This window comes from Anopheles funestus, chromosome X, assembly GCF_943734845.2.
Source record: "Anopheles funestus chromosome X, idAnoFuneDA-416_04, whole genome shotgun sequence".
Lineage (NCBI taxonomy): Eukaryota > Metazoa > Arthropoda > Insecta > Diptera > Culicidae > Anopheles > Anopheles funestus.
The window spans coordinates 15,503,776-15,785,250 of record NC_064597.1 but is presented as its reverse complement, the minus strand read 5'-3'; the positions used below and the strand labels follow the sequence as shown (position 1 = coordinate 15,785,250).

Genomic DNA, 281,475 nt, shown 5'->3' with positions numbered 1-281,475 from the left:
CACGCTTATGTTACACATTTTTGCTCACATTCTTTTTCGCTCTGTCTCTCGCTCTCTCGTTTATCGCTCTTTCTCCTGGGTATTGCAAAAAAAAACAGGGCTACGCGCCCGTCCACGCACATATAAATCGAACCACTACCAGTAACCACCAAACCCTACTATTACACTGTTTCTACACTATTCTCACCATGACCGCGCGCGCTCACCACCAGTAACACTAACTTTGCAACACTTGCGTGCAGACATCATCATCACCACTTTGGTGGACGAAGGTCCGGATAAGCAGATTGACGACGGGCTCGGGGAGGGAATGAAGGATCAAAGAGCGCTCGAAGAACCCTTTTTTGACTTCTGCGAAAAGGTTGATACACATTTCTTTTCCGGTTAATGTTTTTTTTCCAGCCGGTTGGTAAGACGAAAAAAAAAAATTAATTACCCGGAAAACAGATGCAGCGGAAGTGGTCGCGACTTTGCTTTGCCCCAACGACAAACCCAACATAAACTTCACCTAATTCCATTTTCACCCGCGCGCACAATCAACCATAATAGCATCAATGCAAAAATGGTACAAAATCAAAGAGCTGCTAATCAAAGAAAATTCTCCTTTGATGCTGGCTGGGTACACATTGGGTTTTCCGGTTGTAGAGACTGTACTGGGGCGGGAAATAAAAAGATTTCCTTCCCTTTTTCGTACAGACAGACAGTAAATGCAACATATTTTCTCTAAGCAATAGACGGCTGCGTACGAGTATCGACTCAGATCAAACAGCCCGGAAGCACTCCTTGCTTTTCTTGACTTTTGATTCCTTTTCCGTTGTGATCCTAACCTCACCTTCCCGTACACAAAAAAAAAACCCACAATCAAGCGACCAGTTGGGCCTGTAGAATGAAACTTTTCTCCCCAAGGAAACTTATTCAAGTAAAAAAAAACCCATAATGTAGTAAATTGATGTAAAGCAGACAATGCGATGAATCCCCAAAACGCTCTAGAACTAGAGCACCGTCCCGCAGAAAGCCGAGGGTGGACAAACCTTCCGAAACAGATGCAGTCGGTGCAGTTTGCTCTCTTCCGAAAAGCCAAAATCCGGTGCTATACTGTCATTGCTGTTGCTGCTGGTACGACGGCTTGCTCCTGCTGTGGTGTTTGCTACTCCTGCTGCTTCAAGCCGCTACCACAACAGGGTGCTAAAACGATACTCGCCGGGTGTGTAGCTGCCTGTTTACCGTGCGGCTTCCGGTCCAGCAGCATACGTCGGTCAATCCTTTCCTTCGGAGACACACTTTTAAACACGGTCACTACTGTAAGGGGGGGGGGGGGGGGGGTGTAGCCGCCAAACTACCAAAAAGGTTGAGGGGATGAGATTCCGTGCTCGATTCCGCGCGCGGAAACAACTCCCTTTTTTTTGAACAGCGTTATTGTCTCGGTTTTGGTTCACTTCGAATTTGGTGTTTCTTTTTCGCTAAACTTCACTATTCGATTTTGGCCCGTTCGGCAAAGAATTTGATTTTCCTTTACGGACGCACAAAACACGGCCCGCGTACGCAACAGCGATGGCCGCTGGCGAACTGCTTATGTCTTCTGCTGTGTATGCTTCTCGGTCTGTCTTTACCACTGGTCAGCCTCTCTATCGCGTATGCTCGACACTGGCACTGGAAGTCTGCGCGTTCGCCGTTCACGCTGGGCAAGATTGAGCTTCTCCGCACACGACGACGATGACAAACGACGTGTACTGTACAGTCGGTATACGGTTGCTTTAGTGTGTGCGTGTGGGTTTTATGCTACGGTGAGAGCGGTTGCCTTTCTGCTAGGTTGCTGCTGCTGCTGATGCTGCTACAGCTATACCATTCGCCATGATGGGCCCCTGGAGTACGACAAAGAGATGATGCACACCAACACACACACAGATATACATGCAAAACCTTCGCAAGCAAATGCTGCTGTTACTGTCTTTGCCCAACACTTGCGTTCAACAATTGTCTTCCGCTATCGAACCGCCGTGACGGTTTTGCGGTACGGATGTTTTTTTTTTCATCGTTTCGAACGCAAAACCTTGCACGGGTTACATGTTGGCAACAATTTCTTCAATACATTCCGTGGAAAATTACTCCAGACCTAAAAAAATTTACCATACTCACGCACACCGCCACACCACGGCACAATTTCTTCAGCTTAAGAAGAGCAGTGCACGCACTCTTTCTCTTTCAATCATCTCATTCCAGAATATTAACCAGGCGCCAGAGACCGTTTTGCATTTCTCCCTCTCTCTTTCTCGCTCTCCTCTCTATGCGTTCCTGCAATCTCTCGTTCAGTCAAGGGCGTGCGTTTTCTCTCTCTCCCTCTCCCAGTTTTGTTTTTTGGTTCAACCTCCCACACAGTCTCACGCAAACAGTGGTTTACAAAAAGGAATGCAGCGTCGCTGTGCCACAGGCAAACGGAACGGTACGAAACAGCACGTGGAACACGGGACGGTACGTGCGGGTGAAACGTGCGGTGCCACTAAAAACATGCACAATCTAGCAAGGCGCGTCGGCGAACGAATGAAAAGGACCGATGGCGTATTTTCTCTCTCCTCCTCTTTACTGTTCCCACAACCCCATTTTCCCTTCTTTAGCTTTTTTTCTCCTCCTTTCGCTCTTTACACCATCTTCCAAAACGACACAGTTGGCTTTTGGGAAGGAAAAATTGTTGCCCTCGAAGTGTGGTACATGCACATGGACGAATAACACAGTACGGTACGCAACTGTACCATCGTTTTCACTTATCATTTGCATTTATATTTACCTTGCTTGCTTTTAACTACGATATTTTACGATTTTACTGTTAGCCTACACTTTACATTGCTTAAAACTTGGGATCTCATCTTGCCGTCGTCCACTCTTGTTGATTCGTGCTGCTTTTTACTGCTTCTTCTACTTCTTGTACCGTTTTGCTTGGTACGCTCCCTTGCTGGTGCTGCTACTAGTAGTTCGCTCGCTCTACTCTTGTCGTTGCCTTTCTTTCTCTCCTTTGCGTAAGATAGCAGGCCATGACGCATGAAAATGTGCAACGAATACGGTGAAAAAGGATGCTTTGTTTCGTTTGATGGATGAGATACGTTTACACCCGCTAGTCGAACGATCCTAGCAGCAAGGATTCCGCAACTGGATTTCAATTTATCTGGCGAATATTGCGATACGAAAATCTTTATTGAATATTGCCATAACTAAAACGATTTATGTGCGGTAGTTTTAAAATTTACAATCCTGTTACAGAGAAATCGTAACTGTACGTCATAGCTAAATGATTTGACGGTTGAAACTTAAATTATATTTTCTTTCTCAATTTGTTCAGCTGAAAGTATGAAATATTTCTTAAATTTGCTTGCTCTATTTAGTATTTCTAGTTGAAGAACAAATTCTGTCTAAAATTTAAATAAAACATTGTTTTATTCGTTGTTAAAATTCTTACCATTGTTCATTACAACACACCATGTACGGTTGTCGAGTGAACCCTTTCAACGCGACTGTCTAAACTCGAACCAAACGTCAACCCAAACCTCGTCCAACGGCGGTTGACGTGCCGCGCACGGTTCCCCTTGCGCAGCATCCCTTGTCAGTGTACAGTTTGGTGTGGATTTGATTTAATGGCTCTGATACACGCAAGGTAAACAGAATGTGCAGAAACATAAACAAACCGTATTTTCGGCGATTATTCCACCACCCGGAAGTGTGTCCCGTCGTCCGGCACCGGCGCTAACTGTTTGCCGATCACAAAACGCACGGCAAATGTGAAAAATTGCCCCGAAACGTACCGTTTCCGCATGACTGATTTTCACGTTCAATTTGCATTCGATTAGAGCTCCAATGATGGCTGGCAGGGTTCGGTAGCGAATCTTGCAGGAATGCGCCACAGCATGATGGCTGCCCATCTCGTTTCGTTGCTTCTGTGTGGTAGTGGAGAGCGTTTTCTGTCATTTCTCCAGCGCATGGTCTTACCTAGCACGAAGGTCTGGATTGTTTAATATTTAAAAAAACGTTAGATGGCAGTAAATCAAAAGCACAATCCGTATGCTATATTTTTACTAGTGAACAAACGGTAAAAGTAAATACTTACGAGCACGATACGAAGTCGTTACAAATGTTTTGCTGCTGACTAAAGCAACAAACATACGGTTCGATTGAAAGCAAAAGAAGATTAATTTTTGTTTTCCTTCGTTTTACGTACGTGTAAAAGCTTGAGTATTGAAAATTATAACAGAAAGTCCTTTTTGTTCCTTTTTTTAGCAACACTTACAGAAAAGGCGGACAATTTTTGAAATCGCGTCCCTGAAGCAGTTTCACCTAAGTGTATGCATTGCACATGCGTTGCTTTTGAATTCGAAACCCATCTGACAATGGACAACACACGATGGTTTTTAAAATCATTTGTAACTTCCAGAATGGAAAAGTATTATTGCATCACGTTGCTTGCATGCGTAACTTCGATGAACACGCTGTACGGCGAGTGACGGTTTCTAGTTACAGTGAGAATCTTTTTGCTATATTAAATAATACCCATCTAAAGTGTTTGCACACCACAGCGTACACACCCACGCGTAAAAGAAAAGCGCGCAAAATAATGTGATCATTGCATAGAAGTATGTGTGCAAGGCGACGGAACAAACAAACGCAAATGACATCGTACGGCAGATGGTCTCCTGTTGAAAATACTAAAATGTTTGCTGAAGCTTTTCATCCAACTAATGTTTGCGACAAAGTAAATGAAACAATGTACGAAAAACAGAAAACAAATTGGCGGTTGTTTTTCTTGTTTTTCACAATCACAGGAAGCACATCTGCAAAAAACGTGCAGGTTTCGCACTAGTGTTTCAGCTGAAAATTGTTATTTCATTTTTTAAAAAACACACACCAACTGACATTTTGTCCAAATTATTCCCGCTTAAACTTTTGCAGCCTCGATCGTACGCATAAAAATGGTCCAGCGTTCGTACTTAACGGGCGCTTTTCCACCGCACGTAAGTAAGCACAAGCACACGCGGACGAAGCGAACGACCATGCGGTCCCAAGATGCCCGCTTTAAGAAATTGGATAAAAATACGATTCGGTAGCCCCCGCGGTTTGGGGATTGGTTCGCATTTTAATGCATCGTAAAACAACATCGTGAAGAAAAAAAAACCGACTGTGACTCGATGTGTGTTGATCACTAATGCTAACAATGTTTCACTTTTCTTCCTCCCAATTTCCCAATTACCCGCCCTTTGCATCTTTTTTCTTCCCACACACTTCTTTCTACTTGCTGCAGCATGGAATACAAAAACGAAGGTAATCGAATTGTAATCATTGATGTTTGCTGTGTTTATATCATGAGTTTCTTTGCAAGCGATGGAACGCACAAACCACAAAACACAATGTGTGACACATTTATTCGTTTATATTTAAGCGGACGACATTTAGTGCTATGAGTTTTTATCTTTTCTTTATTTTTTCATATTAATTTTCCATCACAGGATAAAACTTTTTTAGACTTTTAGGTACTCTGGACTTTACGAGTCCATATCGAAAAATTTATTATTAATTCTGAATGTTTCTTTTTTTCTGTCGGTTTTGTCTCACTTGTTGTGCATTTCGCCAATCAACCACGTGCCCGTAGGCCACAGCGGCGTCAATCAGCTGGGAGGTATATTCGTTGGCGGTAGACCTCTGCCTGATTCCACACGCCAACGCATCGTGGAGCTGGCCCATGCCGGTGCCCGACCATGTGATATTTCGCGCATCCTTCAGGTGTCTAATGGATGCGTCAGCAAAATTCTCGGCCGGTAAGACACTTAGCGAATATGACAATCGCAGAGTTCCCTGTCTAATAGTCCGCCATCTTTGTCCGCAGGTACTATGAAACCGGTAGCATCCGGCCGCGGGCAATCGGTGGATCGAAGCCGCGCGTGGCAACGCCGGAAGTGGTGAACAAGATTTCACAATTCAAAAACAACTGCCCGAACATTTTCGCCTGGGAGATCCGGGACAAGCTACTGAACGAACGTATCTGTACGCCGGAGAACATACCCAGCGTAAGCACGCTCCATTTCTGAAGCGCGTTTGTTGATTCTAATCGCTTCCAACCCTTGCAAGCAGGTTTCCTCCATCAATCGGGTACTGCGCAATCTGGCCGCCCAGAAAGAGTTCAGCAAGAAGCCGCACGCATCGGACACACTCGGCGACGAGGTCGGTAGCTATCTTCAGGGGAAATCGCTCAATGATGCATCCTTCCTGCACTACAAGTACGGTGATAGTTGCCGCTCCATGCAGGGTGCGGAGTCCGTGCTGCGCATCAACGATACGTACAGCCGAGCTGGCGGTGGTGGTGTTGGTGGTGGCGGTGGTGGTGGTGGAGGAGGCGGTGGCGGCGGTACGGACCCGACCGATGTCAAACCGATCGCGGACGACGGGAAGAACCCATTCGCTAAACACTGCTTTACCAACCTAGATGCGGGAGTGCCCGGTACGGGGGCGGGCACGGGGACAGGGCCGGGCGGGCAGGGCACGAAGCAGGTCTTCGTCGATAATGATACCGAGCGGTTAAGCTTGAAGCGAAAATTGCAACGCAACCGTACGTCCTTCACCGTCGATCAGATCGAATTTCTTGAGAAGGAGTTTGAGCGGACGCACTATCCGGATGTGTTTTCCCGTGAACGATTGTCTTCCAAAACCAACCTGCCGGAAGCGAGAATACAGGTGAGGTTCTCTTCCATCGGTTAGCTTTCTGCCATATACATGCCAAAAGGACATCCTAAACTCTGAGACTAAGATGTCAAAGTTCATGTCTCGGAGGCGTATCGGAGTATTGGTACTATAAAGGCTTTGTGTAATCGTCTGACTATGACACTCTCGGCAGGTGATTGGTACTGCATTCTCCAGGTTTTAGAATGATCGGTTTACAGTAAGCATTTAGTGCATATCTCTACAATGAATATTTACTCATTGAACGACTTCAAAAGTATGATCACATATCATTTTGGTGTCTGCCTTGTTGATCGCAAACGAGAAGTTTATCACTGTTTGCTCTATTGCTGGCATGTCTATAAAAAAGGGAGCTTTTATAGAACCTTTCATCAAACACACCCTTACTAGATAACTAACACTTCGTACTTTTCCACAGGTTTGGTTCTCTAACCGACGGGCCAAATGGCGCCGGGAGGAAAAACAACGGTCCCAGGCGGTGTCCGAGGGCAGTTCGTCGGCAGCGGCCGCAGCGGCGGCAGCAGCAGCAGCAGCCGCGGCCGTCGCCGTACAGAACGCATCCATCTCTTCCTGCTCCCTGAACCTTAGCGCACCGCTCGTTTCGCACGTGTACGACTCGAACATGTGCGTGGAAGATTCGAACAGCAACTACCTGAGCAAAACGTACCCGCTGGAACCGTCGTTCCAGAATTTGGACGCACTGAAGTCACCACCTGCTCCGAACCATTCGGCCGCACCGCAACAGATCTCACCGGCCGCCATGTCCTTCAAGCTGTCCTTTCCGAACGCCAACCCGAATGCCGGTGGTGCTGGTGCGGTCGGTCCGAATGGTGGCGGGGGTGGTGGTGGTGGTGGTGGCGCTGGTTCGGCCGGGCCGGACGGTTCGACCGCGAACCTGATGGGTACGGTACCCACCCTCGGCAGCAATGCCGGATTCCCGCACGCATCTACCTCAGACGACAAGTCGCTGTACAACCATTTCGCCTACTCGGCCGCCGCCAACATGCATCACAGCTATTCGGCCGCAGCGGCGGCCGCCGTCGATCAGTCCTACAACGGGATGTACCTGAAGAACCAGCTGTACAACCTGCCGACCAATGCCGGCGTCCTCAGCTTCCAGTCCACGCTCGAGTGGAACAAAAGTTAATGGCACGGGGCCGCCCTCGAGTCGGCTCCATCATCGACCGGTGGCGACCGGTACCAGTAGCGCTACACTTAGGCTACTACTCTTAGCCTGATTTCATGACATACACCATAACAAAAAACGAGAAAGCGAAAACAGTAGAGCAAACATGTAATACAATTTAACTCGATGGTGCATAACGTGGGGAATGGGTTTGAATATAATATGACGGTTGGTTGTGTGTCACCTGATTAAGAAATGATAAAAAGAGATAATGAGCAAAAGAGAGAGAGGGCGAGTGATAAAGAGAGAAAAGGCAAAGTTATGTTACTAAACAAGAAATGAATATATCATTGCAAACGATGCATTACTGCATACGAAATGGCAAACAACGGTAATCGACACACGTTGCAAACCTAGCGGGAACGGAAAGGAAAGATGAAAGGATGGTTGTTGTCTCATGTTTGACATATAAGCTATTTTTTATAAAAATAAACAAACAAACAAAACCTGTGACCATTTAAAAAAGGTGAACGGAACAGCAAAATGGAGGAACGGGAAGCAACAGAAAACAAAACAATAGAAACGCCAATAAAGTATTAAAATGGTCGACGAAAGAGGGAGAGAGAGAGAAAATAAGAAATGAACGTATTAAAACAAAGCACAACAAAAAATTGAAGAAAAAACCTATTCAATACTTTAAAAAAACGGAATGTACAATAAATAGTGAAATCTTATTATTATTCCTGACGCAAGGCGTCCAATTGTACGTACCGTCCCGTGTTTGTGTCGTTTTTCTTCCTACTTTCTTTCTTCAATATTAGTTGGTTGTAATTAGTCTAAATTAATTAAAAAAAAAAGATGTTTGGTTCGTTTTTTGAGCTCGGAGCATTTTTCTTTGTTGTTGCTCCGAGTGTGGCATAATGCAGCAAAAAGGGGATCTGTCTGGTTTATTTTTGTTTGTTTTGTTTTTTTTTATACATATAATTCATGTTTTGCTTATTAATTCACACATCGAGTCCCTTTCTTCACATTTCGTTTTGTTATTTTTGTTGTTAATATTTTCTTCTGCCTTTTCTCGGTCGTGCCTTAGAGCATGTTCTGTTGCTCGCTCCCATTTCTCAATTAGTTGTTTCGTGTTTTCTTGTTGTTTAGTCTTAAAAGTTTTTGCTTTTTTTTGTTAATTTGCAAAAACAAAATAATCCTTTCATTTTGATGTGCGCAACACCGCGTTGCACTTCCATTTTCTGCTTCTGGACGAAATCGGGAAGGTTAATCACAATCGTAATAGATTGCTAGGATTCACGTTTTCGTTCTCTGCTAGTGAGTTGCGTTCAATTTCTTCCATTCGATTTCGCTCCGCCGTTGCTCATGCATTCGATTCTTCTCCCCACAAACAGTAAATGCACCAAGGTATTTTATATACCATTAAAAAGGTAGATAATAACTAACCCCCGTGTTGCGGTGGTGCTTAACACCCACAATAGTCGCTTTAAAAAAAAAAACAAAAACAAAATGGAAGCTACCATCGTGTGCGACACCGTTTCATTTCTGTGCGCTTTTGGAGCGCTTTTGTTCGGTGCGCATTTTTTAGTGGTGGTAGCAGTATGCCGTCTACTCTCATCCTTTCAGCACATTTTCACTCTTTAGGAACTCATCGGTAAGGTCCAGTCCGTTGCGCGGTACGGGACTGTGGGCGAACGGGTGACAATCATCGTTCGCTTGCTGCTGCGCCTGATGTTCGCGCATTGCCGCCCGCAGATGTTCACCCGTTGGATCGAACTGGCTGCAGTTTTCGTTGGCCGTACGGGCATCCTCGTTGCAGCTGCGACCAGATACGAGCGCATGCGGATTATGGTGCCCTAGCATACCTCCGAGCGGTACACCGACCGGTCCACCCGGACCCCCGGCCCCACCGACTCCATTGCCACCGCCCGTACCTCCTCCACCTCCACCGCCCCCGCCACCAGCACCACTGCCAATGCCAGCGTTCGATGAGACGACGGCTTGGGCCTGGGACACTGCCAAACGTAGGGCGGCTTCCGCCTGTGAGCGCAGGATCGCTTCCGCCTGCTGGATTCGTATCGCCGTCTCCGAGGTAGCGGGACAGTGGTTCTGACCGATCGACGACTCTGTAGACGCCACGGGATATTTTTGACGGTTAGCTAGTGTGTATTTGGTGTCGTTAAAATTAAGCATATTACTTTTCTTCTTCAACGGACCAAGGTTCGCGTTACCGTGCAGCTCGCCGTGCATCGTGTTGCTCTTAAACGTCTGTCCGATGCGCATCGCGGTCGCGAGATTGACCACCGCCGCCTGCACCGCCGACGGTGTACCCTCGTTCAGCATCAGATCCGGCTCGAACTTCGGCTCCTGTATCATCATCATGCGCGAAAATTGACTATTATTGTTATCGAGCGCACTGCCACCGGCGCAGATACCGCCCACCCCATTCGTACCACCGTTCGTACCACCGATCGTACCCCCATTACCGCCGCCTACCCCGCCACCGGTACCTCCGTTGGTGCCCCCGCTACCACCGAAGGGTAAACCGTGCGGGTTGGGCATACGGTGATTATCGAACACCGAACCCGTCGCCACACCACCACCGCTACCACCTGCACCGCCTCCGCCACCATTATTGCCGCTGCCTACGCCGACACCTGCACCGGTAACGGCGCCACCACCACCGCTAGCGCCCGTACTTTCGCCATTCTTTTCCGATCCCATCGTGGACGAATTTTCCGAATAGTTTAGTGGCGAGATGCTGTTGTGCGTAAGCTCCTTCACCGTCACCATCGAGCCGGTTAAACCCGGTACACCGCCCATACCGACCATACTACTACCACCGCCGGCCGATTCCTTCTCGCGCTGCTCCACCACCGCTTTCGTGAACATGTACTGGGCGGCAAACTGATGCTTCGGGTCCATCTTCATGTGTTCGATGTGCGTGATTAAACCTACAACGGGAAAACCGGGAATGTGTTAAGGAAGGAAAATGGAAAAATATTTTCAAATAAAACTGCATTCGCACACAGTGAAGAATTCATGAATTAAAAAATTCGAATCCAATGTAAAAGTTAATATTTTTTTTTAATCTTCACGAAAAAAGGCACGTTAATGAAGGCGTTAGTAATATTTGGCAAAAAAAAATCCGATTAAAATGCTACTACTACCAAGATCTGTGCCCGTGGCGGCTCCATGCCGGCTTGCGCACGAGCACTTCTGCGCACACCACGGTGCCCTCCTACGAACGATTGATTTGAAGTATTCATTCTTCAAATAAAGTGATAGCACTTAATCGGAATAGTTTTTATGTTTAATTCTATTTGTTTTGTAATCCTGACACATTTTCATTCGAAATCCAAATCAAGTACAAGATTATAGTATCTTCTTTTTAGAATATTATTAAATTGTTGACTTTTGATAGTTTCCTCGTAACCTAACGATGTTTTTTAGAGTGCACCATAAATGAACTATACCAGAGTTCTGTTGTTTTTTTTTTTTTTGCTCGGTTAGAACGGCCTGGCCGTATCAAGACTTATTTTACCACGTGGCAGGATAGTCAGTCCATGCTACGGGGGGACGGTCCGGATGGGATTTGAACCCGGTCCCTGCCGTGTGGACGGGCGCCGTTTTTCACATGCACCACCGGGCCGCCCCAGAGTTCTGTTGTATCTCAGGAAAAATCGGGTGGTAGAATTCAATCTGGTAAGCCAGTTACGGCAGAAATATTGATGACCTTGCAGGTCGTTAGAAGAAATTGATATGTATATCTCTCACCCAGCGGGGGTTTTTTTCGGAGAAACGAGCACAGTAACGTACCAGATTCATGCGTAAATACGGCCTGACACACCGAGCATGGCCACATCTGAAGATTCGAACGGAACGTCGGTGTGCGTGGATGTGTTAGCAGATGCTTTCGCAGGCAACCCTCATTGACGTAATGCTTCCCGCACATCGGACAGGGATGGTTTGCGACGCGCCGCTTCACTGTGAAAAACGGAAGGCAATGTGTTCATAACACACTCAGAAGCTGCGGTTATCTTCTCAACCCATACCTGCCACCTCCTTGTGCGTGTACTTGATGTGTTCGTTCAGTGCTTCGACGCCAAGAAAGATTTTACTGCACACGTTACAGGTGACGCTGTTCGAGTTGCTGATCAGGGCGGCATGCTGCTGCAACACACCGAGATGCAGCTGAAGCTCCTAGTGTACCAGAGAATGCAACAAAAAAACCCACAAGGACACGATTAGTATTTCTTCTCCGTCTCTTGGAAACCATCATCTTACCTTCGAAGTGTGAGTCCGCAGGCTGGACTCGGTCGCAAAACCCTTGCCGCACAAGTTGCAGTGAAATGGGCGACTTTTGGCGCGCTCGACCTGCGCATCGTGGTTGCGCAGATGCTGTTGCAAGTTAGAAAGCTGAATAAAAGCACGACCACAGTCCGGCAGATGGCACTTGTACGGACGTTCGCCTATGAAACCCAGGGATGGTGGGGGGATGGATGGCATTAGTGCACAAAAGAGAAAAAGATACTGTTAGAGGTGCAGATATGATTGAGGGTCGATCATTAAACAGATAGCTTTAACAGGGTACCACTCGCGACAGAAAACAACACCGTCCAGTATCTGCTGCTGCTCTGTTGGTGTTGCTTTCGGTAACGGAGTGTTGGGTGTGGTTGATACACTTAAAATTAATCGTATTACTGGTTCACCAAAACCGCGCTAACACACTATAGAATGCCATTTCGTAGTTTGTTTTGCGGTGTGAGCGACTGAAGAGTGTTCAGAACTCTCTGTACAAAAAAATGGTAAATGTCCGTTCTTTTTGAAATCCGAAAAGGTGAATCGTTGGCCTTATACACCTAGGATAACCTCACCTGTCTGGTGACCCTCGTCTCTGGGAAGCCGTGGGCAATTGGGCACCACTAATCACCACACATACTTACGCGCTTTCTATCTTCTGCTCTCTTGCAAATGGGCGTCCCAACCTTACCCTTCGGCATCGGCCCATACTAACCTACCCCCGGGGCAGCTGGGATATCGTGCTAGTTGCGACGGTTGTGTTGGCACACAATCCAACACACACACACACGCTTCCACTCACACTCACATTGAGGAATTCGGAGACACTTCTTGTTTGGCAGAGCTCGCGGGACGTAGTCTGGCGCGCAATCCACGCTTTGCCGGTGGCCAATGTCTAGCCGTCGCTTATCGCGACGCAGCAAAACACGTTACCGGTGTGCAGACGGGTGTGCTGCTGCACATGGGAAAGCTGCTTAAACTTCCGATCACAGTAGGAACATTTGTAGGGCTTCTCGCCCGTGTGCACGCGGATGTGCTGCACCAGCTGATGGTTGGAGGAGAAGCTCTTCAAGCATTGCTGGCACTGGTGCGGCTTGTTCTCCGGTGCCGCTAGCTGCGGCAGCAGGTTCTGCACGGATAGGATGTCACCGGTACAGTTGAGCTCGGCCGCCGCCCCTGGCACGGCGCACAGATCTCGTACGTGCTGTATCTGCATCCTAACTCTAACCGTTATCCGTTGTTATGTGTCCGTATATATGCGTCCCGCGGTTACAGCAAAAGGATAAAAACGGAAGAGAGAGAGAGAGAAACAGAGAGAGCGAGAGAGAAAGAGAAAGAGAAGAAAAAAGGAGCAGCAAGCAGGCGCAAACTCCCGGCTAATTAAACTGGTTCGACTTGACACGTTGCGGTTTTATAGAGACATTATAATTCATCATGTATTTAAAAAAAACAAACGGACGAAAGGCATTATATATGATTAATCAAGAAGAAGAGAGAGAGAGGGACAAGGCGAGATTTCGTACGAGAAGTGGAGATATTGTGGATCGCAAATCAGGGAATGCGATCACCGCTGGGCTGGGTTGGTGGTGAGATGTTATTTGTTTTTTTTCTCGCTGATAATTCTCAACATTCTCCATCTCCCTCTCGCCTTGTACTAGTCGTTCCGGAAATCGTAAGCAATCAAACACAACCGTTTGGAGCATCCTTGAAACATCATTTCCTGCACAGATCAAGCAATCGACGACAAAAACTGTTTTCATTTTTTTTTCTCTCTTCGTCGTGTGGGTCGCCCTTTTCTTTTCTTGCGTGCTTTATTCATGTAGAAAGACAATGAAAAACTAAGCAACCTTTTTTGTTTACTATTTTAGTTTATCAAACAACCATGCTTCCCTCCCCCCACCCTCTTTATCCGCGGCGTCTTTTGCTTCTTTTTTTAATTCTTTCTTTTAGCAACAACCAATACATATATACATGCAACACCGGAGAAAAATGTCATAAAACAGCCCGTGGAGAAGAGAAATGGAGAATCGAACCCAAACAAATGCTTACGAAAGATCACAAGGATCTGCCCCCTTATCGCACACGACTACGGAAGCGGTTCGTACGATCGCACGTTCGCTGGCCAATTAAAAGCGCAGCAATGCTAACATTTAGCTGATTTCCGTGTTTATTGTAAATACTTGGCGTGGCTTCAAAAGCAATTTGCCGTATATGGAATGTGATGTTATTTGGTTTTACAAGAGCAACGATCGTTTAGATGTTAGAATAAACGATTTCCTACCCAAAAAATAAAAACACTCCAGTCTTGGTGGTGATCTGGTTGGGTTCGAAAGAAAAATATTTTCTTTTCCATAATATTCGCATTCAGTTAACATTTCCCCGCGGTGGGGCGTGAGGCATTGTATGAAACCACATCTGTTACACTTTAACGCTTCCCCACAAATAGCTATCCTTGTAACGAGGAGCACCAAATACCAAAAACCATAGTTCCATCCCACTATCTACGGCGTTGTCCGTGATTTGTTTAAAAACGGTTAATTGAGCCCGCCGAAGCGCGTTCGTTGTTTAATAATAGTGCGCGCTTTTGCAGCAAACTATCAAAGCCATCCCATCTCCTCCAACCCTTCTATTTACTCCTTTTTTGCCTTTCAAGGCAAAAGCAGGGACGGTGTTGTACAGGGAAATCGTATAGTTTTTCCCATCTATCCACCCCCGTACTGTTCCCGTTGCAGCAGTGAAAAGTGCTTCAGAAACACGCACACATACACACGCGCACGCACTCACACACCGGGAGTGCGCCGATGCCGGATGCGTTCTTAGGCCACCCACAACCCACGCACACACCCTCATACCTCAATTTCCCTACCTTTTCCCCTCGTAGACGGGTGGGAAGGGGGGCTCATCCTTATACGAGGGTCGGGAGTTGCTATTAAACAACTAACCGCTTCGTATTGTGCATCGCGCGCGCGTGTAATGCGGGCAACTTTCTTGGATGGGCTCACTTTGCTCGGCCCTCCTCCTTACCCCGTTTGCCGGGCCCTGCCCTATACTGCCCCATCCCAGGGTGGAAAATGGATTTTCCCACACACAAGTACACGCATCAACCTACCAAAAGCCAATTATATTGGAACCAAACTTTTGCGCTAAGCGATTAAAGTATTGTAAGAAACAAAATCATTTAAACACTTCCATTTTCTTTTGGAGTTTGTTTTTTTTGTTCGCTTTTTGCAACTCTGTCGGACTAGTCCGTAACAGATAAAGAAATCATGTCATATTTTCCATAATGTGATGTGTTTTTTTATGTTGGGTTTGTTCTTTTCTTTTCTGTTCTTCTGTTTCTTCTTCCGCTTTTGTCGATCGTTTTCTTCGTCTTCTTTTTCTTCTGCTGTTTGATTTTTTAATACTGTTTTCTCTCATTTTGTTGTTGTTGTTGTCTTTCTTGTTGCTGCTAGTTTGTTGTTTGTCTTATTTTTTTGCTGATGTTTTTTTTAAATTGGTTTTGCTTGTTGTTGGTTGTTGTTGTTGTTGTTGTTGATGTGGTTTCCTCACCTCGACAGCGTTCGATTGCTTCTTTGGTCGTTTGAAACTTTTGCAAAACGGCAATACTAATCATGACCCGCCCCGGGGCCACCAGTTTCCTCATCAAGTTTGCTCGACGGCTTTGAAACACAAAAAACATATCCTGTTGTGCGCTGGAACGGAACCAGGGACGTGCTACACTACCTCTGTGAGATTTGAGACTTTAAAATGGATTCAATCGAGAACATGGCTTTATGGCTTTTTGGCTTTTCTTTTGCTCTTTTTCCTCTTCTTTTTCTTCTCTTTTCTTCTTCTTCAATTTCGTCTGCTTCGGGATTCTTTTTCTTCTTTTACTTTACGTTTCTTTTTTTCTCTTTTGTTTAGCGCTCGTTTCGTTCGTCTTGTGTGCGGTGCGACGCTGCAGTGCCTGCCGTTTGGTTTGTTTTTTTTTTTTGTGGGAATTTAGTTTTCGAAACAATTTTTGGTTTTAATAGTTTAACATGTAAGTTGTATGCATTTTACTAACGATTCGTTTTTGAGCGGCCAATTGCATTGAATAAGATACGTGCTTCCTATCTGTTCAAGCTGTTCCCATCCGTCATTCGAAGGCGAATCCGAACGACCTCAGCAGTGAGAAGGGCTTGGAGTGTGGCTGTTTTTGGGGTTGTATTTTTTGGTACTTCTTAACTTTTTCAAAACAACTTTTTGAATAATTTTATTTTAAAATTGTACTAACATGGTTTACAAGTTTTAAACAACCTTCCAATCATTACTACGTGTTTAGATTTGTTTTGAATGTTCCAAATAGTAAAGTTTAGCTGTGGTGTACGATTGTTTAATGCATTTACCCCTTAAAAATTTGTTGACCCCTAACTGACCACCCTCTTCTTCTCCCTTCTTCTCCTGGACTAGGCCCCGCATACGCTTCTGAAGAGCAGATGGAAAGCCGATACGACAGCCTCACGACACACGGACGCACCGCACACACACACGCACACGCACAGCACGCCCGGTCACAGTAACGCACACGGTAACGCGACCACCGCAAGATAGTGATATTTGAGGCAAGGAAAAAAAACCGCGATTTTTCACAAACAACACACACACGCAAAAAAAGTACACAACACACACACAGAGAGAGAGACACACAGTACACAACAGGCGCACCAGAGCAGCAGTAGCAGCAGCAGCAGCAGCAACAGCAGTAGAAGACGACAACGCGTTGTTCTTCCGCACGGAGTTAGCGAAGAAATGAAGCGACAACGTCTTTGGCTATGTTTTGTGTGTTGCTGCTACTTGCAGCAATCCCCACCGCCACCCGCATATCCCACCGGCAAGGGTCATGCGCTTGCCCTATAGCGTGCATGTGCGCACGTGTGTGTGTGTACGGTGGGAGCACTATGGTGTGTATGCTCCTTGCGGGCTAGCATAAACTATCTTCGGCCTCGGACAACGTCGTCGTCGTCGTGGTTGCGATCGTTTATTACCTTCCTTAGCAAACCCCCCCCCCCCCCCCCACCCCCTTTCCTTTCCCTTTCACCCTTTCCATCCCACCCCTACTTGTAACACAGGACCATGCGTTTCACCACCATCCCCGCGTCCCCCGTAGATGATGGTGTGAAAAGAAATTCATACATATGACGAAAGTTGTTTAATAATTGCATCACAGAACAGCGCCTGGCCTTAGAACATCGAGCTGTTGGTGACAATCAGGGTGCTAGAATGTGATGCGAAACCGAACCACATCGAAGTAAAATCCCCCTTACTGAGGATCCTTAAGAAATCCACCCCCTTGCTTTCTCTCATTACTTTCCGTTTTCCATCACAAATACATTGTGCGCAATCTAGTTTCATGAAGTTTTTTGGAACGCAAAAAAGCCGGGTCCCTTCGCCGCAGGCGTACGATTTACTTTTCTAAAATTATCTCCATCCATTTGCCGGCGCCATCTATTTCGCATGAGAAGAGAAAAAAAATACACCCCTGAAGAGTGCAGCGCGGTTGCAGCACGAAACCCGATCATTATACTCTTGTTTTAAAAAAATGCAATTAAAAAACAAACAAAACAACACACACACATGTACGGGTTTTAAAGTGCTTTCTAACTGCAACCATATTGCGATCGGGGTTGTGGCGATTGTAGCGTACAGGCCAAATGCTAGATGTCTGGCTTCGCTCCGTACGACCCTTTGTTTGTACCACATTGGCCCCAGCTTGTATAATACGCATTATTCTATACATAGTGTATGCCCTCTTTCTTCGCTTCGTTGTGAAGCAGGATCGATGCAGGTCCGATTCCAGCCTTATGCTACGGGAAAGCAAAATTACTCCCGCCCACCAATATACCCCCGGGGGGAAATTTCATCCCATAAGGGTCTGGAGGGTTTTAGGGGGTTGCGAATAAGAGTAACAGGAGGAAAGGTAATGGAACAACGAGTGTCACCGTTGTTTTTTCGTGACTTTTGGAAAGATTGCTGCTTGCAATTACTGCTTCGTCTCAATGACATCTTCCTCATTTTCCTATCGTTTCCAGCTTCTTTTCGGCGCTAGTCGCTAGAAGGGATGGGTGCTCCACGAAGAAGGGTTGGAGCGTACATTCGCATTTGCACTTTGGTATGTACTTTCGTTCATTTGTCTTGTCGTGTGCCCGATTAAATTTCTATCCAGTCGTATATGTGTCTATGTGAGTGCGCTTCGTTGCGTCGTTAAATCACAGAATCTATTGTCCGTCGTGTGGCAATGATGCACGCCGCACAAGAAAGTGCATTCGTTTCGCACGCATATATATATGCACATATGTGCATACACTCGCACACACCCACCGCACATCAAGTTGTGGTGAGTTTTACTTTAATTGTACACACCAAAGCGAAATGATGGTGGGAGTATAGCTTCACCAGAATTCTCCTCCCTATACATGGAGGAAAGGAAGCGCAGGGGTGAAGAAGCTCCAAGATGCATATAGCGTTACAATTGCATCTGAAGTGCGTCGCCGCACCGTCGTGATTGGAGCAACCCTTAACCCCCAATATGTGTGCGTCTTCCGAGGTCGTTCATGGGTGCAGCAAGACATGTTTGGCTGCTCCCTGTGCATGATCGACAAGCGTAAAACTTTCGGTTTTCCGTGCTAAAATGGGATGCAAGATAGCAGTAAAGGTGTATAGAAAAGGAGAAAACGTGCATACTAACCTTTCGTCCGTCGGCTTCCGCACCTCACTACCACCTTACCAGCAGCCTAAAGTGCAATTGCAGTTGCGCCCGCCGTCAGCCACGATGCGTATGTGTGTGTCTTTATATATATGTACGTTGCTTCTTTTCTTTAAGCTTTGCTTGTTTGATTGCAGACACGCAGTATTGTGTTGAAAGGTGAATTAGGGTTGAATAGGGGTAACTGAGTCTGACTGAGGAACCGTGCCTGATTGTCCTGTCTTGGCACTTTATGGACAATGGCTACCACCGCTAGTAGTCGTTTTCTCACACTGTTATCAACACACACAACACCCAAAACCCACACACTCTGGTGCTAGTAATCTTCTTTCTTTCCGCACCGAACGGGGTTTGCCTTTCACAGTGCGGTTTTGATATTTGTTTTTATTATTGAAACACAAACAATAGCGATAGCATTACACACGCGCACATAAAGCTACCGTATCCGATTTTCCGCGTGTGTGTGTGTGCACATGTGTACACACGCACGATAAGATGAGGTAAAGAAAAACCGTTCACGACCGCACTAAACGCGTGAAATAAAATGATTGTTGTACGATAGTTTTAATCAAACGCCTTGCGGTAAGGAAGAATCCATACACAAACGCACGCAGCAACACAAGAGAGCAGGAAGGAAAACAATATGCTCACGAAACGTGGTTGACAGGATGCGACCGCTTACGTCAAAGTGCGAACGATCTATTGTTCCGATTGTTGAAAAAAAAGTGTAAAAATATTAATTAATAAAAAACACACACTCACACACCCACGCGTAACTTTTTCGATCGCACACAATCAGTATGTATGCGTGTATGTGTATTTTGATAGATAATCACATTTTACGGTTTCGTTAGCTCCGTTTCACTCTTTCACACACGAAACAAACAAGCACTTGTAAATTACAATTAATTTTACGATTTTTTTTCTTTTTACTAATTTGAATGTTTTTGTTTGTATTCTTCTCTGTCTAATGTTGCTGTCTCGCGTTCGGTCGCTAGTTTTGTTTAATTGTTCTGTGCTGTGTTGCCTGGTTTTGCTTGGCTGGCTGTGGCAAGGTTCTGTTTTTATTGTTTTTGGCGTTGTTATTGTTGGTGCTCCTGGTGTCTGGCGGCACTGTAAATGACATTCCCAGGCAGAAAATAAAAACCGCTAGTGAAGATCCGCTCACACAACCGTGCTACTGTCCGTGGTCGTAAAGTGATCGATGCGCAAACGCATATTTAGTACTAACGACACACATACACATACACACATATAAGGCAATAAAAAACGCCGCTTCGTTAGGTATCCGTTGACAGATGCGGTCGGCACGAACTGTGACAGCACAGGGTGCTCCGCGATTTGGAGCACAACGGAACGTTTTATTTTCATTTTTCTAGCTTGAATTCTGCAGGAGAAATAAAATAAATACTAGGAGCAATCGTTTCCTCCTCCTAAAATTGTCCATGCAATTAAGCCTGTAGTACATGATAGTAATGCGCGATTAGTATCTATTTCTGCATCTTTAATCATCAATTAATGTTGTTTTTTACTAAACAAAAAATACTTCTATTATATCATCGAACGAGTTCCTTAAACTCTTCAATTTGCTTTGAACTCATCTTATTTCTTTCTTGACTTAGCGACCTCTAAGGTCACGCCGGCCGTTTCTGGCTTAGTAGACTTGTTTTACCACATAGCCAGATAGTCAGTCCTTGCTACGGGGGGGACACGATCCGGATGGGATTTGATACCCCGTCCCATTTGTAGAATGCACTACGCCAAGGCATTATGTACACTTGCACCATGTGGTAGCAATTTAAATGGGTCCATTAGCGCACAAAGAGTGACAATTCCACACATGGCGAATGTTAAATTCATTGCCAACGACATCACAGTGTTTTCGACATGTGTCCAATTCCTGGTGGGATATTGATGCTGGACTACGGTTGGAATACGATTTCGAATCACACGTGGAAGCACTGAGGGTCTTAAAATAACCTCAAAACCACATCCATGCAGGCCTGTAACCGATCCTGCCATGTGGTTGTGATCTTGACTTTACGAGCGATCTAACCTAGAAATAGCTACGGCGTAACACATGTCAAGCACGGGAGCTAGAATCACAAACATCTCGCTGCTTTCGACAGGTTGTCGCACGGATCTTGTGTGATATAGATACTGCAATAAGGTTAGTAGTTGAACTTGAAGCTTCCGGTGTGAGGCAACCAATCAATAACCACCTGTATCTTAACTGTTGTTTCTCGTTGTTTTGTACCCACAATAAGCGAATGTTATAAATTCACCAACACAAGTTAGGAAACATGTAGACGACATTTTGAAACAAATTATTAAACCAAAACACTACATACAGGGGAGGTGTTTTCTTTTCTTCTCTATTTGTTTGAAATCATTTAATGATACGGCATTCAATTTTACAGTACATGTACAATTTTTGGAATTTTCTGCTGGTTTGCTTTGTTTTTTTTTCTCTACTCCTAGTTTGTTGTTTGCTGAGTTACATATTGCAGGATTTCTTCTATGTTTGTTTGTGTGTGTGTTTTTTTTTGTTGATGTCTTGTTTCGCTAGAATCCGCCACGATTCGGTAGCATCTTCTCGAGAGTGAGCCAGACTACAGGAGGCATTTAATTATTAGTTTCTTTTTTTTGCTTGTATCAGTGTTCAGTATATGTGTATTTTCTTTCTTTTTTAAATAAGCCAATCTATCACGTAACGTAATATAGTGTTTTTGTGTATGTGTGTTTGTTTTTTTTTTCTTTTCGTATGTGTGTAAAGCTAGAGGAATGTACTGTTTTGACGTAAAGTGCTCATATACGATTTTCAACTACCGTTCCGCCATATTACTTTCTTGCTTTACTTAGACGGATAAATTGAAACGAAACAAACAATAGTACTTATTTTCCATTTTCATAAGTCAGCAAACGAAAACCGCAAAAATTTATACGATATTATCTCACAAGCGTTCCTCTTTGGGATAGCACACACCTACGATGTTTTTTTTGTTATGTCTTCGTTTTGTTGCAGTAATAACCTTCTTCTCTTTTCTCCGTTTCTTTGCTTTTGACTGGTTTTTATGGTCGTTTTTTCTTGCTCAGACTCAGATTTTAAATGGCAATTGCAGTGTGTTTGCTCCTACACTTTACTGATTAGTTCGCCAATTTGCACCATACATATAGTTTTCTTTTACTTGTCCAATTACTCTGAATAATCCTACATAATGTTCTTTGCAATTACTTCTGGCATAAAGTGTACTTTTTTTTGGTATGCGTGTTGAGTGCTGCCTTATGTTTTGTGTATGTGTTTGGTTTGTTCTTCGCTTTTTCGTCTCACATCTGTGTTATTCTATGTTTGTGTGTGTGTTTCACTTGAGTTAGCTGCTTGTTTTGTTGTTTTTAATCATTCATTTCTTTGATTTGCTTTATCTAGCATTGATTTCTCTCTAACTTGTTTCAACTCTTTTCCATTAGATTAGTGGTTTCGCCAGCATCCAATTTGCTTGGCGTTTTGGGAGGGGGAGGGGGCCATTTTGTTTTTGTTACTTGTTTGCTTTGTTCTACTAAATCTTTGTCGTGACTTTTGTTTTGTTTTGTCTTTGCTTTAGTTTTGTTTGTTGGTTTTTTTTCTCTAGTTAATTTATAAATTAAATAAGGGAATTGATTTAAGTTGTTTTTTTTTCTTTGCTTTAGTTGAGAACGTGTTGCTGATAGTTGTGCTCCAGCGGACCGTCGCCGGAAACGAACGCACTATCGTAGCCCAGGTTCTCGTCGGACGAATCGTCCTTCAGGTGCTCTAGTATAACATTGTCACTACTGCTGCTTCGACCCTTCATCGACTCATCTTTCCATTTATCCATCGAGCGTCGCCGTGCGTTCATGAAAAAGTTCCCGACCGTTGTGGGCTCCAGTCCCAGCTGACGAGCGATAGTAACTTGCATCTCCTTTGAAGGCCGCTTAGTTTCCTGCAATTGCAAATCAAGCAGCTGATCATTCTACCTGCAGGACACGCCATGTATTGCTCACCCGTTCAAAAATATATCAGTGAATTTAAAACAAAAATTGAAAATAAAACCAAAACGAAACAACCAATCAAAATAAAATTCTCAAGCAAGGGTGGAACAAAAGGATAAATAACCACAATATAAATCACTTTCTTTCATATCGTTCCTCTTGGGTGAAACATGGATGTGTGTGACAGCGACATCGTCATACTGGGAACGATTGACTGGGTCGGTAAATTATCGAAAGTGATCTATTCGGTGTTTAACGCAAGAATCAAAAGGTATAAAATTATAACCTCCTTCGACGTCCTATGCCTAATTCGTGCATTCGGTTCAGGCGCCTGAATATATGCAATGCCTGTTACATATTTTCAGGAGCTGCGAGCTCATGACACAACTCAGCAGAAGAACACCATCTGTAGTTCTATGCACTTATTCCAGTTGAAATAAAAATTTAGAAAACTAAATTAAAACAATTACAAAAATATACACACACACACACTGAACTCTACAACACCGACAGAATATCGCATACTTTGAAAATTGCCTGAAGGGTCCTTCTCTGCAGATCTGTAAAGACTAGTCGAGGTTTTTTCGTGTGTCCCATCATGACGTGGTTTTCGGGTTCCTCTGGCTTCTTAGAGTTAACTGTTAGTGTGGATTAGTTTAAAGATTAAAAAAACCCCAAACAATCCAACCATTTCGCAGCAACCGGAAGTAGTAGTAGTAGTAGTGGTAGTAGTAGTAGTATCAGTAGTAGTTGTACGTGGCAAGCGTAGAAAATAAATATGAGTGAAGAAAGATGGTTAATAGATCATGATTAGAATGTGTGGCGCGATAACAGAGGAGCATGGAAGAGATCGTGATCAAGGATGGAGCTAGGAAACAGGTGTAAAACTACTTGAAAATGGCTCTACTAGAGGACATCGATGAATAGAAGGTACGTGAAAAAGAACAATAACCTGGTTTCGCCGATTGAGTTGCTTGAAATGAGAAGAGAAGAAAATGCACATACAGACATTATCCATCGTTCTTTCGGAACCCGGCTCATCCGGGGTTAGGCATACAACAAAACGAACAACAACGAAAGTAGATAAACGACTAGCAGGAACGGCAAGCGGCAAAAACAAACTAATTCACATCATTACAATAAAACAAAAACTAGCGTAATAATGTGTAAAAAAGCGGAAAACGAAAATAAACAAATAAAAACAGCTCGTTCAGAGTGCAAAGATGGCGCACAATCAGTAATCGTGAACGTTACTACTAAGTGTTAGTATAAAAAAAACTGTGATAACAGCAGTGGAACGGCAGAAAGAAAAAAGGGGGAAAAACAGAGAAACAATAAATAAAAACCGAAAACTGAAACTTTGTTTATCACATTGGAGCATTGGTTTACTGAGATGCTGATGCTGCTTACAAAGGTAGAAATTAAATTATAAAATAAAGCTAAACAATAAATATCACATATACTACAGGTACAGGTGTAGTAACACAAGATAAAAGAGTGTGCAGTCGATAGATAGTACGCGTGTTTTTGCTGGCAATGTGTAGATTAATGAGCACCCGTGGATGTGTGTGTGTGTGTGTGAGGTTGTTTGTTGCTTTACTGTAGATAGAAATCTACATGCATACATACACACACACAGACGCACACACCCATACACGCGTGCGCACAGAAACACACATGTTTACGTAGATGGATGCACACTCGCACATACATACATACACACACACACGGGTATAGGCAATGGTACCTGCGAGCCTGAGTGCGGACATTCGCTGATATTCCGGTTCCTGTATCCATTTGTACATCCGGCGGAACGTTTCGCGGCCCGACTTCAGCTTCGACCACGGTTTCGGGTTCCGGAGCAGATCGGACAGTGTGCCTTGTGATCGGCACAGCACCCGTTGAGCGAAGATCGCCTGCGGAATGCTGTAGCGCTTCAGCTCGGAGCTGATCCGGTGCGCCAGCTCCTTCGTGTTGATCTCCTCGATGTCACCGTTTATGCAGCCGACGTCCCCGAGCGACACGCAAGACCCGCTCTTCCCGCCTAGTCCCTGCCCGTTACCGCCCCCATTGGTCAGTTGTTGATTGCACGATTCCTCCAGCTTTTTCTCCTCCAGCTTCACGTGGTCCAGCTCCGACTCCTCGTACACGTCGTCGATAACAATCTCTTTACACAGGTTAAGGTCGCTTATGTTGGTTTTTGAACTGAAAGACTTGTTAAGAAACACCGACTGGTGGTGTTCCTTGCCTGTCAGGATGCCTCCCATACCGTTCCCGGCACCACTACCACCTCCACTACCGCCTCCTCCGCCTCCTCCACCGCCACTACTATCACCTCCGCCGGGACCGGAACCGTTGGTGCCGTGTAGCACATCCGACCCGTTCGGGTGTTCCAGGTATTGCACTGTGCCGCTAAACTGTTCCCCATCGTCCTTCTGGTGCCGCACGACCAGTTCCGCACCCTTCCCCGACCCAAGGAACCGATCGTCGACCGTTCCGAGGCTGGGCGGTAGCGGTGAGGCACGAACCAAAATGCACGGATCTCCCCCACTACCAACATTACCGCCGCCACCACCGCCGCCTCCGCCCCCGCCACCCTTCCCACCATCGTCCGCGAGTGTGTCCTTTTCGCTGGCGGACAGATGATCCTTGAGCCCATCCTTCAGCCCGCACGTCGCCTTCTCCTGCAGCACGTCCGGATGATGATGGTGATGATGGTGGTGGTGCTGATGGTGATGATGATGCGAATGGACATCGCCCCCGTCCGGCGAGAGTTCCTGTACCGCGCTCAGGTGCACCGGCGAATGGATAACGCCCAGCTTCTCCAGGTTGTAGCACGAGTTGATCTCGATGTTTACCCCGACCGCACCGCTGTTGATGCCCGGGAAGGCCTCGCAGATGTTGCCACCGATCGAGTACGCGAACTTGTCCGACATTGTAGAGATCGGTGGCAGCGGCTGCAGGGGCGTCAGCGTCGCATAGGAGGTGTTCGTGTTGAGGCTGACCGGCGAGTCCCGGTCGTGCATCGGCGAGAGCGTCTGAAAGTCGGACGACATCATCGAGTCGACCGAGCCCGGGTTCTGGCTGCCCAGGCACATGTTGATCTGCTGCATGCTCTCCTGAGGATGGATGATCACCGATAGGGCGTCCTGTTTGTGCTGCTGCACGAGAATCACCTCAATCTCGCCGAGCGACGACTGATCCTGGTGCGGGCTGTGCAGATGGGGGTCATCCTTTTGCGTTAGATGTTTGCTGATTGCCTGTGTGTGTTGCTGCTGCTGTTGCTGCTGTTTCGACTTGGAATTCTGGGGAAAAAAGTTTCCACTACTGATAACACAAGGACGATCGTTATTGCATTGCTCCATCGTGTACTGTGTCAACGTTCTGAGACGAATGTTGATGGGAGGGGGGGATGGAGGGTCAATGAGTCGATTTCATGGTTTCGCTGGTGGAAAGGGAATAGTAAAAACCGATCGCGATATTGTTTGATTGATGATAGGGAAAGCGACGGAAAAGCAAGAAAACCCTCACCAGAAAACAGAAACCAGAAAGAAACAATAACAATACACACATACAAAAAAAGAGATAAATAGAGAGAGAGAGAGAGAGAGAGAGAGAGAGAGAGAGAGAGAGAATATTAACAAAACTGCCACACACGGGAACACTTTTAAGGGATTGTTTTTTCTGTTGCTGTTGTTGATATTGTTGTTTTGTTTGATGTTTTGCAACAGCAACACAAAAACAGGACACAAAAAATGTGCTTAAATGACGTACAAAAATAGCTCATCCTAGATCCGGTATTGAAAATATATCCCGACCCCTTTCCTTTCCTCCCCTTCCGGTGATGTACAATTTTTATTCTTCCAAGCCTCCTTTCGTACGCTTCTACCTTGGTAACTTCTTCACTTCCTTCATTTTCTATCCAACACAAGAGTTTTTCACGTCAGTTATTTTACTACTTTCACACGCAAGCACACAGAAACTCACGTACGCATGATTTCCCCTCACTCCCGATTTTCTCATCCTCCTTTCCTCGCTTTCCCACCCTCACTAGCACTTGTTCTCTCGCTCTTTCATGAAAACCACCATAATTCATTCTCTAAATCCAAGCAGGCTGGCAAGCTCCATGACACTTGTTTTTCTATGCTCTTCACTCTTTCAACACGCAGTTTAGGACGCGATGGAAAGAGACGAACAAAGCACTGGACGGGGAAGTAGCGAGCGGAGGCTACTCTTTTGCACCTTCTTCCTTCGCTTCAGAAACAGTGCGTATCTTCCACTTTCCTCTGTTGGCTACCATCGGTCTAAAAAGGACGATGTTCATTAAAATAAAATAGCCCGCTTTTATATAATCCTTCCGTACGTTGGAACGTTTGTGCTTTTTTTGTTGTTGTTGTTACTTTTTGTTATTTTGTCTCGTTGCTTCCTCTCCCAACCGTTTCGCAACAATTTCGTTTTTAATAATTTAACTGCATACGTTTCCCACGTTTCCTACGCTGAGCGAAAGTGCAAGAAACACATTAGTAAGAAACATCTTACTCATAGTTCTTACCATCGCAAATACACGTAATATTTCATTCCTACAACCTTATCCCAATCAGCACTGTATCTCGCTCCTGTTTTCCTTTAAAATCCCAACCAAAGAAAAACTGACACGCGTAGCTCAAGGGGAGCGAAGGGCTTTCGGGTCGGGAGGGGTGGAAACTTTGTTGATCGGAACTTATTTTCGGCAGCAACACAACGGGCCTCAGAAAAAAAAAAACAAAAACTTGAATCTACATGCAGTGGCCGTTTTTTTTGGTTCGTTTTGTGCCCGTACTTTTTCGCAGCCTGCAAATATGCAATCGTTCACTGGGGCCGCTACTGCTGCTGAACTCAGGCAGAATCCTTACCCGAGCCCCAACCGAAAGTAGTCGGAAGAAGCAGCAGCAATAACAAAAAAAAAGAAATTAAATAAAACACGCACATACACTCATACACACGTACATCGACACACACATATACAAACACAAGTGCGGATGAAGAATAGAAGGGAAAATGGCTCTATACCCTACATTCCCGTTCGCCTAGGCTCGGGTTTTATATTATTAAACCTTCCCTTCCGCTCCAACCAACCACGGGAAAAACCAACCTTATACCATTGATGGATGAAGATGAAACGAAGGAGGAGGAGGAGGGGTGGGGAGGGAAACACAAGAAAGCGAAGGCACGTGAGTGAGCGAGAGCAAGACATGGGCAACGCTGAACAAGAGAGCGAGAGTGAAGAAAAAGAGATAAAAAAAAACGATCCAGAAAACCCCCTTTCCAGTCGTACCATTTCCGGATCATACGTACACGCGCGCACACACAAACCTACACAGAAACAAATCTACATAGGCACACACACACGGGCACGCACACACACAGACTGGGATGTGTGCAGTGGTTCGGTGTAGTGAGAAAACTTTTTCACAAACCCAATCCGCAACGCCAACAACAATGCTTATTTCGATTGCAATACAGCGCAAACAGTTCACTGCTTTTCCAAACCAACAATCCTCATCAACACACCACCACCGATTCCGTTCCCCCTAACAAGCGCACACATACACACGCTCCCAAACACACCCCCGCTAGCTCTTCTGCTCTAACCTGCTTTGCTCGTGCATACACACACACACACATACACACTCACGTACGTACACCAGCGCATACGGGGATGCATTAAAATTGCTGTGGGATGAATTTGCGTACGATCTCTTTAATATCAACCTGTACCTGAAGTCATGTTCCATCGAGAAAAGTGCGTTATCGGGCAGCCCGTAGAGTCGTATTTAGTCACAACACTTGTTTTATCAATGCGCGAATGTTTGCAAATAGAGATACACACTCACGCGGCGGAGGGTGCGAGCGTGAAAATTGTGAACCACCGTAAAATGCGCCCCCTCCTGTGTGCGATGTGTGCGTGTACTGTTTAGGAGTAGCTGTCGAAATACGGGATGGACACAACACAAGGTGCATACAGCGAACAGTGGACGGAACCGTTTGACAGCCGAAATGTCAAATTTGCTTTGACGTTTGATGTTTTCGTTTATGTTTTATTTCTGTATTCATATTGCCGGTAGTTAAACAATGGAAGTTTAACCATTGTACCTTTAGAATGGCTAGACGAACATTCATTAGTTGTAATCTAACTGTTTGTTTAAGAGTAAAAACATTGTCTGCAATGTACCAAAACATATATAAAAATCTTGGGTATCGTACACAGCTGCACAGTGGTTTTCAGATTGTACAAAATGTCAAATATTGTTTCACATTTTTTCATTAAAAATATATCAAATACATCAGCGAAACAGTTTAGAAACGGATTTTTTTACGTTCACAGTCATACTGATATTTTGCAAAGTTTAGTTAGGTTTTTATTAATGTGCTGAATCAATTTTCAGTCTGATTTTTCGCAGTTTACGAACAGCAGATTTAATTGCCATAGTTTTCTCACTGGACCTGCTGATGAGGATGATCTGCTGAATATCCCTTTCGAGTAGGATATTTTTCGTGCGCTGCTGAATAAAATTGAAATGACCATTTCATGAATTTGTTTTCTCTTCTCCTTGATTATTTTCCAAAGTTTTAGCTTCTTTTTATTTTTGTTAATTATTGAAAAGATAAAAGAGTGTTAACAAGGTAATATATCTATGGACTAGTGATTTTTTTAATAATATCGCGTGTGGAAATTAACCTTTATCAGAACCCTACAACTGGAAGCGAAACGAAACAGATAACGAAACCTACAACAGTCGCACGACAAAAATCCAACTCTGCTAAACCCAAGCAAGAGACAGATAGCGAACAAATCGAAAACCAAAGAGAATTTTGGTTTGAAACTGGGTTATTTTTACAGACAATTTGAAAAAATTGTATAGATATTCACATGAATTTTGGAGGGACGAATGAGAAACACATTAATGTTTTTGTACCATAAATCGCGATATAAAATTGGAATATTTCCAGCTTCAACGGTTGGTGAATGTTTTCGTTTTATAATCAATCTCTCTTAAATTATATTAATATTGTAGATAAAAATAAATTACACAAATGTTGCCATGATAGGAAAATGGTTCCCCGTCTACAGAAGAAAATCAACATTGCAACAATTTTTCAACGGTCAATATATTGATGACACCTGTACATGTGTTGTTTCTGTTTTTGGTCCCCTGCAGCAGCATGCTCGACAAACTGCACGAAACGAACTGCTCGAATAGGGTAATTTTATCGACTGCCAAATATCCCTTCAAGCTGTCCCGTGAAGAGAACGGAGAAACAGAACAGGCAAAGCAGCGTCGCAACTTCAACAACTTCGTTCGTTCGTTCAGCGTTAGTTTTCGCTTCTTTTTACGATATTTTTCACCGATGGCCGTACCGTGTTGAGCCGTTTGGTTTCGCTAAACGTGAATCCCGCAACAAGGTGTCCCGGTACCGTTCCGGAAATGGCCGCTACGGTTTGGATTTCGTCTTGCAATATTGTGTGTTTCGGTGGGCCAGGGCCCCATTTTTTCGCAGCAGCAGCAGCACCAAGTTCGTCACGGAGCTTCACCACCTCTGCTACCTTTACCCTGCGCGGGCAGGGTGTGTAGTCGTTGCACGGTTTGGTAAGCGTAGAGTGATTGTGTGTAAGTGTGTGTGTGTGTGTGTGTATGTAAACTATGTGGAAAAGGGGGCTTTACTACGGCAAGGAATCTTGTGTGTGGGTGGGAAACCAAAAATCGGGAGAAAAGAGGGCTAGTGATTTACATTCGATTAGGTTTCGGGTACGTGCGTGCGTGCATTTATATGCGTTTGTATGTGTGTGCTTATTGATAACAATGCGTCAATTGATAACAATTTTACATTTCACTTTACACGCACGAGTAAAATGATGCGAGGAAATGGTGTCTCGAGGAAAATAGGAAACGGACGTAAGAGGAGAGGTTCAATTTTTCAAACCGCCCTCCACCCCCCGTCCCCATTCCGCACCACACCGAAAAAAAACAGCACAACAGTAGGAAGAAGGGTTTGGTATGTGTATGTGCGCGCATGTGAGTTGTGTGATGTGTGTGATACTACAAGCAAAAAAAAAAGCACAAAGTTTGCGGATTAGCAAGCAAAATCGCTTTCGGTGAGAGTTGGGCGAAATGCAAAGAAAGCATATAAACTTGCAGGTGCTTGCAATGAAAGCAAGAAGGTGCTGTTGCAACAACTCCCATCTCTCCACACAGCTCCATCTAGCTGATTTCGATCAATTCAATCGCAGCAATCAAATGCAAAACCGTGTGGAATGTCGAGCTGCAGCTTATATTTTCGATGGGGTGCTGTGGACAGGGTTGATTTTGGTGTCAACCGTGTGCCGAGGGATAGATAGTGAAGGAGCGAGAGAAAGAGACAGCGATAGATTGGTTGCGCGGATTGCATCGAGCAGTATTAGGTGTGCATTCACCCTTCGCTCATTCCACCGTTTCGCACCAACAGCCGCCCCCAAACCCGCACAATAAAACCCAACCGATCAAAGTATGGCATCCTTTCAATTGTAAATGAAGAAAACAAGACAAAAGGAAACGGGAGAAAAAAGCGCTTCTATCATCCTTATCATTCGGGCAAATGGTGTGCGTTGGTTCCTATTGTTCTTGCATCTGTTTCGTTCTCTTTCCGTCGCTCCATAAATGCGACACGCGAGCATCGAACCGTGTGGTTCGTCATCATCGCACCAACACTACATACGCGCACGTGCACACTCGCAACGGCAAGCACACACTTTGTGTCCGTAGGTGCGCGTGTAGTGTGTGTGTGTGTGGTTCATTAAAAGCAACAAAAAAAATGTCCACTTTAAGGTGTGTTGATACAGCGCAAGCTTCATTTTTTTTATTAGTTTTTTTTTTAATGTATTGCTGTTGTGATGACAACTAGCGAGCAGTGTGTGTGTGTATGTGGGTGGGATGCAGTGAGGGGATTTTATTATTTTTTTTTAAAGGGGACATTATGCGGACGGGGTGAACATAAAGATGGAGAAAAGGAAATTAACATAATTAGAAAAAAGAAACGGGAAATGCTGGATGCTACGGGCTGTGATGAGCCAATTGCCTATTTGAATTTTATGTTTTATATATTCATCAATCTTCCTGTTTACCTTGGGACGGTTTTTATATGATAAAAAATAATTAACATGTGATATGCCCAACATAAATTGGGCCACAAGTTAACGGTTTGTTTTCCATCTTTTGGAAAATATTGGGTAATATTAACTTTAAATGATTTTAATGGATAAAGTTATATCTTTATGTTGTGAAATTATATATTTCTTAACAAACACAATTTTAGCACCAATATTCCTTCACCTTCCCTTCTCCCTTTCTACTTTCCCTTTATAGTGCGAACCAAGAATGGTTCCATTCCCCAAATGAATCGTTACATAATAAATTATTTAATTAATCTTCTTCTTACCATATAATCTTACATACAGCATAACACAGTTACTTCATGGCTGTGAAAAAAATGAAACGAAACATACAAAAAGAACGGATTCTCTTGAAACAAGCGTTGATTGCTATCTGTGCGTGTGTGTGCGATAAATAAATGTGTGCCAAGAAATGCAATGAAAACAAAGCGAATCTTTGTGTTATTTTTATTGTTCTACCTTGTACCTTCATTGTTGTATGTATTTTGCCATGTTATTTATATTTACAAGCTTTATTGTTATTACAAGTGTTTTCTCCTTGTTAATTAAATTATGTTTTTGTTAGCTGTGTCTTAAAATTTCGTTAATATGCGTTAACATTTTCAACGCGTTTTTGCAGTAAAGAGATTTAATGTTTGTTTTAGTTATGAAACATTGGATTGAGATTAAGTGAGCTATCATCGCTTATTTAACGTATTTTCACTGTTTATTATATATTTCTGTTTTTTAAACTTCATCCATAGGAGGGTTGAATGTTTATATATTTCTATAAAGTGTAAAATTTTCTTTAAAAACAACAAATCATAATGATGCAACAACATTATTTTCAGGATTAAAAAAAATGAAAGTGTCTTGTCTAATAAATGTCTCTCCTTACCGTTGATAATATCACAACAGTGCATATAAATAAGAGCGCAAAATACATAAACATATTGTGAACAATATTCACAATGATTTCATCAAGCAACAGAAAAACAAAAATGGATTCGATTGAACAAGCGTTGGTCTGTGCTGCTCAAGCATAAGTCAATTATCCTAACCATAGAAAACATTTTGGGGTGTACATTTGCGTGTGTATGTCTATGTACACGCGCATCATTTCACCCCATTTCTTCCCATTTCAGGATATCCCTATTTAATGAAACGAACAACTTAGTTATAATGAAATTACGCGAAAAAATACATTTTAAGATTTAAACTTTAGAAAAAGTTTTACAAAATTATAAACCTCGCATTATTTATAACTTACATTTAACTATAATTATATCTTAATACATATATTGAACTATATACTATTAATAATAACGGAATCGCGCAACGGAGCGGGTAGAACTTATACACAGCAGACAAACAAAACAGAACAAACACTGCAAAAAAAAACTTCTTACCCTTCCCACACACTTTTACAATAAAACAAATTCCACACAAATTAAAAAAACGAACGAACGCAACAAAATGACTACTCGCAAACAGACAAAATTCTCCACCAAAATTCAGTTCTACCTGAAGCACAGAGAGTCGCGCATACTGAAGCTGTGCAACGATACCATAGGTCCAGTGCCGAACGATTCACTGAGCAAAGCGATCTTCAGACTGTTGTCCAAGCCGGTAGACAATAAAGGCATTATACAACTTTTTGTCGACAAGGTAAGGAACCAGGTTCCATGTTGGCGCTACCGTATCAGCACGCGTTAAACCGATTACGTTTATTTTGCAGGGTCAGCAATCGGCGCAATCGAACGTCACGAGTAACAGCAGCAGCAACAACACTGTGAAGACCGTACTGCCAGAGTATCAGAAGGAGGTGGAACGCTTTCATGGGCGCATCATCTGTAACGACAACACCTGCATCATCGACCCGGTCGCCTCTCCTAAGAACGACAGCAATTCGAATCCTCGCACACATTCCTTCCGAATTGTCTCGTTCAGCAAGGAGAGCGAAGCGACACGGGGCGGTGGTGGTGGTGGTGACGCGTTTGCCAACACCGACGATGAGGCGGGTGGTGCGTCGGCCGAGCAGGAGCAAGCACAGAATCTCATCACCCGATCGCCGGCGTCACCGTCGACGGTTACTGCCACCAACGTCGTACCGATGGCGGGTGGCTCGACCAGTAACCATAAGGCGATCCTGATGTGCTTCAGCTGCAAGCTCAGCTTCGGCACCTGTCGATCCTTTATAGCGCATGCCAAAATAGAGCACAGTCTCACACTGAACGACTACGAGCGGATGCTGCTGGAGAAGAACTACAGCAGTGCCATCATACAGACGAATGCTGAGAAGCAATTCTTTTTTCTGGTTCCTTTCGAAGAGAAATCTTCAGCCAATAGTAACAGTAGGAAACATGTCGAGAGCGAAGAGAGATACAAGACCAATAGTAGTAATAGCGGTAGCAACAGCAGTAGTAGTAGCAGCAGCAGCAGCAGCAGTATGAACAGTGCTACCAACGCGATCGGTACCGGTAGTACGGTGGGTAGCAATCCTACCATCCTAGGCAATAGTAACATCAATGGCAATCACAACACCAGCAACAGTAGTGGCAGCAATGGAAACAACAACAACGGCAGCAGCAGCATCAGCAGCAACAGTACGAACAATGGTATCCTTGGGTTGCTATCACAGCAACAGTTGCAATTACATCAACAACAGCAGCAACATCAACAGCAACAACAGCAGCAGCAGCAACAACACCAACAGCAACAACAACTTCAACTGCAACAACACCACCTACAGCAATCGGTTTCTCATCCTGCGGACGCATTCCCGCCCGGTAGCATCGGGTTCGACACCACTGGCAGCTTTCCGAAGCTCACCGCCAACAATGCGCTACTTTACGAGCAAAGCTGGAAACTAGCGGCAGAAAAGTACAGCAATGCGATGAACGAAAGTGCTGCGATTGCGGCTGCCGCCGCCGCCGCAGCCGCTGCTGCTGCAGCCGCTGCCAGTGATGGCGAAAAGAAAGTAACCGGCAACGGTGGCAATGGAGGCAGCGGTGTGGCCAGCGCTGCCGCCGCAGCCGTCAGTGGGAAGTTGCTGACCGATTTTCTGAACCAGCAGAAGATGCTTAGCACCGTAGGTGACAATCTGTATAGCAAGCAGAACAAGTTTCTCGAGCTGATCAGTTCGGCAACCGACATGAAGCTGAATCCGCTGGCGGCAGCTGCGGTGGCGGCGGTAGCCTCCAACAAGGGTGCTGGACCGGGTGTGTTATCTGATATGGGTGCCAGCAGTGGGGGTGGTGGTGGCGGTGGTGGTGACTTCCATCTAAAGAAGTATAGCCCGGTCGATCTGTACAAGCAGTTGATTGCGAACAACTTCCGACCGGAAGCGATGGACGTCGGGGAGGAGTTGAAGAACGAACATCAGATCAGCGTGAAGAAGCTGGAACCGTGAGTTAAACATATCGCAATTTGCTTGCCAACGCGTCTAACTTATGTGTGTGTATTTTCAGGGAACCCTCGACTGCATTCCGGAACAGCAACTTCAGTCCGAACATTTCGACACGCAACTCCTGCAAGACGCTCAAATGTCCGCAGTGCAACTGGCACTACAAGTACCAGGAAACGCTCGAGATACACATGCGTGAAAAGCATCCGGACGGTGAGACGGCCTGCAGCTACTGTCTTGCCGGTCAGGCTCATCCACGTTTGGCCCGGGGCGAATCGTACACCTGCGGATACAAGCCGTACCGGTGCGACATCTGCAACTACTCCACCACCACCAAGGGCAACCTGTCGATTCACATGCAGAGTGACAAACATCTGAACAACATGCAGGACCTGAACGGTATGATGAACAAAAGCAACCAGAGCTTCCTTAACCTCGCGACACTGCAGGCGAACGAAAAGGTGGTGAACAGTTCGCGCAATCAGTATATGGCGGCGGCCGCCGTTGCCGCAGCAAGTGCCCCACTGTCCTCGATGTCGGGCAAGCTCGGTGGTGGTGGTGGTGTTGGTGTTGGTGTCGGTGTTGTTGGTGGTGGCGGTGGTGGCGGCGGCGGAGGTGGTGGTGGTAGCGTCCAGTCTAAGGAGTCGGGTCCGGTCGGGTATGAGACCGGAGGCCGTCCCAAATCCTTCTTCAAGTGTGACATCTGCAACTACGACACGAACATCGCGCGCAATCTGCGCATCCACATGACGAGCGAAAAACATATCAGCAACCTAAACTCGTTCCAGTCCAGCTACAATCAGCTGAAGAGCCTGCAAAGTCTGCAGCAACAGTCCCAGCAGCAATCGGACAATCTCGACTACCTGAGCGCGATCAATCTGAACACGCTGAAGGAAGATTCACCGATGGCCCGAGTGGACGAGTATACGGCGGCGGCGGCAGCGGCTGCTGCTGTTGCGGCCGCTACCGCTAGCGCCGCTGGCAATAACAGTACCGGCAGTGGCAGTAGCAGCAGCCTAAAACCACTGTCGATGCCCTCGTCACCGTTCGGTGCACCGCTCGAGACGGCCACGCCTGATTCACTCTTCCTGAATCAGCCGTCACCGTTTAGTGGGGCCAGCGAACCGGGCAACGAGCGGGACTACCATCACCATCAGTTGGACGAGGACAAAAATCCGCTCCACTTCGATCCACCGATTCGGCTGTCGCTCGATCCCGCAACGTACTACAGCTGTCTGGTGTGTGCGGACTTCGAGACGAACAATCTGGAGGAGCTAAAGAAGCACGTGCTGAAGGATCGGACCAGCAGCGCGATGGATGCGATACTGGTCGCCGGCCAGGAGTGTCTCCTCTGCGGGCAGAAGGCACACGACCGATCGGAGCTGGAACGGCACCTGAAGGCGGAGCACCATCTGAGGCGGCTCGAGCTGATGATCCATCTGCTAGAGGGGCGTGACAAAACCGCTACCAAGTTGCGCCAGTTCGTCGGACAGGAGCTGTACAAGAAGCTGCAGCTTATATTCCCGTTGGCGGAGGAACCGAAATTTCCGTATGATGAGATGCCAAGCGTCAGTGAAATTTCGCGCTCTCCGCTAATGTTGCTACTCGAGCCAAAAACCGAGCTTATCGAGCGGGATTTCTCTACCGGTGCGAACGGTATCGATAGTGAACGTAAGTTATGGCCCCTTGAACAACTCGAGATATGGTACAGAACCTGAATACTCATTTGCCTTTAATTGTTTTCTCTTTCTTTCTCTACACATTCTATCAGAATCATCTTCCACCTCGTGTCCGGATAATGTGCAGCTCAAGTGTAACTGTTGCAACTTCTACACCACCTCGCTGGAGAAGATCGGCATACACAGTCTGTCGGAGAAGCACATCTTCCGGCGCATCTGTTTCGACTATCTGCTGCTAATCTCGAGCGAAAAGTCCAGCCTGGCGAACGTTGGCGTGAAGAGTGAAGGCAAGTGTGAACTAGCCGAGCGGTTGCTGCTCGCCCATCAACATCAACCCGCGACGGATCACATCTCACGTGTCTTGTTGATGCAAATGATGCTACTTGCAGATGGAGCAAAACAGCAGCAGCAATCCTCGCCGAAAGCTAACCAGCTGATGCTGACCTGCGTGCCCTGTTGCTTCAAGACGGACCACATCTACTACATGATACATCATCTCAAGAAGAGCTGCAAGGTGGAGCAAAACATTAACCTACTAGGGTTGCGCAACATTTTCAAGCTGACCGCTAAAGGTAAGTGATCTTTCGACCTCACTAAGATCTGAAGCTGCAAAATGGCCGCCCATTCATATTGATTTCAGCTGTTGTTCAGCTATCAATGACTATCGGATTTGGACAGAAAAAAAAACAAAACGAATTCACATTCGATCTTGCCTTGGTTTAATGGTATTATTGGAGTTGATGTTTTTATCGCACACGTTAATCGCAATTGGCCCAAAAACGATGTACGCTTCCAGGTGCGCACGAGCGTGTGTTTGTGCACAACGGAAATGGACATGAGTTTTAATTTATTTGTCACCTCTCTTCTTTGCGGTCTCTTACCGGAGTTAGAGGCATTTATGAATAACTTCATGTTTGCCACATTCGCACCGGAAACTGGTTTTATTGTTACGAACGCATTTCGTACCGCTTCGGAACCATTTATCATTTAGTAGTTGTGTGTCTATGTATTTGTTTTGGTATGTAAAGAACATAATTAGTATTGTAACGTAACGTAACAAACTTGAATTTCATAATATTCTAGTAATCTCTATGTAATCGAATTCTCTGTTTGCGCATCGTTCTTAATAAAGTTTTGACTCTTCGATCGAGCGAGAATGAATCATACGCAGTAGAGCAAAATAGAAGAACGCACACGTTTTGAAGTAGATAAAAGATACATACAGTAGACTCAAACACCGGTCAGACGACGAAGGGGAAGGAATTTCAGCCGGACAGGGCATGAATAAGCAAACAGACATATTTCAATTGAATGTACGTATAATAGGAAAAGAAAAGGGAAACCTAGAGAGAGATCCTCTTTCCACTGGGGTTCTGCCAGGTCGCTTAGGTTCTCGATCGTGTGCAGCTTAAAAGGGTGTGAAAGAGAGTACATAGAAAGGGACGGACTTTCATTCCAGAGGCTCCGGGGCAAGCCGGTTTTGCTCGACTTTTGTTATTTGTTCAGCATTTAAGTCTTCTTTCCTCCTTTTCCCTGTTATCTTGCACCGCCAGCAAGGTGTGTGTGTGTGTGCCGTCCTGCTTACACATCCTTCCCGATGGGTCACTTTTGTTTGGCGTGCCGTTTGCGTGTAAACAGCGAACGTAGTTAACGTTTGTGTGTGCGTTGCCTCTTTACAAACTTCGATCACCCTTATATCTGGGATTTTGTGTTTTTTTCTTCTCTTCTTCTCGTTTTATTCATCCCTCTTGAGTGGCCCTATACCCAAGGGGTAGGGTTTCTCGGACGGTCTCTTTCTAGCAACGGAGTTATGGTAAAAGAGGAATCGAGCGCGAAAAACGTGGCCCCGAAGCGCACAGGGCGAAGGCACACAATTATTGATACAAAACAACCGTAGACGGGGTGGCCTGTCGTAGGGTTCGGGGTTGTGGTTTTTTGTTGTTTCTTTTTTTTTTTTAGTGCCGAGGTTAGGGATAACTGAGGGACCCCGAAACCTGGACCGGGCATCTTCCTCTTGTCCCTTCAGTTTCCATTTGGCCATCCATCCGTCAGGATATAGCGGAGCGTTGTGTACTAGTACATCGTGCGTATTAATCTCAGTGCGTTCGGTTCGATCACCAGTATCGGAGCGGTAACTGCTTTGACCGGCGTGGTTTTTGAAGTGTTTTGCTATACGTTTGTTTTCGATTGTTTGTCTGCTTCGATGCAGAATTAACGACAGTTCTGGACAGTCGGTGTGATAATAGTGTGGGGCGATGCGTTACGATTGCAACGCGTTATGTACGTAACGAAAGCTTGTTTTTTATTGTTTGTTGATAGGTGTAAAACAGAAAAAGTTAGGTTAGAATATCACCTCAGCTCTATTCAATTGCATTAGGAATGCGCATCAATCAAACCTAACCTAACTAATGCTTGCTACAATCAGAATAGAAGCGTTGTTTTTTTGCGCAGTACACGCCAAGGCGACGAGACGCGAGTAAACAAAAGCGCTTGTCCGTACGCGAATACGCAGGCGGAAACAATGCGCTTACGCATATTACACACTCGTACACACACGCACCGTTACAGGAGCCTCACGTACACCGGGAGTCCTCCATTGCCCTTTTCCGTGCGAGACGTATGGTGTTTGAACAGCTTGGTCACAGTACACACACACATACATAGGCGCGCAAGCGAAATGTACTTGTGTGCGGTGAAGCGAGAAACGGGCACATATCGGACCGGAAAGGGGAATGATGAGCATAAATATGGCGTGGTGGTGGTGTTGTACATTTATGCTGCACTACTCTTCTCGCCCATGCCGGGCTACGGGATGTTGATTGGCAACCGTACACACCACAGGAGAAAAGCAGCATGAATCCCATTCAAGACATGATGGTGCGCGCACACCACTTCCACCATCAGTTTGTGTGTGCGTGTGTGTGTGTGCATGTTTGGTGTGAAGGAAATGATGAATTTTATTGCTCATGCTTAATAACTTAAAACCCCTTAAATGGGGACGACATAAAGCGTCCGAGAAGATTTCACGCTTCAGTCACAGCGGCACAGAGTTGCGGTGTATATGGGTCTGCCTTAATGGTGTACATTAATGTATATCTGTTTTTTTTCTATTCGAGAAGATTTATTTCCATGGGGAAATCTCGTTTTTTTTTTATTGTAGCAGAAAGCGGAAGGAACGGGAATCATATATGGCACGCACAGGGCGTGACATTCAATCATCATCACTCAGTGCTTGGCATCCTGTCCAAAAAGGGACCTTAGCTTAGAGATTGTTGTGCTGCGATGTTGTGCCAGATGGCGTTTTTCTGTATTCTTCACAGATCACAGATTACATTATTTTTTTAAATAAAAAATAAGAGAACTCTAATGACAACGCTTACACGTTAAGTTGAATCAAGTTACTACGCAGTAACAAACCTGGTGTCGCTTCAAACGCGACTGGGACTGCGACCTAATACGCAGCTGATTTTTTTTGGTTTTGGGTTAATTTAAGTCTTCTGTCGAGCTAGCCGGTCCGGTTCCATACGACAGAACCGGGAATCAAATCCCATCAGGATCGTCCCCCCGTAGCAAGGACTGACTATCCGGCTACGTGGTAAAAATTAGTTAAGTAAGCTAGAAATGGCCGGCGTGATCTTAGAGGTCGTTAAGCCAAGAAGAGAGAGAGAGTATAGCTAATCATAGATTGCAGCACTAAATGAGAATAAGTTATTAACTCTTAGGAATTCGTCCAGACTGCAAATGATCTAATCATTCCTAAATCAAGAAACAGTTTGACATTTCTTGGAAGGATAAATTCTAACATAAATTGTGGTTTTTTTTTTGTAACACATTAATGACGTTTCTTGAGGAAACGACACTTTTTACGTCCAAACAAAATTTTAACCCATTCTCTCTCTCGGTCTCTCTTACGCGCATATTACAGGTTTAGACGCCCAAGATGCAATGGATACGGGCGACAATGGGCTATGCAGCATACTGCAGGAGAAGAAGATGTGGAACGGTGAGAATGCCAGCAACCGTCAGGCAACCGGTGGTTGCAAGGATCGCTGTCTCGTGTGCAGCGTGTGCAACAAGTTCTCCTCGAAGAAGGTAAACGTTATGCAACACCTGTTAGCGAATCATAACGCCGGTAACGAGCTGCTCGGTGGTACGGAACTATCACCGAACGTGCCATCGCTGGCCCGGAAACCGTTCGACTATTTGCGCACACTGACCGAGGCACGTTGTGCTCAGAATTTGCGTCAAATTGAGAAGGTCACCTTCATGAGTGATTCGTTCGCGCTGAAGGAGAACTGTAACGATCTGAAGCACGGCAACCTGGCGGAGATGCTGGAGCAGTATGTAGCGCGCCAGGATGCGAACGATAGCTTTACTGCCCGTTCGCCACCGCTGGAAAAGCAGCAGCAATATTCGCCGACCCTGTCCTGTCCACTGTGTGCGGAAGCGTTCCTCGATCAGGCAACGGTGGAAACGCACGTGCTGCGCGTCCATAATATCAAGATGGACGGGTTGAATCGGCTGCTGAAGCTGGTCGATACCTCGCAATTTTTGAAAACGACCAACGGCAAACAGCAGCCAACGAGCAACAGTAGCAGCCCGGTGGAGAAGCCAGGGTCGCCCCATTCACCGTCCGGCGGCAAGGAGGGTTCGGTGTCGCCGGGTGTACCGAGCATCCGGTGTTCGTACTGTAAGGCACCGTTCGACACGATGGTTGACCTGAAGATACACTGTAACGAGAGTAGCCACTTTCGGCGCAGTGCAGATTCGGACGATCTCGCCTGCTTCCTGCACGACTGCAAGGACGCATTCGATAATTTGGCCGATCTGAATCAACACTTCAAGGCGAGCCATCTGAACTTTCTCATCTCGGAGCATCACACGTACCGGTACCGTTGTAAGCAGTGCCCGTTCGCGTTCAAAACGCACGAAAAGCTGAGCCGCCATCTGTTCTACCATTCGTTGCGCGAGTCAACCAAGTGCTTCTACTGCGACCATCACTTCAAGAACATCCATTCGCTGACGGCACATATCGCAGAGAAGCATCCGCAGGAGGCGCTTCAGTCCGGCAAGCCATCACCGCCGGGCATCGCGTCACCGGATGCTTCCATTCTCTTCTTTAAGGATCTCAAACGGAAGATGCTAAATAACCAGCAGCAGCAACGGAACGGGTTGAGTCCGCGTTCGGATCGGTCCGGTGGTCGGGACGCACGCGACAGTGTCGATGAGGATCGGCTGAGCGAAAAGTCAGTTAGCTCGAAAAGCAGCAGCTTTTACTACGACAAAAGTCTCGACGGTAGCGGCACGTCCGAGGGGCGTTACACCTGCACGGACTGTCAGTTCACCTTTACCGATTCCGGTGCGCTCGAGCGCCATCTTGCCACGGCCTGTCATATGCCGCGCGACGACAAAGCGTCACCTGACTCATTGGCTGCCTCGCTGATGTCTTCCCTCGCCAAGCATCACCAGCAGCAACAGCAACAGCAGCAACAGGTACAACAGCAGCAGCAGCAGTCGCAACACAACCAGCAGCCGCTGACGACGACGACATCATCCTCCTCTTCCTCTTCCTCCACGCAAATGAGCTCCCTGTTCTACGATATCAAGTCGGAGAAGTTTACCAACCCGAACCGACCGTTCAAGTGCACGATCTGTATGGAAAGCTTCACGCAGAAGAACATTTTGCTCGTGCACTACAACAGTGTATCGCATCTGAACAAGCTGAAAAAGCTAAAGGCGGAGAAAGGTTTCGCACAGATGTTTACCGGTTCCCTGCTTGGGGCAGATATCGGTGGTACGGTGGATGGCTGTTCGGATCGGGGCAAGAACTCTCCCTCACCAACCGTACCGTTTGGTGAGAAAGCAGTCACACCCTTCTCGATGCCTTCGTTTGCTGAGGGTTGTGGTGGCGGCAGTGGCAGCAGTGGCGGTAGTGGTGGAGGTGGAGAAAAGCGTAAAGAGGTCGGCGACGAGAAGGAATCAGCGCGCAAAAAGTTCAAGTGTGACATATGCAACGTAGCGTACACGCAGGGCAGCACATTGGACATCCACATGCGCAGCGTGCTGCATCAAACACGTGCCTGCCGACTGCAGGAGCGGAGTCTGTTCACTGGCCAATCAAACACGTCACAACAACAGCAGCAACAGACACAGCAACCCTCACCGCAGGGTGGCGAAAGCAAGAAGAAGAGCGAATTTCCGCTCATTCATCCGATTCCGGAGAGTCACGATCAATCGCCTAACATGCTGGATGAGGTGTCGATGCGAAAGCTCAAGTCGCCATCCGAGCAAGTGCAGCAGCAGCAACAACAGCTCCACCAACAACAAGCACTCGGGCCATTGTTCTGCGGTGTGCCTGTTGGTGGTGGTGGTGGCGGTAATAGTGGACCGGATAAGCCTGAAATTTGTGTCTGTGAATGTTGCTACCAGGTATTCCCGGGTAAGCTGATGCTCGAGACGCACCTCGAGCTGAGCCCGGAATGTTTGGCACATCGCAAGAAGCTGCTCGACAACGCCACCGGTCTACCGGACCCGTCTGGTCCGATCGGCTTTCCGACAGATGGTGGTTTCCAGCATCATCAGGTACTCAGTGAACTGGCGAAGGTGAACGCACTGACCGGTGGGTTCGATCTTGGTGCACCGGGTGATGCTGCCGCACTGCTCGGTGCTAAAAGTCTTGTCCCAGCGATGGACCCGGCAGCAACGGCTGCGGCAGCTGCAGCCGCCGCTAACCTAATGGATCCGAGCTTCCTGAAGAACGCATCGTTGCTACAGTTTGCTGCCACCGATCCGACCAGCAAGCTCAATCCGAACGCACTGAACGTGCTTAACTTTATGCATTTTCATCATCTGATGTCGCTCAGCTATCTGAACCTAGCACCCCAGTTAAGCTTTGGTGGCGTACCGCCAAAGGTCGGTGGTGGTGATCCCACCAAACCGGACGGTTCACCCGGTGCCGGAGGGCACGGTGATCCAGCTAGCAAGGGTGGTAAGGGATCCTCCGGTGCCTCCGTCGTACTACCACCGGTCAGCCTAAACGGTAAGCCGCTCGATTTGAACCTGCTGCCGCACGGACTCGATCCCAAGCTGGCAGCACAATCGCCGCAGCAGCTCGGCCAGCAGCAGGGTCTCGGTCAACAGCAGGCACAGCAACAGCAGCAACCTTGCACACAGAAGCGGGCCCGCACACGCATCACGGACGAGCAGTTGCGCATCCTACGCTCACACTTCGACATCAACAACTCACCGAGCGAGGAAAGCATCCAGGAGATGTCGCTGAAGGCGAACCTGCCGCAGAAGGTGGTGAAGCACTGGTTCCGCAACACGTTGTTCAAGGAGCGCCAGCGCAACAAGGACAGCCCGTACAACTTTAGCATCCCACCGTCGACGAAGCTGAACGTGGAGGAGTACGAGCGGACGGGCGAGGCGAAGGTGACCGATCTCGAGACGTCGTTCAAGTCATCGGCCGATGTTGGTGGATCACTGTCACAGGAAAATTCCTGCTCACAAGGTTCCACCGATATGAGTAAAGCGTTGAACGAAGCGATGAAGCAGAACCTGTCCAAATCGTTGCTAGAGTCGCTTAGCAAGCATCAGTCCGCTACCGGGCAGGATTTGGTCGGTGCAGCCGCAGCATTCCACCTCAACAAAAGCCTTTTCCCGGACACATTTGGTGGTGGTGGCGGTGGTGGTGGTGTAGTTGGTGTAGGCGGTGGTCCCGATTTTTCCGGCCCGGATACGGTCGGTTCCGTGTCGGAGTACTTCCAACGGGCGGCTGCCGATGCGGTAGCACTGGGTGCAGCTGTTGGCGGTGGTCCAGGTTCCGTCGGCGGTCCACTGTCGATGGCTATCGGTGGTACGGTGGTCGGCGGTAACGGTGGATCCCTTGTTACTGGTAACGGTGGTGGCGGTGGTAACGGTGGTGGTGGCGGTGGAGGCAAGAAAAAGAAAATCAAATCTGAATCATCGAACGACAGTCCGACGCCGGCCGATCTGCAACTCGACTCGTCCAACTCCAGCCCGATGCCGATGCGACCGCCGAGCGCTATCTCGCTAAAGAAGCATATGGCCACACCGCCGACGCTGGTCGTAGGTGAGGAGATGAAGATACCGAGCCCGATCGAGAGCCCGGTCATCTCGCCGCCCGGTTCGATGGGGTTGCATGCGCTGCCACCGCAAACCCAACCGATCACCTGCTCGAACGGCAAACGGGCGAACCGCACCCGGTTTACCGACTATCAGATCAAGGTGCTGCAGGAATTCTTCGAAAACAACTCGTACCCGAAGGATAGTGATCTGGAGTACCTGAGCAAGCTGCTGATGCTCTCACCCCGCGTTATCGTCGTGTGGTTCCAGGTAAGTTTTGACAAGCTTGGAGTTTAATTTACGTGCCCCATACTAAACCGTATCATCATCTTTCCGTTCACAACAGAACGCCCGCCAGAAGCAGCGCAAAATCTACGAAAACCAGCCAAACCCAACGTTTGAGTCGGACGAGAAGAAGGCGATTAACATCAACTACACCTGCAAGAAGTGTAATCTCGTGTTCCAGCGCTACTACGAGCTGATACGCCATCAGAAGAATCACTGCTTTAAGGAGGAGAGCAACAAACGGTCCGCCAAGGCACAGCTCGCCGCGGCCCAGATCGCACACTCGTTCACGAGCGGCAGCGAAGACTCTGACTCGAGTCTCGACGTTAGCCGGCGCGAATTTCAGCCGCGCGAGAACGACTGCCCTTTCTAGGAGCCGTGGGGTGGCTGGAGGGCGCCAGCTAGTATGCAACACTAACCGCCCTAAGCCTCCCCCGAATCCCCCACTCCCGGTTTTCCTTTCCCATCCCCTTTAATCTCCTGGGATAATTTTGCTTCCATTGCCTGCAACCTAATCCCACTCATCCATCCTTCCTTCCAATCTCTCTCGATCGTTTAAAACAAACACCTCGCACCTCTCATGACGGTGTGACGATTTTTTTATCTTCGTATTAATTATTTAAATTTTTTTTCGTTGTTTTATTTTGTCCTTTTTTTATTTTGCAATTGCAATTGTTTTCCTTTCTTCGTCACACTGGCTGAGAATTTTCGGTTTGTTTTGCGTTCTTTAGATTATTTTTCTTTTATATTTACCCATTTTTTTATCGGTGCGCTTTGCTTTAAAGCAGTACCGGTGCAGCGCAACGCTCGTCTCTTAATAACGATTAATAATTAACAAACAGCCACGAAAAAAACGTTTAATTCCATATGCCCCCGGGACCCTTAGGTGGCCGGGTAAACGCCATTGAAGCATCGCGTTTCAATAATCGATAGATGTGTTAATTTCCTCGCCTTCAATTTGCTAGTGAAAATATCGTTATTATTGTTTTATTTTATTTTTTTTTAGTAATCGAAAACAACAGACAAAAAAAATAATTTATAGTGATACACGTTCTTGAATCGTTTTATTCGTATATTTTTTTTATTATTATAATTATTACTGTGCGTAATGCTGTAGGTTTTAACAGTGACGTTTTCTTTTTTTGTATTACTGAACAGAAAACTTGAGTTGTAAAATTTGAAGACAATGAGTCGAAAATCCCCGCATCAAATGTAATGTGAAAGTTCCTAAAACAAAAGATCGCAAATATTAAGAATTTAGTTAGAAGAAGAAAAAAAAACAGAGGAAAGTAAGAAACAGAAACTCTGTGTCGTTTTTATAGGCTTTTATTAGCATCCGAAATTAAAATGTTTTCTTTTATTTAACTTCAAATGTTAATGTACTGTTACGCTTTCAAAGCAACTACATTAGCTAGATCCGTTCATGATTGAATGGGTGCTATTTTTCATTTATTACAGGCAAATGGTATTAATTAAATTATTAGATTAAAGCACCTAAAACTATGCAATTTCATCTGCAAAATTCCATGTTAAATATAATGAATGTATTTTACTTAATTCGTTTTGACAACTTATGTACATTAAAAAATGCAAACGCAAAATCGTAAAAGGCTCGTAAAATCACAATTCAAGCAATGTGCTGCATAACTTGCCTTTGCATCCTTGCAGTTATCATCAAATGGTTTATTGTGTTATTATTTTGCAAACTTACTTTGAGGCGTGCGAATTTGTATATCGCTTATTTTGTAAAAATATCCTCATTGGGGAAAAAATTAGAAAATTTTAAATAAAATTAGAAATAAAATAAGAAATAAAATAAGTTTTTTTTCCTAACCGAAAGTTACTGAAGCGATACGATATGCTGTCAAATCGTAGCATGCTGTCATTTTTACCTTCGAAAAGAAGAATGCAATGCGTTCGTGTGGCTCTCACTCACTCATTCGTTTACCTGTAGGGATGAGTCAGACTGCAACCCTCGGGCGTTCAATTTTCCCTTGGCATTTTCCCAGCTTGTGGGAAAGAGCAAGCGCAACAACTCACAGCTTCGCTGGTCGCTTCTCGTTCTCGCTGCCGGCGATAGTGGCACGTAATCGAGAGGGATTCGCGCATCCGTACAGGCGGGCATAGAACAGAACAGAAACCGACAGCAACTGCAAGCTTACGGCGAAATCAACCACAACCGAGTGGATAGTGAGCGTGTGTAGTGCCAGTGAGAGAGTAAAACAAAAAAAAAATAATAAAGCGGATCCGTGTGTTTATTTGCGTTCTCCTTACAATTACGTAGTATCCTTTTTCGTGAGTGTGTGGCGTACAGGTTCAGTCGTGCGTTCAATTCATCAGCATCTGGAACCACACAGGTACCGCAATTTCGTACCCTTTTAAATGTCCGTTTCGCTGGCAAAGTGAAGCCAATGTTTGCGAATGGTCCGCGGTTTTGTCCGTGTCCGCTTTTGAAATCCAGTTTTGGTGAAAACTGTCAGTTACACAGACACAAAGTGTCCCTGATGCGGGTGAATGGGAATATGTTTAAATTGTGTTCGATTTCAATAAAAGAATACTTGATTACAGGCGTTTTAAATTGAAAGTGCGAATAGAAGGCAATGAAGAAAAAAAAATCGAAGAGAGCTAACGCCATCGAGTCAACCCACCATTGACGTACAAATCTGCCAGGAGCACGTGTTACGGTTGAGTGACGACCGCACGCGCCTGTCAACTGCAGGATTGCTTCGGCGGAGCCAACTTTGTTCCTTTTCCGGCGTATATTTCCGTGCGTGGGAAAATATTGTTGGCGTTTTAATAGCTTGATGCCTTCAATAAAATTATTTTGCCTAACACTAGCGATTTACATTGAGACATTATGAGACACGCACTCCATTATGTTACCCGAGGATGGGTCACGGGACCTAAACTAATCTTTTTACGTTTACAGCAACAGAACACTCGCAAAGGGAAGAAGCAGAATGTTTAATATCTTTCATTTAGATTGTTCGATGAGGAACATCATCCTTCTATTCCAATGGATATCTTCAATCAAGAGGCAAGAAGGAAAATGGTTGACCACCATCAAGATCTGCGGCACAGAGACAAATAAGATGACAACGTACCTTTCCAAGATGTTTGGACACATATCAACCAGCACGGTAAGTCGTTGCTACGTTTTGGTAAATGTCTTACCTATCTATCAATATGACTCCCATCAACTGTACACCCTGTTAAGATTAGACGACAAAGATCCAATTGCTGCGGCGGGAATGGAGAGTGACTTGATACGGGGACAAGTCATCTTCTTTGCTTCCTGCCAACGGAAAACGTTTCTTAAAAAAAGAAACATATAAAAAAGCCCCCCCGGGACATGATCGTCTGTACATCCTCAAGGATGTCTACAAACAGAAGAAAAAATAGACACATTTAAAGTACCTCCTGGTGTTCTAATTTGATAACTTTCTCCCTTGCTTGCCGTATGCAATATTCCCCGCAGCTGCCAACACCATGCACTACAATTCGTTTAATTGCAAGCAGAACATACTGGAGTATTACACCTGTAAGAACGGCGTAGGGTGGACCTGCTGATTGGTCTACGCCATTTTTTTTTCTTCTTTTATTATTATACAAGTATACATTACCGCTTCCATTATTTTATCTGTTAACGGAAACGGTTCTCCTTTTTATATGTTTTCTTCAAAGTCTTTTTGTTTCGTTTCTTCTCCCCTTGTAATTCTTTATTTAGTTACCGGTGTTTTTCCCCCTATTTTTCCACACACTTTTAAAGCAACAAAAAAGTGCCCTTTTACAAGCACGCAAAGGTTTTCAGTTGTGCCTTGTTTTTTCTTTTTTCTTTTTTTGCACAATATCTTCCTCCCAACGGACATTCGTTGACAAGTGGTGCGAAGGTAATGGGGAATTAACGTTCATTTACGTACCTTTAAATGGACATTCCATTCATCCTACACTTGCGTGTATTTGAGGTACAGGGCGAGGGATTGGGACTCGCGTCGGAATTTGGGCGCACACAGTAACCCCTGATAGGTTTCGGTTTGTGGCTGTGTGCGTGTGTATGGAAACGGCAGGATCGATCATCACACACAGGTGCGCAATTAACTTTACCGGCTTCCGCTGTAGAAATGGTACATCTACCCCCTTTGTAAGGTTATAAGCTAATATAAGGCACACACACACACCGATATTATTCACCCCATCTGGAAAGGCTCCTCTTGTGGAACCTTCCAACACATACAAGCTACAGAAAGAGAGGGACCGATGTGTAGGGAGAAAAGATAGAAGAACGCCATAAATGCTCCACACACTGTAGGCCGTTTAAATAATTCGAGCAAACGTGGTATTAACCGCCGATGGTGCGATGGTGTTCTCTTCTTTGCTAGCGGCGCCTATACCTTAACACAGGTGTATGTGTGTGGGATCTGTGTGCGTGCTTACGCGGTACGATCCCATCAGATCAAGCGGCGGTAGCTCGGGTGTCGCTTCGTTTACGCACCGTTTGTTTGCTCGAGCGTCTCGTCGAGAGAACACACAATGCGCGCCGAGCGCATCGCGGTTGAAGCTTTTGCTAGTGTTTCTGCCTTGCTGTGAGTGTGTGCGAACCCGACTGTGAATGTGTGTATAAACGGGGCGGGTGGAGATTTGAGAAGGTTTTAACAGAAGCAACAGAACAAGCTTGATCTTGCGATGTTCTCGATATCACGGCAAAAAGGCAACCGTACAAGTGCGAAACGAATGAACGCGGTTGGTTATGATGGGAACAAAACTATCATTTTTTATTTCTCGATCGCCGCGTGTGTGTTTTTGACCGATAGTCTGTTACTAGTGCGGAAACTAATTCGTCGGTAGTGATCAAATGCAACACAGAGCTTGGCTGCGTGACTGCAACGAGGGGATGAAAGAATCGATCTAAGATGGCGGCAGGAGAGCACTGGAATGGCGATGTATGGCAGTAACAAGTAGCAGCGACACTGGAAACGAAGCGACCGTCCACAAAATGAGCTTCCGCCGATGCCACGAGCGTCAACCCCGCCGCTGTGTGGTGGTGATTTTACACGTTCTTAAATGATCTTTTACATTTCGTCTTATTGCCAACTAACTGGAGGCGTGGTGTGTGGTAGAGGAAGATACGTGCCGAAGATCGTCCCACCTTCTGCCCAGATCCTTCTCCTTCCGATCAACCAAATTTCTTTTGTTTTTTTTCCTTCCTCCCCCATCATAAATGATCGCACATCGAAATCGTCCCGTGTTGCGTGCGTGTGTGTGTTTTTTGAGTGGTTCACATTTTCAACGCTGAGCCACCTATCTGCAAGTGCGTCAGGAAGTAAAAGCAAAGGAGTTTTCTTACTATTCAAGAAGCTATCCAAGAAGCATTATAATATGTGCGTGCGTTTTGCGTGAATGTGACTTTGTGCGTGCAGACCCATTCGGCACAGAGTTTCATAGACGATCATCATGGCATCTTAATGTGTGTGTGTTTTTTTTTCTTCAATCTGCATGTGTAAGAAAGAGATAGAGGTAGAGTGAATGCTAACTAATTTCATGCAAGAGATGGAAAAGCTACAAGTAAATGACGGGTTTCGTTCTTCATCCCGCATTGCAAATCTTCCTCGACTCGACGGCTCCGCAACTCACGATCATCGTGTTCCTCTTCCACAACACAAACGAGCGTACACACACATACACACGTACGCACACGCATATCGTAATAGAGGATGGCGAGCATTCTACCGCTGAATAAACGATGGAAAACTCTGCCCCTTGGCATGTCCGATCCATCACTCAAACAAGCGCGAATCTGTTTCGTGCTGGAATGGGTAGAGCAGTAGTAAGAAATTACTATCCACGGCCTACCCCTATCTACCACCTGCCACCCAGCCTAAAACCATGCAAAAGGGTGGGTAGGCGGGGGGTGTGTGAGCGCGCGCTCGCGCACTCGTGAGTGGTGACGGATTTCACATCAACACACGATCAAACATGGCGCAGGTCATCAAACAAGTTCAAGGTCTATCAACCGACATTTGTTTTTTTTTTTAGGTGAAGAGAGGGTGTACCGACGGCCATGAGCAGGAAGATCGACATCACCCTTCGCAGCACTAACACACAAACACACAGGCGCGCGTACCGTGTGTGTCGTGCGGGAAGCCATTGTGTGAAAGGATTTGTCTTAAATGCAAATCGCTCACTTTACGGCACACGATCCCGATTGGGTTGAGGGACTGTTGCTAGGGTTTTTATTTCTTTCCGGGTTTCTTCACCACCCATGGCGGGTGGGCTATTGTCTGCTTTGACTCATTCCCAGCCCACCCCCTATAAAAAGCCATCCTCTCGAACTCGTACCGTCGCCAAAAGATGTAGCAAAAGGTTTATTCACATTTTTGCCGTTTTTGTGCTTGTTTCTCGCATTTCGTTCTCGGCCACTCGCACACAACCGCTCCCAGTGCTTTGTGAACGGGCAAGACAATCAAGACAAAAAAAAACATGAAAAGAGGAAATGGCCCCCGAGCGGGGAGGGGGTGTGGGGGATAAGAGTGGGGTGGATGGTTGAGCCCTCACGATAGTACCGGAGCGGAGGGTAATGCACCCGAATGATCGCTTTGCTCCGTGTGTTTGTGTGTGTTAGTTTGCTTCCCTTTTATTCTATTGCTTTCTCGGCTTTATTTCTCAAACTGGCAGGCTAGACACTAGGTAGAGAGAATTTTTGTATATTTTTTGTTCATTTTGTAAAAAAAAGGAAAGGAGTTGAGACAACATAAAAATGTAGAATGTTATTTTTTCAGTTAGGAAAAACACAGAAAGGAATACATGAAATTTGACCTTTTTTTCCTAGACAAAATGTAACATTCAAGACAAAATATCGTCAGGTGGCTTTTCTTAAGCCTTACCTTTTTTCCCTCTTTTTATAGGGGACGCCATGTAATGCACACGCGTGTTGCATACATTATTCCCGGTCAAATCGTACGCGGGTGGTGTGTGTGAATGTGTGTGTGTTTTACACATAAGTTTTCCCCCAAATGTTTTTTTTTCTCATTCCGGTAAGAGTGGAAAACCCTCACGGGAATATTATACTTTATATATGGATGTGTTTGTATGCGTGGGTAAGCCAGAGCAGAGAGATACAGAGAATGGGTGCGGGAAAATTAAGTCAGAATCAACAGATACACCACTCACACAATCCGTATAAAAATTCACCTGGATAAGAAAGAAAAAACCACACAAGCATACGACGAGAAACGCGCGCGCAATAGTAAGAGGAAAAGAAGGAAGAAAATGAGAAAAGCGGGAAAGCTAGTTGAAGGGGGGGAATTTCATAATGGGGGTACAACAGAATAACGAACGTAACATAAGAAAGACAGTTACAGAAAGCGAACGAGATAGAGAAGATAACGAGACACAAGCGAGGTAAAGGAAAAATGGAAAACAGCTTCGTACAACGGAAGCGAATTATACATACACTTGAATGTATAGCATTAACACACACACACACAAAAAAGAAACAAGGGAATCGTCGAGGAAGTGTAAAATGAAAGAAGACAAAAAAATTGTTGAATATGAAAACATTCAAACGCATTAAACGGGGGTGGCGGAAAACGGTGATCATCATCACCGAAGGAATGGTAAAGGAAATACGTTTCTTTCTCTTTCTGCTCTTTCTTTTGAAGAGTGCTCAACAAAAAAAAAAACTGTGTCTACCCTTCCCCCCGCCCCCAACAAACCTCCTCTTACAACGCGTTTTTACATCCGGCACGCGCGCATTTGTCTTCCTTTTTTTCCCCATCCTTCCTTTCTTTTATAATTTAAATCCTGTTACCAATTACGATCCTTTCCATTCGTGGCGTTCCCTTTAACCGTCAAAATCGATGCCACCTGTTTGCGCCCTTTTATTTCGATTGTTACCCACCCGAATACGGTCGGCCGTCTTCCTTTATTCCTCACCCACCCACCTCTGTGTCTTTAAGCGACCCTTAACCTTAACTCGTAACGAATCTTACATTTTATTGTCTAAGTGCTAACCTTTTTTGTTCTAAGTGCGCAGTTGTAGAAGGATGCGTCACATATTGGTTGTTTTTTTTTTCGTTTTGGCGCACTGTTTTAGCGTGATGCACGTGAGAAAAGCGCCAATTGAAAGGATTGAAACACAAGGCTTACATTTTGCTCTATTGCCCTAGGCAACCCTTACCACAGTCTACCACATACGGAAACGGCTGTGGGATGATGACGGAAAGGGGATGTTGCCACTAACACATGCTAACAATGCTTTCTTTTTTTTATTTTCCTTCCCATATAAAAAGGCCTTTAGATGTTTTCATCTTTTTTTTTGTCTTCCGCTCGGAGGCATAAGACATTGTTTAAAAATTATTAAACATTATATACATTTTTGATATTTTCTTTTGTGCACTATTATTGATTTTTTGCAACTTTTTTTTAAGTACAAGTTCGCTTGCTAATTTTTTTTTTAGATTTCTACTTTCATCGTTATATGTTTTAGCAATATTTGTTAATCGTAAACCTGTTCTTTTTTTATTTTCCCCCCCCCCGTCTGGTTTTTTTTCTCTCTCTCTGCCTCGTATTTTCTTTCCCTTTTTCTGTTTCAATTTTTGCCGCCAATTTTCCCTGCACACCGTTGTATTGTGTAATGAACTGAATTACCTGAATGTTCTACTGCCTCGTTTGCCCCCCGCCCCCTGTTGGGATGTTTACTGTGGCGTTCCTGACGTCTATTGTGGCGTCCTTCACCTGCTGGACGGCATCTGGGTAGGCCATGGTGGGGTGAATCAACTAGGCGGGGTGTTCGTGAATGGGCGCCCCCTCCCCGATCTGGTCCGGCAGCGGATTGTCGAGCTGGCGCACAACGGTATCCGGCCGTGTGACATTTCGCGCCAGCTGCGTGTCAGCCATGGTTGCGTTTCGAAGATCCTTTCGAGGTATGTGTCAGGGAGGGAGAGTGTGCAAGAACAAAACGTAACGCGAACCAACCATTGGCTAATGATAATTTTTTTTTGTGTCGTCCCTTTCCAGATATTACGAAACTGGCAGCTTTAAGGCGGGCGTGATCGGTGGTTCGAAACCGAAGGTGGCAACACCACCGGTAGTCGAAGCGATCGCTGCCTACAAGCTCCAGAATCCAACCATGTTTGCATGGGAAATCCGTGACAAGCTCCTGGCGGATGGTATCTGTGTGCACGACAACGTACCGAGTGTATCCTCCATCAACCGGTAAGACTATTTTGTGTGTGTCCTCTTCGGTTTCACTAAAAAGCACACGCGTGTCCACAGAATTGTACGGAACAAGGCGGCAGAGAAGGCTAAGTACAGTTCACAACGTTCGGACAACAGTAGCCTCGACAGTCCAAGGATTCTTTCGCGCAACAATCAACAGCAGCAAAGCCAGCAGCAACAGCAACAGGAATGTCTCAATCAACAGATGCAAGCAGATCAGGAATCGATGAAGTCACCACAACAGGTGGAGAACGTTGCGTCCCAGTCGTACAGCATCAATGGGTTGCTGGGACTGTCCCAGAAATCATTGTCCGGTTCGAGCTCGAAACGGCGTCGCATCAAGGAGGATCCTGGTAAGTTGGCGGACAGGCATCACTGCAAAAACCCCTCACACACACACACACACACAGCCAAAACCATTCTGATCTTGTTCTCTCTATTCTCAGCAGACCTGAAGGGTAGCATGTTGAGCTGTATCAAGCGCGATAAGGAGGCGAAAGAGATGTCGGAAAGCATGCTGCACGAGAGCATAGGCAAGGGAGGCCCCGGTCAGGACCAGCAGCAGCAGCAACAGCAGCAGGATAAAGGGCACGATCTCTTCGTCGGCGGTGTCGATTTTGTTAGTTCACTCGCGATGGCCCAGGACGATGGTAATAATCCGGATAATCAGCAGCCCGGCTTTAGCAGCATGCGGGCCGGACCACGGCCCGGCACAATGAGCAGCAGCCCGATACGGTCGCGGGAAAATGCCCTCTTCCTGCTGGCCGGTGGTGATAAAGCGCACAAATACCACCGCACGGACGAACCCATGCCGACCGGTGTGATCATCGAGGATGACAGTAGCGCACGCAAACATCAGCAAGCGCAGCAGCAGCAGCAGCAGGCACATCAGGCAAGCGACGTAAAGACGACCTACGATAAGATACTCGCCGGTGAGCTAGTGCCGGGCAGTGCGGTGAAACGTACCACCACCACCGAACCCACCACGCTGACACAGTCGATCGAGTTCCTGAGCGACATGAACAACAACATCTCCCAGAACCAGCATCAAGGTTTCGCGGCGGCAGCGTACGAGGGTGCGTACAGTGCGGCCGATGCGGCCGACACGGCCGTCCAGCTGAATCCACATCTGGCCGCCTGCTCTTCGAACTATTCCGCCTTCCTGCAGAATACCGACCAGTTTGCGGCGGCCAACCCGGAGCTGATCTTCCCGACCGCCGCCTATACACAGTACGCCGCACCCGGGTACGGCACGTTCAACTACAACTCATCCTTCGCCAACAACAACCTGTGCCGGGATCTTGGCCAGATTCACTATCCCGAGGAGCAGTAGTAGTAGCTGTAGCCAGTAGTAGTGGTAGGCAATAGTAATAGCAGTATCGGTAGTGGTAACAAACGTTGGAACGGAGTGATTTCTTTAGCCGGTACGATGTCGCGAGACAACGAGCGTGTGTTGCGTTGATTTCCGTGTTGAAACAGAACACACTTACACACCTACACACACACACACACGCGCGCGCGCACGCACAAAGGACAAGAGAAAAGGAGAACAAAAAAACAAAACATTAATTAAACAATTAAAAACGATGAAAATTCATTTATAAATCAGCCCCAAGCCGGTGGGCGAATACTCCTTAGGCAGTGGGAGTGTGTGTGTGTGTGTTGCGTGTTTCGCATTTAGATACAAAGATACATTTTTATCGACGGTCTACGCGCCCGTCTAAACGTGTCACGCATTTAGGAAGAGATATGTTGTGCGCTAACGAATGCTAACGTTTATTTTTTCTCTCTCTCTGAAATTTATTAAAATAAAAGCAAGTGCTGCACCGAAACCAATACACTAGCGGATTAATGATTTGTCGCTTCATTGTAGGCAAGAAATATCACATTTAAAAAATGGAAAGTAGTTCGGTGTCGCATCGAAAGATGTGAACAGAGAAAGTGATGTTTTAAAATTGTATCCGCATTAATCGGCCTACGAAGCATTTCTTGATTTTCGCGATTTTTTAAAAGGATGACTACACATCACAAAAAACTGTTTTAAAAAACCTTAACACATGTTAAGCATGTTTGTGTTAAGAAAATTACTTTGATAAAAGATATCCAAATCTAGCATTTACTGTAGTGGATTCGAAAAAAATTTCAATTTGAAACAAGATGGCGCACATTTAAAGCTGAAAAGGCGATGTTCGTTACGAAATGTATCCTTATTTTGGACCTAGATTTTGACCAAAGAGCACCTGGAAAAAATTCAATATTTAAATATTTTCGAGATATTCTGGCTATCCATTTTTAAAGAAAAAAAATGCATTGAAACGTTGAAAACCTTGTTTTTGTCGATGTATTACATTCCGGATCTATTAACCAGATATTCCAAATTTCTTTCAATACGCTCTCTCTCCTTCCGTCCAGCGTAATAGAAAATATGTTCCAATACACGCGCGCACGTGCGACCGGTCCCGCTATTATTGGTATTGTGTTATCATTGATTTATTCGCTTTATCCTTTTTCAGCGTTAATTTCAGTTTTTTTGTTGTTTCCTCGTTTTTTTTTCTTCCCCACTTGTCTTCCTCACCTTGTCTGTCCGCTTCTCCAACCATGTTTGTTTTGTTTATATGTTGTGTTGAGAGTTTTGTTTGCTTGTTTTTCTCCTGTGTTTTTTTTATCGCATACCCTAATTCACGTATTTTGTTGTTTTTTTGGTTTTTATTATATGTAAATTTGTGTTTTTGTGTTTGTGGTACGCATTTGCATTTGTGTGTTCGTGTTTAACCTTTGTTTTATTTGCTTTGTCATGGATTTTCATATTTGCATTTTGGTATTGAACTTATGTGTGTGTAATTTTCTTCTTCTTCCTTGTGTTGAACAACGCACCGTTGCCTAATATTGTGTCTAGCTTCGTCACCACTTGATTCGATTACAAGATTCTTCTCCGACTTTCATCCATTTCCCCTCCCCCATTTCTCTGCCACCTTCCCCCCTCCTCTCTCTTCCTTTTCCCTCTACCCTTCCTCTTTTCCCGGACATCGCTTCCTTACCTATTTAACCTCCCTAAATAAGTTTTAACCACACACGTTAGCCATGTTTCGTTTTCTGTTATTGTAAACCGTTGGTTTTTGTTGGGGGTTTTTTATCCCGCGAGATCGTTTTGTTTTATTCCGTTTTAAATAGTGGAGGTTTAATATCCTTGGTTGAAGTCTCAATCTATCTCTCTCTGTCTCTCTTCGTCATGATCGGGCACAGAGTAATGTTGCGTATCCAATCGACCATCAACTAGGCCGAATAGAAGCGAAGAATAGAAGGGGGGGTGGGAAAGAGGGAATGGGAGGAGGGACGCCTGTGTGGTATTGGTGGCGAGGTTTTTGAGGCGAAGTAGAGGATTCGAGATTATCTCAGTAATGGTCTGTGTTTGTATGTGTGTAATCCTTCTAACATATTGCACTCATCACACAATCACAACAGTTAAGACAGCGCTGACAGTGCTAGAACCCGTGGCAAAGGACTAGAAGAGTTCCTATCTGGGTAGAAGTAACTCCACATATTTTGCAACACCGGATCAGTAGCCGCCCGGTGTCACTTGCCACAGTGCCCCACTCACTATCAGACTGTGTACCATTGCACTTGACTGTGTCTCTTTACACATCATGTTCTTTCATCCCCTGCTCATCCTTTCTAGTCCTTCTTCTATATCCTACTAACATCACGATTGCACTATATCTCTTTCTTTCTCTTCTATCTCACTCATTCTCTCTCTCCTCTCCTTTCTCTCACTCGCTTCCTTTTTCTCTTTCACACGATCTGTAGCCGTAAGCTCATGCTTGGTTTTTTTTTGCTTAGCCTTGGCAAAAAAAAAACAAAAACCGAAACTAACAAACAAACAAACAAAAAACAAAGAACGCTAGCCGAGGAAGGAGTGTTTCTTGCACTGGTTTGTTTTCGTTTTGTTTCCTTTGTGTGATAGTGTTTATATGTGTGTATGTTTGTCCTGTGAGAGAGTTTTAAGATTTAAGATTACTGGATAGTTCCGCGTTCCCGCCGGCGGTAACGGGTGTGGCGGTAACGGCTGCTGCAGCCGCGGCCGCCGCCACCGCTTCGAAGCCTCCCACCAGACTGCCGACGCTGACGATCATCGGCGCACCGTTTGCACCGCTTCCCGCCCCATACTTCCCCCCCTTCCCACCATCCTCCTCCTGTTCCTCTTCCTCCTCCTCTTCCTGTTCCTCCTCCTCCTGTTCCCGCTCTGCTTCCTCCTCCTCCTCCTCTTCCTCTTGTTCTTCCCCCCCTTCCTCTTCCGCCCCTTCCTCCTCTTCTTGTTGCTTCTCTACCGTATCCTTCGGTTGTTCCGCATCCTGTTCTGCTGCCGCAACGTCGTTCACCTTTTCGGTCACCTCCCGCTGATGTTGGTGATGGTGATGATGATGGTCCACTGGTCCGCCCGTGTGACCCCCGACGCACGGTAAAAGGCTGACCGCGTCCACCACTGGTCCTCCGTCACCGCTCTCAGCACCCGGCACTAGAGCGCCCTCATCACACTCGGATGGTGGTGGTGGCGGCTGTGGCAGCTGACATATTTCCCCATTGTTCTCCGGCTCACCGTGCCCGTTCCGGGTGATGGTGGTGGCGGTGGCGGTGGTGGGGATGGTGATAGGCAGCGGACCGTCCTCACCACTCCCTGCGACTGGCATGTTTAGCTGTCCGTTCGTTTGGGGCGGCTGGGACGGTGGCGGCGGTGGCGGCTGGGGCGGTAGCGCCGACTGGTGGTGCTCCTTCGACTGCTGGGCGGTCGCGGCGATGCTGCTCTTGTTGAGGTTAGTGTAGTTTTTCTTCGATGCATTTTCGGAATGTTGTTCGCCCTTCCATAGACCGTCGGTCGAGTCGTCCGAATCGTCGAACTGGCTCTTCCACTGCGAGGCCAACGTGAGCGCACCCTGGTATTTGGGCGTCTGGTGCTGGCTAGCGTTGTCGTCGTCGATGATTGCGTGCTGCGTGATCGAGTAGTCCCGGCAGCTCTTGTCATCGTTCCGCCCACCGTACTTGTTGCTGGTTGCCGTCGTCGAGCTACCGTACGACCGGAGGCTTTTGCCGAGGGTGAGACTTTGGCGTTGCAGTGCGGCCGACTGCTGCCCGTGCTGCTGCTGATCGTGATGCTTCTGAGAACCGCCCGTACCCGACTGGCAATGTTGGGCGAGATCGCGCAGTATGCCGTCCGCCGGTACGTACGACAGATCGTCCGCCTCCGTCTTTAGCAGCTTCGACTTTAGCTCCATCGACAGATTGTTCGCGTCGCTGGACGCGTGCAGCGGATGGTGATGATGGTGGTGCGACTGCTGCGACTGATGATGGGATTGCTGATGATGCGATAGCTGCTGTTGCGATTGCTGCTGCTGCTGCTTATCGAGCGTGGAGGAGAAATCTTTGATGTTGACCGGCGGTGCCGTCAGTATTCGTAACCGGTTGCTACCATGCTTTGCCGGCTTTGTCATAACTTCCGTGTGCGCCCGCACCAAGGGTATCTCGTTCTGGTGAATAGGAAAACTTATTAGACCCTGCCGGCAATGCAATCAACCGGAACAAAACCAGGGAAAGTGTTTTTTTTTTGGGGTGAGGAGAATCCAAACCAATAAACAATGCACGTAATGATAGTAGGAAGGAGACGGGTATGAATTGGGAAAAAGGAAACACACAATGTAACACAAAACACACACAAACAGGTCACAATAAACCCGAAAATGAAACAAATAGAAAGAAAAAGAAAACGAAAAAGAAGAGATTGAAAGAAATGAAATACAATATTGTATAAAAAAAACTTGTCGTCACTGTGTCGGCGGGAAGCGGAAAGCAAGAAGTGGAACCGGAAAGCGTTGGCGATGAAACTGATGAAGTGTATCCTTCATTAGCTTGTTGTCGCCAATCTCTCGGTTTCTATACCTATGCAAGTCAAACATATACCATCTTCTCTCTGCAGCAATCTGGATGTGGCTGTACCTTAAGTGCGAACCGTCCGAAAGTATGCAATACATTTCTGCAAACAACAGTAAACGTGCTTGGGACCGATTATGTCAGGCAAACAATCGTTCCAAGAGTAATGATTGCATACATTTAGTGGCCGCAAAAGTAAGCAACAAACACATCAGGAGAGTGCCATCGAGCAAAAGGTGCCTATATATCCGTATGCCGTTCTCTTCGTTTGGTTTTTGTTGTTTTGGGAAGGGGCAGATGCAGTAAGCAAAACGCAGTGGATAGCTGCTAGCACTGGTTCGTACCTTCACGACCACCATCTCAATCGCTGGAAGCCCAGCGTCCGTTTTGGTCTCCTGCTGTATCTTTGCCTCGTTCGGTTCGTGCTGGTCCGCATGGTTTAGGGCGGCCTTGGCAGTGGCCGCTGCAGCACCTCCGCCGCCTGCATTTACGTTCTGCGGCTTCATCGATTCGATCGGTTCCGTGTGGAGCACTTTCGCCGAATCCATGATTGGTTTGCGTTTCTCCTAGAATAAGGGAAAAAATTGACCGTTATTGGATGAAGCAGCGTAAACAAACACAAACCCGTACCTCGGTCATTTCGATATCCTTATGTTTTTTGATTAGTTCACTCTTTGGTACGGCTGCGTTGATAGCTTTGGCTTCGCCAGCATTATAGTCGGCGTTGTTTTCCCAGTCGAACGTGTCCGTTTCCTTCACGCCACGACGCTTCATGCATCGTTCGAACAGAGAGATCAGCATCTGGATGGTGGTACAAAGCGGAAACAAGACGTAAGTAACCCGAAGAAGTGACTATGTCACTAACGCAACGACACTACTTACTGCATAATCCGGCTTATCGGCATAGTTAAGGGATTGAATATGCTCTAAGAAGTATTTGAAATCCGAAGGCAAGTGCTTGAGTAGCAAACGATGATCATATTTCTCTTTCAACATTCCAACCTGCGGGTGGGCGAAGAAGTGAAAAAGTAAAACAGTTTAGCTAAATTCGTACGATTGCCGGGCTACAGTGTACGCACTTGCTCTTTATCCTTAATTTTACGCCATGGAAGCTGGCCGGTAACAAACTCAACAAGCATATAGAACAACGACCACAGATCGTCCTGGCGGCCCATTTCACGATTTTTGTGCGCGTTTAACGAAGCGTACCTTATTGTTTTGTTTTGGAAAGAGCATAATTAAAAGGATTCAGCATTGTTGAGTGAGGCGAAATGAAAATGACCGATGTTTTGTTTGTTTGTTGGCACGGGAATTTACCTTACGGTTCCGCGGAATCCTGCCGCAGCTCGGGGACATCGCACCTCACCCGTACCGGTAGTGTACTGCCTAGCTAAGCCGAAGTCCAGCATGTAGATTCTACGACTAGTGAGCGGTAGTCTTCCTATGGCAAAGTTACTCTGTAATTGGAAAGAAAGCCTGTATTTAGCAAAGGAACAGCCAAAAATTTGTGCAACCGCCTGAAGGTATGCAATAGTTTAGTCACGCAGTTACTACATTACAGCTAAAATTATTGCATTCCTTACAAGCCGTACGCACTCGAAAACCACATTTGGGGCTAGTAGGCTGGAAGAGCAACAAACAAAAATCAATTCCTTTTATGTGCCCTGCTTCTAACTAAGTAGATACGCGTGTTCTAAATATACACATCCCACTTACTGGTTTGATATCACGATGAAGGAAGCCGACCGAATGGATGGATTCGATCGATTTCAGTATTTGGAGGCCAATGCGCAGCGTTGTGCTGAGTGAGAAGGCACCGCGTGCCTGCGAACGCCGCAGCTCGGCCAAATTTTTACCCTGCAGCTGCATCACCACGTAATTGAATCGATCGTTGCGCCCGCACCCGATGAACCGACAGATGTGTTCCTTGCCTGGTAGGGTGACAGAACAAAGAGAAGATACCACCAGCATTATCGGTGCCGTGCGACATTGGTGACATTTGTCTGTAGCGGATCAAGTTAGCAGCATGGCTGTTGCCATTTCTTACCTTGCAGCTTCTTCAGCACGGCCACCTCCATCTTGAGTACCTGTTTCGGTTGCCGGGCGGATTCGACCTTCAGTGCGACCTGCTCCCGGGTGATCAAATCTTGGCCCTCGTAGATTTCGCCGAACCCACCACCGCCTATTTTTTTCAACACCTACCATACCATTACCGGATACAGGGAAATATAGGGAGAGAAAAAAAAGGCAGTAATTTAGCAAACGTTTTCTTCTACTGCCATACTTGGTTGCCCGTACCTTCCATCTTTCCTTGACCACGTGGCCGGCCTGTAGCAGATCATCCATCTTGGGTGCGTCCGGGGTGCGGTGTTTCGCGGCGCTAGTCACTGTGCGGCTGTGTTGGTTGGGAAGGAAGGAGAAGGAAGGTGTGGGCTTGTCGGGCTACACAGCACGGGACACCACAACAAAGTACGGGCGGGCCAGCACCATATGACCACTGCGACGCTGCGAGTTAGCCAAACGTGCACATCGCTTCACGTGAGATGTCTACGTCGCTTGGAAGATTTCTGTGGGGCACTTGCTGGTAACACTGCCTGGAAGACAAACCACAAAACTTGTGTCAGCTATACGTTTGAAATTATGATTATAAATGTTAGGTAAGTGGACGGCACAATATCGAAAAACTTCAGAAGATCTTGGAGAATTTTGAAAATCTTGAGATTGACGCACTTTAAATTAACTAACTAAGAAGCACTTTGAATGGTACTAGTAGACGGCGTACGATTAAACACATGGAATATAACAAGTCTTTAGTTCGCAGCTCTATTCACCATATGCGCTGACATTTAACAAAAAAAAAATCAGCCCTAATAACTACTGCAGGCTACGGTTCGATCTCAATCGGCACAATGAAGCTACTTCTCGCGCAGTGATGTCAGTGACATCATCCGCACTTTGGTGTAGCACCGCAAAGGTTACAAGCAATTGCGTCAAGGTCCTTTGGCACGTTGTCCACCATATCGCGACCAGATTAATCAGAGCATGGACACATGTCCGACACCTTTTCATTGTTACGGTTGGCTTCCCCTTGTCTCCCCCATCCACAAAGAGATACTACCCTGCCACCCTTATCCCCTTCTCGGACTCTCTTGTGCGTGTATGTGTTTGTATGTGTGACAGAGAGAGAGGGAAGAATGTACTGTCAGCTGTAAGGTACCACGGCTAACACCACACACAAAGGACAAGAAACACAAGGATGGCGCATGCATTTCCGCATCGGCCATCACACAGGCACGTCTTCGGTTCCCCGTACATCCCTTTTTTGTGGGGAACTCCCGAGGAGACTGTTGAATAGCGTACCGTTCGGAGTCCTATGGCTTATATACTTCGCTAACCTAACCGAGTTGGTTGATTGTCGTATGGGGAGGAGCGTTTGCAAACCAGGATTGCATTACGGAGTCCAAGAATCCCACCGTGCACGTGCACCTAGAGGACACTGTCTATAGATGTCCTTCGCCGTTTCGCGTTTGCTCTTCTGCAGCAAGAATCACAGCAATGTCCTTAAAGTCATCGATGGCAGAAGCATGTATGTGTGCAAATGAGAGGAGCAGAGAGTGAGAGAGCGCGCGCGTGTGTAAATGTTTCAAAGGACTTTCTATCGCTCTCAAGAGCTGCAGACCAGCAGTTATCTCGTGCACAACCGTGCACGACGTGCCAGTAAAATCGATACATCCCGAAAGGCACAGAGCAGTAACGATCCAGTGTGCCAAACGACCTCCCCGAAGTCCTTCCCTATCATCCCCCCCTCCGCCGACTCCCTTTAGGAACCTAGTTTTTGTTGTTGTTGCAAAACTCCTTGACCGTGTGCGCAAAATAGGGATGCATCGGTGTATGGGTGTGCGCGCGCGCGCTCTCTCGCCCATGCTGCCGAACCGGTAGAGGAAGAAAGTGTTCGTGCGAGCACGAGATTATGACAGTTCACTAAATCGCGTGCCTAAATGTTGTTTTCTTTTTCTTGTTTCTCTTCTTCTTATACGTCATAATGTGGATGACATCAAAGATAAAGATGCAAGAATGAAGCAAACCAACAAAGAGCAGAGCAAGCATGAGCGAGTAAGAGAAACAGGGCTGGGCAAGTATTATCCTTAATGTCCTTCCGTGTGTTCCAGACCACGAAGTGGAAGGGAAAAAATCACACACGCACACACACACACAACTAGTCTAACGAGCATGTGGACTGTCACGCGACACGAAAGGCACACGAAAGCTGGGTCTGTTTTAACTCCTTTTTTTCGTTCGGTTTATGGCAGTTGCACCGTTGCTAACCACCTTAACCTAAACCTAGGATAAGATACCTAGTAATAAAAAATGGCTGCATAACGTCCTTTGGAACGTCATTGGCGTATTGTCCTTTTTTTTGTTTGAGGTTTAGTAATTATTAATTAGCAAGATGCGAAATTGTGAAATGAACACAGAAGCATTGGTTCGTGGTTTTGTATAGCATGTCCATACATATGAGGATCGGTTTGTCCTTGCAGGAGAGTGACTGGACTGGAGCACTTCCGTTGATGAGGACCGCACAGATTTTGATCGACAGTGCTCCCCAGTGACGGTTGATTGGCGCGTTGCGTGTATGTTGACTACCGATTGTGCTTGATTGTAGTGTTCCGGGAGTCGGCAAATTGTTACACTTTTCTTGGGCCCACGCCCAAGATAAAGCGTACTGAGACAAGGATGGGTTCTGCAACCCTATCACTAATCGGAAGCTAGAGAAGTGTCAAACCAGGACCTTCTTGTTGTACAGACACATATATACATTATACATAGGAGGGAGCAAAATCACGCAGCAAATCAATGCCCTTAAGTCCTTGCGCTCTTCTCACTAGAGGTCTTTGGGGGGATCCACTAAATCGATTCACTAATCACAACCCATACCACACATACACAAACCTGCGCATGACGAATCTAGTGTGTGTGTGTATAACGAAGAGAGAGAGAGAGAGAGAGAGAGAAAAACGAAAGGTTTGAAAAATAAAACCAATCCCTTTCAAACTGTTCCGAATACAAAGCCTTGACCATCGAATGTCCGTTTTCTTCCGCAGAAAGTAACAATGCTCCCCACCCCTACTACTTCATCCTCATGCGGCACACACATACATGGATGAACATATTTTTAAAAAAGCAATACAGCACACACATTAGTGCTGTTTGTCAAAGTGTTGTGCAAAAACCAAATGACAAAACGGTAGAAGAAAGACAAGAATTTCATTCTTTCTTCTACGAAAGGAAGTGATGTTGCGTTGTTTCATTGATATATCTTTTCTTCTGGGCTTGAATGAATGAGCAACACAAATTATGCATGCGTGTGTGTGTGTGTGTGGTGTGTGATAGAAGTAGGCCACAGCTCTAGGAGGAATTTAACACACGGAACAAGGAATACAATGTGATCCATATTTGTTTCCTTCCGCAAAAAAAAATTCCACCACCAGGGAAATGGGTGCGGTTTTTCCGCGAGAAGGATGTGGGCAATGCGGCAGGGTGGAAAATCGGCACACACAAAAAAACACCCTTACTTCCAAACGGGGCATTCCGCACGGGGTGTTATAGAATGTGTTGCTTGTTACAGTAGTTATAATTGTTGGTTTGTTGTTTTTTAGCTGCTAGTATTTTTTTCTTTGGTTTGCTCTCACACTTTCTTTCGGTCGCTCTTTCTCTTTCGCTTGCACACACATCTTGCGGAACTTGTCTATTTTATCTGTATTTTGTTGTACGCGCGCGCTCTCTCTCTCTCTCTTTCTCTTTTCGGGACAATATAAATAGCATTTTTCCCGACACCTGCGGGGACATACACACGTACAGAATGCGTGCGTCCTACCCTGGCGTTTGGTGTCTTCATTTTTTTTCTGTTGAGATATTTCTTTTCAAAACGCCGGGAAGGGGGGCCGGGGGGGGGGGGGGCGGAGGAATTAGAGAAAAAGAAAGAAAACAGATGAAAAACGAATCCTCCACCTAACCGTGTCTAATATCGGATGATCCGTACACTGTCCATATTTCGCGGTTTTTCCGGCTTTCTTACAAAAAAAAAACACACCCACACACACATACAAATACACAATGTCTCTCGTTTTGTAATGTTCGCTCGCAACAACCACCGACCCAAAACGGGTGTGTGTGCGGAAACCACATGGGGTGGGTTTTACATACCAGGAAGAAGCATGTGATTATTCAATTATTTTCTTCATTTAAGGAGTAGCAGGATTATTATTTTTTGAACACACCAACAAGGTAAAATCAACTCCTCTATTCCTCTCTCTCTTTCGCTTGTTCACTATAGTTTCAGTTTGTTCGCCTTCTCTGATTCCTGGCACTAGTGTCACTTTCGGCGAAAGAGTTGCACCATGAAATTCGTCCTTTTTGGCCCTGTTTTATTCATATATCGGCTGCAGTGATTTGATTCTCGTGTGTTGTTCGAAAAAAAATGGATTTCGTTGGATGTGTAGCGCCTATCCTTCCATTTCTCGACTCACACAATATGCAACACACACAATAACAAAAAAACACGCACGCACGCACGGCTTACACGCACAATAAAATCACTACACCGTACGTGAACGAGGAACCCTTTAACGGCCCCTTGATTTCCATACCATCTCCGACCTTCTACCTCTCGTTTGTTACTCCTTCCCACCCTTCGAGCAAATACACGCACGTACGCACACGTACCAAAAAAAAAACAACAAAATTTGCAGAGACATCGATCTAAAGATGCTTCTCTCAGCAGAATGTGCTAAGGATTGGATGGATCGTTTTTGGGATCGATCAACCCTAGAACTGGTAGAACCTCTGCTGGTCCACGGATGATGATACTACAGTGAAGAATGGTGACCCTACCCGTGGCCAGACACCGGACACCTTAGTGACAAGGAAATACGGTAGCGAAACGGTAAAAGCTGCTCTCACTGCCCCTTTTGGTGCAGCCTTTTTTCCCGTTCCTTTTCACCACAGCACGGACCAAAACACACACACATATACACCCGCACGCACGCACTAACTTCCGGTCCGGTTTCTGGGGGGTGGGGGGGAGGGCGGGATAGGAAATGTGCAAGACCCAACCGAAGGGTTACCGCAAAAAAGGGTTTTTACGGAACGCGTTTCGTCGTCGTGACACTCGCGCAAATTTATCCAGCCAATGTATGATTACCCTGCTTTTCGTGTGCGTGTTGTTTTTTTTTTGCTCTTCACCTATCCCTCCGCTTTTTGCCTGGCTGCTTTTTTAGCTGCTGTATTTGCGGCCTGACAGACCCCGCGCACTGTTGTGGCGATGGAAAAAGTTGGGCCCTTTTTTCCTCGGCCGCTCGGCTGCGATTGAGTGGCGATTTTCACGCTCGCCCTGGTACCTGCGCACTAGTCAACTGGCAAGTGTTACCACTAGCAGAGTTTGTCGTGGACGGTGCGGAACCAGGAACCAGGTGGCGGTACGGCGGTGCGGCTGACAGGTAGAGCAGCAGTTTCGATGGTATTGTGAAAATTGTATGCGCACGCACGGACCCACACACAGTTGCATGCGCGTGCACGCATGCATACGGTTTACGGGGTCTCTTTCGTTCGTTCGCCCAATGCTGCAACGTACTTGCTTTGTTCCACCGGCTGACTGACAGTTGTTTTCTTGTGTGGTGTTGTGTGCCTGCAGTCATACACGGACGGGTTCACCGAAATTGACTATGGTAGGCCATTGTTTTGATTGAAACGTTTTACCTGGAAGTTTGGATTTCTGTCTAATTACATCCTACTTTATCCTATCCATCCCATTGGTTGTATAAAAAGTGTTTTGTATTTTTGACAGAGACACAAGAAGACAAAAGCATTTTCTGGCGAAGTACGGATGTGAACGGTGCTGTCATTTAATCTATAAAATCAAATGTTGTGATCGAACGCCGTTGATGAGGTAGTGGTCTCTCCTGGTTAGAAATATTCGGGAGTGTTAGTAGATAATTGTGCACCCAAAGTTTTAGAAATTCCGCGGAATAAATAGAAAAAGTTTTTTTTAATCATGATGAGCTCACAATGCACCATGCAGAAAATTTAATTTGATGTTCAACTATTTCGTTTTGATGATTGATTTTCCGTGGAATTGCATTAGTTTGGCTGAAATAAAGTTGTAATTTGGTATTACAACGCCTGTAATTCTACACACTATGTATAGTCTGTTTCACTGAGCGTTTGGATTGTTTACATCGTAAAGCGCACAGTTGGATAGTATCCATCAAAACAAATGGACATTTTGTTGTTTGTAGATTTTAAATAACAAATCATATTTTTAGAACAGTTACATGATTATTATACAATAAATGAGGCATAATAATGTCGCATGTTTTCGAACGCTAAAAGGATTGGCAAAATGTATGAATATTGACAGCTCCGGCAACATTTGTTGCCGACGAATTCAATTCAATTTGATTTTGCCAGCATGATATCGCCAACCACATTTCAGACGTTTGAGGCTTCAGACGTTAGAGCATTTGAACTGTGCTGGTGTTCAACAAAATTCAAAATAGCAGCTCGTCGAGAAAACCAACTGTATGATTGACACGTTTTGACTATTTATCAGCGTTTTGGTGCTCAAAATAATTTCCACGTATTACGTTAGTGATAGCAATGACAGCGAATAAATCAAGTCGTAATTCTTTGAATGCTGCGTTGTTTAATGAGCCCTGCTACTTGTTTATTAACACGGCAAGCGTACACTTCGGACTCTTCGTGTGGCTCCTTCTTCAGTTGCAAACACTTATACCGCACCGGTGGATTCACGGTCTTCGAACTGTTCGTAGAGTTTTTCCAGAGTGTTGGCGAAGTCGACACCCTTTGCTGATTGAGCATGATTGAGCTCATGTTGTGTTCGTGTTCCGATTCTCAGATCTTCCGAAGAACACATTTACACCAACTTGTCAGCCGCCCTTAACATAGGCGCAAAAAAATCCGGAACCTTTGCTTGCTTCTAATTCCTTACAACAAGCGCGAGTGTTGTAGATATCCGATCTATTTTTAGATGTGCGAATGAGAGAGGAAGAGAACATATGTTATTAATTAGAAAACATTGGAGTAAAGACTCACCGAAGGTTTAGGACATTGTCCATGTTTGTAACGGGATTGCTGCTATTCAGAATAGAGTTGTGAATATTGAGTAAGAGTGAGTGAGTGATTTAAACCTATCAAAGTAGTTTATGGTTTCAACTCAGCATAAGCAGTTTTTATTACTCTTTTACTCACTTCTTTACGTTTTTACTCATTCATTCTCTGTGCTGAGTAATGACTGACTCTTTTGCGTTTTTACTCGTTCACTCTCTGTGCCGACTAATGAGTAACAATTTCTTATTTAGTGAGTAAAATCGCTAAAGAGTGAGTTTAAAGTCATATTTTTATGACCCTCAAAAGAGTGCGTAAAAGATTCAAATCCTTATAACCACTTTTGATCCTTTATCGATGTCTACACGGTGAAACGCCAAAGTCGTTTTATATTGTTCATGTTCGATGATTTAAATTTGATTTTATTTTGTATTTTATTCATCTTTCGAATATAGCGTTCTTCCCTGTATCACTTCCTTCCATGTCTCATCGCTTTCAAAGATGTCCTTGCTACGGGGGGACGGTCCGGATGGGATTTGAAGCCGGTCCTGCCGTGTGGACCGGCGCCGTTTATCACATGCACCACCGGCCCGCCCCCTGTGGTGTAACGTTCCTTCTTTTTAAATCTTTCTATGTAAATATGATTCGCTAACGTGTAACGGTTAGAACACGAGTGAAATAACTTAGTCTCATGTCCTACCAGGACGTTGCTCATCAGCTATCCGTTCGACACGATGCGTATAGGAGCATAGCCAGCTCAATGATTGACCCAAATGAAGCTTTGTCAGTCGGATGTCGCAATAGTGAGTGGGTTTCCTAAAACCCATTGCTGGTCGACCTGGAACGAGCCAAGAAGAAAAGACATTACGATAAATCAGGCACATGATCATCTTTCACTGCTATAACAATTAGCAAGAACCTAATAGCACTATCAGCCCAGTATACGTATCCTCTTCTTTCGTTTCGGCTTGGAAAACGCTCCGTTTCTGAAATATATTCACCCTCTAGAACGCTCTCCTGTAATTCCGATTTAAGCACTGTATCTGCAGCGTCCGGCTGTCCAATTGCTGAAACAGAAGTTTTATATGTTCAATTAACCGCCGATTGTCGTGTGGTTTATTATATGAACATAACTAAACACAACACATGAAGAAACGAAATGCAACTTACCAAGTCCTTTTAAACTCCTGCATGATTATCTGCTTCTACTGTAGGTATATCCATTCCTAACTTAAATGACTTCAGCACTTTAGAATACTCTACCTTTCTTGAAATGGTTTTATATTCTACATAATTAAATACTTTTTCACCAAAAATGGAGCCACATGCATTCAGCGTACATTCGTAGGAAATACGCTGTGTTTTTGTTTTGAAAATGCGCAGCCATAGGATTGTGACGTTCACCAATACCAGCATAGACTTTTATCGTCGTCCTGCTCTTTCTTACGGCGAAGTTTCATCCATCTCACGATTTGAGTAAATGTTTACATTTCACACCCCCTTGGGCCTATATTTCGCTTGTCAATTTCTACTTGGGCTTGGGTTCACATCCCCTCCCCGACCAGCCAAACCAACATGCTTTCTCGCTTTGGCAGGTTTGATTTTTCATAAGACAGAAAGAGAAGGTATGTTGATATTGCTACCCGGGTCGGGCCTATATTTCGCTTGACAATTTACACTTGGGATATAAACAAACCAGTGGTTACGCTTGATCGACTGCTTTGGCAATAGATATCAATGTTGCCCGCAACAACATTAGACCAAGCCCTAAAAGGACGCTCGTACGTGTAGAGTATTGGCCTATAAAAGGAAAACGGTAAGGACAGGAGATGAACATAAAACCGATTCTTTGAGAGCGGGATGTATACTGGGGACTTGGGGAATGGAGGATTACCTTGGATGGATATAGTCAGTTGAATTGTAACCGTCACCGGGAGATGAGTAATAATCGTTCGAGGCCCTTGTGTGTTTGATAATTAACGTAATTATTGTAATATATTTATTGTTGAAAGGTATTAAATAAGTCTGGTAAATCTATAGCGTCTATACTAATGTGAATTTTGGTTTCAATTTTAGCATTCACCCATTCGGTTCGGAGCGATCGTGCAGGAACGATGACCTCCCCGGTGCAAGCGGAAGCACTGCGGGCATCCGAAACAGACGGTTCGAAGCTGACGACGATGGTCGGGCAACAGCTGGATTATCTTACACGCACGGACGAACCCAGCCACGATGTGACCCGGTGGGATATTTTGCTCACCTCACTCTCGATCCTGTTCCGACTGATCAGCATCAGTCTGACGCTGTTGCTTTCCTTCGAATACTACCGAAACGGACGCACGGTCTATTTTGGGCTTACATTGATCGGGCTATTCATACCCGCCATCATTACCACCCTGCTGAGTCTGCTGATGTATCTGGATGATACGCGTCGGAAGCGACGGGAACCACAACCCTGTTGCAGTACGCTGCTGTGTATTGTGGTGATGCCATTCTTCTGCCGATACTGGCACTCGTTGCGATTATCGTACGCTTGTTATTCTGCGAAACGGCGACAAGATTGGACCTCGCAGAAGCGGGCTTACGAGCTGCTCGTGCAGGAGGACAGTGACGTTGCTCTGCTACGTATCTTCGAGTGTCTGCTTGAGGTGACGCTGCAGAAGATCCTCCAGCTGACCATAGTTCTATCAGGCGGACCCGTCACAGTTCTGCAGATGCTATCGATCGTCAGCGCGATGGGCAGTATCGCATGGTGCATGGCGTCCCATTATCGATGTGTCCGCTTTGCGCGCCTTGACAAACGTCACATACCCTGGTCCGGTACGATCGTACATATTGCCTGGCAGTTTTCCGTGACCGTTGCACGAGTACTTGCCATTGCGACGATTGCTAGCGTGTTCCCGATCTACACCGCACTAGCCTGTGCCCTACACGCCGTCCTGATGGCTGTCTGGGTATTTTTCTACGAGCGTCCACGCTTCTGCGGCGACTCCATCTCACAACGCACCTTACTCTCCTGTGCCTTTGGGACCGTGTTCATATTCAACTACATTCCGCTTCACGATGGACCAACCCGGCTACGCTACACGCTGTTTTACGTGGTCTGTTTTCTTGAGACGGTTTTGTGCGGCGTGCTGTACGCAATCTTCGTGCACAATCTAACGATCCAACGATCGGTTTTGTGGAAAAGTGTATTAAGTTGCTTCCCGATCGTCACGTTCGTGATCGGCATTTGTCTGATGGTGCTGTTTTATCGCTACTGTCACCCAAACATTACCTCACGCCAAATGGAGGCTAGAACCACCGAGTGAATCGCAACGGAACACTGCAACCAAAGAATCGACGGACGGTACGGAAAGGGAAATACAGTGGAGCGCCGATTATCCAGGGTACCTCTTATCCGGCTGTCCGATTATCCGTTCATATCATATCCATATTTATTTTCAATGCACGAGATCTGAGGTGCGTTTATACTCGTTTAAAGTACGAACTAAGAAACAGGACGTGTACACCGTGTATTAGAGTAGTAGATTTCTGGAAAAAATGACGATTGTTGATGCCATATTTTTATTGCATCAGGCTTTTGACAACGTTCCGGATGTAATTTTACTTCAGTATTGATAAAATATTTTACCAGAGTTTGTGGTTGTTGCTCAATACAAACAGAATGATTCTGAAGAAATTGAAGGATCTTAAAAAAATATCATGTTTTGTATATGTAGGTGAAGGAAGTGCAGAGGAGTGGATGCTAATAGATTGTAATAATCACGGATACGAATTGAGTAGCGATACAGATATTATTTAGGAAACAAGATGCAATACGGATGATGAAGCTAATTCGAATCCGGAAGATGAGTGTCTGAAATACCCCTACCCCCTTCAATATAGGTAGGTTGTTACAATTGATGGACAGCAAGGATTTTTGTTACAGCGATAAATTAGCCGTAAGAAAATATGTTTGAATAAAATTATGTTAGTTTTGATAAATATCTGCAGACCATTGGACTTTATTATATAAATGCATGCCTGTCAACCAAACCACGTAAAACTTTTATCTGTGTTGTTCGACTATTCGGCCGCCATTTAGTATCAACGTGCCCGGATAATCGGCGCCGAACATCACCGTTGTCCTACGGCGCTTCAACCACTGCCTTCGGATCAAACGGAACGAATTCGAAAGAAATTGTAAGCTTTAATACATTAAGATAAGTATCACAAAAGATATAACGAGCCATTTTGCCTTGTACATATCGTTATGAAGTTTGGAAAGGATAATATTATCGTTTTCAAATTCATCCAGCATATACTAGAAGTATTAAATTTGTGAATCTAATCTTCTTTCTTGAAAATGAAGCTATAAAATAGGAAATTGGAATAGGAGAAAATTAAAAACAAAATTGTGTTATTTTGATTAAATCCATTTATTTTCCCATATTTTTTACTTTCTCAAATGAAAAATATATAAAAAATTAACATTCAGATAATTTGAAGTTGAAATTTTAAAAAATCTATTTTTTTGTAACTACATTACATGGTTTTACATGTCCGCTATATGAGCACACAAACGAAACCATCTATTTACTTGCGAAACGTCAAACCTTTCCGAAACAAAACAAAACAATCGTAATCACATTCGGCATCGGTTAACCTGCGGGAAGAAAAATCGGACGAAACATGTTGCAAAATACGAGAAATCTAGTCGGAAATCTGCGTTCTATTGCCATAATCAGTTGTGCGCGTTTGCCGTAAGTTGTTTAACTTATTTCTATTGTAAGAAAGTGCTTAAATGCGATGTTTGGGTTCTTTAACTTTTAGCTCCAACAATGTCCTCACAAATACGGCACCATACAGCACAATGATGTTTGCAAATAAGAAAAACAATCTCCTACACACGATCGATCGGAAATCAATGGCACAAACCATTTGGAAACGGTCCATGTTCATCCAGACGCAAGACACACCGAACCCAGATAGTCTCAAATTTCTTCCAGGCGTGGCTGTGCTCGAAAAGGGACAAACGATGGATTTCCCGTCCGTGTCATCGGCTCAATGCAGTCCGCTTGCAAAGCTTCTGTTCCGTGTCGAAGGTGTCCGGTCGGTGTTTTTCGGCGGTGATTTTGTGACCATCTCCAAGCAGGAGGATGCCGAATGGCGCATCATCAAGCCGGAAGTATTTGCCGTGATAATGGACTTTTTCGCTTCCGGACTGCCGGTGGTAACGGATGCGAAACCCAACCCGGACACACAGATCAACGAGGAGGACGATGAAACGGTACAGATGATCAAGGAGCTGCTCGACACACGTATCCGCCCGACCGTGCAGGAGGATGGTGGGGACATTATCTTCATGGGGTTCGACGATGGTGTGGTAAAGCTAAAGATGCAAGGTTCCTGTTCGTCCTGCCCAAGCTCGATCGTGACGCTGAAGAACGGTGTGCAGAACATGCTGCAGTTTTACATCCCGGAGGTGGTATCCGTAGAGCAGGTGACGGACGAGGTGGACAAGATAGCGGAGCAAGAATTTTCCCGACTGGAGAAACAGATCCGCCAAAAGGACGAAGCGCCTTCAGAGAGCAAAACTTAGACGAGAAACTTAGTAACGCGTCAGTTGGAGTTACACAATATCTTTGTTATTTCATTTTAGCTTAGCATCTGTGGTTTGTACTGTAATAAGAAAACGCAGTAATCAAAAAAAAAAAAAAAAGAACTGATACTAAGAAGCTGCTCAATCCGAACAGCGCTTTGCCATTTTAATTGGTGGTGACATCGATACATTATCGCTCTCCTCGTCACTGTCACTTCGCTCCCAATCATCCATCTGTTCATTGGCACCAAAATACATATGTGGCAAGTTAAAAATTTCATTTGATTCTGAGTTCACGTCTTCATCCTTGGCAGTACCGTCCGGCGATAACAACGACTGTAAGTATTGTTCTTTACGCATACGGTCGGTTTCATCCTGTACCACATTAAACCGAATGTCTCGTGCTTCCGGCTGAAGGGTGCGTATGAATTCTAGCAGCTCCGTACTGCTGGCATGCGAAGAGTAGCAAACAAACCAGACATTTTTATTGCCCTCCATCCAGAATGGTTCTTCGCGTCTTAAGTTACGCCACTTGCGGGCGGATGGGCGGATGGTCAGTACATATTTGGGGTTTGTATTTGTTTCGCGGCACGCCTTTTCACCTTGCAGTCTTATACCATTGCAGACATGTATGCGCGCACCCACTGGATCGTCGGTGAAAACGTTCTTTAATATTTCGAAATGGTTGTACGTTTCGCGCTGGGATGAAGAGATGTGTATGCGGTGGTGCAGATGTATGCACAGCTGGTGTAACAATTCCTCCGATCCGTAGGTCGCCGGTAGCCATAGCGACACGATATTTCGCGGGTCGGCATCTAGCCATTGTGAACAGATCTCAATGATACGGCTCATACTTTCCTGACGCGTTGGAAAATATGCGTACTCTCTGTCGAGAAAGGTAGAGTCGAGGTAAACGATTTCCGGCCTGATGTGATCCTGTTCGATAACGGCCATGCTTTCGGCCGATAACCGGAAATCGCCAGTGTACAGCAAGCGGACGGTTTTGGTTTCGAAGTAGAACATTACCGAACCAACACAATGCTCAGCCGGTACGGTGCGTACGCACAGCTCGTATGTGCTCTCACCGGTCGGTGAGCTAATGGACAGGATCAGCTGCTCCCCGATCGGTATCCTGTACACGGTCTGCTTTGGAAAGCGAAGTCCTACGATTACCGCTGAATGGGAGCTCACGTGCAGCGGACCGGGAAGCTCCTGGTTCTGTGCCAAACCGTACATATGATCCACATGGCAGTGGGAAAGGAAGAACACGTTGGCTCGGTCACGTATCGGCTGGTCGAACCGATCGATGGCAATACCGGGCAGCTCAGGAATGTAACCCGGAAATGTGCTCATTTTCGGGTGGGGAGAGGCTAAGCTTTGACGCCAAGATTTCGTTTGGATCAAACCCACAACAAAAAACCCCGCGGATAATAAATCCGAATGACAGCACACAGCAGCGGAACGGATTTAAATTCAAAATCCAAACTAAACGTTCCGTTGCATGTAGGAAACTACTTTTCAATGTCAATAAATCATAATTCGGATACAATTTTGCATAAACAGTGTCAAAAACATAAAGCATTTTAGGTATAAAAATAAGTACTGATATAAATTTAGCGATAAGAATTAAGAAAACAAAGCTGTAATTCGTTCCTCCACAACTACTCCGTTCTTCGGAGCGGATAGAATCTTTATCCACGTGTCATCCCTATGAAAAACTTGCCGACCGTTCGTTTCTGTGTGCGAGAGCATAAAAATTGCGCTGTGTACAAGTACGTTCGCCTCCCCGCTATTTCGTTTCTTTGCTTTTCCAACGGGTAAGGGTAATGTCTCTGGGGGTTGGTTGGTGATGGTGTTGCGCTGTATATCATCTCGGTGAAACGGTGTACCGTTGAATCATAGTATCAACCGCGACCGTACCGTGCAGTACCACGCGTCGAGCAGTGCTGCCGTATCACCCACGGGGTACCAGTGAAAGTGCGCGTCGAACAAAACAGCAGCCCCCTTTTTCATCAATCAAGCAACAACGACAACAACACAGGAAAACCACCCCAACCGTAGGGCCAGCGGCGGTTGTGAATAGCACAGACAACGCGGGGAGGAAAATTTCGCTCGTCGCTCGAGCAAAAACCGACCAAAAACACCAACACGGATACGGGTGAAAACGCAAATCGGTTGGTTGTCAGACGTTGGTGGTGTGAAAAATTTAGCTAGCAAAAAGCAAACCCGATTCACACGGGGATTCATTTGCTTCGAAGAGACAACGATAAAGGATACGTGATTTGTTTGCTATTCTTCTGCTTTGGTGGCGAGACCGCGAAGATAACAGTGAGGCAGAAGAAAAGTCAACATACCAATAGTTTAGGTTAGCAGAATCAATTGCGATATAGAAGAATCAACACGCATATCGGTCTTTCTGCAAAAACAAAAAAACGCGGTCGGGTGAGAAAGAAAACCCAAGAAGAGTGTGCGTTGCCTTAGCGACCCTTGATATTGCCATAGCAGCCGCGTAGCAGCCGTGCTTCGGTGGTGGACGAGGGAAAACGGTCCATCCGATCCGTCCGAACGCATTTCCACCGTGCTGGACGGGAACGGACGAGCGCGCGCGTGTATCCTTCTTTGCGCGGTACATTTTACGTGCTGATTGTTTTTTTTTTGTTTTTCGTTGTTTTGTTCTCTCCCCCATATAAATGTGCTTTTCCCTTTTCCAGTCCGTAAGCAAGGGTTGAATAGGAAGCATCATCTGTGCGATACGTTTATAAGTGTTTGTGTGTGTGTGTGTTCGCGTGTATTTGTTTCCGCTTTTCCTCCAGCAACGGGGGTTTAGTTTCACTTTCCCACCTCCCACCGCCGTGCGTCCGGTCGTGCGTGAAAATTGTGTGCACGGCATCATGGCGGCCACGGCCGAGAAGGAGCCACCGGTGGCGACGGTACCGATGGCGGCAACGGTGGCGGAAGCGAACCCTGCAGCACCAGGACTGACCCGTGCACGTCCAGCAAACAACCGAACGCAAAACAATCAACCGGACGAAATACACTACGTCAACCCGTTCGTGCACAAGCTCGTATGGGACGATCCCATCGACAAGGCGAAGGTAATATGGCGGTAATTAATATATAAAGTTTCGGTATACTGGAGAAATTCCATCAACAAATTGTGCTTTTCCACCCTTTTAAGATTGATACAAAAGGGTTGTCTTGCAAGTAGATAAAAAAAAATCGACGCATGTTTGTGTATGTGTGAACATGCGTGTGCTTTTTTTTGCGTCGTTTCCAGCACCTTCTCGCTGTGTATCGAAATTTCGCAGATGATATTTGACAGCTGGAGAAAAAAATAATGCCGTGACGTATGCGGATGCTGCTGTTCTTCAAGTTCTTCTCATTATGTATTCCTTTTCCTTCAAAGAACCACCTGACGATGCGTGTGGACCATGTTTTGAATTTAGGGGAAAAAAACAAAAAACAGTTGTAATAATTACTTCCACTTCCGGTTACCTCAGTATAAACCGCTTTGGAAGTGCATTTATGTTGCATTTCCGTTCGGTGTTTTCTTGCGTAGGTGTAGGTCATAATAGAAAGTGACGTTTCTTCCTCTTCCTTTAAGCGTCCAATTGATCAAGCCCTTTCACCCTCGGCTTAAAGGTCCGGATGTAGCAAAACAAACGAGACATAAATGCAACGAGAGAAAATGCATTTTATTGAACGTTTCCTCTCCGCATATATGTATTATTTTTATCGTTGTGGTTAAATGAAATTTCGCATTCTTTCCTGTACATCCTTATACGTCAGCGTGTCTTTTTGTTGCACTTTCATCCTGTCTTCCTTTTTTTTTACGGTCGTCACGTTTAGTAAGTCAGCGGCGAATAGAGAGCAAACAAGGAGAAAAAAAACCAAGCACACATACACACGGTAATAGAACATCTGCAATATTCGCCGCACCCACTCGAAGGTCAGCATTTGCTGCATCCAGATATACGTGGACGTTCCCAGAAAGATGGGAAAGGTTTGCTCTTAAAACGACTATTTTTAGCCACCACAACGCACAATGTAGTCGTTGCGAACCCGTGCCTAACCCGTGGCTTTGCTTTCGTGATGCAAGAGAAAAGCATCCGGCAGATATAAAACAAAGAAGCTGCATCTTTGTGCAGACTTTTCGTAAAAACACTCTAGAAGAGGTTAGAAATTTTAAAGTAAGGCTACTCCAGACATTAGAAGCTAGAAGCGTATGGTGAAACCTCCGCGCAGATAGTACTAATAGTAAGATTGATTTATTTTTCTTCTCTCATCTCACTAGACTGCACTGCTGACGGTTATACTGCTGCCATTCCGTGTCGTGCTAATTCTGATATGTCTGGTGGTGGCGTGGGCCCTCGCCAATATCGGCCTGTACGGACTGTCCAAAGAAGATCTGCGCACCAAACCTTTGGCGGGCTGGCGGCGGTGAGTATTGAGATTCTGAAATGGGCGAGAAAGTAATCATCGGCAAAATATTTCGATAATGTCGTATTGTTTCCAAGGTCTTCCATGTCCCAAGGCATCTGTAGGTCTTCGGTTTACGAGTTCTTGTGCTCACCATACACAAAACCGTAGCGCTAGAATACTAACGAAATTGATGTGTAGTATACAGAGTACTAATTGTAATATCTATTGCACTAAACACTAACGTAAAGTTTGAAGCACTTGTTTAAGTGTTTCAGATGATAATTACATCCAAATATTTCGAAAACATCATTTGATTTTCGTTATATTCGCCTTCTGGATACGTTCGACTAGCTGATGTAAAACAATGTACGTACAACTCACCCTACATTGCAGGTCGTCTCGGGGCCACAGCAACGACCCGTTCGGTATGGGCAGAGTTCGCGAGCTTAACCTGCTGCACACTCGGTTACTTCATTAATTCCAAACAGAACATTTGTCCGTGCTGTTGCATTCGCTATGGAAGAACGGTAGAAAAGAAAAGAGAAACGTTCCAATGTTGCCAGTTCGACGGATGTATACGACGCTTTATTTCTAAGATTCGATTCACTTTCGCCCGATAGTACGTTCGCGCCTCCTTTCCTTCTAACAAACAACTAATACCCAATCCGGTGGCAAAAGTGTTGACGATCAAACGTTATTCCTACCGCGAGGATTTCCATCGTCCATTGTTAGATTTCCGTCCCACATTTCAGGAATGTTTTTCTTTGTCCATGTGGCTAACTTTCCTCAACTCTCGCGCTATAGTTGAATCTGCAATGTAAACGGGCTGTTAAAGGAGTAGCTTCTAGTGGCAAAATGGAACCGCAATTGTCTTGCGTCAGTTTAAACTCCGGAGTGGGAAAGTCGCGCACTGAGGAACTTTGTCATCACTGGCAAAGGAAGCTGACGATCCAACAATTTTTAATTGGCTGATTTTGCTTTCGCCCGCGGGACCCGTTTATGATTTGCGGTTCCGACTCTTTTGTCTGGCAGATGACAATTGTCCAATACGAGGCGCTTTTCAACATGTCCTGCTTCGGGTCAGTCTAATTAGTTCCATTTAGAAAATGATCTCTCGCTGGAACGGTGTCAACGCTGGATTAGTTTCGGATAGTGGTTAAAGGATCTAGCATCGCTTTCACTCGGCTCCATTGTGTAGGAGATTTATTGGAGACGAGTTGTGAGCTTTTTAATTAGATGTTGTGATTTTATACACTTTTTTTTGTTTTTCATATGAATACACCATTCGGAGTATGTTCAAATGTGCAACCAACGATATCCTCATAAACTCCAAAGGAATTTCTACTGAGTAATCGTGGAATATTGGAGATGAGGCAATTCATGCGCCTATAGACACCCTTCCGGATGGAAGGAGCACTACCTTAAGTCCGATTTTTTCAATCGTTCTCTCTTTTTCTCTATCTCTCTATTCCCTCATCCTCTCACCCCGTCTAAATTGTTTACTCCACCGTACCCTGCTCCTTCTTCTCAACATTACTTTTCAAACATCTCACAGCCAGCTGCGCCAGCTGACCGCGCTCGTGATGCGCACACTGTTCCTGTTCGGCTCGTTCAACTACATCCGGTACAAGGGCGTACGGGCATCGCCGAAGGAAGCACCGGTAATCTGTGTGGCGCCCCATACCGCCTTCTACGATTCCGTGTGTGTCGTCCTGTTTGGACCGTCGGCGGTCGTCGCCAAGTACGAGACGGCTTCGCTGCCATTCTTCGGAAGTAGGTTGTGCGCCACGCACCGATACTGTTGTTGCTTTGTGTGTGTGTTTGCTTTCTTAACCATTCCCTTTCCCCGCACCCATTCATGATTGTCCCTTTTCACCCTTCAGCGTCCATCATCTTCATTCCATTTTCGAATTTTCCATCCCGTGCTCTCTCCACCACACACGGCGAACGAACCGAACCCGGAGCAAAGCAAGATGCTCCCGCTCTGAGTGCATACGAGGGTGGGTGGGAAACAAGGGCATAACTTTTTCACACGCAAGCGAAAATATTTTAAACAGCGCGAAATATGCCGAAAAAGTGGTGTGGGTGGGAAGGCGTGAAGGAACAGTTTGTCCTTTAGGTATTGATCCGGGATGCAATGTATTTTCAATAATTCTATTTTTCTGTATCCATTGTCACGAGTACGGAAATATTTGCGATGTGAGTTGGAAAAAAACATCCTCATGGTACTTTCTTCCATAGCAAGCGAATTGTCGTACTAAAAACACTTCTTATGTAGTATGTATGTCCTGTGTGTGTTTGTGCGTATGTGTGTGATTGAGTGTGAGTTTCAACAACCGTGTACAGTGGGAACGACGGGATGACTAAAACTATTCCTTTACCCTTCATCACCGTTCGCCGATATTCGATGACCGAAAAGGACGTGAAAGACATTACACTAAAGGAAAGCAGAAAAACAAAACAACAGCAACAAACACATTCGCAAACGAAACTGCATCTTACCAGGCCATCTCTGCCATCATCATCGTCTGTAAACGTATCGTCTCCTGCATGCACTTTTCTCTTTATATATAGGTTTTGTTTTTCGCCACCACTTCTTTCTGTCCATGATACGTTTTGCTTCCGTGGTCGGAGTGTTGTGACCCGGAGTGGTTCGCCCCTTTTTGACCCAGAAACATTACTCATCATTCTACCCTTAATAGCAATTCGATAAACATTTTTCTCCTTTCGAAATCGACGTAAAATCACATCAATATTTCCTCATTTCGGCTGTATATATATTTTTTTCTTGCTGCGAAAAATAATTTTCTGCGCGCTTGGGTTGGTGTTTTTTTTTTTGCTTCTCAAGAATCGATCATTTCGGTTGGCTAGTATGTACATAGAAACAACACCATTAACATAATCACTAATCGATTTTAGTTTCTTTTTCTGCCTTTTTTACATCACGAAATGTACATATTTAAATTTGATTTCAGTGGCTGTTTTCCATGTGGCAGAAGCTTTTTTTTCCATGTGGTGTAAGGGTGGATGTTTGTACGTGTGTCGATGACCTTACACGCAAAGGAACGCGTCAATGAAGGTTTATTTGTCACCTTTGTTACCGCTGGTTGCTGCTAAACATGCAACGCTCCTCATGCCTGTATGCGCGTGTAAAAATCCGCCAACACCGTGCTGTGTCAGCTGTTTCGGTTGCGTTTGCACCCATGCCCAGATGCAGTTGGTTTGCTTTTGGTGTGTTGTGACTAACAAGAAAAAAGACACCCTCTAAAAATGCTTGTACATCGTAACTGCGTAATATTGCTCACTGTTGCTACGTCTGTCTGTTGCAATTTTAAACGATTTTTTAAGCTTTTTTTGTAAGCTTTTGCCGCCATTTTGTTTCAATCGGAAAAGGGAAATTTCATCCCCAGCCACCCCTCTTTTCTCTGCCATATCCGTCCGCCATCGTCTTCTGTCCCCTGCCACTTTTCTATTCGTCTCATGCTTATCACAGTTTTGTCAGTTCAATTTTTTGACAGATGGAGATCATTTGATAATGTGGTTCGATTGATCGCTTGTTAAATGCAATGTAGCAACATCATTTCATCTTCATACCCGCTCATTCTCATGGAGTATTTTTCTCTCTCTCTTTCTCTCTTTTTCTCTCTCTCTCTTTCTCTCTTTTCTTTCTCTGTTTTTTTTTCTCCCCATCTTTGAAATGGTTTCTGTGGCTGGTGGTGATCGATCTCTTCCGTACGAACCCACTGGATTCATTTTCCATCTCTACATCCGATGATGTGTACGTGTGTGAAAAATGCAATAACAATATTCCTTCCATTAACGCCTATTTTCGATCATGTGTCATCATTCGACATTTGTGGATGGGTTTCATACTTGATACATTAATGCCGCAACATGTACGTGGCCTCGTTCATTGTAATCGCTACTGATCTGACGCAACTTGATCAATCATAAAAAAAAACATCCTGAATCACATACGCATGCACACCATCTTGTTAACACTTATCCACACCCATGTTGCTTTTTCTTCATTTCTCTTTCCCTCTCTCTCTCTCTCACACACACACATACACACGAACGTGTACTTGCAAACCGACCATAAACGACCCGGACCTGTACGATCGCTGGACGATACGTGGACATCGGACGTAATACTCTGTCGAAACTTCATCGTGAACAACTCGATCGCACGTGCGGAACTACTAATGGCAACTTCTTCCCCGACTCAATTGTAACCTCTTCTTCACTCTGCTCCGCCGGTCCTCGGTACGAACAATGTACGAATATTGGCATACATACATATACACACACACACGCCCTTGCGCACAAATTCGCCATGAACCGGCCGGAACAGGCGCCTAAAAGGGCCGCTCGGTGAGTTCGCCACGCTGGCGTATACGTGCGCCGGGCTGGGTATTACGATCCGTGGACGACAGGCGAGCCGTGCCGAAGCGCCGGTACTGGTAGTGTCCCCGCACAGTTCCTTCCTCGACGCGGTCATCATCTACTTGACCGGGTTGTCCAGCCCGCTGGTACGAAACGCTGACCGCAACCTCGGGAGTAAGTGTCAGATACATTGATAATTTTGTGTCAATTTTTGTTTTCTTCCTCTTCCTTTCATTCTCTATTTCATCTTTCGCGAATATCCTGCCTTCGCTTTTATTTCCCACTTTTTAACATCATCCTGTCATTAAGGCAAGTTTTGCTTCCATCGTAGATTCTTAATTCGTTCACTTACTCGCCTACTTTCCTACTTGGTTCGTGACACTACAAACCCATGTTGTTACGTTAATTTGTTAGGACTTCAAACATAGTTTGTGGCGTTTTATTTACTCAGGGACTTTGAAGTTACGATTCAGATCTTCGATGATCTTTGAATATCCGGAGATCTCCGTTGATCTCCGAAGTTCCACAGTTCCGGAGATCTCCGGACTAGTAAGTTATGTAAAGGAATATCCTTATTTTGATTTTTTTATTCTCTAATGCATTAACCTGTACACAGGAGTGCCTGTCCAGCTACGGGTACGTGAAGTTAAAGAAAGCCAGTAATGTCTTGCCTAGGTTGGGATGCTACAAGCGAGAATCAATTGGACATATGACCTTTAGTTGTCGGTCCACATACTTAGCGGTTCTTGTGTAGACAAATTCACGAAGTAGCGCAGAAGGGCCCAGGAATCTGAACTTTTGTGCCGTATCGTGAAACACCTCGACAAACGAGGAAGAAGAAGAGAAGATCAATTTCCTTCAATATCATTGCCATTACAATCATCAAAAAAAATTTACAAGTGAATTGTCAATATCCATGGTCTTTGAAATTGGATCTTTCTACAATTGAACCTGAAACCGTTTTGTGAGTTGTATAGTAAAACGCCTCAAACTAAGTTCTACGCCTTATTCTTAACAACTTCCTTTCCAGTAACCGTCATGTCAACCAAACCCAAGAATCCTTTAATATCTAATAACTTGTCCTTTGTCCCTTATCGTTTTAAAAGTTATTCTTCATCCGGGGTTTCGAACACCTATTAACATTTGTCCTCGATGATTCCAGTCACATCCAACGTATCCAAAAACCCATTCATTATCCATTGCTCATCTATCCTCCCATCGCTTTCGCTTTTATGCGAGTCTACGCAACACTTGTACATGAAGTGCTGCTCGAATTTTCTACTACTCTCTTATCATTTGTGTGCTTGTGTGACGTGTGACCGCGCGTGTGTGTTGTTCATTTTGCGTATTGGCAGACCATTGTAATGTTGTGCACTCTTGGCGGGAACATCCGCAACATATGTAGCTCTTGTTCGGTTTTGTTTCGTCTTGCTCCACGTGTGCAGACGAAATGTGTGTATGTTTTGTGTGACAGCAAGGGTGGAACTAGCCGGCAAATAAGCACCTTCTAACGCACTGTTATTGTTTTTGCTTACTTTTACGCCCGGGGTTGCAAAACGGGTAAACCGTTTACTCTTCGAAACAAAAAAACAAAACCAAAACCCGTATTTAAGAACTGATTGACTATGCCCAACCGATCTACGTGTGCCGGGAGGATCCACATTCGCGCCAGACGACGATCCGGGAAATTATACAGCGCGCCAACTCGAAGGAGGACTGGCCCCAGATACTTATCTTTCCGGAGGGTACCTGTACGAATCGGACATCGCTAATCAAGTTTAAACCGGGCGCATTCTATCCGGCCGTACCGATCCAGCCGGTGCTGATGCGCTACCCGAACAAGGTCGACACTGTCACCTGGACCTGGGAGGGTCCGAATGCGTAAGTTTAATGTTCCTGTCGTACGTCACGTCAGTTTTGCCGGTAGTAATAGTGATTGCTTCTCATCCACCAGTATCCAGCTGCTGTGGCGTACACTGACACAATTCCACACGTTCTGCGAAATCGAGTTCCTTCCGGTGTACTATCCTAACGAGGCGGAGAAAGCGAATCCGAAGCTGTACGCCGACAACGTGCGCATGCTGATGGCTAAAGCGCTTGACATCCCGATATCCGACTACACCTTTGACGACTGCAAGCTGATGACGTTTGTCAAGAACGTTGGCATGCCCCATCCGGCAGCGATTGCGGACATTGAGAAGCTGCGCGAAACACTTCGGTACAGCAGGAACCCCATCCTCAGTTAGTGAGCAACGGTGCGACATTAAATACTAAGCAAGTTTTCTCTCTTTATACCGACAGAATTGATGTCTCCGATCGGGAGCGTAACATTGTGGCGAGTCAGCGCGAGTTTACCGATGCGAACAGTTTACTCACGTACGCACAGTTCACCGAGCAGATGCACATTGATGCATCCCAGGAGGCAGCACAAAATCTGTTTCATAAATTGTACAGGGTAACGTATTTACAGAAAATAACTCCTCATTAAGCTTATCTTACATCAACATATTTCTAAAACGGCTTTTTCTTTCGTTCTTCTATAGCCTGAAACACCGGACGTCATCGATTTCAGAGAGTATCTTTTACTTGCCTTATTTCTGGTTACGCTGTACAAGCCGAAATTAGTTTTTGTTGAGGCACTTTTCCACGTAAGTGTTTGGTAGGGGGAGAAAGGTTTAATAGCCCGACCCACACTAACCCTTTTCATTGATGGCCTTTACAGCTGTACGGTGTGGATGGACGTGTGGATCGTAACCAGCTGCACGATGCGCTCAAGTATCTCGTGCGCATCTCGCGCAAAGACGTAGCCAGTATCTTCCTGCAGGCGGATCTCGACAATCTTGGAACTATTGACTACTGTACGTTACTTGCCGACGGGCGGCGTCCATTTCGACAATGAAACGATTGATTAACGCACTTGCTTTCATTTCTCCTTTCAGATCAATTTCTAAAGGCAATCGAGCATAATCCGCTGCTGGCAAAGCTGCAGAAAAATAACGATCCCAACAACTTAAGACTGGGCTAAAACAATCTTCATACTCTCACTTGTTCTACGGGTGTTTCCTTACGGAACGTCGCGGTTTTCGTGCCGCGATGTATTCGCATATTTCCTACTTATGTCGAAACAAATTGAGACGATTCGAATCTTAAATCTTAGGTCTAGAGAAAGCAAGCCAGCCGTTGGAATAAATGGCATTCGGTTCAGATACGTTTGATCGTCTAAGTTTGTGCATTTCGTAACGGGACGTGCACCAATTTTTTTTTTTAGGATAAATTGTTTGTAAGTTTCGCTGGTTTTCGATAAGCCGCTGGGTATGGGGAAACCATATACGAAAGGTTCCCTCCGGGCAGATTGTAATTATTGCGTGTTCAACTTTGTTACTTTAACGCCACTACTACCGGGCAGGAAATGATCAGCAGAGCCTAGTATCTTATATTTGAACACACATTGACGTAATAGAGTTATCAGCTGTGTTGGGGACGCATCCGATATTAATGTTTCGTGTTGTACAATTTCATCGTCCTGTCAGGGTGCGAAACGTAAGGGCGTATTCACGCTGAGCTAGGTTTAGAACGAGACGCTATTTTGAATGCCAAAAGGATTGACCGCAATCGGTGGCCGAAACACATGTGCGTTGTGTTTGAAGTTTGCATTTTTCGTCAAATGCCCACTTTGTATAGAGTTTGGTTACGTTACAAACGTGAGTTTAGCCATTCTAGCAGGGTGAGAGCTTCAACTGTTAAAAACAACTACAAAAATTGCGACAAAATCCTAACACAACCAGCACAACAACAAAAAATCGTCAATCGTCGTCAAAGCGTACATCTAATCAAAGAACCATACTTAACAAAACAAAAACAAAAAAAAACAAAGGCATGATAATTCTAGCACAATATTACTTATAGATGGATAATGTATGCGTGTGTGTGTGAGAATGTGTGTGGGTGTATGTTCGTGTCGGCCATGTAGTTCTCGCTCCTCAACAAAACAAATACAAAACAAAAGCAGCTGCAACAGAAAAAAAACTAGTAAAACATTGACCGTATAGTAAAAGTGATAAGATAAAACAAAAAGAAATGAAGTAAAAACCAGAAGAAGAAAAAAATGTCCGCTAGCAAATCAAATTTGCAAAAGCAGCCTAAATGTTACAGCAACAAAACAAAAGCAGAAAATGAAAAACAAAAAAAAAACATACAAAACAACTGCACGCACATCTACAGCATAAATATGAAGAGAGGCGGGAGCGTGTGGCGAGCGCACACAGTTTGCGATAGCGTAAGCAAAGAGATATTTTGAGTATTTATTTATTTAGTAAGTGTCTAGTTGTGTTTTTCGCTGTGCAAAGCAGAAAGGGTAGCGGAAGCATACCCGCTAGAAAAGCTACTTAACTTCAGTATAAACGGGATTACACACTTACAACACACAAAAGGCAAAACTACTACACTAAGCGAGACGCTGTGGAAGATGAACGATCGGTCGCGAAAGGGAAGCGAATAATGGTTAGCTTTGTTTTTTTTCTCAATCTGCTCGCTATTCAATCTCCTCTTTCGCGATCTGTTCAGACGGTTCATGTGTTATACTCAGTGTGTCCTCAAAGGAAATGAAACTAGAAAAAAAGCATGAAAAAGGGAGACAGAGAGAAACTATTTAGAAGAAATAAAACAATGAAAAGTCAAGTCAAGTGAAACGAAAACAAAAATACATACACATACAAGTTGTTGCGGTATGTTCGGTAAACAAACAAAACTAATGCATGACACGTGTTACGAAAGAATCATGAAAATGGAAAGAACTTTTAAAATTACTTCTCATCTTATTTGAGTGAGTTTCTTTTTATTGTTTCAATCACTTGAAAACTTCCGGCTGTCCCAAGGGGAAATTCATACACTTGCACGATGGGTCTAAAAAAAATGTTCACGGTCAAGATCAACGATCCCGCTGATTGTACGGTACCGCCCAAAGAAACAATTTAATTTAAATTATCTATTTATAACGCTTTCCACCCAAGTGCCGCGTGACGTTTGAGAATTTTCCCGCTGTTTTGCGCGAGAGCATGTAACATCGCGTGCATTCGCTCTTGCGATGGGATTAGCTGTTCTCCCACCATCGGTTGATGACGGTTAACGTGACGATCCACCTAAGACAGAACGCACTGCGAAACCGTTCGGGGCGACACAGTGTGCTACGCAGCGCAGCCCAGTTAGCATCTGGCGCTTAAGCCGGGACGGTAGTTATCGTTCGTCAGATCGGGGATGTGTTACGCACATGTGCGTGTGTGAATGGAAAACTGCACGAAGGTGACGAAATTGTAACGGTGGTACGTGTATCGAGTGTTTAGTGTACGACTGCAATCAAACATACGGCGCTGTGTTGTGGAGGGTTGTGCAAAACCCGATTAAGGACCGTTGCCAAAAACAGGTCAAATAAATAGCAAAAAAAAAGATGGACTTTCAACGATCAACGACCGTCACGAGTACGGTCACTCGCATCCCGGAAGATGAGTACGTGAACCCGTTCGTGCTCAAGCTTGATCTAGACGACCCGTGGGAAAGGCGGAAGGTATGTTGTCAGTGGACGGTCACAAATTCGCACAAACCGATAACTTATCGTTCCTTGGCCTTTTACATTGTAGACTTATCTCATGACGCTGCTGGTGCTTCCGCTTCGTGCCGTACTGATGGGTGTTTGTTTGGTGGTGGCGTGGGCGTTCGCCTCCATCGGTCTGTACGGGCTAACCGAGAAGGAGCGCCGTTCGATACCTATTTCCGGCTGGCGACGGTAGGTAGCGGCTAAAACAATACAAGAGTAAAAACAAACCCTCCACGTGTTCAGGCACGATCGTAAGGACGGATCACCGGAGAGTGAGACAGATCATACGCACCAGCTGAGTAATCGAACGATACCCACGCCGGTCTCGGATCAGCCGAGTCTTGCTAGACCTTTGTACCGCACGCACGCAACCGCTTGTCGGGCAGTCGGGCGTTATCAGTGTAAAATACGCACCAGCGTGCTGGATTGTATCAATGTGGCAAACACGTTTCCGCCATACCCCACACATTTAACCACGTCATAAACACACACACACACACTGGGAGCAAGAGCGAGACGAAGCTATTTTTAAAACTCTCGTGTCGGAAAGTGGCGTGATCTGTGTTGTGTTCCAACCCATCGTAGAAGGGTGAACCAGACACAACGAAAGCAACAGCAAACACAAAAACAAACAAACCGGCTTTTTGCTGCGCACGCGGTACATATGGTGTGCTTAAACCGCTCGCGCAACGTTACTTGCGCGCGCAAAGAGAAAGGACCCTAATATTGTGCTGATGTTAATTGTCACATCGCGAAAAGATTGTGTGTGTTTGGTTTTTTTGCCTTCTTTTTTCTTGTTATTCATTTTTTCGAGATGCTCTCGCTTAGTTTGTGGTTGAACAATTACAGCAACTACAAAAAAACAACCCCAGTTATCGAATGTTAACACGATGAGTAACCACAGCCGTCTTTGCAAGCATTTACTAGCTGCGCAAAAACGGTTCATACAGACAGCCAAAACAAACGGAAATATTTTTAGTACACTGTGCACAATTATAATGCGAATTAATTTTGCGCCAGCACTTGCCAAGGTTTTCATTGCGCCTTGGTTGGTAGGGAAAGCGAAGGTTGAAGGGAAACACAGAATGAGAAAATATTCAACGCTTAATGCACTAAGAAACGCAAGCTGAAATTGTTGGAAAAAGAGCTTGTTTTTGTTAGATATAGTATTCTATTAGTAATTACTACTATATTTTACCATACAGCTTGTTCTGCAGTATTCCTTATTTAATCTTTATACTTCACTGTAGAGATGAGAAATACTGAGCAAGAGTGAGTGAGTGAGTTTAATCGTGCAAAGGAGTTTATGATTTCAACTCAACACAAGGAGTTTTTATGACTCTTTTACTTACTCATTTACGTTTTTACTCACACAATCTCTGTTCCGATCAAAGACTCACTCCTTGACCTTTGAATGAGTGAGTGAGTAATCACTCTCTGTGCCGACTAATGACTCACTCTTTTGCGTTTCAAATCCCGCAATAAGACTGAGTAAGTATAACCCAAAAATAAATAATATTTCATAAATTGTAACATATGAAAATTTATAGCCAGCCATGAAATACAAAATTTTGAATAATTACATTCAAATTAATTTGGTTTACCCGAAATTGCAGCGAATTTAATAGCTAATCACTGCAGTAGAGTGATTTACCCAAAAAGAGTAACAAAACACTTACTCACTCACTATTGCGTGAGTTGAAACTCATTAGTCATTAGTCGTCACAGAGAGTGAGTGAGTAAAAACCCCAAGGAGTGAGTCATTAGTCCGCAGAGAGAGAGTCAGTGAGTAAATACGCCAATGAGTAATTAAAGGATTAGTTTAGAGTAATATTTTTATGACTCTCAAAAGAGTGAGTAAAACATTCAAATCCTTATAACCACTCTTTCACTCTGTTGCAACTCTCTGAAAAGAGTGAGTATCCTCACTCTACTTCATTGTTCATTGCTTGTCATAATGCGAAAAAGGGTGGACAAGACTCTTATTTATCACAAACAAACTATTTCCAATAACTAAACGGTATAACACAATTTCAGACATAAGTTTCCGAGAACATTAGGCTCCAATTTTAGTCGAGCTGTAAAGATTAGAGGAGCGCTTAAGATAATATTTCTTTAAAAGTCTCTGTTTTTTTCCTATTTATTTAAACAAATTACCATACAGACGTATTGTGGTATATTACATTTTATCAGATTAAGTAACTGTCTAATGCTAACATTATTCGTTGACAGTGAAATGCGTGAATTGACCGCACTGGCGATGCGTTTGCTCTACTTCTTCGGCTCATTTCATCGTATCAAAGTGAACGGTGTGTGTGCGTCACCCCGTGAGGCACCAATCGTCGTCGTTGGTCCCCACTATAGTCTGTTCGATTCGATCGTTGTCGCTTTCTGTGGTCCATCGACCGTGGTAGCGAAAAGTAAAGCCGCAGATCTACCCCTCATTGGCAGTAAGTGTCCCGTTCCCAGCAAACGTCAGCACGTCTACTCAAGTAACCCTTACTTTTAAATTAATATTCCATTCTGTTCGATCTTGCAGAAATAATCGACATCACCCAACCGATCTACGTCTGTCGGGAGGATCCAAACTCACGCCACATGACACGCCATCTCATCATCGAGCGTGTCATCTCAAAGGAGGATTGGCCGCAGATCTTAATCTTCCCCGAGGGTACGTGCAGCAACGGGAAGGCGGTGGTACAGTTCAAACCGGGCGCATTTGGACCGGGATTACCGGTGCAACCGGTGGCGATTCGTTACCCGAACGCGATCAACACGGTATCCTGGACGTGGCAGGGTCCTGGAGTGTAAGTTTTAGAGACTGTTGAACTGCATCCACAACTCTCACAACTTACACGGAACGATTGTTGTTACAGACCGATACTGTTGTGGCGCACGTTAACCTCCTTCCATACCGGGCTCGAAATTAACTTCCTACCGGTGTACTATCCCAACGAGCAGGAGCGTAGTGATGCGAAGCTGTATGCGCTCAATGTCCGGAACTATATAGCCCAGTCGTTGGGAATTCCTGGTACCGAGCATGGATACAATGACTGCAAGCTCATGAACTATATGATCGCAATCGGCATGCCATACTTTGCGTGGAGTCATGATATTGGAAAGATGCGTAAATGGCTTGGGTAATTTTAAATTGCAGTGCAGTTACATTTGTGCATAGCAATAAGGAATCCAATATGGTTTCATACTTACTTGTAGACTTGCTGATGGAAGCGTGGAACAGAATTTGCTAGACCAGTACGGACCGTTTACGGAGAAAAACTCTCACATCTCGTTGAACGAATTTGCCCAAAGATTGAACATTTCCGTGGAGAACGATTCGACGAGAATTCTGTTCAAAATATTCAACAAGGTGAGATAGGAGCAGGGGTTTCATACGAATTTGAAGCTAAATTTTGTTTTTATTCATACAGGATAACGATAGTACAGGAGTAATTGACTTTAGAGAATATCTACTTCTTGCATTGTTTATGTCCAGCATGGGCAAACCAAAACTCGAGCTGTTGAAGCTTTTGTTCAAGGTTAGCTATTCCAAAACAGGGCAAGATCTAGAATATTTTGTATTTATTTTGTCTTTCTTTATCTAGCTGTACGGCGAAGAACAAAATTTGGTTGCAAGAGATGGTCTGTACTTAGCAGTTAAGTATCTATCCTCTATTACGCCGGAGCAGTGCGATCAGCTATTCGCTAAGGCAGACACCACCAATCGAGGCCTCATTACCTTCGGTATAGTAACTGCACGATTTAACGCATCACGTTCCTTTACTGAGCAGCACATTCATTTTGATTATCTTGTAGAGCAATTTGAGCGAAGCATCAACTGTCACCCGATTTTGATCGATCTGCAGGAATTGAACGAACCAAAGCCGTATGCAGCACCGCAGCAAACGCAAACGAGCTAGACGGATCGGACCGGTGCTCGTTATATTGCCAATTCCGCCATGCGTGTTGGCCAGTTTGATTTAATGGTATTAGCGTAATGATAATGATACTGCTACAATAATGTTACTTTGGTTTATTGAGCGTGTAATGCATCAGCGACATGCACGTACGGTGGTTAGCCGGTTTCGTTCGGCACGTCACACTCCTCGATGCGGCACACCAGCGGGACATCGATCAATCGTGGCAGATGACGTGGCGCATGCACTAGTAGGAAATCATCCACCAGCTGCTTACGGTACCGGTGCCAGAGCAGCTCGTTGAGAAACCAACGAAACAACCGTTCGCGCGACGGTTGCCGCTGTTCGAGAAAGATCCGGATGCGGTTCCAGATATTACCACGGTTTTGGGGTTTCTCCAGCAGCCAGTAGCGCGGTATCAACAAACACTGGACGTTGGTGCGTGCGAACACAGCCCTGTCGACCATATGCTCACCGATGCCAAATACTGAACCGCGGCTGTACGTAGCAATGTCCACGAAGTGGTGCTCGAACTTGGTTGACTTGCGTCGCTCGGTTGCAGGGAGTTGACGTGTGCTATGAATGAACAATAAGAATCGTTAGTTAAGATATAAAGCTACGTCGAAAGCTTAGTTTGAATAGAGATAGCACCCAGGTAGAGCAGATTTAATCACACTAATTGTATAATATAGGTACAAATTGTCTCAATGTACTTAGCAAGCAAAGGTTCTACAACGGAAAGATGTACTATGTAAGAGCCTTTACATGAATGGTACAATAATAGGATTTTTACGGAACGGTCACAGTCGTACTTAGGATAGAGAAGAAAGAGTGACGGCATACACTTTGTGTGTTATTTTTTTTTAAATTAATTTTTAAATAATTATAATAATTTTCTCTTCGCTTCCAGTGTATTTTCTCAGCTTTGATGGAGGTCACTAGTTATAGTCTTGTATCACATAGACCATTAAACACTATCAATTCCTGAGGTAACATTAAGGTAAATTAATTAAATGTGTGTAAATTTGAAATCACCCATACGCAACATACCTGGCCGGATGTTCCTCTGTCTGCGGTAGTTCCGCAACCTGATGGCGGCGTCGATGGAACCGTGTAATTTCATCCTCGGTCGGTTGTGCCCTGGACAGACGGTATCGTTTCGCCCCAGTGCGCCGATCCCGGCGCCGATGAAGCCGCAAACACTGCAGCAACCCACACTCACCGCTCAGCATAAAGTGTGCATAGTTGACGGGTGCCTGCCCTTCGACGAACACGGTCTGGTCGGGTTCGAACTGACGGATCTGTGCCCGGTGGCAGCAGTCCCGCCGCTGCTCGTCCGACCACCGATCGAAGTAGGAGAACCGTGCCAGCGCATCCAACAGGTCCTGCCCGTCCGTAGTCAGCTTGGCAATGGACGGCACCGGAACCGTTGTGTGTCTTCCTCAGGACGACGTAGTACTGAGCCCGTGGTTCGTACCCGTATGCTTCGATGACTTCGCGCGTGAAAACCCCGGCCGAGTATGGTCGAGGTTAGGTTAGGCTCTGCACCAGGAACCGATATCGCGTGTGCATTGCTGTACCGGTGAGCGAAAGCTGTCGATGTGAAATTTATGCATCGATCTAGAAGGAAGGGATGAGGTGAGAAGAGGGGGGGGGGGGGGGGAATGGAATGTGACCCCAAAAACTGGGTTGGTAGTGTTCCATGTCGTATCCGCCCTTGAGCTATGGAAACGGTTGGGAATGTGCGCGGCACCCTGTACACTGACGCTCTGTTGTGTGACCACGTGCTTGCCTACATTCGGGCGCTGCCTGCGAAAGCTAAGACGGAAGAAGGGGGCGCTACTATTCTACTGATGCACGGCGAAAGTCACGCGATTTGACGCCACCGCGTGCTATGCTAATGTGACTGGCCATAAACATTGGCGGGATTGCAATAAATAGCAAAACAGCGCGAAGGTAAAGCAAAACAGCGTAAAGGTAAACGCTCGTGCACCTCTTTTCGATCGTTATGACAGGTTAGCGAAGTTAACGATGGGCTTTTTGACAGTCTTGGTACTGGGATATTTAATAGTCCAAATATGATTGCAATTCTATAAACATTATGGTAAAATTATTACGACACATCGAAGCGAGATATAAACCATTTTTACCTGCCAGTTGTCTCAACATTTTCCTTTTGCGTACATTCCACACATTAAATGATTAACTGCTAGGTTTTCTGCAGAGGACCCACTTACCTTTACCGTGCTCGGCCAATAAAACAAACTTAAAAAAGAAAACACTACCCAATGAGCGTCTTATTTAAAGTACCATTTATTTGAGAGAATTCCCGATCGATTGAACCGACCGGCGAGCAATACAATATTAAAGAACTACTTAATAATCTCCTAAGCAAACCTGACTGCGATTCTACGATGCCCAAAAAACGCAACCGCCAGTGCGGTATGCGCCCAAGGGTTACACATCTTATTAGCTACCATCCTTAAAGTGGTTCAAATTTGCTTTAACGCCAACACGCAGTACGTACTATTATTCCTTACACTGCGAATGAATGAATGATGGAGAGCGAAGAGAGATTTGGTGTGGTGAAATTTTGAAGTAGAGGAACACTTCAACGTTCCCGATGCGTGGTGAGTTGCTAGACATCTGTGAAGATTGGCCAATGTTAGACTGACCTTTGTGGCAAATCTCAGCGAAAGGTGAATGATAGTAATATAAAGATATAGAGAAAAGAAAGGAAACGAAAGAAATGAACGATATGAGGAAAAAAAACACACACTCACACAACTACGGCTGGCCTTGCGAGTCGAGCACCGCCGACAGCTGTGACAATAATAAATATGGCAGAGATGAGGTTAGCTAACCAAACTTACGAGCACCACGTGCTCACACGGGCACAGACTGCCTAGCTACATCGCTCTCGCTAACGCGTATTACGAAGGATACGGAGGGTGGATGGTGAGGGAAGTAAGTTCTAGCTCACTTTCGGAACAATAGTTGCCGTTGCTGGTCGGGACTCAGCTTTGCGAACATACGCTGGGAAGAGGCCTGCGGGATACCATGGTTCAGGGCGAGCACCTTCGTGATGATGTTGAAATCTTCCGCCGAGCGGGACGTGATACCAGACTGGAATAGTAGATTCTGGAGATTCTGGCTATCGCTAAGCGGTACGGACGTTTGCCCATTGAATGCGAGCGGTTGCGATGGGCGGAACGGTGCTTGTTGTGGAGGTCCTACATTTAGACCAAAGTTCCCGGTGACCGGTTCCTGGCGGAAGACACGGTTGCGTTGCTGCAACGGTGGCAGCTGCTGCTGATCGAACGGGTTCGGCCCAATCAGTAGTGGTGGCAGCACGGGGAACAGATTGAACGGCTGGAAGGGTTTGAGCGGGAGTGCCTGTTCGCGGGCGAGCTGGGGCGGTTGACTGATGGCTTTCACCTGCTCGACGGAGGTGGTCGTTTTGGGTCCCTGTTGCGACACCTGCTGCTGTTGCTGTGGCGGCTGTTGCGGCTGGAAGTCGACAGCTTCCTTGAAGGGAAGCTGCTGCTCCACCGAGATCGGTATTGGTTTGCCGCCCGGTAAGCTAACACTCGGTATGAACTGTACCGCCGGTCCGGGACGGGGCAACTCCTGGACGAAGGTTGGTTGTGGAGCCTGCTGTTGCTGCAGGGGTTGCTGTTGCAGCGGCAGTGGTTGCGGCTTGAACGGAGGCAACTGTTGCGTGGAGGGTGGTTGCTGTTGGAACTGTTGCTGCTGCTGGAACTGTGCCTGCTGCTGGCGGAAGAGACGTTGCTCCTGCTCAAACCGCTGAATGCGCAGACGTGTCTCCTCCTCCAGACGTTGCTTCTGCTGCTGGAGCTGTTGCTGCTGTTGCTGTATGATGGCTTGCTCCTGTTGGATCTTGGCGCGCAGCAGCTGCTCCTGGGCACGCTGCTGGTTCTGCAGTGCAAAGAGCTGCTGTTCGAGCTGGCGCGTCTTTTCCTCCAATGCGCGTGTGCTCAGGCTGATGGCGGACGGTGGTGCTAGCGGTGCTAGCAGTGGCTGTGTCGATGGGACTGCTTGGATCTGCAGTAGGGGTACGGTGGCAACAGGGGATGGGGCTGGGGCAGATGCGGCCGCACTAACCGGTAAGATTACTGGAGAGGGTTTAAAGTCTGTCGCACCGGGAGATTTCTGCTTGGGAGGTGTTTGGAGCAGTGGGATAACGTTGCGCGGTACTCCGAGCTGGTCCTGCTGCACGGTAAAGGCAGCTACGAGCGGTGCCTGGAATATCTTCACATCTTCCGACTTTACCTGCTCAATGTTTTCGCCGTCCTCGTTGTGCGTTGGGGCGGGCGTTGTCGGTACGGGGATACCCGTCGTCGTTGAAACTGGCGGTTGCTGTGTAGTGCTGCTAGTAACTGGCAGTGGTACATCCGTCGTACCTGCCGTACTCTGTTCTACCGGTGGTACGATCTCGTTTTCCGACTCCAGCTTCGGTGCAGTAAGCGTTGCCTTCGGTTTCGCGATAATAATAGTCTTGATGATTTCGTTCGCATCAGACGATCCGATCGTTACCGCACCGGTGTCACGCTGTTCCACCTCACCCTCGATCGTGTCACGGTCATCCTCCTGTGCGTTAGCCACGAACGTGTGATAATCTACACCGGACGTATCGCGCACTCGTGCATCACTATCCGCCACAGTGCTTTCCTCCAGCAGCTCATCCAAGATGGTGGTCGCAAAGTTTTCCTCCGTAGTGTTAGCATCGCCCAACAGCTGTTCCTGCTTTTCCTCCTCCTGGCGTTCCTTCAGGTGGCGTAAGGCACGCAGGAGCGCTTTGCGCAGGGCCGGGTCGATGTTTAGCTTCCGTTCGGCCGTACCAGCGTCCTTCGCCGCCACAACGATCACCACCGTCAGCAGTACACCGAGCAGTAAGAGTGGTCGAAATATCTGGAATGAAAAAAAAAACAACAAAATCACACAATGCTAGGTACGGAATAAAATAAGATGACGAAAGATAAACAAGAAGAAGAAAACAACACATAACATTCGCAACCGTAAATGGCACGCAGCTCTCACGGTGGGGGTGTGTGATTGTGACGATGAAGATGAAATTCAATCTCGACCGTCAACCATGACATGAAGTGTTGCTGGCCAAAAATGTTCGTACACATCCGGTGCACAGTGGTGCTGGTGGTGTTCTTTTGCTGTTTGCTTCCCAATCTCACTTTCGCCCGGTCCCATCCCAAACGCTGAAACCAATGAAGGAAAGATGCGTGCAGTTCGTGGATGTTGCTCCACTGCTTAATGAGAATCTTCTCCAAATTTTCCCATGTGACTTATCTCAGCAACGTCGATCGGAATGAATCGTTCGTATGCTTACGCGACCATAGCATGAAGCATGAATTCAACCATCGTGTGCGTGAAGCACGAACGACTAGGTAGAAAGATAATAGCCAGCACGGTTTGCTTTGAAAGGTTATATCATTCACCATTTTTAGTATACCGCTTAAGTAGCAGCTCTTTTACATTCTGTTGATGTTGATGGGTTGAATTCTGAAAGATGGCTTGATGTTTTTTTTTTCTTGCTAAGCTAAACGAAACCATTCCTGCTTATCGATCATTTAGTACTGTTGACCGTTTTCTGATGGACTACCTGTGATTATAACCGTGGCGTATTTAATCAGCTGAAAGTGTTTTATCTTGTCTTTCCTTTTTTTTATCATTCAAACCCGCACACGATAGCTAGCACCTTCAGATCATTTCAGCCACGAGCGACACTGTATATTTTGTGGGGAGGCTCTACGACACTTTCCCAACGCAAAAAAGGTACCATTTGCAGAATAAAAGCGTGATGATTTGCTGCAAAAAAAACCCTAGGGTAAATAGTAAAGCGCAATGCAGCAAAATGCTAATACCGCACATTAACTCTGCCGGTTAATCATGGTATAGTTTGGGCCGAAAGCTTCGCCAAAGATTGGCTCGTGTAGCTGAATTAACCATCTCGAGCATTCGGAGGAGGTGTAGTTTGACAGTGCTGGGAGAATAATCGGATAATCTGGCACACTGGTTATTGTCCGCGATGGACCACCATTGGATACCTTATCATTTTCCCACTGAATAAGCACACCACGAACGATGTCTCCCTTGGGTTACGTTAAAAACATAACCAAAAAAAAAAAACATTGCCAAATCGGCACAGATTGGCTTGCGGTGAAGTGTGCACCGTTGGACGGTGTATTAAAATCTGTATAAAGCAAACGGGAAGAAAGGGAACGCACCGGGTAAAATGAGACTATTTTTTTTTTTGGGAAGCGAAATGGATAAGATTGCAAAGTGGCGAACTCTCCAGACCAGTGTGTCGGTACACTGGTGAGAATTCAGTGCGCTTTTGTGACAGTCCCACAGCCACGGGCAGGATAAATTATGGGTTTCGGTGATGACAAGCAGATTCATCGATTGCGGATCGTAGTCATTCGTTGTTGGGTTCAGTAGGAAGAAAAAAAAATTGGCAGCCCGAAGTGTAGCCTAAACGCCAAGTCATTCAACAATTGGTTCAACAGTCAGGCAGTAAGTATACGTTTCATAAAGTAATCATAATGACGTTTTGGAACAGTGCTTTTGCTTTGACTTTTTGCCGTTACCAGGGGAGCAGCATTACTTAGTTTAATAGAGAGCACTTTGATTGGATTAGAAATCCAATAGAAACTTTTGTCTTTTGGTCTGACATTTAACTTCATTTGGGAAACTAAACAACAACAGCAAAGAAAAACAAATGGAAGGATATTTACTTAATGTTGCTGTTATTACGGAGAGTGCTCATTCTTCCCTCAGGGGCAACTCGATTCGATCATACTCATCGTTTCGTACGCTTTTGTGGTAGACACCAGCCGAAAAGCGGATGTATTTGGTTGTTTAGGAAAGTGGTGATAAATTATCACCACTGTCATGTGGTACCATCATCACCATCCATAAACCCGACCCGACAAAGAGCCGTAAATGAGTGAGCGAAAATAGTACCACACTCGTAAAAAGATTTGCACAAACAACAAAGTCAGCTTCGTTTGTTGATGACTGGCAACGGCAGAAGTAGCGGAGAGCATAACGATACAGAAGACAAACTGTTTGGCTGGGGTTTTTTTTAAAGCAACACAACGACAACAGCGCAAAACCACAGTGAACTTTGACCAGCAAAGGGAGGGAAAAAGAAAGCCAAACCAGCCAGTGATAACTCACCGTGTGCCGCGTCGATACCAAAGCATACGGAGGACTCATTGATTGTATTCAAATTTAGCCTCACTTCAATTCCATTGCCTCCCACTCGAGTACCCACTTTACGTAAGCTCATCTCGTTCCATCGACAGCTACGAAAAATCGAGTATCGGCTCCGTGGCCCGCTGACTCCACACCGCAGAAGGAAGAGCCAAGTTTTCTTTTTGCATTTTTCTTTTCATTTCAATAAATTTTCTACTACTTCCTGGTACCGAAATCCGTCAGGAACGGTGGTAACGTGCACATGAACAGCAGCATCACCGCACTCACATACACGCGGATGCCTTCTGCATGCGATGCGGGACGAAAACGAGCAGCAGGTAGCTATTGTGTGTGGTGTGTGGATCAAATGTCTGCTGGGTTTTCGACGTTCGGTTTGCGATCAGGTTTCGTGGTTTCGATACCAAGACTTGACTCTTCTGCTGGAAGCATATGGGAAGATGGTACGCGATGAACTTTCTCCCGTTGCACACGAATAGCGAAAGAATGGGTAGCACGAGGAGGAGAAACAGGTAGATCGAGTCGTTCGATTAATGATTACGTTTATCTTCCTGGTAGGATTAAATGGCTGTTCATCAATGGTGCATCGTTTTTTTTTTCGTTGCTTCCGGTGCGACTGGTATTCACTAGCACTGCCGTCGTACGAACATAAACATAAGTCATCGGTGTTTGACTTGGTACATCGGAAAAAGAAGAAGGCAGAAAAAACACAACCCAACCCGCCGCCGTTTGATTGTCAGACGATAAAGGATGTTGGAACGTGTTTATACGTCTTAGTTTGACGTTTAAGTAGCTACCCATCGCGCTAGTAGCAGAAGCTCAATATGTCAACAATGTATTGTCAACCGATCATACTAGAACAGCGCACGAGGGTTAGCAGCAATGGACAATCTGCGGGCAGTGGACCTGATTGTACCTGCATGCTGTCATAATTACGCCTATTATTTACCAACGCTACCTCATGGTGCACATCACCACACCTTACGCCATAGGGAGTCGACTTTGTTGTCGACGCTGGCTCGATCTGCATTTCCATCTGACGGTGGGTGCCGTTCGGGTCCGTGTCAATTCGGCGAGAAAAGGTTGAAGAAAAAAGCTTTTCTCGCCCCATCCACCGCTCTCCCCTCCCCCAGGTTCCCCATCAACCTGGTGCCCGCGTGTGAGATAACGCTGCTGGCACGCAGCTGGCATTCGTGAGGCTCAATTAGCGCACCATCGATAGATGTTACACATTCCAACCGGTACTTTAAACCACCGACCGGTGATCTACTCGTTGCTCGGGATGAGATTGACTTGCAAGTCAAGAAGGGGGGGGGGGGGGGGGGGTGCTTTTTTTCTAAAGTCCGTTTATTTAGTTGGCCGTATACCGGCACGGTAGCGGCCCGGGAAGCGCTGCAGCAGCGTGTAAATCTTACCCCATGCAAAGCTAAACAAACGAAGAGCCATCGTTAGATAATTCACTCATTAGGTAATAAAGCACCGTTCACGATGCCACGGTTTAACGGTGACGCTTTGGCTTTAGCGTGAGGTACACGTATGATCTACACACGCCTGCACGTGTCGATTGGATGCTTCATTGCTGTGATTATTCATTCCCTTGTTTGTTTAGCGTTTCTTGACAGCCGAATGTGTCGAACGGATTGATCGAGTGTGTTGTACACGGGATGTGGGTGTGTCCCTGCTTGGGGGGGTGGGAGGGGGGGGGGGGGGGGTTGGGAGGAAGATAATTTCTCTCACTCGCTGCGTGACTTACGGTACAAAAGAACGTGCCGGGGTCTGACCACCGTCCATAATGTCAAAAGCTTTCCATCTTTAAGACGTATGTACCGGTCAGCTGTTTTCCACAGCCGTACCGTGTCCCGGGGGTCAAAACCATGTGCAGCGGCAAAACGGCATCATCATCATAATCATAGCGCAGCCCACCACCCACTCAGCATGGCGCGCACCACACCCAGTGCTCAAGCACACTTTTATGACTGTTATTATCATAATTCACAGTCTCGGGTGAACCCCCGAGGTATTTCGAGGTGTCTCCTTCAGGTCGTGTACACTCTACATCTCTAGCACGGTGGGAAAGTTTCCACCAGTTTCACCAACTTTGCCGTGCCCACATCCACCGTCGAGACATCTGCCCAAAAACACTCGTGTACCGGCTCGTGGCTGTTGATTGATTTTGATTTATTGTGCACCGCTTACGTCACCGAAAGCTAAACAACCACAGCAACAACAACACCAACAACAGCAACAACAAAATGAAATAAATCCAACTGGTCACGTACCGCACCACAGCACTGGCCCGTCACTAATTTTTAACGAGCTGTTTATGATCCACGTGGTTTCGCGTACCGTTCATACCTCCTGCAACATTCCGGACCGGGTTGTCGCGCATGTGGCACATACATTTCATGCACGCGAATCCGAGAAGAAGCAACACTAGCATACACATGCTAGGCACGGTGGGCGAAGATGGCCAATCTTTGGCGAGAGGGAGGGATTCACACATAAATATTTAGACGCAATGAAACACAGCTTCCCGCAAAACAGAAGGGAGAGAGAGAGCGGGAGAGAGAGAGAGAGAGTGAAGCGACCCATCGTAGGAAAAGCATAGTGAACGCACGTTATGAAATTGTATGGAAAATCTAAGACGCAACCCGCGCACAACCGATTTCGGACCGATTCGGATTTTTCTTACGCACCGTACGAAAGTTACGCGCACACATCGCGCTACGTATGCCGGGTATGCGGGTTTTATATGTTTGCGTTTTTGCCATTAAATCTCGTATTCGATTTGTCTTGAATTTAAACAAAATTGGTTGCGTGCGGTGATGAAAAGTGAAAGTGTTTTGTTGTTGTTATTATTATTCCTTCGCACTCCCCTCACCGAGCATCGTAAGGGATGTAATGAGGATCTTATTAGGGTGGTTGTTGTGCTTAGGTTTAAGCTCGTGTTTGAAGAACAAGAAATTGGGAGGGAGTAGATTCTTAAAACGCAGAAATAAACTGGGAGCTTCTACAAAAATTAAACAACTGGTGGCTTTTCGCTTGAAAAACAAAATCAAAACGTAGATAAAAATGATCGTGTGTGTGTGTGTGTGTGCATGCGGGAAGCTTTCACTCTGTTCCTCTAATAGCCTTTATTAAACTTTCAGAAGGGCTGTGCAAGAGCCCATGACGATCATTTCACGAAGAGACGAGCTTGATGATGATATGATTTTTGTTTATTAACATTTTTTTATCCTTCCTTAATTCCCACCCCTAAAGTGGTTCATAATTCACAGAAGGCAGTCCGAATCCAATCCGAGTCTACCTTAATTACCTCAGCGTTTGTTAGGAATAGGTGAAGAAGCAAACGGACATACACACAAAGGCAAGTCCCCTGTGACCTCTGGAGGAGAAGGTGAAGTTCCCTCGTAATCCTCTTGGAACTCTTGGTGCCCGGGGATATAAAACGCCAAGCATTGGGTCTCGCCCCAATATACGTTGAAAGAAAAAAAAATGTAAACGATAAACTTTACGAGCATCAGTGTACACCGCGGTCGAACATCTTCAAGCGTCCTCACTGTCTGGTACGAGCCCTCCGGGCTGCATCCACAGTAGCCCTGGAAGGAGTACCTCTTGGTGAAGTGAGTCTTATACCACTTACGGTTCAAGTTCTGCCTTACCGTGTGCCGCAATATTGCCTATTTAGTCGTCTCGGTAAGAAGCCCCAATGTTTGACATTTTCCCGGCTTGAACGTGACCTCACTTCCCCGTTCCCGTCCTCTTACCGGTGTCAACCGATGGGCAAAAGAACTGGAAGCTGGGATGTCTCCTTGCGGTCGGCCGAACCATTCCGGTGGAGATCAAAGTGAAGTTACCAACGATAGACTCTTTCTCCCTTTTGCTTGCAGGAAAGCGCATCCAGCATCTTCAATTACCGGTCAAGCGAAGGTGATACACGTGGGCAACTATCTTTCCTTAACTTTAAAAAAATAAATAAAGTCAAAACCATTCCCGGCGAATACGCGGATCTTCTCCGGTAATTTCATCGCCTACGTTTACACGACACTTTTGCGACACGATGTCATCTTCATTCGTAACTTTCTCCTCCTTCTGCTTTCCCAATTCTGCGCCCTTCCTTTCGCACACAGCGCGGCAACGATGGCGACACGATGAAGATCTTGGAAAGTGGAATCCTTACCGCGTGCGTGTGTGTGTGCGCGCGTGCACTTTCGCCGACCGGGTTCTTCTCGGGTTGTTGTGTCTCACCCGATCGACAAAACACTCGAGCCACTTTTTAATGCTAATTCGGAATGTCCATAACCAGTGCCGGATGTGGGGAGATGCTGACATTAAAATTGTTGTACAAATATTCATGAACGGGTCGGGTAAGGTTTGCCGAAGGTAAGCAGGATTGAGTTACATCCGAGATATTGGTGGACATCTGAAAGCTGCCAAATGCGGCACTGTAAACAGTTGAAGCTATAGATGGAGAAGTCCAGCTGAAGGTATAAACACCTCATGATTATCTTAGATATATCTAGTAGCTGAGATAGCGTCTAAGCAACTGTGACTTCTAGATAATAGCTTGTAAGATAAAAAAAACTTAAATGAGATGTCATCTCATGGTAGCCCTTTTATCCGCAATCGGTCATTGACATTGACAGTCTTCATCTTCTTACATTTCTCATCTTTTTCTCTCTCCTTGCGACACAAAGTTTGATTCTTCCTTTGGTGAAACTCCAATCACTTTCCCTTTAATTTCTTCCCCAATAATATGCTGCGGAACATTCTCACCTGGTTTATTGATGTGTCAGTGAAGGGGGAAAACACACACACACACAAACTTTTAAGCTGGTTCAAGGTCGAGCTAAAATTAAATTCGTTCTGTTCCGATTTGGAGGTTTTATTTGCGTTGCATCGTGAAGCGTTTGAAAAAAATGGATCTTCCCGCTTCCTCTTTCCTTGCCGTTCGTCCGCTTTTAATAGCCATATTTTGATCATTATCGATCTAACAATGGTATGCAAATGAATGTAGCGGTGCGGAGGGAGGGAGAGTGAGAAAGAGAATTTTGGGGAGAAAATTTTTCAATTCTAGCTGCTTGTTCAATGTTTGTGTGTTGAATTGATTTTTTTTTTGTTTCCATTCTATCGTTTAGCTCCCTCTAACTCATTCCTTGTCGCTTTTTCTTGCTATAAGCATGCTTAAAAATTGTTCCCACGGTCAGAGACACAAACACACGAAAAAACAAAACTCTACTCGGGGGGGAAGTGGGAGGGGGATGGAGAGGGAGGGAGTGAAAACCCATGACGGTCGATAACTAAACGTAAACTTTCTCCATTTCGTTCCACAGCAAAACCGAAACGTGAGATTAGAATGAAAACGAAACACAACTATTGGTCGGTCCCAATTTTTGGCTGAGCAAGGCAAGCCCGCAGTAAAATGCATCGTCATTCGGAGAAAATTTCATTTGCCCGCTCACGTGCTGCCAATAGAAAAGGGTTGGTAGTGAGGGGTTCTTTTCTTTTAACTTCTATAGCCATCATCATCCGTCTCGATGTTTAATAGCTTGAAAACGCGTCAAGGCGAACGGAGGAAGAATTTTAGAAGTCAAAAAAAAGAAAACCCAACACAGTGGTTTGCATTTAAGGGTGTAGAAAATTAAACACCCCCCCCGCCCCCCAAAAACAGCTTTTACCAGTAAAATGTGCTTAAGTCTTATTATTATCTTTTTTTTTTTGAAGGCTTCTTTCACAGTTCCTTCATTTAGCAGAAAATAAGAATAATAATGACAATACCTGTTCATCAAACCAAACTGCGCATACCGTGCGTAATGATGCATCACAGACGTGCACATTTTTCACACATTTCCACCAACGCTGGGTTGGCTGTTTTGTTTGCTGCTGTTTTGTTGCTCACTTTTGTTTCTGCCTGGTCGACTCGGTCATCCCGAGCAAACCATCCCTCCCTCCTCCTCCCCACCAAAACCACCCTACCCACCCCACTGATGTGGCACGCGAACATTGGACAAAAGCGTCATACGTCACAATTGCGCTACACTGCACACGGTTAAGCTCCCTGTCGCCCTGCCCAAAACAAAAGCCTCGCGCGTGTGCGTACGTTACGAAATTGTGTGTGTGTGTGTGTTTTTATTTTTTTTCTTACCGTACGTAAAACTACGCGGTTCACACTGAGAGCGTACACAGTGCATGATGCTCCAGTAGGGGCCTGACCTTTCGCTTCACGAGTCACGCTAATTATGCGATTGAGATGTGCCTGTTTTCATCTTCTTCATTGCGACGCGTAAGGTGAGTGTGAGGGCAGGAGGAATTTCTATGATGCTTACAACGATGTTAAATCATAAAGCATCGCACCCGTAACAACGACCCATCAGATTCCTCTTGTTTGCCACTTCACGGGTAATGATTGCTTCCGAGATGAGATTAGGGGATCCTTTTTTTACTGAACGAAAAGGTTATTGAAGGCGTTATGGACACAACAAAGTTATGGGAAAATTCTAGTACATCAATTTTTGGCAACAAATTTGACCTATTTTAAAAAGTACATTAGTAATTAACTAACCAGAGATTCAATGAAATTGCAATCCAATTAATTGTATTCATTTTTTTCTCATTTAAAAGCTTTTCTTTATGGGCGACGGTTAAAGTCATCTGCTTTCTCGTCCTGTTGCATAACGCTATGCCGCTCGAATGCATCGTTGTAAAAGTGGCAGGTAGCAAATAAGAAAAAAAACACATTTCAACAAATGACTTGCAAGTGATGAACCTTAATCCCACTTTTTTTTTATTTTCCTTGTGCAGATGTACCATCGTTGGGGTGTTTGATCCGCTTTTCATCGTCTTTCGATTGCCCTTTTACGTTTGTTCCCGTATGACCCAACCGTGAGCCTTTGCGCCGATCCACAATTTACACCCGGTGCAGGCTCCGGCAAGCCTGCGCCATACAAGGGCGCATTAGAAACCGTGAAGAATCGAACCCGTGCATGGAGATGAGCTACGACAAGAAACAACATACGACGAAAAAGCTCGTTTTGTGAAGGGTGAAGAAGAGACAGAGAGACAGAGAGAGAGGAAATTGAATTGTCTTTTACACCAGACGCGACTTCTAACGGCTGTCAGCTTCGCTTTAAATTCTTTCCACCGAACCGAAAGGGTTAGGGAGAAAACGAAAATTAAGAAAGCAAAACAACCGATCCATTCGTTTTCGGGGGAATACGTCGTCGACCTCTATCAAGATGTTCGGTAGCGCCAGTAAAAACGATCCGAAAAAACCGTCAGGGTTCGTCGCCTGCGGAATGAGTCTTTCCTCTCGCAAGTAGCAAATCGTTCCTCGCGGTCCTTTACAACGTACGGCTGCTGTACGTTTGTCATCGCATTCCTACCGCTAGAAGGATGCAGTGTGCACCAACAAAGCCACCCATCTGAATGAAAATATCCATTTAGTGGTGGAGGTGTGTGTGTTTTTTTTCATCGCTTGAATAAACGACTTAAAAGGGCTCTGCCTGCCCGTGGCTAAGGGTTCAGCGTTTTAATACACCCGTATCACCCCAGGCAAATGCCTACGGAACCGAAACTATCGTTGCAAAGAAAATATACTCGCGCATTCCGAACGTCACGAAACAGTCATTTCGTCTCCTCTCCCTCCCCCAACCCGCCCCTCCTCGTAAGCATCGTGAGCCGAAAGGGATAAGTGTACAAAACCTGCACATTTGCGATCGATTTGCGTCAAATGTCAACCGCAAATGGGGCGCACAGTGCTGCGGTTTGTTGGACTTCTATTCCACCTTCGGGTGGTTATTGTTTGGCGGTGATAGAACCGAATGGATAATTCATGGGAAGGAAAAGTTGATACTTATTACGGTCGCAGCATCACCGCCTTGCTGGTTTACACGATACAAAACGGAAGCAAACGTGTGAACGTACTTCCGTGTGGAATGGAAAGAGGGGAAAAAAGGTGAAAAAAGAAGGGAAAATTTTTGCAAATGTAGCTCGAAATTGATTAATACCTCTTGAAGCGTGAAATTGGTTCCGACGGTAGTGATTACCTACGATGTGGTTACATTTGAACAATTTTTTAATAAAGAAAAAGGGGTTTAAAATGACAGAGAAAAAGAGCGGAGTTCATAAACAAACAACGAAAGTGTGTCGGGAGCAGGAAAAAGAAACTACCGTAATGAGACATGCAAAATGTTCTATTCTTACTAGACAACAGAAACTCAGCACCGAAGCGACTTAAGGTTCGTCGCTTGTTGAGTCTTTCGTTTTTGCCAAAGTTTTCTATACTTACCATTTTTAACGATTTTGTGCTGGTTTCCCTTTTTTTCGATTCTTTTCTCTGCACCTAGCACTAGATGCACTTTCTAGGTCGGGTTGAGCACGTTGATGTGCCGTTTGATCCCGTTGATAAGACCGTTGAGGATGAAGCTGCAGATGAAGGTGTTATAGCACCGCGCTACGACAAATGTTTGTTCTAGTTCTTTTCGCTCACGAAAGTTAGTTCGAACACTTCTAACAACAACCGAAAAGACACTCACTAAAAGCACTGTAATTAACGTCAATTTCGCTTTCGGGAAAAGAAATATTTCCGTTTCTTTCAATCCACGTGTTTTAGTTCTAGGTTAATCGTTCGACTCCGCCAACCGTACGGGAGCCGCTGCTTGTACGCATCCCATATACCACCACGATCTCGCACAAGGCACGCACACACAATGGACCCTCGATTTCGCACCTAATCACGGTTTAGGTCCTTAAAATGCATACACACAAACACATGACACACTCGCTTAAAGATGTGGAAGATGTTTGCTTTCCCTTCGCTTTCAGAGCTGCTTGCACGGCGAACGTCAACGTTCGACTGAAACGGTTACCCGGGTGGGCGAGAGATTTTTGTTGCTTGGGAACCGCCGTTCCCCACCCCTTTCTTCCTAGCCTGTTGATCCATTCGTGCACACGCTGGGAAAAGTATGCAACGAGTCGCAAACGTTGGCGCTGTACATGCGCCCGAAAGAGCGAACAAGAGAGGTCGTCTCGCTGCAATCTGCTGCGCGCTTCACGAACGCGATGCTGCGTTTGGAACCGGTCAGTTGTTTTTTTTTAGGGAAGGTACACATTTTCACGGAGGGTGGCATCTGCTCAAGCAATCGGGCCCGTGGCCAGACCGCTGGAAAGCCAGACACGGGTCAGCAAAGGCCTCCGTTTCCCAATTAAGCGCTACGGATTCACGTGCTGGGTGTGGTTCAAATTGTTCGGATGTGGTTCGGATTGATGGCTCCCGCTTCGAGCACGATCATGATGCGTTTGGTTTTGTATGTTGATGTCGTTTTTTTTTATTTTGCTCGTTTCGTTTGTCGTTTCTAACTCAATCGTGGGCAAACCATTCTTAGTTGTGGTGCGTTTGAGCGACCCGCTTAATTTAAAATAAATTATTAGCTGCATAAACGAGCGCGGATGGTTGGAAACTGATCCCAATCAACCATGTTTAGAAATCTTTCACCAATTTAGTGCTTTGTTTCGAAGAAATAAATCTGTTTTAAAAAGGTAAAGATTTTTAAATAATTTTGTTTGGGTTCGTCGCTTATAGTTTGGCGTTGAAGTCTTTCGTTCATTTCAAATGTATACAAGGTAAACCACCAAATCGGCTTATAACTAGCCGTTTTGTTTTAATTTCAGATGCATTTTTACGCTTTAAAACCATAAAAGCCATCCGTTATGTATCTGACCGTGGAAATTGAAGGGAAAACCGATCGATGAACAATTTAGACGAAAGTGCTGTTTGAAATTAACGCAGCATAATGTGCGTATGTGTTACGTTTGTACTTTGTTTGTTTGTCAAGGCAGGCGTCAAATGCTCGAGATTGTTGCCAATTATGCCCATTAGATGCGGAGACGCTCCGATCCGATCTGAATCAGGCGAGGCACCGTTATTGCTTCACGCCTTCTGCGCTGCTGCCCCAAGGTTCGTTGTTGATCGGGTTTTAGGTGTAAATTTTTTCACGCCACCAACAACAACGACAACAACGAAAAAACACCCAAAACGGGTCCACTTTCGTATCGCAAACTGTGTGTCCGGTTGTTGTTTTATGTTCCCGTGACGCTCCCGTTTAGGTTTATTTTTAACTACGTCGTTGTTGATGCTGATGCTGCTGCTGCTGTATGCTAGCGAGTCGTTCGACGCGACTGTTGCTCATTTCCCAAAATTTCATCGCATCCCTTTGCAACATTTCGTTTCGTGTCGTGAAATATTTTTTGCGTGACAGCATCATCACCATCATCATCACTGTTGCCTTGTGATGGAAAAGCATTCGGCACCGCACGGCGGGAAACATATTACACAGCTGCTGCATAGTTCACAGCAGGGGGGGAGGGCTTTGCCAGGTGTTTAAATACTCGTTAGTATCTGCGCACTTACGCGACGCTGGCGATGCATTGTGATCGAATCGATAAAATGAACAACCATCGTGATGTGTACCGTAACCACCAGCACCAGCGGGTTTATGATTGATTAAGTGACGGTACTGGCGGTCACTGCGGTAAAGTTTTCCGCAACACACACACACACACACACATACATGAGCCTAAAGCTTTGCGGTAGCGTGTGAAGGAATGTGAACAATTTCGATTTCGGTACCCACTTTCGACAGGTTTGGGTTCCCCCGGCACAGGAAGCGAAGAGATAAAGCAGATGAGCTCACAGGAACCCTGCGTTCCTATACCAACCTCCGACCAGTACAGGGCAAGTTGTAACGCGCCCGGGTGACATAAGGCGTAAAGGATTTCACGATTTCACTTTCATTCCGTAAAGGGGTTTGAACTGTTCGGTTTAGGGTGCGACTAGCATTGCTGTACCATTATACCCATTACATTCCGGAAACGGAACGGTTAAGATGCTGCAGGTTCGATATTTATTTGTGGTTTGAAAAATGTCTGTTTCTGATGCAGTGGATGCTACCAAAGGTTCGAAAAGATTTCGAAGAACCGACAATCTTGATTGAGCGACACGCAAGCCCCAAAACAAATGTGGTAGCTTTCCCGTTCGGCTCATTCTCACTATTGAACGCTTCTTGATGGCTTCTGTCTTGATGGTGCAACAACATTCTTGGCTATTGCTGCCTTGCATCACTCTCTCCGCTTAGGGCGGCATTCTTTGTGGGCTCCGTTAGAATGAACCGGGTTTTTTTTGGTGGTGGTAAGTCTGATCGATGGGTTCATCCCAATCGCACCAGACCTCAACCTTCACCCGTCTGATGGGATAATTTATAGACGTTTTAATTGACCTGAGCTGATCGAGATTTCACTCCGGGGTGTGTAATCTCTGGAGCGTTCTGTTTGTACGGCTGTCACCGTGTTTTTTTCCCCCCAACATCAAATTCCCGCTATGCATCCGTTCCTTCAAACCTAGGCCCCCCCCGGGGGCAAAAGCCCCCGATATGCGGATAAGATATAATTCTAGGGGTGAAATTAAACAACCGGAATGGTTCTCAACCCACCATCACACTCAACAGCGTCGTCCATAGCGACTCCAACAAAATCCGCCCCGAGCGGTAGAATGTGGCGCGTGTTTTGCGTGTTCCTATCGTAACGAAACCATCGAGAGTATCGAATCGTATTAAAGCACTCCATCATCCGGTATCGACTCGAAAACCAACGCAACAAGCAAGCAACGAACCACGCCGAACCGAGCAAGGGATGCTCGTAACATTAAACTTTCACTAGCTAGCAGGTCCGGTCATCCGGCGGTGCGGCTGCTTTGTGAAAATAATATTACTTTTCGAAGATGAGCGTGGCTTTATTTTTCCCCCCCATTCCCCGCGTTTAGGACGAATGATGTGTTTGTGTGTCTGGCGCGAGGGCGCTGAAATGGATGCTGACACCCGAACCCGTAGGAATGTAAACGCGCATTGCTTCGGCACGTTCGTAAGTGCGCATCGCGCGCGTTTTTGTGTTGCCGTTGTTGTTGATGTGTCGAGAGTGTCCAATTAATGGTTAAGTTTCGAGGTTCAAACGATCGGCTGAGGCGAGTTTCTGAAACTCCCAAACACCGGATAATCCGTGCCTTCTCGCTTCATTCACTCTCGCTTACATTGAAGGGGGCGTAGGAGGGGTGGGTGGGCTAGTTAAGGTCGTTGCGGTCCATGCCTGGAAAATCCATATTCGGCCCAAAACGGATTAAACATCCGAAACCGGTCAGATCTTCCCACGTCGGTTTGCCACACTCCCACGGTTTCGGCTCGTACACGCAATGTCGTCGTTTTCTTCACCATCTTCAACACCGTCTCGAGTGTACTTGAGCGAGCTGTCTACAGACACGCGGATGGAAAATAAAAATCACATATTGAACACGGTTTTTGTGCCACACCTGTTTGGTGAAAATCCTCCCGTTTTAGGTAATCGACCAAATGGCACGCAAACCGATGAGTCCCGGTAAAACATCGCCCATTTCACATTCCAAGTGTCCACACAAAAGGGCAACCACCCAGGGTTTTGGTTGTAAAGGTTTGAATGAGAATGTATGCCACTTGTTCCGGCCATGCGAAAAACACTCACTCGACTACCATGAACTATCAACGACCTCCCAGTGTGTACATGTGCGTTTTGTTTTTTTTTGTATTTCACTTTCTGTCATCCTTCAGCGGATCCGTTGTGATGGTTCGCATCTTTCTCATTTACTCCCGGAAACCCACCAAACAACCGGGTAAATATTGAAGCTTTCGAAAAAGTTCAATTCCACCAATAAAATTTCACCAAATTGCGAATTCGATTGCAAGTGAGGTAAGAATTGGACACTAAAAGCTCACTATCGCAATCACTTCAAGCAGTCGGTTCCTTTGCCCAGGCGACTGGTGGCTTTGGGATTTGTTTCCGCCTCCCCTCCCCCCTTTGTACTTAAAACGTTGTACGTAGTAGAGCGCGTGTCGTCTGTGCAAATGAGTATACAAACATATGTTGAAATGGAAATCATCGCTTTACCGATGCAAATGATCCACTTGGTGGACGATATATGACATCGTTCATCTTTACCTTCACCACCGTTCACGTGCTGAATGGAAGGCAGACGAGTGCGCTATCACTCCGCAGTCTAATAAGCTACGCTATCATCCGAATATGGCACACACTAGGCTCATTGTTCACCGATCGATCAACGCCATCGGCTGGCAGGATTGCACAACTCGCATCCTAAGGGTCAACTGATTTCTTTCTTGCTTTTGACCTCCCCTGCATCGAACATGATTTGTGCCAGTGGACATCGTGACGGATGACGACTGTGAGGCGATTGCGCCCCGGTCGTTCCCGTTTTGCCAAACCTGGAACTTTGGGACGCGTTCGCCGATTCGTGCGGATCTGTAAGGATTGAGCAGTTTGGTTGCAACCTCGTTGCTGTTTTTTTTTTGGCTACATGTTTGACAGCCGGATGAATCGGAGCTCTCTGGACATCGCTTTGTACGTTATGCAATATGGCAAACTCTAGCCTCCTTTCCTAGTTAAATTCTTCATCCAGTTGGGAATGCTTTTATTTTACCTTTCTCTTCCAACTTATCAATGACTCCATGAAAGTACGTCAACCAATACGAACAAACTTTTTTTTTACCGATTCGAAGGTATTGAGATGATCTGCTCTAAACATTTTGAACATGAAGATGGTTGCCCATCCCAAAAGGTTCCACTTTATCGATCCGGCCGGATCGCGCCCATGTTTTGGTTAATTGCATTTGTTGATTAATTTTCCTCTCATTCCTCATAACATTCTTCCATGCCGATCTGCTGCCTACACGCAAAAGCCTACCAAAAGGGAACTGAGCTCGAATTGCCCGAAGGGGTCAAATAGTAAAAAAAATAACGCGCGCTGGCTAAGCACTTTAACCATCTTACGCAATCGTGCGGTTCCGTTGGTGTCCTGAAGGCAATCGATCGCGACCCAACGAACCCAGAGACGTAGCTCATCTGCCGAAAGGTGATTTGGTTTTACAGCGGGAGCAGATTATAAAGGGGGTGGGATGGGTTTGCAAGGGCTCGATTAAACAAGCGGCACTTGTTGCTTCCACACGTCACATCCAGCATCGTGATGGGTACCACGAAGGAAATGAGTCTTTTTGAAGCGGGATGAAGAAGCAGCAATCGAAACGTGATTTTTGGAGATGCATGTCGTCGGATGTTTTCGGATACCTACACATACACGGAACAGCTGTAGTAGCAGCAGCAGTAGCGTGGGATTCTGTAAGGCAATGTGACCGCAAAGCGTGATTGCGTAAGGTGTAATCGACTGTTTAAGTTTGCTGTTGCAAATGTTAGCTGTCATTCAACTTTCTATTGTCGTACGAAGTTCTAGAACTTGAGAAAGGATATTTTTGTTCGTTATTCATAACTTACAAGGTCTCTACTCTGCACTGTAGAGTGTTATTCTCTCTATAGCACTTTTACTTTGTGGTTCTTCTGTGTAGCCTTCGATACTCAACGATCAATACGATCAATACGATCAATTCAACTAACTGCGCCACTAGTTAGTTACTTGAATCCGGAGTTAAAATCGGGTATTCCGGCACCGACTCCGGAGTAATTCGGAGGCAACTCCGGAGTTACTCCAGAGTAATTAATTGCTTCGGAGCATACTCTGGTTTTTATACGTCGGAGTCGGAGTGGATTCATGAATCCACTTCGGAGTTCCCATCCCTATAGTATTCTCCGGAGTAATCCGGAGTTTACTTAGAATTACTCCGGAGTTCACTCCGAATTACCCTGGAATTGACACCGAATTACTCCGGAGTTGATACCTGGATGCAAATCCAGAGTTATCTTCGGAGTAATACTCCCCCCCTCTCCCTGGACCCCTGGACCTCACCCTCCACCCCAATCGTTATTAATGTCGTAGTTACTCCAAAGTACACTTCGGAATTTCTCGAATTTACATCACTCTGACTCCGGGAAAGTTGAGGATTAACACATCAAACCCTTTCTTCCCATCATCGGAGACACATCCGATATGTACAGCAATGTATAGTTTTGTTGAGTGACATACTGATTTCAGTGATAAATAATATTATAGCATAATCTTAGACTACTCACCAGATTCGTCATATGTTGATCAGTTATCAGATATGCAATCAATTGTGGGAAAATTGTTGAACGATATGTTGCACCTGTTAAACGTGTTTAATCATATTTAGACAATTCAGAACATACAAGTAGAAGATCATATTAGACAATTAAGACAAAGTTTTTAAAAAGCCTGAAAAACTGGAACAAACTTACCGCCTCTAGCTTAAGTTTTAGTTGACAAACTTACCTATCACAAAATACTCCTGAAGAATCACATATGAATGTCTCTGTATGGTGTTGACCTGAAGAACCCAATTTTTCTCGATCGAATTCAGTTCTCGATCGAATAAACAATAATGTGATGTGAAGGTAGCAGAACAATTTCAAGTGAGCTTGTGTCAGAATTACTTCACCACACGTTCCAAGTGTAGGACCAGACACTGAGGCAATAAAGGCGTACACAATACAAGGGTTTGTTTATTTGTTCTGTTTCTTCAATCGGCATTGTGCTCATTGGAAGCATTTCTACGGCAAAAAAACCGCTCTCAACTGGGGCACCTATTATAATTCCACCGTTCGGTTAGTACACCTGTAGCGCCCTTACCCTGCGCACTTGCTCACTAATGCTAATGAGCTATTGCCATATCCGATCCGCGTGGGATGCTAATCTGACCCTCAAACTCGCCTCTGCTCCAAAAACCTTACCAAACGGCCTGCTGGATGTTGCGCACAGAGCGGAAAGATAATGAGCTGATCGTGTGCCACCTTGCCAATTGCTATATGGTCTCCGCACGCAGTATCATGCACGGTTGTGTTGCAGTTTTGTTTCCTTTTGCCTTCACCGCGAGTGCCAATTCTCAGTCAATTAAATCCCCTTTCGTTGGGTATCATTGTTGGGCCACGGTTTTTTTTTGCTTCTTTGCCTTCTTCGACCGCCAACTTCTCCGTGCTTGTGTGGTGGGTGTGTGTGGGTGAGAAATTTGAAGGGATGAAATGCAATCTTATCTCGTTGCGGCGTTTGTTTGATAGTGGGGCAAGTTAACCTAATAACGATTATGAAGCGCAATCGCACAGATTGGAATGTTAAATGTGATCCGTTGCGATTATCCGAGTGGGTGAGAAAAGTTTATCGAAAATGGATTAGATAAGTCATTACGATTATTAGAAAAAAAAGAGAAAGAGAGAGAGAGAGAGAGATAGATAGACAGAGAGAGAAAAGTTTGTAATTGGAAAAATTTTGCTTGAATTTAAAACGATTCCAGTTTCATTAACAATCGGATAGACAGATAAGATGTATAACAGAGCTACACAGTATAACAGTAGTAGAACAGTGTGCATTGGTACAAATAGCATCAATATAATTCCGCCCATCAGCTAACCGCGCTCGTAACGTTAAGATTGAAACAATTACAAGTCATGTAATTTATTGCAACACATTCTCCCGGCGGGTATAGAAACCGATCCACTAGCTCGTTAAAATCAATCGCGCATGAAATCGATCACAATTAAACTACATCCACCATTTTCGTTCACACGGCCCATTTTGGATCGGTTTTCTCTCATTTTTAATTCACCCCGTCCCTTTACCCTACCTGTTTTCTGTTTCTTCTAGCTTTTCACCCCCCAAAAAAAAAGAAAAGTCCCCGAAGTTTCTCGTTACGTTATTAAACTTCCAGTGCGCACACTACCGCATCCCAAAAGCATTACGCGCGTTACCGCGTTTTGACAGCATATTGTTTTTAGTTAGCTTAGTTTTGCCTCTTTTGCTCTTTATTATTTTTTCTTGTTTAACGTGCTCCAAGCGCAGTGTAAAAACAGTGAATCAAAAAAACAAAAAAATCAAAACCCCAAAAAAGGCACCAAACGCAGTTGTCATAACAGTTAGCACCAATTATTTTGATCTTTTCGTATTTCAACCCTTTTTATTTCACCCTCCACAGCCCCTCGCATCTTTTTGGGGGAGTGAGTGAGTGTTTTTGTTTCTTGATTTTTGCGTTTTGATTTCATAATGGAGCATCATTTTCTTGCCGCTCCTCCCCCGTTTGGTACCGACGCTGTATGTGGGGTTTTGGGTCACTATTACTTACCCGACGGAAAAAGTGTTTTTTCCCTTTTTTTGCAGCGTTTAGTTTCCGTTTCATTTGGTAAACAAACCGTAAAGCGAGTGTTGCTATAATAGCCGACTGGTATAACAGTTTGTGCGATTAACTCATCATGTTTTTAAATATTTTACATCGATTGTAGTGGCTGTCCATAGCGGCAAAGTGAAGAATAGGCAAACGGAATTTAGATTAGGAGTATCATCACCTTGATGACCTTTCGCGGTTGTTAGAGTGGTTGTAACCGGTTAGAACTGCGCTGAATAGGTTTACTTTTCTTTGTTAAAATGAGCGAATGTTGTTTTTTTTTATTGTTAGAATTAGATATCCTGTATCTCTCCATCTTCAATGTCTCATCTGTGCGATATGGAAAACACGATCTAGACAGCTATTAGCATATTATTATCAACAGCTTCAACACGTTGGAGTTGGAGCTTCATAAACCAGTCAGCTTGAGCGACACACACACAATCAGGTTTACACACAATCAGCAGGAAGTGTTCGGCGTGTAGGAAACGAAGGTCACTTCGGTGACCGTTAATGAGAATAAATTATGCTAAACAACAAGAATATGGTCCCGAAAGCAGAGAGTAACCTTTCGTCGTCGAGAGATGCGTATTAGCTTCTATGCTTTGTTAAGACGCTTAGAGTCGGCCTAGAGGACACCTAGCATTGGTGTCTTATTTCACTTCCACCTGAAATCGAGTTATGTTTGATGTATCTTTACCTTGAGAGATTCGTCCTCCAGTAGTGTGGACAACTCCTATGGAGTATATCGTGTTGTCCGTGAAACTAATTTAGAGATTTCTCCAGAAATGATTTATTTGGATACACCTCAAATTAATGGGCCATTTCTGATAAAGTTCACGAACTTCATCGTAGCTTATAGTACGCTCTTGGCATCTCCGGGCAGCAATAACTGGCAAACATTCTTCCAGGCTCTATCGCCTTGGAGTAAATGCTTGGGAATCATAATTACTCGTGTAAACGGTTACAATATCTTCAAACGAAGCTTATTCGACTTTGCACACCTACACCACATAGCATTGGAAGGAACTTTGACTTTTCGTGTGTAACCATGCTTTCATGGGCGGTCCGGACGATCCCGTGCTCTCCGGACACCTTTGACCGCGAAAGAGTGTTGCATACAGCAAGCGCAAAGCGAAGCGCCCGTATCAGACCGTGTTCCTGGGTCGGGAATGTTTGTGCTTGCCCGATGTGGAACTTCGGAAGGATGTCCACGGCTGTGTTGTGCCGATCAGCACCATCATAACACCATCAACGGTTGCATTGAAATAGCTGAATCGTTCCGCTGTTCCCCCGTACTCGGTTCTTTGAAATAAATTTAAAAGAAACCCTCCACCCCGTTCATTGCATAATGGCAATGTCCGCACATCAGCCCAGCGTACATCATTCGTATCGTCTTCACCTTCGATTACTTCATCCTAGCCATTTGTCGGTACCCCACCTCCCCGAAAAAAAAAACCATCAGCCCGATCAGTCCCGTTGAACGTTTCGTTCACACTACAAACCACAAAACAACGACGCTGGGCCGCATATTTGGGCCGCTTAATTTCTCGATGTTTTCAACGGTTCCCCATTTACTGCACACGGTGTAGCGCGTTTTAATTTGTATATTTCCACTCGTCCCTGCAGTCCCTTTCACCCGAGTTGGCGGTGGCGGTAATCATCGGTTCATTAATTGCAACCAATGGCGCACGGTGAAGACTCAAGACTCCTTCCCTTCCTTCGCTCCCATGCACGGCGACATCGCCATTACCGCACGCCGAAAAGAGGGAAGCTGGGCCCCCCGAAAATGACTGGCCGCTATGGCGAAATCTTTACCATCGACAGATGCAAAAACAATATGGACGCACTTCGTTAGTAGCGAAATCCGAGGACACCCGGAGTTGCGCGTGCAATGAAAATAGTAAACCTTCTCGCGCAATCGATTGTTCGTGGGCAACACTTAATCGATGGTTTCGCATTCGCTGCTACCGAAACTGTAGGTTAGGCTTTTGAACCGGACGGGTAAGCTTCTCCTCCGAACGGATGCGGTTCCTTCCGGGCGCGTTCTCTACGATGGCGCTATAAATGGCGCGAGCAAATCTTCCCGGTCGACGTAGTTGGTAAGATCCCATGCAACGTGCCACAATGCCGTCAACGCAAGAGCAATCAAAACGTCCGTTTAGGCTAGTAGCCCATACCAGTAGTTTGCAGGATGATCATCTCCCCCAAAAACGGCATCCAGAAATTCCCCCGTGTGTGGAGAAGATCCCTAGTTACGCTACGACATCTGTCAACGGTTTGCGACTCACGATTGCATTCCCACAGACCTACGGGTGCCTTACCCGTGCTGGCAAACGTTAACAAGCACTTGACATATAACGGAGCTACCATTTGCCTTTGGGAAAATGTTCAGAGCGCAACAGAGCTGAACGTAAGCACCACAACACACCAGCCTGACAGTACGTACGTACTGTGTCTGCCTCAACGGGGAACAAAATAAAAGGAAGCGAAAGAGAGAAAGAAAACGAAAATCGTGATCCATTCTCCATATCATCGACAGGTTCCAACTGCTTATAGCCATTAACACCGTGCGCACAGTGACAGTGTCCGTCCTGCAAAAGCGTAATCGCTTGTTGCTATTTAACTGTTTGCATTTTGTGCGGAATCGAATACCGGATGTGAAGACACCTTTTATCCCATTAGCGAAATTGTCGATGAAAGATGGACGCTCATTAAAGATGCGCACGTACGCGCTTTTTTTTTCTTCTCTCTCTCTCTCCCTCTCTCTCTCTGTTATATCCTTGATTTTGCTTGATTTTGAAATGAAGAGATGGCAAAGATTTCGCCACTACTGACCCATCTGGAGGGTTTTGAAGTTTGTAAAGAGGGCTTGCAGAGAAGAGGGCAAAGAAATTGGTAAATAATGAAAGAAAGTGCCGCATTTGCATACCCCGGCTGGCGAACGGTGACGTATTGGAATGGAATGGATGAAGGAATTAAAGAAAAAAAATTAAATAACCTGTAACCCCCTTCGTACAAGCACGGGTAACTCCTCACGCTTGGCTGTTTATTATCAGGCGCTTATGTATGTTCACTTGGAAGTGGAAGCTTGTTCGTGAGCGGAACGATCGGTACTAACAAATTCGGGAACTGTACTAACAATTTTTGTATTTCCCCTAGCAATGGAATGGACACATTTTCGTTGATACATTTACATAAATGCGCGAACACGATAGCATTTCTCTGTATATATATTTATAATCTCTTTAATCCTCTTGCCAGTGCTTGCATGTGTGCTGTATGCTTTGTTTTAACAAGAGCATTCCTATCGTTGTACGATCATACACACTTTTTGTTTTAAAGCTTTTTAATAGCGAAACAGTTGAAGGAAAAATAACTAGAAACGTAACATTCTTTCCCGATAAACTACCGCTGTCAATAAACTAACAACAATCTACTCTCTAACGTTGCACTAAAAACAGAATCACCATATTTAATGTTGCCTTTTACGTACCGCAACTGTCATCCGCATCGTAGTCGTTAGTATGTGCGTTTACTACTAATACGCGACATTTCGAACACCTTTAGCATAGTAGTTCGATGTTTGTTTCGCTATGAGCGTGTGTTTGTGTCTATGGATGTTGTCTACTCCTCGCCGCTAGCACCTACACTAGCTTTCCCTTTCATCACTGACTCACTGATCCGTTGTACTATATATACAATGCGATGGAGATAACGATCAAAAGGATGGAGCGTGTTATATTAATTGTCTTTCTTTCTCTTATTCTCTCATATCGTTTGTTTTTCTCGTCCTTTTCGGGGGGTGAAAGCGAAGCAACTTTGCACTCACTTGCGTTCGATCGGCAAGTGAAGAAAATTGTCCATCTCAATTACGTTACTGCCTCATATCGTGTCATGTACGTCTCTGTAGTCTGTGTAGGAGCAGGTAAATACAGACCCAACAATATTGTGCGCACTTGCTTGTAGAACACCTGTTTCTATCATCTATCTCGAATGAAGTACTCAACAATCGCATTGCGTCAGGCCGATTTCCTGCACTGACTACTGACTTGAGTTATGCAGTGTGTGACCGCATCTACTGTTGCCACCAACGTACAGGTGTTGCAGGTATGTTCGTCATATAATCTGGTAAGCTGGCATGGTACAGGTTCTGCTTTAGCGGCGTGATTTGTAAAGCAGATTGTCCAGGTTGAGCTTGTTCTTGTTCGGCAGTGGTGCACCGTGGCCCGGCCGGCCCCAGAAGGAGCTCCACGTCTCGAAGTGCTGCCGGCTCGTCTCAAACTCCATCGCCCGCACCGTTTCCACCTTGCGCTGCTTCTGGTTCATCTGATTGCACAGGTCGGTCAGGTAGCCGTCGTCGTTGCGCCGGGCCAAACTGCTGCAGAATGCCGTAGACATGCGCAGACATTTTGGTGCGCGAATTAACGGTGACGGTGAGGAGAAGAGGGAAGATATACATTGGATGCGTAAAGAAAACCAGAGGTGAAATATATGTAGATTGACAACAATCTAAAAGCCACAACAACTGCATACACGCACACCCTTGGCCTTGGGCAGGATGTGGAACTTTAATGGGAGACGTAGAATCTGGGAGGTGACTATCAGTTTGAGCACTTCTCGAAACCATCTAAACCCGCAAAATGAGAGAGTATGGGCGAGGGATAGGAGATGAGGAGTTTGATTGGACAGGTTGGGCTGAAGGGTGTGGTTTATACGGCTAGACGTACTACTACCACTATTACCCGTTTGCGGTGTACTTATCGATCTTGGTGACGTCTGTTGTGCCGAGGCTGATGGGACGCGGTTGGGAGCGCCGTTTGGCGAGCAGTGGCACCAGCTCGACACCACCCGTTATCATACAGTTGCGCGTCGGCGGAACCCGCCCGCCATTGCGCCGCCCACCCCCCGCCCCTGCCTGTGGTTGTTGCTGCTGTTGTTGATGCTGCTGCTGTTGCTGCTGCTGCTGTTGCTGACTTTGATTGCAGAGCCTTGGTACACGTCGATCGGACACGGTTGCTGGTGGTGGCAGAGCCGGTGGCTGTAAACCCGGCGCAGTAGCAGGTGGTGATGGGTGATACTTGATCGCATCCCGGCCCGCACCCGCACTTCCACCCAGGGCTGGCGCCGGCGCCTGCTCCAGGCTGTTGCTGATGCACTGACAGACGCACCGTGAGCAGCAGTTGGAGAAGCGCTTCAGGAAGCGATTCTCCTCCTCCAGCTGGCGCTGCATCCTGTTCACCAGCTCCAGGTCAAGATCCTGCAGCGTCTCCTTGTTCGTCCAGCCCATCGACTTCATGAAGTTGTGGCCGACATTCTTGGGCGGACGCCACGGTTTCCCACCCGGGCCCGGTTTCCCCCAGGGGCCACCGTTCGGCCGTGTCGTCCCACCACCCGGCTGCGACTGATACTCGGCCAGCTCGGAGCTACGCGTTTTGCGTGCCCGGTTTTCCTTCTCCGCCACGATCCGGTCCAGCTCTGCCCGGTACGTTTGCTTCTGAGCCGGTGACGTCTTGTACCGCAGCTCGTTATCCACGTGGTACCGGTTAGCATCGTTGAAGCTGATGATCGGATCGTCTGTCAACCCGGTCACAATCTGCCCGGAAGCACTGCGGATTGGTGCTCCACCACCGCCCGCACCGACACCTCTCGTACGTCCCACCGACACCGGATTACGCAGATCCTAAAAAAAAAGAAAGATACCGCGAACAGTATCAGTACGGCACCCAAAAACCATGGTAGCATGGCCCAAGGTACTTACATTCTTGGTCTCCGGATACAAACCCTGCAGCTGTATGTTACGCATGCGAATCGTATCGTTCGGTGCACCGCCCCCTTTACGTCCCCACGGTGAGTAACGCTCCATCACTTCCCGGTACTGGAAGAGGGGAAACTTTGTCGATGAATATTTAGTTCCTTCGGGTTACAATTTTTGAACTTCACGCAACACAACAGCAAGAAGGGATTGTACAAAACGATAAGAATGGGAAATAGGGATGTTTCAGCTGCTTCTAGATATCTGTCGCTTGCCGAAATACGATTACTAATTGCCTTGTCGTCTTAAAACATGGTTTAGACGACCTAAATATACACTATGGCAAACTTTCAAGGACTTTTGGGCTGTTTTGATATCTTGCTTTGCAACTGCATTAAAAACCTGCTTCAAAAAAAAACGAACTATTGCTTTGGTAGCTGAGAAGGATACTGGGAAGGTTGGTCAAAAAAAAAGTGGAAAGGTAGCAGCCCTTGAATGTTTCGATCCAGCAAAGTTTACCGGTGATGGTGCTCGTACACTGCAACACTGGTTTGGAATGAGCGGTGTTGTTTTCGGTTGCCTCTAGGCGAACTCTTACAAATAGCCGATGAGGTTAGGCTTGGCAGGTTTATCTAGTCTTTATCGGATCGATACTTGTCAGCCATTGGCATTTTATTTCTGTGGTACGGTTGGCAATTGATTTCGACCATCCGCGCACACTAAAAGCTCACCTTAAACTCGCCTTAGTAAACTTAGCGAGAAGAAGTAATGTAGCAAAACTGATTCTAATCCACCCGTGTGGACATATCTTCTCCCGATGTAATATCCGCAATGACAAATGATTTATGTCAAATCACAACGATTACGCCCCTTTCTACCATTCTTTCCACGTTGGTAGGGTAGGGCATGGTTTACCGTACTAACGGCACACAAAATCATAGCCCACCATAGTCACAATTTCGTTTACTACCTCACTTTCCCATCTTTCCCGTTCCACCATTGCGGTGGGTTCATAAAACAGTAAACAAGCGCACGAAGGACGACGGTAGTGGATCCGCGTGCGAAATAAGCATATTGTTTTCCTTGGTTTGGCAAATGACAACCCGTCACGGAGCAGCCACATCCTCAAATGTGTGTCATCCAATATAAAATATTTCACCCCGTGCACTGCGATGTGCGCCCCCTAAAGTTTAGGCAAGTAATTTGTTTGTTTACCTCTAACCTGCTTTTGGTGTTTGCCGTCGGTGGTGATACCCTCGGTTTGAAATCAGGCCACAAAACCACACCACAAAAAAATGTTATTCTGGAAGGTCATTACAGAAAGGAATTCGAATTTGCTGGTGTATATGTGAGAGTGGAAGAGAGAGAGAGCCTACTGGATGGATGTCACATTTTTGGGGAATAAATTATTCATCGAACTGTATCGCCCCCAAAAAAACGGTAATCAATAAGCCAATCTGTTAATATCGAATGCTCCGTTCCACAACGATAGTATCAACGTTCCTTAATGGAGTGCTATAATTTGTCATCCATTTTCCTTTTCTTGTATCTACCCACTATGTCCCCAGACAACGGGGAACGGTTGGATCGGGGTCAGGAAGTGTGGCAGGGAACATTTTTGTAAGCATGGTGATATGGTTTTCATTAACTACATCGTATAACGTCAATCGTGTATTGTTCCTCGTATTGTGATAAGAGCTCAAAACGCCTGAAAGTATGCAATCTCTACATTTATGGAGCACTTTAACCCAGACCAGTCTTCAGGGCGAAGTTTCAGACACCCACACTTCCACATTTAAAATAACGCACGGAATTAACTAACCATCGGACTTTCTGCAAGTGCGTTAAGCGCACTTTTCAAGAAACATTACTTTGTGAACCCGTGTTTCACCGCTAGCGTAAGAAACAATCCAATAATGTGTAGGTTCTTGTAGGGTTGAGTCGTAGCGCACTGATTGCGGTTGCTTGCTGTTTTTTTTACTGCTGATTGATTTGCAATGTGACGAAAAGAATGCAACGACGTTGGCAAACAAACAAATGACCGTTTTTCACACACCTGTCTGGATGCGGGATACAAACTACACACGAGAACGCGTGTGCGATGGAAGGGAACGCGTATTGCTTCTTATCACCACTTGCCTATTGTACTTGTTGTGCCAATCGGATGATTATGAAGATGAAGAGGATGCTGAATGAATGGTGAACATCAGTTAGATGCGCTTTTACAGAACAGCGCCTAAATGTAGGCAATCCGCTGATAAAAGCTCTCAGCCGTGTTTTCGTTTTCGCCAGCTGAACGTTTTCGCTCCAGTTTCCGTCACGCGCCCACACAAACACACACGCTCACACACACCGAACGCGTTTGAGGGGGTTGACGCAAGTGAGGGTTGAAGGCTTCTTACATGGGCTTGCTCCTTCGCACGGGATCGCCGCTCGATCAGCTTCCGGTTTTTCCAGTCCCGCAGGCTCTCATCGGCGATGCGCTTACGCTCCAAACGCTTCAGCTCGTCACACCAGAAGATCGGATGATCGGATGGGTTGCACGAGCCCATACGCTAGTTCGGGGGCAGGTGTCCACAACAAATCTCTCACTGGACGGTATGCCAGCGCTGCAACACCAAGGTGCACATGGTTTACCTTCGTTCGTTCTTTTTTTTTCACGTATCGTCAACTATCAGATCTCTGCTGTGGGATCAAAGGGGGGGCAATAAAAAGACAACCCCCACACACACACACACACACACTCTATGATTCCACTGACACACTGTGCCAATTATCTGTGACACGAAACAAGCGAAACCTAAATGCGTTACAAATCACACTGACAGGGCTGTATTGTTTCCCTTTCAAACCTATTCACCCACGCTGCTTTTCAAACCTGTCTGCAATTGCTTCACACCTTCCTCAATACAGAAAAGCGAGTGGTACACACACATACCCACACGCGGACTAAACAGCACAGCACAAGGATTGCACTGAACGGTATCCTTTCTAGTCTGTGGAGCTTTTGACTGTACCGATCGCACCCAGCGTCGGTGGAAAACTGGCCGTTCAGCAGTCCCTACCGTAAAACGGTAGCTTCAGCTTAGCCCAACTGTTCTTTACACTGTTCCGCATTTTGCAGCTCTGCTCGGTTAATGCTTTGCTGTACGTCCTAACCTCCTCTACCCCCTGTCCCCTTCCACTGTTCCATCACCCACCGCTTGTTGCACCCATCCTATTTCGTTGTTTGTTTTTGTTTTATAGCGCTTAAAGCTTTGCGATTTGCCTACTATCAGGCACTTAGGAAAGGAAAGTAAAGAAAGAATGAAAAAAACACAAATCAACCAAATAACAAGAACTGGAAAAAAACATAAAACAAACCCACGTGGTGTTTAGTGGAAAACGGTAAAAAGATGGTTTGGCATGTGCTTTTTTTGTTTTGTTTCGCAAACAAACAGCAGCAGTAACCTCTACCCGCCCCCTACTACCAACCCCATTATTCCTGCATGCTACAGTTTCAAGCGCAAACTTCGATCCAACATTGGTGAGCTTTTGCCGTTTTATACAGACGCACAACGGCACAACGTACGGTGGAAAACACTATGCGCCACGAGGAAAAAGGGGTTTTCTGATTATAAATGTCGAGGTTGCTGCCTGTTTCTTCCTGCTGCTCTGTTAAGTTGTCCGGGGGTGGAGGGATGAAACGTACCCAGCACTGGCCGGGAGTTGAGCGGATAACAAGCAACTAGGCGCAGATGGGAAGGACACGCAACGATGTCCTAGGACAATGCGAAAGCTGACGGTTGAAGGCAGACATGCAAAAGGGCGCGATTTTTTTTGATGTTGTTTTGTTTCTAGCGCATACTTTCCCCTTCATTGCCAACTTTGTTTGGACAACTTTACAACTTCCTGCCCATTGCCATCTGAAGTGGAAGGCGCGTGATAATGAGAAGCAATCGAAGCCGGGTGAAAGAATTGTTTTATGGTGCTTTTAAACCGGTACAAAGTGCCTGCAGCTTACCTACACTGTGCAATCGAACGCGTTTGTTGAAGGAAGCAGTTATATTACCAAGGATTATTTCAAGGATTTCTTCCGGAGCGACACGCGAGCATTCCCCCTTTACATTCCACATGTTGGCAGGTTAAGTATACTGTGGTACTTAAGGAATTCTTTGAGAAAAGTCATTTGAATCACAGGCCAACTATCAAACGATATATGACTGACAAAGAATTTATTAATCTCTAAGGATGCACAAATCTGGAAAAGATTAATGATTTTGCGTAAGTTTAGCTACGACCATGACCCTAATAGTTATACGAAATCACTCTCTCTCTCTCTCTCTCTTTCTCTCTCTTTCTCTCTCTGTCTCTCTCTTGTAGGCTTTAACGGCCTCTAAGGTCACGTCGACCATTTCTGGCTTACTAGACTTATTTTTACTGCGTAGCCGAATAGTAGGCCCTTGCTTCGGGGGACGGTCCGGATGGAATTTGATTCCCGGTCCTGCCGTGCAGAGATGAGAATAACAACTCTTTTTAGTGAGTCAACTCAGAGTGAATGAGTCGCTATTAGGAGTCAGCTCGTTTAACGATTCATTTCGGAGTCATAAAAAAATCATTTTACTCACTCCTGAGTGTAAGCATGCAGCCGTGGTGAGTCGAGTTGCTAAAAGAGTAAATACGTGAGTTGAAACGAAAATGTGCGAGTGAGTTGAAACGAAAATGTGCTAGTGAGTTGAAACAAAAATGAGTTGAAACGGAATACATGTGTACAATACCCAAACTAGCCAAATGAATATACTTCTCGCTCTGTCTAACTATCAAACCTGTATAAGCGAACAAGCAGGCTAGTCTGATCAACAAGGACCTGAAAAGGGTTCCGCCTCTGCTTAGGAGATTGGCAATTTAATAGATTTTTTTATACATTTTTTTTATATTTTTATATTTTTTTTTATTTAAAGCATTATTTGAGTGAAGAGGAACTTATTTCAAGAAATTCGCATTAAAATACATCAATTTATAAACTTTGCTGAATTACTCAAAAAAAGCTAAGACTATAGCAGTGGCGGATCAAGCTTCTCGGAGGCCCTAAGCGGAATGGTAATGGAGGCCCCAAAACTAAAGATAAAAAATTAAATATTTGAAAATCTTCTAACTCATAGCCTTAGCTTTTTTTGGAACATTTAACTAAATTTATAAATTGATGTATTTTAATACGAATTGGTTGTTTCTTTACATTCAAATAATGCTTTAAATAAAAAAAGAAAACAATATAATAAAAAAATTCTATATCTTTGAAAATCTCCTAAGACTATAGCCTAAGCTTTTTTTGGGAAATTTAGAAAAAAATATAAATTGATTCATTTTACTGCGATTTGGTTGAATAAGCTTTTATTCACTCAAATAATGCTTTAAATAAAAAAAAGAATAAATAACAATAAAAAAATATAAGTTTGAAAATTTCCTAAGGCTATTGCCTTAGCTTTTTTTGAGTAATTCAGCAAAGTTTATAAATTGATGTATTTTAATGCGAATTTCTTGAAATAAGTTCCTCTTCACTCAAATAATGCTTTAAACAAAAATAAATATAAAAATATAAAAAAATATATATAAAAAAATCTATTAAATTGCCAATCTCCTAAGCAGAGGCGGAACCCGTTTCATGTCCTTGTTGATCAGACTAGCCTGCTTGTTCGCTTATACAGGTTTGATAGTTAGGCAGAGCGAGAAGTATATTCATTTGGCTAGTTTGGGTATTGTACATATGTATTCCGTTTCAACTCACTCGCACATTTTCGTTTCAACTCACGTTTGTACTATTTTAGCAACTCGGCTCACCACGGCTACATGCTTACACTCATGAGTGAGTAAGTGGAAAAAGAGTCGCTAAAACGCCTCACGATGAGTGAACGAAACTAGTTCAATACAACGTTTCAACTCACTATCTCACTCTTACTCACTTTGCACATCTCTACTGCCGTGTGGACCGGCGCCGTTTATACATTTTACCTACACCAACTGTTGATGATGTGTATCATCATCTTGTGCACATTTCTTTTTTACAAACTGTTTATATTTTCACCAACAGTTTGCTATTATCGGTGCAAATTTTGACAGTATCAAAATGCTATATTATTTCATCTGTCAAAACAATTCAAACGCCTCCCCAAAAACCGAAAAAAAACAAAAAACAAATAAAGCAAACCGTTAACACCACGTGACTGATTTTATATTTATTGTTTGTCTCGTTTACGTTCCCACTCCCTTCCTTTCCTCTTGCCAACCATACACACGTCAGTGTAGCATATGTTTGTATATTTATTGTATATGTATATATATATATTATGTACGGAAAACATGCTCACAAAAAACGGGATACATTCATGTTCCATTCGTTACCCATCTTTCCTTTCCTTCGTTGGTTTCGCTCCATTCGTCCTGTGTCCGCTCGCTTTCCTAACCGGTTTTAAACCGTGCGCAGCACAGCTTTACGCGTGCGTCTCCATTTAGTTGCTTTAGTAAATATACACGCTCATCCTCTAACAGAGCACTCCTTCTACCCCCTTCCCCCCGCCTCTCTACTGTCCTTCCTCTACACAGTTTTTCTCTTCTTGTATACATCTCTTTTAAAATCCGTCTCTCTCTCTAGCGCTTTTCGAATGATTTGACATTATTGGTTGGTGAACCTTTCAAATTTTGCTCACCCACTCCTTCCATCCCTGATTAACCCCTTCGGCGCCATTTTTTGTTTTGTTTCTGTTTGTCGACATTAATTTTTCTCAAACAATCCTTTTTCTAATGGTTCTTTTTCGGGTTTTACGAGACACTACACCATCGTTGTTGTTTCCACTGCCTCCATTTGCCTGTTTGATCAGTTTCCTTCACTTTCCCCTATCCAAAAACCACCCACACGCTTTTTGACTTTCGAGCACAAGGCATTTGTGTGATTTGTGATTTGATGATGTATGTATCGTGTGTGTGTGTATATATATGAACGATGTGTTTTTTCCTTCTTATCAATCTATTTCAATCAAACAAAAAAAAAAGACAAACAAACAAACTTTTTTTTCCTACAACCCCTTCCCTTCTTACACCGTGCGACTAATTGTTCATATAGATATTTGTGTGTTTGTCTGATTCGTGCGCGATTTTTTTTATTCACATCTGCCTGATTTGCTTGATGCTTGCGCTTGGGTGTTTTGGAGTATGTATATGCACACATACACACACATTTGTTTGCTTTCGTGCCTCCTTACCAATAGGGACATGTGTGATGTGTGCACAAATTTTGTAATGTATTTTCTTCAGCGTTTACTTGTGTACGCTTACGTTTTTTGTTAGTTTATCTCATTTACAATTTAAACCATTTTTTTATATTTAATTGCCAGTTGGAAACAGAACAGTGCACATATGCATATACATTTTAAATCGGAAGACACTAAACAGAAGTGAAAAAAAAACTTTTCGAAAGTTTTTTTTTCTCTTGTTTCATCCTGCTGTTATGTTTAACATACTTTTGCTCTATTAATTAGTCTACCCGCGCCGTAAACATTGACCTATGATACACTAAACATTTTATTATTGCAGGTATTCTGGGTGAGTGTTTGTGGTTGGTTGCATTCTCTTCCTTCCTATTAAAATCTTTGTGTGCATGTATTAAATCAAAGAACGTTCACGAAACGATTTTAAAAAAAAGGTAAGGACCCTATGCGTACCCACTGTTAAGCAATCGGTAAACTGCATCTCATTGATTATCTGGTTTACTTAGATACTTATCAAAGTCAAACATTGCGACAACCGAATTGGGCTATGTTGCGGTCCAGAATCCTTCAACAGATGGTCTTTATAAACCCATTCAGACAGACGAGAACCGAAAGTTAATATGAAAATATTTGTTGTGAAGGTATATCTATATATATATGTGTGTGTGTGTGTGTGTGTATGTATGTTTTTCTCTGTGTGAGGGCACGGATACGTTTTGCTTTCGCCCTTGGTGTGCTATACAAGGCACATTATATATTCGATACTATGTACAATAAGGGTATCCCGAAATCTTGTTTACCGTGGTCTGATAGAACACCGTCCATCTCAAAGGAATGGACGCTTCATTTCGTTCCCGATTGTGTTACCCGATACTGTGTACGTTTTGTATTTGTAGTGTGTATCTACGCAACATGGTTTAAAAATGAAAACACACAAAAACCACAAAAAACAGCAAGAAAAGAATTATAACGTAATTGAGCAGACTTACATCGATATGGATCAGGAGTAAATAGTAAATGTAAAATTAGTATGTTGCCACTAAGACAAGCAGCTTACACAACTAAACCGTACACAAAGCATCTCGTTCCTATTTACCCTATAACCCCGAAACCGTCGTCTATCTTTACGGTTCGGCCATTTATGTCTCTTATCTGTGGTTGAGTTTCTTACTAAGCTACTACCATCACCCTTGTTACAAACGCTACACTGTTGCACCTTCTCGAAACTGAGCACAACTAAACAGAAGGGAGAAAAAGAGAAAGACGGAAGAAACAAGCTCAGCAAACACCACCACCAACAACCAGTTCCCTGCTTGCAAAACTGGCGTTCGTTTCGATCACTTTAGTTCGTGTGTTCGATTTGTGCTAACATTTGACCGCCTGTTCAATTGTTTACAAATCTTGCATTTTTCTATATACGTGTTCTTTTTAAATATTTTTCAATGGGCAAGCATGGAACCTTTTCTCGGGTGGAGGCTGCAGATTGGGTTGCCTATGTACAAAGATCCCCACCCCCAGGTGGTAGCCGCGGAAGGCGCAACAGTGGTGTTGTGTCGAGGTTTTTTTTTGCCAATGCGTGCAACACAACTTAACTAGCCTATTTGACACATTTGTTTCAGTGTGTGTCGTTGGGACACGTGTTGATATTTTTTGTTTGTTCGCTTGTGTGTTCTTTGTAGTGTGTGCATATATGATGCGAAACATCTAATGATTTTTAATACCCCCCTTTTTTTACTGTACAGCAAGTAAGAAATGTGCGGATGTCTGTGTAGGTGAATAAATAAAGCAAAAAAACGTTATACAAGGTGAACAGTTTGTTATCTTTTTGTTGTTGTTTTTTTTTTTGGTAATGCAAAAAATAGGTTATGTCCTTCGTGGTCCCTAACAAATCTCTACCAGCAACAAATAGTACGAGAGGTTAAGCAAATCAAGTTGTAATATTTTCTGTTTATCTGCTTTCTTTTTGTCTTTGTTTTCTTGTTCATTTCATAATTATTGCTTGGATTACCCACACAGAGTGCGCCGGATTGCTTTAGAGCCGGGTTTAAAATCAATCATTGCACGTCGGTTACTATTGCCCATCACTAGAATAACTCTTCAACCCTTCTGCTAGGAAAAGGTTGCAACACTGCAAAACAAACAGTAGATAAAACAATAAAAAAAAACAAACGATAAATCATTATGCTCACTTATCCGAACACACGCAACAGGATTGGTTAATAACGTAAAGTAACACATAGTTATAACCTGCTACCATTTCGCCCCATCCATTCCCCCTCTCCCCCGTGTCTCGTCTCCACCTTTACTGGTGTATACATACACGCATACGCACACGATAATATTTGCTAGAACCCTACGATCAGCTTTTGTTACAGTTTTGTTTGCTTGATGTTTGTACGACACACAACACCTTATGCCAAAAAAAATGGAAATTAAACATAGTTTGCTTAAACTTGCTTAAAAAGAACACAAAACAAACATAATTGAAAAAGGGTTCGAGCACGACGCAACGGTTGCTACTGCTCTAAGCGAAAACACACAACCGAAGCTGCTAATACTAGCACAAACGTATCTCACTTAGCAACCATCACCTGAAGAAGAAGTGTAATAGATTTTCTTTTCTAATGTAATCTTCATGCCCGTGTTCGACATTGTGCATCGTGGTGTATCAGTTTGTTTTGTTTGTTTTGTTTGTTTTGTGTTTTTGTTTGACGTACGTTACTAAAGCAAATAACCATGTACGCTAATATACATATACATTTATATATATATATATATATTAGTACACTAACGACTACCGTTGATGATGATGTTGCGTATTCCTAACTGGGAAGGAGGTATGGGGGAGGAGGGGGAACTAAAAGGGGTTGCATGATGTAAATTTATGATTTCTACCTTCTGATTCGACTGGCAATCATTTTGGAATTCATCAAGACACACGCACACACAACACACACACACATACGAACCAGATCGTAGGCGATATTACAGGTGAGTGTAATATTTTTCCTACCCGATCATAAAGTGATGTCTTTTTGTATAACATGCTTAACACTGCATGTTGCCTTCGATTACACAATACCTGAGGCGTGATGGTGTGCATTTATCGAAAAACTTGCTGTTTGTTTTTCCACAACCCTTCCCCGTGTGTGTTGTCTTCGGTGTGAACCCCCATTAGTAAGCTTTGTTTAGCAGTATGTGAGCGTCCGATTGTGTGTGTGGTTATATGTGTGTGTATGTCATTCTGTCCTGTCTGTGTATATACGAGGGAAGCGCTTTCCAGCGACAAATTATTGTTCGCGCTTGGTCTCTGTCGTCGATACGATTGGGAAAATTGGTTTCCTCCGTCAACGGTCACTCGCCGGAAGGTGGCAATTGTGACGGTAGCGTTCACCGACGTTCTACTTCATCCGGTTGAGCACAAAGTCACCGACAACAATCAGACCCTTCTGGTACGGTGATTCACTAATCTGGGACGCCAGCCGGAGCGCCTCGATGCAGTGTTTGCGGGCAAGGAAGCGGGTCTGCTCGAGCCCTTGCGATTGGTGGACCAGCTCGTACGCTCGCTCAACGTCACCCGGTTCGCGGAAGCGGCGCAATATCATTGGGTTCAGCTCGGGGAACTAAAAACAGATATCAAACCGAAGATTAGTATCGTAGAATTGGGTTTTATGTGGCAGGCGGTGTGTATGGCTTACCTTCTCGCAGGCGAACAGCACCGGAGCGGTGGCAAGCCCAAGCTTTAGATCGGCCGCCGCCGGTTTACCCATCGCTTCCGAGCTCGACACAAAGTCCAGCAGATCGTCCACGAACTGGAAGGCGAGCCCAAGGTTGCGTCCGTATTGGAAGCTTAGTTCGGCCATTTGTTCATCCGCACCGGACAGTACCGCAACCTGTTGTAGAAAGCGAACGTGATCATTTATTTCACTACCTCACTATAATTCACTCGCGCCCTTTCCAAATAACTTACCGCCTTCAAACTGTTTGCTATTAACGATGCTGTCTTCCGGTACGTCTTGGTGAAATAGTGCGCAAAGCGCTCGTTCTCTGTTTCCTTCGAGCCAAGCTGCATGAACTCGCCCTGTACCAAATCTGTTAGAACCTGTCGGATGCGGAACAATCAAATATCAATCAGAGCGGCATTAGCATGGTTACATAACTCTCGATTACAGGCGAAATTTATGTCAATAATAGCATCACATCGGAGGGGCGCGTGTTTGAAGAGGTAATAAACGCGTTAATTAAGTACGCTGCGCTGCTGTGCTCGATTGCGAGTTTACATTAATGGAATTGCCCCAGCGTATGTGCTAATTTCTGCGCAACACCAAACGTCTCTCAATGTACATATACAAACTCGTGCGCAGCACAGGAAGAGAAGTGGAAAACCCTGCCCGAATATTGCTTCCCTCTCACTCTGGGTCTAATCAACACTAATAGGATGTAAAGTAGCAGCAGCAGGAAAAAAAAGCGGAGCATAGCATCTTGGTGCAAAAAACCGGAAAACAGAACGACAATACGACTATAAGTTATTCCCAAAATTCACCGAAATGGCCGCTATGATTCACCCTGCCTAATCCATTCAAATCCTGCAGCGAGCCACATTTGTTTGTACGGTCCAAACCCGGAAGAGAAGGTGTGATGAAGCGTTCTATTGAAAGCGGTCGGATATGTGACAACTGCTTAAAACTGCGAATGATGTTTACTCCCGTCCCGAAGGCAAACATTCACAGAACAACAGAGTAATCACTGACGCTCTGTTCCACTACGCTAGATGGTAGACTAATGTTTCCTTTTACTGCTACGAAACAGCTACAATTGTTCGCTTTGTTTGGTAAAGCTTTTTTTCTTAATTTTCATTTCAAGATGGTGTAGTGAGGAGGAAGAGCATTCCAATGCAAAGTTAAACGAACATCGCATGAATATGCACCGTCTAAAGCATACAAAAGAATTCGTCGTACATCCGGTTCGTGCCAGGTTAAAAAAAAAATGCTATTTGTTCATACAGTCGAACGCCGATTATCCGTGCTCATCGGAACTCAGCTTCTGCCGGATAAGCGAATATCACGGATAATAGGTACAACTCTTTTTAAATGTTAATATTCTTAGGCGCACTTAGCAAAATAAATCTGTTCTATTTGGTCGAACTTGAGCCAATTGTATCATTTCCTATTGAGGTTTTTATTTCTTGCCATCACCGATTGGCATTTATTATGTCAATTCGCTTTTGGAACTGTCATTTCCGAGCTGCACGAATAATGGGACAACCGGATAAAAGGTACCCGAATAATCGGCGCTCCACTGTATTAGTGTTTCCTTCTGTTGAGCTATAATCAAATGGATTTACAACCAAAGCAAAAGATCATACGTAAGAAGTGCGTTTCGTGCGCATTGCAAGCAGTGGCATAACATCAGAGAAATTAATTAGAATTACCTTAGACTTACAGATGAAGGTGAGTAGAAGGAGAATTTAAGCTTAAAAGATAGCGTAATTGGTCTCATTTTACGTCTGAAGGTAAAGAAGGATTTCCGAGAGTCTTGGGTACAGCTCTTGATATATTGTGGAGTGATAGGTTAGGGTGATAGATGACTCCACTTCACTAAAAATTTTCAAGTAGCTGTTACAGTCTTTTCCACTCAAAACAACTGCCCGATATTCACATCTTCACCACACTTCAACCAAGAAAAAAATTAATCATAAGGACTCTGGTGGCCTCCCATATGTGAAAGAGCAATCAAGAGGCGGTCGCAATTAGGGGTTTGGGGGGGGCGGGGGGAAGGTGACTAAATCTCATTAGAACGGAACCGGACGATTCAATGCGTAAAGACATTTACGCACATGCATAGAGGAAGCTTAAGGGTTCAAAAATTAGAGACGGTGTGATGGCGTTGATTGGCAGACGACGGTATTCGACCGTGAGCAGCCGTTTGGAGGACTTCTGCAGCGGCCCCCAAAAACCGCTAACCGGTTACCAGCGCCTGATAAGTAAATAAGTAAGTATCTTCAATTATCCGTTCAATGTTTCCTCTCCCATTGTTCCGCTTGCTCGTCTAGGCGAAGAAAATGGAAGCAATTTAATCAAACGTACTTGAAAAACGCGACAAATCGGGTTGCTAATGCGTGTCTATTGTGTCGATGCACATGTCTGTTATTCTTGTAATGTTTTTTTTTTTTATTTCAACGGACAGTTAAACACATTTAAAAAAAACACACAGTTGACCGTGAGAACTAAACCAATCCACAGCTGAGCTGTGCAAGCAATTACATCAATTCAAAAAATCGAAAGCGAAACTAATTCGATGATGACGGTTCGGAACCATTTACTGTCAGTGGGAAATGAAGATACCAAGTGCGGAGGAGTGAGGAAAGGGATGATTTGTTCTGTTTGTTTCTAGCCGTAACGAATCGCATCCGTGCCGGAGGGGGGTTCGAAACAATATGTTTTAAGACATTTACTTTACCATTACGGTCTTCAGGGCCTTTATGGGTAAACTGTAAGCAGCATCATCACTGCTGTACCACGTGATACTACTAACGGGGAAATAAAAAAAAAAAGTAGACCACCAAGAAATATGAATGGCTGCGTAAATGTACTTTTTTTCTTGTATTATAACGGGCCTTTACCAGGCATACGGATGGGTTTATTTATTTTATTTTGATTTTTTTTTGTAGCGCCGAGAAAAACAAACATATGACACACCTGAAGCAACATATGCAAACGATGCCTAAGGCAATTCGATACATCGATCGGGTCGCACAGGCACACACTTCCCTTGCCCGGCACGCGAGAGAGCTAGGAAACGAAATCGTGCATCATGTATCTAACGCTAATATTCCATCGTACCATCGGCAAACCATCCAAGGCTTTGCAGTACCAGCACAAGAAGGTCTTGGCCACGAGCAAGCAGTACACACGGCGATCGGGTCGCACTGTTGATCGTACTAATTAGCGAACTCAACTGCTTCGATCAACACCACACAGGTGCGTTCTCTACCCACTGGCAACAATGTACCTTGGAGGCAAATATCTTCCATCCCCTTAAACCTCTTCCTACTCCTTTCCCCATTTTAAAATAATTTCCCCTTGTTATACTCTTTCAAACCCGGTTTGATTCAGCAATGTTTGACAGTAATAATGCTTAGTAACAAAAAGAAGAAGAGAAAAAAATGCACAACAGAAAATAACAGACCGATTACGGAAATAATGACTTCTTTTGTCGCATTATCACGTGCTGAGTGAACCCATTTTGCACCATCCCCTAAAACTGAACAGAAAAAAAACCGATCGTTATAATGTGCAAGTGACTCTATCTGATTGCTTATAAAACACCAACGTACGAAACCAAGAAAGACCTTCGCTACCCTTCCACTTCGTTGATCCTTTCTTGTGCGATCACCAGATTCAAACACGTTTTCCTTTTGCTTCCCTTCTCCGGCTGATATTGCAATATACCAGGGAAGGGTGAGGTGGAAAATTGACAGATTTACAAACATATTCACACGCACGTATGCAGCGCGAGAAGCGAATGTAGTCTTAGAGACGCAAAGCCTTTATAAATAAACGATGAAAAACATATGCAGCGCTGCTTTTGTTTCACTGCTCAACACCGGTGCAATATTTTCCCAGCTGTTGCATTTTTTTTTTTACTATTTTTGTTCTCGTTTCTTGTGCAAAAAAAAACAAACACAACAGCGTCTAGCATCATCATCTAGTGCCAAGGTCGCCGATCACTTTTAATAGGCACCGTTATATTGCACAGTAAGGCCGGAAGAACATACAATGTGGAGGGCTGGGGGAGCTGGGGAGGGACGGGGAGGGGGACGCTTCGTACGAGACGTACGAAGGGTGCGGCACGATTACCAAAAGGGACGGATGATGGTACATATGTGGGTCAATGATTTTGTTTTATTTTTCAACCATCATCATTTTTTTCTTCGCTTCCCTCCCAACCGCACCACACTACACATCCGCAACGGTTGGATCGGAAAATTGCGGCAACCAAAGCTGAACACAAAGTTTGATAAATCATGGCCACAACGGGTGATTGTTGATGATTAGAAAAGTAAATGGTCGTGCTCGATGCAAAAAAGTAAAAAGGCGAGAGAGAGAGAGAGAGAGAGAGAGAGAGAGAAAAGAAAAAAAAGAACAACAAACAACTGACCGTAACGCACGAACCGTGTAGAACGATTGGTTGCAATGGTTGCAACAAAAGCGACCGATGCTGTGGCGACCTTGAACAGCGTAAAGAACCCACCGCTGACATTTTTTGTTGCTGTTGTGCGAAAAGCGTTCGATGCAAACAAACCGAAACCAGAAGGGGGTTCGTCGCTTGCGGGTGCAATAAAATCTTTCATTAAACGTACCATAGCCGATGCGTTACAAGTCGCAACGTACGGAGTGCTTACACCTTACAACTATTCATGCCAATCATTACGGTTCAAAGGATGGTTCAACTAACGGAATCGCGAACGGAACGGAAGTTTTCGTGTCACTTTGCGCTTAAAATTTCCTATTCGCTACCGGCGTTTCTCCTCTGCGTGAGCGTTGCAGTCTTTCCATTTCGTACGTAACGGCGCACGAAGGAAACGAAAATGTGTGCTTATTATGATTTTATTTTGTTTCCGTTTCGTTGAAAATAAAAAAAAAAATAGCACATTCCGTTGCGGTTCGTAAAGTACCGTACCGTTACTACAGTGTGTGCCTAAAAATGCTAACATGATAGGAAAACAATTCGTAACCTTGCGAGATTTTTTTGTTTCTTCATTGCATCATGCTGCAATTTATTGTTACGAGTCATCGTTGAGATGTGCAGAAATGATGGTAGAATTTGTTTGGTTTTCTTTAATTTTTTTTTTCTTAATTATAACTGCGCAATACCACGGATGCACACTGTTTTTTTTTCCTGTTTGTTTTTTCTTCCCATGTATTTCGTAAAGCGTTTTTTTCTTGTTGCTTTTGTACTATTACGATATTCGCCAAGCTGTCGTAAGGTTATACGCTCTTCGTCAGCACCATCGTATCATTAAACATGTGCGCATTCGTTCTCAATCCCGTGTACTAGGTCAGGTAACGCTAAGTACGGCGTGTGTCCTACACTCGAGAAGCTGCTGTACGAGAATCGTGACGGTACGAGAATAAACTCTCTCTCTCACCGATGAAACGGAAAGTACGACGAAGCGTGGATACACCATACACAAGGATTAACGCACCATCTGAGTTGACTGTGGTGAGCGTTTGGTAAAGGGCATCTTTCGAAAGGAAAAAAGGGGGGAATAAACTCCAATGTTTTGTAAAAGTTAATTGGTCATCAATATTAGACCTTATTTTTTCCTCTTTATTTCTGCCCCTCTTTTATGGCAAAATTATCCCCGTAGAATGTAACCGTAATGTTAGCGTTGTTATAAGAAATAATCTCTTGTTTCATCCACCAAAAAAAGGAAATCCTTCCTATTGCGACTCGAATAAAGCGATGCAGCAATTAAATTGAATTATGATTTCCTTTAAACTAAACATAAAACAAAACAAAGTATACTTTAAAAAAAACACTCTTTTGTAAATCACATTTCCGTGACTGGAAGCAACAACACGAACAAAACGTATACAGAAGTGAAGCACACCAACAAAAAATCCAGTGCTGAAGGTAATCGGTTTGAAGTGATTTGATTCCGATTGTAGATGTAATGCTTTAACCTTCTCTGATTTTTTTCTTCTCACCCTCTCTTCCACCACCGATGCTAACAGCACACGAACGCATCACGCGGCGGAAGCGTTACACCGAATTCATCAAAATTATTATCCACCCTGCGCCACGACAATACCACCCGTTGCGGCCCCTAGGAGGGGGGGCACGACCTACCATTGATTTTTCAACTATTTTTATCTTCTTGAAGTTTTGTTTTCGGTGCTATTATTACTTTTGTTTTCGTTGTTTCTTGCACACGTTTTTAACCATAATATAATGCACCACCGGACTTGGTTGTGGCGCAACAATACGGTACGACGGGGAAATAAAACCGGTGCGATGATCTTTACGATCCGTCTAAATGAGCACTTAATGTCAAAGAGGGAAAAGGGAGCGAACGAGAGCGAAAGAGAGAGAGAGAAAGAGAAGATGCTCAACGATTCTACTTTACCGACCGTGATGCGGCGGCACGATGACCACCGTAACATCCGATCTGGCTTCTCTCCACTCCCTCCCCACCCTTGCCTTCCTCCTGCCACCCTAATGGTCTACCTTCATTCCCCTCCCTTGATGCTGCTTCTATTTTATTGATTTTACATTCATTTACTCATTACTGTCAAGCTTAATGTACGTCAGTTGCACTTTCAACCAACGCCGAACGATGATTTCCCTGTAACGTCCGGAAGTGAGCGGAGCATCAATCGAATTGAGTGAACATCAACAGTAATAAATTTGAAAGATAAAAAAACTCATATGAAGGCTTCTGGCGTGGTGCTTTATGAGTTGTGTACCAGTAACGATTATATTATGCTGAAAACGTGTCGTTTTTTTCTGTTGCTCCGTTCTAAGTAAAAAATGAATAAATAAATTATAAAGCATCACGAATGAAGCGCTGTCGTGCCGCTTCTTCTAGTGGACTTTAGGCAGGCAAAAAGAATTTACAAACACACACACACACGTACACCATCACCATGATTATGACATAAGTTTGTTGTTTGTCATATCTTCGAAAGGCAATTATGGCAAAACATCTGTGTGACAACTACGATTCGGTTACTTCATAGCTTTGATCTGCACCTCTTGTTTTTTTTGCAATTAAAGATACTTTTTTTTTGGAATGTCTGTTTCACATGGCCTTTTGAGACGGTTGTGTGCGCCTTTTTAATATGCCAGGGCTCGACATAATTTGTGACAGTCGTGATTATTTTCCACTTTCTGTACCGCTAACGGATAAAGCCGTTTGTTGGTAGATGCGACTAGATTTATTCTATTTGTGATAACATCAGAGAGATGACGAGAGGGAGATAAATAGAGAAGGGCAAGGGGGAGGAGGGTAGCAGATAGTAAAGGGTGAAGCAAATATTACAACGTCATCGCGTAAACTGCAGTTGAGCGTGTTCACCCGATTTTTCCGTACAAAGCACAAAATTGCGTGACAGTGACACACACGCATCCAGCAGAATGATACGCACCACGCAATCATCGTGTACCGCTCTTCGCGTGCGATAGCCACTGTCACACTTTTGTTTTCATCTTTATTGTATTATATTTCCAATTTTTTAACATCCCGCTTGAAACCATTCGCACCAATTATATCACACAGCACACCCGGAAAACAGTCTGTGGTACGGTACGTAGAGAACGGTACGCTTTGTGACACAATCAAAACCCATCTGTGTGTGTGTGTCTGTTGTTTTTTCCCATAGCCATCCCACAAACGGTATCCCATCTGTACCGGTGACAAATGAGTTTCCGGCTCCCACCAATCCTGTGGCACACTTGTGCTGTTGTCATTGTCGTCGCTTGGAAGGTATATATATATATTTTTTTGTTTGGCTTCAAAAGCTTTTCAAAACGAAGAAGCAAAGCACAAAACGTGTGGTGTTGTGATTTTTTTTTTCTCTCGCTTCTCCAATACCGTTTCGACGTTCATTCTCATGCCGTCTTACAATGCCACCCTTGCAGGTGGAGGAGCGCGAAGGTGGAAGGGGTGGGGGGGGACGGAATGGAGGGCGAGTTTAACCACAATCGAACGAATCCATCAAATGTCATATACGGATTTGCACCGATTTGCAAAAGGATTAACCGTTAAGCGTGCGTCATATAGACCAAGTACTTTACTGGGGGGGTTCGTCGCTTGAAGTCTTTCGTTTAGCGCATGCGAAACAACGCGATGAACGCGCTCGTTACGATCAACCGTGTACATTATCAGATGATTATTTAAGTAGTATAAATACACACAGACAAACAGCTAAATAACAGAAAAACAAAAAATCTATAAAAACCCCACAACCACTGTTAACCGCTGTGATGCAATCATAATCTATTTATATCGGCTTCTTGGAGCGGGGGAAAATAGAAATTTCTTTAGCACACCGAAAGCATCAAGCTGCGGTAAACTGAAACCCACCAAGTCATCCCGAGGGCAATTGGGAAATCGATTTATTTGTAACACATTTTTGACAGACAGCGGCATGACGAGCGCACAGTTTGCGTTGACTTTCTCCGCAACACGAAAAAAAAACAACAACCCCCATCATCCGACCGGGAAGGTTCATTTCTTAATGCTTGAAAAACGTTTAATATACAACTGGCATAATGTAATAAGTTGTTTTGTTTTTATTCCTTCTCATTACATTATGATGTTACCTTTTTTTTGTTTTCAGAACGGTAAAGCAAATTAAAATGGTGTTTTGTTTTTTTTTCTTTGGAAAGAGTAAGCAATCGTTTACTCACTTTTATGCAAGACAATTGTTTTTTCGCTTGCACAAGTAAAAAATGACAAACGTAATGTAACCTGAGTAAGAACTTTATATAAGTGCATAGTGAACCAGATATATCGCACACGTTCGATACAACTTCGATTCGAACCCGCTTTCCAAGCAAACGCAACACACCTCTTATGGTGCAAAGCGGTAATCAACACTATCGTGAAACAGGTGCACACATACATACGATACAATGCTTTGGGAGAAGAAAAAGAAGTAGAACGGCTCCCTCTGTCCTTCTCTCTTCCTTCCCCCTCACTCCATTTGCATGGATTGGGGAAACCCATTTGCTTACGTTCCTCCCGCAATACACGTACCAACCGGTTAACTTCTATACAAAACCATCGATTCGATCCGTGCACAGAGCAAAAGCTTACCCACCGCATGATATAACTGTATCGGTTGTACGCGAACGGGATGGATGTCTCGAGCAAAAAAAAAATGGACAACAACATATACGCGCACACACACAACAACCAAAAAACAGGAAAACAGATCGTCAACCGGATCGAGTGAACGATTCCGACAAAACGAAATGAAAAAAAAAACTTTTCTGGATGGTTGGCGATATGTGGAACTTTTGTTCATAATCTTGCTTTTTATGTTTTCACCCACTTTTTATATTGGACGAACTGCTGTGGTTGTGTTAAATGTATCCTTCCAGCTACTAGTGATCCCGTTTCCCGTGCGGGTGAGAAGAGCAAAACAAAAAATCCTCCACAAATGCGTGTTAACTTAAAACGTAAGAATGTGCTACCATCTGACCTCAATTTGGAGCGACAGGGAGCGTGAGAAATTCCTTTCCGTTTCCTGCGCGTTTCGGTCAGCGAAAGCGTTTGTGTGTATTTTTTTTTCTCACGTGCTTTTTTCCCCTACTTCACGTGGTTCACCATCGAAGATGCATCACAGACAAGCGAGATAGAGTGCGAGAGAAAGGAAGGACTGAGATGATTCATTCCAGCATGCAGAGGGAAAAAAAGTGAAGGGAGTGAAGATAGAGTCTGTCTTACTAAACCCCCTTCCCATACGGGAGCTACCATTTAAAAGCATTTTTTGAATTCCACAACCAAGCGAAGAAAATCTTGATGAGCTTCATCTTCCGAAGCGGAAAAGTTTTAATCGAAATAAAGGATTTTTTTTAATTATTATAATTTTACGTTGCAATTTGTCAAAAACTTTTCCAATAAAAGCTCCCACCGCACTTACCACCTAACACTGAAATTTGTATTTTTAAAACGGCAACCATGCCGTGTGTGTCTGATGACATCAGGTTAGCTGTGGCCACTTTCTCCTGCTTTTTTGCAACCAAAACACCCAAAAAAATCAACCAACACTGCCCAAGGATGCCCCATTATTGCTCAATAACGTTTTAACCAACCAGAACAATCAAACTGGCTACGATTACTATACATTCCACCTTCCTAAAAATATCCTGCCGCTAAAGTGTACCAGCATGGAGAAACGGGCCGGGTAAGATGAACTCTTACAATCCGGCAATCAGATCGCAATCACCGGGGAAACAGCAGACCAGCGAACTTATCGCGTACCCTCCGGGCACAAATAATTCACGAGAGACAAGCACACCTCAATGCTAAAAAGCTACAAAAGAGAGAGAGAAAAAGAACTTTCCCTGCTCCATTGTTGAGTGGGAGATAAATGTGGGAAAGAGAGGGAGCGGTGAGGGGCGAGGGGGAGAGGTGGTGGGAGGGGTAGAGCGTCGGCATGTGTTGTTTACTCGGCATGTGTGTGCTGGCTGTCACGCAACTTTCACAAAATTCAAAGATGTCGCACAAGCGCAAGCTTTCTTCTTGTTTCTCGTGCTATGTTCCTGCTCCGTTTACGTGATACTCTCGCTTATTGTTTATTTTTTTTTTCAGATGGAATTCACTTCAAATCGGTACAGTTTATCGAAGTTTCGTAATTCGAATCCGCATATTTGCTCGTATTATGATACATGGTTCATTCTAGCTGGGGTTACGGCTAGAGATACGTCGCCCCCCGGATGCTCCGACACCCGGATAAGCCGAGATTAAGGTCAGCGATGCTAGTTACTCACCTGACTGAGGATGTGTGTCACTTCGTCCTGCTTCAGGCGGGCCAGCAGCATCGAGGCAACGGCAAGGATGTAGTCACCGGCCTGCGTCACCTGTGGAAACATACCAAGAGGAGAAACAATGAGTGTAAAGGAAACAGCGAAACTGTCAACGGTTGGTGGGGGGGACACCTCAACGCTCGCAATCGCGTAACCGATAGCGTTAAATAACTGCGGGATGATGAAACGAACAACGTCAAGGATAAACAAGCGGTGCAAGGATGCCGACGAGAGCTAAATGTCACGATAACGTTCGAATCTTTCAATACCAGTTATTCCGCGTGAGGGGGTGGGGAGAGGGGGGACTTTACTAAACCAACAAAAATATTTTCACGACGTTCGTGCGTATATGGGGAAGGTGAGAATAATTTCGATTCAGTAAAACACATCAAAAGGTTTCTCGAAAGAAAATCCATACAGACATTGCGTCCTAAATGTGGTAGAGGATATTCTTCTATCCACTTCAAACTCCAATCGGGCAGAAGGTGATTAAAACGGCACTTTAAAAACCAAAACATATGCAGCGCAGTCGGCATACCTGCCGAGTGGTATTTACGCTTTCCTTCCAACGCAACAGGTGAGTCTGGTTCCGTGCGCGTTGCGTGTGTGTGTGTGTATGTGTGCGATCATATCGTCTCAAGCAAATTACTCATCCCGCACAGACCGCACAAACGGTGGATTGAGCGAAACAACAAACAAAAACAGCAGCTTGCATCAATTTCAATGGGTCGTAAATTCACTTTCTTACACCTCCCCAAATCTGGGGCGATGTGAAGGTGTGTAGCAGCGAAACACTGTTCACTACCGCTCAGTATGCGCACACGCCATTGCACGTACTGACGATATTGAACATTTTCACGCCTTTTGGTACAGGTCTATATTCGGCCAAATGGGGACCGTTTGCGATAGCGGCATCAATGCCCGGTCCGTCTGCTAATGTTTCAATTTTGAGAACTATCCCCCTTTTGGTGGGTTGTGGTCCCGTTTGCAAATATTGAAACGACACGCGTACGGCTAATGCTGGATCGCCATGCATCACCATCGCTCGAAACACGGGAACGAATTTATCGTCACCATTACGGGGAATCATTTAGACGAGGTAGGATGTTTTTGGTGAGGAGGCCGAACAGACCTGGAATGTTGATACAGTCTATACCACGGTTTTGTGTGCTGGTTAGCAACAGCTGACGGTATTGAAACTGTCTAACGGGTGGAGGAACTTAAAGACTTATACTCTCATTTATACTGAGAATTGGAAAAAAATGAATGATTGTGCTGCCTACCTCACGTATATATAAGAAGCGTATTCCTGATATACCTTAAAACTTGTAAGAATTCCTAAAATTCCCCATCTTCTAGATACTATCTCAACCACCTCACGAATCAAGGCCGTCCAATACGTAAAACATACAAAAAGCACCATATCTGCTGAAACTGGGAAGTTCTTCGCATTAGATCAGTCGCCACAACTGACGTTGTCCATCATCGTTCTAATGAACTCAGGCGGATCTAAGTGAAATCCGTCCGTACTAGTTGCCTCGCAACAGCACCATCCACAGCCAAGGTCGCAACCAATAACATCTGCAAGGGAGATAGGTCTACACGTCGAATACCAAAGCGTACGGGCACCTTAATTGCCGTCCCATCACTCAGCCGCCTTCAGTAGTTTCAACATCCATCCGGTGGCGCACTTTGCTAATTTTCGTACACATGTAGCCGCTTTACACGTAAGCCTGGTGTTCCCGCAACTTGCCCAACACGCTGTACCCAGGTTCCGTTTCCGTATTTCGGTCACGAATCGGCTGTTAATCGATTGTTCGCGTATGTTTTCGCGCAGTGCCGTCCACCAATCGCACGGAGTTGGTTCCATCCGTCATCCGTCACGTAACACGGACACACGACGTCGCGTACCGAAGGAGGATATTCTCATGTAGCGTGAAGAGGATGGGACAGGGTGTGCGGTTTTGGGGAAATGAGGCGGTTGTTGTGTTTTGTTTATTTAAATTAAACTTATTGTCCTTTTCTGCCATTCTGGTCGGTCTGTGTTGTCGATCATGTACGGAGATTTGGATTTCCCCATAAAGATCTGATCTTTGACAGCGATCCCGTCAGTTGATTGCAATTTTATCAACACACACACACGCAACTCATACGAAGAAGAACCAGTGTCGCGTTCTGGTTCGAGCTGGTCATAACTGACGTCAAACAACGGGAGACAAGGCATTGCAGACTTGGCAGGGAAATTGTACTAAACGTTCTGGAGTGTTTCAGAATTGGGAACTACCCAATAGACGGGCCACATCGCTGACGTCAAGACGTTCCTTCATGAATCCGCACGTCCGGATTTAACCGGATTCGCAATCCTGCACGCAACTTATATGCATTCTTAAAATTGATCCAGCCAAACGATGGCAATTTGTAGGCGAATTGTCCATATGAAAGGTTTACCTTTTTGTGATTCCACAGTACGTTGACACTCGGTTTACCTCGCCTAGCAAACGACTGGTCGATAACGTCATCGTGCACTAAGCTGGCGGTGTGAATCATCTCCGAAATCATTGCTATCTGTCGCTGAGCGTTCACTATGTTGCTGGATAACAATACGGAAAGAAAAAAAGAAAGAAAAAGAAAAAAAACGTTAGTAGTGATCTTGCTAGACGTATAGGAACTCAAATAATAGCTGGAGGGATCTTCGTTGACTCACCTCAACTATGGCTTTACTTCAAGATGAGTAATCTTAGTGTTTACCACGTTATGCTTTTAAATCTTCTTAGCTATTTCATGCCCAGTCCCTTTCAGACACCTCGAGACAGTAAAAGTCATGTACCTAAACTAACAAATCTAACGTTGTACAATTACTGAAAAGGTTTATGCAAATCAGTATCCAACCAAACCCCGTATTGGGAGCGCAGAAGGTGCGAAATCATAGTCCAGGACTTGCCCCCGACGGATCGCTATGGGCGTCGTCTTCTGAGCCTCCAAAGGTATAAATATTAATACATAAAAAATGACAACAACAGAAAAACTAGGCAGGTCAATCTGGCCGGCCAAACTCTACCGAATAGCATGGCAACACAACGCTTGGGCACAATTTTTGGACAGCAAAAATTCTTGACCGTTTAGCCCCAAAAACCACTATTTCAGCATCCCAAACAACATTTTGCACCGCTTGGCGGGAATTGTATCCGTCTGCCATTTGGTGGGCAATTTATCGTCTTCAGCGGCAAACCCTAAACCATGCCATAAATATGCATGAAGTTTCTCACTGCTTTTCCTCCATACCCGTAGGCTATCTACCAACCAGAGTGAAAACACACACACACACACACACAAACACACAGCCGAACCGGATTAGGTTTGGAGTCCGGTTGTAAACCGGACCAAACGCCAGAACAACTTCAGTCATCACCAATAAACCTTTTGTCATCTTTCGCAGATACTGTCGCTGCGAGCATCTAATTGGTGGTAAGTTTTCTTGCTTCCTTCTAGAGAGAGCGAGCTTTCACGTGGAAGAAAAATTAATGCCCGTATCCATAGTGATTTCGGAGAATTCATCAAATACGCCCGACGCAACAGGATATCTTGGGCTCTCGCCGGTGTACGTGACTTCACACTGGTCGCGTAATCTTCTGCTTCCCGGTTCAAACCGTGATGGTCACTGAACTTTCGCAACGCACCACTCCTGACGTCACATCTTGAGAGTCATTGACTTCTTGAGCAGCATCGGGAAGACGATACCATGCAGGCGTACCCTTTTGGAAGGATATCGCGGTAAAGTTGCCGTATGCTCATTACAAACTACCTCATTCCGGTTAACCTTCATCCGATCCATGTACCCAGCCCGCTTTACACCTCTAATGTCAGTTGGTGCGGGAAACAATGAAAAAACCAGGGGAAAACCCGTGCACTGCATCCAGTGCCATTGCCCGAACGTCATGGGTCACGGTCAGCACATAAGCGGTCTTATCCGGGTTCCATAAGAACAAGAAATCATTGCAATGTGATTTGTTTTTTTTTTTTTAATGTGTGTACGAGTGTGTTTTTTTTTCCTTCTCTTATTTAGGATGACAGTCAAACGTACCTGTTTTCGTTGTGCATATGATAGTTCAGTGCCTTTGCCATCAGTATTGCCACCATCGGTCGGAAAGCTTTGCCCTGTCCATCGAAGTAGTATACGGCTATTTTGTTCAGCTCCTGGTGATTTGTCGCGCGACTGATTTCCTGTGATGAAAACAATAAGAACAAACAAAAAATGGCGGAGAAAAAAAAGAAATGAAAAGATCAGAAAACTACACTAAGTGACGAACCCGGGCTCAACATTAACACAGTACAAAAGTAAAAAGATTTAAGGTCATGTCGTTGTGTACTACTAGGCCTCAGACAAGGAGATAAAGCAGATACACTATTACGTTGAAGATTACCCCTCCTCTCTCTCTCTTTTTTCTCTTCTTTCTTTGGTATTCTTTGTACATAATTGCATGGATGTACGTTCCCGGGAATTCACACGCCCGGTTGCATGGCTAGCAAAGGTTTTGCATCTCTAGCCGGTTGCTGCGCTAGGATATCTTCCGGGGATTGTCCCGGGGAAAATCCCGACATTAAGAACAGCTAGCTACCATCGAATGCAGTTCATTGCCGTGACCATGAAAGTGAACAATGCCCCATGGTCGGTCAATCAAACCGATGGAATCGATTGCACCTTTCGTCACATGTGCTCGATACGGTTTGAATCTTCACGAACGTTCGGCAAACCAATTTCCTAAGGTAATCGACAGTTCACCGTACAGTGCGATTGCTCATCCACAGCTTAAGGTTTCACTCTAGGCAACCCAGTGCGCCCTTCCCAGACGATGATCTCAGTGCGCACAGGCTAAGACCTTGGCATGAACCTACCGCTCCCCTCCTCCATATCCATCCGCACCAACTTGGAGCGTAATAATGGATCCTGTCCAAAAAATTCCAAAATGCAAACAGCCTTGAAGTAGACCACGCCCCGGAGACGACACACACCCGATGTCAAACAACACCTTTGCCTCCACGGGCTGCACTTTTGCTCACAACTCCCAGCATTATTTCCGTGCCTGAAGCCTAATGCCGAAACGCACGCGCTTGTCGGTGTCAGTTTGGTAGGATAGCTAACACGTACGGTGCTCCGCTGCAGGACCAGCAAACTGACCCTGACCGAATAATGTAAGGATTCGGCGATGCAAAACGTCGAAATATTGTGTTTCAAGATTTCTGGGCAAACGTTTTTATCGATGTTTGTCTGTCTCAAGAAAAACGACACCTCGAACCGACTGGGTGTGTGTGTGTGTGTGCGTGATGTGGTAATATTACGCGGCGATAGCTCTAACTCTACCTTGCTCTCCCTACACTGGTCACACTATCGAAATCTTCATCCAGCAAGGTTATGTCCAAAATTGCGTGTGACTATTTCTTGATAAAATTGATAATGCACGCAGCAGCATTAACAAACTAAGCCGAAAAAAAGGAAGATGCTTCTTTTATTTTCTCTTTTCTGTGTCTATGGTTGCTAGCTTCATGCCTCATTTGGGGCCAACCAATGATGATGATGATGATGATATCGTGCCTTTGCTAATAATCCGTTCGGTTCGATAAACAACATTCCGAAATCGGGCCGTCGATTGCACAAAGCGACCCGAAACCATGCGCTTCTCCATCTTCGTTCGCTTGTGGTTCAATATTTCACTCCAATGATAAAGCTATGCTGAGCTAGTAAAAGCGATTTTAGTGCTTTTTTTTTAATGAAAATCTACCGTAAAACGATTATGTTGCGGAATGTGAATCTAACGATCAGTCAATGATGGGTCCGATGTCCAGGTTTCTATGCTAAGGTTTCTATGCTGAGGTTTTGTGTTTTTTTATGTTTTGTAACATAGCACACCCGGAACTGAGTTGTAAACACGACTTGTTAGATTCTGTTAGTATACCAAAAATAACCGCGAGCGTGCATGAGAATACGTGAGTACCAATCATTAATATGACACAAGTATATATTCTTCACGTCTAATAAAAAAAATATATAAAAAAATGTATATGGCCAACGGTGATAGAAGGCATGGGTGATAGGAGAAGCGACGAAAACGATATGTTGTAAGCACGATGACACCTACCTCATACACACGCACGACTAACGGGAGTTGCTGTCATAAATTGGGGCGCAATTAACTCGCAATAAAAACGCGCCACAAATTAGGCGAAGCGAGCGCGAGTTTGGCATTCTTATTCACCGAACGTTTACGCCTTGCCGCAGCAAGCAAATGCCACAAAATAGGTTTATATATATATACATACATATATATATATATTGTCTTACTGTTTTGTATTTCCCACTTTTGGTGTTCCTGTTTCCCCCTTCACGGTTGTATCGGAGTAATCTAGCCAAACTGTACAAGCTTGACGGCAAAGCTTGCGAAAGGCCAGGTAGCTCTTTTCTTCAATCGCTTTGTTTCAAGAAATTCATTATGCCAAGCAATCAAACTCACTCTAAATGGGTTCATTCATTGTCATACGGCGTTAATTAAATTCAACTTAATGACTAAATTTAACATTTAAAAGCTTGTTTGCGGTTTCGACATTACCGAGTCATCTTATGCCAAAATTGCTTAAACTACGCTTCAAGTTTTTTTTCTAACGTAATTATTACTGCTTTTAGATATCTCTATTTAGATCCATTTCTGGTTTTTTTTTTAGGCTTCTTAAACAAAGATAAAGAACTTGCTTGGGGACCTTGAAATCCTGTTGACGACACTCACCTGCCTGATGTCCTCGAAGATGTATTTCAGCTCGTCCTCCAGCAGTATGTATGGGTCGATGTTGTATTCCCGTATCGGTCCGGCCGGTTGCTGTGTGTGCACGGAGCTGTACCCTCGCATACAAGGATGCAAGTTCGCGGTTGAACTGCATTTCTGAAATGGGAAGCAAACGAACAGTTGAATTAGTTAGTAACCGACGACTGCACATCATAATGGTAGACCCCAAAAACCTGCCCAAAAATTGCCCAATCGCTCTCGTCTCATTAGCGTACTCGTCCGGGCAGCCTGCAACCGGCTACAGACAGCGAAACCAACCAACCGTCGCAACCAGACAAACATCTCATTACGGATTCACATTCGCATGATCACACTCCGCGAATAGGTAAACATGCGATTTTAATGCTCTTCTTTGGACCTGGGGCTCGTTTTGGCTAATGGACATCGCACGCTGCATGAGCGTTTGCACGGGTATTTGAGGTTTCTTGGCCAACGCTTTGCACTGCTAGCGCTAGACATCGGCGATGCACACCGCTGTCTAATTGAGTTCGCTTCTAAGCAACTACGCTGCATGCAGCAGAGACTTTGCCCGCTTAGCATCAGGGCAGATGAAGTTATTGTAAACTATAAACGGCCCATTCCAGCGATTTCTTCAAATACCGAGAGCGTCCAAAAATTCCAAACAACCTGCTTTAAGGGCGACAGCATTTTTTCTATTTTGTTGTTGCCCCACTCCGTATGCAAGAGGGGTATGAGAGGGCGTTGTGAGAAGGGAGGGTGGGGATTTTAGCCTTGTAATTCTACTGTCTATTATACGTATCATAAAATCAACCCAAAACCGGACCCCATGCGAGATCTGCCTCCGATAGTTTGATTCGGTATCGTTAAAACTTTGATAATCTTCGTCCCATGCTGCTCGAACCCATACGGACATCCTGCCCCCGAGCAGGTGTGTTTCAAGAATGGATGAATGTTACGCGAGTGGCGGGGGGAGGCGTTAATGTGCCGTCTTCTCGTTTGTCTAGTGGAATAGATAACCTTGGGTGGCGGGAATGGTCGCCGTCGGCAAGAGAACTTTTCTACAGTTTGGAGTCTGTACCTGGTGCTCAAAAACGCACCTGCTGCGGACAGATTTTCTGGAGGTTCTCACAAACATTCCGGTTTACAAAGCGGTACAACCACCGCCTACGTAAAACACCAAACACTAATCCGTACCTTTTCGATGGTCACCCTATCAGCAAATCACATTTATAAATTTCAAAACAAAATCCTCCATCTTTCTCCATCGATAAGTCAAATCGATTCCCTTGTCGGTATTCTCCACCTTCTCCAACCCATTCTTCCGCACCAAACAAAATGACGAACGTGGGAGCCGAAATGCGAAACACGAGTGCACACCCAGTCGAATGACAATGACGTTCGGCGATTAAGTAATCGCTTTCGGGTAAGAGGACGCAGCAAAGCGAACGATGGCGTGCACTCCGTTAGTGCGATAGCGAAGGCGCTGGGAGACCAGAAGTCAGCGAAAGAGTGTGTGCGTTACGATGGAGACACGTAACGTTTCAACTTTTACCGACCACACGATCCAATGGGCGACCGAAGTGATCAATGAAAACGGCCACGAACACGCTGTAGCTGTGAGGATCGGCAGCTCCAAATCAAGCAAGCGTGTGTGAGCAAGAAGGAGAGATAAGGAGACCATATGAGCAAAACGGAAAGACACAGGACTAAAAAGAAACATCCGCTATTACAGTACCGTGTCAAGATGTTTGGCAAGATAGTAAGGCATTGCCGAATTGGACGACTTTTTGGAGATAATTCATCACAACAGAGCTCATTAAAATGTGCGAATATTTGAGGTTACTTAAGCAAGCCCTCGGCATTTGCAAGCTCTCGCATCTAAACCTTAGTGTACAATGGGAGAAACATTACCCTTCCAGATATCAAGTTACAAACACTTGAAAGCAAAACTGTCGGCTAGTTTGACAGTTTGATCTTTTTTCTGTCGCCTGGATCTCGGCTGTCTGAACCCTGTTGGCACAAGTCTTGCAAGCGGTACCCAGCTGACCTTTTCACTGATTGTCCACGACCAGCAATTTCCAATAATAGCTACAACGGTAAGTCAACGAGGGAAATATCCAAAAACGTACCCCAATAGCGCAGGGCACGAAGGGGACGTTAAAACCTGCTGTCGTGTCGTTGTTTTGTCATGTCATGGTGTAAGGTGGTTATAACTTTACCACCTGATAATTCCCGTTTCTTTGTCTTGTTGATATATGCGATGCATATTATATGCAAGAAGATATACCGTGCACTGTTACATCTCGGTAGAATTGTGAAGATGTAAAAATGTTAGTACCTCGATGCAAAAATGTACCTGCCAGAATTACCTCCAATGATCGTGCCGAAGAAGATACTGTGACTTTAGAGAGACCTAGTACACAAAAGACTTTACCATCCCTATGGGTATAAGACCTCACACCAATGCATAGCTTTAGCTGAAAGTCTATGGCTTGCCGTATAGCCCGCTTTGGCGGTCTGCGAACTAGTATTTCCAGTTTGGCGATTTGCGCGTAAACGACAAGAGGTCCCCTCTATAAAAGTACTAGAAAGGGAGGGGTGGAGGTGTGAGCGACCGAGATGGTTCTTTGCTTGTTGCACTAGTGCGTCAGTTTGCCACACCGCAATTTGTACCCTGGTGCAGATTCCAACTGCGACAAACGCACATCAGCACACTCCCACCCTCACGCCAAGCCGCAGTTCTCGAAGTTCGCAGCCCCAGACTGGCGGTCCTGCGGTCACCAGTCATACGGCGGTCCAAAGCGCTGTGGCGAACGCATGCCCTACTTGCCTCATTACGTGCGCAGCCACCAGTTTCGCTAGGCCACCGGTTTTCACGGCACGATACACGCTACCAGATGCCCACATTCCACACAGGTGTGTTAGAGAGCGGGCGGCGAAAGGATTTTCCTCCGAGCGACTCGCGTTGCTCGCTAAGCGGTCAGCGTAATGCGGCCAAACTGGCTAGGCCGCGTACACTGTCGGTGAAGATCATGTGGGGTATATCGGATCGCGGGTGCGTAGATCAGGAGCAGGTAGGTCTGCATTTATATAGCCTCTAAATCGAAGCCTTCGAACTAAACGAGGTCCCTATAGCAACCTTTTAAGATCACACCGATCTGCTGGTCGGGGAGAAGTGTGACACTGAGGTTAAAGGCATTCTCGATGCTGGTGAAGACATCACACGTGCCTTCCGTAAGAGACGGTGTTTCGGTGATTTGGCTCAATAAAGCTAACCATATGACGAGGTAGGTGCTGCATATCGTAGTAGTAGGAAGGTATTTATAAAGATTGATGAGCAAAAGCGCATGACACAGCAGCAACGCCCCAAAACCAAAAATTAAGCATCTTGACTTGGCATACACAATCGCAGTCTAAATGTTCATCAAATCTCTCGCATAGCTGTACTGATTGCATCATCTCCCATCCAAAGCCCGAACGTGGCTGGGTTTGCCGCAACATCAATCTGTCCGGATCTAAAATCCGCATTCGTCAAAACTTTCCTTCACCCATTTTCCAACAGCGCCAGTACCTGTGTTAGTATTAGGTCGGTAAGTGTGCTCTGCCCCGGTTTGTCCCAAAAATTTAACACTTTCGCTCGTAGCCGCGAAGCTTAGTACACAATGCTTATGTACCTTAGTTCCGGACAGACGCCGAGTGAATGAGCGGTGTGAGAAGCTCGTTAGCTTCGATGCACAACTTGATTCAACACCATTTTCGGGCAGGTGCGAGCAGAAGAAGAAGCATCCAATACGGCACGGTATCGGCGCGGGAAGGGAAGCGACTATAAAGCGTACAGTAAATAAAGTTGACGCAAGACTGGTAGTTAGTACGCGACTCTGTCATAACGCAATTTCGCACGTTTATAATTGTGGGTACGGTGCGGGACTATCGTTTACCGCTATCTTTCCACAAGCGGATGACGGTCAGTGTGCGGCAGTGTTGTTGTTTTTTCGTATCGAAACCTATTTTCCTTGCTAAAACGGGGCCTACACCTACCATGCAGGAATGTAGTGCACGTACCTTGACTTTGAGTGGGATCTTATACCGATAACTGAACTTGTTTATCGATCAACCTTTATCTCGCTGTAGGTTCTTACAATGGCAACACACGACGGTGGAGATGAAACGTCAATATAGCCTGTTACTGTCGTCCGACAAAATGAACGATGAAACTAGTACACTTATTGTTGACAGCTTCGCTCTGTGCAATAAAAGCGCACGGTTAAATAGATCTTAGATAATCGAATCAATGTAGGGAAATCAAGACACCGGCGTATGAACGTTTGTGGTTGCTGCGGGTGGATAACTCTTTTCCTCTGGCACTTGCACTACACAAAAGCACGTGATTTGTAATTTTAACACCGTGTCTTTTGTGCCTTAGTGCGTGCCTAGTGTTGGCTGACTAAGCGATAAGGATGTGGGAGCGAGAGGGCAGGAGAAAGCTAGGCGTACCGTTTAAAAAGAGAGGGAAAAGGAATGCCCCCCGAAAACCAACGGTACGCACGGCCGTTTAAAAGAGAAAGTCCATTACGGTTCGACGGGCCCGAAGCCGGACGCAGACTGAAGACATTCAAACGCTGCTTGGGTCTGGTGAAGTGCTTCATAGCGTCGTGCGTAAGCTCACACATCCGATTGTTTGCGTGTGTATGTGAGATTTTTTTTAATTTTATCCATTGTTATAAGTCCTAGGATACACGGATGTGAGATGAGCAAAATTTTCTCCACCCAACAACACCAATTTTTTTGCAAGAGAATGAAAACGAAGAACAACACCCAAAAAGGAAGCGGAAACTACGAATAGACAGATGCGTGGTAAGCACTATTTGCATGCGGTATGTATGCGAAATATTCGCGGCACCCAAATTAAGTAAAGTGTTAAGAAGCAAGGATGGGAAGGGGGGGTGGGGAGTACACCCGCCCAACCAATTATCGGGCGAGTAGCTCACCTTCGGTGGTATAGCCACAATTAAATGTATCTGCAAAATGTGAGAAAAGGCAAACTTTAAAAAAGGCAACAAACAACCTCGTTCAATTTCAGCGATGGCCTCAATTTGAAGTCGGCGAACGAATATCGCAGCAATAGTAGGGAGTGAATTTGAAACTCCTAGCATTGTGAGGGAAGCGAATGGCGATTGTTTCGACTTCCGACAATACTGTGCCACTGCAGAATCTGTACGTTATATGGTGTAACAAATCAAAGCAAACCAAAAACAAAAAACACTCGTGTTAGATGTGACAATCTGACTGCTCAACAATCAATCAGAAAACGGTTAGATCTAAGGACATTCAAAATACGTGGCCGTTCTTTGCAATTAATCAAACTATATCCAGTCTGTGGGGTACTGTTTTATGGACGGCTATAATGGAAATAAAAGCATTATCGTAATATCGCCAGATAGTGTGCCACAAAAGTCAAATTAAAGCAAGCAGCTAAGTGAATGTCCGAAATGTCTTCCATGTTCTTGGTAAATGTCAACACACCAGCAGGATGCTTACGGTGAGTCATCTCTGTCTGAAGTTGTTACAAAGTACTTCGAAATCGGATGACAGATTCTGTTTTGTAGCTTTTACAGTGCATTTATGTTCAATGGTCATGTCTGGTAATAAACTATATTTGTGATTTTATTTTCGCAATACAGATTCCTTTTGTGAAAACGCGGCAATTCCGGAGTCAATGTTCTTCAACTAAACAGTCTCATTGCCAAAACGATACGTCAACGCACCACAACAACCACGACGTTAGAGTATCCATCCATCCCCCGCATCAAGACGCTTTCCTTTGCAGTTTTGGAACAAACGATAATGAGCCTAACCCGGTAGCCATAGCTTTCTAATAGCGCATAATGATCGGCAGTGTAGTGCCAACGTACACAGTTTTCGAGCAGACTAACCAGGTCGAGTGTGTATGGAGCGAGCATTGGCGCGAATAATTAGATCGAAATTTAAACTTTCGTGTGAATTCAAGCCGTGCCGTGCTTTACGTGAAATTTCCCATCAATTATACGACTGTGCAGAGGCATCGACGAAAACACACGAGAGTTGTTTGCTAAAAACACTACGCTTCAATCGCCACTCATCATCAGCAAGCTACAACTAACATCTTTAAAATATATAATATGAAAATTTTCTACAACAGCTTACATCGAACTTTGCCTGTACGGAATGCCAACCTTAACATCCCGTTTGATTGTGGCTCAAAAACTCTCGCCCATATAGCATACCGCTTGTCTGTTGAGGTGCAGCTGGTAAATACTCTCACGTTCAGTAAATTCTAACCGAATCCACACCCGGCAGAATACAGAAAACAGCTCGATTCTCTTCCGTGCTAATTAATATTCTATCTTCTCCGTACTGGTGAACCACCAGAAACATACCGAGGTACAGCAGGGATGGGCAGTTCAATATGTGTATCACGCTCAGCACACCTCGCGCAGTGTTACATCCTCTTCAAACGTTGACATCAAGCTGAGGCAGCATTCCGCCGATCGTCGTTTCTTCAACTCATGCGATGTTTCTGTGTGCGAGTTCGTGTTTACGCGGTACTTGACATTCGCGCACCACAGATCGTGCCGACCTCAAGAATGTTTTGAAAGCGCAAGGCTTAAGAGATGCGTTACAGCCGATCTATCACTATCAGGCGCGATCACCGTCTGACCAGCACACGCCCTACTGTACCAGATGCTTACCCTCCCGAAACGTCTAAACCTGGTCTAAACACTATCAGGCGGTGGTTGAGCTCGAGGGCTTCAAGTGGCTGATTTAAGTGAGGATCGGTTAGGTGACTCCACTCGACTGGTAACTTATGCAATCGCACTGTACCAAATTGCCGGATTAGATCCCGTGCAGCGAAGCGCAGCAGCGATTGAAGGCCATCCGTAAGGGGGCGAAACGTCAACCACTAGCGATCAGGGTGTGCCGTTGACGTTAAGAGTATTATTAGCTTGCAATTTGGGTTGTACTACTAGGTGGCTGAGGGTACTTGCTGGGTGCACTTTAATGAAGAAACTCCCAACCAAGGGAGCAACTTTTCTTATGCTATGATGTTTCTATTTTTCTGTATCTGAGACACTTCTGGATCTCCACAGTTCCAATCAAATCGTAGTACAACTGTATGGAACTATCCCAAACTGTGGGTCAGGTGTACCCATACATTGTGCCTCCTTGTGAGCCGTTTCCTGTTTAACAGCAGGCCATTAGGTACACCTACACACCACACAATCGAAAACGCCTAGGTGGTCTGTGGACGAGAAGTCGTCGAGACGGCCCAACCTGCCAGTTGGAGCTCGTTTATCGGGAAGCGTATCGTATTACCGTGTCCTACCTCCACATGCAAACAAGTATCAGATAGCTGTGCAATCACAACACTCGATACCACTTCGACGACTGCTTCCGTACGGTAGCATATTACGGCAGTCTGATGCTACCCAGAAGCCTACACCCGCCTGTACACTAAACGCTGTGGTAACGAAAGCGAAAACCGAGTGCAACACCATGCACAACCTGTTTTATGCAATCGTACAAACTGAAGCATATCCGCTTCGTTATTAAACTCACCTGCGTTACAGTTGCTACGCCATACGTAGTAAATTTATTTCAAATGATGGCAAAGTACCAAAGCATATTTCGAAAACAATCCATTTCGTAGGATTTTTGTTACCGTAACGCAAACGATTTGTCGTTCACGGTGAAGCTCAGAAGTCAAGGTTGAGGCGTTGGGTTGACATGGGTCCCGCACATATCGTGCACCTTCGGCGCAAACAATGATGGGGTCTAGGACGCTTGCGCGTTACCCGCCTAGCCCGTCTTGTACAACCCGAATCGCAGCAACAGAAGCATCCCGCCACAACTAACTGCTATTTAACGATCGTTAAGAAGAAAAAAAAGAGAAATAGTAGTACGCGTGGCAATTTGACAAGTTCATTAATGTCTCGTTGCTTCTCGTACATTTATCACCCCGACCGTGCACTGTTCGGACGTGCACGGTGAAGAACAATGCACGTGCACGGGGTGTAAAATTGAGGACATCATACCGACATCACTTCTTTCTTTCTTTTTTTTTTTTGGTATCCAACCACCATCCTTACTCATCGCACTCAAACAAGGAGTTACCCCGAAACCGTGATGGGTTGAACGGCCCCGCTTAAGTAGTGACTGTACGTCGCGCCCGCTCAGGGCAGTTTCGCACGGTCAGCTGTCAAAATCAACCTAACCGTGACCTCTTGCTGAAACGCGGAAGCACTGCATCTGCTGAAGATTTCAAGAAGGAAAGGAACCACTGAACGGCACTGGAGGTGTATTAAAGACGAAGCAAACATAATAACCCGAAACGGAACGAGTCATTGAATCGAGTGGATCTACTCAGGCTAGGTGAGTGAGTGGCATGCAAGACCCTGTTTTTTCGGGTGCTATTGAAATGCGCCGATTTGAAAAACTGTTTACCGTGAACTACCTGCTTCCCTCCTCAGCTAAAGTTGTGTGACCCTGAACACACCGGGAGTTAAGAGATGCATCAAATCAACACCAGCCAAACAAGAATCAATCGCATTTGTTTTTAAGTCACCCGGTAGACCCTGGACTTTGGATACCATGCACCGTGAACCTTAAATTATCGAACAAATTATAATGGTATCTGAGTAAGGGAAGAATAACCAAAAAAAAACTATCCTCGAGGGAGTTTCTCAAATTTCCTTACTGGAGGTTTGCAAAATGCCAATCAATAATGCGTCTCACGAATTGCACAAGGACACCGGCCTACGCACCTTCGTGTGCCGCTAGGAAATAGTTGGTTCACTTCCAAATCTAAGGACATGCGAGCTGGAGGGTTTCATTCATGTTTGTTCATGTTTGAGTTCATGTTTTGCTTTTTTTCTGTCATAAAACACAATCAATACAATTTCTGTCATAAACACACTACGTCCTTGACGAGTTTTTTTGTCTAATGAGGAAACGATATACAACTATCACCCCCGATAGTTGTTTGGACCAACCAAAAGCACATATGGTTTGGTGCTGCAACACATCGAAAGAGAAAGCCCACCGAGTTTTACCAGGTGCAGAAGAATTCAAATACCAGCTGTGGCACATCCGTGTACAAGCATACACTCTATTTATCGCCCGGACGATGATGTCGTGCCTAGCGTACAAAAAGTTCCACTCCCACCCGAAAACAAAAATGGCCACCACAGACGTGAACAAAGGAAATATTTTCAAACAGTGTGTTGCGGCACGGGTTTGTACCGGACATTAACTTCAACACGCACAGGTGTTTTGCAGGATGCATTATCTCTCTAGCGGTCACCGCGCGCGTTACAAGATATGAATTCTGAACAAAACACAAAAAAATGCGACAAAAGCAGCGCAGCGCAACATACGGGCAAATGAATGATCTGAAACGATCATCAATATTAATTCGGATGCACACCAAACGCGATCCGTTTCGACACCGCCCCCGATTCACACCTGATTAGCATAAAGACGCACTCCGTAGCGTTATCTCTCGCACGTTATCTCAATGTCAACCGGCTCGTTTAATCGATACGGATTTGGAGATCTAGCTTTTGCTTCTTTCGCTTCGCTTTCCTTCACTTTGTTTTCTGTTTTATGTATTGCTGTAATTGTTTGAATAATTGTTAGACAGCATACCAGCTTAATTGACTGCAGTGCCATCATCGGTCCACAAAATCAGCAGCAGGTTTGCAGCAGAGTAGTTACCCTTTTCTTCCCTAAAGGCTTCTGCAAACAAAGCACTCTCTCCAACACCAGTAACTCTCGCTGACCGTTGTATAGATGGTGTTCGAACTACCGTACCATTCCCACAAGGTAGGCAAAATTTCCAAAAAAACCCACGACACAGGTGCAGTTCCACTACTCCACTAGTTCCACTACAGAGGAGTCGTTTACGAAACAGAAACAAACAACTAAAATTTATGACAACAACAAAGTAAACCAACCAACCCCAGTGTGGGGTTGGATGATAAAGGAGGGTGGGTATATAGATGACAGGCAGGATGTGAGGGGAAGATGTTGAAGAAAACAAAGCAAGCAGCCACAGTGCGGTAGAGGATGATGATCCCCAGCATCGGGCAACTACGGTACAGGTAACGGATCTCTCATCCTTCCCCGTGTGCCGTGCTTTATGCAATCGAGCAGTGTAGTTGCCATGACACATGGTGACATGCGGCTAGCCTTGCATTCCACGGCCGAACCAGTAGCTAGCACGGGCTAGCGGGCTCTGCGTCGTGATCATCGGGCAGCACCTTCACCACGGTCGATACACACCGGTCGCAACAACAGTCAACCATTTGGTCAATGGCCTTCGCGAACGGTATCCTCTTCCAAAAGGCTTACAAAAAAAAAACGCTACCACTACACACACTCCTCTTCCCAATTGACAAGAGGGGCCAGCAGGTAGGTGAAGTACGCTACGCTGTTGCAAATCTTTCGCTCAGTTCCGAACGGGAAGCAACGATTCGTTTATGGACACGCGGTGTAAGCTCATGCTCACCAAAGTGGTGAATGGGAAGTCAAAGGAGTGGCTCTTTAAAACAAGCGCACAAACAAAACGCAGCCAATGCGCACCGTCAGATGGTACTGGGTGCATGGAACTTCAAGCGAAGCTACCTCAACTTCTTTTGCCTTACCCTGCCAGCACCTTTCTCGCTCTCTCCCTCCTTTTGACGACCTTCAGAAGGGTATAAAAATCAGTGAAAGTTTTTTCGGGCCGTTGAGTTTTCGGATCCACCAGCCCGGAACGCTTACTGACTACGGATTTCGTGAGGGAAATGCACTATTAATACTAAAGGATGGCAAAAGAAACGTAAGTGAGAAGACGGTGGAACCTCTGTGCAACACATGCTTGAGTGAACATTTCTTCCAAGAGGCCGTTGAAATTTAAACATTTCTACGTTTGAAGGGTGCGGCCATATACATGCGGTGGGTGAGGGTAAAACCATGCCACGGGCCGGGAGGCTTGTTATTGACCACGTGAATTTCCTTCCTTCCCCCTATCTTGTTTTTGTTTGCTCGAGTTGTCTTTAAATATTTTTAATTCCGAAATACTGAAATAGCTCACTCTCTCTCTCTTTCTCTATTGATCACTCTTTAAAAGCAACCGAGAATTGAACCCGTGCATTCACAAGCACTCAAAAACTGGATGTCACTCACGCTAGACCACTCGACTACCTGTCTTCATCTGCAGTCGAGTGCTGAAACTTCAATATGAACGATGCAATTTCCCTTCGTACGGCTTTCGCTAGGTCGTTGCAACAATGTGCACCGCACATTATGGCCACTGTCACACCCCGTTATGCTCATTCAGATGCTGTGTGCTTTACGACCCGGCGGTGATGGCACTTTTCAAATGAATTCCCACCTCTCCCAGCAAGCAATAGGCAATGCATCCGTACAACAAGCTTTAAAGTACAAAGCGCAAATTGTCAACCTGCGAACCGTGCGACAGTGTGTTTATGGAAACGGAAGTTGATACCGATGTACCGACGCACCGTAAGCAAACGGGGCAAGCTCGTTAAAAACGACCGCGGGACCGTGGCGAAGATGCGTTCCGTCTGTGTCGCCGAGACCAAACGAATGAGGGCTGTATGTGCAGGACAAACAGTGTCGTGAACGTGAACTGCCCAAAACGGACGGTAAGCGGACATTGATAGCCAACAGGTGACGTTTTACGATGACAGTTACGATGACCCGATGGCTTCGCGTAGGGTTGTTTTTTTTGTTCCTTTACGTTTCCCTGTTTTTCTTCCAACGAGCTACCTCATAGGATCTGTCGCTTACCATAAACCATGGTAAGGTCGACAGCGAACACACACGCGGAACGTCATAATAGACCATATTTATTGCGTTTTCTTATTGCATTTCAAAAAGCAAGCGCAACGCCTATTCTACCTCCCAGGGAGGGATTCTGTTTAATATGTTTCTCGCACTGGTTTAACAGTACGAAGCTACGAAAGAAAAACATATTTTTTTGTAATTACACCCTTATCACGCAAAATCACACACCACGTTTGAACACATGCGATCTAGTTATCAATTGTATCGGTACCGATAATTTACAAAACCCCCAAACCCCACATCTACGTTCGAGCCCATCTTTCTTCCATCAGCAGTTTCAACGTTTAATTACAGCCCGACATGGTAAACCAATGACGTACGGCACGTTTTGTGTAATACGGGGCGAGTAGATTTCGATTGCATCCCGGTGATGGAACACCAGCCAGCAACGTTGTGCTGCCAGCCAAGTAAATAAATACTCGAAACGTGGCAGAGACACATACCTGCCCTCGTCGGACGAGTGAGCGACCGGTACTAAACACACACCAAAAAAGTGAAAGGAGCGCGTGAACGCATGAACGCACAAATGGTGGCTCATACTCCCGAAGGTTCACCTGGACGAAACAATGTTCGATTCCGTCCCTTTATCCCCTGTGGGTAAGCATTCGGTCCGGAATCTGGCAGGCGAAACCGTTCCCCCCCGAAGGGCATCATAATTCGAATGATTTGATTACGAAATGTATTCGTGCCCGTTCCCCTTTTGCTGGGAAGCAGGGCACACCCCGAAAGTTGTGACGAGCTTGCCAGAAATCGCTCGGTAAAGAAACCGTAGCCCAACCCTTTGCCGAACCGTGTACAACGCCCGAAGCGTTCGAAATTTGTCACCTTGTGTCACCGGACAGTGTCTTCCAGTAATGCGCGAAGCATGCTAATTGAGAGCGTTTTTTTTTAGACGTTTTTGTCACACACTCTGAAAGCAACACACAAGGCGTTTCCTCTTTTTGGCAACTGAACAGTAGTGCCTGTGTGCTGTCTATTCGAACGGAAACAACTCTTCATGTAGCCATTCGAATAGCATGAAAAATGAAAAAAGAAGAAAAAGGAACCACAATTCCTTCAACCATACTGAACTGATCTAATCTGCAGCGGGTAGATACGAGTAGTAAACTTTTCGAAGAATCGATTATCACCAGCTCTCGCTGTATCTTCTCGCTTCAACAACACTTCTAACAACCATCCATAATCTCAGCCCACACAGGGGTTTGGGGAAAGGTACAAAAGCTTAAGAACCCGAAGGTAATGTCAACGCCAACAAATTAGACACTGGGTTGGGCCTCGTCCACCATCACTGGGATAGACGGTAAGTCTAGGGCTACATTCGCCAAGATGTTCCAACAACTTCAACCCCTATCACTCAACAACAACTCACCGAAAAAAAACCGGATCCGTGCTGCTCTGTATCGTGTTTCCTTCTTGTACTTCTTCGTACCGTATTCTTCCCTCTTTAACTTATTCGTTCATGAATGAGCGATGTGACACCACTCAGCACAAGTGGACACCTTCTCCACCAGTGGTCTAAAGGTTGTCTGCGACACGGAGGATGAATGAACGGTATGTAAATTATTCAGCCACATCCCAGCACATCGCGCTAAACACCCCCGATCGGGATAGAATCTGGCTAAACGCTAAAGAAACAGGCAGACATTATGCCGGGCCTCGCCAATGTCTAAGTATTCAGCAAGCAAAAAAAAAGTCAAAAAGAACAGATACAAAGGCCGACGACTTACAGTTTCTCATAGCCTCCCAAAAACTTACCACCTCGCTAAAAGCCACTTTACAGGTGTATAGATTCCGCCTATCTGTATGTTTTTTTTTCATCATTCTCCAAGCTTCTCTGCTTTCAGCGCTTGTTTCATACGGGCAAAATGGACGCTGAACTTATCAGGTATCGTTCACATGCCATCGCCAAAATGGACGTATGGAGTTTTTCGGCAAATTCGACCTGTCTTCACGATCCCGGCCCAGGTGCCGCTTCCCTTAAACTTCGGTACGCTTTTTAGACAGTTTGTACAGCGTGGACATTAGAGACCTATGCCCCAACTAGGCTGTGGTTTCCAAAAATCTATGGATGTTTTTTTTTACGTGTTGTTTTGTTTTTGTAATTGTTTCACGGGTGGCCGCCCCGAACCGGCGCACATGGCATGCGCTAAAACGGTATGATCTCAGCGCTAGTGCAAACACCTCTATTCCCTATTGCCTACTTTGGGCCGGTTTCACGGTTCACACTGTACCCGACTGGTGATTGCCAAATTTTTTTTTGTATTTTCCCTTTTTTTTATTATTTGAGAGAGAACAATCTACATGGATGGGACGGAAAGTATTACTTCTATCAGCTTACCCACCGCCCTTCATCCGTGTACGCTTTAGTGTCCCCGGTGTCTTTTGCGGGAGGCAAATATTGTGTTTCGATCAATATTGACACTTCACATGAAATCCTCAATGAACGCCGTATCCGCAATGGCGAAGTCGAACCAGGCAAACCGTCACCATAATGGGAACCCACCGTCACATGGCCACCAATGGTCACGGAGGTCACGTTGGGTGAGACCATACGGCAACCGGAAACATGAAGAAAAAAAAACCTGGCCGCAGCATGGATGCAAAAGAACCAACAAAAATAAAAGCCCCATTGGACAAGTTTTGCCAAGTAGCCTTGGGCAAATGTCACATTGCTTTAGCCGAGAAGCGCTTTGAACTCTGCTCTTGTTCACCTTGGGACCTGGGGTGTACTGCAGAATTCGTCAGTACTTTAATATTCTTAGTTCCAAGCAAAATTTCTCCTTTCCTCTAAGGTATCTCTAATGTTGTCTCTAATTTCACAACTCTAAACGTCTATAGTCCTAACGTGGTGAAAGAAGTGAACACTTCTTCATCGTCACTCAGGTTTCGAGGTCGTTCTGAGGTGAACGCACGCAAAGCAGGGAAAGATGTAATGCAATTAAAATTATAGGTTATCGAACGTCTTCCAACCGAGTGCCAGGTAGGTTAATGTCTTCACGAAAGCAAAAGAGTGCACGAGGTGCCATCACTGGTAAGTTTTTTTTTAATCTTCAGTACGCTAAAACCAAGTGTGCCTGACCGAAGACACCGATAGCCAACCCCAATCTGGGTCAGTCAGCAAGTATCGCAACACCGTAGCACAGTTTCCGAAATTTCTCCCAAACGTACCTAAAAACTTGATTTCCCCCCATCTCTTTCGTCCTTTTTCGTCTACCGCTGCACGGGCTCCGGCGTGGAGTACTCGAGAAAGCTGAACGAGCGTACGAAGCGTGGGCTGGAACACTAACACTCTTCAGTACTCGGTAACTCTCGCCCCCGGGACAGGCACTCGATGCGCATATCAATGAAAGCGGACCGAACATCTGACGGCTGCAAATAGGAGTAGCAGGCGGTAGAAATATTGGGGCTGGCCGGGATGAGAGTGCAAGCTGCATTCCAGACGAGGACGTCACACTGTACACTGTCCGGTGGTACTACCACCAGACAACCAACCCCGATTCGTCATCTCGTCAAAACCGATACAGGAAGAGCCGTCATCCTTCCATCAATGTGCGGCGTAGTGTTAAAGACTTGTCACAAAATTTAGGTCATGTTCCGATTTTTGTTCTCTTTCCCTCAAACCTCCTGCTTCTACTTCTCATCTTCTTTTTTGTTCACTCCAGCATGCATGGATCTAGTCGATCGGCACACACGGGAAGAAATCCTCCGTACGTTTGTGATCGCTGAAAATCACCCGGAATCGACACCAAACCCAATGTTCGATGCTCTCCAGAATCGAACGGTACGCTTTTCGGGAAGCATCCGCAAGCAAACGAAGATGAAGAAAGGCACAAAATGCCGAACAGTGTCTTGGGCATGGGTATACAGCTTCACCGCTGTTGGACGACGGTACGCCGCACAAGTTCAAAACCCACCGAACACCACCGAAATGAGGCCAAACAATGAGGCCAACCGAAAAGGTATACACACAAAAAACGGCATAGGTGAAAAAAAATTTGGAACCTGTTTTTCCCGTACCACCAACACCTACCACCACTCAACACTGCAACGCTTCATCGACAAAGTGACTTGGTGATACGTTTGATATAAGACGCTGTTCGCGTTATTACGCTGGCATGGTTCAGGTGTATTGAGTAGTCGATCCAGTCCTAGACCCGACCGGAGCGGCATTGCAAACGCTCGCTCTGTCTACCTTTCCATCTGTACCGAAAGCTTTACCGATGGCCACCGTGTGCGCGCGCGCTCGAGCCCGCCTTTCTCTGTGCACAGAAACACTCCGGTTTTTCTCTCCGGTTCGCAATCTTTCCCTTTTTTGTGGGTAGCATTATCGCCTTCTGCGCGTGCGGATGTATAACGGCAAATAGTAACGCCAATACATCTGACAGTAGTCTTAGTAGTAGCAGCTACAGCAGTAGTAGCATTATGGCAAAGCTCTTGGGTTTTTGCAGCAGATAGTATTGGTGTTACAGTTGCTAATTGCTATTTGTGCGAGATCGCTTGCAGAGAGCACGTTGAATGTAAAACTGTAACATGCGAATGACAAGATGCCAAACAGGTAGTGAAATGAAACTGACAGTGCATTTATTAATTCTGGCGAAGGCGGTTGGCACGACCACTGCTAGGCTACTGTTGTGAAATTGTAGCACCAAGAACGACCTCAAAATTGCCATAACCACAATACAACTAGGCGTGGATGCTACCGAACCTTTACGGGTGTAAAAGATGCTGTTATCGCTTAAGCACATCTCCCCGCTATATGTAGATATGCAATCGACATAATGAAATTAGTTGAGACGAATGCGTTTTGAACGTCTTCAGGGCTGACGCTTCTTTTGGTTCAAAACACGAAAGACCCCTACCGGTTGAGGACCCATTACTGGTTGACCCAAAATAAAACAAAATCGAAACGGAAAAAGAAACCGATTAATCCAACCTGTCCGATTTCGTTCGATTTCAAATGTCATTTTGGACTTCCTTTTCCAAGGCAATCTATATAACCTAACCGCCCGTGCCTGGGTACCTTAGTTGCTGGTGGTGGTCGTGGTGGTACTGGTGCTGCTATGTCGCCATTGATTTTGGATAATAATGGGGCGATCTAGGGGTGTTGCGGGCTTTGCGCATTTTGTTTTCCCCTCCACACTCATATGCTTACTACTGTGATGCTGACCTCTGAGAAACTAAAGCATGTCAAAGACGTGTGACGATGCGAGAAAATCCCGCTCTCTCGCCACACAACTGGCCACATAGTGATACAGACTCGTAGGGTTTTTTTTATTATGATGGAACCACAAAGGTGCGGAGTCGCTGAAGCTGGGCGCATATGCGCACCTACCTTGCCCACTACCTTGCTTCCTTCTTCTTTTAACCACATTACTAACCGTACGCTCGTATACTGCCGAACGGATGTGTGTTCGTTCGCTGGCCGAACGCAAACGAGGAAAATTCGGTTATGAAATGGTCGACGACCTCGGGTCAGGTCCGTTAAGTTGTACCGGGTGTGTAAGGTAGGCAAGGAAAAGGACGAGTGGGTGAGAGCAGTTGGTTCCAATAGATGGAACAGGTTTACCATCGCGCGTTCGGTTCTTACGACCGTTCCTGCTAACCGTACCGACCGCCCTTGACGGTAGAAACTGGAAGGTCTACTAAAACGCCTGGTTCGTACCGTTTTCCACATCAGTCTTTGTTACTTTGTACAGATGATACTATCTGCAATTGCTGTTACTGTAACGTGTCCTACTGAGTGCAACATGTTCACCAGAATCAAGTTGAAGGTAGACTAATTTCTGAAGCCTACGAATGCCTGACTTTAGTAGTGTCAACAGTTATTCTTAAGAGATATTCAAAATTGAGAAGAAAGTATCTCAAAATATAATTTGAAATATAGTACCAGATGTTGATGGTAACAATCCTTTACTTTAGCTGAGCTAAGTGAACAACGAAAAAGAATACTTGAAGAAATCGGTTAGTTGTCTTCGCGACAATTATTTCCAAATTAATGCACACTTTTACACTTATACACTCCTACACTAAACACCAGCCAAAGTACTTGATCTACTAATTGCTGGTAGTAGATGCCATCAACATCACGAAGACACTCATTAGACACTGTAATTGCTTGTATACACTAGTAGACGATATGTTGAGTCTTCTTTGAAGAGAGAACTCATGCACTCCCACGCCATTACAGCCAATAGGTAGGTTGATTGATGATTGAAGTTGCATGAAGTTCATACGGGATTTTTACTTTCTGTTTTGTTTGTTTTGTTCATACATAACGCTCTTGAAGAGGATGTGCATGCTGCCATGCTTTTGTTTCGCTGTGTTTATCACTTGCCAAAGTAGTGCGGATAGACTGCTGTGGTTGGAAAGTGCACCGCCCTTAGCCACTTTCCGCGTTTCGGCACTGCGTCCACAAAAATACCGCCATGTGTCACTGATGTATGCCTCACGCCATATTACGGACCACATAACGCAGCAAACCCTTTTCTTACACACTTAGCACGCTAGTACCGGCGTTTGTGTGTGAGTAAACTGGCAACCAGAGGTCGATACATTGAAGAACTTTTAAGATGTCCGTATGGGAAATGTCCGCTGTTGATAGTAGACCAGCTGATCAGTCACCATTGCGGACATGCGAGGCGTACCAGAGCGCAATAGTAACGGCAGCTCGGGATCTTCAGAGCTCCAGAGTGGCTCCGTACGAATTCGTCCTGGGGAGCTCCCGTCCCATCCAGACGTTACGCTTGTCATCTTCATTTCTGCACCATTAATGTGCCGCAGTCGGTTGTATTTTTGCGCTACTTTAAGCTAACCATTAACCATTTCGACCACCAACACGTACCGCGCGGTGCGCCGTATCGTGTTCTGTGTGCCAGTGTGTTTGCGATTGCTTTCTCCAGGTTCACGATTCACATTTCTCTTTTGGGGGATAGCGGCAATACTTTCCACGGTTTTCTTCATCGCATCGTCTCGCTAGCAATTTCGCACTCGCTCTTTCGCTTCTTGGCCACTCCAAACCACGCACGCATTGCGCGTCTCGCTCGCACACGGTATGCTACTCACCTCTACCCCCTGATTCACCCCTGATAACCCCTCTTTCTCCTTACTAAACCACGATGGAGTTGGTAGATTGGAGGTGCGGGTATGGGATCGGGGGGAGGCAGGGGGCTGGAAACCATGAAGCAGGAATTCCTTCCATTTCTTATCCACCAAACGCAGCTATATCGGCAGTCGGCTATCCAACATCATAGTTATCCGATGTTTTCTCTCTTGATTTTTCATTTTCCTTTTATCGTCTGCTTTCTTCTCTCGCTCCATTCTGTTTTCTTCTGGTGTATTTGTGTGTGTGTTGAGCGTTGGTTGGCATTTTTGTTGTTGTTGTACACCTTTCATCTACTTTCTCTGTTACACCCGCCATTTTTCCACACTCATCATGCTTATCTCTTATCTTTCGCTACTGCGCGTCCTAGTAAATGAAAGTTGATAGAGTCGGTTCGCCTATACCAGTACACACCACATGGATAAGAGGAGCAAGAAGACTTTCCATCTTAGAAGACATTTTAGAAAAACTTCAACCAGACACACGATGTACCACGAGCCTTCCCAGTGATCCAAACAAACATCCCGAAGAATGAGAAAATTTAACCCATACACCAATGGAAACATAACCATCTGTGTGTCCATCCCCGTGTACTTCTTCCAGTGAAGGTTTGTAACTTTACCGCATGAGTCGGTATGTAACTACGAGAAATAGTATTGGCAGGCATGAGCGTAAATGAAACCGAGGTGTTGATGACGTCCATCCACAGGTGTCATTATCACCTTCTGCAAAATTCTCGGTGTCGTCCGCAGTACGCGTGCAACATGAGTGGCAAGCGCGTTTGAACGATACATTAGAAAGCAATCACCTGGAACCTACTCCAAAGCGGTTCAACTACAGAGATAGTCGTGGGACAGGATCTCTGAATTTTCAATGTCATTCCTATATATATCGACATCCACCCTCCCCGGGAGGTTAGCAGCGTAAACCGGATAAGCTATGCAAGATTCGTCACACGGATGGCTCATCCACCACAAGGCAGGATGACAAATTAGGCACGAGTTGTGAAATGGTCCTCGCTAGTGGATGGCACTGTCAGTCGCAGAATATCGACTGTCGGCCGATTATTGGGCGATCAGCGTTACGTAATCAGCACCAAACAGGCCCCGACCGTCGAGACCGTCGTATGGGGTAGCTCGTCAGCTTGTTGCCACGTAGCCGTCATCGTCAGCCACGACTTCACAACGTAAACATTGCTTCAAGGATGAAAACTTTCACACTTTCGTGGGCTACATCGGAGACCGTCCGTTCCGGCCGTCTCCGTAGATTTTTTTTTTAATTCTTTTTTTTTTTTGACCGATGCTGTGTACCGTTGATCGTTGCGTCTGAAACTTTCGAACACGACACGATGATTACAATCGTACACCGCACAACAGGACAAGATACAGGTTGCACCGAACATTTGATGTATGGCGGGTGCAGTGGGGACATAGACTACGACCCGAGCATCACTCTAGACACTGTGACACATTCCAGCCTCATACGTTTGCCTGCTTGCTTCAAAAACACAACCCTAGGCTTCCCTTTTGTGATTACTTTATGGTTCACTTGCGTACGGTACCCTGCCAGCCAAAGTTCGCAGGCATCCTTACCCTTCATCAACACCGCTTTGGTTCACTCACCTGGTTCCGTTCGAACAGCGGCGCAGCGACTGGAACTCGGACGGATCTGGCCGATCCGAGGGCGACTGAAGAAGGTTGAATGAAGTTGCCGCGACCGGTATAGAAGCTCCGTGCGATGCCAATCGAACCACCGACACTGTGCGCCACGGCCGTCACCAGCGGCGTCCCAGATCCGGCTGGGCCGCCACCGAACAGCGGGTACGCGAACCCGGACGACAGCAGAAAGGTCCGTTTTCCGGCGGTACCCATCGGCAGGTTACCACCGCCGCCGCCACCGCCACCGCCACCTCCACCACCGCCGACACCGCCACCGACACCATTTACAACGGTATTGGCCACTGGGCCGGGGGCATGCAGCAACAGGTCCAGCTGCTGTTGCTGCTGATGCCCGAGCTGGCTCTTCGAGACCGCAACTAACTGACACAGTTTCTCCTGCACAACGCGGGCACAGGCCCGATTGGACGAACTTAAACACGCCATAGTCAAAACAATTGTGATCCGATCGATGGACCGCTCGAGCACTCGAAGCCCCCGAAAAGCTTGCCTGGTTGTTGCTGCTGCTGTTGCTGCTGCTGCTGCTGCTACTGCTGCCGTTGTTGCTGCGTGCCCCACCAACGGGCGCACACCGTGATCGTTCCCGTTCCTCCCCGCCACCAGCCCACCCCCTTCCTGTTCCCTTTCTCCGGCCCACCTCAATCAGGGTCGTCCCCGATGTACCAGAGACTTTTCAGCCGATATCACACGATCGCCCGAACGCTGTCACTCTGGGCGAAGATCGTGCACGTGTGCCTTCTCCTTCCGGCACACGGTAACGGGGCCGTACCGATACCGTCCCACTCTTCCACGCTGGTACCGGTTTGTTCGCGGGTTCGCCGAGAGCGCGAAAAAAAAAATTCGACCCGAGAGCGAACGTGATGCGTGCCTGCTAGTAGTAGGCAGTCTCTCTTTTTTCTCGTTGCTCTCGGTACACCACCGGTGGGGTCGCCCGTTGACGGCAATCGGAACCCGTACGGAAAGTTGAGATGTTCGCGCAGGGTTTGCGACTGCGACGGTGCGAAGATCGAACCGCGCGTCTATCGCTTTCACTCCGTGCGCTAGCAATCGCGTCCCCTCGTGGCCGTGGGGGTTCCTTTCCACCGGCACCCGGCCCGCGTCCGATTTTCCGACCGCAGCCCGCGAACAGTCCACCGGATATGGTGGGAGTAGGAGGGGGAGTTTACCACACACCGCAACAGGTGACGACGGTACCGAAGGTGATGATGCTGACGATGATGATGATAATGATGATGATGCCCGATGATGGCAAGTGATAGAGAGAGCGCGTCTGTTAAACACACGCAACGCAAGATGTAGATCGCTGAAACAAAGGAAAGCGAAGGAGTCAATTTGATGCTACATCGGATAAGGGTAGACGTTTTTCCGCAATTTTTTGTTGTTGTTTTTCCCCCACTCATGAGCTATCGGAACGGAAATACCTCTAGACAGAGCTCCATTTTGTAGGCATTATGAATAATAAAAAAAAGTTTCCCACCGATGCTCTCGCGCAAGTCTTTCGATCGTGATCGAAGAATGATTTCGAGAGTGATCGGAAATGCTCTGTACTATTTATTTATTAAGAACGATTCTTCCTAATTCAAAATTCTAATTAACAAAAAACATCCTCACAATCAGAAGCTGATAACAGACTGATAACTGGATAATACCTAACATATAACACATTTTTCTTAACAGCATCAAAAATTCCTGCTGAGGCTTTCGCCACAAATCTAGTAAGCTGGCTACATCCGCCTGATGCCCTCTCTTGTACACGATTTTCGGTTATCTTTTTGATCAAACTTACATGTGAATTGATCCGGGTTATTGCACCTGCAAAGATTCCTGCAGAATTTAATCTCAGCTCCACTTTCCTTTCAGTGCAGTCGTCCCGTCTATCGCCTTATTCTCCAGCTTCGTCTTAAACGCATGATCGTTATAACACTAAAAAGAAACCCGTTATTAGAATACTTTGCCAGCAAAGCTCAATGGTTTACATTCACGGTCCAGAGTTCGCCATCAAAGCTGATACTGCCCCGGTACACCTCTGACGCACAATATTCCTGCTTTCCAAGTTAAAAATCCATGCTCCGGATCAATACACAGCCACCAGAACGTTATCAAATGACGCAAATACGGGACAACAGCCCTCGGCATTCAAACGCAGCATGGAAAGCCCCAAAATATTATAACCATTCTTCCCCGGGGTAGAGAATGGTCGCTAAAGCAACGTGAACATACCGTTTGCAATAAACCGATTTCATTCTCGCTGCATAATCGCTCGTTTCGCTGGCCGTTTTTGGGCAAACGTTCTGCAAAACCGATGCGGCATCGGTTGGGATATTTTGATACGACATTCGCATATGCGAGTGTAGCGTTGTCGCTCGAAATCAATTAACATAAATCAGACAACCGGACTGGGGTCGCCATGTTGACGTCAATTCCGGTTCAGCATCCTAATGCGGTCGTCGGCGCGAAAGGATGGATCGTCCCACGTTATCTAGAACTTTGCCACGCTCAGAGGTCGCCTTTTTCGAACTGTTTCGTTAAAGCAGATGCTGCTCACGCAACAAAAAAAAACAGTGTTAAAAAGTCAAACAACAACAAGCGACTAATGATACTGCATTCGCTCGATGGTAGGGATTTTTGCTCCAAAGAAATGCGTGTTCAATAAAATAATAAAAAAAACCGTTGAAGGTTTGCACGATTTAAATTTGGTTGCAAAACATCTTCCCAACAGTAGAACAACCCGGAATTCATTAGTGTGCAATTAACGTCACGAACATTAGGGAAGCGATTAAGCTAGTCACTGATTACGCTAATTCTTATGCTTACAGGATAGCTAAGTGTGTGCGTGTGTGTGTGTTAGGAGCTTTTCCTTGCCATTTTTAAGCTTATCACTCTGTACCTAATTGAGAAGCGTATCAATTCCCAGTATCGTTTTTCCCAAATTATGCTAATGTCGATTAGCTCCTGCTCGTATGATGTGCATCCCACCAAAACCCATAAAATTGTCGGTAATTAAGCAACTAACTACTAATTGCCCATTCTGAACGCTCTTGCCCCTGCCGTGATCCTGGATAATGTTTTTTAATTAAAAAAGAAAACCATGGCAGAAAAAGAGGCATCTACATCTTCCTACAAGTACCATACCCTCATTAGAATGGACATTACACAATTTCAATGTCGTACCGTGAATGTCGGCAGAATTCCTAATTAGCGTTTACCATCTGCCGGACCAACATTTTCCGCCCGTCACAAGGTTCGTCGCCTGCAGATACACCGCGCATGGTAAAGGAACAAAGAAAGGCGAATCCTTTGTCGTACGGAACGTAAGCGAGCCGCCCCATGGTGGACAGAATGCAAACGTGCTTGTAATCACGAGTTGGTGAACCAAAGCAAAACATTAACAAAAAAAAAAACATTACTCCCCCGAAGAACTCCCCGTGCTTTCTCTCCGCACAGCAGACGGTATGAGGCCGCGACTCACAGGACATTGTAACGCGAACCGATCAGCAAGCAGCTGGACAGATGGACCTCTTCTTTCCCAGTGAATAACTTACGTTGTGATGTTTTATTTCTGGTTTTCGATAAGAGACAGACCCGGAATATCAATCTGGGCACGTTGATTTTAGGTGACGAATGCACCGAGGAGGGATACACTAGCGCTCTGCTCGTCTATTTTTGTACATAAATTCATTATAAATTATTACGAGAATTGCTTGCTGTCGATTCTTAAACGTTGTTAAGCAGCTTAAGCAATAATTCATTCAAATTATTGGATTATTTTAATCAGAAACTAATAATAAATCGTTTTCGTCTACTACAGCTAAAGCTCAAAGTCTCTCTATAATAACAAATAACGGCCACAATAATTATTTCCGCTTTAATCTATCAAGGTCATCATTTTGGAGGTACCTCAGTCAGGTTTTGAACCTAGTAGAAGCATATTGCGCTTCCTCATGCCATGAAACTGCCCCCGGGAGCTGTAATTTTTTTTTCTTCATAATCGTATATGGATTTAATGGTTTTCTGCAGATGTAACGTTCTTTCGCGATCTTGTGCGTTGTAGTTGTAGTTGAATCAAATCTGCAAGGACGTTATTCCTTTCCTAGCTAAAAAATACTAAAATAAAACAATAACAAAAACCCACACACGCAATAATAATCTGACAAAACGCTCACCTCTACTGACAGCAAGTTTCGATGCAACTCTCGAGTTACATAACAATCAGTTTTTCCTACCTAATCTTAGCTCTTGAACTTTCCAAAACCCATCGAAATCGCTCCAATCGCATTCTGCAACACCAAAACTGCACCTAGCTACCGTATAATTTACGAGCTGTTCGGTACGATCAGCTGATGAACGAACACAGAAGAAACATAATCATCATCATCATCATCATCATCATGCACCTTTTCATCGTTTCCCTCCGTTGCACGAATTTTCGCTACTGTGGTGGTGGTTGTGCAGCGGTGCACTTGGTTTGTTTTTTGCCAATCTTCCAAAAAATTGCCGATGTTGGGTTGTGTCGCGGGTGCGATGAATGTTTACAACTCCAGCTGAAGTGTTAGCCCATATGTTAGCATAGATTTTATGCACCGCCAGCAATGAAAAACCCCACACCGACGTAGAAGTTTCGCTTACCTGCATTGCATTTCAGCTGCACGCCGTTACGATTGTTTGGTGCATCCTAGCGGATTTTTGATCTCGACGAATTGACTGCGATTGCGAAACATGAAAAACACCTTTTACGCACACACGTGTTTTACACTCTCTCCATGCACCCACTTATTCAATACACAAACCGCCCGGATGAAGACCGCTAGGTACACACGGAAGGAAAAAGAAACCCGGTACAGACACGGTGCATAACCGTTTCCTGAGCAACACGATCTTCTAACGTTCAGCCCGCATGGACCCCAGACGGACTAGCGAACCGTGAATTTAGCTGAGATTTCCCAGCGCACGGAGGGGAAAACGGTGCTTTTTTTACACACCCCGCCCGTGTACCGTACAAGCGACAATAACAGAAACCATATGACATTGACGTTTTCCCGACCATGTGCGTCAATAGGGTGATTGTTTACATCGGGCGGCTGGCTGCGCAATGTAAGAGCATGCGTATGCTACACGTTTGCGTAGTGTGTATCATTTCGTTCTTTTAAAGCTACAATATTACACAATTTATTGGAATTTCTTAAACAGTTCGTACGCAACCGAACATTTTCGGATTATTCGTACTAGCGAGAGAGATGTCAAAATGCTTATACAAAAAACTGACAACTGCAAATCGAACGATGCAAGGATGTCAGTGCTAACTTTGACACGCATAATTATACGCATAATAATAGTTAAAGTACCGTTGCACGTATCGGGATGCCTCTAGTGTTGTTGTTGTTTGCTTCTACAAGTAACTTTTGTTCATACGTCTCTCTGGGAAGGGAAGGATTGTAGTGTGCAAAAAGCGTGATGAGGTACGGGGTTTTTTTCCAAATATTACGCATTTTATTCCGAGCTTAATATGTATCTTTATTTTAAATAACGTAAGCTTCATATATGCTTTGTTACAGGCTGCTTCCTTAGTATGGTTTTCAAAAGCGGGTTCCACATATCGTGGGAACAAATTCTAATCTATGTTAGCAAGTAGGATCGTTCTCCTCATATTTGGTTTACATTTGATGATCAACAATTACACATTACATCTTGATGCATCTATTCCTCTTGATATTTTTGTTCGTTTTGTTGTTTACTCTCAACGTAATTTCTTTACATCCATTTCATGTAACATCGACGTGCTGTAAGGACACTTAATAATATTCTATTAGTTTGGTGACGCTCGGAGACACACATACACACACACAAAAATGCATTTCTGTCCCCAGTCGTCCCCGATGGTTCCGGTCTAAATATGTTTGACGTGAAAAAAAGACCGCCCGATAGATGCGTGTATGTGAAGAAGTTGATACAATTGATTTTGTTTTTTTTTCTGAAATTCACACCCCAAAAAAAACGGATTAAAAGAGGATACACACATTTGGCAAGCTGGTGTTTACCGTTCTACCCATGCAATACCAAATTAAATCGACCATCTACACAACCATCTAAACTCTCTTAATCGTAACTTCGCGCCCTAAAGAATTTTAAAATTGATACTGATGGAATCAAAAGTTCAACTGCTGCCACAACAACTGCTGCCATAACTAAGCACACCTTCGCTCCTGCCCCGTACATAAACGTAACAATTAATATATGCAATATTGGAAACGAAAAAAAATAATCCAACAATTTCAATTAATACTTAAAGTCCCAACGAATCACTAACTTCACCGGTCAAACACAGTAACTCCTATGGGCGCGATGAAGACCGTTGATGGACGCTGCTGATTCCGCCGTTGCTAAAAAAAAATATAAACACAGTCATTAGCGACACAGGCAAGTAGATGTATATATATATATGATCCCAACTTACGATTTGCTGCACTTCAGATGAATTATGAGCAGCACGAGTCCGAGCAACAGACAAACGCCTCCCACGACAATGTAGGCAATGCCAAGGAACGGATTCTTGCCACCAAGAATCGAAGTAGTGGACAGGATAAATTTCTTTGTTCCGTCAAATTCAATCACCGAGTATGCTTTATGAATATACAAAACAACAACAAAATCAATACCGTTATGTTCAGCCGACAGAGACAAACCCGGAGCTGTTACTCACAGTACTTGACGGTTAGCGTATAGTTGCCCCTCAGCAGTCCCTCCTTGAAGTGTTCCTGCGAGTGATCGATCCGTCTGTGAAGCTTCCTAAACGTGGGCAATGCAGCCGTGCGCATCCACACGATAAGATCCTCGTTCTGGAACCCATTGTTATCCTTGTTCGTTTCGTCCAGCTCCCACAGTTCGCGTGTCCAAGCCTTCGGACGGCTGAAACCGCGCAGAGCTTCCTTCAGATCGCCTTCGGGATTGCGAAATTTAATCTGCCGGTCCGAGGGCCACGCAATTTCTGTCTGCAGCAGCGGTACCGGTGTACCGAGCGTCTGCGAGAATAGTACAAACTTGTCGCTAAACAGTGAGTTGGCGATAGCACCACAGGGAGCTATCGGAACACGCTCATCATCATCCGCGTACGCGAATGGCGCACAGTCGCTCGATGGAATCGATGAGAGACGGCCGAGCAGTTGGTCGTCATCGCGCGACTTCACGTAGCGCCGATGGTTCTGGTAATAGTTCGTCAACCCGTAGTACAGGTACACCTTGTCCAGGAAGTCCTTTTCCAGTTCGAAGTTAATGGTGCAGGCGCAGCTTGAACCTGGGCTGTTGCTGATAATTTCCGCACAACTCTGATTGCCAGTGTCCGGTTTGCAGTGCGTGTAATCGTACACGAACTCATTGATCTGTGGCGTAGTGAACGGAGAAATTGAGAAAAAGAAAAAATAATAAAGAAACAAAACTACAGTACGCCACAACTCTTTCCACAAGATGAAAGACTTACTGAATTGGATGACAGCCACAGCAGTACACCGATTGGAATGAAAAGAACCCCGATCAGGAAAAAGGCCGGAAGTACCGTCCCCGCGGTAAGGACGGGTTGCCAGGCCGGAAGTCGTTGTTGTTTAAATGCTGAATCTGTAAAAAAGGCACAACATACACACATTCATTTGGACAAGGAAATAAGCACATGAAACACCATGTCACTAGGAAAGGCAAATGCAAAAACCCCTGGGGTAGCACCCATACCTGAAGGTCGTTTAGATTTAGGCATTTCTGCCCCGTCCACCGTATCTGGCATGGCTTGGCTTATTATAGCAGCCATTTTCACTCGTTTCTTCTGATTGATTGATGAGCGCACGAACGCACGAAATACTTGATTGTGGAACGGGTTGAATGCCTAGGCAGCTAATATTGATCGAAACAGATGAATTTTCACCTTTGCACAGTATGACGCAGAGTGTTTTGTGTTTTCTGAAACGTCAAAAAAGAACTGACAAAAGCACCCTTTTTTGCAAGGGAAAATGTTGAAGGGCACAAAGTGCACAGTGGACGCTTCCACGGTCATGGCATGTTTGAAATGATTTTTTCCTACGATTGTATTTGCTTGGAATTTTTAAAATAATTAATTATATTTTATAAAAAACAACTCCAGTTACAAAAGATAAATGCGTTGAAATAGCTTTGAATAATGTAACAGTACGAAAACAAAAAGAACTATTTGGTTGTTTAAGTTTTCTTTATTATTATATGTTTTCAATATTCTAAATTCGATCTGGTGGTTACGTTTCGGAATTATGTATTTCGCTTTCTTCCTAATTTATTTCTCATGTTCGTACTAACTTCAAGGCAAAATACAACACTATCGTAGAAAAATCTCTCTAATGTGTGCCCTACATTTTTCAGTGGCACATTTTGTACAATATTTGTATTAGTTTATACGTTATTAATAGCCTCTCACCATGCAAACGGAGTAGCACCTTCCAGCCGTTGCTGCAACTCGGGCAAACCAGCAAAGACATGCCCGCTAGGAATGGCTGTTAAGAGTTTTCGATTCTTTTCGTTCGATGGTACATTCACCAGCAGCGCACTCCAACCGGCACTGCGCGCTCCGTTGTAATCCTCCCGGCACAGATTGCCAATGTGTAATGCCTCTTGTGGACTGATTTCTGGTCCCGACTGCAGCATGTTCGCTTTCCGTAGAGCTGTTTCGAATATGGCCGGGTCAGGCTTTTCCACGCCAGCTTCGTAGCTCGTTAGCACGAAATCGACCATCTCGCCTTCCGGTGCGATGCCATTGTTGCGCAGGATGATCTTTAACCGTGGATCAAAGTTCGACACAATGCCCAACGTTTGACCAGCTGGCGGAGTACGCAATTTTCGTAGAAACTCTCCCACACCTGGCCGTTGACGCCAGCAGACGCGCTTTCCGTCGTAGGTATAATCGTCTATTAACTCTTCCGCGATTATGCTCAGCAGTGGCGAAGGAACATTGTGGCAATCGGAACTAGCAGCTGCATCCACTATCACCCGCTCCACCAGTGTACGCCACCACCAGCGCCAACTCTCATCTTCTAGCTCCTGCTGTCCCGTCTGTTTTCGACCGGATCCGAAATTCGGATACTGCTGCTTCATCGTACGAAAGCAGAGACCAAACGAGCGGCCAATCTGCTCCTCCAACAATGTAAGACCAATGCGTGGTTCCAGCACACTGTTGATTACCTGGGCATAGTGCCGCTCAGGACGAACTGCATATTCCAGGAGCGTATCGGTAACATCGAACGTCACCAACCGAAACCGGGACAAATTGTTTCGAACTGCAATGAAACGGAATATAAACACGGAAGTATTTATCGTATTATAGCGTTTAGCTAAGATGCAGTGCCAACTTACAGTGATTCATTTACATCCGCAATGGACGCTTGTTTTAGTAAAGTTGTTGTCAGTATTGGCACGAAATATATTTACACATTACATAATGCGGCGAAGCATCGCATTACCTGCATTGCTCCTTCTATTAATTTGCATATGCACCTAGATGGATTATCAAAATTCTGCAAAACAACTAGAACAAAGATACAACTTCATCGTTGTGTATCAATTCGCACCTGTACTTGCCGAAACAGCGAGAAGAACAGCTGATTTTGTCAAACAGAGCAGCTGACTGCAATCGAAACTGCGGGCACTATCTACACTGCAGTTATGAAATGAAATGTGCATCCATCCTTGCAACTGATAAGCGGCAGATTGTGCGAGGAATAACAATAACAAGTTCAATACATTGTGTGAAACTGCTATGTAGCAACCACTTTATTAATTTCAATTTTGAATTATATTATAATTTTTGCTGTTTCAAAACACGCACTCAAGGAACATTCAATGGCCTTCGACACCGTACAGCGCTTAAGCTCAAACTGGGTGGCTAGAGAGATTTAGTACAATTAGTTCAATCACTTGTAGAGCAAACCGGCCGCAACCTTATCGGCAACGTCTTGCCCAGCAAGCGCAGCACCGATCGCAAGGCCAAAATCGAACGTAGTAGCCGGTCCAAGACTGGTAATGAGATTATCATCCCGAACGACCCGTCCTAGCGGTGAACCAGCCGCTGGTTCTTCCCACACGTAGCCGGCCTCAGTCATTTTCTCCCGGAACGAAGGATAGGACGTCACACGACGGCCAGCAAACAGTTTACCGTGGGCAACTAGTACCGTAGGTGCTGCACATATGGCAGCAACTAGCTTGCCGGCTTTCTGCTGCCGCTGTAGCAGTTGACCAACAGCCGGTGCTAGTTCCATCGCCTTTGCACCTTCGAGCCCACCGGGCAGAATAATCGCATCCGGCAATCCGTCATCGGTGGCTGCATGCTGTTCCACGTACGCCTGCAGTGTAGTGTCGGCTTTTATGTTTACACCCCTGGAACAGCAAGCAATCAGTTCTTCTTTGCCGGTGCCAGCTTCCGTTCCCTGAACCAACGCTACCGTTACGTCGACCTGAAACGTTGGGAAACATTATGCCCATGTTCGGGAAAAAATTGTCTAGAATTGTGTATTACATTACAGCGACGCAGCACATCAACAGTAATAACCAGCTCCATTTCCTCCGAACCGCGTGCTATAAGAGCAAGAGCGCGTTTTGTTGCAGCCATCATGACGTGGAGAAACCTAAGGCATGGTTTGAAAACAGAATTATGATTAGTTTCAAGCCGCATAGAGTATAAATTGCAGAATTTTACCTTTTATTTTGCTAATGGACTTGTGTCTGTCGCTTTCCAACGGTGAAGGTCAGCGGTACGAAGATAGCAGATTTTGGATGCAAATACTTTTGACATTTGGCACGTTGGGCGAGCGGCTGTCAAAAATTAAATTTTCTTTTAAAAACCAAACATTCAGAGATTACGTTCCATGCTCGTAGATAAAAGAAATTAGTAAATTTGTATCCCCATTAGTTTACTGGTAAAAATATTTTTTTCGTTTCCATGCGGATAAACGACGATGTATAAACGCAACCAAAACCGTGCGGATGGTCCGGGTGCTTTCAATCATCCGGGCTTTGTCTCCCCGGAAAATCGAGATTGGATGATTAGAAACAACAGCAACAGCAGCAGCCGCGAGAAGGGGCACACAAACGGTACGTAAAATTAGTAATAGATTGTTTTAATAGCCGTTTCTTATCCATTTTCAAGGGCTACGGACACTACAAACACATGTAGCCATGGGAACATAATACATCCCTTATATAGAAACTATCTCTCATCCGCTAAGAGAATACTTTCCCCGAGATGGTTGCATCTTGGAGAAATGCAACGTAGTGTCAATATGCAACCAATTTGCAATAGCAACTGATAGCAATAGAGAATAGGTACGGGACAAAGTGATCATCTGGAACATCCCTGCAATGTGTGTGTGCCTGGAGTAGCCTGTGCCTGGAGTTGGTACAAATTCCAGAAGCAAATTGCCAATGCAGCTGGTAGTTCTTTGTTCGATCCCCGGGACAAAGCAAAACCTTTCGCGCATACCAACGCACGAATCATCTGGATAGAAATACACATCACACTACACGAATCGTTGTGCATTCCAGGCATGGGCAGGATTGTGAAACAGTGGCAATGGGATTTCTTGTGTGTCTGAAAATAGTGTTTTTCAATCGTGTGCGCCCGTAGTGTAGTGTGTGCATGATACGAATGGGGCAAACAACACAAGCAATGAGGATAAAATCGTACAACATCTCAACGCAGGGAGAAAGGTGATAGATTGTCACAACAGTGAACAATCCACCCACAACAACGATGTGCAATAGTATCTATCACACACATGTACTACAATTGTGCGTGTGTGTTTGTTTGAGCAGTGTGTGAAAGTTCGTGTGCTTGTAAGCACACCAAAAACCTCGAAACTCTCCCTCCCGATATACATTTGTGGATACTTTCATGTGTTGCACTATATTTCCTTCATGCAGCGTATTCTTGACAAAATGTGTGTCAGCTACATATGTTTATGCTTGTTTATGGATTATGTCATGGTGTAGTTTTAACAGCGACCAGCCAAGGTTTGGCCTCGAATCAACATTCTTCACTTAAAATCAAACCCACACGCACACATACAGGTGGTTCCAAACATTCCAAACATGCAAGCATGTTCAAGCGAATGTCATCACGAGCATGAAAAATGTTGCCCAATTCCTATGTTCCACGCCTTTGTTTTGTTTCTAAACGATTCTCATGATAACACATTACATTAAGTTTATCCCTTTATCTGTTGCCCATTTTGCATAATAGACGTGAATGAGTTAAGGAATTGTTGTTTCTCTTTCACCTAAAGCATCGTGAATGTTGTGTTGTAAATAGATCAAATGCGTATTAAAGTGTAAATGCAAATGTGGAGGGGGCAAAATATGTGAGGAATCGTTAGGAAACCTTTCACTTGACACGATTTGAAGGGATAAAATCGTTAGTGACCCAAATAGGACGTGAGTGAGCTCCGTGATACCCCCAACGATCAGCTTTCAAATAAGCATACAGAAAATGGATGCACAAATGCAATGCCATTCGTTTTCAAATGCTCTATACCCGCAACAGTCAACTACAACATAAAATCTCGTCAAATCAATCATACACCTTCGATCAAATGTCGTCAGCGAATTCGTAAACAATGTTGCAGCTGTAAGGAGTAGTGAGAGACAACGTTTAAAGCAAATACAGTGTGTAATCATGTGCAAAAGGGTATACTATATGGGACAATAATCAAGTAAATAGTTGCGTGTTTTTAGACAATACAAGTCTGATCGCACACCTTCCGAACCTATCTAATTTACCTACTGATGTGACACTTTCAGACTCACCCATCGGTGGAAGGGTGGGGCACATAGAAAAGTGGCCCCGATGGCTGCAGCCCGGCCAGAAAATGGCAGCAAGCAGGACAGCACAACGCTCCAGTCGATGCAACGTCCAAAACCGCCCCACCAGCCAGCACCACCGTCAGCATCGCCCTCCGTAGCGAACCGCTATCCGACGATCTTCCTAAACGCACGGAAACAGGTCGCCCGGTCGCCTGTGCCCCACGTGGTACGCCGGCTGGCCCCGGCACAACCACGCCGCCATGTCCCTGCAGTTCCAACGGTACTCACCGGCAACAGTAATACCGGTGCGGTACTAATCAGTGCGGACAATCTTCGCCGCACAGTGTACGCGACGGTTCCTTCCGTTTCGCTACACGGTAGCACTGGCTGCGGTAACGGGCTGACCAATACGATCGTTAGCTTTGCGGGCAAACAGGCGATCACGATCCCCGTACAGTCACCGAACGAACTAGTCTCGGTAGTACGGCCCACAGTTCCTACGCCTCCCGCTACCATTTATAAGCTAATGAACGCAAACAGTGGACCAGCCGGGAGGAAACGAATGCCACAGCTAGCACCTAAACCAGCAGTGAAAAATGGTGAGCAAACGTTACCGGCTGCCCAACCACAGCTGCAGCACGAACCGAAACCTATCGTGAGCGCTGCAAATGGTGTTACCGGACGTGGTTCCACCGTGCAGTACAACAATGCTCCCGGTTGGCGCCGGATTCTACGTAATAAAGTAATCGTTTACATTAGGTAAGTAAAGGGGTGTTTTCTATTAAATTTACACTGACCATAGCTAAGCGTTCTATCTATAATACGCATTTGCAGCCCTTCCAACATTGTGCTTCACAATTACGAACAGGTAAAGGAATATTTGCTGTCTTCCGGTACGTGCAAGTGTGGTTTACCGTGTCCGTTCAATCCGGAACATTTCTTTCAATTTGATGCTCAGGTCTGTTTTCATTCAAGTTACCTTTCCTTTTTATAGCCTTCAACAAATGAATCTAATTCGGTACGATGATCTTTTATTACAGATTCCCAACATGACGATGGCTTCGAAAAATCGTGAAGTATTATGTGCTCACATTCAACGGGCACTAACCGGACCGGAGCGATCGAAACGTTTGCACGAGGAAACGACACCATCCGAATGCGCCCAGCTGCCGAGTGCGGTTCAGAGTGCTGTTCTTCTTAAAACGCCCCCATGGCGAAAGAATGTTCCTATGACCGCTTCTTCACCCCAAGCGACACCGGTTCCAGAAATTGCTTTAAATGCAATGCCTATGGCGCGGCTTAGCAAGCAAAGCGATGTGATAAGCACTCCGTACGCAGGTTCCCCGTCCGATGCGAATGCGAACGAGAGCGCCAGGGAAAGTCCGGAACAGAAGAAACCAACCTTCAAGGATGATCCGACCGGTTACCTGAACCAGCAAACCGCCATACTGCACAGTTCGATTTCGTTTCTTCATTCACCGGATCGCCGTTCGCCGTTGCCGTTAGTTGGCGAGCTTAGTCCGAAGCTGGGTGAAACGAGCCCGGTTGCAAAACCATCGCCACCGAAGGAAGATCGGAGTGCAATAATGCGCCGCCAACGAACGGTAAATCGGACCATACCGATGTTAGGTGGTACGCAGCCAACGATAGAACCGCAGGCAAAAATTACGTCCCTTACGGGGGTGGTAAAGTACGAAACGAAACCACCGAACGTATCCACAAAATCATCTCCGGCCAGTGCCAGCAGTATTAAATCCGCGGGGACGCTTAACGCGACCAAATCACCGCTCCCGATTGCTCGACTAGCGACCGGCGAACGGGGCAGGATGGCTTACTATGTGAAGGCGAATAATGTGACCCGTACACCGCACGGTACGGATCAATGTTCATCGCCCAAGGTGCCAAAGTTGCACCTTTCACCCACTGGTGAAACGTTACCGTGTCCTATAACGACCACAACCACGATGACTACCACGACGATAGCGCGAACGAACCCAATCACAACACCCACCACAACCGGTACGATGTTCGTCCCGACGCGTTCGTCGCACGTAATCAATGCGGGAGGCGCACAGATAGTCGTCATCGATGGTTTGCAGCATTCGGCTGTCGGTACTGGTACGGAGTTGGCTGGACGGGTGCGTATTGGTGGGTTTCCGGCGGCACGCCACCAGCAGCAAACACCCGCCATGATGCCAACGGTTTCGAAACCGGCCCACCAACAGCCGACCGTCGTCAATTACAGTTTAGCACGTGCACCGAACGGGACGGCACCGGTACCGGTACCGGTAAGCGCACTGTCCAGCACACCGATGCCAACCACCACCACCGGTGCGATGCTACTGAACGGTACGAACATTATTCACCTGAGCAATGGATTGTCAGCGTCCGCGTTTCACGGTGGTTTGCTCGCACCCGAATCATCCAATCCGGCCGGCACAAATCCATGCCTGCATCAGGTCAGTCCAACCGTACCGAGTGCGGGCAAAACTTCGCTAACACTACCAAATGGAACGCTCGGGTTAGCGACCGGCTCGACGGTTGTACTCAATCCCACCACGAGTATACGGTTTGCGGACAATACCAGCTTCACCACACCCGGTGGCTTTTCGACCGCAACTGTTGCGTCCAACACCTACCATTACAGTCCATGCACAACCGTACAAGGTACGGACACGGTTAGTCTGGACGTTACCGGTGCGCGTAAAATGAAACGACAGTTGAAAACGCTCAATGGCACAACGAGCGGGTTGGGAAGTGGATTGGTGTTACCGGCCACGCCGGTAGCAACACTCAGCCAACAGCAACCGGCCACATTTCAGCAGCAGCTGCAACCGGGACCATTCGTACAGATTGCCTCACCGTACGGTGGTTTGCAAAACATTCAGCTCGCCTCGAGCTTATCGGGCATTACTGTGGTACCGGTATCGAAGGCAACACCGCTCGTGCAACAGCATCAACCTCACCAGCAGCAACATCATCAGCAACCGTACGGTTTGCTCGGCCAAACGCAAACCATACTTCTGCCGGCCGGCAGCATGGTAATGGCATCGGATGCAAACACCGCCACAGCTACACTGTTGCAGATACAGAACATGACACCATGCGGTGGCAACGCGCCGCTGCTAGCTGGTCAAACCGGGCTTGTACTGCGTCACCAGAAACCACCGTCCACCGCCGGATTCATCTCGACCGTGGGCCAACAGTCGTACCTGATCGGTGCCAATGGAACCACCGGTACGACCCGCACACCGGCTGTCGCGCAACGTTGCCCTGGTACGGCGCTCTTCGGCAATGGTGGCAGTCTCGGTATTGTTACCGCCACCCAAACGCTACCAGTCGCTAACCTTACGATGCAGCAGCAGCCGCAGCAGCTTTCGCTCGCACCATCCACCACTACAAATCGTACCGAGAACGCTCCACACACACCGACAAAGCTAGTCGATGGTGTACCATCGCATCTTACCAGCACGGTACTATTACATCCCGACGTTACACCAAGCCACAGCAATCAACCGGAATGTAGCGAGGAGAATGGGAACGAAACGAAACCATCCAGCAGAGATGGTGCAACGGGACGTACCGAGCTTAAACCGAACGTAAGTGGTCACAGACAAACCATCCTTTGGTTTACTAACGTTTTTTTTCTTAAATTTTATTTTTACTATTAGTGTGTTTCTATCACCGAAACCGAGGTGCCTGGGATAGCATTTACACTGAAAGGCCCGCTACTTGCAGAGCAACAGAGAAAGCAGCAGGGTAAGTAGAATATTTCCAGGATGGTATCTAAATTCGACATTAATGTGCCTGCTTTATGTGCAATTGATTAAGAATAATTCGATAAAAGTAATGCCCTTATATTGTAACCATATCGACAACGCGGACGGATTATATTATTATTATTTACAATAATATAGGAATAGGAATAAGAAGTTGGAAAATGGAAGATGGTGTGAGAGGAAGCAAGATCGGCTATGAGGAAAAATTGGAATGATTAAGGCGAGTGCGGAATAGGGAAATGGGATAGTTGAAAACGAACAGATGATAGTCTCTGTTAAATATAGCGCATGCTCTTAACCTGCGATCATTCTGGCCAAAAACCGAACGGCGGATCGGGATTAGTGATGGGCACACGGAATCGGAATTACCTACTTCCGGTATCGATTCCGATTCAGTTTTCGGAAATGTTTCTGGTTTCGGAATCGATTCCGGATCCGATTCCGATTCCGGGATCCAATTCAGAATTTACTTTCCGGAATTAAATCCGGAAAATTTGGAGCGCTCCGGAATCGATTTCGACCAAAACAACATTTTGCCCATCACTAGATGGTATATAGATGGGAGGCCTGTCGCGAAGTCTACGAGAGGGTACATACAGTGGTCAGGAAGATAGAAGGGAAGGGACATCGAATTCTGAGTAAAGGATACAGGAAATGAAATAGGATTACGCTTTGCCAATGGCGGGAAGCAATATCTATTAAACCCAGCAATCGGCAGCGGAGAGAATAAGAGGGTACAGGAACGGAGTAACCCTGAAGACATCTAAGTACTGCACGGACGGACCGAAGCCAGCAACAGAACAGTGCCTTAGGACATTAAGGATCCCGAATTTCCGAAGTCATGCGCATAATGAGGCCTAGTGCTCTGTTCGCTTTATTGCTCACATGGTTAATGTGAGTAGGGAACGAGAGACCCTCATTCAACCATACCCCAAGATCTTTCCCGGTGGATTCCCTACTTATTTGAGTACCGCATTGGTAATAATTCCAAGACAGCCGGGCAGTAGAAGGTCTCCCGAAAGAGATGACACAACATTTAGGTGGACAGAACACCAACCCATTATGCAAACACCAGAGAGAGAATGTTCGCAAAACTCTGTAGAGATCGACAGTAGGAGGACGAGGACACGGGAAGAAAGATTTTTATATCGTCAGCACAAAGGAGGTATCCATCAATTGCACGAACATTGATGCAGTCGTTGATAAAAAGGGACAAAAGGATAGGACTAAGTGCACCTCCCTGGGGAACACCAGACAAGCCCACAAATGACGAAGAGAACGAGTTGTCCAATCTAACTGTATCGATTTAAGAGAGAGGATCCCATCCAAGATAGGATTGGACTTCCAAATCCAAGTTTCTCGAGTTTGGCTAAAAGTAGAATGTGGGACAAACTATCGAAAGCTTCTTTAAAGTCGGTGTAAATTACATCTACTTGACGTTTACGCACGAGATTTGTCGAAGTAGAATGTTTTGGGCATAAAGCCATGCTGGTGAGGAGAAATGTACTTAGTCACTATAGGAAGGATGTACGATTGGACGATGGATTTACAGACTGTAGACATAACACAAAGGATTGCCACACCACGATTGGTCGCGACTGAACGATATCCCTGTTTAGCGGGGCATATCCAGGAAGTTTTTCAAATAGAATCCAAGAGCTTGTAAATTGCTCTTTAATATGGTATAAATATTAGTATACATAGTTTAACAACCTATTATTTGTATTGAAAATGAGCGATTTTGATTTTTTTTTGTAGTTGCAGGTCCTTTGGCTGAATCATCAAATCGCACCGGAAGGATCGTTTCACCAGCATCCGTGAATCGTGCTGCTAGCATCGGGTTCGTACGCCGTGGACCCTCGGTACAGGCTGTGAGTAAACAGGACCGTGGCAAATTAAGTATCGCTATACCACCAACCACGCCCGAAGGATCCACGTGCCTACTGACGGATGTGCGCCCAGAGCAAAGCTATGGTAGGTGTTTGCGTTTTGTTGTGTGTTTCGTTTACTACCTGGTGCTGGTTTTCATGCTTGTCTGTTTGATTGTTTTTCATTTCGTCGAGCTATTAACACTGAAAAAATATATAAACGAATGCTTATTGATATATTCTATAAACCTGTCGTAAAAAACTCCTTTTGCTAATCCTTTGTTTCGTCCGTATGGTTTCACACTGCAATGAATGGCCCCGTAACTCATAATTCAGGTGCGCGACGATTTTGCCACTAACACTTGCGCTGCTGCTTCTTGTTCGTGCCGCTGCGTGTATTGATGGTGCTGCGAAAAATAAAACAAAAAATGTGTCCACACAACTAACATGGGTTCTTTGTGCTACAGTCAATCCGGGCCCCCGTTTACCTACTTACCATCACAATACAAAACTCATTGGTGACGGGACATTTGCTTCGTTTTGTCTTCTTTGTGTCCTAAACGATCGTACTCCTTTTGATTTACTGTTTTTTTTCTCACCTACGTTTGTGTCCCCACCCCTTTACTCCACCCTCCGTTTTACCTGGCCACCCACTCGGCAGACGGTAATGCTGCGTTAAATCAAAAAACTTCCTCCAAAAGCCGCACCAAGCGACGATTGCTACGGGGTCAGAGTGATCCGGACGAGCTGATGTCTGATGAGGCGAGAGAACAGCAACGTGCTGGTGCGCGTCAGTTTCGCGTCGGCGATCTTGTTTGGGGTGCGGTACGTGGATTTCCTGCCTGGCCCGGTAAGGTGCTGCCGGCACCAGCACCAACCATTAATGACGTCCAAGAAGGTTTACAAGTGACACCAGCCGGCGAAGATACGGTCGTGCCGACAGCACCGGACGCACAAATGCAGGCCCACGTCTGGGTACGGTGGTTCGGTACGGGACGTGCCAGTGCGGAACGGGTCGAGGTTGACACACTACAGAGCCTTTCCGAGGGTCTAGAGATACATCACCGAGCGCAGAAGGATGCTAGAAAGTGAGCCTAAAACCAATCGAACGCACAACGCCTACACACGTAAACCAATGATTTACCAGCGGATTCTTACGCGTGGCGAAACATTTGTCGAACCGAACATTTGTCCCTTTAGTTTTTTTTTCCTTCTTTCCACACGTACCGCTTTCACTGAATGCTTGTCTATCTGTTTATCTCTCATTGTAGGAGCCGTAAATTAAACGCACAGCTTGAGCAAGCGATACAGCAGGCGATGCAGGAGCTTGATCATGCGGCCACGTCGCCCGGATTTAGTCCGCGCGGGTCCGTACTCGAGAAACAGCGGCGCCGTCGGCACCAGCGACGTCAAACGACGTGTAAGCGGCATCGTACCGTCGGTGCGAGTGAAGGCAACAGTACCGGCAGCGTCACTAGCAACATGTGCAATAGAAAAGGCGCTAGTGTGCGGTATTTGCGCGGTAACAAATTTAAAGCCAAATCGTAAACCATCGAAGCATAGCTCCGTGAAGGTGTGGGTAGGGGGTTGAACGTAGCAAGCAAGTATTGCAAAAAAACAGGTAGCCGTAAACCGTATCGTAACATGACTTTATGCTAGATTGCGTATCGCTCGAAAGTAAACAGCCCAGCATAAACTAGCAGCATGGAAAGAATTTCGCAAAACTAGATTGTTGATAAATAATTGTTAGATGTGAACAGTAGGCCTTTTGTCCTAACTCCTTTCGTTATTAGACCTTTGTTTTGTATTGCCTTAGATCACCCACACCAATGCCGTTTTTTTATCACGATTTAATAATTTTTGAATGTTGCTATTCTTTTTTAATTTGTAAACAACTATTTTATTTGCAAATGGATCTTTGTAATCGTTCGTTGTTTAGAACGAACAACAAGATACAATGTGCTTATTATTTGCAATATCGTTTTATTTGTGTTTAAAGATAAGCAACCTGAGTTTATACATTTGAATTGCCATTGTTCCGTTGTGTGGTTGCAGCTTTCAGTTTGAAAAGCATTTGTTTTGTTTTTGTTCACTTAACTTATGACAATTTTTAAGGGCATAATATCAAAAGTGTATAAAAGTGCGTCACTGTGCCCCGGGTTTGTTTCTTGTGTGTTTTTTTTTTGTTATCCTAGCAAAATTCTAAACGCCTGTACTCAATAATGCAAATAATCTATCCATCGGATAGGCGCATGTACGATCGTAAACTTGATAATACGATACATGTTCTGTGTGGTGTTGCATCGAATAATACAATTTTTCGGTCAGATGGATGGATGCATGCAGCAAAATGTGAAATAGAAAAATATCATTTAACTGTCGCAACCTTATAGGAGCAAGAAATTGCATCGATGTTCGTTACCATTGGGGGAAAAAGAAAATCAACATGAAACGCGAAAGCAAAGAGCGAAAGATAGATATAGGCAAAAGAAAAAATAGTAATAAGACACGTACGAATAAGTCGGTAAGCAGACAATTGTTGCAATGTTGTATTTTAAGCAAAAAAAAAACTCAGCTTAGTTTGGACGTTTTAATTACTTAACTTTACAAAATCTCGAACCTGAAACCAACCATCAAAGTGGTTCCTTAGACAATGATAAGGTTTTTGTTTGTTTTGTTTTTAATTAGCATCACTATTGTTTGATCGAAACAAATCATTCAACTTCGAACACCCTAAACGAATTGCATATTCATACACGTATCAAATCAAAATATCTTTGCCGTACACAGATCTGTTTCGATCTGGTTTATTTTTGTTCGCGCCTGCCGTTAATTAACAAAATGAGATTGAGCAGTAGGTCGCGTGAAATCTGTTATGTTTTGTTTCATTTTTGTTGTATATTTCAACTTAACATTATAAGATGAGTAATCCCATAGGGGTTACGGCGTAACGTAAGTGTGTTAATCAAAAACCAATTAATTAATGTATAACTGAACAGCTTTGCGTGCGGGGTGAGGGTAATGTTTGTTTTTATAAATAACTATTATTATTATTACTATTAAACGGATACTAATTTTGCAGTTCTCCGAACACACGTGTGTTAGCGAACGAGAAGTTAAAACAAAAAAATCAGCAATTTCAACACAATGCAGTGCGAAACATAAGTGAGCGTTAGTTAGTTAGTATTGCTCTATAGACGAAAGCGACAAGTGTACGTGCGTGTCTTTGTGTATTTGTTTCGAAAAATATATTGTTTAATGTTTTGTTTGTTAGTTTCATTTCTAATTTGTTACTGTTAATGCATCTAGTTTATTGCCAACATTATTCTTGTTGTTGTTGTTGTGATTAAAATGAGTTTTAAGGCAGGAACAGGGGGATGTGTATGGAAACAAAAAACACACGCGTGTGTTTAACAAAACAAAACAAAAAACCAACAAAGGCTAGTTTCTTTTTTCAAATCAAACAGCAGGAAGCATGATAATGGTGCAGATTAAAAACAGACAATAAGGTACACCCATTCCAGAATAGTTGCAGAACAGTGGAAGGTTAGCGAAGCATGACACTAAAAGGCCCTTATACAAACTCAAAACGGACACCAGGCAATAGTGTTGTAAAGGATTCGTTAACCACAACCTACAACAATCACCACGATCCGATCCCATTTCCTCATCAAATGAAACAATACGATAAATAAACTAAACACAGAAAACACGGTCTAATTATTTATATAAGCGATGTACTCATGGGATAATAAATGGAAAAAAACCGACTTTTAAGGTCGAATACACTCGGGTACGGTAGACAGGCATCGGGCCGACCCTTTCGTGGGCATGTGTGTAGAGATTGTTTTAGTTAAAATGTGTAAATTATTGTTTGGTTGCATAAAACAAAATTGTGAAACAGATCAGAACAAGACGTTCTTGGTATCCTTCAACCAATGATATGGTGTGATACATCCGAATATTATTTGTATATCAGTATGAAATTATTAAGCAAAGCAAATCAAGTTAATAAACTCAGGTTGCTTATCTTTAAACACAATTTTGCTAATAATAAGCACATTGTATCAAGAGTTACATTCACCACACGATTTCCAATTAATTAGATACGTTACAGTTGCCAGTTGATAATCTTTCTTATTTTAATTTAAATGATTCCAGCTGTGATCTCATTGTACCGACTGATGAATCCCGGTGAAAAACATATGACAATTATTCGAATGACGTGATCTGTCATTTAAAAAAAAAAGAAACAAACACTTACAATAACAAACCGAAGGTAAAACATCTTCCAGCATGCGATAGTGCCAGAATCTCCTGCTGCTACAAATTTTCCATACTTTCCTCGTGCGTGAGGAACTTACCGTAACCTTCTGGACAGCCTCAGCCACCCCCGTGTAGTGTCCCCCCGTTGCTGGTGATTGCACCATCGTCTGATTGAATTGACATTCAAGTGACATTCTCGGGCCAGAGCGAACGTCGGCGCCGTACCATCATCATCACGTTCACACGGAACTCGACGGGTACGGGTGAAAATTTCACTCGCTCGATCGGGTTCGGCAAGTAGTACCGTTTTTGGTTGTTTTTTTGTTTTCTTCAGCTTCAAATTTTCATCCAAAAACCCGGTGTACGGATCCAAGGTACACCTGCAGACAGCAACACGTACCAGCAATCAAATAGTAACAAATCAATCGTACACTACAATCAATATCTGCGCTGGTGGGTGACGTGAGCGGATCGACGTTTTACGACGTCTTCGGTGTGTGATCGAAAACGGGCCAAGTGGGGACGCTGGTGGTGGTAACACGTTACGGATAAGGTTCCGTCGGAAAATTTGAACAACGTCGTCATAAGGACAGGTGTTGCATCAAGATGCGTAGCCGCAGCAATTCCGGGGTCCGCCTCGACTATTACCAACGGATAGTGCATCGGCTCATCATGCGCCATCAGCAACCGGTGACCGGGCTATTTCCGGCCAGCCCACAAACCCAGCACGCTTGGGTAAGTAATGAGTAACGAAGGTCAAAGACCACAGTGGATTGATTGATTGGAATTGATTTGCGCATGGTTTGGCTGACGTACGTTTTATTCTCTCCCCGCACAAATATACGCACACTCACTGTTACGGTGCCACCAGATACGCGACAACGTGTACTGCATACTGGCCGTGTGGGGTCTATCGATGGCGTACAAAAAGATAGCCGATCAGGACGAGGATCGTGCGAAAGCGTACGAGCTGGAACAGTGCTGCGTAAAGCTAATGCGCGGCCTGCTGATGGCAATGATGAACCAGAAAGAAAAGGTGGAACGGTTCAAAACGTCCCAAAATCCGCTCGATTCGCTGCACGCTAAATACTCGAGCAGAAATGGTCAGATCGTGGTAGGAGACAGCGAATGGGGACATCTGCAGATTGATGCCATTTCGCTATATCTGCTCATACTGGCGCAAATGACGGCATCCGGGCTGCAGATTGTGTTCTCACTCGATGAGGTCGCGTTCATACAGAACCTGGTGTTTTACATCGAATCGGCGTACTGCATCCCGGATTACGGTATTTGGGAGCGAGGCGACAAATCGAACCACGGCCAGCCGGAGCTGAACGCAAGCTCGATCGGTATGGCCAAAGCGGCACTGGAAGCGATGAACGAGCTGGATCTCTTCGGTGCCCGTGGCGGTTCCGGTTCCGTCATACACGTGCTGGCGGATGAGGCACACAAGTGTCAGGCCGTGCTACAATCGATGTTGCCGCGTGAATCCAACAGCAAGGAGCTGGACGCGGGCTTACTGTCCGTCGTCGGGTTTCCGGCGTTCGCGTGTGACGATCCACAGCTCATCGAAACAACGCAGGAAGCGATCATTACGCGTTTGCAGGGCCGGTACGGCTGCAAACGGTTTCTGCGCGATGGTTACAAAACGCCCAAGGAGGACAACACGCGCCTCTACTACGAACGCTGGGAGTTGCGGATGTTTGAGAAGATTGAGTGCGAGTGGCCACTGTTTTTCTGCTACCTTATACTGAACAAAGCGTTTCAGAATGATAAGCAAGCGGTCACCGAGTACTCGCAAAAGCTCGAGGACATACTAGTGAAGACGGAGGAAGGCATGAAGCTGATACCGGAGCTGTACGCCGTGCCGGAAAAGGCTGTGGCAGCAGAATATCAAGCACCGGGCAGCCAGCAGCGTGTCGTCGTGGGACGCTGCCCGTTCCTTTGGGGCCAGTCACTTTACATACTGGGAAAGTTGCTGCAGGAGGTAGTTCGAACAGCCACGACAAACTATTTTGCTATTGGAATATTATATTAATTCAGCGTGTGTTTTCACCGTAGGGTTTCCTTGCCGTTGGTGAGCTGGATCCGTTGAATCGGCGGCTCGGTGCACAAAAGAAACCGGACGTGGTGGTGCAGGTCGTTATACTTGCGGAGGATAACGACATACGCGATAAGCTAGCCGAGCACGGCATACAGGTGCAGACGATTGCGGACGTGGCACCGATCGAGGTGCAGCCGGCCCGTGTACTTAGCCACCTGTACACGTACCTTGGCCGCAACAAAAAGCTCGGCCTGTCCGGCCGTAAATCGCGAGACGTCGGCATTCTCAGCACCAGCAAGCTGTACTCCCTAAAGGATCGCATCTTTGCGTTTACGCCACAGGTATGTGATACGGGGGCGTCCGGGAGGAATTGTCGATTTGTTTTTTTGTTTTGTTTTAGTTGTTCTAATTTACTCTAAGATCTTTAAGGAGAGATGTTCTGCTGCAACTTCCCTTTCAATGGGTCATTAAGTGGTAATGCAATACACATACATACATACATATATACACAAACAGAGACACTTGCTGCGAACAGGCGAACCGAGGCCATTTAAAACTGATATTTGCAAAACAATAGCAAACAAAGTTTTTGTACTTACCCTGACTCTGTGTGTTTTACTTTTGAGGTAATCATACAGTTCATTAAACTGAACCGCACTGCACATAGGAATTCCAAATCCGGCTATATGGGTAAAACAGCTCCAACAATACAAAGGGGAAAAAATGTTGTACATACAAGCAACCACACCTTCTTTCACGCACTTTCTATCACTATATTAGCTTGCGTGCCATCAACTATACACCTGATTTAATAATTTCGTTCTTTATCTTATCCTAATGCGCTCACCCCCACACACACATGTCTTCCTCATATATATATCTATATATGCGTGTGTGCGATATTTTTTTCTCATCCTTTCCCAAATTCCAACCACCAACAGTTCTCCGACGTGAACCGATTCTATATCGCTTCCGACAACGAGCTCATGATCGATCTGCTAAAGGGTGAAATTAACTTCCTAAAGTCAGCATGGCAGAATCTACTCGGCCGTCCGTTACTTACGCTGGTGCTGAAAACTGTACATCTAGGTCGGTCAAAACTCCTTTACACACACCTTCTCTCTGGTTCTTTCTTTTCCCTTTCTTCCCTGTTTCACACCATCACTCCTTTACGGTAGTTTGCACACCGATCCTTACGCGTAAAACGATCCCTTTCACGGTACCATTGGCGTGGTTTTTTACTCCCATGTTCTTTGACACACAAAACCACGCAAAAACACACAGAAAGCACGCCTTGTAAATAGTAGCTAGTTCCTGTCTTTCTTTTCCTTTCTCCGGTAGTAGTGGTTTTTGGCAGTGTTTTCCTTCCTTGTAGTACACCTTTTACTGGTTCGTGTTTGGTGTGAAGGTTTTCGGAATGCATTTCACCACTAAAAACAAACCCCCCCCCCGGGGCCTCTCCCAAACAAGAAGGGCATCAAAACGTACCCTACCTGATGAATCGTGTGTGAGATTTTCGGTTATTAACCTGTTTTTGCTTTGGTGATTGATACTGTTTGAGTGAACTGAAACCAAATCTACACGTTTTTCGCACGTTTTTGTACATTAGAATGCGAATAATTATAGATTTAAGTGTGCTCTTGGCAAGTGTTTCTTTATTTATTCTCCTTCTATCTCTGTGTAAGGGTTTATCGTGCCTTTTACAACTTTTCCAATACCGCTTCCGTTCTTGGTATGGTTGGAAGTTGTGTGCTTTTTCTATATCCCCCCGTCGCTCCTATCAAGTTTGTATCGGTTAACATTGGCCTTTTTGAAATCGTCTAAATTATTCTCATGCCAACATCATTTTACACAAACACACACAGATATACAAATACATTCTGTTGAAGATAAAAAATTAATCACATCTTTACGGTTTTACGGTTTACGGGTTTTACGGGTCCGAAGGGAATTCGTTAGCATGTCAACCTGTCCACCGTATCAAGCGCGAATTCGGAGTTGCTGTAAGACGGACACAAGCTGAACGAGAGTGCGTGCGTGAAACCAAACGTGCCTGGCACATATTCATTCGCCCTTTTCATACTAGTCGGTTGAAAACATCCTTCTTCAATATGAAAAAAAACCAGCAGCATTGTGCATACCATCAATATTGCATTTTAGAAGAAAACCGAAAAACAAATTGCTTCACCAACAAATAATTGGCAATCTTTACCATTTCTTTCTCTTTTTCTCTTCATCTCTTCTTTCGCCCCAAAAACGCGATTCGTTTCGTATAATGTATTGTGAAACCAAACACAATAACTAAAAAACAAAAAAATATATATAAAAAAATCAAAAATATTCCATCGGTTTACTTCGCGGGTGCCCACGTTTGTAATGTTTCGATACACAATCGGTCGCTGTTTTGCGCGAAACGGATTAACGGACCGACACCGGTCGGTGGTTGGTGAACAATGGCCGCCGCACATCTACATTCCCTGCCGCACACACTACACCACCACCACCATCATCTTGCCGTGCAATTTCACTATCTTCTCCTTCATCAACACACACCCCTTTCCATACCGTGGGGCTGTGGGTGCTGGTGATGGTGGTGGGACAACATCCTATTCCTTCGACCCCTAAACCTACACCATCCACCGGGCACCTGTTTGACCGGGCTTGCTGTTGTATCGTGGGTACGGGCGTTCCGGGTCTATCGGGCCACTAGATATTCGATCATGACGAGTACTATACATCGCGCGATCCCGCCCTGCTGGCGAGCAATTTCACCGACATACTAGCCTTCCTTAGCTATAGCTGGCGCCATCTGCTCGGTCGACCTACGATCACACTGATGGCAACCCATTGGCTCTTAGGTAATTATACATCCCATACACTAGTGAAACGGCACACTGTATACATCGCGGCAACGCCATATCGCTCCATTTGCATTAAGCGTGACCACGCGCCAAACCTTCATTCATCCTTCAACATTCGTGACATTCGTGCACTCGTTATTTGCTTTCATTACAATCATCAAATCATATTTTCCCTAAAAAGAAAACGTTATACATTAAACCCGTAAGAAAAGGAAGTGATTAGAAGGTCGATCGATACTATTCATTTCGTAAACCATTGAAACCGCCATCTTGTATCCTTGATATAAGGAGTGTCCTAGTACGCACGCATCATCTCTTGTGACGTCCGGATATACTTTTATTCTCCCGTACATGTCCAGTACATTCATTAGCATTTGCTCGGCTGACACATTTCACACGCGCACATATCCAATATGTCTCTATCCGCCATGATGTGTTGTGCGTTTCGATATTCGGTTTCCGTTGTTTTTCGTTTCGTTTGCCATTTCAGTTTTAAATGATGTTCAATTTATCCATAGTTGGTTTATTTGATGGTTGTGCTTTTTTTGTGTTCTCTTCACGTTGAATGTATGGTGCGTTTCCATCGTCCTAGGAAAGTATATTCTGTACAGAAAATGTTTCTATCCCCATTCGGGATCGATATAATACTGTTTTAGTTCAAGTTTCAATGTATTTGTACTGACCGTGATAGTGAGATTTGTTCAGTAATGTAAAGCATGCTACTAAGAAGAATTTAGTTTCTACTGTAGATGTTTTGTTATTGTCTTTTGGAAATTTCGTGAATTAATCTAATCTGAGAGAGTTTTTTTTATCTAACGCATCTCAAGAACCTTTGTAGTGTGCTCGTAATCGCATCGTGATCCAATCACACCAAGTACTTAACGTGCGTATACTTGTATGTGTGGTAACAAAGCCCTGTGTTAGGTACTCATATAGTCGTAGTAGTAGTATTGCTCCACCGAATACTATCAGAGTGACGTTTTACTATGGAAACACTACATCCAGTTCGTGTGACACTTAACCATAATGCCATAAACATAGAACGGAACCAAAAATCCTAAGCTAACAATAACTCCCTCACATATCCTTTTGTGCATGCCCGTAACTAAACTTCTATCTCCAAGTCCCTGCGAGAACCGCCCTAAAGTTAAAAAAGTTTTGCTATTGAGCGTATCGTAAGCATATCCTTTCCTTGTGCACGGCTAATGAAATCTTTATCGTCTTGTTGCCCACCGTTGATGGGATGTGGATACGTGGTTGCCGCGTCTAGACAACAACAAAGTGCCGCTGGCAATGATCCAAACGATGAAGAAGCTGAAATCGGGATACATCAGCGGTACCCGTGTCATACTGGGCAATTTGGGCGATTTCATCAATACGTCCGCAATTACCGATCTCAGTTTTCTCGGCAGCCAAGAGGATGGCTATCCCGATAGTAAGTTATGCAACGATCCGCTTTACTAATCGTTATCCATTACGCACAGCACTAATGTTTCTGTGCTTACTCTTCATAGAACTGAACCCGGCCGTACAGGCATACCTAGACGAGCATCTGCTACGTTCGTTCAGCCACCGTGCATCGACCACCTCGATTCGTTCGTCCGGGCTTCGGCCAAAGAATTTGCGCCGCCGCATGTCCGTGAAGGGTGCGATCAAGAAGACGCGTTCGATCAACGTTGACTGTACGTCTACAATAGAAATGCTCGGAAGCGTGTTTTTCATTTCTATATTACATTATGTTTGTTTGCTTCTTTCAAACAGCGGAAACACTCGGCATGGAGGGTAATGTGACGGAGCGACGCCTGTCGCACGTTACACCGCAATGGTTGGAACCGAACCAAACAACTGTCGGTGCTAGTACGGCCAATACTACCGGTACAACCGCGTCCGGCGGTTCGCCAACATCGCGCGATCCGTCACCAAACACCCAAGCACAGCCACGCTACGGTGAGCGCGTCTCACTCGATGACGACGGTAAAAAGCTGCACATTCAAACGTCAGCAACAGCGGCCAGTAAGTTTGCGAACAAACTCACGAGCATTCCAGCTAAAGCGGACAACCGCTGTAACCGATTTCCGTTTTGTTTTGTGTTGCAGTGCCAAAGATACACATTCAGCCGCTACCGAGACATCGGCCCACTACGGAAACGAACTTTGAGAACACCGAGGTGGAGGAGCTGATTGCTATGCTCCGGGAGACGGAGAATCTCGAAGAGCAGGGTGACATTTTGCAGCATCTCGTCGATACGCAGGGGCTCGATTTTAACACCGGTAAGTCCTGCACAACTAATGCTCGCGGGGTTTTATCTGTGTCGTTTTGTTATGTTTTGTGTAAAAAGGGTTGTTTGCTACGTTTCAATTTAATTGGATATCTTATTAGACAATTAACGTAACTTTTAGACATTGACACAAATTTCTACTATTAGCCAAATTTCGTAATTAGTTCAATGTTTTGTTTTGGTTTAAACAATTTTTACATAGCGTTGCGTTAAGGGGATAATATACCCTGAGAAGCTCAAGAAAAGGTTGTACTCGGGATTTATTCAAAAAGGATTAAAACTACCGCCAATATTTGATTAGGAATATATCCACGATAACAGCAGAAAACAAGCACTCATTCAATGGTGCATGGAAAAAGGTTATTGAAAATTTAAGTTGACATTTTTAAAAGGCATATCTTTGGGCACTCAAACGTGTGCTCCATCAGAACTTGAAATTGAAAAATATTCCTGAAAAAAATTCAAGTCAATCGGATACTGACAGATTTTTGAGAATTTGTTGGAACCAACTTTGAGCTGTTACTTCGCTATTCAATTCATGCTTCAAGAAGTATATATCCCCTTAGTGACACAGTCTAAAGCAGGGGTCTCCAAACTTCGGTCCGCGGGCCCTCTCGAGAGATCCCGAGATTAGCCCTCAGCTGTGGCTATTCCACTCAAAGCGGCCCGCCATCTCAAAAGTTTGGAGGCCCCTGGTCTAAAGCATGCAGGGTTTTAACAAGGGATAGATTGTGTATTTTATTTTACGTTATCGCTTTACTCATTGAATGATTTATATTTCTTTCGTTATTGCTACACTGGACGTTGTTCTCAACCGTATTTGCATTGCGTACGTGCGTATGTCCTGTTGTATTGTGCTTTGTATCGTCGGGTCTTTCCGGGACATCCCGGTTACTGTTCGCAATTATCATTTCTGCCTGTTTGCCTGCCTGCCGCATTTTGGTTTGATGTCGCTGTCCGCTTCGCTACAAACAACACCGGGTGTGGCTGCTGGGGTGGGTTCTTTATCTGCTGTCACTATACTGCGCTTGGTTTAACACACCTGCTGCTTGCCTGCTCACCAACACCCAACTTGCTCTCGCACGACCAATCACCGTCCCACCATCATCGTCTTCGGACCGGGGTGTCGGACAGAGTTAACTGCTGGCGTTAATGAAGATTCACCTTCCCAAGGCATGCTGGAGGAGGGCAGGGTCGTAACGGTGCGCGGTCTGTTGAAGGGTCTGTACGAGAAAGCCTGTCAGCAGAAGATGTGGGGCCTGGTACGTCACACTGCCGGTATGCTCGGCAAGCGTGTAGAGGATCTGGCGAAGGCTGTCACCGATCTGCTCGTGCGCCAGAAACAGGTGAGTGAGACACGAATGACGAGCTGAGTGTAAGCCACTAACGCGATTCATCTCATGTTTTTAGGTCACTGTCGGTATGCCGCCGAACAGTGAGCACACGATTACGGCACCGCTGCCCGAGATGGAGCTACGGTCGGTGATACACGAAGCGTACGGGGACGATGAGAGTACCGCCATGCTGTCCCAGGAGCTGCTCGTCTATCTTGCAATGTTTATCCGTACCGAGCCGCAGCTGTTTCACGAGATGTTGCGGCTCCGTGTCGGTCTGATCATCCAGGTGATGGCAAAGGAGCTTTCTCGCACGCTCAACTGTGACGGTGAGCAAGCGTCCGAACATCTGCTAAATCTGTCACCGTTCGAGATGAAGAACCTGCTGCACCACATCCTCAGCGGTAAGGAGTTTGCGATTAACAGCGTTGCCCGCGGCAACATCTCGATCGTCAGCTGCAAATCAAGCCGTGTCAGCAAGAAGAGCCAGATCGGTATCGGTGAGCCGGAAAATGCGGAAGGTTCGCTGATTGATGATCGGCAGGGCCAGTGGTTACGGCGTCGCCGGCTCGACGGTGCCCTTAATCGGGTACCGCGCGATTTCTACCCCCGCGTCTGGACCGTCCTCGAGCGATGCAGCGGGCTCGCAATCGAGGGTCGCATCCTACCGCAAAGTCTCACCCAGGAGATGACACCGAACGAGCTAAAGTTTGCGCTCGAGGTAGAGACGGCCCTGAATACGATCCCGCAACCCGAGTACCGCCAGCTGGTAGTGGAAGCACTGATGGTGCTGACGCTCGTCACCGAGCACAACATACTCGCGTCGATCGGCACGATCATCTACGTGGAGCATCTGGTGCACCGGGCGAATCAGCTGTTTCTCGAGGATCAGCGCAAAAGCCACGGTGACGCGATGCTGTGCTGCGCGAAGAACAAGGACATCCGCGAAACGACCACCGCCGGGTTGCTGCTGTGCGGCGGTGCCGCCTATATCTGTCAGCATCTGTACGACAGTGCACCGAGCGGTAGCTACGGCACGATGACCTACATGGCCCGGGCAGTTGCATCCGTGCTCGAACTACCGAAGCATGGCGATATGGACTGTACCATCTCGTAAAAGCAACGACGACCTGCTAGGTGCTTAATTATTTTTGCTGTGCGCGTGCGTGTGCCTACGCACCATTATATTTACTCATGTTAGCCAGTTTGCACGCAACTGTAGCAATGTTTTACTTAATCACATCGAAAACAAAACAGCCCCCCTCCGGTGCGCATCGGAAAAACGTTATCAAACTATCGTTTCTTTCCCTACTCCTTTCTCACAGCCTCACTCACCCATCCACACCCCAACTCAAGCTTTTTTTTTGGGGCGCGATTCGCAGATAGTGGTAGTTTGTTGTTTATGCTAGATAGAAGGAAGCTGTTATGTAGTTGCAATGGAGGGCGCGAAGTGGAAACGTGTGTATTGTTGACATTAAATGTTGTTGTAGCGCGACCTGTTTTCCGATGAAGACAATTTAGATTAGATTGTAAGAAATAAGCAATAGATACCTCTTCCTCGCTCTCTGTCTCTCTCCCTCTCTCTCTCTTTATATATTTTATATGTTTCAAAAGCACGCTTCCACACTGTGAAAGGCACGTGAAAGAAAGACAACATTTTTTTCAGCAAATATTTTTTTAAAACCCTTCCACGTATGAACACGATTGATTGATGAGTGCTTTTGTTTTTATGTTTTATTTTTCATATGATGAAATATGCTTCCAAGGCAACAATGAAAGAGGGTGCAGCTTATGGAAAATAAAAAAACAAATATGGAAATAACTATATAATGCTAAACAACTGAATGTTTTGTGCCCACCAAAGGTCGCTGATACTATTATTTACATCAATAGAAAGAAGAACAGATAGAATGCGACTGGTATGTGTGTATATGGGTCAAGTGGTGTGGGTGAGAAAGGAGGATTTAACGCAAAACTTCATAAAACCTTTGATTCGTTGTGATTTATGCCAGGTTTGTTTCACATGCGGTGTGTGCGTGCATTCTCTTTATTTCAAAACAGTTTTCATATAGAAAAAATAGAGCAAATTATAGATCAATGATAAAAAAAAAACATATTGTATGAGCGTCTTTTGTTTTTGTATTCTAGCAGTAGCGGTACCGGACCTTTACACGACAGGATCTCGGAGTACCAAACTTCCAGTGTAGAACAGTTCCTACGTACACAGAGGATTTGACCTGTTCTTGTTCTTTGTGCCACTTCAAATTTAAGAAGTATCGTTTCTAGCCATTTTCTGGTTTGTCTTGATTTTTGTTTACCCGTAGCTGCGCATCATACAATCCTGCGAAAGGAAGGAATGGTCCAGAATTTAGCAATCCATAACCCTACAGCAGTTATAGCACCAAAAAAGAAAAGTTGTAATTGTAATCAGTAGGGTGGCAAAACGTGTATGTAACAACTAAGGGCCTTCGGTGTAACAAAAAAAAAACAAAAGTGTATGTAAGGAGTAAGGGTTGCCAGCAGCAAGGTCTTTTCATCCGCTTCTTTCCGTTTCCCTTCCATTCGGGTTACGGTTTCGCTCCCCGCTTGGGGGAGGGTTCATTCAACGCTCACATCCATAATGACCGATTTGGGGCGTTGTTCCAGCTGTAGAAAGGACATTAGCTCAGCTAGCTCCACCGTCGGTGCAACACGACGCACGTAATCGTACAGCAACGTCAGCTGTGTCTGTAGCGTGCTACATTCGGGCGGTTCGGTAATATCCTTCAGTTCGCTTATCAGCTCAACGATGGTACATACTGCATCCTTGCACGCCTCCACCCCATTGCCCCGTTCGTTTTCCACCGGCAGCAGCACATTCCACAGGCATGCGACGTAGTTGCCCATACAGTGCGGCACCCAATCCTTTACGGGGTGATTTTTAAAGCAATCCTTTAGCTTCGAACCGGAAAGCGCTAGCATATGGGCACCGATCAGTTCGTACCGGGCCAGCTCAAGTATTTCCTCCTGTGTGCACTGCGTAAGAATCTAACCGGTGAAATGGAAAAAAAGGATGAGAATTCGAATTTAAAATATCACAAACGCATTACTAAATGGGTATGTCTTACCTGTACAACATAGTTAATAATGGAATCTTCGGTCGCATCCTTTGCTGGGAGCTTATCCGAAAAATAGTCTGGAGTAAAGAGTGAGGTGTGCAACCTTTTCTTCTGACCAGCTGCATTGTCAGACTGTGTGGTGACCGCTTTATCCTTCGCAGTGTTTGTGCTGAGCGTTGGTACGGTTGGCAACGTTGATAAACGATCTTGCACGTAGTGCTTAGTGAAATTATGCACCATTTCTTTAAGCTCCTGAAGGAATTTTTTCAAATCTACAAGGAGAGAGAGAGTATGAAAACAGAAAAGCAAAAAAAAAACATTAGTTTGTAGAAAATATAATTCTAGTGGTTAGGAAAGGTACCTTCATCCGGAAGCTCCACCGCCAGTTGATCGAGGGTTAGCACTAGCTGCTTGGTAGCCATCGACACCAGCGACATAATATGCAGCGGGTAGTTGCATAAATTTGGACCATTTGCATCCATTTGCGAAGGCGGTGGAAAATCGTACCGCATTCGATCGGATAGTAATGCCAGCTGATTGGCACCTTCCTTGAGCAACGTTTGTTTCCTTACGATCGTTTCGCTGTCTTTCAACTTCTTTGCGCAGTAAGAAGGCCACACATTTGCCATTAGCGCTAGCAGTGCGTACAGGGCGGATTCATGCTTCCGCTCGTACGCTTCCTGCAGGCCTTTCAGCATAAACTGTTCCATGAACTCGTGTGTCGGGAACAGATTCATCTCGTACAGCTGCTGAGCGAAACGCTGCAGTGCCGTCGAATGGCACACGGAAAAGTCGGTAACGAGCAGCAGCTTGAGATGTTCGCGCAGATGTACCTTTGCGACCGTTTTGTAGCGCATAATGATATCGACGATTGCGTCCACCAGCTGATCTTGGTTGCCATTCGGGGCCATTGCAAATAGTGATTTTACCATCGTGTTGAAAAAAATCTCCGGCGACTGAAAGAGTAGCTTCTGCACGTGCGGTACCTCGGATGCGTTTCCATCGGATGGTTTTTGCAGCCGATTAACCAGCTGTATAGTGGCCGGTACCAGGTCCGAAATGTCATACCAACAAAATTGCTTTCCGAACGTGTTCGCTATGTACGTTAGTACGAGATGAAATTCCGACGGTAGCAGTTCGCCAACGGTACGCAAAATTATCTCTCGAAGCTTTACCCGTTCGTCGGACAGTTCGCTCTCATCAACCGGTGTGCCTTTATCGAACTCAATCATTGGACGTAGATGAGCGGCTGTCAGCAGATCACAGTGCTGCTCAATTACCTCCAGACACTCGGCATTATCGAACACCTGCTCGCCACGGTTGATGAACTCGTGCAGATAAACCATCCGCTCCTCGACCGAATCGGCACTTTCGAAGCGGTTCATCAGCGTGCCCAAAGTCAACGTAGCCGCCTTCTCCGTAAGCGTCTTCGGACGCAGTGCGAACTGCGTCAGGTGCCGCACGATACTGTGGCGGAAGTGTTTGTGTGAGTTCAGCTCCTCGCACAGCCGGTACGCGGATTCGCCAATGATTTGCTGCAGCGTTACCGATTCCTGCCCATCTTTGAAGAGGTTAATCTCGGCCCAGTAACAGAAGCATTCGAGTGACACGTGCATGATGCAGATCTCGAGCGTGTTCAGCAGGAAGTGATTGATCTTAAGCAGCGTCCCAACCGTCGCCTGGGAATATTCGATCGGGGCCGGTTTGTCCACGTGCAGGTCATCCATCAGCTGGTACACCGACATGGCCGGATCGACCGGTATGGCCGGTTTGCGGAAGTACAGATCAAGACACGCCATCGTCATGCTGAACATGTGCTTTAGCACGAAACCGAAATAGCGATGTTTGCGCAGCTTTGACCAACCCTCGAACTTGGACGCTTCCGGCGTGTTGACGAATCGTAACATATCCCCAACGTAATCGCTCATCCGAGCGAGCGTGCGCTGGTGGTTGACGTACTCGCCTCGGTTCACATTCTGCCAGTCAACGTCAGTACGGCACATGGCGAAATAAATAGCACACACCATCGACTCGATCCGTATCAACACCTCGTGCGGTTTGCCATACTTAAGACTGACAATCGCCTGGTCGATAAACTGCATCGAGAACCAGAGCGGTGCGTACCGCAGCATCTCGTAAAAGAAGCGATCCAGATCGAGACCCCAAATGCAATTCATTAGCAGGCACTTCGTCAGCTGGGGCAGACTGTTTAGTAGATGGTTGACCCGTGGTTCCTGTATCAGGTCGTAACGGAAGCTAACGTCCGTGTTTAGCAGCAGGTACATCGTGATCCGGCGCAGCTCTGGTTCGTACTGGATGTTTACCTTGTTGTTCGCGTTGAGATAGTTGTGGACGCGAAGGTACTTAAGCAACCGGGCAACAACTTCGATAATGTAAGGTCCATTTCCTGAAATGCAACACAACACATGTATCGGATTAGTTTATTCATATACGCGTGTAATCCTGTACGAAACAGGTCAAATGCTGAATTCTCTTACCGCTGTCAAAGACGATCTTATCGAACGGATGAATGTATTGATTGACGGCATTCAGTATAATCTGCAGCTGGTGGAAATCTTCGCAAAATTCCATTTTGTTTTCGTTATTTTTGATATCATTTAGCAAAGCTAGCAGATCGCCCATGCCGTTCACCGACACGACAACGACAACAGTAGCGCCCTTTTGGCTTCCGGCTTCCTACAGGGGGCGTTCCCACACCGGTTGTCGCCGTTTTCCGCGTCCTATGCTACCGCGACTGACACGATGTTCGCGCTTTTTTCCGCCGCACACATACGCACACACAGGCACACGGCAATAGAAACACTGTTTCGGGGTGGAAAGTTGATAGATGCGTAGGATAAATTAATGCGCTGTGTATTGTAGACGGTCGATTGTTGTGGACTGTGGGGTTCGGACGGGCAAATGGAATCAAATTCAAACAAGCCAATCGTGTGAATCTTTAGCGAAGCAGACGCATTCACCGAAATGTTGTGCCCGCTTCAAATTGACAGGCTCCTTCGATGTAAAAGACGCTAAAAGAACGCGCACCGCATCCGAAACGGGGTGAAAAACAACGGCATTCGAACGGAATTCCACTTACCTGTAATGTAACTAACTGAACTTTGCCGTATAAAATTATTTCTTTTGCACAAAAGATCGACAGAACGTTTAACACGAGCGTGAAGCTAATATACGATGCCGTCTTACGCCGGTTTCCGTACCAGAGTGGTATTTTTTCATGCAGTAGGCCATAACTCTGTTGATCGAGCTAGGACAAACTGTCAAACTACTGTCGACCATACAATTGAACTCGAATACAAAGCCAATATTATGGAAGCATAAAGGATTTTCTTTTAATTTCCAATAACATTCTCCGCCTTGCAGTGCGGAACAATTATTATTATTCTTTTTCTTGTTATGATGTACATCCGCTACGGGTCTGCAGTTAATTCTTGCAGCTTTGCTCGATTTTTTTGCTAGCGCTGGCTAAAACTGCTCGACGCAAACTACTGGAAATTTCTCTTTCGTAGCAAAAATCCACTCCAATGCATTACGCACACTTCTACACATATCTATGCACGCTTTGTCTGTTTTCTTCGCGGTAACTACCTTGTATTTTTCTACTAGATGTTTTTCGGCGGTAATTTTGCAGGTTTCAGCACAAAGCCACCATTGTTCTCGGTCGTTTAGAAAATGAAATGAAAGGCTAGCTTTGGTGATAATACCTGTCCATACGTTCAATAAGAAATAAAAATTTCATTTCGAGGAAAGGTATGTTTGGAATATGCGACTTAAATTACATTCTAAAATGAAAAACAATATTTTTTTTTAACACTTACTGCTCTTTTTACGTTATATTTATGATTATTAACAATTCTATTTTCTGTTGTTACCTACATGGTAAGCGTAAAATGCATAATATATGCTACTAGTCCACGCGCTTCGGATAATCATTCCTTGGTTTCTATGCAAAAGGACAAAATGAATGAAAACGATACTATTACTAATTGATAGAAGTTCTGTGAAAAGTCTAATTAACTATTGAATTACAATAAATCATACTTTATCGTGCTTTAAGGTTGCGTAATCGATTTAGTATTATGTTAATTACGCATTTCATTATTTCATCAGTTTCGAAAAATCTACTTTCAAACCCTGCATGTGCTACGACCAACTCATGACGCCATTGATGCGAGTGTTTAGTGATTTGGGACAAAATATTTTTTTCCAGCTAGAACTGTTCCTTCTACAAGTTGCAACATAAAAATGAAGAAAATGAAATCAAAGCACGTATGCGTTCCTCATTTCTAAAAATGTCTAGACAAAATGATTTTATGAGACAATGCCTAGCTTTCATCGATTGGCCCAGATTCTCAACGCCATCTTAAGCCATATCTATACAGTTAGGTAGCTTCTAATAGTTAGATTATTATAGACTTATGTTGAAGAACGATATTATTATCTCATCGTACCGTAGACTGAAGAATGATTATCAGATTGGAGGCACGGGAAGCTGGCTGGTTTCATACAATCAAAGAATCAGAAGAAAGAAAGGTTGGAAAAATGCTGCGCACCAGATTTATCCTGTTGTTGTGAAGGATTCTTCCTCGGGAAAACACAAAAAAGTTATGCTTTATTATCTGTATAATGTCATTATATGAAGAAGAAAGTCATCTAATATTTTACTAAAAACAGTAGAAATTAATACGCGTTTCAGTGCTAATCAGGGATATGGGTATGTTTGTTAAATTATAATCATTTAAACTTATTTTCGTACTATATTTATAATGTAAATGATTAATTGCTTACGAAACATTAAAGTGAACAAAGAATTGGATGAGAAATATAATTTCTGACTTATTCCTGGAACATTAAAAAATTGAAAATGTGTTATCGAAGCGCACGAAGCGCAAAAAAGTCAAAGCAGTACAAAAGACAGCCGCCGTCACAAACACAACTGCAACACCAACTTTGCCAAAAACCAGTCTTTCCAGTGATGGCGTCCAAATTGGCGGCGCATTCAGTTTGGACTCGGACGGAAAATTTCTGGAACGCCGGTTAAACAAAAAAAAACAGTACCAGGATGTGAAAAAACGAAGGGCATAATAGCGTGTGTGTGTGTGTGCTACGTGGATTCCGGTTATCTCCGAATACAGTGAAGAAAGTAGAGAATGTCGAATGATAAAATAAAAGTTGCCGGCAATAAAAAAATTTAGTACAAATTTATTTTACCGCCATGGAGTAAACGTGTTTTGACATGTTCAGCCGTAGGGCTTTGTATGGTAGTGTGTGTGTGAGCGGTGGCATATTGCAGCTAGCAACAATTCGAGCAGTTTTTGTTGGTGTGCGTGCGTATGGCTGTAAAGTTCTGTGTGAGCCCATCGAACAGACGTCATTCTTTCGTCAGCTTTCGAACTGTGCAGGAGCGTATGTGGTCCGCAGCCGCGTAACACTCGCCGGGCGGGCAGCCGTGGAAACATCACACCATTAGCACAAACGGGCGGCCATTATGTGGTAAGTTTCGCAAGTGTCTTATAAAGTGAAGAATGTTGTGGTTTTTTTCTTTTATTGTTCTTTACGGCAAATTCCGTGTGCACCGCGTCTAAAATACCTTTATCCACACACACACATACACACGAGCGCGCTCAATCCATGCCTGTGGTTGGTAGTGCAATTCTCTTGTGCCGTGTTGGACGACATTTTCTCGCAATCCAGGTTGCCTTTTGTGTGCCGTGCCGTGTGAGTGCGTGCGCGCGCGTGTGTATGTGCGAATGTGTTGTTCGTTTTCGGTTCGTAGTTGATGATGGATGTGTGTGGATTTAATTTCAAGAATTTGTGGGTCTGTATCATATTGCGTCCGTTGTAAAATGCTGAATATTTGGAATTTGGCACAAAGCGAAGAACGATTTAATTTCTTATTTAATCTTATTGCGTCGTTGCTTTCGGGCCATTTTATAACGTAAGTAGTGTGTGGTGCGTTTCCATGCAATACCCTTCTAACGTTGGTCGCATTTTTTTGTTTTATTTTTTTCCCCAGAAATAATACGTACAAGGAAGCAGAGAGTTCGTCGCCATCGTTGTCGCCGCCATCTTTCAACGCATGGTTTGGTTAACCCTGAGTTAAAGCTACCGGAAGCTTCCCATCGAAAAAAAGAAATAAAAAGTGCGAGTGTCGTGTGTGTGCGCGCGTGTGTGTCGAAGCTGTAGTGTGATGCCAGTTGAAATTGTTCTTAACTATTGCCGAAGTTCGCGGTGGGTGTATGTGCCCTTGAGTAACGTTTGTGTGCGTATGTTGTGAATAACGTGACGAATAGGCGCGTGTGGGGGCACCTCCAAACGAAGGGAAATAAAAAAAAAACAATTGCGTGTGAGTGTGTTGCGACGTTCTGTATCGTGCACGCGCGCGAGTGTGTATTCGGGTGTGTGTGTGTGTGAGTGCGCTCGCGTTTGCGTGTGCGGCGGAGCATTGTGTGCAGTGTACGTGTGTCCGTTTCCTGGTCCCAGACTTGGAGCGCGATGCAACTGCCGCAGGGTTTCTCCCACGTTGGCGTCGGGCGTCTGAGCATCAGCGAGGAACACTTGCTGAAGCTGAAGACGCCGAGGGACATCAACGAGGTGTACCAGGTTGCAGACACCTGGATTGCCAAGTATGTACAAACACCAATCAATTCGCACGCCATTTCAACTTCATCTATCTTATTCAAGAAAAAAAGTGTGGCGCTATAAACGTATGGGTTAAACGACATTACAATTTTATGAAACTAACAAAAAATTAAAAAAAAAGCCAACTGACCCTTGCATGGAACCTTATTTTGCTGTGATTAATCATTTAAACCTTGATAAGACACAATAAACATGTCTTACCTCTTTTCTTACATTATCTTTTTAAAGGTCGTAGTGTGTGCTTACACGAATACGCGTAGCCATGTTCGTCTGTACACACTTTTTTTTTATTCGTAGAGGTAGTTTGAGCCACGGCCTTATTTCCTCGTTGAGTAAAGTTCTTCATGCAAAGGGTTTATTGGTTTTATTTTAAATCTAAAATGACAAAATGAGATTTAGGAAAGTATGTGGTGTGCGTAATTAGTCATTTTTGTTGGTTTTTAAATGAATCGTGTTATCATTATACGCATATGCACTGTTTTGTATTTGCTTGGAGTTTTTTTTTGTAGTTTAGGTTTGTTCCGTAATATTTTGATGTTCTAAAATGTTGATTTAATATAAATTGATTTTCCGTCACACATTCCTTAATACACGTTTGCATATATTCAATCAGAAAATAATCATTAAATAAACTGTGAAGCTGTAACAATCACATTACAAACGTATATACCTAAACTAATCGAGAAACATACAATTATATGTAAAACATATTAAAATTATCACAACTCTCCATCATTCTTGTTGAGGGATAATGTATTCTTCTACGTTTGATTTATTTCATTCTAAATGCGTACTTCGAGGCTTATCCACCGTCTGGTTAAACCTGGCGTTTGACATTTGTTTTTGTTCTGTCTATTTTTTTTTATTTCATTTGTCAATGTTGCATCTGTTTATACACTGTACGGTTCATTTATATTTTATTATCATTTTTGTAGTTAAAAATACGAATATATTTCCCTAGTTTGTCTTATCCTTGTCTTATCGTTGCTCTGATATGATTTTCTCCTGTTTGTATTATTTTCATTTTGATCAGTCAAAATGTCGCCATTTCGTGACACTTTATTATACTGTTCTTTATTTTAACTTCTTCAGGGTATCCATTTTTATCCACCGAATCATTTGAAATTATGTTTGAAATGCTTTATGCGTTGGTCTATCGTACATGCGTTCGTTCAATTGTGCTTTGTGTTTTGTTTTCTGTAATATTTCGCGCAATGCAATGTTTAAACATTTCGTTTATTACTCCTAGTCATCGTCACTCTTATTCACGTTTATGTACATTTTGCACTGTGTTTGTTTTAATTCAAAGCTTTTTTCCTCCCCTGAGCCTTCACTGCCACTTACCGCGATTGTTGTTTTTTTTTATAAAGAAGGAATTTATCCGACTCCACTTGTTGTTTTCTCGTTCTGTTCCAGGCGAAGTACTAATGTAATTTGTATAAAGATTACTAAAAAGAGTTTACGTTCCACCGAATACAGCCATTAAATAAAAAATGTCCGTTTATATGACAAAGTATTTATTATTTATAGACCATATTTTCCATACAATTTGACCTTTATTGTTCAATGACTGTAAACTCTCAGGTTATATTTTTCCGTTTTTGAGTGTGACATCACTTAACTATTTTACACCATCGTATTTAATTGATCTGTCTTTGTTTGTTTTTTATTCAAAACGCCCGAGTCGCTCGTTTTATTATGCTGACGTACATCACATTTCATTTTTAATATTATATGTCTATTGACATATTATTTACATTGTTTTATATCGTTATCTAATTAGCATGCACACACGGTATTCCATAGTTTCGTACATTTGTTTTTTTTTATATTTGAAGAAATTATTTAACTGGACACTGATTCATTGGCAAATAGTAATGGTAAATAAATAAATATTTTATTGTGTGAAGTTGATTAGCTGTCTAGATAGATATTTATTATTGTACTGCAACCAAAACCAATCTCATTTGGTAACCTTTATAACCGGTATTTTGTTCACGCATAAAAGAACAGACATTCGGCACAACGGTTTAAAAACAGCACAAATTACATTATGGTATTATAGTACACAATAGCTAGTAACTACATGGGCGCACGGTGGCAAACAATACAAAACAACAGACACACGTATTACTTAACACCATGCACATCTCATTATTGTGAACAATTTGCACTGTGGGAACGAGTTATGGTTGTCTGTTTTATTTTTTCCCCCCCTGCTAAATCAATGTACTTATTTGTACCACCCAGGGGTATGTACGGTATTGTGCGAGGCGCCGTATCAAAACAATCCGGCATTAGCTATGCAGCCAAATTTCTACGTCGGCGCAGGCGAGGGCAATGTTGCCTGAGCGAAATCAATCACGAGATAGCGGTGCTGATGCTATGTGCGGACTCCGACCATGTTGTGAAGTTACAGGCCGTTCACGAGACGCGCTCAGAGATCGCCCTCATACTGGAGCTGTAAGTGTACACGCCTCAAGGGTTCCGTTTGTCCCTCGGTAACCGTGTGTTGAACCTCTTCCGCCACCCCCCCTATTACTTACTTTCCAGCGCGACCGGTGGTGAACTGCAGACACTGATCGACGAGCAAGGCCATCTGGCGGAGCAGACGACGCGCGTTTGTATGCGCGAAATATTGCGCGCCCTGCAACACATGCACAGTAAATCCATCGCCCACCTGGACCTAAAGCCGCAAAACATTCTACTGGCCGGGAAATCCGTTGACGGTAAATGGGATTAAAACACAACTAAAACCATCCATCCCAGTCTCCTCATTGTCATTATTCCTCTCTCTCTCTCTGTTTCCCATTCGGGTGGTTAACGTTTTTAGATGGTTTGAAACTGTGCGACTTTGGGATTGCTCGATTCATTGCGGAGAAGAATAAGATCTGCGAGATCGTCGGTACGCCCGATTACGTAGCACCGGAGGTGCTGCACTACGATCCAATATCCTTGCAGACGGACATCTGGTCAATCGGCGTGGTTGCCTACGTCCTGCTGACCGGTTTGTCACCGTTCGGCGGTGACAGCAAGCAGGAAACGTTCCTGAACGTTACCAAATGCTCGCTCACCTTTCCGGACGATTTGTTCGGCGGAATATCGAGCGATGCGATCGACTTCATCAAGAGCGCACTAAGAATCAAGCCAAAGTATGAACATTAATCGTAGCGCAAAAAAAAAACAAACCCTCTACTAACTATCCCTCCCTTTTTCCCCCCAGGGATCGTCTAACCGTGGACGAGTGTCTCGAGCATCGGTGGTTGAAAGAGGATACGGTTTGCTTGAGAGAGGAAATGCTGGCCGCCCGTGCCTCGGCGGCACACAGCAATAAAACCGACACCAGAGCTGTGATGAATGAAAATGGTATTGATAATGGCAGCAATGACGAAGCTGTGGTAGAGAACGGTAACGGCTACGGCATTGAGCCGGTACGATTGCAAGAAACAAATACGAAGCAGAAAGTGCTAACGGCGGTAGTAGATGGTAGCAGCAGCATTAATAGTGTAACCGTCACCTCCATCGCCTCGCCGTACGGTGTGCCAACCGAAGAAGAATGGTGCGAAGCTGGAGGTGGTGGAGTAGATGAGGGCGGTGGAGGAGGAGGTGGTGGAAGAAAAATATCTTCACCCGCGGAAGTGAAGCTAATGCAGGGTAGCCAGCGTGATATCACCACGATTGCCGAAGAAAATAAGGAAAATGTAATAGTCGTTGGTGGCTTAGTGTCGCGGTCACTGTTTCCCGATGCGCCCACCACGCCCAAGGTTAGCCGAAAGACGCTACCGGTGGAACCGCTAAACGATGGGCATCACTATCCCCACCATCATCATCATCACCATCATCACCACAACCATAATCACAATCACAGCCATCAGCAGCATCATTTGCATCATAATAATTTCGCAGCGCACCATATGCTTAACCATAGCCATCAGCTGCCGAACAGCCACAATGCTGCGATGGTGGTGACAGCAGGCAATGGCAGTAACGGCACTAGCGCTATACCATTGTCTAATGGTAGTGGGGGTGGCAGCATCAACACACCGCTCCACCCAGCTACGTTCTCGTCCCGCCAAGGTTCACCGTCTTGTGTGAAAAAATTTGTACAAAAGATGCACATTCAATCGCCTGTGATGCACCGAGCAGCTAGTAGTGGTAGTAGTAGCTGCAGTAATGGTAGCACCGAGATGATGTTAGCGAAGCCATGCGATGAGTACGGCATCGATGTAAGCTGCCCGATACGAGCGCCACCGCTATCCGAATGGAACGAAACGGATGAGGTGAATGAGAAAAATGGTTGTAATGTATCAACGATGGGCAGCACGAATGGTACCAATACGGTGGCAATTATTCCCGTCGAAACGGGTGCCACCATCTCGTCCAGTACGAACGACACCACCACCACCACCACCACCTCCTGCTCATTCCCTACGTCTGCTGCGTCGACGATTAGCAGCAGCTGCCGGACGACGGTGGTTGCAGCAGCAGCAACACTCTGTACACTACAGTGTACCGAAGCACCGGGAAGCGGTGCAAACGATCGACATCTTGCAGCAACCGGTCACAGCAAAACGACGCTGCAGCAAAGCGACAAAGATGCCATTACCTGCTGAGAATCGGTTAACGCCGATCGGCCGGAGATGCAGTGGTCGTCAATGTATGCTGCCGAAGGTATAATGATGGACAACACTGATAAGTATACTACACTGATAAGTATAAGTAGATGTGGGTCAGCTGGGACATGTAGTTATATCTATCTATCTATTATATATATGCTTATGTATGTAAATATTTATATACATATATAACCCGGATAATACTGGAAGACGCTTTGAGCGTCACTTAAGTCGACTCTTCGCTGCGGTTTCGAACGCGTGTGTCTGCTTGAATCCACCACTCGGGTGTGTTGCGCGCGTTTTTGCTGGCAATTTGGTTGAGCCAAATTGTTACCAAAATCGTTCCCGTAGCGCGCGAAACGGGTGGTGTGCTCTTGCGCACGCGCGCGGTACTTAACACCAACTAAGTAAAAACCGGTGTTTGCTAAACGCTGCCAAAATGTTAGACTATTTACGTTAGAAGAAAAAATACGGAGTGTGTGAGTGAGATCGTGTTTTGCGTGGACTGCACGTGGAAAATGTCACGCTTTTGAAGCGCTTTCTGGGGTTGGCGGGGGGAGGGAATGAATTGATTCTGATGCGAATTGATTCAACGTTTGCTGGGAAAGGTTGAAAATCGGAATGATTTTTGTGTGCTATCTTTCTTTTGTTTCCTCTTTTTAATCTTTCATTTTATTCTACTGGTTTAGTATTGCGTACAAATTTCCTTTGCTCTATGGCCATATCAAACAAATCGAACCGCATCCCAATCACATCTGTCGATGCATATCGCGGGTTCGAGTACTGAGTCGTCTTGTTTTTTTTTGTTTTAACCGGAACTCCCAAATAATACCGTCGCATTTAGTGTTGTGCGATTTGCGTATGCGAAGGGAAAACGCATAGAAAAAAGGGAGCTTTACAGAGGTACTACGCTCCGCGGTTATTAAACGTTGTGTGCCGCGTGTTTGAAACATCGCGCGACCAACGGGAAAGCACATACAATGAATACGTTAGCGCACAGTTAAGCAACATCCACGATACGAAACTTGAAAGACATGTTAGAGTTAGGCCGTACAGGAAAAAAAGCCATAGCAATGTTACTTGCGCGAGTGCAAATCCTATGTTGTAGATAGTTCTGATTGCGCACACGCTAATAAAACAAAAAGACATTTATAACAACAAAAAAAAGACATACACACACACTCATCGATCGACAAATCGGAGGAGCGTGTACTAATAGATAAATAACAGTTTGCTCCGCAACAGTCAAGCAAAACATCATTGTTTTGCCATGATGTGCCTAACAGAAAAGAGAAAAAAGATAGAGACAATTATTAAAAAGTTTCCGAGGCCACACACCACACAAAACACCAACCTAAGAAGAAGTGGTATTCGGTGCTCTAGCTTTCCTAATTGGTGGACGCCTTTTTTTTAAATGAAAAAGTGTGTTTAAAAAGTAGTGTTTTGATTGCATTTAATAAGTATCTTGTTCAATACCCTTAACCCTTATGTCCATTCCGTTTTTTTTTACCAGGAAAGGCCTTCGTTTAGCAGGCAAAGCGTTGTTTATAATATAGTTGCATTGTTTAGAAAACTTGGTGCGTTTAACAAAAAATATGTTTAAAAAGAAAGAGTGAGAGCGAGAGTTACTTGTTGTCATGTTGCGATCGATTTATCGATCGATTTTTAGTGAATTCATTAGATTGAAAATCCAGGTGATGAAGCGCGATGGGTGAGCCAAAGTGTGCTGTATTGAGGGGGTGATTTTTTTCGCTGCATTTCCGTGATCTAATTCTTCCGTCCTTGCGGAATGATCGTTTCACTATGTACAATAGATCTTCGTTGAACTATTTCCTCCTTGGTTTTCGTTGTTTTTTTTTCGTGGCTTATTGAACCAAATTTTCTTGTACAATGTCGCGCACTAACAGTGCATCGAAGGTGTGTTAAACTGCTTTATTAATATTTTATCTCACTGCCATGGTTGGCCATTTCGTTTTTTATTTTTTCAGCATTCTTTCGTTACCCGTACAAAGAGATCAGAGCTGCGAGAGTCGCAATTTACGACCCGTCTACCTGTCGTTCTGCGTGTCCTTCGTTTTGACAGTTTTGTTTTTTTTTTGTCATTTAAAACAACTCATCACTCATTGCAATGCTCTAATCTGTTTGTACGATGAACTGAATTATGTGGTTTTAATTTATGATATATTTTGATTGTTCACGTGTTGATAAAGGGGCAAGGTTGGGAAGAAGAAGGAGGGAGGGGAATGTGGGAATGTTAAAGGGTGAAAGAGAGGGGTGGTTTGAGTGCATTTCTACCGGGTGTAAATAGTTGAACGGGTACGATGACCAACTCCATTTGATGCGTATAGGGGTCTAACGGTCAACTATTTGCACTATTGGTACGTTACATTTAACCCTTTGCCTTTGGAAATGATTGAAATTAGTACCAGGATTGCCTTTTTAGATCCGTTACATGAGCCAAACCGTTGCCATTGTGTAACCTTGTTAGTGCATTTTATCGCCGTTATTTAAAGGTTCGCAGAAAAAGAACAAAAAAAAACAAGGACCTTTTTAGGGAAGACACATTTTGCCAAAAGAAACAATCAAATAATAATTTAAACAACAGCGAGAAAGGAAGAGAAAGGGAAAGAGAGAGATAGATGAGAACCGCCTTCGGTTTCGATAGGATGTATTCACGCACAAAAGTAACATTGATCCAAAGAGTGAACATTTGAGGGAAAATAGACATTTTTTTTTCTTTTCGAAAGAGGCAACATAGAGAGAAAAAAATCGTTATAGCTATATGATGAGGAGTGCTGTTTTTGTGCCGGTGCTAGCTTGAGTTTAAACATAAATGTTGAAAAGGGGGGACATCGAACCACTTGAGTGTTCGTGTTGTGGTCTCTTGGGGTGTATCCCCTGTACCGCTGGAGGGTGGTAGAAACACGTTAGTGTTTGTTATGATCGTGTGGCATATTTTATGGCCAACAAAACGCTACGCATCTTATTTTTATGATGAACTATCTAGCACTGGCACGGCATCGGCAGAGAGAAAGACAGATCGAGTGATAGTAAGGGAAGAAGAAAGACCGAGAGAGAGAGAGAGAGAGAGAGAAAGAAAGAGCGAAGAAGAGAGAAAGCAAGCAAGCTATAGCTATATCCTAAGTTATTCTCCATGATGTAAATAAATATTAACAACACCCAAATATTTAAAACCCTTGCTAGGTCGGTAAGTAAATGAAAGAAGCATAGTCATTCCAATTCGCTTTGTTAACATTCATAAACAAAGCATAAATAAAACATAGAAGTCTTTGTTTTGCATTTAAACATTTTAAACTTATTAGTGCTTCACTCTATTCACTCTATTATACATTATTTTATTTTTTCATTCTTTGAATAGGTTAAGTTTTCTTTCAATAGTATAGTTTCGAACGAAGGGGAGATGTTTGTTTTAGTTAGTTAGTTAAATTTTTAGTTATATCTTTATTTAGCTTATACTAACTATGATGACAACATGTTTGTTTTCGAATACTTCAGCAATGTGTTGTTTATTTGAAGTTCCACTCGCATTGTGTATTAATACAGCTGTTACCGAAATCTGACGAAAAGCGGGTATTTTTGCACGTATTTATGTTGTGGTCCCATCATGTTATGTGGGAACCGTGTTGGTATGTTGATATTTCCTAACTCGTTTGCGGAACTGAAATTCTTGCACGAAATTTTGTCACAGAATGTAAGAGGGCGAGGAAACAAGCGATGCCATTGGGGTGGTGGTGGTGCTTAACGATGCGGCCGACTGTGATACACTTTTCGCCAGATTGTAATGCGCTGGTCGCTGGAATTCGGCATGCGTGAGGGCAGCGCTGTGGTTTAGCTTCTGCGATGCGTCGATCATCTGCCGGACGGATTCGATGATTTCGATTTGCTGTGCCGGTGGTAGTGTTGCTACGCGTTGTCCCATCGCCTTAAACAGCTGTACGGTTTCCATGTTGAGCGTGCGTGCCAAACTGACTGTTCGCAGTTCGATGTTGGGTGGTTTTTATTTAAATGTCCGTGATATTCGGTCGTTTAGCCGTTAGGGAGAGTGTTCTGCCGGGCAGATGGTAAAAATCGATTTTCTAATTGTTGTGTAGCAGGGACAAATGCTATGTATTACAACGGGTAGAATCGGTTAGGTGGCCCGCGTTGCCTTTGTGCGAGGGTACTGGGTGAGCTCGTGAATGTATGGGTACCGTTGTTTAGCAGACGATGCGCGCTTTAATCGGTTGCAAAGCAATTCGAGGGTAAACACGATCGTGGCTAGCAACAGCCCGGCTAAAAGTAACAGGTAGCTGCCGAGTAAGTGCCGCACTTGCAGTACCTCTGCCTGCCCGTTAACGGCAAGCGTTGGGCGTTCGTAGCGCATATCCAAATTTTGATTGCGCCAGTGCACAATGAATCCGGTTGCTTGAACGCGCCAGATGTACCAATCAAATGCCTCCGCGATGGGGCTGGAACGTTTAAAGTACATCGCAAAATGGAACGTGAGCAGCGTCTCGTCCGAGGTGCGATAGTTTAAATCCGATCGGTTACGTTCGTTAAACTTAATGATCTCTTCGCGCGTGTAGGCAAACGCTAACCGATCACCGGTACGGATCGTCTGCTCGAGCAGCAGCAGACTGTCGGCCGATTTGATCAGCTGCACGCGTCCATCATCGAAGCGGTGTTGCGAATCGTCGAACACCTTATGGTAGATGGTTTCTGTCATGGCAAATTGATAGCCGGCTTGCATTAGTGCCGTGAGACTGTGTATGTCGTTCAGCGGTGTCGCCTGTGTTAGAAAGCCTACCAGCGATCCTTTGTAGCATTCGCGCAGCAGCGTAGAATGAATAATCCATAGTAGCAGTACGTAACGGGCTAGCGTACGGCGTGGTTTAGCCGAACCGGGCAATGATTCACCGATAAAGGCACGCCAGAAGCTAAGCGTAACGGAGCAGAGATGTAATGTTGCGAATCCGATCGAAAGTTCTAACACCAGCAGCAGCCAGATCGTGAGCTGGAATGGTTTCAGTAGCTGCTCGAGCGGGCTGATTGTTGCCAGCGCTTCCGGCACGGCCATCACCAGATCGGTCATGTAGTAGTTGTGGGACTGGGTCGTAGTGGACAGTAGCTTCGGGTAGGGAAAATAGCCTCCGACGGTAAAATGCACGGCACCCTTCAGCAGTAGCCCCAGGGCACCATTTGAAGTACCATTTGGATAGATTCGACCCCACGTGCGACCGTCTGTGGGTTGTACGATTGCTACGCTGAAGTTGAGATGCGTTGCGAGCAGATCCACCAGATTCCCTTCGATGCCGGCCAACCGTTGGGTGGGTGTTGCCGTATCGAAGGATTCTTCTTTCCCTTTTACAAAGTACATAAAAGGCGCCCGCTCAAAGCACGCTATTCTTAGCTGGCAGCCGTACAAATTGCGCTCGAAACGATCGTACAGCGCAGTTGAGCCGCTCGTTAGTTTTCCCTCGTGGCACTGGGCTAGCAGCTTCGGGCGGCTACAACCACAGCAGCCCGGTCCGTACGGATCGTACACGTGCAAATCGATACGGGACGCAAGATGACCGATCGCTAGCACCACATTGTGTATGCGTACCTTCCAGAGCCGTCGAAATAAGGTTGTAATCTGTTGCGCACTGCTGATGCTGCCCGTTGCTTGAACTGCATCCTTCCGTGGTATAATGAGCAGCAGAAAGTAACCACGCTGTTCCACATTCTTCGCTACTACTAGCGGTAAATGGCGGTGAAGCTGTCGTAGATCGTCCATTAGGATGAGGACCAGATTGCGCTGATTGTAATCAACCGTTTGCTCATACGGTGCCAGATTGAAGGTGAATGACGAAGCTTCACCAGTGGCATTGTTGCTGTTGCTGTACGCCATCAACGATGGAAGCAATCGATCTAAAAGATCGCTCTGAAACCGATATCCTGCCACACTTTTACTGAGCGTATACACGTTCAGCTCATGCTTAATCGCAACTGCATTTTGGTGCACTATCTCACCGATGCACGAAACCCACCAATCGATGGATTGTTGCTGACCATCGGTCGCACCAAACCTGTTTGACCATGGCAACATCACCAACAGCAACAACACTAGCCTGATGTTGTGGTGCACTCTCATCGGGCAGATGTAACCATCCTAACTGGATTTGGAAGCGCGTTGGATACGCTTCCGTGTCCTGGGCGACGATGCACATCATTTTTTACAGCGTGCTCCTCTTTAATAATCGTTGCATCAAGTATGCTGTTATTAATTCATCTTGCACACGTAAGCAGAGGGTGCGCTTGATCGGTGGCAGTGCCGATGACACAGCGAATACTTTCGCATGTAAAATTCATCGCCTGTGTGCTATTGTAATTACTGCAAGAGAAGGATGAGTGTTAGTCTTTTAATTTTTAAATTCCCTTCCAACGAGAACGTTAAAAACCTTCGTGACCACAGCTTGCACGATGCTTCCGCAATATTAAAAGCCAGATTGGTGCTGTCAAATGCATACGCAGCTGCTGTTATTGTGCTGTGACAGCGATTCGCATACGCAACGACACGTCTGTGCAGCTATGGTTAAATAAATTCAATGATAATCATAAAATAGCATACTAAAATCGCTTCACAGTTTATTAATACAAAGAAAGAAACATAAAATCAATTTGATTGTCTATCATTTATTGTTAATTATTTTATCTTTTATTTTTCATTTTGATCAAGCAGTACTCTTATTTCACCATTGATTATTCCGTATGCCATAACATTGAGCAGCATACCATTTTATGCTGTGAAATTCTTATTTTCGTAACCTACCATTCCATATTGTCTTTTTATGTTTGGTTATTGTAATTTGTTTGAAATATTCATTTTTGTAAGTTTGTTGTTCCTCAAACAATTGCAATGCTATAAAGTGCCATCTGACATTTGTCAGCTGGCAGCTGGTTGATTATATAATTAGGTTCCGTACGCCAAGGTCTATGGAGTAATGAGGGCTCGTAGTAGCGTATGTTCCCATTGATATCTTGCATACAACTCTGCTAGTTGTATGTGTTCTTCATTGACAAAACAAAGATTAGCAATATTTTCATTCATAAAAACAGCAACATATCGTGTTACGCGTATCGGGTGTAACTTTATTGTCCGTTATAAAATCGAGCTGAAAATAAAAGCTACCAAAACTGCATATTATGAAACATGTGCATTCAATAAACCTTGGTTGTGATCTCTTTTTTATTCCATCTGAATTAATCAAAATCTGTCTCGCTCCATATAACTCATAATCCCATAAACATGGCAAAGCGAGATAGTCTGCTGGTTCGGTTATAAAGCAATAAAACTGGCAGTCGTAAACCGTGTGAACATCTGTTAATAAGAAGTCAAAAGTGCGAACGGACAACTTGAAGTATTGTTTTTGTATTAACAATCGCAAAATATAAAAAATCGTTTTATGAAACATTTTGTTCAAGCTTGATAATATATAAACATTGTTCTTTATTGTTGACGATAATTTTTTCGATTAATTATTTTATCAGTTAACATCAAACCTTTCGTGTTTGTATTGCTGGTACAGGGGAATTATTTGCTATAAAACCATAACTATTTTGAATAAAATATTATTAAAAATGTTGCTTTGACGTTGTTGTCTGTAAATTATTAATCAATGATTTTTTTTTATATACTACTAACACATATCAGCTTCATACATATATGAACAACATTTTAGATTATAATTGTGATGCTAGCTATAAACATTTCTGTCAACAATGGTTGTTATTCATTTGCTTAATATTATAAATATTATTATACATTTTCCTTCATTATCCTTAATTTCTTCAAATTTTACCTAAGGATTCAATAACTAAAGGTTAGGGAAAAAATATCCAGTTTGTTTTTTAATTTACACTCCCTGTTGGTAATCGGGCGCGGTGTGGTGGTGTATGTCAGTGGTTCCCAACCTATGGTCCGCGGACCACTTGTCGGTCCGTGGCATAAGCAGAAGTGGTCCGGGGAAGAAATTTTCGGTCGTTGGACCAATTATTTTAACACTTTTTGTTTACCATTTCAAGCGTTTTTACGTGACGGAATCATTTTACGCTTCTCGATGTATCAGATCAGGATAATTATAATTTTTGCTAATGTTTTATGTAAAAAATTGCCTTAACAGCGGTATACATACATTACGAATCTGTTCATAACATGGCACATGTGGGCCGCGATATTCTTAAGTCGAACAAAAAGTGGTTCGGCGATACTAAAAAGGTTGGGCAGCACTGGTGTATGTAATAAGCTTCGCTGGTTTCATACGACAGGACCGGGTCTGAAATCCCATCTGGACCGTCTCCCGTGGCATGGACTGACTGTCTGGCTACGTAGTAGAAGTAAATCTAGTAAGGCAGAAATGCCAGCGGGCATGACCAGCGAGCATGACGGAGAGAAGATGAAGCGAGTTTCTTATGGGAACAGATTAAACCGTAATTTACTTTTATCAAAGCGAATGTTAACTCCTCTCTCTTTATTTTAACATAGTCAGTCTCTCTTCTTGGCTTAACGTCCTCTAAGGTCATGCCGAAATTGTCTGGTTTACTAGACTTATTTTCATCACGTAGCCGTAAAACATGAACAGTTATATAATAAATGTTTGCGCTGTTTCGAATGTAATTTTACAAGCCATCAAGAAACAACAGGAAATAGTATCAAGCGCAGTTTGCGGGAGATGGTTATTTCCAACCAGCATGTTGAAACTGAGCCTCTTATATTTAAGCACTTTATTAGATAAGCCTACTTATGTGATGTTATAATTTTAATGTTGTTTCCTTCGCCTTTTTGGGTGTCTGTTTGTTTCAAATCCTTTGAAATGATTAATTTTCTGTATATTGGGCACACTTAAAAAGGTGTATAATACATAGGTGACCTGGGTATGGTTCTATTTTGTTATCATCTTGGTATATATTTAGATCATTTTCGATAACTTATTTTCGACTATTCTTTACACAGTGCAGCACAGCATCAATAGTAGCCTGCAAAGTCCTGATGCGTGTTTGTATCAAGTCGAATTTTATCTAGCTTTAATGTTTTGTGTGTCAAGTGCGATTATTTGTGTGTAATGATAATATCGTCTTTATCCCGAACAAATCTTATGCCACAGATTCGTATGCAACTATCTTCTCCACTACGATTAGAACACCATTTGTGTTTATTCTTCTATTTTCGTTGCATGAAGCAGTAACTCTGCAAAGAATGCAACTGAACTTAGGCCCAATCCGACGAGCAGAATGATAAAAGGACCCACTATATCAGTGAGCATAAGCTGCTGTCGGCCACGGTACTGGCGGTACGGGTCAGCTAGAAACTGTAACTGATGATACTCGCCGGCCCAGCGTGTAAGCAATCCGGAAGAGACGAACATCTCCAGCAACTTATTGAGTGGACCGAGCAGTGGTGATGATCGCTGCGTGTAGATGGCCAACTTGGACACGTACACACGTTTCCGACTGATACGCAGCAACTGCCCTTCGCGGGTAATATCCCGATTGATAAAGGTGACGGTTTCGAGCGGCATCAGTACGCTCAGCGGTGCGCCTGAAATTTGCAACTGTTGCACGATTGTTCCACGAAACTGTGCCACTGTCACTAGCCGCATGCGTTCTTTAACCGTTGGGTACGCGTCAAATACGAAGCTGTAGTTACGATACATATACAGCTTATATCCTGCTGCTATCAGTTCCGGTACATTCTCCGGCACCGTATGATTGCGGCCCGCCTGTAGAAACCGAAACATTGAACCGGTATAGGCGCTACGCAGTACCAATGTGCCAGCAAGCCACCAGAAGAGCAGCGTGCGGGCAAAATTGCGTGTGGGTGCACGAGCGAGGCCAGCCCCTAGCAGGACATTCAACATACCCGTCCAGGCACTGGCGGGTGTGCGTCCGAGCACTAGACGTTGAAGCGCTGTCGATCCCCATCGGCGCAGGAAACCGATCACCATCAGTCCGATTGTTAGTGAGACAAACAGCAACAACCAGATAGGGCTAGCGAAAGGGCAAAAGAGTAGCTCTAGCCAACTATATGGTTCGCCGGGTGCAACGGCTAGCACCAGCTGGGAGGTGTAATAGCTGAAGCTATTCGCCATATACCGGTTACGGTGCAAAGTAGTCGCCCAGTACCCGATGGTTAGGTTCGCACGAAGATGTCGAATCTGCAAGATGAAGAATGTATGCGGAAGTTTTTACATTAGCATGTTGGAGTTTATATCTCCTCTCACAGCTGTTATGTACGCTTACATAAGCTGCAGCTCCTGTTGATTCATTTCGTGGACCTGCTGTTCCCCATTCGGGCGGATCAACGATGATAACTTGCAGTCGAAAGTTCAAACGTTGCATTAGGGTACGCAACATCAACCCTTCAATTCCCACTAGTTCTTTGCTGGTATCTTCCCCATCAGCACCACTACCTGGGGTCGGGATAATGAAGGGATACACTGGGAATGTCGCTACCACCAGTGGGCAGTTGTAGAAGTTGCGCAACTTGCGTGGAAATAGCGTACGATCGCGATGGATAAATCCGGCTTCTGGTTCGTAAACGTTCCATACGACGGGCAGGGAACGTTCACAGTAGCCCTCACCGTACGGGAAGTACGTGTAGAGCCGTACCCCGTTGATGGCGGCCTGATCCGTGGGTTCTATCAACACAATTGCATTAATGATATATAAGGACCAAAGCGTGCGAAGAATGGCACCGGCAATTTCGAGACTTTGCTCGTTTGGTGAAGCTACTACCACCGTGTAGAAGCCTGAAAAATCGTACAGCTCATCGCTAAATCCATCCACAACCCGTCTGAAGCCTTGGTAATCGGCAACTACCAACAGGTTCAGTACACGCAACTGTTGATGAGGTTCGAGATTCGGTGGCTCGTCTGCGGAATGTTGCGGGTTTGATTCAAGTAGTACCGTCAGCTGAGTGGCGATACGTTTCAGTATCTCATCGATCAATTCCGATGTGTTCTCCCAGCGCAGGTACAGCTGCTTGCTGGTGATCGTTGTATAGTGCTGCTGAATAGTTTCGGCTGTAGCACGTACTAGCAGCTTGTTCGTTGATGCTTGCGACAATATCCCCGGTGGACATTGAAACACCGGTAGAAGCAGCACCGACAGGAACAGCAAACTTGTACACGTCAGTGGGAATCGCATTGCACAGTTTGACTGTCGTGTTTGCCGTCGTCAGAGATTTGGGATGTGAGCAATTAATGTCGTGTACGACGAGTATTTATGTGGGCCGGAGGTATAGCTGCGCCGAAGGAACCAGTCCAAGCTCTTTTAACACGCGATGAGCTTGAAAATGAATCTTCATAATCATTTAATCATTAATGCAGCCATGCAATCGAGCCCAGCGGTACCATAGAGCGTGTGCAGCATAGTAACAGACTAGGAATAGAGTCTGTGAAGTATTCTCTGAAAAACGAAGCTAGCTCATGAGGAATGTTAGTTGCATGCGCCTTTATCACCTGATAATCTTCCGATCTACTAAACGAGCAAGGTTAGTAGACTTCGAGGCTAACCACACAGATAATTTATGTTTTTCCACATAGTAAAATCGCGGGTGGTTTTCATCGTTTCTAATTTTGAGATTAAATAATTTTAATGTCCCTGCTAAACACTAACTTTAATGTTTAAATATAACAGTCGAGTGTGTTTTTATTTTTTGAAATTAATTATCTTTTTCTCATTTTATTGCGTTCATATGAAACGGTTTTCTAAAAATTTTGTTACTAATTACATAACATTTTATTTTTTTTCTTTTCTAGAAATGCGGCAAATCGGTGTTCAGCCTAGCGATGTAAGAAAATTATGTTTTTTTTTGTGGATTTTTAATTATGTGCTAGTGTAAAAATGTTCCACGTGCAGTACGATGTCTTGACCGGTAAGTGTAAAAACATGGTGTAATTAGGCTAATGGTGATGGATTCTTTAAATTATCGTCTGATGAGCTTTATTGCATAAAATTTCGTTTTGATTGTTATTTAACATACAACATATGCTAGCATGTCCTTGCTCATCAATAAATGTACTATTTAAATGGTTTGGTAGTCGTCCTTTTGCGCGTGTGCCTTGCCCAACCAAGCTCGGCGAAGAATAGTAAGGTTGAGGCAAGTTGCATACCGAGCAGCAGTTGTAGTGCACCAGCCAGTTGCTCTAGATTGATCGGTGTCGGTTCGGTTCGACGGATGGGTCGACTGGAGCCGACAAATTGATAATCACCATAACGGCCGGACCAGTATTTGAGCAAACCGGACGAATCGATTCGCTCGACGTGTTCGTCGAAGCTATCGGTAAGCATCGATCGTTTCGGGTAGAGTATGGTAACCGTATACAGGCCCATCGTTTCGCGCGCAACCAGCAACTGTCCGCCCTTGCTCCGGCCGTGCTGCGCATTATAGTAGGCAACGTGATCCCGCGTACACATGGCAACATTTGGATCGTCCGGATGCGTACCCATCCACCGCAAATGGGCGGCAATGCTGTCCGGTACGTTGGGAAAGTACCGTAGTCGGGGTAGCCTGTGAGGAAACTGTTCAAAATACCGGCGCGCCGACTTGCTGATGTGGTACAGTGCGCCGGAACGATCGATCTCGGCTAGCGTCCTCATTGGCGAATGCATTGAGGCACGCTGCAGATACTGGAAGAGTGATCCCTGGTAAAGTACATTCAGCAGCAGCGAAACAAGCATCCACTGGGATAGGAGTGTGCGAGGAAAGGTACCGTACGGTGTAAACGGTAGCGGGGCAGCTAGCAGTACACGCACAAGGTTCAGGATTGGTGAATGGAGTTGTCGCTCGCCGGTAATGTAGCGTCGCACGATGGCACGTGTACCATCGTTGGGCAGTAACCGGAGCGCAACGATTACAGCGAAACCGATACCGCCACAGATCCCGACTGCCAGCCAGATAGTGAATTGGAAGGGTTGAAACAATTTTTCGAACGCGGTATAAGGTCTACCGGACGGTACCACGACCACCAGCTCGGTGGTAAAGTGTATCTTTCCCGCCTTCAGCATGGCGCTTCGCTCGTACGACACCCCGAGACAGGAAATTCCAAAATCTACCTCCTCGGTGTAGATCATGCGCATAATACCGGTACTGTTCTCGAACGCTGCTTCACCCCACTGTTGGGCGCGCGGTGGTACACGCACATTCACACCAAAGTTTAACCGCGCGGCCAGGCTACGCAACAGATCACCCTCGAACCCGGACAGGGCAGGACCATCGGATCTGAAACCGGTCCCAAGACCCACCGAAAGGACCGTAAATGGGCGCGTTTCGAAGCTACCGACACGCAATGGGCATCCGTGGAACTGGATGTTTTTCGGCGGATAGAAGTCCACACCGTACAGGATGGTATCGTTCGGCCAGGTGAACAGTAGGTACGGCTTCGGAATGCGACACAGTCCGGGCGAATAAGGATAGTACGTCCAGAGTTGAACCGGTCCGGTTTGGTCTTCGCTGGGTCGCAGTGCAACTACCACGTTTACGATTTGCCGCATCCATAGTTCGTGAAAGATATGATTGACGGTGCCGAGCGTTACCAGTGCATCCTCCAGCACGATCAGATAGCAACCGGAAAAGTCGAACCGATCCAACGTCAGCTCCGGGAAGATGGTGCGCAGCGCATCATAACTCTCCGCCAGCAGCACGATACGCGACCAGGGTGGTTGCCGATGGTCACGTGTTTCGATACCTTCTAGCTGCACCACTAGCTGGCCTCGTCCGTGCTGCACCAGTAACCGTTCCAGAAGATCCTGCAACCGCCACTGTCCCTCCTGGGTTGCACTTCGTACGGTTAGGAATGTAGTGGCAAACGGAGTCCGAAAGTGGGTGTGAAGAATAATACCCACAATGTCGGCCATATTGGTGTGCGTGGATACGAGCGGTAAAGGAAGTCCGTAGAAACACCAGCACGGTGCAAGCGTTCCAACTACTAGAGCGACAATAAAGTGTGCGTATCGGGACACCATTGCCGAACAATATGCAGCACCATTGCAGCTTACCGCAGCCTTTATAAGAGCGCGAACAGCATGGATGCAGTAGCTCATTACACGGGAAGAGGGATCCTTACGATTGTGTAATTCGGTTGAACAATAGCGGACAATGGCTAATGAGTTGCTGATGGAATGAAAATATTCCATGTCGTAAAAATATCGTCCACTGATGGAGCAGATTGTTATGCAAAATGTAAAGGTCCGGTGCTAACCTTCAGTTTGTAAAGCGATGGCACTGCTACTGGTAACGACACTGCTGACAACGATGTTAGTACTGTGCGCGACCGAAGTTCCACTAGAGGGTAACTGTTCCAACAAGAACCAACTGATGATGCTGCTGCCGGAAGTGATATCCAGCATACTGATGCGCTACTTTCGGCACCCCTATCAACCGGTACAGTACTATCTGGCAGCCAACAATGCCGTCCATCAACGGGAACAGTGGGATGTGGTTGGTTTGGTACTGCAGCTCACCAGTGGCCACTGTACGGCGATGTTCGGGAATCTTGGTGATCACCTAGATGGATCGGGCCCAATAGTGCAGCGGTCACACGCAATCCTTTTCGGGGAGGATGTGGATGCATTCGAGCGACTGCTTGGAAACTTCAGTACCACCGTTAATGATTACTCCGGGCGCTATCTGCTTGTTCTGACCTCGCCAACCGCACAGCAGAATATCGAGTGGAGTCGGCTTTTTAAACTCCTCTGGCTGCGACACATAGTGCACGTGAATGTACTGCTGCCGACAGCAGACGGTACAGTGCGGGTATATACCTACGAACCGTACTCACCGAACCGTTGTGCCGATCCGGTAGTGAAGCTGGTGATGGTAATCTTCGCCGATGGTATCGTCCGTAAGCAGCACCACAACCTATACCCTCGGCGAAGACTAACTAGTCTGCATAACTGCACCCTGCAGGTTGGTTCGTTCGAAGCGAAACCGTACACCTTTCTCGAGCGTAAAGTCGACGGATATATGGAGCTTGGTGGATTCGAGGGCGATCTGTTACGTCTGCTCGCTCACCGGTTGCAGTTTCGGGTAAATGTGACCGAGTCACCGCATCAGGTCCAGTGGGGATTGATGGGATCGCCCGGTAATAGTACCGGCACGATGCAGCTGGTACAGGACGAGCTGGTCGATCTGGTGATTGCCTGCATGGCGTTGGATGTAACACGTTCATACTATCTGAAACCGGGCTTTGCCCACTATACGTCCCGCATCCTGTTTGCCGTACCGCAGGGTCGCTCGTACAGTGCGTTCGAAAAGCTGTTCCGCCCGTTTCGGATTGACATCTGGGCGGCACTTGGTGGGATGTTAGGTGCGGTCGCAACCGTCGTCGGTGTGCTCAGCTGTGGTCGGCGTGTCCGTACGTGGCGGAGGTTCGTGTACGGCCCATCCGTACGCATGCCACTGCTCGGTGCACTTTACTTGCTATGCGGTGGGGCGGTCGTTGTGGTACCGAGACGTAACTTTGCGCGTTCGTTGCTTGCGCTTTGGCTCTGGTTCACGTTCGTGTTGCGCACGGTGTACCAGGGCTCGCTTTACCTGTATCTGCAGCGTAGCGCTACCTATCCACCGCTCGCTACGCTCGACGAGATACATCGGTCTACGCTTCATTATCACATGGTAAACATTGCGATGCGATTCTTCGTCGATCGGCCGGACATTAAGCCACGGACACGCTTCATACCGGCCGGGCTGGATACGTTGGGTGCGCAGGTAGCCGGTATGGCTAGCCGCTACCATGACCGGGTCGTCGTCTGCCCACAGGACATGGTCGCGTACAACAACAAGCTAAACAGGTTGCACGGGAACGCCGAACTCATACAGGTGACGCGCGAATCAATTACACTCTTTCCAGTCACGATCTACTATCCGAAAAAATCGTTCCTCACGCAGTTGTTCGACCGAGAAGTAATGCACATTATCGAGAGCGGTCTGATGGAATACTGGGTGCGTAACTATGGTGATTATGATTTTGAAGCGAATCGCCGTGCGCCTCAAAATACTGGTGAACCGCACAAACTTACCCTGCAACATCTCGAAGGTGCTTACCAACTGTGGCTCGCTAGTCATCTACTGGCGATGATGGTTTTTCTACTCGAGCGAGCATCCTTGCATTCACCAATGTTACGACGCGTGTTGGAATTTTGTATGGATTAGAAATCTTTGTAAGGGAATATACTAGAAGCGGCAACCAAAGAGGAACGGGTACCAGGACGTAGATGGACATCAGAGGCAATAAATACGTACAATTAGATGATCAGAGTAACGAATGGACTTACTTTTAACATTTTTTCATTCGTCATGTACAGTCATTGTCCACGGTTTGCAGGGTTGCTCCCCCGAAAGGTCCTGTCGAGATATACAAACCTCAACAATTTCTTTAAAATATGATTTTTTACTGATTTTGCTTCGTCAATTCGTTAATCGAATGTCGATTGTACTCTGTACTAGTAAAATTGTCACCTCAGGTATATTATTTACTTCTGCCAACATCCATCCATTTAATGTTAGCACTTTTGTGTATGTTATTTAAATAGCATGAGTTTTGAGTTTTCTTTCTTTTTTTTGCGTAGCAAATCTTACCTATATAAATGACACACCCATCCGCCACACAAGTTGTTGTATCTTGTGTGAGCAAACCGGGATGGACATGGCATCATTATTAGTGAAGATATTAACATCACTGTCACTAATGTCCGGATGTATAGCGGACGGTGGAATAAAACATTTACTGGTGCGCGAAACGGTTGGGAACCATTTTTCGGAGGTGATTGTGGACGCACTGCACCGGTACTATGTGCAGAACCATTCGTCAACATTGCTGATGCGGTTGTCCACCGTCAGCCGGCAGACGTACGAGCTGCAGTCGGACATTATGGACGAGGTGATGCAACGTACGTCGCACAGCATTGCGTACGAGTACCGGTCGGTAACGTACCATCGCCCGTCCCGACGGCCACGCATCTTTAATCTTGCATTCATAGACGGGTACGATGCGTTCGAGCAGCTGTTCAGTTCACTCGATCCGGCACAGAACGATTTCTCCGGGTACTATCTGATCGTGCTGACCACGCTCGATACAGCTCGGCCGGAAATGCTCGCGCATATGTTCACCTTGCTGTGGACGTTGAACGTGATTAATGTGAATATCGTTACGGCGGACCTACAGGACTATAGTCACTGGCAGAGTGTGCTGATGTATACTTACTACCCCTACACGCCCGCCGGTTGTGAACGGAACGTGCCCCAGCTGGTACATCGGTTCCGTAAGGGGGCGCGCCGTTACGACCAACGGATAGAGCTGTTTCCAAACAAGTTGTCCAATTTTCATCAGTGCATTATCACGGTCGGTACGTTCCATTTGCCACCGTATATGTTGCTGTCGCGCCGTTACGGTCAGCTACGGTACGGTGGTTTCGAGGGTGATCTTTTGCGTGCGCTCAGCGTGAAGCTTAACTTTACCGTGCGTTTGATCGAACCGGAAGCGGGTGAACTGTGGGGTCGGCTACCGCCCATCAACGGGACCGAAGCGGACGCGTCGGGATGTGTACGATTGGTACTTACCGAACGGGTCAATCTAACATTGGGCCGGTTTGCGATCCGCGGTGATCGAAACCTCGTGATGAAGTGCAGTCGTAGCTATTACACCGTACGGATGGTATTTGCCGTACCGGCTGGTCGTGAGTACACACCGTTCGAGAAGCTGTTCCGTCCATTCGCCCGCTCAACTTGGTCGTTGGTGACACTGTATCTACTGGTAGCGCTCTGCGTCATCTACATGATCCGATACACCCAGTTACCGCATCTACGCGACTTCGTATACGGACGTGGTGTATCCACACCAATTCTCAACCTGCTCAGCATACTGTTCGGTGGTGCACTACAACAGCTACCCGTGCGCAACTTTGCCCGCACGTTACTATTTCTCTGGATGTACTACTGCTTAGTGGTGCGGACTTGCTACCAAGGCTCACTATTTGAATATTTGCAGGAGCACAAAAACTTCAGCCCAGTGCAAACGGTTGATGCGCTGGTAGGACAAAACTATCACTTCTACTCCCTGTACGGATCTTCTCTCTATCTGCAGCAGATGCCCAGGATACTGTCACGGTACGTATCTTAGTATTTAACATATCTCCATCCTTTCAACTTAATGGTGACTTTCATTCCGGTTTCTCACTCAATTTAGCATTACCTGGTTAGAGGATGAAGATGCATCGATTGAACGTCATCTGTCACGCTTAATGACCCAGCAGGCACCGGCCACCGCTCTCTTCACCGACATCGAACGTATTGCCTACCATAATCGCTTTCATGCACGTGATGGTTTCGTACATGTGGCGAACGTAGTACTAGTACGGCTGCCGATCGGTATGTACTACCCGAAAAAATCTTGCCTTGCTAATCAATTTGATCGTGAGATAGACAGCTTGCTTACATCCGGCTACGTTAGTTACCAGTTGGCTCGGTACGTGAATTATGATGCGTTTCAGGAACCATCCGCGTATCACCATGTACCGAGACCGCTCACCATCGATCACCTTGTCGGATGTTTCGAAACACTCGGCGGCTTGCTGCTGGTAGCCACCGGTTTACATCTCCTCGAACTCATATCACGCCGGTTCGCAACTGTCCGTACACTGCTTACCTTTCTGCAGACGGTGTAGGAGTGCCGTGTGATAATGCTTTGCAAGCGGTACGGTATATCATGCCTACCCTACTAGAAATGATGGACGCGTAGTGCGTTTGCGCGCCATAAAAGAAATTTTGGTGGGGAGATGTTTTGCTATAAAAACGGTTTTGAGCGACAAAAGCGGTACTAACGTTACCGAGTCAGTCGTGTTCCCGACATTGGTGTGCGATGATGTCGTTTCTAAAGTGTCTGTATTTTCTGAACATCACAGTCTCTCGCTGTCTTTGAAGCAAACCGTCACATGCGTTGCATCTCACTATGTAACCCATAAATGTTTGACTGATTTTGTATTGGTTCACTTACATGGGTTTTCTACTCCTACTTATATTTCAATATTCTATTTCTTTTTTTGTTTATTATTATATTACTTATATTACTTTTCACTTTATTTTTTTTTTGTTATATTCATGTTTTCTTTATTTCAATTTTTATTGTATCCACAGTTTTATAATATTTCCATCAGTAATGTCAGAGTGTTTTTTTAAATAGCTTGTGAACTAGTCCACGCAATGATGAACAGAGTTTTATGGTACTTGTTATGGTACTGATCCAGTGGATTTAGTTACGCCGGCATGTAAAGTATCGCACCGTCTGACAAAACTAAATTCACAATATATTTTTAAATTAAATCTCTCAACTAATATTACTACGTTTCATTATACTTAGTGACTTAGTGATATTCATCGAATATAATGGTTAGGTATCATATATTAATATTATATGTTAGTCCGCAAACAAAACCATTTTAATTCTGAATGATAGAAAGATTTGTTGAAGATCAATTAATGCAATGTTTCAGCTGGATGTCTTGACGATTATTTATGATATTCCAACATTTTTTATTATTGCCTTTATATAGAAGCAGCGATTTCTGTTCTTAAAATTACTTAATTTCAAGATTCACGAATATTTTAAATTCGCCATTTAGTTGTTATATATAGACTGCAAATGCATATTACATGATGCACAGGATGTACAGACTCTGGTAGGCTTTGTAGTGACATCCTTTCCTTACTTTGCTCACCACCAGCCACGTCTGGTTTGGAGCTGGATCGGTCTTTTGTACGTCTTTCGTTGCAAACCCGCTATACTCCACCGGCCACCTGTCTGGTGGACGTGTTGAAGTTTAATTAAAAACTTTTTAATTACGTAACCTCAAGGCCATTTTCAACAAGTCTACACTGTGCGTGGTATGTCCCCTTCCCTCCTACCCCATGGTGGTAGGATGAGAAAAAGAAGGAGCAACAGTGGGTGGTTTTACCCACCAATCGTTTCCTTATGTTATATTTCTGTTTGCTCCCGAAAAATGTGCAACATTTTGATAATTGTGCAATCGCTCGGCTTTTGTACGCAATTTTGCTGTTCACGAATCCTTTAACTATTTTGTGTAGCGTGCGTGTGTGAGAGTGTATACACAATTGTGTATGACGTTGACCATTCTTGTACTGTCGCTGCGAGTTGGAAAGGAATGATACGCACCTTCCACTTTGCTGTGAACCACAGGATAAGAAATTAATTATTCTAAACATTTGGGCGCTCTTTTGACGAAATAGTTTTTTCCCTCGATTCCGTGGGAAACTTGTTGCCGAATTGTTGGAAACAATGGCAGCGCCCATGATTAAGTGTCAAGTGAAAAATGTTCCCCATCATAAGTATTTGACAGCTGATTCGTTAGCAATTTCTGGTTCCAATTCTTTTGTCCATGGTGGATGTTTCTGGGTTGGTAAAAAAACAAAATAAACAAAATAAACAAAAATTCCTAGTTCTCCATCATGATATTTTCATATCTTGATCGGTTTTAGTATTGAAAATGTTAAAAAAAATTAACTTTCGATTTGTGTTTCTTTTGTCTGTTTGTTCATCTGTCTGTGGGAACGTTAAACTGCATCATGCCCATGGTCGTTAAATATCGACCACATGATGACACAGCGCGGCCCTGTGACCGAAACACAACTAAATAAAATTCACTATTTAGCAGCACATACTGTGCGCTGCAGCGGGTGCTGAAGTTTCTGTTTTACTATCTCCGTACGGGAATTTTCCTATCGAGTTTTTTTCTCCCCCTTTTTTATGTTTTTACATGAGCTTTCGGAAATTGTTGGTATGATCCCAACGCTTGATGGCGGCACAGAGTCTGTCTGTCATTTCGGTCATTTCGTACTGTGGGCGTTTGGGTGTATGCGTTTGTGGTACTATTAATTCGTCCTTGATGAGGTTGAAGTAAGTAAAGGGAAAGCTAAAGAGGGATGTAAAGGGAAAGCTAAAGAGGAGCTAGAGAGGGATTCCATTGGAGACAATTGTCCGCGTGCGTTGGGTAATCAAGTTGGGCTACGCCACGCCATAAAAACGTATACACACACATATATATATATATATACAGGTGCACGGCGGGACGGGATGGCGCCCGGACAAACGAATTGTGATGAAAATTTAATCAATATTTACTGTAAATCGGCACCCTTGGAAATGGTACGGTTTATAGGCACAAGGTATGGTGCCGTTGTGTTACTATTAATGTTGCACTACCGTATCCTCGTTAACTGACCCATTGTGGGTAGTGGTAAATCATCCATGTATCGTTATTATTACCGATGTTTTTTTGTTTTTTGTTTTGTTCGGTTTGTCTTTACTTTACCGCCAGTGCTTGTCCCGTGGCGTGCTCATAGCGTTTCTTTCGGTTTGGTTTTTAAATCGTAATATTTGCATCCGGTGCGCTCGGATTTACTCTACTCTAATACGTGTATTTATTTTACATCATCCCGGCGGGGGATGATGTGTATCAGTCACGCAAACGGGCGGCATGCATAATGTATAGCACGGGTCAGTTATGTGTTAGTTGCTTTTTTGACGCAAGGTAATGACTTGTGGTTCATTCACAAAATTGTTTCATCATACACACACACATGCGATAATTGATGGTGTTGTACTTTTCGCTGTATTCAGGCTGGAGACATGGATAGTTATTTATGGATGATTATTCCGAATGAATACATCTCATCATCTAAGTAAATTTTTCGTTTATATTAATACAGTGTTTCTCAGATGAAGTTTGAAAGTACATCCACTTGTGAACGCTTCGTTATTATTATTCTTTATTGAGCTTCGCTTAGATTTAAAGCTGAATAGCTATCATTATATAATTATAATTATATAATTTGAATTATATAATTTGAATTATATAATTTGAATTATATAATTTGAATTATATAACTATAATTATACAACTACAATTAAGCCTAATTCGATTTAGAATCAATGTGATGTTTTCTTAAAATACGAATAATAACGATTTCGACGATCCGGTAGTGTATGAGGTGGATGTGTGAGGTAGGTCCGACGTAATAATAGGACCATGTATCGAATCCCATACCGGTCGTATATCCCTTTAAGATGAACGTTCACAAGAAACGTAGATTCTTTTGAACGATTCTTGATTCTTTGATTCTTTTTAAAAAAATCCCATGTTTAAATATTTGGGACGATTGATTGAATCTAACTGTTCAATTTTTTATTTTTATTTTTTTTTATTATTATTTTTATTTTTTATTTTTATCTAAAGCAAACAATTAGATAAAGTAAAGTTTAAATAAGTAAAATATATCATATGGTGATTCTGTATAGATTTTATTAAAATTGTTTAAGTTTTGACTGTTGATCAAAGCAACGATATTTACACATATGAAGGATGAAGCCTCTTACAGAGCTTCGCAATTGGTATCAATACTGGTCTGCAACAGCAACAATAACAACAACGAATAAAAAATCATGCTGACAGACGTTAGTAGCTTGTGGCACGGTTGAGATCTTTGTCGGCAAGTGGTTAGGAGCGATAAATAATTCATCCTATTTTACTGTCATTTGTCTCTCCATCTTTTCCCCATACTGATTGGAACTCCGGTGCTAGTTGCTGGAGTTTATAAACCAAACGACACAGAACCGTTCTCCAGAATTGTCCCGGGATGTACTTTGTTCGGGTTGGGCTGTTGCGTATGTGTGTGTGTGTACATATAAGACTTTGACTTTGTTGAGAAGCTCAGACCAGGTCCCCAATCGTACTACTCCCGAAGGAGGAATTGTGATTGCAATGCGTGTAGCCCTTCGTTAAGGGTCTTTCGCCAATGCATACCAACCCTGAGATAATGCACTTAGGCATCATTTTCCTTCTCCATCATGCTGTGAGTAATCGATATCGATATATTTTACCCGCCAATTCAATGAATTGCATTGAAATTGGAAAGAGATGCACAAGGCTTTGAGGGTTGTTCCTACACATGGCCATGCACAGGGTACAATGCAGGTTGCGAGGGAACGGCAATGACAGTCAATTAATCAATAACGCACGGTGCAACTGAATGTCTGCTTCAGCATTTGTTCCATCCGAACAGAATGCGGTGCATTACCCTGTGGCAAGGGGAAGTAAAATTGTTCAGCATTATGTCACAAATCATTGCTGTCCAATTTCCACCTGCTTATCGGCCAGGTACTGAAGAATGTTTGTCTTTTCCGAACGATTTAATCGTGCAGCGAAAGAAAAGGATCCAACCGAGGACAACTCAACCCCGCGTCAACGGGAATTTCATTTAGACCGGTTTGGCCGTACCATATTCGACACAAATCAACCAATAGTTTGTTTTGTTTATATTTCACACGTCGGCAGAATCTGCCGTGATTCGTACCATCTACATCAATGAGTTACAGTAGCCCGGTTCTTTACATAGGCTACATCCAAACCCATTTCGTGAAAGGTATCCTTTTTGCAGCAGTTCGAGCTAATGAGATCCCCGGGATGTAAAACATTCTTAAATACCCACCCACACAGTTGGCTGGTGATGGCCACTTTTAACTCAAACATTTAATCGGTTTACCGATCGGAGACGGTATTGCCCATCTTCGTTCGGCAACTTGCACATTTTGTTGCTTTGCTAACCATCAAATGCTAATATTGTTTTGTGGATACGGCTTTCTTCCGTAAGTGTTGCGATGTTGTTACGGGCGAAAGGGTTGTTTACGTGACCGAAGAAACTTCTCAGCATTTAGGATGTTTGACGTGTGCACAAATATTTGTTTGGGATTCAAAACAGGGTAGGTAGTGACGTTCGGTGTGTGTGTGTGTGTTACTATGGTTCACCGCATAGTACACACCGATGTGTTATGATGGTTAAAATATGGCTGGGAACGAAGATACTGTTTGTTTCAAACTACGGATATTTTATAACTACAAACATTTTATATGTGATTCTCGCTTAGTTTGTATTCATGCCCCCAAAAAAGCCAAAAAACCCCACAAAAGACGTTTTTGATTGCAAACGTTTCGTATTCGTATATCTTTTTAGTTATTCAATATATGGTGTATGTGTAAAATTCACGATATTTCAAATTTCTGTAGCCTGGTACTCTAAGTACCCTAAGTACTCTGTTAAAATTTCATGTTACCGAAGCACGAAACTGCTTCGACATTTTATTATCCTGATGGCTCTTAAAAGAAAGCTGAGAATAGAAAAAAAACTCATTAAACAATTCAGTTACCGCAGGCCCTGTTGCTCAGGATCTTCAATGTTTGTTGGATTCGGTCCAATGGAAGTAATTCCGCCAAATCATCACCTTCTTTGTTGTCGTCGTTATTGTCATCGTCATTGTCGTGTTCTATGTCAGCTACAGCACCTTGAAGATGACGCCTTGAAGTGGCCGTGCGGACTGCATCCCATGTGTACTTATCGACTTACATTTCAAGCACCAAGGTTCTTCATGCTGAGTCGGGTTCGGCGCCGAAGCTACATTTCCTAGTGAATTCGAACAAATCGTGAACATGAGAACATAACATGTCTCACGTTCTTCACGGGGTTGGTGCAAAACGGGTAGTTCGCGCGACTCGTCCAGGATGGCGTTCTCGACAAAATAATTCGGTTGAAACTCATGCCTTGTGAGAAGCTTAGCAAGTAAATAAGTAAGTTACGAAGAAACCTTTCTGTACATGCGGCATAGCCAGGCCAAAAGATCTGAAATTATTCTCCTCGTCCTCATTCCTGGAATAGTTGGTTGGTCCTGCCTCTATTCATTGCAACTGCCATGCCGTCGCGCTGTCTTCAACAGCATTTCCTGATCAAACTGGTAGTGATTGATATTCTGTTGAAACACTCGGATCATTGGTTAGCTGGTGAATCTACGCTTCCTGATTGTCGGTCTGCCCACTGTTTAAAGTAGAGACCGACTTCGTCGTCTTTTCTTTCTGTCACCTCCTTCTTCCTGATCTCCATGGTCCATCCGGACACTTCCGGAAAGATCCTCAACATCAGGTTGTCCTGAAAGGTCTTCAATACCGTTTCGTCGTGTATCATCATACAATTCCTCGTGAAGGATGCGGTACAGTTCCCTGCTACGTGGTTCTTTCAATTTCCTCCAGCTCGATTGCATCAGTTATTTTCGGCTTTCGCGACATCTGCTGCTGATCTTTTATTACCTACGTCAGGACGCCATTTGTTAAGGTCACGATATTTAAAATTGTTTATCAAGCACTTGAATATCGAATTTCAATCTCCGATGATCTAATCTTCTGAAATTCTGTACTCTTGTACCCCCTATTTTCATCATATTCCTCTTCCTTGATGATCCACGCACGATACAGAAAAATCTCGGCTTACTGGGACTTCGCGAGTTCGTGGTTGTAGGTGGGCTCTTACTGATTTACGGACCAGCTAGCAGAGTCTATATGCTATTGGCTTTTGAAACAATTTTATTATATTAAACTGAATAGAAACCCGGGTTTGTTTTCTAAATTCTATCACATTTATTTTTGTTGCACTATGAACGTTGTTAATCTTAAATGCACTCTCATGACACTACTGTGTCAGCAGGTTTAAGAAGTACCGTCATAATTTCCCATTGATTTCATTTCAAGATGAAGAAAAGCATTTGTCGCGTAACCGTGCTATGTTTCCATGCTTGGCATAAAAAAAATTTCCCTCCCTTCTCCATTTTATGGCTTTTGCCACGTTCCGCGAGCAGAAGATTAATGTGAGTAAAAGTGGGAACCATCCTGGTCCCGACGATGGGCACGCGCGCTTGCCAAAAGGACACTTGAGGCACGTGGCATTGCCTACCACATCAGGGAGTAGTGACAGAATACAGGCGAATTGCTTCATCGGGCCCGCTAAACGTAGGACGGGTAAAGTACCTTTCAACAACTCCCTGGCCAAAAGAGGTTCCACGGCTAACAATGAATGGTGTATGGTGATGGTAATAAAACGATAGAATAGCGAATCTCTTAAGTGCATTATCATCATCATTATCCTGTGAGCGGGCGCCATGAATTTGATTAAATTTCGACCAGCAAAAGTAAAAGCTGCACCAGCAATAACGTTTGCGGGAAGGGTGAGTTTGTGGTTATACCACTATTCACAGATGTATCGCGCTTTCCTGAAATAGTGATGATGTTACTTGCTCAATAATGACAGATGATTACGACACTTGCTGTTATTATTGAGGAACGTTTCCAGTAGTTAACTATTGCAGGATCGTAGATTTACAAACTCTCGTCGTTGTCATCATTGTTGATCCCGTTCACAGTGTTGTTGTCTGAAATCGATCATCCAAGCGTATAGGTAGCATCATCTTCATCACTATCGTCGTCATATCTCACCGACTGGAATGTGTGTGTGTCTGATTGGTATTTTCTCAATTTGAAAACTAATTGTCCCTTCTTCCTCAAATTCCATGTATTAGACTTTATTGCATATTTACATGTACATCTATTAGTCTTTTTTGTAGCTAAGTCTTGTTCTAACACAATCTTAGCAAATGAAATGTGTGGTGCTTTCTTGAACCAACTGAGCATCCAAATAAATATTTTTGACAAATTTTATTCATTCATTTGTATGCACTTTGTGTGTATTCTTCAAAGTAGTATAGCTCACGGCACTTGAAATGCTTTATCAACCATTTAAATGTCTGATATCAAACTTCGATCAATTCAACTTTCATCACTTGACATGGTATGGCACGTACAGATATGCTCTTTCTGTAAAAAAGTTACATTTTGTAATTATCTTCCATAAGTCAATGCAGTTTCTTTTAACGCTCGAAACAGAATGAGATTTTATTTTTGACATTTGTTTAACATTTTGACAGTCACGATATTTACAATTAAGGTGATACGTTTTTTAATCAAGATACAAATATATATAAATTTAAATATTCTACAATTTACTCGAACTTAGCTGTAGATTTACTGTCCGTAATCTTTCGGTGGTGCATGTGATAATCGGCCCCGGTAACAACCACTTAAATTTCTTATATCAATCTCCGATCAATTCAACTTTCATCACCTGACATGGTATGGCACGTACAGATATGCTCTTTCTGTAAAAAAGTTACATTTACTAGTTACATTTGTAAAAAACTTACAGTGGTAAAAATAAGTCTAGTAAACCAAAAATGGTAGGCATGACCTGTAAGGTCGTTGAAGCCAAGAAGAGAGAGAATCTTTCGAACATATTCACTAACCGTAGAGTTGGCAACCAAATTTCCACACGTAAGTTGGAAACCTGCATACCCGGGTATTCCATACGTTTTGACGTATACAATTAACGGTTTTTTTTATTTTATTGTATAAATTATATATTATAATATATAATATGCTGTAATAATAATAATATAATGATATTTAAAGATAATCATTTATTATATTCTTTTAGTTATGATAATAATAACGATCCATTTGAAATTTTAAATCCGAAAAGAAAAAGAAGAGAAACGTCATTCTCCATACAAAATGTATGGAATACCCAGGTATGCTGGTTGCCAACTTACGTGGTAAAGTTTAAAATTAATCAAAATAAAATACTTACAGCTTGTTGAAAATTACAATGTATGTACTAAAAATTCGGAAATAAAAAATTGGGAGGCTACTGAAAATTTCAGGTCAATACAAGCAAATAATCAAAAGTTATTGCGGTTCAAAGTTGAAAAAATACCCGGGAATCCAGTTGCCTACTTAAAGGTTAAAAGTTGGTAGTGGTCCTCGATTGTTTTCAAAGATTATTCTCTGACAGGAAGTTCATAGATTATAATTTCGATGCAAGATATTTCTCTATGTAGAGAACTGACATTAATCAGAAAAAGGTCGAAGGACTAGAAGATATAGGATTAGAAACACTTGGAGAGATGCGGTAGTTGTTACTGGCTGTTACTGGTGTAACAAAGAAGTTGGTCCTTTTTGCAGTTTTCTGTTTCCTCCATTTATTATCGTGAAGTAACATTAACAGAAAGCCGAGGTTTGGAGAAAACAGAAAACTACAAAAAAGACCAACTTCTTTGGTCAGTAACAAATTCTCAAAAATAGTGACCGTCCTTCGCTTCTGACGCTTCCTGTGCTATTGACCTCTGTCATCGCGTTCAACTGTGGCCCTAGCTCTCAAATCTGTTTTTCGTTATTTTACCTTATCGCTAGCAGTGTCAACGCTGACCATTTGGCGTTGTAAAAGCAGTGTTGTGATCCTTGCGGGAGATCTAGAATGTGAAAATTATTAAAGATTCACAAAAATCATTCCAATTCCATCCTTCAAAACTCTTGATTCGGGTTTGCAGGAAGTTCTAGGTTGATCCTTTCTCAAGAAATTCTAGCAATACTCGGAGCTCTAACATTGAAAATTTATTCATTCTGCATTGATTAATTATCTATTCAAATTTTGTAAATGTCGTGTTCCCGTCTCTCCCTGTCGCTGACGGAATGCACGGTTCTGGAACAGTAGGTCAGCGTAGCCATCCGCCCGATCAGCCCAACGGTCACCTGCGCGACCACGATTCGCCGATGTTTTGCCAAATTTGCAATATAGCAATAAGACAAAAATGTAGAACTAGTGTTCTACATTTTTGTCTTATTGCTAAATCGCAAGTTCAAGGTATTAAATAATCGTGACACCGAAGTCACTCAACCTCACTCACTCCTTCAATCGACCTTCCAATTGTTCCGGAGTTTGCTCCGTGTGCGGACAGTCCCGTTGAGTCAATGATCATTTAGATTCAGCAAATTAATCAGACATCATGCGTACAACTGCAACCAGTTGTTCAACAGTGTTGTCCATTTTGTTCACTGGAGGCTCTTTATTAGATTTTCTGACAGGAAGACCGTGTCACACACGACCTCCAATTGATTGCATTCTTCTCTTTCTCTTTGGTGTTACTTTTTTGTGCCCACGGGAAGGTTGTTTCGTAGCAGGGGGAAAAAGCATTGAATGACTGTTGTAGTTTTCAGGTGCCCCCTCCCCACCTTCCTCCCGCCCCCTTGGTTTTGTTCGTCCAAAAGGGGTGGTAAAGATCATAAATATATCACAAACATTGACCACGAGGGCGCGCAAGGGTAACCGAATGTTCGAAGCCATGTTGTTGGTCCCTTACCAAGTAACCGTAACCGTCGTGGAACGTTTGAACTGCATTTTGCCCAGAAGCGGTTAAGCGGTAGACTCATAAATAAGTGACGCTGTTGGTGCACACAACAATGGTGTGCTGTCCGGCGTCGATTATATGGTGAACTCCGGGTTTGAGAAAGGAATGTTTCTCCACAGGCAACGGTTGGACACCGTTATATGGTGGTATGTCGACAGGACTCCCACCACAATTGACCCCACACAATTGGAGTTTATGTCAGTCTCAATGATCGGTGGCAATGATTAAACGCTTATAGCTGGTAATTGTTTCGCTGTATTGCTGCCAAGGTGAGGCTAGTACCACATGATGACAAGCGTGTTCTGTTGTCAAACCTATGGCTGCTGGTGCCTATGGTTTCTAAACCTTTCTTTCTGTTGGTGGACTGGGGTTCAATTATTGCAAAGTGAATCCGGTTCCGGTAGAACTAGCAAATTTGATTTATTATTCTTCAGCACCTAGCGGCTGATACTGATTACTCAATTTCCAAAGGGCAAATGAAGTAGTTTGTAAAAACAGATTTCTGTTTAACTTATGGTAATATTTTAAACAAATATAAATATCACCAGGAATGGAAGACCAAACATTGCCACATGCAACATTAACGTTTTCTAATTGATATCGGATCTAGCACATAATCTAGAAAAATTGCACCAAGAACTTATTTTAGCAGTCCCATTTAATTTACCAAATCGATTGCCTCGGATTTGGCAAATAGTGGAACTACAAAATCACGTCCTTGTTGACTTTGAGGACTTTGCTCCTCCTCGATCGGAAATCTTCGGGATGCAAAAAATTCACCACTTGATCGATTTGTAACGCCCTCTGCGGTTAAATACTACAAACAAGATGTCCCGTCTGAATCCACCGTTAAATAACATTGAACACCGGATGTTTTACTTTATTTTACCAACGAGAAAAATATATTAACATTTAAAAAATCGAATGCATAACATCGCGCTAGTAACATCAGCAGATATGGCCATCAACGTGCCCAAAAGCAAAAACGCTTGAAGTTTTTCATAACTTTCTGGTTGTTCTGGTGAACAAAACAAAAAAAAAATCCGCCGACTAACGATGATTCGTTGCGCCAAGGGGCAACTAAACGAGAAGAAACAAAAAATTCCTCTTAACTTACTTGTACGATTCTCGCGGCCATCTGATATGTCCCAAGCAAACGAGATCGACAAATGGCTGGACAAAAGTGGACAGAAATGTAGCCGAGGGTTGAATTTGAATCTGCACCCATATACAGGGTTTAATGGCCAATCGGTTACTGTCAAATCGCTATCTGTTTTAGCAAAGTCTCTGTTTGGCGACGTAAACCCACAGTTAGTCACTATCAATGCTATTCTGACATCTACAAGAATAAATCCGTCAAAGCAAAGTATCAATCGGCGATAAACAGATAGCGATTTGACAGTAACCAATTGGCCATTAAAACCCTGTAACTCGAAGCAGCCCAAGCTGTGATTTTTGTTTACTCGATTTTCATCTAAACCGTGGAAAGAGATAGAGAACTATGATAGGTGTGCTCCGGTTTCCTGGTATTCGCAGTCGGTGGAGAAAAAATGTTTTTCCAATTTTATTCCATAAATTAATTCTAAACAAACAGGACAAACTTTCACGAAGGTTGGGAAGTTTACATTTGCTCTCTTTACTTCACGTGAACCCAAGTGACTTAAAGAGGAAAGGGAATTTTCTGAATAAGGAGAGAGAGAGCGACACATTTCCAATCATCTATCCTATTTTTTCTACCCAAACATAGTTGGAATATAGGGAGGGGTAATAAAAAAATGCAATAAAACCACGTCAGGAGTTTCAGGATGCATCTGTGTATACGAAAATGGCATTGTGACCAGGTTTACTGACCATGCTAATCATCATCGACAAGCATGAAGCGTAGGGATCCTCTGATAGACACGTGAGAGAATGTTTTTTTTGAATCGGAAGGATAAAATAGATAATATTCAAGGGTTTCTCTCTCTCTCTCTCTCTCTCTCTCGCGAGCGTGCTTCTAATATTGTTTTGTGTTGCAACACACTCACTCACATACAATCCACGGGGTTGAGTCTTGTTCGCGCATTCGTGATATTATTTTCTTTCTACCGGAAATAAAATCTCAACTCTACTGTCAACAGGGAATGGTGTTGCTCGATCGGGGACGTGTTCTCTTTCGGTTACATTATGTGTGTCGGGAGGAGAGATGAATTTTTATATGCAAATAGAAAATCACATTCGTACTTGATGGCTGTTGTTACTATTTTTATGGGATGCAGAACCAAAGCAGAACAGTATACCATGTATCGCATCACAGGGGTTCTGTAGAGCAGGCATGAGCAACCTGCGGCCCGCGGGTCGCATGCGGCCCTCGAAGTGGTTTTATGCGGCCCGCGAAGCAAATTTTATAGCAAATGTTATTAAGAATTAAAAGTGCAAATTACCCGGTTAATGCAACACGCAAAACTAAAAATAAAGATTTTTAATCCTAATTCATTTTTAAAAAATACAACAATGGATCTAGTCCGAAAAAGTCCGGATAAAAGCAGCTTTACTATATTCATTATCATATCAATGCATCCTGCAATGTGGCCCGCCAACCAGATTTTGATTTTGAATGTGGCCCGAAGCTCTAAAAGGTTGCTCATCCCTGCTGTAGAGTATTTCTTAATTATAACGTTAGTATAGTGATATTCAGAAGATGTTTGTTGTTTGAATCAAAGCCTGTATTTATAACATTTTATGAAAAATATTTCCAGCATAAATTTTCCTATCGTTGGTAAATTTTTAATATATCTGATAATAATTTATAATTATTAATATAATAGATAATTCCGAGTTGTGATGCATTTCGACAAGCAGATAACAATTTGTTTTGGATGCTCGTTAGCGCACCAAAACAACACAAACCGGGTGTGTGTTTCAAAGGATTAGAAAAAAAAGAACCAACCCAACCCCCTCATTTGCTTCTCATTTTCGAACACGAATACGCGTTATATAGAGCCCTTGTTCTCCACTTGAAGAATCAACTCGGGCACTAATGTGATAGAATGGAGAATGAAATCTGTCATTTGCAGCTTTCACACGTGTATGCTAATATCCCGGTTATAAGACGGGGGGAAAATAGGGAAAAGGTAGTCCTTAAGTATGTAGGAACATCTTTCAAAATCACGATTAATATGTGTGTGTGTGTGTGGTATGTTCAAGTTACCCACCAACAACCTGGTAAGGGTATACTTAAGCAACGCCACACATTGTATGCGTTAACGAAACCAATTTTAACCCTTGCCTAAAACACACCGTCTGACAACATGAGAGCACTCTGCGAAGGTGTATTGTACGGTGGTGGTTTCGACTGGGGTACGGTTTAAGCCAGAACGCATTTTTACATAGCTGAAAAGTAGTTCTATACGTCCACTGTACATTTCAATTACGAGCCTAACCTAAAGAAAATATGGAATGGGATTGTGTTGCTATTGAACACTTCGGGAGAAAAGTAATGGAGAATTCGAGTGAATTTCACATGCTTGATATTGCTAAATACTAAAACACTAATCAATCAGCCGGACACATCCGGGATACGGTATTCTTTCACGGGTCGGAGAAGGAAATGTCTACAAACCAACGATGCAAATTATAAAAAAGCTGCTCTAAATCACTTTCGTTACCACAGTTAGCACGTTTCATCGTTCGTTATCGGCGATTTGGGAGATCCGCATCATCACTCTTTAGTTACGTTTCGTTTCTGTCATAATTATGGCTAATTATGACTTTTAATTATGGCGAATGCCATAATAATTTAATTGTTCTATCATTTTTTGTCTCTAACAATCAGTTAATTTCTCAACTCGTTTTACCAAAATAAGAACACAGGATTAACTATCGAGTGTACCTAAAAATATTACAAAAATAAATTCGCGTATCCCTGTTGATGTTGCTAGAAAACGTTTTTTTACGATACTTCGTTTCGAATACGTGTTGCTGTCAGTTCAGGAGTCAGTTTTGCACAACTCTGCAGGTTTATGTTTTTGACGGATTGTTATACCTGACAATACAACGATATGTTTGTATGTTAGGCAAATTACTTGCCGCGCCTAAAACTCTCATACAATTCTAAGAGATGTTTTAGGTTGTAAATATCTCTCTACATTGTAGGAGTGGGTTATTTCTATGACTCATTGCTACCTTACTTTCCCTCAATGCGGATGGTTGAAACTATTTAACTGTTTGCTGTTGTGGTTGGAATGCTCCCGGTGTATATGTATCAACTCGTGTAGTTAGACAACTGAACTAACTGATTAAGAGGATTATATTGTGTACTAGCTTACCCGGCAAACCTTGTTCTAACACAATCTTAGGAAATGAAATGTGTGGTGCTTTCTAGAACCAACTGAGCATCCAAATAAACATGTTTGACACATTTTATTCATTCATTTGTATGCACTTTGTGTGTATTCTTCAAAGTAGTATAGCTCACGGCACTGGAAATGCTTTATCAACCATTTAAATGTCTGATATCAATCTTCGATCAATTCAACTTTCATCACTTGACATGGTATGGCACGTACAGATATGCTCTTTCTGTAAAAAAGTTACATTTTGTAATTATCTTCCATAAGTCAATGCAGTTTCTTTTAACGCTCGACACAGAATGAGATTTTATTTTTGACTGTACTGTTTTGTGTGTACTGTTCCTCGATTGTTTTCTCAAAGATTATAATTACGCGCGGCACTTACTTCTTGTACGGCACTTGAAATGCTTTATCAACCAGTTAAATGTCTGATATCAATCTCCGACCAATCCAACTTTCATTACTTGACATGGAATGGCACGTATAGATATGCTCTTTCTGTAAAAAAGTTACATTTTGTAATTGTCTTCCATAAGTCAATGCAGTTTCTTTTAACGCTCGAAACAGAATGAGATTTTATTTTTGACATTTGTTTGACATTTTGACAGTCACGATATTTACAATTAAGGTGATACGTTTTTCAATCAAGATACAAATATATATAAATTTAAATATTCTACAGTTTAATCGAACTTAGCTGTAGATTTACTGCCCGTAATCTTTTGGTGGTGTACAGGGTGTTCGGGATAATTCTGACAGTCACCTACGGAGAAAGAAAAACATTTTTTATGGCAAAATTAATCATCGGGGAAATTTTTTTTGTTTTAGAAATAGTAGCTTACCATGTATTTTATTGATTTTATTCAAAATATCCGCCCTCGGCTTCTATCACGGCCTCCACCCGTCTCCGGAACCGGGAACAAGCCCTGGCGACAGTTTCGCGGGTAAGAGCCGCGAAAACGGACCTGATTTTCACCATCAGCTCCGCCTTGGTGTTGCTGGAGGTTCTATTGGTGTCCCGTTCCACCGCGCCCCACACGAAATAATCCATTGGATTAAGATCCGGGGAGCTGGGAGGCCACACATTCGGCGCGGTGAAGTCGTTGAAATTTGCCGCCAACCACTTTATCGTTTTGGAGGCTGTATGGCACGGAGCGGAATCCTGCTGGAACACGTACGGTCTGCCGTTGGCCACTTTCGTGATCCAAGGCTTCACGACGGTGTCCAGCATGGAAATGTACCCGTCCGCGTTCAGCCTCAGCCCCTGCTCGAAAAAGTGGGGCGGCATCACGTCCCCTTCCGATGACACGCAGGAAAACACCATCACCGTCTGGGGGAACTTGGTTTGCGGCACCCGTGGCACGTCCGCCGGGCAGTAAGCCAGCCACCGGTTGTTCTGGGTGTTAACCTTCTGGTCCTGGCAGAAGTTTTTCTCATCAGAGAAAAACCACAGCGTGTCAGGCTCCACGGGATGCTTTAGCAAGTTCAGCAGCTTCTTGGCGTTCCCCAACCGACGCTCGCGACCCTTCTCTGTCAACAACTGACCTCTTCGGCGCTTGTAAGAGAAGTACCGGAGGTCGTCATTCAGGGCCATTTTCATCGTGGATGGTGCCACCCCCAGCTCACGTGCCAACGGCCGAATTCCGATCCCCGGATTTTCCATCGGCACCGGTCACAACCACTTAAATTTCTTATATCAATATCCGATCAATTCAACTTTCATCACCTGACATGGTATGGCACGTACAGATATGCTCTTTCTGTAAAAAAGTTACATTTTGTAATTGTCTTCCATAAGTCAATGCAGTTTCTTTTAACGCTCGAAGCAGAATGAGATTTTATTTTTGACTGTACTGTTTTGTTTGTACTGTTCCTCGATTGTTTTCTCAAAGATTATAATTACGCGCGGCAGTTACTTCTTGTACGGCACTTGAAATGCTTTATCAACCATTTAAATTTCTGATATCAATCTTCGATCAATTCAACTTTCATCACTTGACATGGTATGGCACGTACAGGTATGCTCTTTCTGTAAAAAAGTTACATTTTGTAATTATCTTCCATAAGTCAATGCAGTTTCTTTTAACGCTCGAAACAGAATGAGATTTTATTTTTGACTGTACTGTTTTGTGTGTACTGTTCTGTTCCTCGATTGTTTTCTCAAAGATTATAATTACGCGCGGCACTTACTTCTTGTACGGCACTTGAAATGCTTGGTGAACCACTTAAATTTCTGATATCAATCTCCGATCAATTCAACTTTCATCACCTGACATGGTATGGCACGTACAGATATGCTCTTTCTGTAAAAAAGTTACATTTTGTAATTATCTTCCATAAGTCAATGCAGTTTCTTTTAACGTTCGAAACAGAATGAGATTTTATTTTTGACATTTGTTTGACATTTTGACAGTCACGATATTTACAATACGTTTACGATACGTTTTTCAATCAAGACATGCATTTTGTAATTAAAGTTTTCTAGCGAACAGTGTGAATGTTCAATTTTGATCCGTATTTCAGCCTCTCCTTGACGATTGGGATTTAATACCTGGTCCTTCCGTGCAAGGCGCCGATTCCAGATGCAAATCACTACACAACATAATTATTCACACACTGTAGGTTTGATTTTCTGTAACCGCTTATGTGCGGTTCTGAAACTGAGTTTTAATTTTTATTATAATATTTCCTTCGATCTGTTATACTATTTCTTACATTTCTCGCCCCTTTCTGCTATCTCAATCTCACTGACTTCTGGATCTTTACTGGTTCTCACTGACTTCTTTACTCACTGGTGGTTTTATTTGATTTGACGATCTCCGATCTCGCCGGAGCCTGCTTCGGCCTGTTTCGCCCTATGTTTCGCCCCGACAGGCGCGTCGAACGATTTCGTCGCAGCACACACTTATCTCGCTTTTTATTTACTTAACACTCACTTTACGTTTTATTGAAAAAAATTACACAAATAAATCGTCATGTGTACCTACTTTGATTGATTTATTCGATAGAATTTCAACATTATTCGTGTTGAAAAAATGGCTATGTCTATTTGATGTGCTAATAATTGTCAAAACCCCCCAAGGAAGAATCGGAGAAGAACTCATAATATTGGCTACAGGCCACCTAGCGAAACGAAAAGTAGCGGTAAACCTATTCTCATACCTAACGATCGTTCAGCGAAAATTTCATACAAATCGGTTTAGCCGTTTAAAAGGAGTTTGCACATTAATACCGCGACACGAAAATTATATATATATATAGATTATACAATATATGACTTTCAGTAGCCGACTACACCCGGGATATGGTGTCTTTGGACGGTTCGAAGAAGGAAATGACTCCGATACCAATTTGAATTATATTCTATCTCATTACAACCTCATTACCAGCAAGAATCTTACGTAAACTATAATGTGCTGATTGCTATATCTTTATATTATTGCTTCGAATTCACCGTATTCAAGGTTCTTATACAAGATTGTCTAGAAAATTGTATCTTACACATCCTTGCACTACCTTACTTCCAACTTCGATGGTCTTAAACGTATTATTAGCATTGTTGCCTTAAAGCTTAATTTATCGCTTTGGAAAACCATCGTCATTTCGGTTTGAAATACGTGCGCATTACCGGGTGGTACAGTAGGTGAGCTACCCTTCGTTCTGTATCCCTGTTTGTGCTGTAATACCTGGTATGTTTTCGCCACTTTGGTCTTAGTCGCCTGCTTGGCACTGCGCAATTTACCATTCTTTTCCATTTCTTCACCATCCTTCTTCCATGTCGTATTCCGTCCAGGAACACGTCTGTTTCCGGTTAAAAAAGGTCACCGGCAAACATCGTAATCCGCGCGTAATTCGCGCATAAAAAATAATTTTAGCTTAATTTTCGGGACTGATGTGTTGCATTACTATTGATTTGGCTGAAACAATCACTTAAATGTCTGATTCGGTAGCAGCCCGCCTAATTTCTCATCGAGTTGCACTGTCACCATCATTGCCATCACTGTCAACAACATTTGCAATGCTGTCGTCCAGCATTGACTCAGCAAAAGTAGCGTCGTCTTCATCACTGTCATTTCAATCGAAAGTGAGAGTGGATCACACTTCGGATGTTGCCCTTATTTAGTGTTGGGGTAGCGTTGAAATAAAGAGACCCTTGCAGTCATGGTTTAGACGACTTGAATGAAAATTTGGGTATCTTTTGAAAGTTTATTCTTCTTCTGAAGTTTATTCTTTTTCTTGGAATTTCTTTACATTCTTCTTATACTAGCTGTAATGTAAAAGCACTAGTTTATGTATGCGTTTTGACGTTCAGTGATTTCTCTTCTTTCTTGGCCTGCTCACGGTCGAGCCCGTCGCGAAGACATGGCCTGGTCATCAATCCGTTTCCAGGAAACTCGATCCAGGGCTGCGGTCCTCATGTGGAGCATGAGGCCAGCATCCTCATCACGTGCCCCAGCCATCGTATCCTTACGGCTTTGACCACCGTCAGGATATCTGCACCGCCAAACAGCTCAGCCAGCTCGTGGTTCATTCTCCTTCTCCACACGCCCTCCTCGCACACTCCGCCAAAGATAATCCTTAGCACTCGCCGTTTTAAAATAGCGAGTACATTGGCGTTCTCGGTTAGCAAAGTCCTGGACTCATACCCGTAGAGGACTAACGGGCGTATCAGTGTCCGATGTCGTGCTTTTCGTGTGTTGCTGGAGTCTTCTGGATCGCAGGAGTTTGTCGAGCCCGTAGTAGGCACGATTTCCCTGAACAATGCGCCTTCGGATTTCGCTGCTCATGTTGTTGTCCAAAGTTTTGATCGTACCAAGGTAGCAGAACTCCTCTACCACCTCGAGATCGTCGCCATCAACTGATACTCTGCGAGTCGGGCTCTATCACGGTCAGAGCCTCCTGCAAGCAGGTGCTTTGTATTCGTCGCATTGATTCTCAATCCAATTCTGTCGGCCTCGCGTTTCAGTCGGGTGTACGTGTCGCACACCGCCGCAGATGTCCGTCCGATGATGTCGATGCCATTCGCGAAGCCGAGAGCGACTTACTTGCTGCTATGTGGCTTGCTGTGACCTTTAATTTATAAAAATATTTTTTTTATTTCACTTCGTGTTACTACGGAGATTTCAATTCTTCGTCTGCTGCTACTGCTGATGAATGTGCTGTTCTCGAATGTCGGCCATACATGCGAATCGTATGAGGAAAAAAATCATAAATATTCACCGGAGTTAGACGATCACATTCATCGACAGTTGGCAGAAATACCAACGACTTGTTAAGGCGTGTCTTCTGTATGGGGTCTTGTGGATATCTCTGTGCTGTGTGGTACGATTGTGGCATCTATAGCTACAGTCGCGAAGCAACAGCTAGGTATTGGTTTAGTTCTCTTTCAGTACTCAAAGATAGGGAGGTAGTGCAGAATTAGGTTCCGTGGTGGTAGGACCAAAAGTAGTTACCTGTGCTCGAGTAATGTATTGAAATAAAGTTGGTTTTAATGTGGTTAACCCACAACTCCGATGTCCTTCGGAAGTCACACTACTCGCAAATCCTTTGAAAACAAGGTACGCCAGGCGGTTAAGAAGAGTATTTACTTTAATGTAATTGTTTTTTTTGTTATTTCAAATTTTTAAAGTACCCTTTGAGAACTTCGTATCAGCCGTCGGTTAAGGATGATCCTATTTTGGCAGCATGCTTTCCAGTAATTTAACTATATAGTCCGAAAGTGGGGTTTTTGGACTCCTCTGCGAAAAGATAAAACAAACTTTAAAGTAGAGAGATACTAGCATTGGGAACAATTTTGGGAGTTTTTTATTGCTAGTAGATTGTACTCGTAGTGAGTGTCTGTTGATGCATGGCATATAGTAAATTCTTTACACTTACCGTGGTGTGACACACACCAAGTTGCATACCAGGCACCATGGAAGTGTTTAATTTTTTTCTCACTTTTTCTCTCTTCCTCACACTCTACACTATCTCTGTTTGCCGAAACCGAAATTGGTACCGGATATGTAATGTGCATGAAACTTATCCGATTATCATTTACAAAATCGTTACACGTTTGTGAGGCAATGTGGGTAGGAGTTAGCAGTCCGAAGTTGGAAGATGTAATCATCTCCACCACTCAACTGGCTGAGTATGCATAAATGATGACGACTACCGCGCACCCAGCATCGACAATGCAGCTGTAAATTGTTGACGGACGGGAAATTAATGCAGTGTTGTACCGATTGTTAATTATACAAATTCGTACACAAACAGGTCCTACCTTTATGTGTTCGGGGTTGTGAATCCTTTTATCGTGAGTGTGACACCCAAACGGAGCGCATCTTTTGTGATTGTTTTGTTACGTTTTTGGAGGTGTAATATTCTAGAAACTTATCAACGATGTAAAATCCACCACCGTTTTGCAAGTCGGGATGAGTTCCTCCGAAACAAAGTTGCTACACCGTGTTATGGAGTGCAAAATGGTGTGAGGTTTTTGGTAGCCCCCGGGTAGGTTATTTGATGCTGCCGGATGTCTATCTGATGGCGGTGGAGCCTTGGGTGAGAGTATGAGACAAACACACACACAATAACGGAGAATGATGGTCATCTAAATGCATAGTTGCGAGTGCATCTTTCACATACACATACACGCTCATATAAAGAGGAGCAACCTTGGTTGACTAAAAATTGAAGTTCTCCTGTATGTGTGTGTTTGTGCCGATGCGTAGCGTTGAAGTGCAGTCAAGCCACCATCTCATTCGTGTCTGTCGTGGATGAAGCCCCCGGAATCAGTCACCGAACCGTTTTGCAAAACCCTTGCCGTGGAGAAACAATCATCCCTTCCCGCCCCATCCCATGTACGCTCCTCGCTCCCACCTTTCCATGAACACTGGAAATGCCGATGTGGATGTGGAAATGTGTAAATTATTCCCAAATGATTTGTTATTCAAATTTTTGCCGGGTTTCCCCTTTTCTCGCACGATGTGTGGATTTTCATCGCCGTTTTCATTTGTACCGACTGTTCGACAAAGCAGTACCGGCGTGTGATAATGGTACTCCTGGAGTTATTCCGTTCTGCCCTGTCTGTCCTGCCTCCCACCGATGTACACCGATTTTTGCATCGGCTCGATGGACCAGACGTGCGATCCGAGATGATTAGATAGTGATATAGCGCCAGTATGTGTGTATGAGGCGACTAGCATCGTTTAGTTTAGGCTCAAATTAACATCTACACTTGTTTTATTACATGATGTGGTTTCTCTACCGTTTCCGGGTTTTATTTGGGGTGTCGATGCGCGTCGATGCTAGTAGAAGTGAGCTGGTAAATTGAATTCCCTCGTTCGCTATTCAGAGAAGGTCGTCTTTGGAGCAACGTGGCGAAATGAGTTCGGGTAGGTTAGGAGAAGGGCACTGGGAGAGTGAGTTGATGTTCCGGTATAGAGGACTGCTGGCGTACGGCATGCATACATACAGGAAGAGTTTCAAGTTACATCCCTCTTTCGAGCAGGCTATGTTATGGACCTGTATCGAAATCCTTAGGGTGGACTCTGACACTCGCTTCAGGTTTCCGAACTGAGCGATTGTTGGTTCCATCATAGCACAGTAGCTGTATTACAAATAAAAAATAATAATAAACAGATATAAAAAACAAGGTGTCAATGGCATTAACAAAGTCTCGCTAATTGTGTGCGAACGAATGAATCGCATATCCTGTTGAGGTCTAGAATTAAAATCTAAAATCTCTAAAATCCGGTTATTATTTGTCGGAGTTCGAGTGGATTCATGAATTAACTCCGGAGTACCCACCGCTAATGATAACCCGAACGAAAATTTCAGCATAAAAGCAAGCAAAGCAATTATAAAAATCAACTAAAAAATCTTGGTCTACAAATGTCGATTTTTTAGAAAGACCAAGCCCAGTAGTAGATACCAGAGTTTGTAGTATTGTGGTAATACAAAATTTCGAATAATTCACGCTGTCACTAACAACCTTGTGGTTAGCGACTGCGCGAGGTACTTAAACAAATCCATCAGAGGGCGCTACTCTCCAGTTGCGGGTGGCCGGAGTCTGAAACTACGTCGGGAACCACGTCGAGAGGAGAGCAAGTGCGAAGTCAGTGCTGAGCAAGCAGGACAACCTACGGTTGTTTTTTTAACGCCTTTCGGCACAATAAAGTCAGGACGATTTTTGGAGTACCGTGTTAAAGGATCCGTTTAGGCTTGGTTTAGTGAAAGAGAGTTGGTTGCAGGACGCAACACACGCACTGATCGACTTCAACTCCTTTCATCAGACCGGTTCCACCTAGGTTCCTCAACGCTCCTCATTTCAGTCAGTGTCAATATTATCTGTATTATTTCATTCTCTCGTTGTTTTGCTGCCAAACATTTAAATGTTTGAAAAGTATTGATTCAATTTTCTTCCAAATGGACATAACTTTCTATTGGCTGTACTGTGTAATTTACATTCAACAATTATTTTCTGAAGTTTTCTATTAGTTTTGCCTTTGCTGCATCTCCAAGTAGTTTGGAGTTTTCTCCAGATCCGGGTTTTTTTTAAAATTGAAAATCGAATATCGACTATAGAGTGTTTTCTTCTCAGTCTGTCAGCATAACCTGCAGAGAAAGGGTTAGACTCAGCGAAAGCGATCTGACAGTGGCGTATTTAGCTGTGGTGAGAATAATTATTTTTTTCCAACGTATTTCTTTTGCGAATGAACCATTTCAGACCTCTCTGGAAGATGGGCATTGGGAAAACGATCGATATTTCTTTTTCGTAGGTGTGGCAGAGGTAAACCAATATCCGACTAACCGTGAGCCAAACCCATTAGACAGAACAAATAACAAAATTGCTCGATTAGCTGACGCTCCCTATGAGGTGTTAAAGATGGGCTGTTTCAATTGATGGGTTGACAAACGCTTTAAATACGTTCCTGCTTTAATGAGAGAAAGCTTTGATCATTTCACTTCCATAGGAAAATCTAACCCTGCGGTGTTTCTCTACTGCAATATTATATTACTGATGCTAGTGATTTTACTTTGAAAACCTTACGAAACGTGTGGCGGATGACGAGAAGACCCGGTGGGTAGGGTAGGTTCCTTGGGTGTTGTTAAATTGGAAGAAATAAATAAGTTTACAAATGTAGCAAATGGCACACTATTCAACACTATCAACAATATCAACACTATTGTTTCATCGCAATCGGTGCCGTGGATCACGATGGCGGGTGACAATTTATTTACATACGGTTATTTTCATTTTATTTAATTAATTAAGAAACACCCTTGACTCGACCTTTCCGGAATGGGAATCAACCGATGCAGATAGCAAAAGGGGAATGAGCTCCCCATTCTTCAATAACCGGGCCGATGCAGCAAAATACCCGTTGCCGCCTGTCCACTTCGAGGATACACTTAATAGGCAACTAAAAACTTTCCATTCGCGTTTTACCACGTCGAAACGTAAAAAGGTGGTTAAAGGGGGGGTGAGGAAAAGCGGGGTGTGCATGCTTACGCGGGGTGGTGGAATAGTTTGGAGAGTTGAAAGTTAAATTTGTCTTTTAACAAACATACAGCCCCAACCAACCTTCGTTTTCCGTCACTCCACACTTTCTCACCATTCCATTTTCAACCCATCACGCTTTTAACTAACTGCTTCTTGTTGGACTTTTCCGGAAGCACGAACTGCAACTTGCATTGCCATTGAGAAGTGAAACTAATAATAATAGCAGCAAGCATAAGAAACTACTTCAAGAATGAAGCCAAGAAGCGTAAACGGAGCGTAGCCGGACTTGCTTTTTCGGTTCGGTGTTCGGCTGGAAAAAGCTACGTAAGAAAATGTTCTTCACAATAAGAATTCCTGCCCCCAATGCCCACTTTTTTTAACATTTAGATGGTAGATGGTGAAAACTGTGTGGTTCAACTCGCAGTGTGCAAGTCCCGAGACCAGGAGACCCACTCGTACTCGGTTTCCCTTAATAGTGCCAGTCTTTGTGACGGTAGGATTCAGGAAATTGTGCCAGATGGCGGGGTAGAAAGAGAAGAATGCGGTGTCGAATGGAGAAGGAGACTGATATAAAGTAAACAAAACTTTTACAGCGCGACCAAAGCGACACTGGTCACTTTTTAACCGGACGTTCACTGCAGACGTTCGGAACGGAAGACACTCAGACTCACGTCATTTATTAATGGCTTTTATTATAAAAGTATTTCGCATAGGTTTGATATGGCACTGTCCCTATTGCGCAGATTAAGTATGTTTGAGTTGTTGGCGAATTTTTAATACCAATGACAATCATGGTTTATTTCTGCATATATACGCAGCTGTCAAACCTTTTGACGCAACCTGCCGTAACAACAGTACTTCTGGTTGACGAAAGAGGGCGCCACTAACGGACGATATAAAAGAGGAAAACGGAGGAAAAAAGGGTTCTCTCGTTACAAAACCGCGGAAAAGGACAAAAACTTTCGAACGCGCTTTAACTATAATAAAAGGCAGTTAGAAGTATTTCCGTAAAAAAATCCGAAAGTTTTGTTACAGCAGATCTCGTAGATTAAGTATTTTCATCACTAACTTTTAAGTATTTTCATCACTATACGTTGGAATATAGTTAGCGGTGATATAATGATGATTTTTGAACACTTATCAAGAGCGTTTATAGCTTTCTATTATATGCAACTTATGGAAGCATGTGTTGTAGCGTATATTGATATCTTACTGGAGAGTCGATCCCTTTTAACGATACGATTCTCAACTGGATTGCAGTCAGAAAATTTCTGGTTTGCTTTCTATCTACTACAGGGTGCTTTTATGCATGCGTTTTATGATTATCGCAGCTGTACGGCAAGGTGCGGAATCCTGTTGAAACACACACTCTACTGATCCAAGGCTTAACTATCGTTTAGAGCATCCTATTGTAGCCATCGGAATTGTGCCAGAGAGCTTGGCCGTCGGTTGTTCTGGACGTTTCATTTCTGGTCCTAGTAATAGAATCGGACCACCGCAGCTTCCGTCGGATGCTTTGGGGTGTTCAGCAGTTCGTTCGCGTTCCTCAGACGCCGCTCATGACCTTTCCCGGTGAGCAGCTGACTTCTGCGGCGCTTGTACGAATAGTACCGAAGATCCTCGTTCAACGTCTTCTTTACCGTTTACGGTATCAAACCCATACTGCGTGCCAACGGTCGAATTACGGCCCCTGGATCGCGCAACACTCACTCGCGCCGCATATCGGTCAAGAACGCGTCGTTGCGCACGAAATTTGGTCGCCTAGAATGTTTTATTTTTCTTGCTAGTTCCTCGTTATCACCGTTGCCTGCTTCCTGCGTTGCGATTCGATTAACGAATCACTTGTGTTTATCTGTCAAGTCAATCACGAGTAATAAACAGAACAGCAACTGTCAAATTTGGCTTAAACACCCTGTATCAAACGCAATTCTGGTACGAAGAACCAAGAAATATTTTACATTTAGCAGATGGAAAACTTCAATTCTCCATTTGAAATATTTCTCTCTCTCTCTCTGTCTTTTTCCTCATTGGCAACTATAGCTTAACGTAGAATGTAATTTTGTCGCCTAGAATGTTTTCTTTTTCTTGCTAGTTCCTCGTTATCACCGTTGCCTGCTTCCTGCGTTGCGATTCGATTAACGAATCGCTTGTGTTTATCTGTCAAGTCAATCACGAGTAATAAACAGAACAGCAACTGTCAAATTTGGCTTAAACACCCTGTATCAAACGCAAATCTGGTACGAAGAACCAAGAAATATTCTACATTTAGCAGATGGAAAACTTCAATTCTCCATTTGAAATATTTCTCTCTCTCTGTCTTTTTCCTCATTGGCAACTATAGCTTAACGTAGAATGTAATTTTGTCGCCTAGAATGTTTTCTTTTTCTTGCTAGTTCCTCGTTATCACCGTTGCCTGCTTCCTGCGTTGCGATTCGATTAACGAATCGCTTGTGTTTATCTGTCAAGTCAATCACGAGTAATAAACAGAACAGCAACTGTCAAATTTGGCTTAAACACCCTGTATCAAACGCAAATCTGGTACGAAGAACCAAGAAATATTCTACATTTAGCAGATGGAAAACTTCAATTCTCCATTTGAAATATTTCTCTCTCTCTCTGTCTTTTTCCTCATTGGCAACTATAGCTTAACGTAGAATGTAATTTTGTCGGCTAGAATGTTTTCTTCTTCTTGCTAGTTCCTCGTAATCACCGTTGCCTGCTTTCTGCATTGCGATTCGATTGACGCATCGCTTGTGTTTATCTGTCAAGTCAATCACGAATAATATACACGACAGCAACTGTCAAATTTGGCTTAAACACCCTGTATCAAACGCAAATCTGGTACGAAGAACCAAGAAATATTTTACATTTAGCAGATGGAAAACTTCAATTCTCCATTTGAAATATTTCTCTCTCTCTCTGTCTTCTTCCTCACTGGGATCGAAAGAGTTGGCGGAGGTCGTGTTTTTATTTTGTGGTTTGGTTTTCCATTTTGCATTTTAATTGTTTAATTTTGCACAATTTAAGGACACACACACACATATACCCCAGGCTACGTTGTGGAGCAAATTGGGAATGGGTGAAATAGGTGTCTCGGTGGTACACCGAACAGTTCTACCGTAAGCGAAGCGTATCGTACCGTGTCTTCCCCATTTTCTCTTTCGGGTTTTACAAACACCCTGAAAAAGGGGTGGGAGCTCCGAATCGGCTGGCGAGCATTTGGAAGCAGGATAAAACTGTCGCATTTGCTTACGTTTTCCAACTGGCAAGCGATACGAGAGCCACGATAATCTTACTGTGTTAGGTGGGAAAGGGGTTTGGGGGATTGTCGGGAAGTAGCTGGGACGGTTAGAGAACAGAGACCAAAACTTTAAATTGAGATTGATCTGTTTCGTTTAACCGCAAATTTCCATTTTCTCAGCGACTTCACCTATTGGGCTCGTGATCGTGAGTACCGTGTTTTTTTTCCTCCACAAGTTTCGAATGGAAGGATGGCCTCGGTGACTTCGAAATAAATTCGTAAACCCCTAACCATCGGGATTCGGGCGGTGGTACACATGGGAAATCGCTAGTCTAGCCAACATTTTCATTGCCCGTTTCTCGATGGTAGAAAAATTATGGTGCGGGTGTTGTTTTTCCTGCCTGGTACAATTAATTCACCAAGTTAAATGACTGAACATCTTAAATGACCTTCAATATATGCAAATAAATCCATAAAGATTGCATATAATTCAGCACTGAACGATGTTGAGTGGATGGGTGAAAATTCTTGTGGGATTAGACAAGTTGCGAGGATGCGTTACTTTAAGTACACGTACAGTAGGCGTTATAGTTAATATTATAGTAGTCATAATATTGTTAAATTCATATCAAATAGGGTTATGGTGTGGCTTCGGCTCGCAACAGAATGAAGAAGAATTAGAATTCGCGAAGATTGGTTGTTCACTAACGATCTTCCTGTTTTGTTTCGCGGTATTGATTGTTTGTCGTGTTTATCCTAGTTCCACGCTTATTACCGCCAGTTATACCGTCGGGCGCCTCAATACCTTTCCCGTTGCCTAACCGTTCCATCGCTTCCCGGAAAGATTTCCTCAACCATCGTTCGAAGCCAATCTTACCTCGGGCTCTCGGCTATGAACACTGTATCTCCTGGTGCAAACTGCTTACATCGATCTAACCATTTTGTGCGTTTGTTGAGTGTTGGAACGTTTTCCTTCAGCCAACGATCCCACATAGCCACTGCAAGGATGACTGTTCGTTGCTAGCTACATCCCAGAGCTACTGCTGTTTCTGGTATCGGCCGCAACCTTTCTTTTCTACCTGCTGAACCACCTAAAAGAAAATGGTTAGGAGTTAGCGCTTCTTTATCTGACGTGGTTTGGGTCATATACATATGTTAGCGGACGGGAATTAATTAAGCTTTCTACTTCCATCAACACCGTTGCCAACACTTCGTCGTTCAACCTTCTTTCACCATCCAACGCTTTCAACCCTTTTACACTCCGCACAATACGCTTCCAAACTTCTCCCATATTTGGTGTTGAGGCAGGATTGAACGTCCACGCCGTTCAAGTATCGGTGAAGGTAGTTGCACAGACGAGATTCACTTCTGACATTTGCCTTTTCAGCGCATTGTTCGCTCCTTGGAAGTTGGTCCGATTGTCAGAATAGATTTCGGCAGGTAGTCCTCTTCTACACACGAATCTTTTTTAATGATAATGATGATGATCATGATGATGATGATGATTATGCTGATCCCACCTCCACCTCTGCTTAGGATGAAGAAGGGCGAAGCTCTCTTTAGTATATTTGAGTGTATATTGTATATTTCCTATTTTCAAATGGGTGTTTGTCAGTTTTCATGTTTAAAGACACGACGTAGTGTGTTACTGACGGGAACAAATTCGGACTACGGGGTCCGCCGTACAGAGTTGACTACCCGAAGAATAATCAAACTCGAAGGTCTTGCGCTAGCTTCTTTTCGCGTATGTATCGTCGCGGAACTATCACACTTCTCTTGCGGAAAACGGCGATTGCCAAAATTACTCGAGTCTTTTCTTCTGGGTTAACCAGAATAAGTATCTAGCTGTGGACCTTCGTAATTTGGTGTTGCGGTCGTGCGGGAAGATGGCAAGTGCCAAAGTTACTTGAGTCAGGACGACTAGCCTTTTCTTCTGGGTTGACTAGAACAAGTATCTAGCTGTAGACCTTCGTAGGTATCTGATTAGCCAGAACCTAAGACCGTTTGAGGTTTAGATTGCAATAGTGCGTTTATTCGTAATTTCTTCCGGCTTATATACTAACAATGGATTCTGAATTTTAAAAGTAAAAGTGAGATGAAAGAATTAGAACGAGATGGAATCATTTCAGCACGATAGCATTAAGAACATTCTTGGGTTTAAGCGCACAGCGATCATAGCACCCAAAATGCATCCTCAGCGTTTTAAGTCGCTGAATTCATCGATTGTTATGATTACCATGATCGGCGTGATCGAAGCGAGCATGACCGTTCTAAGACGCGAGGTCGCATTCTTGATAGCACCCATACTGCATCGTCAGCATTTTGCACCGCCTGTAGATACTTAACGCTGGAGGGTCTGAACGCGTTCTGACTTGTTTATGTTTATACGTATCGGACCATGATCGTTAAAGTTTTCTCATGCTCGTTCAATGATAAAATGTCGCGTTCGCAACATAGTGGGGTAGTCAGCCCTCACTACGGCGGAACGGTCCGGATGGGATTTGAACCTCGATCCTGTCGTATGTACACCGGCGCCGTTGTCTCCTCACCACCGGACCGCGCCATGTCTACCACTAGCTTTAAAGTAATTTCAACAGGCAGAATTATTCCTGCTGACTCTTACTAAGGCAAACCTATCCAAAGCCCATTTTACGCGCGCGTGGCTTGAAGCTACGCAGTCCATTAATTTTTCCTTTTTTTTCTTCTCATAATCATCACCTTACTGGTGGTTGACGTTCGATTTGCAGGGATGCGATATTTTTCTACATTCACAATTCATACATATTATTTTCTATTTACATAAAGATCATTACAACGCATCTCACAATCTTATTAACATTATTATAAGATTGTGTCACATTATTCAAGTAACGTAATGTTAAAATAAAAATACTAAAACTAAACCAAAACATGCATATATGAGATAAATGATAAAAAAATAATACATAATAAATAAATAAATACATCGTCATTAAGCAATTTACTATTAACTATTGCTTATGTACCTAGCGCACGATCGTTTAAACGCTGAAATAGTGAAATACCTTCCATCTCTTACATCTTTTGGGAGTTTGTTGAATAGTTGTACCCCCTTAAAAAATAACGAATTTGCACATGCAGCAGACGTAACACTTGGAACTCTAGGCATACTAGCACTAGGAGTGTTACGTCGCGCCGATTTGATTTTGTGGAAAATAATAAGATGTTACTTTTGGTTGTTTTCTCTTTATTTTGCCCTACGTTGTGTTTTTCTTTGGAATTCACTTAGCGGTTACGGACCTTGTCCGTTATCCTTCGCGTCTGTCTGTGAACTGAGCCGACTGCTCATAAACTTCTACATTTATTTCCTGAAACTACTTCCTGTCAATTATTTCGAGCTCGAAATCCAAATTGTCAAAACAAACCATAATTTTAAATATTGACCGTTAAAAATTACAGAAAATTAATATTCCATGCAAATATCGAACAACGAGTGTTGTGATTATGAAAGTCAGTTCCTCTTTGAACACGCTCAGTCAGATAGTTTAGTAACAGTCCTTTTACCTATTTAAACACACATATCATGGACATATGTTCGATATTTGCATGAAATGCTAATTTTCTTTAATTTGTAACGGTCAATATTTAAAATTATATCTTGTTTTGACAATTTGGATTTCGAGCTCGAAATAGTTGACAGAAATAGTTTCAGGAAATAAAAGGTAGAAGTTTGTGAGCAGTCGGCTCAGTTCACACATAGACGCGAAGGATAACGGACAAGGTCCGTAACCGCTGGGTGAATTCAAAAGAAGAAAAACACAACGTAGGGAAAATAAAGAGAAAACAACCCCAAAAGTAAAATCTTATTATTTTTCCACGAAATCAAATCGTCGCGACGTAACATTTGGTGCCGTGACCAGGATAGAAAAAAGTAAAACCTTACTCTTTTCCACAAAATCAAATCGTCGCGACGTAACAACATATATGTATGTTACGCGTTGTTTTACAGACATCCACCGACGTACTGCATTGCAGATGACGAGGTATATCTGTTCCAATTAAGGATCGTTCTCATGGAGCAGTTTTGTAGTTTTTGTAGACGTCTCAATTGTGTCTCAGTTGCTAAAAAGATAATCGTTGAGCAAAAGTCTAAATGAGGAGCAATCAAAGATTTGTACAATACAATTTTTCCCTCCAGGTTCAAGTCATTTCTAAGTCTACTTAAGACCCCACACTTTTTGGCAATCTTTTTAATAAGAGTGTCAATATGTGTATTTAAAGTCAACTTGTCATCAATTGTCACTCCAAAATATTTCATATTATTTGTCATTTCAATCTTGTCTTGTTCAATAATGATAGCTTGTTCAACTTTCTTTTCGTTTCGTACGTTTTTTTCCGTTATTACCATATTATTTTTTTTTAATCGTAACCGTTTGCTAAGTGATTGAAGATCAGCATTTAATTTGACTTCTGCATCTTGAACCCTACTATGTGATACAAATATGACCGCGTCATTCGCGACGAGGTTCACATCAGTATATTTGAGTACATTTTTAATGTCATTTATATACAATACAAATAAAATAGGACCTAAAACATTACCCTGAGGTACACCGAGCGTATTCTCGATAGGATCCGATAAGATACCAGCGTAGGATGTCCTCTGAGTCCTACCTTTCAGGTAACTCTTAAACCATTCCAGTTCTGTGGCTAGTATGCCGTATGTTTTAATAACCTCAACTAACAGTTCTCTCGAAATTGTCTCAAAGGTTCTCTTGAGATCTAAGAAAACTGCTAGTGTCATTTGTTATTAATATTATTATTATTATTATTATTATTATTATTTATTTATTCGTCAACGGACTCATGAAGCCCACTCGACAGCGTTCACAACATATAAATGACGATTTTAGACATTAGGAATCCGAGGTAGCGCGCTGGATATTAATGTTGTCGACGAATGTCGCAGTTGCCATGCCTGGTTCGAACGCATCGGACACAGCGAAAAGGGTCGGATGATCCAAACTTGTTTTTGGTCCATCAATAACTTCCATTTTACCAACACCAGATTCAGTGCATTCTGACAGGAATGACTGTTGAGTGGTGGACCTTCCTAGGTGCAGACCTCGCGAAGGTTAGGCCTTTCCTCTGTCGTGATTGGCCCTACACGACTCAACCGTTTTACGAAATTAGCACTGATCGAATACTAACCCGTTAGTGGTCCTCTCTTTCGGGACTCTATACCGCAGTTAGTAAAACCAACTTTTCGCAACGCACTCAGCAACGACTCAGACGATTACTGATCAACTACTGATTTTATTCTACATTTTTATCTCCTTATATACTAATTCCGCTTCCCAGTCACGCGTTTGAATTCGTCGGATTACGATTTCATGACCAAATATGGTCATACAAATGCCACAAATTTTATCCTAATCACGTGATTCGATCCTGCGGGGGAGTGTCCTATCTCATGTTGTTTGTATCCGCTGCGATACACCAATACACCTGCAGCGGGAGACGATCCGTATACTAAGCTGCGTGCGCCTTTAGATGCTGCGCTCGGATGATCGATGACGTCATGATTCCCCCTAGGCGTGGACTCTCGCTGATCTCAGAATTGGTGGGCTTTGCTTACGCCGAGCTCTCCTTGTAAACTCGCGTGCAGTTTTGGGTATGCGGCTCACTGTGTCAATGTTGCGTACGCACACTTGACTGTATGCGACAGTGACGCAACAATGACCTTCTCGGAAACCTGACTGCTCAGGAATTAAAATATGGTTTGCAATTAAGTAATGTGCAAGCTGTTCTTTCACAACCACCTCCAAGATCTTTTCTAAAATATTTAGCATATTTATGGGACGGAATTCATCCGCCGTGACACAGTGCCCGTTATTTTTTTAATAGGAACTATGATAGACTCTTGCCATTCTTCAGGGAATGTTATATTTAACAGTTCTGTTCCGATTGTTTATGTTTTATTGTCCAAGGTTTGCTGAAGAACGTCAGCAATTAAACGACAAAACGATGCACCATCGTATGATTTTGGACATACACCATGGCACTATTTGCTCAAACACGTTTTACAAAGCTTTCCATTCTCTGCCGCAATCATTATTCACTCAGTTACCGTCATCTTTTGGAATTGATTGCAATTATTCAACGCGTGTCCTGCTTGGTTACATATCCAGCAACTCGGGATTCTTTTAGTAGAAGCATCATCTTTCGAATAGTGAACATTTGTAGGAATACCCCTGGAATACTCCTTGTCAAAAAGGGCCTGATGATTTGCTTTTGCTCGCGGCTCGAGAAATAAACTCCTTTCTGTCACGTCGCGATGAAAGGTCGGACTCGTGCACCCATATACGACTCGTATGGCCTTCATATATTTCCCGTATTCTAGGAAAGCTTTGATGTTGCCAGTTAAGTATCATCCTTTTGCTAAAGGATTATACAATTCTTGTTTTGTAAACAAGATAACGCAATCCAAGCCATCGCCTAACAAAACATCATATGGATTTTAGAAGAGGAATTCTATTTTTATTTCGAACTGCCTTCCTTCTAGCATTAACCGGGGCTGGCTATCTTCCTTCCTTCTTTCCTTCCTTCTCTGGGTCAGAACGATACTGACTTTTGGTACGGACATGCCATCGTTTATATACTGTGCTGGACGTGTTCCTAACCATTTCTTCTATTTTTCCTTGTTTTTCATTGCCCTTTGTTCGTCGGGTTGGCTCCCTGTCTGAGAACTTCTGGAAACAAGGACCTTCTTGTTCTCGCCCTGTTCTACGCAAATGAAAACCTTTGTTAGTTCATGCTTTTCGTCCTAAGTGGCGCTTTGCCACATGTGCGTGTCCTAGGTAACTAGAACGCTCTGGTCACCACAGATTCATCTCTAGGATATGAAGTATTATTGCTTGAATCATCACATACTAATCGTTATACCGTTAAATATTTTACCTTTACTATTATATATTTTACGTTATATCATTAAATATTTTACCGCCACGTCGCGTAGACATGGCCTGGTCGCCAATCCGTTTCCAGGAAAATCAGTCCAGGGCTGCAGTCCTCCATCCACGGCTGCATCCGATCTTCGTCAGGTTTGACTCCACCTGATCCAGCCAACGAGCTCGCTGTACTCCTCTCCGCCTCGTGCTGAACTGATCGTTGACGAGCACGTTTCTGGTGGGGCATGAATCCGGCATACTCATCACGTGCCCGAGCCGTCGTATCCTTCCCGCTTTGACAACCGTCAGGATATGTGCAACGCCAAACAGTTCAGCTAGCTCGTGGTTCATTCTCCTTCTCCACACGCCCTCCTCGCACACTCCGCCAAAGATAATCCTTAGCACTCGCCGTTTTAAAATAGCGAGTGCATTGGCATCCTTCGTTAGCAGAGTCCAGGACTAATACCCGTAGAGAACTACCGTACGTATCAGGGTCCGATGTCGTGCTTTTCGTGTGTTGCTGGAGTATTCTGGATCGCAGGAGTTTGTGGAGCCCGTAGTAGGTAAGATTTCCCTGAACAATGCGCCTTCGGATTCCGCTGCTCATGTTGTTGTCCGAAGTTATGATCGTACCAATGTAGCAGAACTCCTCTACCAGCTCGAGATCGTCGCCGTCAACTGATACTCTGCTCTGCTCTAGTCCGTGCTCCCGTGATATCACTGTGTAATTGGAACGAAGGTGTATTACTATTCCATCCTAGTTTTGTAAACCTACTAGGTTCATAATTTCGAACCTAGTTCCGAACCGTTCGTTCTTCTTAAGGAACGGAACGAACGTCATATCACTAGAGCGTTGGATCAAACATTCCCCGAGTGCAAATTTTACGTATGATGGGACTTGTCAATGGTAGCGTCGATATTGTTGACAACATTTGCTCGAGGCAAGGCATCCACTTGTATCATTCTGTTTGCTGAACGATGTGCCACGATGAATGATGAACGATGCGATAGTTCATTATTACAGGATTTAAGATTTATTCTTCTTCCTTTGGCGAACTAAAATTTCAAGCCGCCAACCATTTCTAGCTTTCCTTGATTTTATTTATCGGTAGCAGGACATACCGTTCTGATGTTAACAGTTATCTCGACTGCTTATGGATTTTTTTTTTCAAAACAAACGGTTAAAAAATTGAAACACTCTGTGCTCATCATGTTTCTCATTTATTTTCTTTTACTTACGATCATGCATAATTCGATCGATCGATAATTGCGCGATAATTCCTTATTTCTTTCTTCTATATAGCTATACATACAAACGAGAGCACATCATCACGACAAACTAATGTCTTTTGAATGTTTTTAGCATTTTTATTTTATGCTGGTACTATGCGAAACACATGGTTTTTGCTTTTTCCCATCATCTCATACAATCATGTTGGGAGAAGGTGGGTGGTGCAGCTGGTGGTGCCTTTTGGAACAATCACAATTTCCTCATCGCTTGTGTGCCGGAAGAGAATATATATTTTTTTTCACCATACAACCAAAATTCCTATCAATCAACCGCACGCGCAACTCATCGTGATCTGGCGGAGGGTGAACAACCTTTTTTCGCACTCGGTGTAGGTGGGTTTTGGGGAACAGGGAGGAATCAATAATAAAAAAAAATCATACATCCGAGGTGGCATTCCGCCGGAAGTAGCTGAAACCGCGTGCCAGAACAATGCCTTCGATGCGAAACATGGGGAAATGTGTTGCGGTTTTTCGCTTTTGTAGGAAAATGTCCCACGGAAAATGGGAGTAACGGATGGGGAGAGCGAGAATGCTGAATGGTATTGCATTCCTTGCATTGTGACCAGTGACCGGGGAGAGCGGAAACTGAGGGAACGATCATAAAATGCTGTTGTGATTTTGTTGTTTCCATAGCTTTGCTTATTTATTTCACACTTGTTTGAAGGATGAGAATTATGTTTAATATAATTTCCAATTATGTTCTTGCTCAACATGTCTACATTTTAGTTGATGAGTTATGATGATTATTATGATGTGACAAAATTTCAGTTTTTCAACTAGATTGTGCCTCCTTGTTTTTTTTAAATAATTCTGTTCTACCCATTTATATTGGTAAAGTATAAAGCGCTATAGCTCCGTATACATCGTTCAAGCTATACTGCGTATGAAAATAAAATCATACTAAACAAGACCCCCGAGAATGAATGCGAACGGGAATGACGTTACGCAACCAATTTTTTTTGTCTCTCCGTCGTGTCCGGAAACGCCAACAGGGAGGAAATCAAAAATATTCCCCCACCGGTTGGAGGAAGTTGTGTGCGTGTGTATGGTGGGTGGCGATGGAGCGGAGAGGGTAGGCGTAAAAGGTGTTATGAATATCAGGAAACAGGAAACCAACCGACTGGCGGTTTGGAGTAACGAAGCGAGCATGTGGAGCAATTTCATTAACGATGACTACAACCCATTCCCGCGGTTTTTATAGAACTGTGGGAGTGGTTTGTTTGTTTGTTTTTTTTTTGTTTATAACTTCGCCCGCTTTCGAATCGAATTGCATCGGGTTTGCATCGCTGATCGATGGATGATGGTTTTCAAATTTGACTACCCGCGCGCAACCTCTATCTCCTCCGTACCACCTAAGGTTACCTAATGTGAGGAATGAGTTTCATGAACCTAAGGGCTTTAATGAAAATATTGGCGGGTTGCGGGAGACATGAACAAACATTCGCATCCTAACCATTACACCGGCCATGTAACCACCTCGAGGGCAATGTACGATTCAATTTTCAGCAGCATTTGTTGGACCACACAGGACTGCAACTATGCACACTATTTAGGGCTGGTGATGATTGTGCATCTGTTTCTTGCTAATCGGATTACGGCCAGCTGTTGGTAGTTTTGTTGGGAATGGGTGGTTTGAAGTGAGGAAGAGTAAAGGGAAGGTATTTGAAGTGCGTACAATGCACTGGCCGGTGATGCCTTTGTACTTTGGAGTTTAGAGCAATTTAATGTAGACCCCCTTAAACTGCCTTGAATTTGTCTATATCCCCACCCTTGTTTTGGCATTCGCTAGGCAAGGATCATGTCTTTTTCAAAACATAATATACCAAAGCTAAATTTAGGTAACTATCTGTGAGAGAAAGTAATCAAACGCAGATCGACCTGAATTAGTGTTGTGTTGCTTTACTTTGTAAAGACAAAACTCATATCTTATTACATACCCGCTATCGTTGTGCTTTACAGCTACACGTGCCTTGGTAGAAAGACTCCGGCAGTTGCACTCATATCGTACACTTATACTCGGCTGCTGCGAATGCAACTTGTCGGCACCGCAGCAACCTTTAAATGCTATTCTAAATATAACTTATATCCTCATTACCATATTGGTAATCTTTCGAAACAATTTAATTGTTTGATCATTTTTTGTCTTCAACAACCACTTAAATTTCCGGATAAATAATAACGATAAGTCATTATTGTGATTGTGAAGTTCCCTGTGGTTGCGAAGAACGCAACGCAAGAACCTCGATGGGCGAATTTTTTCACACGACGTTGAATGTGTTACGGTCGTTATATAGGGAAGGATTCTGATTACCTAATCGTCGACTTTGCGCCCTTTCGTACAATTCGTCGAACTCACGCTTTGCAAATTCGTTGGGAAAGTTAATGATCGCATCAATTTCCTCAACATCCCATATATTGTACATGCAATAGAAATCTTGCTCGAATGCGTACGCCATTAAAGCCCTGTCCAAATATCCCACCTTGAGAACGTAAGAATTGGGCGCATCGGAAGCAATTAGCTGATTCAGTTTTTGAATTTGTAATTGGTTGAAACATCCTTTGAATTTGAATAACAACACACACGTTGCCCCTCGTAGTTATTGAACATCCACCGTGCATAATCACTACTTTTGATGGTGATCCAGAGAAACACGTGTAGCTCCTTCGGATCGATCAATCTCATTCCACGCTCAATTATAAACGTCACCAGTTTCTTATCGGAATGACAGCTTTCCAATTCGACAATTGTTGGAGGCTTTTCAGCTTCCCTTTCACACTTGGAAGCCTTCCGTCTTTGGTGCGAGCTTACGCCCGGTGCAACTGCACCGTGGGGTTGCTGCGCTACATTGTTTTGTATGGCTCAGCCGTCGGAGATGGGACCTCTCTTATTTGCGAGAGAGGCAAGTGCAGCATTTTGAACAACTTGGATAAAATTCAAAATGTTGAGCGTGCGTAGGGCCGATGAATCACACACCTAACCCAACATTGGTTTGAGAAGGACGGTGTGGAAGCAATTGCCAAACGCTTAAGGCTTTGTTGAGCGGGAATTTAAATTTATTGTTCACTCTGAACAATTTCGTACAATTCAAATCTTTTCCAGTTTTTACAAATGTTGTCCTTGTCACTTTGGCGTTCTACTTGCTTCTGCCCTGAGTCTAATCTCTCTCTCCGTATCGCTCCTAATAACTTCTGCCTTTTTTCCCTACTTCCTTATTGGGGCATATCTTTGCGCGCTGCGATTTATTGCGACCCTCGGCACACGAGAGTGACATGTTGATCGATTAATCGCCGATCGATAAGCGCACCTTTCTTCTGTTTACCTTTCTATCTGTCATTGCGCTGTCGTGTCAACAGACGGAGGAGTCAATAATTACGTAGCCCACTTTTAGCGTAGGCAGTATTTCAGGTATCACTAAATCTCGACTGTTCCCATGAGTCTCGAAAGCTGAGATCAGAATACTTCGCTCCATAGCAGGAGAACGTTATGTATTAGTCAACGACTGCTCACAAATAACAACGGATGAGTATCGTAGTGATCATCCAGATCATTCAAGTGTGATGCATGCTTGCGTTTCTCCAATCTATAATTACGCGGATCGTTTCGTTCTTAAAAAAACTTTTTATTATAATTTACGAAGACTCCGCATGAGCCTATCACCAACGTCTATGAAATACACTTGTGAAATGAGCCGCAGTTCTCTCTCTTCTTGGCTTTTAACGACCTTACAGGTCACGCCGGCCATTTCTGGCTTAATAGACTTATTTTTACCTCGTAGCCGGATAGTCAGTCCTTGCTACGGGGGGACGGTCCGGATGGGATTTAAACCCGGTCCGGCCGTGTGGACTGGCGCCGTTTATCACATGCACCATCGGGCCGCCCCGATGTTCCTAACCTACACCTTTTATAGCTCTAGCCGATGACTCTATCTCCTTTGCTATCTGTTGAGGGGTGAACTCCGATACGTCCGCATTCCACGACGGTGGCTTCCGTTGGGGTGATCGCGATGGTGAGGGGAGACTTGTAGTTTCTACGGATGTCTCTGCATTCCACAACAGTATCTTCCTTTAGGGGTGATCGCGATATTAAGGGAGACTTGCAATTTCAAGGGACGTCTCCACATTCCACGACGGTTACTTCCAGTGGGATGATCTCGATGTTGAGGGAGTGCTGTTATCGCTAATGTAGCTGTATTCCACAACCGTATCTTCCTTTAGGGGTTCGCATCCAAACATTATCCCTCTCGACGGGCCAAGGTGTTTCCTAGGAGGGGCTCATGGCGTTGGGGTCGATCAATAGTGCTGGTGACTCATGATACCCAATCATGTAACTCCTTCGGGGGTAGATTAAAGTTCGTCCTCGGACTTTCGGCTCTTTTTTAACAATTCAAAAGATTTTGTTTTATTCAGATTTTTTTTTCGCTGAACAAATCTTTTGCTCCTTCTTCTTCGACTTCCCCCGCTAGGGCTTTTGCGAAAAAGTTTGAATCTTTCCGTTGCTTTCCGATTCCGAACATACATTCCAACCCGATTGGCCTTAAGAGCCCTCCCCAAAAGATGTCCTTCGTTAGCGACCCGACGTCGCTGCTTCCGTTAACCAATCTTCCTCTGCCGGAGTTTGTCGAGCTGGAGCGCGACCCCTTTCTGCAGCTGTCCGCTGCCGTCGTGTCCTCTCCATCTCGTTCCTTCTTCGCCGTCGTCGGATCAGCTCCACCTCGGATGGCGCAGCCCGACGTCTTCGACCTCCTCCGGAAGGAACCGGTGGCAGCATTCCATCCCTCATTCGACCTCGCCATATTCGCTGCATATAAATCCGGCGCTCACGCCTCATACGCAGTGTCTCAGGCGATGGTGGTCTCCCCCTGCTGCGTCTGGGAATGGGGGGTGGCGCTGTTCCCAGCCTGTTGGTCTCGACTGCCGTCCACAGTATCTCATCGTCACGAGCAGCTTGCGCCGCACGCACATCCGCCGCCAGTTGCTGCTCAGCTCTATCGTTTGCTCGGCCGCCTCCTGAGCCTCTGGAGATGCCTGGTTGGCAGTGTTGTTGTTGGCGACCTCCTCATCCCGCCAGATCTGCTGCAGCGCCGACATCACCAACTTTGCAGCCTCCTGTACGCGGCACCAATTCTCCTTACTCTCCAGCAGTTTTGATGGCAGGTTGCTGGAGTCTATTTGGTTCGCCGTAATCCAATACAACAGCTCTCGTCTCACGTCTTCAAACGCCGGACACTGGAACATCACGTGCCTCACGGACTCGACCACTCCTCCGGAGCACCTCGGGCATTCCGGAGACACGGCAAACCCGCAGACGTGCAGGAATTCTTTTGGCTTGGTTTGGTTTTTCCTTTGCGTGATTTTCTGAAGATCGCTGATTCTATCGTGATGTTAGTGTATTTCTTTGTTTTTACGTACACTATTATGCCGACCATCAGAATTGCTATTGTTACTGATATTCCGCCGAACACGCTGAACATTATTTTCATATGCGAATACTATTTTAATCCGAGTGACACTTTTAGCTTACGACTTTAGCCATAAGTCTGAAGCTGGTTCCCTAGCTGACCCTATTTTATAATACCTTTTCTACACACTCAGCACACCGATGATCGTTGTTACCGTGGTGGCGACCTCCCAATCGTTGGTGCCGTGGTGGCGACCCTTCGTTGTAGTTCCAGGCTTGTAATATGAGTATCCTCCGTCTGTCTGACTTCCGTGATTCAGCGAATGAGTCAACCGTTGGAATGTGGACCAACATCTGTGCAGCATCGTCATGATAAAACATGTTTGCTGTTTGGCTGTTGTGGCACGCAGCTTAGTATGCGGATCGTCTCCAGCTGCAGGTGTATTGGCCGTGTGCTGTACAAACTTAACCCGGGAACCTTATATTCTCACCCTTGATTTGGCATTCGCTAGGCAAGGATCATGTGTTTTAAAAAACATATTATAGCAAAGCTAAATTTAGGTAACTATCTGTGAGAGAAAGTAATCAAACGCAGATCGACCTGAATTAGTGTTGTGTTGCTTTACTTTGTAAAGACAAAACTCATATCTTATTATATACCCGCTATCGTTGTGCTTTACAGCTACACGTGCCTTGGTAGAAAGACTCCGGCAGTTGCACTCATATCGTACACTTATACTCGGCTGCTGCGAATGCAACTTGTCGGCACCGCAGCAACCTTTAAATGCTATTCTAAATATAACTTATATCCTCATTACCATATTAGTAATCTTTCGAAACAATTTAATTGTTTGATCATTTTTTGTCTTCAACAACCACTTAAATTTCCGGATAAATAATAACGATAAGTCATTATTGTGATTGTGAAGTTCCCTGTGGTTGCGAAGAACGCAACGCAAGAACCTCGATGGGCGTATACTGAGAAAGCAACGTAAACATCATGCGACACTCGAACGAATGGTACTCCTGTTCGGCACGGTCACGGCACGATTTCGAGCAGTACGTAGCAGTGCGTAGATCAGGCAGTGATGACATCTCATCCAACGGTCTCCAGACAGCAAAAGTCTCACGAATGGTAACTCGTCAAGAGGCAAGTTTCCCTTCATCAGATCGGCCATACTTCAGTGAATTTTTTCACACGATGTTGAATGTGTTACGGTCGTTATATGGGGAGGGATTCTGATTACCTAATCGTCGACTGTGCGCCCTTTCGTACAATTCGTCGAACTCACGCTTTGCAAATTCGTTGGGAAAGTTAATGATCGCATCAATTTCCTCAACATCCCATATATTGTACATGCAATAGAAATCTTGCTCGAATGCGTACGCCATTAAAGCCCTGTCCAAATATCCCACCTTGAGAACGTAAGAATTGGGCGCATCGGAAGCAATTAGCTGATTGAGATTTTGGAATTGTTGTTATTCAAATTCAAAGGATGTTTCAACCAATTACACACACGTTGCCCCTCGTAGTTATTGAACATCCACCGTGCATAATCACTACTTTTGATGTTGATCCAGAGAAACACGTGTAGCTCCTTCGGATCGATCAATCTCATTCCACGCTCAATTATAAACGTCACCAGTTTCTTATCGGAATGACAGCTTTCCAATTCGACAATTGTTGGAGGCTTTTCAGCTTCCCTTTCACACTTGGAAGCCTTCCGTCTTTGATGCGAGCTTACGCCCGGTGCAACTGCACCGTGGGGTTGCTGCGCTACATTGTTTTGTATGGCTCAGCCGTCGGAGATGGGACCTCTCTTATTTGCGAGAGAGGCAAGTGCAGCATTTTGAACAACTTGGATAAAATTCAAAATGTTGAGCGTGCGTAGGGCCGATGAATCACACACCTAACCCAACATTGGTTTGAGAAGGACGGTGTGGAAGCAATTGCCAAACGCTTAAGGTTTTTTGAGCGGGAATTTAAATTTATTGTTCACTCTGAACAATTTCGTACAATTCAAATCTTTTCCAGTTTTTACAAATTTTGTCCTTGTCACTTTGGCGTTCTACTTGCTTCTGCCCTGAGTCTAATCTCTCTCTCCGTATCGCTCCTAATAACTTCTACCTTTTTTCCCTACTCCTTATTGGGGCATATCTTTGCGCGCTGCGATTTATTGCGACCCTCGGCACACGAGAGTGGCATGTTGACCTCACGTGCCGATCCCTGCTACGGAGAGATTTATGCGCTCTCTCATCCGTGCGATGTTTATCGCCTGCGCTGATCGATTAATCGCCGATCGATTAGTGCACCTTTCTTCTGTTTACCTTTCTATCTGTCATTGCGCTGTCGTGTCGACAGACGGAGGAGGATTAAATTTGAGGTATTTTAAATTTGAGGTGTATATCCAAGACAAATTAGAAAACCTCACATCCTCAGAATTTACCCATGCTTTCACGAATTCAGTGTTCAGTATCAATAATTACCTAGCCCACTTTTAGCGTAGGCAGTAATTCAGGTATCACTAAATCTCGACTGTTCCCATGAGTCTCGAAAGCTGAGATCAGAATACTTCGCTCCATAGCAGGAGAACGTTATGTATTAGTCAACGACTGCTCACAAATAACAACGAATGAGTATCGTAGTGATCATCCAGATCATTCAAGTGTGATGCATGCTTGCGTTTCTCCAATCTATAATTACGCGGATCGTCTCGTTCTTAAAAAAAACTTTTTATTATAATTTACGAAGACTCCGCATGAGCCTATCACCAACGTCTATGAAATACATTTGTGAAATAAGCCGCAGTTGGTTCCTAACCTACACCTTTTATACCCCTAACCGATGACTCTATCTCCTTTGCTATCGGTTGAGGGGTGAACTCCGATACGTCCGCATTCCACGACGGTGGCTTCCGTTGGGGTGATCGCGATGGTGAGGGGAGACTTGTAGTTTCTACGGATGT

At 44.6% G+C, this 281,475-nt stretch overlaps 27 protein-coding genes and 1 long non-coding RNA gene across 65 annotated transcripts in view; 12 read left to right on the top strand and 16 right to left on the bottom strand.

Annotated features, from left to right (window-relative positions):
• Positions 1-3,084, bottom strand: part of LOC125764585 (plexin-A2) — a 14,401-nt gene extending 11,317 nt beyond the window's left edge. Inside the window, exon 1 of one of the 2 annotated variants that reach the window (XM_049428970.1) lies at positions 2,783-3,084. The gene's annotated coding sequence lies outside the window, so the exon portion shown is untranslated. The other variant, XM_049428978.1, reaches the window with a different exon arrangement.
• A 510-nt stretch (positions 3,085-3,594) lies between these two features.
• Positions 3,595-8,606, top strand: LOC125764870 (paired box protein Pax-6-like). Its single transcript, XM_049429507.1, has 6 exons — positions 3,595-3,643; positions 5,282-5,301; positions 5,630-5,795; positions 5,864-6,044; positions 6,109-6,708; positions 7,133-8,606. Exons 1-6 carry the CDS (start codon positions 3,624-3,626, stop codon positions 7,859-7,861), a joined length of 1,716 nt encoding a protein of 571 aa, XP_049285464.1. The 5' UTR covers positions 3,595-3,623; the 3' UTR covers positions 7,862-8,606.
• A 95-nt stretch (positions 8,607-8,701) lies between these two features.
• On the bottom strand, positions 8,702-17,159 carry LOC125764803 (uncharacterized). The gene is made up of 6 exons (XM_049429395.1): positions 15,869-17,159; positions 13,079-13,368; positions 12,131-12,315; positions 11,899-12,046; positions 11,663-11,830; positions 8,702-10,797 (listed from the first exon to the last, which is right to left on the bottom strand). Exons 1-6 carry the CDS (start codon positions 15,910-15,912, stop codon positions 9,458-9,460), a joined length of 2,175 nt encoding a protein of 724 aa, XP_049285352.1. The 5' UTR covers positions 15,913-17,159; the 3' UTR covers positions 8,702-9,457.
• A 4,240-nt stretch (positions 17,160-21,399) lies between these two features.
• LOC125764818 (uncharacterized) lies at positions 21,400-28,864 on the bottom strand. 6 transcript variants are annotated; one of them, XM_049429429.1, is made up of 5 exons: positions 28,192-28,864; positions 24,625-26,322; positions 23,830-23,850; positions 23,403-23,515; positions 21,400-22,828 (listed from the first exon to the last, which is right to left on the bottom strand). In XM_049429429.1, the coding sequence occupies exons 2-5, from the start codon at positions 26,240-26,242 to the stop codon at positions 22,553-22,555; spliced, it is 2,028 nt and encodes a 675-aa protein (XP_049285386.1). In that variant the 5' UTR covers positions 26,243-26,322; positions 28,192-28,864; the 3' UTR covers positions 21,400-22,552. The 6 variants fall into 6 exon arrangements, with proteins under 6 accessions (XP_049285386.1, XP_049285377.1, XP_049285404.1 ...); XM_049429420.1 differs by having other exon boundaries at positions 28,635-28,864; XM_049429447.1 differs by having other exon boundaries at positions 24,625-26,204; positions 28,635-28,864.
• A 498-nt stretch (positions 28,865-29,362) lies between these two features.
• On the top strand, positions 29,363-46,801 carry LOC125764508 (zinc finger protein 2). 2 transcript variants are annotated; one of them, XM_049428860.1, is made up of 8 exons: positions 29,363-30,230; positions 33,189-33,711; positions 33,782-35,451; positions 35,514-37,120; positions 37,221-37,415; positions 37,518-37,700; positions 41,054-45,483; positions 45,560-46,801. In XM_049428860.1, exons 2-8 carry the CDS (start codon positions 33,520-33,522, stop codon positions 45,869-45,871), a joined length of 8,589 nt encoding a protein of 2,862 aa, XP_049284817.1. In that variant the 5' UTR covers positions 29,363-30,230; positions 33,189-33,519; the 3' UTR covers positions 45,872-46,801. The 2 variants fall into 2 exon arrangements, with proteins under 2 accessions (XP_049284817.1, XP_049284809.1); XM_049428852.1 differs by having other exon boundaries at positions 29,363-30,505; positions 32,350-33,711.
• Positions 46,802-47,608: 807 nt separating this feature from the next.
• LOC125771113 (uncharacterized) lies at positions 47,609-56,550 on the top strand. 3 transcript variants are annotated; one of them, XM_049441393.1, is made up of 6 exons: positions 47,610-47,855; positions 48,481-49,039; positions 54,254-54,419; positions 54,514-54,711; positions 54,772-55,067; positions 55,161-56,550. In XM_049441393.1, exons 2-6 carry the CDS (start codon positions 48,988-48,990, stop codon positions 56,045-56,047), a joined length of 1,599 nt encoding a protein of 532 aa, XP_049297350.1. In that variant the 5' UTR covers positions 47,610-47,855; positions 48,481-48,987; the 3' UTR covers positions 56,048-56,550. The 3 variants fall into 3 exon arrangements, with proteins under 3 accessions (XP_049297358.1, XP_049297350.1, XP_049297369.1); XM_049441401.1 differs by having other exon boundaries at positions 47,609-49,039; positions 55,164-56,550; XM_049441412.1 differs by lacking the exons at positions 47,610-47,855; positions 48,481-49,039 and adding an exon at positions 49,060-50,539.
• Positions 56,551-57,179: 629 nt separating this feature from the next.
• LOC125771090 (tau-tubulin kinase 1) lies at positions 57,180-68,243 on the bottom strand. Of its 8 annotated transcripts, none has more exons than XM_049441316.1 (10): positions 67,835-68,243; positions 62,932-63,227; positions 62,681-62,831; positions 62,350-62,564; positions 61,951-62,090; positions 61,713-61,842; positions 61,516-61,635; positions 61,264-61,434; positions 60,978-61,199; positions 57,180-60,260 (listed from the first exon to the last, which is right to left on the bottom strand). In XM_049441316.1, the coding sequence occupies exons 2-10, from the start codon at positions 62,977-62,979 to the stop codon at positions 58,713-58,715; spliced, it is 2,745 nt and encodes a 914-aa protein (XP_049297273.1). In that variant the 5' UTR covers positions 62,980-63,227; positions 67,835-68,243; the 3' UTR covers positions 57,180-58,712. The 8 variants fall into 8 exon arrangements, with proteins under 8 accessions (XP_049297273.1, XP_049297334.1, XP_049297281.1 ...); XM_049441377.1 differs by having other exon boundaries at positions 57,180-60,233; XM_049441324.1 differs by having other exon boundaries at positions 67,876-68,243.
• A 25-nt stretch (positions 68,244-68,268) lies between these two features.
• Positions 68,269-73,744, top strand: LOC125771122 (XK-related protein 6). Of its 2 annotated transcripts, none has more exons than XM_049441439.1 (2): positions 68,269-68,357; positions 71,833-73,744. In XM_049441439.1, the coding sequence occupies exon 2, from the start codon at positions 71,871-71,873 to the stop codon at positions 73,065-73,067; it is 1,197 nt and encodes a 398-aa protein (XP_049297396.1). In that variant the 5' UTR covers positions 68,269-68,357; positions 71,833-71,870; the 3' UTR covers positions 73,068-73,744. The 2 variants fall into 2 exon arrangements, with proteins under 2 accessions (XP_049297396.1, XP_049297385.1); XM_049441428.1 differs by lacking the exon at positions 68,269-68,357 and adding an exon at positions 71,407-71,572.
• Positions 69,019-71,113, bottom strand: LOC125771124 (uncharacterized). Its single transcript, XR_007419272.1, has 3 exons — positions 70,927-71,113; positions 70,676-70,823; positions 69,019-70,594 (listed from the first exon to the last, which is right to left on the bottom strand). It is a non-coding gene; the product is annotated as an uncharacterized LOC125771124 (long non-coding RNA).
• Positions 73,745-74,352: 608 nt separating the features above from the next.
• On the top strand, positions 74,353-75,491 carry LOC125770912 (NFU1 iron-sulfur cluster scaffold homolog, mitochondrial-like). Its single transcript, XM_049440983.1, has 2 exons — positions 74,353-74,501; positions 74,572-75,491. The coding sequence occupies exons 1-2, from the start codon at positions 74,431-74,433 to the stop codon at positions 75,338-75,340; spliced, it is 840 nt and encodes a 279-aa protein (XP_049296940.1). The 5' UTR covers positions 74,353-74,430; the 3' UTR covers positions 75,341-75,491.
• Positions 75,482-76,794, bottom strand: LOC125770903 (protein artemis-like). The gene has a single exon (XM_049440972.1). The coding sequence runs from the start codon at positions 76,691-76,693 to the stop codon at positions 75,482-75,484; it is 1,212 nt and encodes a 403-aa protein (XP_049296929.1). The 5' UTR covers positions 76,694-76,794.
• Positions 76,795-77,075: 281 nt separating this feature from the next.
• Positions 77,076-88,875, top strand: LOC125770859 (lysophosphatidylcholine acyltransferase-like). 7 transcript variants are annotated; one of them, XM_049440930.1, is made up of 10 exons: positions 77,076-77,157; positions 78,052-78,435; positions 79,635-79,780; positions 81,318-81,535; positions 85,762-86,029; positions 86,103-86,366; positions 86,450-86,603; positions 86,692-86,796; positions 86,871-87,006; positions 87,088-88,875. In XM_049440930.1, the coding sequence occupies exons 2-10, from the start codon at positions 78,232-78,234 to the stop codon at positions 87,171-87,173; spliced, it is 1,581 nt and encodes a 526-aa protein (XP_049296887.1). In that variant the 5' UTR covers positions 77,076-77,157; positions 78,052-78,231; the 3' UTR covers positions 87,174-88,875. The 7 variants fall into 7 exon arrangements, with proteins under 7 accessions (XP_049296887.1, XP_049296906.1, XP_049296897.1 ...); XM_049440940.1 differs by lacking the exon at positions 77,076-77,157 and adding an exon at positions 77,173-77,397; XM_049440921.1 differs by lacking the exon at positions 77,076-77,157 and adding an exon at positions 77,173-77,514.
• A 375-nt stretch (positions 88,876-89,250) lies between these two features.
• On the top strand, positions 89,251-93,803 carry LOC125770895 (lysophosphatidylcholine acyltransferase-like). Its single transcript, XM_049440960.1, has 9 exons — positions 89,251-89,708; positions 89,782-89,927; positions 91,971-92,188; positions 92,278-92,545; positions 92,615-92,878; positions 92,955-93,108; positions 93,170-93,277; positions 93,344-93,482; positions 93,555-93,803. The coding sequence occupies exons 1-9, from the start codon at positions 89,592-89,594 to the stop codon at positions 93,656-93,658; spliced, it is 1,518 nt and encodes a 505-aa protein (XP_049296917.1). The 5' UTR covers positions 89,251-89,591; the 3' UTR covers positions 93,659-93,803.
• Positions 93,804-93,811: 8 nt separating this feature from the next.
• Positions 93,812-95,824, bottom strand: LOC125762377 (uncharacterized). The gene is made up of 3 exons (XM_049424395.1): positions 95,806-95,824; positions 94,697-95,096; positions 93,812-94,231 (listed from the first exon to the last, which is right to left on the bottom strand). Exons 1-3 carry the CDS (start codon positions 95,822-95,824, stop codon positions 93,814-93,816), a joined length of 837 nt encoding a protein of 278 aa, XP_049280352.1. The 3' UTR covers positions 93,812-93,813.
• A 126-nt stretch (positions 95,825-95,950) lies between these two features.
• LOC125770850 (putative uncharacterized protein DDB_G0271606) lies at positions 95,951-109,794 on the bottom strand. The gene is made up of 2 exons (XM_049440888.1): positions 109,197-109,794; positions 95,951-98,587 (listed from the first exon to the last, which is right to left on the bottom strand). The coding sequence occupies exons 1-2, from the start codon at positions 109,197-109,199 to the stop codon at positions 96,635-96,637; spliced, it is 1,956 nt and encodes a 651-aa protein (XP_049296845.1). The 5' UTR covers positions 109,200-109,794; the 3' UTR covers positions 95,951-96,634.
• Positions 109,795-121,062: 11,268 nt separating this feature from the next.
• LOC125762113 (uncharacterized) lies at positions 121,063-128,408 on the bottom strand. Of its 2 annotated transcripts, none has more exons than XM_049423932.1 (4): positions 126,223-128,408; positions 123,827-123,958; positions 122,811-123,748; positions 121,063-122,446 (listed from the first exon to the last, which is right to left on the bottom strand). In XM_049423932.1, exons 1-4 carry the CDS (start codon positions 126,370-126,372, stop codon positions 122,224-122,226), a joined length of 1,443 nt encoding a protein of 480 aa, XP_049279889.1. In that variant the 5' UTR covers positions 126,373-128,408; the 3' UTR covers positions 121,063-122,223. The 2 variants fall into 2 exon arrangements, with proteins under 2 accessions (XP_049279889.1, XP_049279975.1); XM_049424018.1 differs by having other exon boundaries at positions 123,827-123,943.
• A 1,598-nt stretch (positions 128,409-130,006) lies between these two features.
• LOC125770759 (all trans-polyprenyl-diphosphate synthase PDSS1-like) lies at positions 130,007-173,702 on the bottom strand (the record flags this gene model as incomplete). The annotated part of the gene is made up of 8 exons (XM_049440721.1): positions 130,007-134,684; positions 134,760-134,954; positions 135,032-135,163; positions 145,567-145,656; positions 148,051-148,192; positions 149,684-149,823; positions 152,379-152,531; positions 173,007-173,702. Coding segments are annotated over 8 exons (1,770 nt in total), but the record flags the coding sequence as incomplete, so codon positions are not given.
• Positions 173,703-178,545: 4,843 nt separating this feature from the next.
• Positions 178,546-181,027, bottom strand: LOC125770764 (cell cycle control protein 50A). Its single transcript, XM_049440734.1, has 5 exons — positions 180,777-181,027; positions 180,532-180,665; positions 179,758-180,433; positions 179,512-179,677; positions 178,546-179,437 (listed from the first exon to the last, which is right to left on the bottom strand). The coding sequence occupies exons 1-5, from the start codon at positions 180,850-180,852 to the stop codon at positions 179,389-179,391; spliced, it is 1,101 nt and encodes a 366-aa protein (XP_049296691.1). The 5' UTR covers positions 180,853-181,027; the 3' UTR covers positions 178,546-179,388.
• A 220-nt stretch (positions 181,028-181,247) lies between these two features.
• LOC125770145 (rhythmically expressed gene 2 protein-like) lies at positions 181,248-182,743 on the bottom strand. 3 transcript variants are annotated; one of them, XM_049439487.1, is made up of 3 exons: positions 182,636-182,743; positions 182,421-182,581; positions 181,248-182,344 (listed from the first exon to the last, which is right to left on the bottom strand). In XM_049439487.1, exons 2-3 carry the CDS (start codon positions 182,428-182,430, stop codon positions 181,485-181,487), a joined length of 870 nt encoding a protein of 289 aa, XP_049295444.1. In that variant the 5' UTR covers positions 182,431-182,581; positions 182,636-182,743; the 3' UTR covers positions 181,248-181,484. The 3 variants fall into 3 exon arrangements, with proteins under 3 accessions (XP_049295444.1, XP_049295455.1, XP_049295437.1); XM_049439498.1 differs by having other exon boundaries at positions 182,421-182,561; positions 182,636-182,730; XM_049439480.1 differs by having other exon boundaries at positions 182,421-182,730.
• Positions 182,744-182,804: 61 nt separating this feature from the next.
• On the bottom strand, positions 182,805-183,915 carry LOC125770160 (protein dj-1beta-like). The gene is made up of 3 exons (XM_049439510.1): positions 183,760-183,915; positions 183,580-183,688; positions 182,805-183,517 (listed from the first exon to the last, which is right to left on the bottom strand). Exons 2-3 carry the CDS (start codon positions 183,673-183,675, stop codon positions 182,978-182,980), a joined length of 636 nt encoding a protein of 211 aa, XP_049295467.1. The 5' UTR covers positions 183,676-183,688; positions 183,760-183,915; the 3' UTR covers positions 182,805-182,977.
• A 182-nt stretch (positions 183,916-184,097) lies between these two features.
• LOC125770095 (mucin-4-like) lies at positions 184,098-195,422 on the top strand. 7 transcript variants are annotated; one of them, XM_049439362.1, is made up of 9 exons: positions 184,115-184,154; positions 185,345-185,777; positions 185,859-186,620; positions 186,696-186,819; positions 186,902-189,460; positions 189,533-189,620; positions 191,399-191,614; positions 192,170-192,596; positions 192,780-195,422. In XM_049439362.1, exons 3-9 carry the CDS (start codon positions 185,905-185,907, stop codon positions 193,054-193,056), a joined length of 4,407 nt encoding a protein of 1,468 aa, XP_049295319.1. In that variant the 5' UTR covers positions 184,115-184,154; positions 185,345-185,777; positions 185,859-185,904; the 3' UTR covers positions 193,057-195,422. The 7 variants fall into 7 exon arrangements, with proteins under 7 accessions (XP_049295302.1, XP_049295319.1, XP_049295330.1 ...); XM_049439373.1 differs by lacking the exon at positions 184,115-184,154 and adding an exon at positions 184,196-184,385; XM_049439351.1 differs by lacking the exon at positions 184,115-184,154 and adding an exon at positions 184,196-184,493.
• Positions 195,423-195,666: 244 nt separating this feature from the next.
• Positions 195,667-205,861, top strand: LOC125770110 (probable phosphorylase b kinase regulatory subunit alpha). Of its 5 annotated transcripts, XM_049439428.1 has the most exons (11): positions 195,668-196,031; positions 196,109-196,509; positions 196,646-197,761; positions 197,836-198,159; positions 198,760-198,907; positions 201,950-202,114; positions 202,194-202,361; positions 202,441-202,692; positions 202,776-202,949; positions 204,092-204,303; positions 204,368-205,861. In XM_049439428.1, the coding sequence occupies exons 2-11, from the start codon at positions 196,381-196,383 to the stop codon at positions 205,406-205,408; spliced, it is 3,729 nt and encodes a 1,242-aa protein (XP_049295385.1). In that variant the 5' UTR covers positions 195,668-196,031; positions 196,109-196,380; the 3' UTR covers positions 205,409-205,861. The 5 variants fall into 5 exon arrangements, with proteins under 5 accessions (XP_049295404.1, XP_049295377.1, XP_049295395.1 ...); XM_049439447.1 differs by lacking the exon at positions 198,760-198,907 and adding an exon at positions 200,529-200,676 and having other exon boundaries at positions 195,667-196,509; positions 204,131-204,303; XM_049439420.1 differs by lacking the exon at positions 198,760-198,907 and adding an exon at positions 200,529-200,676 and having other exon boundaries at positions 195,667-196,509.
• Positions 205,862-206,006: 145 nt separating this feature from the next.
• LOC125770136 (uncharacterized) lies at positions 206,007-211,058 on the bottom strand. Of its 2 annotated transcripts, none has more exons than XM_049439465.1 (5): positions 210,490-211,058; positions 209,888-210,290; positions 207,751-209,796; positions 207,399-207,661; positions 206,007-207,318 (listed from the first exon to the last, which is right to left on the bottom strand). In XM_049439465.1, the coding sequence occupies exons 2-5, from the start codon at positions 210,030-210,032 to the stop codon at positions 206,890-206,892; spliced, it is 2,883 nt and encodes a 960-aa protein (XP_049295422.1). In that variant the 5' UTR covers positions 210,033-210,290; positions 210,490-211,058; the 3' UTR covers positions 206,007-206,889. The 2 variants fall into 2 exon arrangements, with proteins under 2 accessions (XP_049295422.1, XP_049295415.1); XM_049439458.1 differs by having other exon boundaries at positions 209,888-210,212.
• Positions 211,059-212,484: 1,426 nt separating this feature from the next.
• LOC125771284 (death-associated protein kinase related-like) lies at positions 212,485-221,853 on the top strand. Its single transcript, XM_049441777.1, has 6 exons — positions 212,485-212,903; positions 213,427-214,036; positions 216,303-216,515; positions 216,606-216,781; positions 216,886-217,204; positions 217,276-221,853. The coding sequence occupies exons 2-6, from the start codon at positions 213,906-213,908 to the stop codon at positions 218,663-218,665; spliced, it is 2,229 nt and encodes a 742-aa protein (XP_049297734.1). The 5' UTR covers positions 212,485-212,903; positions 213,427-213,905; the 3' UTR covers positions 218,666-221,853.
• A 965-nt stretch (positions 221,854-222,818) lies between these two features.
• On the bottom strand, positions 222,819-233,223 carry LOC125762372 (uncharacterized). The gene is made up of 4 exons (XM_049424380.1): positions 230,730-233,223; positions 228,947-229,826; positions 227,956-228,861; positions 222,819-224,819 (listed from the first exon to the last, which is right to left on the bottom strand). Exons 1-4 carry the CDS (start codon positions 232,841-232,843, stop codon positions 222,819-222,821), a joined length of 5,901 nt encoding a protein of 1,966 aa, XP_049280337.1. The 5' UTR covers positions 232,844-233,223.
• LOC125771290 (uncharacterized) lies at positions 228,715-230,715 on the bottom strand. Its single transcript, XM_049441790.1, has one exon. The coding sequence runs from the start codon at positions 229,850-229,852 to the stop codon at positions 228,803-228,805; it is 1,050 nt and encodes a 349-aa protein (XP_049297747.1). The 5' UTR covers positions 229,853-230,715; the 3' UTR covers positions 228,715-228,802.
• Positions 232,926-235,295, top strand: LOC125762366 (uncharacterized). The gene has a single exon (XM_049424367.1). It carries the CDS (start codon positions 232,926-232,928, stop codon positions 234,858-234,860), a length of 1,935 nt encoding a protein of 644 aa, XP_049280324.1. The 3' UTR covers positions 234,861-235,295.
• Positions 235,296-235,347: 52 nt separating this feature from the next.
• Positions 235,348-240,338, top strand: LOC125762363 (uncharacterized). The gene is made up of 2 exons (XM_049424351.1): positions 235,348-236,813; positions 236,893-240,338. Exons 1-2 carry the CDS (start codon positions 235,348-235,350, stop codon positions 237,368-237,370), a joined length of 1,944 nt encoding a protein of 647 aa, XP_049280308.1. The 3' UTR covers positions 237,371-240,338.
• The last annotated feature ends 41,137 nt before the right edge of the window (positions 240,339-281,475 follow it).

Coding starts and splice junctions, on each gene's coding strand:
- LOC125770110 (XM_049439420.1), top strand. CDS start 196,381: ATGCGTAGCCGCAGCAATTCCGGGGTCCGCCTCGACTATTACCAACGG. Junction 197,762..197,835: donor TGGGAAAGTTGCTGCAGGAG/GTAGTTCGAACA, acceptor TTTTCACCGTAG/GGTTTCCTTGCCGTTGGTGA. Junction 200,677..201,949: donor GGCAACCCATTGGCTCTTAG/GTAATTATACAT, acceptor TGCCGCGTCTAG/ACAACAACAAAGTGCCGCTG.
- LOC125764803 (XM_049429395.1), bottom strand. CDS start 15,912: ATGTTCTCGATTGAATCCATTTTAAAGTCTCAAATCTCACAGAG. Junction 12,047..12,130: donor TGCGGACTCACACTTCGAAG/GTAAGATGATGG, acceptor CTGGTACACTAG/GAGCTTCAGCTGCATCTCGG. Junction 11,831..11,898: donor CACGCACAAGGAGGTGGCAG/GTATGGGTTGAG, acceptor CGTTTTTCACAG/TGAAGCGGCGCGTCGCAAAC.
- LOC125770095 (XM_049439345.1), top strand. CDS start 185,905: ATGGCTGCAGCCCGGCCAGAAAATGGCAGCAAGCAGGACAGCACAACG. Junction 186,820..186,901: donor TCTTTCAATTTGATGCTCAG/GTCTGTTTTCAT, acceptor CTTTTATTACAG/ATTCCCAACATGACGATGGC. Junction 189,621..191,398: donor GCAACAGAGAAAGCAGCAGG/GTAAGTAGAATA, acceptor TTTTTTTTGTAG/TTGCAGGTCCTTTGGCTGAA.
- LOC125770903 (XM_049440972.1), bottom strand. CDS start 76,693: ATGAGCACATTTCCGGGTTACATTCCTGAGCTGCCCGGTATTGCCATC.
- LOC125764508 (XM_049428860.1), top strand. CDS start 33,520: ATGACTACTCGCAAACAGACAAAATTCTCCACCAAAATTCAGTTCTAC. Junction 33,712..33,781: donor TACAACTTTTTGTCGACAAG/GTAAGGAACCAG, acceptor TTTATTTTGCAG/GGTCAGCAATCGGCGCAATC. Junction 45,484..45,559: donor TTATCGTCGTGTGGTTCCAG/GTAAGTTTTGAC, acceptor CGTTCACAACAG/AACGCCCGCCAGAAGCAGCG.
- LOC125771113 (XM_049441393.1), top strand. CDS start 48,988: ATGCACTACAATTCGTTTAATTGCAAGCAGAACATACTGGAGTATTAC. Junction 54,420..54,513: donor GTTTCGAAGATCCTTTCGAG/GTATGTGTCAGG, acceptor GTCCCTTTCCAG/ATATTACGAAACTGGCAGCT. Junction 54,712..54,771: donor AGTGTATCCTCCATCAACCG/GTAAGACTATTT, acceptor GCGTGTCCACAG/AATTGTACGGAACAAGGCGG.
- LOC125770895 (XM_049440960.1), top strand. CDS start 89,592: ATGGACTTTCAACGATCAACGACCGTCACGAGTACGGTCACTCGCATC. Junction 93,109..93,169: donor TGTTCAAAATATTCAACAAG/GTGAGATAGGAG, acceptor TTATTCATACAG/GATAACGATAGTACAGGAGT. Junction 93,278..93,343: donor TGTTGAAGCTTTTGTTCAAG/GTTAGCTATTCC, acceptor TTCTTTATCTAG/CTGTACGGCGAAGAACAAAA.
- LOC125770764 (XM_049440734.1), bottom strand. CDS start 180,852: ATGGCTGCTATAATAAGCCAAGCCATGCCAGATACGGTGGACGGGGCA. Junction 180,434..180,531: donor TGTGGCTGTCATCCAATTCA/GTAAGTCTTTCA, acceptor ACTACGCCACAG/ATCAATGAGTTCGTGTACGA. Junction 179,438..179,511: donor CATCTGAAGTGCAGCAAATC/GTAAGTTGGGAT, acceptor ATTTTTTTTTAG/CAACGGCGGAATCAGCAGCG.
- LOC125770160 (XM_049439510.1), bottom strand. CDS start 183,675: ATGATGGCTGCAACAAAACGCGCTCTTGCTCTTATAGCACGCGGTTCG. Junction 183,518..183,579: donor ATGTGCTGCGTCGCTGTAAT/GTAATACACAAT, acceptor CCAACGTTTCAG/GTCGACGTAACGGTAGCGTT.
- LOC125771090 (XM_049441316.1), bottom strand. CDS start 62,979: ATGGATGATCTGCTACAGGCCGGCCACGTGGTCAAGGAAAGATGGAAG. Junction 62,091..62,349: donor TTCATCGTGATATCAAACCA/GTAAGTGGGATG, acceptor TTCCAATTACAG/AGTAACTTTGCCATAGGAAG. Junction 61,200..61,263: donor AGGATATCGAAATGACCGAG/GTACGGGTTTGT, acceptor CCCTTATTCTAG/GAGAAACGCAAACCAATCAT.
- LOC125762366 (XM_049424367.1), top strand. CDS start 232,926: ATGGCACTGCTACTGGTAACGACACTGCTGACAACGATGTTAGTACTG.
- LOC125762372 (XM_049424380.1), bottom strand. CDS start 232,843: ATGGAATATTTTCATTCCATCAGCAACTCATTAGCCATTGTCCGCTAT. Junction 229,827..230,729: donor ACTACCAAACCATTTAAATA/GTACATTTATTG, acceptor GACGTGTACAAG/TTTGCTGTTCCTGTCGGTGC. Junction 228,862..228,946: donor CAACAGGAGCTGCAGCTTAT/GTAAGCGTACAT, acceptor TTCATCTTGCAG/ATTCGACATCTTCGTGCGAA.
- LOC125762113 (XM_049423932.1), bottom strand. CDS start 126,372: ATGGGCTCGTGCAACCCATCCGATCATCCGATCTTCTGGTGTGACGAG. Junction 123,959..126,222: donor GTGCGAAGGAGCAAGCCCAT/GTAAGAAGCCTT, acceptor TCATCGACAAAG/TTTCCCCTCTTCCAGTACCG. Junction 123,749..123,826: donor TGTATCCGGAGACCAAGAAT/GTAAGTACCTTG, acceptor CTTTTTTTTTAG/GATCTGCGTAATCCGGTGTC.
- LOC125771284 (XM_049441777.1), top strand. CDS start 213,906: ATGCAACTGCCGCAGGGTTTCTCCCACGTTGGCGTCGGGCGTCTGAGC. Junction 216,516..216,605: donor ATCGCCCTCATACTGGAGCT/GTAAGTGTACAC, acceptor CTTACTTTCCAG/CGCGACCGGTGGTGAACTGC. Junction 216,782..216,885: donor GGCCGGGAAATCCGTTGACG/GTAAATGGGATT, acceptor TAACGTTTTTAG/ATGGTTTGAAACTGTGCGAC.
- LOC125770912 (XM_049440983.1), top strand. CDS start 74,431: ATGTTGCAAAATACGAGAAATCTAGTCGGAAATCTGCGTTCTATTGCC. Junction 74,502..74,571: donor ATCAGTTGTGCGCGTTTGCC/GTAAGTTGTTTA, acceptor TTTAACTTTTAG/CTCCAACAATGTCCTCACAA.
- LOC125770136 (XM_049439465.1), bottom strand. CDS start 210,032: ATGGGCGATCTGCTAGCTTTGCTAAATGATATCAAAAATAACGAAAAC. Junction 209,797..209,887: donor TAAGATCGTCTTTGACAGCG/GTAAGAGAATTC, acceptor GTTGCATTTCAG/GAAATGGACCTTACATTATC. Junction 207,319..207,398: donor TTATTAACTATGTTGTACAG/GTAAGACATACC, acceptor TTCACCGGTTAG/ATTCTTACGCAGTGCACACA.
- LOC125770859 (XM_049440898.1), top strand. CDS start 78,408: ATGGGACGATCCCATCGACAAGGCGAAG. Junction 79,781..81,317: donor CCTTTGGCGGGCTGGCGGCG/GTGAGTATTGAG, acceptor AACATCTCACAG/CCAGCTGCGCCAGCTGACCG. Junction 86,030..86,102: donor ACCTGGGAGGGTCCGAATGC/GTAAGTTTAATG, acceptor CTCATCCACCAG/TATCCAGCTGCTGTGGCGTA.
- LOC125771122 (XM_049441439.1), top strand. CDS start 71,871: ATGACCTCCCCGGTGCAAGCGGAAGCACTGCGGGCATCCGAAACAGAC.
- LOC125764818 (XM_049429429.1), bottom strand. CDS start 26,242: ATGGAGCAATGCAATAACGATCGTCCTTGTGTTATCAGTAGTGGAAAC. Junction 23,516..23,829: donor AACTCAATCGGCGAAACCAG/GTTATTGTTCTT, acceptor CCACACTAACAG/TTAACTCTAAGAAGCCAGAG. Junction 22,829..23,402: donor CCCTTCAGGCAATTTTCAAA/GTATGCGATATT, acceptor TTGCAATTGCAG/GAAACTAAGCGGCCTTCAAA.
- LOC125771290 (XM_049441790.1), bottom strand. CDS start 229,852: ATGCGATTCCCACTGACGTGTACAAGTTTGCTGTTCCTGTCGGTGCTG.
- LOC125762377 (XM_049424395.1), bottom strand. Junction 94,232..94,696: donor CATCCGGCCAGGTATGTTGC/GTATGGGTGATT, acceptor GTTCATTCATAG/CACACGTCAACTCCCTGCAA.
- LOC125764870 (XM_049429507.1), top strand. CDS start 3,624: ATGGCTCTGATACACGCAAG. Junction 6,045..6,108: donor CGCCGGAGAACATACCCAGC/GTAAGCACGCTC, acceptor CCTTGCAAGCAG/GTTTCCTCCATCAATCGGGT. Junction 6,709..7,132: donor TGCCGGAAGCGAGAATACAG/GTGAGGTTCTCT, acceptor ACTTTTCCACAG/GTTTGGTTCTCTAACCGACG.
- LOC125762363 (XM_049424351.1), top strand. CDS start 235,348: ATGGACATGGCATCATTATTAGTGAAGATATTAACATCACTGTCACTA. Junction 236,814..236,892: donor ATGCCCAGGATACTGTCACG/GTACGTATCTTA, acceptor CACTCAATTTAG/CATTACCTGGTTAGAGGATG.